The sequence below is a fragment of the Marmota flaviventris genome, chromosome 9, assembly GCF_047511675.1.
Source record: "Marmota flaviventris isolate mMarFla1 chromosome 9, mMarFla1.hap1, whole genome shotgun sequence".
Taxonomy (NCBI): Eukaryota; Metazoa; Chordata; class Mammalia; order Rodentia; family Sciuridae; genus Marmota; species Marmota flaviventris.
The window spans coordinates 11,353,236-11,631,474 of NC_092506.1; the positions used below are offsets into that span (position 1 = coordinate 11,353,236).

The 278,239-nt window shown below is 49.0% G+C and overlaps 11 protein-coding genes and 1 non-coding gene across 27 annotated transcripts; 6 read left to right on the top strand and 6 right to left on the bottom strand.

The window, feature by feature from the left end:
* Nucleotides 1-10,006: 10,006 nt before the first annotated feature.
* Sdhaf2 (succinate dehydrogenase complex assembly factor 2) lies at nt 10,007-31,219 on the bottom strand. Of its 2 annotated transcripts, none has more exons than XM_027944602.2 (4): nt 31,114-31,219; nt 24,421-24,638; nt 24,233-24,342; nt 10,007-10,740 (listed from the first exon to the last, which is right to left on the bottom strand). In XM_027944602.2, exons 1-4 carry the CDS (start codon nt 31,147-31,149, stop codon nt 10,610-10,612), a joined length of 495 nt encoding a protein of 164 aa, XP_027800403.1. In that variant the 5' UTR covers nt 31,150-31,219; the 3' UTR covers nt 10,007-10,609. The 2 variants fall into 2 exon arrangements, with proteins under 2 accessions (XP_027800403.1, XP_027800404.1); XM_027944603.3 differs by lacking the exon at nt 31,114-31,219 and adding an exon at nt 30,314-30,548.
* An 86-nt stretch (nt 31,220-31,305) lies between these two features.
* Cpsf7 (cleavage and polyadenylation specific factor 7) lies at nt 31,306-53,582 on the top strand. Of its 3 annotated transcripts, none has more exons than XM_027944253.2 (10): nt 31,306-31,381; nt 32,012-32,120; nt 37,319-37,537; nt 38,377-38,480; nt 38,880-39,052; nt 42,417-42,831; nt 43,312-43,430; nt 45,619-45,787; nt 46,480-46,647; nt 51,508-53,582. In XM_027944253.2, exons 2-9 carry the CDS (start codon nt 32,067-32,069, stop codon nt 46,640-46,642), a joined length of 1,416 nt encoding a protein of 471 aa, XP_027800054.1. In that variant the 5' UTR covers nt 31,306-31,381; nt 32,012-32,066; the 3' UTR covers nt 46,643-46,647; nt 51,508-53,582. The 3 variants fall into 3 exon arrangements, with proteins under 3 accessions (XP_027800054.1, XP_027800055.1, XP_027800056.1); XM_027944254.2 differs by having other exon boundaries at nt 38,880-39,025; XM_027944255.2 differs by lacking the exons at nt 31,306-31,381; nt 32,012-32,120; nt 37,319-37,537 and adding an exon at nt 37,742-37,873.
* Nucleotides 53,583-56,930: 3,348 nt separating this feature from the next.
* On the bottom strand, nt 56,931-61,076 carry Tmem216 (transmembrane protein 216). Of its 2 annotated transcripts, none has more exons than XM_071617039.1 (5): nt 61,016-61,076; nt 60,297-60,398; nt 59,524-59,616; nt 57,766-57,967; nt 56,931-57,514 (listed from the first exon to the last, which is right to left on the bottom strand). In XM_071617039.1, exons 1-5 carry the CDS (start codon nt 61,026-61,028, stop codon nt 57,499-57,501), a joined length of 426 nt encoding a protein of 141 aa, XP_071473140.1. In that variant the 5' UTR covers nt 61,029-61,076; the 3' UTR covers nt 56,931-57,498. The 2 variants fall into 2 exon arrangements, with proteins under 2 accessions (XP_071473140.1, XP_027800336.1); XM_027944535.2 differs by having other exon boundaries at nt 61,002-61,062.
* A 16,638-nt stretch (nt 61,077-77,714) lies between these two features.
* Nucleotides 77,715-77,787, top strand: Trnaa-ugc (transfer RNA alanine (anticodon UGC)). Its single transcript has one exon. It is a non-coding gene; the product is annotated as a tRNA-Ala (tRNA).
* A 3,858-nt stretch (nt 77,788-81,645) lies between these two features.
* Nucleotides 81,646-88,195, bottom strand: Tmem138 (transmembrane protein 138). 2 transcript variants are annotated; one of them, XM_027944149.2, is made up of 5 exons: nt 87,770-88,195; nt 85,820-86,087; nt 84,340-84,511; nt 82,414-82,489; nt 81,646-82,182 (listed from the first exon to the last, which is right to left on the bottom strand). In XM_027944149.2, the coding sequence occupies exons 2-5, from the start codon at nt 85,945-85,947 to the stop codon at nt 82,070-82,072; spliced, it is 489 nt and encodes a 162-aa protein (XP_027799950.1). In that variant the 5' UTR covers nt 85,948-86,087; nt 87,770-88,195; the 3' UTR covers nt 81,646-82,069. The 2 variants fall into 2 exon arrangements, with proteins under 2 accessions (XP_027799950.1, XP_027799951.1); XM_027944150.2 differs by lacking the exon at nt 87,770-88,195 and adding an exon at nt 87,481-87,758.
* A 106-nt stretch (nt 88,196-88,301) lies between these two features.
* Cyb561a3 (cytochrome b561 family member A3) lies at nt 88,302-98,553 on the top strand. 7 transcript variants are annotated; one of them, XM_027944142.2, is made up of 8 exons: nt 88,316-88,424; nt 90,163-90,252; nt 91,750-91,855; nt 93,143-93,341; nt 94,621-94,829; nt 95,453-95,607; nt 96,366-96,597; nt 97,189-98,553. In XM_027944142.2, exons 4-8 carry the CDS (start codon nt 93,158-93,160, stop codon nt 97,210-97,212), a joined length of 804 nt encoding a protein of 267 aa, XP_027799943.2. In that variant the 5' UTR covers nt 88,316-88,424; nt 90,163-90,252; nt 91,750-91,855; nt 93,143-93,157; the 3' UTR covers nt 97,213-98,553. The 7 variants fall into 7 exon arrangements, with proteins under 7 accessions (XP_027799948.2, XP_027799949.2, XP_027799943.2 ...); XM_027944146.2 differs by having other exon boundaries at nt 88,317-88,424; nt 96,441-96,597; XM_027944143.2 differs by lacking the exon at nt 90,163-90,252.
* Nucleotides 98,554-100,381: 1,828 nt separating this feature from the next.
* Tkfc (triokinase and FMN cyclase) lies at nt 100,382-112,907 on the bottom strand. Of its 2 annotated transcripts, none has more exons than XM_027944140.2 (18): nt 112,813-112,907; nt 111,373-111,488; nt 108,607-108,796; nt 107,641-107,751; nt 107,362-107,543; nt 105,931-106,009; nt 105,569-105,658; nt 104,914-104,948; nt 104,751-104,835; nt 104,574-104,663; nt 103,767-103,883; nt 103,292-103,411; nt 102,965-103,102; nt 101,838-101,944; nt 101,632-101,735; nt 101,455-101,488; nt 101,252-101,341; nt 100,382-100,919 (listed from the first exon to the last, which is right to left on the bottom strand). In XM_027944140.2, the coding sequence occupies exons 2-18, from the start codon at nt 111,373-111,375 to the stop codon at nt 100,758-100,760; spliced, it is 1,737 nt and encodes a 578-aa protein (XP_027799941.2). In that variant the 5' UTR covers nt 111,376-111,488; nt 112,813-112,907; the 3' UTR covers nt 100,382-100,757. The 2 variants fall into 2 exon arrangements, with proteins under 2 accessions (XP_027799941.2, XP_027799942.2); XM_027944141.3 differs by lacking the exon at nt 112,813-112,907 and adding an exon at nt 112,050-112,172.
* A 102-nt stretch (nt 112,908-113,009) lies between these two features.
* On the top strand, nt 113,010-144,757 carry Ddb1 (damage specific DNA binding protein 1). The gene is made up of 27 exons (XM_027944139.3): nt 113,010-113,216; nt 114,409-114,557; nt 115,718-115,834; nt 116,183-116,404; nt 118,249-118,363; nt 119,506-119,603; nt 120,396-120,554; nt 121,076-121,159; nt 121,748-121,864; nt 122,456-122,558; nt 126,737-126,812; nt 126,911-127,019; nt 129,270-129,448; nt 129,542-129,705; nt 129,782-129,889; nt 130,047-130,254; nt 131,201-131,296; nt 131,386-131,497; nt 133,023-133,146; nt 133,458-133,622; nt 134,299-134,393; nt 140,904-141,074; nt 141,441-141,550; nt 141,812-141,981; nt 142,182-142,284; nt 143,344-143,467; nt 143,979-144,757. The coding sequence occupies exons 1-27, from the start codon at nt 113,156-113,158 to the stop codon at nt 144,060-144,062; spliced, it is 3,423 nt and encodes a 1,140-aa protein (XP_027799940.1). The 5' UTR covers nt 113,010-113,155; the 3' UTR covers nt 144,063-144,757.
* A 2,759-nt stretch (nt 144,758-147,516) lies between these two features.
* Vwce (von Willebrand factor C and EGF domains) lies at nt 147,517-174,608 on the top strand. Of its 3 annotated transcripts, none has more exons than XM_071616121.1 (20): nt 147,517-148,348; nt 150,610-150,704; nt 150,834-150,923; nt 151,395-151,523; nt 153,847-153,963; nt 156,147-156,263; nt 157,093-157,221; nt 158,221-158,663; nt 158,744-158,837; nt 160,454-160,536; nt 162,265-162,352; nt 163,263-163,348; nt 164,063-164,237; nt 164,838-164,923; nt 166,077-166,173; nt 167,285-167,367; nt 168,767-168,857; nt 168,947-169,029; nt 169,286-169,376; nt 172,420-174,608. In XM_071616121.1, the coding sequence occupies exons 1-20, from the start codon at nt 148,239-148,241 to the stop codon at nt 173,007-173,009; spliced, it is 2,877 nt and encodes a 958-aa protein (XP_071472222.1). In that variant the 5' UTR covers nt 147,517-148,238; the 3' UTR covers nt 173,010-174,608. The 3 variants fall into 3 exon arrangements, with proteins under 3 accessions (XP_071472222.1, XP_071472223.1, XP_027800513.2); XM_071616122.1 differs by having other exon boundaries at nt 147,518-148,348; nt 164,838-164,903; nt 166,081-166,173; XM_027944712.2 differs by having other exon boundaries at nt 147,519-148,348; nt 164,120-164,237.
* A 24,548-nt stretch (nt 174,609-199,156) lies between these two features.
* Nucleotides 199,157-207,428, bottom strand: LOC114099692 (pepsin F-like). Its single transcript, XM_027944080.2, has 9 exons — nt 207,376-207,428; nt 206,256-206,415; nt 205,347-205,468; nt 205,140-205,254; nt 204,087-204,286; nt 202,147-202,263; nt 200,565-200,709; nt 200,391-200,489; nt 199,157-199,306 (listed from the first exon to the last, which is right to left on the bottom strand). Exons 1-9 carry the CDS (start codon nt 207,426-207,428, stop codon nt 199,157-199,159), a joined length of 1,161 nt encoding a protein of 386 aa, XP_027799881.2.
* Nucleotides 207,429-227,478: 20,050 nt separating this feature from the next.
* On the top strand, nt 227,479-253,524 carry Vps37c (VPS37C subunit of ESCRT-I). 2 transcript variants are annotated; one of them, XM_027944596.3, is made up of 5 exons: nt 227,479-227,723; nt 245,847-245,945; nt 249,323-249,494; nt 250,117-250,199; nt 251,239-253,524. In XM_027944596.3, the coding sequence occupies exons 2-5, from the start codon at nt 245,853-245,855 to the stop codon at nt 251,965-251,967; spliced, it is 1,077 nt and encodes a 358-aa protein (XP_027800397.2). In that variant the 5' UTR covers nt 227,479-227,723; nt 245,847-245,852; the 3' UTR covers nt 251,968-253,524. The 2 variants fall into 2 exon arrangements, with proteins under 2 accessions (XP_027800397.2, XP_027800399.2); XM_027944598.3 differs by lacking the exon at nt 227,479-227,723 and adding an exon at nt 227,922-228,176.
* A 2,532-nt stretch (nt 253,525-256,056) lies between these two features.
* Nucleotides 256,057-276,058, bottom strand: Cd5 (CD5 molecule). The gene is made up of 11 exons (XM_027944594.2): nt 275,946-276,058; nt 266,188-266,226; nt 263,740-264,051; nt 263,290-263,352; nt 262,720-263,058; nt 260,690-260,980; nt 259,670-259,795; nt 258,922-258,975; nt 257,747-257,866; nt 257,111-257,202; nt 256,057-256,846 (listed from the first exon to the last, which is right to left on the bottom strand). The coding sequence occupies exons 1-10, from the start codon at nt 275,995-275,997 to the stop codon at nt 257,114-257,116; spliced, it is 1,485 nt and encodes a 494-aa protein (XP_027800395.2). The 5' UTR covers nt 275,998-276,058; the 3' UTR covers nt 256,057-256,846; nt 257,111-257,113.
* Nucleotides 276,059-278,239: the final 2,181 nt, after the last annotated feature.

The following is a 278,239-nucleotide window of genomic DNA, read 5'->3' on the forward strand; positions in this document are numbered from 1 at the left end:
TCCTGGATTCAAGTGATGCTCCTTCCCCTGACTCCCAGGTAGACGGGGCCACGAGAGCATACCACCAAGCCCAACTTACTAGGAACTTTTATATATGAATTCCTGTAACTCAGCTAGATTGCTCTTACTTACACTTAATTTTCATGGAAACATCTTATTTAAAAAAATTTTTTTGATTTAATAACACTGTTATTGTTATTTGATATTTGTTTTTACAGTTTCAGATAATAGTTTTTGACAAAGATGCCAAGCAATCCAGTATGAAGTTTTTTTTAAAATTTATTTTTTAGTTTTAGGTTGACACAATATCTGTATTTTATATTTATGTGGTGCTGAGGATGGAACCCAGTGCCTCACGTGTTCTAGGCGAGCACTCTACCACTGAGCCACAACCCCAACCCCGGAAGAGAAGTTTCTAAATTAAATGATGTTGGAATAACTGGGTATCTATATCAGGAAAAAAAAAAAAAAAACTCACACAATACCCAAAAATTCACTTGAGATATGAAGATATCTTTATAACTTGGGGATAAGAAGGGGCTGGGTCACAAAAAGTAACAAACATAAAAGGAAAAAAGCAACCGATGGACTTTATCAAGCTTTAAAACTTTGGCTCTTCAAACTATATTGTTAAGAAAACAGGGGCTGGGGTTGTGGTTCAGTGGTAGAGCGCTCGCCTAGCACTTGCGAGGCACTAAGATCAATCCTCAGTACCACATAAAAATAAATAAAATATAGGAAATGTGTTCAACTACAAGTAAAAATAAATAAATAAATATTAAAAAAAGAAAAGAAAAGAAAACCACAGACAAGGGCTGGGGTTGTGGCTCAGCGGTAGAGGACTTGCCTCGCATGAGTGAGGTACTGGGTTTGATCCTCAGCACCACATAAAAATAATTAAAAATAAAGATATTGTGTCCATCTATAGCTAAAAAAAAAGAAAGAAAGAAAACAACAGAACAACAAACAAACCATGGGTTAGGTAAAAATTTTGCAAACATATATCTGATAAAGGACTGGTATGCAGGATATATAAAGAATCCTCACAATTCAATAAAATCATAACAACTGAATTTAAAAATGGGCGGGTACTCCATGAAAGAGGACACATGAATGGTGAATAAGCACGTGAAAAATATTCAGCATCATTAATCATCAGGTAAATGCAAATTAAAATCCCAACAAGGCACCACGACACACCCATCAGAACAGCTAAAACCTGCACTGACAATACCAATTGTTGGCAAGGTGGTGGACAAATAGACCTCTCATCCACTCTCGGTGAGAATGTGAAATGGTTCTGGCAGTTTCTTTTAAACTAGACAATGACCCTGCAATTTGACTCCCCTAAGTATTTACCCAAATCTGACAGTCAGCTTTTGATTGCTGTAATGATTACCTGAGATAAATCAACTTAAGAAGAGGACAGGAATATTGTGGCTCATCGTTCAGAGGTTTCAGCCCAGGGTCTCTTGGCCTGTTGCTTTGGGCCTGTGGCAGCACAGCACATTATGGCAGGAGCCCACGGCAGAGGAGCTATTTACCTCCTGGCCAGGAAGAAAAGAGAGAGACAGGAAGGGGGCAGGGTGCTCTCAAGGGCACACCCCAGTGACCTCACTTCTTTCCACTAGGACCCACATCCTCAAAGTTCCAGCACAGGCTGGCAATTAAGCCTTCAACTCATGGGCCTTTGGGGACATTAAAGATCCAAGCTATAGCACCAAGAAAAACAAAAACAGATTCACAAAGAGTTACTTGTAGTATCTTTATTCATACTAGCCCCAAATTAGAAACAGCTCCGGTATCCATCAATAGGAGAATGGAGACCAAATACAGCAGCGTCATACAGTGGAATCCGTACGACTCAATGATAAACAAATTACTGATGCAGGCAGGGAAGTGATTCAGTCTCAAAAGCATGTCTCCATGTGGAAGCAGGCAAACACAAAAGAGTACACACTGTACAGTTCCATCTGTATGAAAATCTAGACAAAAGCGATCTATAGTGACAAAAATCAGATATGGCTGCCTGGACTGGGGCAGGCATGGTACGGAAACTCATTGAGATGGAGCATGAGGAAACTTACTGAGCTGATGGCAATTTCTGTATCTTTTATTTTTTTTTCCTTTTTCCATTTGGTACCAGGGATTGAACCAGGAATGCTTAACCACTGAGCCACATTCCCAGCCCTTTTATTTTATTTTATTTTTTTATTTTGAGACATAGACTTGCTAAGTTTCTCAGGGCCTTGCTAAGTTGCTGAGGCTGGCCTCAAATTTGCAAACCTCCTGCCTCAGCCTCACAAGTCACTGGTATTACAGGGGGACACCACCACACCTGGCTAATTTCTGTCTTAAGAGGAATTGTTAGAGTATTTGTCAAAATTCAGCAAACATACACTTAAGATTTGTGGATTCCAGGGCTGGGGGTATAGCTCAGTGGTAGAGTGGTTACCTATCACGTGCAAGGCCCTGGGTTCAATCCCTGGTACTGAAAGAAAGAAAGAAAAAAGAAAAGACAGTGCATTTCATTGTATATAAATTTCATTGAATATAAATTTGTAACAAAAGAAGAAACTTTAAATAAACATTCAACTCAAGTTAATAGTATGCATTTCAAAACATTTAGGGAAGAGTTCTGGTATGTGTAATTTGCTTTGAAATGCACCAAAAAGTAGATGGAGTAGATGGACCGACCAACAAGGGGAGAGGAGCATGGAAAGATGGAGGGTGTAGCAAGGGAGTAAATAAGTTTAGGGTGGAATCTAGATCATGGCTCTACAGGTGTTCTCTATAAAGCTCACTTTTACTGAATTTGAAATATTTTATAATAAAATGCTACAAAGTCTTCAAAAACATTTGATTTGGGAGTTATCTTTTTAATTTTAGGGACACTATTGATGCGATTTTTCCATTTATAGTTGTATATAAAGTTTCCTTTTAAAATTTATTCATTTAAATTAAAAGACATCAATTTTAAAGAGATAAGTAGCCAGGTACACTGGTGCACACCTGTAAATCCAGCAACTCAAGAGGCCAAGGCAGGAAGCAGCAGCAGATGCAAGCTTGATTCTTCTTGAACCGGTTGTTCATTGCTTCTGCAATTGCCTGAGGACATCAGACCCTCAATTCTTCACTCTTCCAAATTGGATGCTGCCATTGATTCTACAGGGAATTTTCAGAAGCCTTTGGTCTCAGACTAGGGTAGCACCATTGATCCCTCTTGTTCTGAGGTTTCAGCCCTTGAACTGTGCAGCTACTGGTTCTCCGGCTCTCTAACCTTCAGACGGCCGTTGTGGACAGTCCAGCTCCTGGTCGTGTAGGCCAACCTAATAAATCCCCTCTACATAATCATACTCCTGTTGGTTCTGTTCCTCCAGAGAACACTAACTAATCCAGGAGGAAGTCCGCACATGTGTAGGGACGAAGCAGCAGAAGAGACTTGGGGAGGTCCCTGCCACTGAATGGAGAAGGAGCTAGAACACGCACCCCACCACAGCGGCCAGCTGCTTCTGTTCTTCTGCCCGTCTTCCTCCTGAGAAAGGTCATGCCCACCCCCAGCCCAAGGCTCCCTGGCCCAGTGAGGCAGCGATGACTTTTGAAAGCACACCTGGGGCTGGAGTTGGCTTTTTTTTTAGCATCCCAGGTCTTTGGCGGCCTGGACAGAGATCCTGCCCTGTGCTCAGCAAGTCAGGTCTAATTATTAAAACTCTTCTCCTGGGTGGGGGGCATCCAGCCATCTGGAAGCCGGGTTCTTCAGGCACACTGAACCCTTGTAACTGGAGAAGGAAAAAGAAGGTCATCTCGGCAGGAAGCCCAGGGGCCTCTGACACGGCAGGCCCATCGCTCTGTCTATCAGAGAGCTTTCTTCGAGCTCGGAAACCAGATTGATCCACCAATTGACTGATTTGTTAGTTATTTGTTAAATCATTAGGACCACATTTTATGCACTATGTACTAGGGACAAAATGACAAATAAAAAGGGCTGGGATGTGGCTCATTGGTTAAGTGCCCCTGGGTTCAATCCCTGGTACCAAAAAAAAAAAAAAAAAAAAGAAAGAAAGAAAAGAAAAAGAAAAAAATTAAAGTGGGAGAGTCACCTGTCCAGACGAGAGGCCTTCTTCCCCCTCTCCAGCACCTAGTTCTCATTCAACCTGACCAGTAAATGATTTTTCTCCCTATTTTTCTCCTGTATTGATTTCTTCCAAATCTATACAGGAAGCCCAGTTACCATCTCTATCAGTTACCAGTTGCCACAATAATGCTGTGTAACAAATTGTCCTAAAACTTGGTGGCATAAAATAACAACCTGGTCTGTGGGTTGGCAATCTGGACTGAGTCTGGCTGACTCTTTCATCTCGGCTAGGCCTGCTTGCCTGTTGGCTGACTTTGGCGGAGGAAACTGAGGTGCCTTGGACAAGGCTCTCATTCTTCAGATGTGGAGCCTGGGCAGGTTCACAGGTGGTGGCAGAGACACAAGAGCTAGGACAAGCCCTTGTTAAGGCACTGCTTGCTTTATAATCATGCCACCCTGCTGGCCAATGCAGGGTCACAGCTGACCCCAGCAAAGCTATGTGGCAAAGGGTGTGAGAACCTGGGATGTGGGCCAGTGACAGAGTGCTTGCCTAGCTCATGAGAGGCTCTGGGTTTATCCCCAACACTGCAAAAACCCCACAAAGAATCTGCCAGACCATTATAATATTGCTTGGTGAGAGTAAATGAAGGACAAGGGAAGTTATTGCTATGATTCTAAAGGTAGATGGCTCTGAGCTCCATGGCCTGGAATCCACATCCCCACAGGCCGCCACCCAAGGCCGGATGTCCTCTGCCTTCTCTCAGGGCTCAGCGTCATGGACAAATCCTCAATTGCCTTCCATTCACTACCCCTCCTTCAGAGTCCCTAAGGCATGAGCTGTATCTCATTGATCTGTCTGCTGTGTCTGGCCCAGGGTGGAGCACTTGCTTGGCAATCAATGAAATAAAGCATGGAAATAAACAGTGAGTGCCTCAAGGACAGACAAGAGGCCTTCCCCCCGCCCCAGCGCCTAGTGAAAGCCATTACAGTCTAGCTTTCAAATCAGATTTCTGAGCATCGCCTTTCCTGTTTGGACCTGGACGACAGCCGGTTTCTGCTTACACTGGAAACACAGTATCTGATGCACCATCTATGAAAACCTCTGCACGACCCTGCTGAGGGACGGCAGTCAAGACAAACAGGTCATGAGGGTCCTGCTCACCGGGAGGGGTGGCCAAGAGCCTCTCTGGCCTCAGGAGGAACCAGTGCTGAGTGTCAGCAAAACACCAGAGCGTGGGCCGCAGGAAGGGCAAGCAAAGAGCGGAAGCCAGAGCCAGGTTGGTGTGTGTGCCACACTTGTCCAAGTGAGCCAACCTGCTCCCCCTTGGAGGGACAGTCAGCAAGTGACAGGAAGACCCTGAAAGCATCAGGCCTCCTCTCTGCTGCCCAGGGTGAAGAGGAGCCCCTTGAAGCTTGGCAGGACTTGAACCCTTCCCTCTGGCTCCTCCCAAGTCCAAAGGAGGTCTGAGCTTTGCCCACCACCTGGGCAGCTCGGCTGCACGACTGCACAGCTCAAGGAGTGAAGTCGGTAGTTGCTGAGACAGTGACATTATCTCTGTGAGGGTTGTGACCCTCGGGTCCTACAGGGAGACACGAGGGTGGTTTGTGAGTCATCCGCACCAGCAGCCTTGCATGGGCCAAGATGGGATCCAGGGTGAGAAGGCCTTGGGTCCTCAGAGGGGGAAGGGCGGTATTCACGGGTTGAGGCAGCATGGCACCTGTGCCTAGTGCAGCGCCCTGGAGGCCACCGCCTGCCTCATACTCTGTCCCACCACATCCTTCCTGTGTCTGACAAGCAGCCCAATGTCACCAGCCTCCTTTTCCACCAAGTATAAGGGGAATAATAATTGGACCCATCTCCTAGTACTGTGGTCAGGATTAAATGATAGGATCCAGGTAAACTCTTACCCGTGGGCACGTGGTAAGCAGTCATTGTTAACTCTTTCTCACTATCTAGTGTGTTTTTGTGTGTGTGTGTGTGAGTGTGTGCGTGTGCCATGGATTGAACCCAGGTGTGCTTAACCACTGAGCCACATCCCCATGCCCAGCCCTTTCTATTTTTTATTTTGAGACAGGATCTGGCTTAGGGCCTCACTAAGTTGCTGAGGCTGATCTTGAACTTTCGATCCTCCTGCCTCGGCCTCCTGAGGTGCTGGGATCACAGGCGTGCACATGGCACCCGGCACTCTAGTGTTTTCACGGTGCCAGGTACTGTATCAAGCACTTTACAAGCATTACTTTGTTTAGTCCTTACACACACACTGGGAGGTTGGGTTCCTTTCACTGATGACAAACACAAGTGTGGAGAGGCTAAATAATGTGTCCAAGGTCACAGGTGATCAATGGACTCCCAAATAGTTGCTGTTTATTTATTTCCTGTTTTTGGAGGGCTGCAGGATGGATCTAGGACCTCATGCATGCAAGGCCAGTTCTACCACTGAGCTACACCCCACCCTCTAAGCACCTGCTCTGAAGTGGATGCAGTGGCATATGCCTGGAATCCCAGCAACTCAAGAGGCTAAGGCAGGAGGACTGCAAGTTAGAGGCCAGCCTGGGCAACTTGGCGAGATCCTGTCTTAACATTTAAGGAAAAAAAAAAAAAAACTGGTTACAGTGCTCAGTGGAAGAGCACCCCTGGAGTCAGTCCCCAGTACCAGTAAAACAAGAAACCCCTGCTCTGAACAACCCTTACTCTTTCCTGTAAACACGTTCCAAGGCATAACCAAAGGTGAGGATTTTATTAAATACTAACAAAACTGAAATCCACTGGGAAACAGCGCATACCTTAACTTCGTTTGCTTTTTAAAATCACATGCTGTGGTGCTTAGGGACATAAAATGATGTATCTACTTTACCCTTTGTAAAAAGAACACTCTCCTTGGCAGGAGTATCTGCAGTCAGGAGAGACTGGGCAAAAGGCTTTAATTCTTTCATTATGGGCTGGAGGCAGTAGATTTCTTCTTGAGGAGTCTTGTTTTTTTTTTGTCCTGGGGATGGAACCTAGGCCTCACGCACCTAGGCAAGCATTCTACCATTGAACTACATTGAGCTACGTCCCTTAGTCCTTCTTTCTAGTTTTCATTTTGATACAGGGCCTCACTAAGTTGCAAGGCTGGCCTTGAACTTATGATCCTCCTTCCTCAGCCTCCCCAGAAGCTGGGATTACAGGGTGCACCACCACACCTGCATGTCTTCTCTTTTAGACTGATAACGTCTTGAACAGGTTAAACTTCTCTACACTCCCCTTAATGCCCCAGTAACTCCTACCAGGCATTTTTTTTTTTTTTTTCCTTTTTGAGACAGGGTCTTGTTCTGTTGTCCTGGCTGGTCACAAACTCCTGGAATCCTCCTTCATCAGCTTCCTGAGTAGCTGGGACTATGGGTGCAAGTCCCCATGCCTGGCTGGACATGTGTCTCCCCAAGCCAGAGTACTACTGGCCTTCAGCTACATTCTTTGACTGGACTGAGGAAGATGCTAACATTGCCCCTTGACCCCAGGGGCTCATGGGAACCTGAGGTGTCTATCATGAGGCAGTTTAGTCAGTGCCGTCAGTGGACAGCCGTAAGGAGGAGTCCAGCACAGGGGCTGGCAGCTTCAGTCTCACCAACCCTCTTGCCATGCATCATGGCTGCTGGAGCTCACCTGCCACCGGGCCTTCCTCTCCCTAACTAGCCACGAAACAGCAGACAGACTGAGAAATGAATGTGAGACTCTCAACCATCTCAGTGGAGTCGCTTTCCCTGATAATGTTCAAAAGTACGAAGTAGGCTGTGCAGCCACCCTGGCTGAGCAGGACAGACAGACCAGATGACCTCCAGATAGTGCTCAAAGCCAGTAAGAGAAGGCACCTCTTCAGTGAACCCCAAGAGATACTCTACCTAAGCCACGGAGAGCTGGGCACAAGGTATTTGGCATATTGATTTTTAAGACTTAAAATGATGACGCAAGGAAATTGGGGGAGAAGGGTAGAGCCTGTCCCAGGCCAGTTTCATGTGTCACGCGGAGGCCTGTGCAGGACTCACGAGACCACTTCAGACTGGCCAGGGGAGGCAGACACTCATGTGCCCAGGGCAGGCTCTGAATGAGGTCAGTGAGCGGTGGTGTGCCCACCAGAGAGGCGTGGGCCTAGCTGCTGTTCCACACGGCTCCTCCGGGGCTACTGGTCTTTGCTATATGTTTATTAATTTTTTGAAAATGTACTGTGGTCGGCCTAGTTTTACTTAATGCCTAATAAAGGCAAAAACTGTTGACATAGCACCCCTGGGTCTGACACTGAGCAGCTGAGGTTAGCAAGACCCTTCACTTTCAAAGATGACAGAAGCCAGCAGCCTGGGAGGAAAACAATTCCTTTAGAAGCATGCCACTCCCAGGTGAAGTGGCAGCTGCTGAGCGTCATGTTAAATGAGACAAAATCAGGGTAAGAAGGGATCAAACCCAAGAGGGGAAAAAGCCCAGCGGCATACTTGGCTTCTGGGGTTTGTTGCATAATGTGCTCAGGATAAATGGGTAAGTCACTGCCGATTCATGTGCGCTCCTCACAGTCCAGATAGAGTTCTATATATAAACTCTGCCTGTTTAACATTCTACCCACGGTGCATCAGAAGAGACCCGAGAGAATGGCCAGTCTTTGGTAAGCTCCTGCTGCTGCCTCCCAAGTCTCATTCCCCTTCCTCGCTTAGGTGAGAGTGCTAGATTTTTCCATCAAAGGACCTGTTGTCACCAAGATCTGTTTTGTTTCCAGTTTTCAGCAGCTGGTTAGAATCCTCTGTGGTTACTTTAATAGGCTCAGTTTTCTGACCTGCAGATGAGACTGCGCTGCCTGTCCCTATGATGACCTCACTGAAGATATGCCAGGCAATCTGTGTTCGGGCACAGCTTCTCGTCTCAGGCAGAAGCCAGGACCAAATGCTCACATTCACGTGTTCCAAGTGCATGCTGTGTGCTAGGTGCCACAAAAGAGAGTGTGAGTTTCATCTCATCTGATCTCACCTATCCAAGACAGGCAGGATTACTGTGTCCAGGTTCACAGATGAGGAAACTGAGGCTCAGCTCCATTAGCTTGGCCAGCAGGTAAGCAGCAGAGTCAGGATCTGAACTTCCGACCAGGGCACTGCACAGTTTCTGGCCAACAAAAGCTACCTGGGTGGCCAGGTTCAGAGCTACTCTCTTCAGGAGCACTTAGTGGCCTTCTAGCCTGTGATAGAGGTCATGTCTCAGAATTTAGTTTCTTCCCCAAGTTTCCCAAGTGCAGATTTCTACTAAATTTTCAGCAATAAGGTAAAGACTTTTAGCAAAAAGTTCAGGAGCTGTGTAGGCAGGCTGGATTACAGTAAATTCTGGCTTTTGACTAACTAACTACCTGAACTTGCAGATTACTCACTCCCCACCCCCACCCAGCCCAGCACCATGTGTCTGTGGGAGCGCTATGCAGCTTCCATGAGATGAGGTAAGTAAGGGCTGGTTCCCTCCCTGGCTAGGGCCACTAAAGGGGGAGCCAGATCCACGCGGAGGCTCCAAGGGATTCATGGAACTCAACAATGCTGGGAATATACTTCCTCCACGCGGCTCTGTGCTCATCAATTCTGGCCATCTTCTGGCCAACACTTAGATGCTCCCAGCCGGTCTGCGTGCCTGACTCAGTTCTAACAGGTCTGAGGGCAAAGCCCCTCCACGAGACCACCTTTAGCAGCACAGAGCTCTCTGCAGAGGTTTCAGAACTAAACACTCCCAACTAATTCATTCTAACTACTGCATGTAATGTATTGTTACTATTTGACTAAAATAATTGTGAAGACTACAGAAATGAGGGGGAAAGGGTTACTTGGAAAGAAAACCTATGATTATGACCTTGCAAAACTCCATAAACATATGACTATGGGTTATATGAGAATAGACAAAATGAAAATAATTGTGAGTTAGAAAACCGTCAATTTCCTTTTTTCAATATCCTTTAATATTCATGATCTTTCAACTTACAAAGTGCACGTTTTAAAAGAAATCTGATGATGAAGACGTTGACTCTTAGGCCCACGCCACTCCCGCATGCTGCCCTCATTCTGCCCGCTGTGTCTTTGACGGGTTCCACTCAGGGGGCAGAAAGGATCATCCCTGGTTGGAAGGGGGGACTTCACTTCTACAAAGCCCAGGGCCACTGGGGTGAAGGGGTGGGAGGGCAGCTTTTCATTCAGCACAGCCTGGCTCAGGCCTTTCACTGAGCACACCTGGGGCAGGAGAAAAGCAAGGCGCAGTTGCCTCTCCTACAGTGCCCTCTTGTGGCAGACCTGCACTACAGCAGCCAGACAAAGCAGGCCGAGAGCCCACAGCACTGACAAACTACATTACAGGCTCAGAGTCCAACAAAAAAATGTCAGTGCGAGTCACAGTGCACATTTACATGTCTGTCCTGGGAGAGAGATGTGTCCATCACTTGAGGGGGCAATGTCTAAGAGCAATAGGAAGCTGAGGCCAATGTCATAAGTGGTTACCGTCCACAGCCAGAGTCCCAGGGCAGGCAGTGGTGCACAGTTCACAATTCAACGTGGCTTCTCAAAGAGGTATTCAAGATCTGGGGCACGCAGTCTCTGTTCTTTGTTTTTGTTTTTAGCAAAGTCTCTCAGCAGTGCCATGACTTCATTTTCAAATATTTCTGGGGCTGGTTTTGCTTCTGCAAGAGAATAGTGGGCAGAAAGAATTATGCCACAAGCAGTCAATGCTCAGACTAAAGTTTTTTTTTGTACCGGGATTGAACTCAACCACTGAGCCACATCCTCAGCCCTATTCTGTATTTCACTTAGGGACAGGGTCTCACTGAGTTACTCAGCACCTCGCTTTTGCTGAGGCTAGCTTTGAACTTGTGATCCTCCTGCCTCAGCCTCCTGAGCTGCTGGGATTACAGGCATCAGATCAGACTAAAGATCTTAAAACTTGAAACTCTGGCCTTGGCCAGGAACCACAGATAGATATACAGACTGTCTCCATTCTACAAAATATATGTAACATTAAACTACACCAGGGGTGACAAACCATGTCAGCCTCTATTTGTAAACAGTTATATGGAAACAGCCACTCCTATTTATTTGCACCTGATCTATAGGTTTCTTTTTTCTTTTGCATTACAATGGCAGAACTGAATGTGGTGACAGCATATGGATGCAAGATTAAAACATTTACTATCTGGTTCTCTATGAACAAATTTGCTGACTCCAGACCTGCACAATTTGGGCTCTACTACTTTGCTTTACATTTAGTCTGTCAGTTGTTTTCTGCGTACAGTAGTCTCTCCTGTCCTATAGTTTCATTATCCATGGTTTTAGTTACCTGTCAGAAATATTACATGGAAAGTTCCAGAAATAAAAAATTCATAAGTTTTAAATTGCATGCTATGCCAAGTAGCATGATGAAATCTCATATCATCTTGCTCTAGCCCACCTTAGATATGAATCACCCTTTATCCAGTGTATCCATGCTATACCCACCCATCAGTCACTCAGTAGCTGTTCTTTTCAGATTGACTGTAAAATTCTATTTACTTAATAATGACCCCAAAGGTTAAATGTAGTGATACAAAGGAGGCACCAGGGCATAAAACACAGGAGGACAGATTAACTTTGGTACTATGCAGCGACACCGCAGAGCACATAGGGAAAACGTAGGCTATCCAGGATTCGGTATTACCTAGTTTCAGGCCTCCACTGGGATCCTGAAATGTATTCCCCATTGCAAAGAGGGATTAATGAATTGTGTTTCTTCTATACATTCCCTCAAATAAAAGCTCTTTATCCGTTAGAAGTCCTTGGTTATAAGTGAAAAAAACTTAATAACTCTAGCAACTGAAGCACAAAGGAATTTATTGGAGGATTATTAGAACTCATAAAACTAACCCGAACCTGGAAAACCACATGTCGGTGAGCAGGCAACAAGGCAGCACGGAGAGCAGAAAAACAAGAGTGCCAGGCTCAGCCAAGCAGCGGCAATCAGGTGGTGCACTACCAGCACCAGTCTGTCTTTCACCCTTGCTTAAGATGCCAATTAGAGGGGGGCTGGGGCTATAGCTACAGCTCAGTTGGTAGAGTGCCTGCCTAGCATTCGCAAGGTCCTGTGTTCAATCCTCAGCACTACCACACACACACACACACACACACACACAATGCCAATTAGAAACAAAGCCTCTCACTGGCAAAGCTTAGGTAAGGCACTCCAGAATTACCCACCTATCAAGACTCAGTACAACGCTAGGGAGGGAATTCCTTGAAACTAAGTTAGATTCCCCCAACTCAGCACAGGGTTGGGCTGGTAAGTGTTCTGGGCTTTCTGTGACAATGGACTCCTCAAGGAAAAGGGGGACCCAAGAAATCTAGGCCTCCTCCTAGCATATAGAAAGTTGGAAAGAACATCAAGTTCACGTTAACAATAAGGAAAAGCCAGAAAATGAGAAATATCATGACTTTTCTTGAAGCTGTCGGAGAGCTGGGGTCACGAGGCAACCGAACTAATGGATAAGGAATGAGAAGCCCTCAGAGGGAAAGCTGCTCCATTCTTCTCACCTGTCAGGGCACAGGGCCAAGACGCTGGGTGGGACACAAACAGATAAGAAGTCAGTAAAACTTCTAGGAACTGTCCAAAGCCCAGCATGTGCTGGCCTGAGCCCTGGGAGCCGCACAGCCAAGGAGAGCTCGCACCCTCTCGCGGGTTCTTCCTAAGAAGCCTCCGCTGGCACCTCCTGATGAAGACGGTACAGAGCAGGAGGCTGGCGGAAGCTCCCTCAGTGACCCAGCCCATAAAGGAGGAGTAGCCCAGGTGGTAAAAGAGCACAAGGCCCAGGCCAGGTCCTCCTTCTCTACAGAACAAAAGCCTCCAGTGGCCAAGTACAGGCAAGAAAACCCTGTCTCCACAGCGTGCAGGGGGAGGACCCACGCAGGCTGGAAGAAGGGTGAAAGAACAACAAGAAACTCTAACCCCTGGGAGGGGACAGCATCATGGAGAACTACAGCTCCAGGAGCCAGGCCCACGGGTGACCTGAAGCTAGGCTGCACAGGGATAAGAAGGAAGGCCCTCCCAACTACTCCTCCCCCAGACTAGCAAGCACCGAGGAAAGCACCAGGGATTCACCGCTGGGGGAGGGCAAGACAAAGAGAGCGTCCGTGTGGGGCACAAGAAGTACAGGGAAGACTGAGAGATGAGGGCAGAACAGGAATATGGAGAAATGCCCTGGGAAACAGCTTGTACCCCGAGCACTAGAAGCTGGTGATGCTCAGAAACCAAACCAACCCAAACAGAGAGCTTGTCTTCTAATCCACTGACTTGATCCTCTGTAGAACAGCCTAGGAGAAGTATGCCCACTTCAAGGCATAATAAACCCCCCAGCCACAGTCTCTAATGTCTTTCCCATGACATCAACATCAATTAAATATGATGATACACAGTCAGAAAATTAGGAAAAACAAAACAAATATACTATCAACACAAAGAAATCAACAGAAACAGACTCAAGGAGAACTCAGATGTTAGAACTAGGAGACAGGGGATTTAAAGTAACCATAACTGCCAGGCGTGGGGGCACATGCCTGTCATCTCAGTGACTGGGGAGGATTGCAAGTTCAAGGCCGGCTTCAAAACTCAACAAAACCCATCTCAAAATAAAAAATAAAAAGAGCTAGAGATGTGGCTCAGTGGTTAAGCACCCTTGGGGTCAATCCCTGGTACCCAAAACCAAAAAGTAAAAATAGAAATAAAATAACTATAACTCGTATTAAAGGTTCTAGTGGAAGAAGCAGACAAAATGTACGGACAGATGAAGAATTCCAACAGGGAGCCAGAAACTCTAAAAGTCAAATAGAAATGCTAAAAATAGATACGCAGACTGACTCAATAGGCTTATCCTGAGATTTGACACAAGGAAATAATCAGGAGGATAGGTCAAAAGATATCACCCAGTGCAAACTACCCAAGCAAACATTCAAAGAGTAAAAAACACAAATGAGAATCCAAAAACTGTGAGATATTAAATTGCCTAATCTAAATGCAAGTGAAATCCCCAAAGAAAAGGGAATGGATGACACAAAAGGGACAACAGTGAATTCTCCAACAAAAATGAAAGATACCAAAACACAGATCCAACAGAACCCCACGTAGGATAAATACCAAAACAAACGACACCCAGACACATTGCTATAGTCTGGATCTATTCTTCAAAGGACAGTGTCCACTATGTGTTACAGGCTTTGTCCCACCTGGTACTGTTGAGAGGTGGCGCAAACTTTTAAGAGGCGGGGCCCACTGGAGGTCTTCCGGTCACTGGGGCAAGCTCTTGAAGAAGACAGTGGAAAGCCAGCCTCCCTGACTGCCCCAGCCCTTGCCCAGTTTCCTGACTATGGTGAGCCCTTTGCTTTGCTGCCTGCTTCCTGCCATCATATCCTGCCTTGCCACAGGCCCCAAACCAATGGGCCATCTAACCATGGACTGAAACCTCCCAAACTGTGAGTCAAATAAGCCTTTCCAAAGTGAGGTGTGGTGGAACGTGTGCACAGTCCCAGCTCCTCAGGAGGCTGAAGCAGGATTGCTTGAGTCTAGGAGTTCAGAGCCAGCCTGGGAAGCCCTCTCTTGGTGCTGGGGGGTGGGAAGCCTGCACACATTATAGGCAAGTGCTGTACCACTGAGCTAAAACCTCAAGCCAAGACTTCATTTCTTAAATGTAAATAAGTTAAATTAAATAAAGCTTTTCTTTGTAAGTTGATCATCTCTGAGATAGTGACAGAAAACTAACACACACATCATATTCCAACAGCTACAAACTAATGATAAGATACTGAAAACATTCAGAAAGAAGAGACATTATAGAGAAAGAAACAAAAATACAATAGACCTCTTATCTGCAACTAGGCAAACCAGAAAGCAGCTCATTTCAACACTGTAGGAATCTGAAGCTGGTGATGACTGAAAGGAAGTGAAGCAAAGACAAACCCAAGTGCAGCTAAACTCAGGTCAAGACAACTTGATTGTGCACACGAACGGCCTAGAAATAGAAGTGTGCCCGCATAAAGTGCCAGGGGAAAAACCCCACAAACTTACAACTCTATATCCAATGCCAAGAGAATTCCAAACAGCCAACTTGTACTACAAGAAATATCAAAGGCAGTTCTTCAGGCAGAAGGATTATGGTACCAGACAGAAACACAGATTTATATAAAGAAATTAATATCTCCAGAAATAGTTAAAATGAAGGAAAATATAAAATACATTTTGTATTCTTTTCCTTAGTTAGACTGTCCTAAGTAAAACAATAGAAACGTGCTGTCACTTACAGCATGGGTAAAAATACAGAGTACAACAATGAGCACCAGAGATGAGAGCAGGACCTGGTGTGTGCTGGGAAGCCTTGACGTCACACACGAAGTCACATTTCCTTTTCTTTACAGTACTGGGATGGAACCCAGGGTGAGCATATTCTAGGCCAGTGGTCTACCTCTAAGCCACATCCCTAGCCCTTTTATTTTTTGAGATAGGGTCTTACTAAGTTGCCCAGGCTAATGTCAGACTTGCCACCCTCCTGCCTCAGTGTCCTAACTCACTGGGATTACAGGCACATGCTACTGAGCCAGGCCTTTTTTGAGACAGGGTGTTGCTGTGCTGCCCAGATGGCCTCAAACTCACAATCCTCCTGCCTCAGCTTCCCAAGTAGCTGGGATTCATATAATATTTCTTTTTTTTCCATTTATTTTTTATTTTTAAATTTTTTAGTTGTAGATGGGCACAATACTTTTATTTATTTTTATGTGGTGCTGAGGACTGAATGAAGTGCCTCACACACACACACAAGGCGAGCGCTCTGCCACAACTACAGCCCCAATATTTCTTTTTCTTTATGCAGTGGGGACAGGGTATTGGGGATTGAGCTCAAGTGTGCTTTGCCACTGAGTTATATACCAGTTCGTCTTATTTTTTATTCTGAGACAGGGTTTGTCTGAGTTGCTGAGGCTGGACTCAAACTTGCGATCCTCCTGCCCGAACCTCCCAAGCTGCTGGAATTACAGGGGTCCACCACGATGCCCAGCTTAGTCCTTTTGATTTTTATTTTGAGACAGGGTCTTTTCAGCTTGCTGAGGCCAGATTAGAACTTGTGATCCTGTTTCAGCCTCCCAAGGAGGTTGGATTACAGGCATGCACCACCATGCCTGGCAGGATTCATATAATATTTTTTGAGGTCAGACTGTGACAAATTAAAAATGTATACTGTAGACCCAAAGGCAATTACTAAAAATAATGACAGAAATATAAATAAACCAAAGAGTGGAGAAAAAAATGAAAGAATTTAAAAACTACACAGAAACAGAAGGAGAAAGGAACAAAGAACAGAAGAAACAGGAAACAACTAAAAAGTTCTAAACTCAAACACATTGATAATTCAATAAATATAAATGATCTAAACACAGCAGTGAAAAGATAGAGACTAACGGATTGAATACAAAAGACACGATATTTGCTGTCTACAAAAACCCAATTTAAATACAAAAAAATGATAGTGTGTGGTATTATGATTTATGAATTTTGGTTTTCAATCCTGGTTCCTGGCCTATAATTCCCTTCCCAAGGCAGGCTACAGAAACTCACATTTCCCCCTTTCTATCTTGGAGCTGCCCATAAGCAGATTCTCTGACTCACCCTTGCCCACTAGTAGGTCATAAGACCCTCCTCATTCTAGGGATTGGGAGAAAGGGTCCTGCCACATACCTTAGAAGGAACAATGCTACACAGAAAGGCCAAGAAGAATCTGGACAGGCCTTGCTGAATTTCCCCACCTAGTCTACTGGCAATCATGGCTATGCAAAGTATCTCCTTAAAACCCCAAAAGGACAGGACTCGAAGAACACACAGAGGGTCTTGGAGGGTGGCTTGCCTGGACAAGGCATGGAAGTTCCGTGCCCCCTTCTCCCATGCCTCACCCTCTGCATTCATCTGTATCCTTTGACATTTCCTTTGCAATAAACCAGGAAATGTAACTGTTTCCATGAATTCTGTGAGTCAACTTGCATAAATTAACTGAACCCAAGTGGGGTGTTGTAGGAACTCTTGATTTATAGCTGATCAGTTACAGGTACAAGTAAAATACCTGGGGCTTGCAACTAGCATCAGAAAGGGGGCAGGACATGGTCCTGGAGGCTGAACTCTCAAACCTGTGGGATCTGACACTAACTCCAGGTAGATATTGTCAGAATTAAATTCAAATCTGTGTTGACTGTGTGAGAGGACAGGGAAAATAAGACCTTTGTTTTTCTAACACAAAGATGACACTGTCTGACACTGATTTCAGTCTCACCTACAAAACCAAAAGCTAATAAATAGATATTGTTTAAAGTTGATAAGTTTGTGGTAATTGTTATGTATCAACAGAAAACTAATATAGACAGAAAGCAACACATCACACAATGTTAGTGGACATTACCATCAGACATTTCAGAACCAGGAACACTATCAGCAATAAAAACAGACAAAATAAATAATAAAATGATAAAGGAAGTGATTTATCAAGAAGATACAATAATCTTGCATATGTTTTCACATAACATCACAGCTTCAAAATACATGAAGCAAAAAATGAGAGAAGTAAAAGGAGCAAAAGACAAATTTAAAGTTATAGCTAGAAACTTCGATATCACTCTCTGAATAAGTGAGAGAAAGTGCTCAGAAAACACCTGAAGAACAATATCAACCAACCTGATCTGGTTGATGCTTACAGAACACATTACCCCCAAGTAGAAAACACTTTATGTTCAAGTGTACATGGGATATTTATCAAGATACCCACATTTCAGGTTATGAAATGGATTTAAAACTAAGTCTGGAAAATACTTGAAATTTAAACAACATACTTATAAGTAATATAAGTACTTGTAAGTATGTTGTTTAAATATATAATTTAAGTAATATAATTTCTCTTGTGACTTTCTCTTTGATCCCGAGAAATTGAAGGAAAATGAAAGCATAACATATCAAAGTATGTAATATGCCACCAAAGCAGTGTTTACAGGGCAATCTGTGGTGTCAAATGCTTATGAGAAAGAATGAGCTTTCTCCAATGAGCTCAGCTATTACATTAAGAAACTAGAGGGGCTCGGGTTGTGGCTCAGTGGCAGAGCGCTTGCCTCACACACATGAGGCACTGGGTTCGATCCTCAGCACCACATAAAAATAAGTAAAATATGGGGCTGGGGATGTGGCTCAAGCGGTAGCACGCTCGCCTGGCATGTGTGCGGCCCGGGTTCGATCCTCAGCACCACATACAAGCAAAGATGTTGTGTCTGCCAAAAACTAACTAACTAAATAAATATTTAAAAAAAAAAAAAAAAAAATAAGTAAAATAAAGATATTAAAAAAAAAAGAGATAAAAGTTATTAAAAAAAAAAAAAAAGCTAGAAAAAGAAAATTAAGCCCCAGGCAAGCAAAAGAAAGGAAAGAATACAAAAATCAATGAAATTGAAAACAGAAACAATAGAGGAAAAATAAATGAAATAAACAGCTACTTCTTTGAAAAGACAAATAAGATGACAACTTCTGACAGAGACTGATCAAGAAAAAAAGGGGGGAAAAACTCACAAATTTCTAATAGAAATAAAAGGATACCACTACTGCTTCTCAGACATAAGAGAAAAAAGAAACATTAGGAACAATGTAATGTCTATATGTTCGAAATGGCAAATATTTGGAAGACAATTACCCAATCTCACCCTAGAAGAAATAACCATAATCAGTTAATCTCCATTATCAAGAAAAAACAACAAAAATTTACTTTACAGTTAAAAGATTTCCATCAAAGATAATCCCAGGTCCACATAATGTCATTAGCAAATTCTATCAATTTAAGGAGGAAATAACACTAATTCTACACATTTTACATTAGAAAATGGAAGAGGAAAGAGTACTTCATTTTGTGAAGACAGCACTACTCTGATCAAAACCAGATGACAACATTACAAGACTGCTACACACGGGGCTGGGGTTGTGGTTCACAGGTAGAGCGCTCACCTAGCATGCTTGAGGCACTGGGTTCAATCCTCAGCATCACATAAAAATAATAAAATAAAGGTATTGTGCCCACCTACAACTAAAAATATATATATTTTAAAAGAAAAGACTATTATACACCAAAATCCTTCAATGGAGACAGATACAAAGATCTTCAAGTATTAGCAAATCAAATCCAGCAATCTGTACAATGACTATGTGATATTTTTTTTTTTTAAAGAGAGAGAGAGAGACAGAGAGAGAGAGAGAATTTTTTTAATATTTATTTTTCAGTGGACACGACATCTTTATTTTATTTTTATGTGGTGCTGAGGTTCGAACCCAGCGCCCCACGCATGCCAGGCGAGCGTGTACCGCTTGAGCCACATCCCCAGCCCACTATGTGATATTTATCCTTGGAATGCAAGACTGGTTCAGGATTTGAAAATCAGTCAACAATTTATCATATTAGTAAACTTAGGGGAAAACATCACATTACTAAAGAAATGATCATCACAATAGGTGCACAGAAAGCACTTCACAAAATTCAACATCCACTCATGATAAAATACTCAATATACTAGAAACAGAAGGAAATTTTTTCAATCTGATAAATGACATTTACAACTAATCTACAGCTAACACACTCAAAGGTGATAGACTGGGTCTGGATATTAAAGTTGGAACAGGCAAAGACACTTGCTCTCACCACTGTTATTCAACATGATACCTGAGGTTCTAGACAGTGCAATAATAAAGCAAGAAAAACATATAAAAGGCATATAGATTGGAAAGGGAAAAAGAAACTACCTCTATTCACACATGGCACTGACCATCTCCATAGAAAACCCCAAAGTATATACAAAGAAACTTCCATACTAAGTTTGGTAAGGCCATAGATATGAATCGATATTTAAAAAAAAATCAATTGTTTCTCTACATTCTAGCAATAAACAATTGAAATTGAAAAAAAATAAATAAAGTACGCTTTATAATTGAATGTGGTGGCACACCCCTATAATCCCAGTAACTCAGGAGGCTGAGGCAGGAGTTTTGAACTTTGCAAATTCAAAGTCAGCCTCACCTGCCTCAAAAAATTAAAAAAGGTCTGGGAATGTAGCTCAGTGGTAAAGTGCCCCTGGGTTAAATTCCCAGTACCAAAAAGTACAATTTCTAATAAAACCCAAAATACATGAAATATCTGGATATAAATCAACAAAATATGGTGAGAACCATGAAACACTGAATGCTAGGGCCCCTACTGATCTCTGCTTCCTAGACTCCCCTAGAGTGTGGGCCACCTAATGACTTGATTCTAACCAACAGAATAAGGCAAAAGTGTTGGAATGTCGCTTCTGTGTTTAGGTTCAGAACATGGTGGCTTCCATCTTGTTGGAGGACTCATTTCCCTCTAAGCTCTCATGCTCTGCTGATGCCTATGGAGAGGTTTTTGTGACAAGAAATGGAGGGTGACTTCCTAGCAAAAAACTGAGACCCTCAATGGAAAAGTCCGTGAGGAACTGAAGCCTGCCAACACCAGAATACCAAGATGAGAATGAAAGCAGACCTCTCCCTAATAAGGCCTCCAGATGAGACTGGACCATGGGCTGACACCTTGACAGCAACCTCGTAAAGCCTGGATTCCAGGCCCAGAGAAATTGTTAAGATAAATGTCAATTGCTTTAAACCATTAAGTTTGGATGATTGTATAAAACTGGTACACTGATGAAAGAAATTCAAAAAGACCTAAATAAATGCAGTAATATCTTTGCAAATCAAAAACTATTAACTTCACACAACCGCAATCAAAATCCAAGTAGATTTTTTTTTTTTTTTTTTTTGGTGGTACTAGGGATTGAGCCTAGGGATTTTATTTCTTAAAGCAAAAATAAGATTTGGTTTGATGGTACACACCAATAATCCAAGCTACTCAGAAGGCAGAGGAAGGAGTAACTCAAGTTCAAGGTCAGTTTGAGTAACTTAGCAAGACCCTGTCTTAAAATAAGAAACTAGGATGATTGACTTGCATACTTGAGGCCTTGGCTTCCATCCCCAGCACAGGAAAAAAAAAAGAAAAGAAAATAAATTTAAAAAAAAAATCAAACAGTTTTAATATTCTTAGAAGAGAAAATCTTTGTGACTTTAGACTGGCAGAGTTCTTCTAATAATATCAAAAGCAAAAACCAAGCTGGGTGTTGTGATGCATGCCTGTAATTCCATCTACTTGATCCTAAGTTTGCAGCCATCTTGGGAACTCAGTGAGACCTTATCTCAAAATGAAATAAAAAGCTGGGCGCTGTCATGCATGCCTGTAATCCCAGTGGCTCAGGAGGATAAGGCAGGAGGATTGCAAGTTCAAAGCCAGCCTCAGCAATGGAAAGGCACTAAGCAACTCATGAGACCCAGTCTCTAAATAAAATACAAAAAAAGGGCATGAATGTGACTCAGTGGTAGAATGCCTCTGAGTTCAATCCCCAGGACTCCCCCAAATTAAATAAATTAATCATTAAAATGAAAAAATCTGGAGATGTAGCTTAGTGTAAAAGCCCCCAGGTTCAATCCATAGCATGTGCATGTGCACACACACACACACACACACACAAGCCACAATCCATTAAAATTGTACTATACCAAATTAAAAACTGCTCCATTACAATGTTAAGAAAATGAAAAGACAAATATTTGCAAGACACATATCTGATAAGAGATTTGAAATCAAAGTAACTCAAGAATCCTCAACTCAATAGGAAAACAAACCACACAATTTAATAAAAATGATAGTGGTGGGATATCCGAAGAGAAGCATCAACAAAGATGTATACAATGGTAAATAAACGCTTGAAAAGATCCTCAATATTCTTAGTTATTAGAAACATGGCAATTAAAACATCACTGTAGTTCTTTCCACTATATATTTCTGGGAATGGTGAATAACCAAAATGCTGGTAACATGAAGAATTGATGAAAATGAAGAGCATCAATCCCTTCCTTCACATCCAGTCCCTGGTAATCATTGATCATTGTTTTCTGTTCCTGAGGTTTTGCTTTTTCCAGAACATCATATAAACACAATCACACAATAGGTACTCCCTGAATCTGGCCTCTTTCACTTAACACAGAAGGCGAGAAACTATGGTTTACAACCTAATTTTGTAATGGCCTGTGTGCTAAGAATAATTATTAAATGGCTGGAGAGAAAAAAAAGAATCAAAAGAAGATTACTTCATGACATGAAAATTATATGAAATCTAAAATGCAGTTGAGGAATTACAATAGAGACTATATGGCCTAAAATATTTACTATCTGGTCTATTACAAAAGATGTTACAAATTTAAACATACACTTACTTTATGACCCAGAAAGCCTTCTCCTAGGTATTTACTCAAGAACAACTAAAACTTATATTCACAAAATCTGTATGCAATTGTTTATGGCAGCTTTACTGGTAATGCCTACAACTGGAAAGAACTCCAACGTCTCTCAACTGATCAATGGATAAATAAACTGTGGAATACCCACACACCAGAATATCACAACATTACAAAAGAATGAATTAATGATATAAACAACAACATGGATGGATCTCAAATGTATTATATTAAGTCAACACACCTGTACTGTAAAGGGCCAGAGTAAATAATTCAGGCTTTGAGGGCTTTCTAACAGTCAATCACATAAGCTTCTACACTCATTCTTCATACTTAGAACTTACAGGATGGCTTCAATTTCCTGATATTAATAGTCACACATTGTTTAATGACAGACATATGTTCTGAGAACTGTGTCAGTAGGTGATTTTATTACTGTGGGAAATCATGAAGAATACTTATACAAACCTAGATGGCAAAGTGTATACTTAACCTAGATTATAATCTTATGAATTACTCATACAGAAAAGTTATACAGTACATGACTGTACTAAGACACAGAAACAAGATACCCAGGGTGTAGCACAAATGGAGATGTCACCTAATATCCATTTCTCCTATTTTCATTGATAACAAAAGCCCCCGTGTAGTTAGGTGCTTGGAATAGACTATATTATTTCTTCCTCTTAGCTAGATGTAGCTGTGTAACTGAGCGATAGTTAATGGAAATAATGGATAGGACAGACATAGCTTCAACAGCTTTCTAGGATCATGCTAAGGATGAAGGAGCAGCAATTCAGGTGGAACATGGAACTCATGACTTTTTATTAGTGCACCAGTAATATCATAGAACACAGAGTGGACATAAACACAGCCTTTAAGCAACCTGAATTCTGGCTCATAGGCAGGCCTGAAACTTATGGTCTGTCTACGTAGAGCTTAAGATAGTTGTCCACAGCAACAAGAAACTGAGTGTTACAGGAACCTTGGGAGGTCCAGACAGCATCAACCAGAGATAGGAGACACTCATGACACAGTAGCCTGCAGTTCAAAAATAACTTCTTGATTTTATTTGCACCTGTTTGTTTTCATTTCCTTAAAACTCCCCTTTAGAAATGCAAATGCTAGCCCTGAGCATCAAGATTTACTTCGAATGACTATTTATCTTCCCACTTCTCTATCAGTCAGCTTTTCAAATAGTTGCCTTTTTTGCCTTAATATCTCATCTCTCAACTTAACTCGCCTGTCCTATGATAAGCAGCCGACTTGAGACTAGTAACAATTTTTCTCCATTCCCAGCCCGGTGGTTCTTCAATCTTCCCTTTGATCCGTGAGCTTCACATACGCTTCCACTAAGTTCCCTTTATTTTTTTGGTACTGGGGATTAAAACCAGGGGCACTTTACCATTGAGCCACATCCCCAGCCCTTTTTATATTTTATTTAGAGACAGGGGCTCACTGAGTTGCTTAGGGCCTTGCTAAGCTGCTGAGACTGGCTTTGAACTCTCAATCCTCCTGCCTCTGTCTTCTGAGCCTCTGGGATTACAGGCGTGTGCCGCAGTGCCCAGCTCTAAGCTCCCCTTTTGCTTAAGTTATAGTAAGTTTCTCTCTCTTGCAACCAAAGAACCTTAACTGATAAAAAATTCTGCACATTTTGGAAACATTTGCAGTGTTTGAACTGAGTGCCTATAACATGAATGAAAGAAGAAAAACTACCTAGGATATAATTTCAGACTCAAATCAGCTAAGTCATCTTATTTTCACATTAGTTTGCTTATCACGATCAGTACCTGTGGCCCAGTAGTAAATATCCCAGTCATTACTAGGCTCATTAATCAGGCGATCATAGAGGTTCAGCTGCTTCTCCGTCATGTGATGCAGATATTCTTTAGCAAAGAGGCTAAAAACAAGAAAGAGAGAGGTTGCAAAGACTACCTCCAGTCAAAGAGAATTGACACCCAGGGTGCTGTGCCCCTACCTAAGGAGAATGCAGTTTTCCAACATCCCCCTCTTTCTGCTCTCATACAGCAGGCGGGCTCTTTTGGTTTCTATGGATTCATCAGTTCTCTCCTGCCAAGGAGGCAAAGGGATTTCAATCAAGTCCTTTTGAGAATCTGTTGGGCTGTCACCTCTGTAGAAGCGTCTGAATGATGTCACACTGAGCGAAGGAGACAACAGGCTGAGCCTTGGCAGCATCTGAAACAAACCAACCACAAACATCTTTAAAATAACCAAGAGTACCTTCACTGTCATTTAGCCAACATTTACAGTTGCGCTGGGTGCTGCAGTAGGTGCTCAATTATATTTTTATTTAGTTGTGGGGAAGCTGTGCTGATATTGTCCCTACTTTACAGTCTAGGAATCCAGGAATCTGAGGAATCCAGGAATTCAAGGCTCAGAGAGGATAAACAGTCTTCCAAATAGAACTGCAAAACACATCTTAGCCAATCTTTCCAGAAATTGTCCCAGGAGAAATATTTTCTCTTTCCTTTACATTCCTTTAAAAGTCTTACAGTACAGTTTGTATTCTAATCATTCAACTGTGTTGAAAGCTGAGGATACACAGATGGTATGGTCCCTAATCTCCCAAAGGATACAATCTTGAGAAAGGCTTTTTAGGGAGCTCCGTGGGAGACTGGTTTCTGTCTTGCCTAACCCAGAGCACTGGCAGCCCTGGTATACCAGAGAAGTCCAGGGACCGATGAAAATAAGAGAGCTGAGCAACTTGCAGTAGTTCCAAGCATCACACTCAGATATCAGAGAGAACAAGAAATCATGAATGCCTGAAAAAAAACAACTGTGAAGTATTTGAATTGGAAATTTATACCCATTAAGTCTAGAAAAAGACACATCCACAGAAAAGAACTGAAGCCCCTAGAATCTCTAACCAGGCTGACTGATAAAGGTCTTTCCTTGAACTAAGCCAATCCACATAGACCAGAAGAGGGGGATGCTTTTTAAATGCACAGATGCCGATGCAAATTTGTAAAGTAGAAGAATAAACAGGGGAACATGGCTCAATCCCAAGGACCAAAATAAGTCTCCAGAAACTGACCCTAGAGAATCAGAGGTATATAAACCACCAAATGAAATTCAAAATGACTTTCACAAAGATGTTTGGAGGATGTTGCTTGATCAAAATGAGAATTTCAGTTAACAGAAAATATTTTAAAATGAAGCAAACAAAAACTCTGAAGCTAAATACAATAACTGAATTGATAAAATTCACTAGAAGTGTTCAAGGGCACACTTGATCAAGTAGAAGAACCAACAAATTAAGACAGGCCATTTGAAATTACTATATCAGAGGAACAGAATTTTAAAAAGAAAGAGTAAAGAAAACGTAGGGGACTTAGAGGACACCATCAAGCAGACCAATGTTCACATTATGAGAGCCTAAAAAGAGGCAGAAATCTTATTTAAATAATTAATGGCTGAAAACTTCCAAATTTGGGGGGAAATGGGTATCCAGATTCAAGAAGTCCAAGAGACCCTAACTAGCACATACCCAGAAAAGTTCACACCAAGACATATTATAACCAAACTGTCTACAGTCAGAAAAGACATGAGGAAATGTGCATGAACAAAGAAAGACCAGAGGACACAACAAGACAGTGCCATCTAAAAGCCAGACAGGCCTCTAGAGAAATCAAACCAACCAACATCTTGATCTTGGACCTTAGGTCTCTGAAACCTAGAGAAAATAAATTTGTTGTTTAAGCCACTTTCTGACAGAGGTGTTTTATTATGGTAGCTCAAGCAAACGAATATAGCATATAGAAAATTCAGTTTCTGAAGCCCCATCCTAAACATTTTGGATCAGAATCTCTAGTACCTGGAAAATGCATTTTTAACAAGCCCTTTAAAGGACTCTGGTATACACTGAGGCAGGGATTCCTACTTTCTGCTTGATGATGTTTTTCAAGTCCCCTACATTTTCTTTTCTCTTTCTTCTTAAAATTCTGTTCCTCTGATGCAGTAATTTCAAATGGCTTGTCTTAGTTTGTGCGTTCTTCTGTTCCATCAAGTACGTCCTTGAACACCTCTAGTGAATTTTCTCAATTCAGTTATTGTATTTAGCTTCAAAGTTTTTATTTGCTTCATTCTTAAATACTTTCTGTTAACTGAAATTCTCATTCTGTTCGAGCATCATCTTCCTGAGCTTGTCAAAGCTGTGTTACTTATAGCAATGACTGGGATATTTACTACCGGGCCATAGGTGCTGGTCATGATAAGCAGACTAATGTTACTTACAGTAACACAACTGGCTGAGCAATTTCTATAAAAATTAAAGAGGATGGGGAGGATTTTCATCATCAGTGTGGGGAAATTGTTCTAATAATTTGGATCTCTCATTCTGGCCAAATTTCATGCTTTTAAAAAGAAATATTTTTTGAGACGCCCTTACTAAGTTGCTGAGGCTGACCTTGAACTTGCAATCCTCCTGCCTCAGCCTCCTGAATTAGCTGTTATTACAGGCAGGCAGCACTGTACCTAGTTCAGCCACTTTTTTTTTTTTTTCCCCTGTTAGTATCAAGGCAGCATTTCAGAAATGGAACAATATTAGGCATGGCATAGATCCATAAGTCCTAGGCAATTGTGCAGTATTGAGTATAAATTACTACCGAAAATTTATACTACGATATATTTGTGTTGTTGGGCTGGGGTGGTGGTTCAGCGGTAGAGCGATCATCTCACACGTGCGAGGCACTGGGTTCGATCCTTGGCACCACATAGATAAATAAAATAAAGATATTGTGTTCAACTACAACTAAAAAGTAAATATTTAAAAAATACATATATATATATATTTGTGTTATCTTTGTAGCCATCAATAGCTTTAAATAAAAAAAAAGTATGCTTCTCAAGTTCATGTTTATATCCTTTGTTAATTAAAAATAATTGTTTTGCTGGGTGAAGTTGTGCACAACTATAATGCCAGCAGCTTGGGAGGCTGAGATAGGAGGATTGTGAATTCAAAGCCAGCCTCAGCATTGCGAGGTGCTAAGCAACTTAGTGAGACTCTGTCTCTAAATAAAATATAAAATAGAGCTGGAGATGTGGCTCAGTGGTTGAGTGTCCCTGAGTTCAATCCCCAGTATTAAAAAAAAAAAAAAAAATTGTTTTTCCAAAAAGAAATTGTCAAAAATCAAACATGAAAGAATCTTGCAAGCAACAAGAAAGAATCCCACATAAGACTATCAGGAGTTCTTAACAGAAATATTGCAGGCTAGAAGTGGGGTGATAATTTAAAAATGCTGAAAGAAAAACAAAATACTGACCAAACAAACAACATCTGGTAAACTGTCCTTCAAAAGTATAGGTGAAACCATGAGCAGTGGCACATGCCTGTCATCATGTAGCTCAGGAGGTTGAGGCAGAAAGATTGAGAGTTCAAAGCCAGCCTCAGCAACTTAGCGAGACCCTATCTCTAAATAAAATACAAAAAAGGGCTGGAGATGTGTCTCAGTGGCTCAGTGCCCCTGGGTTCAATCCCCAATTGAAAAAAAAATGTATAGGTGAAGTAAAGATATTCCAAGATGAATGAAAACTAGGAGAGTTCATCACCACTATTCCTGATTTATAATCTGACTTATAAGAAATGCTGAACATGGGCTGGGGATATAGCTTAGTTGGTAGAGTGCTTGCCTCACATGCACAAGACCCTGGGTTCAATCCCCATAATCACACACACACACACAAAGACATGTTGAACAGAGAAATACTTAACATCCTGTCAAGTAGAAATGACAATATGCTGGATAGGAAAACAATAACATATGAAAGTATAAAACTCACTGGTAAAGTTAATACATAGAATGATAAAAAATACTGGCTGTCTGGGCACACTAGCATATGTCTGTAATTTCAGCTCAGGAGGCAGAGGAAGGAGGACGGCAAGTTCAAGTCCAGCTTCTCAAAATAAAAAAGGGCTGGGGAATGCAGGTTAGTGGTAAAGTGCCCATGGGTTCAATCCCCAGTACTCCCCTTCCCCTGCCCTCAAAAGTTAATACTGTAAATGGTATGGAAATCACTTTTATTTTATTTTATTTTTTTTTAAAGAGAGAGAGAGAGAAAGAGAGAGAATTCTTTTTTAATATTTATTTATTTTTTTTTTAGTTTTTGGCAGACACAACATCTTTGTTTGTATGTGGTGCTGAGGAACAAACCTGGGCCACAAGCATGCCAGGCGAGCGCGCTACCGCTTGAGCCACATCCCCAGCCCCTGGAAATCACTTTTATTGGGGGAGGTGGTCCTGCTAGGTTGCCCAGGCTAGTCTTGAACTCCTGGGTTCTAGGATCTTCCTTTTTCAGCCTCCCAAAAAACTGGAACTACAAGAGGATCCCTTTGTAAATCTCTTTTCATTCTGATGTAGAAGTTAAATATAAAATGTATAAAAAACACTGAGTCTATAAAAGTATTAATGGATATATAACATAAAAAGTATATGTTGTGGACTGGGGCTGTGGTTCAGTGGTAGAGCACTCACTTGGCACTGGGTTCGATCCTCAACACCACATAAAAATAAAGGTATTGTATCCACCTACAACTAAAAAAATACATATTTTTTAAAAAGTATACTTGTGACATCAATAACACAAAAGGGGGAAGTAAAAGAGCAGAGTTTTTGTATGAAAGTGAAATTAAATTATCCGGTTAAAACAGATTGTTAGAAGATGTTTCATGTAACCCCACTGGTAACCACAAAGAAAACACCTATAGAGGACACACAAAAGAAAATGAGAAATCAAATCAAGAGTAGAAAAAAAAAAAATCAATGGATGACAGCAAGAAGTGGAAAACAGAGACAAAAGAGCTACAAGATGGAAAACAAAAAATGACAACTCCTTCCTTATAGTAATACCTACAGTAATTAAATGTAGATGGATTAAACTTTTTAATCAAAAGACATTAAGTGATCCAACAGATGAAAACAAAATAAAACACACATACAAACGACACCCAACCTCCAGCCAGGCACAGTGGCACCTGTAATCCCAGTGGCTCAGGAGGCTGAGGCAGGAGGACCGCAAGTTCAAAGCCAGCCTCAGCAAAAGTGAGGTGCTAAGCAACTCAGTGAGACCCTGTCTCTACATAAAATACAAAATAGAGCTGAGAATGTGGCTCGGTGGTCAAGTGCCCCTGAGTTCAATCCTGAGTACCAAAACAAACAAACAAACAAAAAAAAAAACCCCAAACTCCAACAATAACCTGTCTATAAGAGACTCACCTTAGCTTTAAGGACACATACAGATAAATACAGTGAAAGGATGGAAAATGATACCTCATACAAATGGCATCCAAGAGAGCACTGATATCAGGAAAAGAAAACACTTGGTCAAAAATTGTCATAAGGGGCTGGGATTGTGGCTTAGCGGTACAGCACTCCCCTAGCACAGGCAGGACCCAGGTTGGATCCTCAGCATCACATAAAAATGAAGGCATTGTGTTGGGTTCATCTACACCTAAAAAAATGGATATTTAAAAAAAACTGTCATAAGACAAAGCTGTTAAACAATAACTCACCAGGATGATATAATAATTATGAACATATAAGCACCTAACATTACAGCATCCAAATATATGAAGCAAACACTGGTAGAACTGAAGGGGAAAAAACAGCAACAAAGGATAATACCCACTTTTAAAAATGGACAAACCATCCAAGCAGGGGATCAAAAAGAAAATAGAGGAATTGAATAACACTGTAGAACAAATGTCACTAACAGACATATGCGAACATTCCATCCAACAACACAATACACATTCCTCTCAGTGCGCAGGGGAATGAATATTCCCCAGGATAAATCACAAGTTATATCACAAAACAAATCTTAACATTCTTAAATTTAAGAAGACAAAATCATACCAAGTATCTTTTCCAACTGCACAGGAATAAAACTGCAAATCAGTAGCAGAAGGAAATCTGGGAAATTAACAAGTATGTGGAAACTAAACTGCCTCCACTATTGGGGACTGAATCCAGGGGGCGCTCTACCGCGGAACTACATCTTGAGCCCTTGTTTTTATTTTTTATTCTCTAGAGGTAAGGTCTTGCTAAATGCCCAAGCTGGCCTCGAACTTTCGATCCTCCTGCTTCAGCTTCCGGAGAAGCTTGGATTACGGGCTTGCGCCACCTCGTCTGGCTACAGTATACTCTTGAACAACCTTTAAAAGGTCAAAGAAGAAATAGGCAAATTTAAAAGTATAAAAACCCAATATACAAAATATTATGAGAAGCAATAAAAACAGCACTATGAGTAAGTTTTATAGTGGTTAATGCCTACATTAAAAAAAATAAAGAGCTCAAGGTACTATGTGAAATCACGACAGGCGCTTAAAAACTGGTAGGTAAAAGGGCGCAATCACAGACAGCTGGTCTACCTCTGCCTGGGGCTAGGTGAGATCTGAACTGGGTCAGTCTCGCACGACAACTGACCATTCAACCAGACATCACCAAGTATTACCAGTCGAGCACATCGTGGGCTCCCCAAAGGATGGAAGCGACCTGAATCTCCTAAGCTGTAGAATAGACCACGCTTTGGAAGTGCCCCTGATCTGGGCGATCGGGCAATTGAACGCTCCCTGCAACCTCCACGATCACAGAAGACGACGAAATTCAGTCCCAGCTGCCACCCCCCCGGGACCTTAGAACCTCCGTTCTCTCACCCGCGCCACAGTCGGGAGCACGGTGAACACCGCCATTTTTCCCTACCCGCACCGGAAGCCTGCAATGCGGCACTTCCGGAAACTCGGAGCCGTCAGAACAGCCGACTTCGGCCGCCTGGGAGGACCTAAGCCGGAAGGTGCGTCCCTGCGTATGGCGGAAGTAGCGGTGCGTGTGACGCCGGCGGCGGGGGGGCGGGACCTGGGGCGGAGAGCGGTTCGCGCGCTTCGGGCCTAGTCCGGACTCGCCGCCGCCGCCGCCATATTCCCGGTAACGGGGGCGCGCGGCCGGGGGCCGGCTGGGCCGGAAGAAGGGTTGGGGTCGGCGCCGAGGCGGGGAGGGGGTCGGTTGAGTCTGGGGCGGCCGGAGTCGGCGGGCCGAGGGAGGCGCGGGCCTTTGAGGAGGGGGCTGTGGGCCCCGGGCCGGGGCTGTGGGGAGGGAGTGGGGCAGGCCTAGCTGGGGCGAGGACTGAGCCTGGGCGGGGGATGGAGGCGGCTGGAGCTCCCGGACCCGCTAGGGCTCTGGCCGGGGCCTCCCTGGGGCCTAGGCAGGTGCGGCGGGCTGGGGCTGCGGGCTTCGCCGCGGCCGTTCTTCACAGCCCGTCCTCAGGGCCCCTGAGAGCCGAGGCCTGGACTTTCCCGTCGCGCCACAGGCAGCCGCGGCGCCGTCTCGGCGCAACTCGGGTCGGGCCCGCGGGTGATGGGCAGCGAGCCCCGCGAGCCCGGGCGGCCTGGAAGTGCGGGGGGCGGCGCGAGCCCGGGGGCGGGGCGGAGCGGGTGGGGCCGAGCTTGGGCTGCCGGGATGCTGCGTCTCTGGAGACGGGAGGTTGGCAACCATTGCCCTCCTCCCAGCCTGAGACCCTCATGCCTTCTAATTTTTGTCCTTCTCTGAATACTGCAGTGGCATCTTTCTTACTTTGCCTAATCTTCGGGCTCGAGGTCCTCTTTACGGAACCATGTCAGAAGGAGTGGACTTGATTGATATATACGCTGATGAGGAGTTCAATCAGGTGAGGGGTCTTCAGGAGCTTTGGGATTTTCCTCCATCAGCTGAGGAATCACTTTCAGCAAACTTGCAGCGTTTTTAAGCTGTGCCCGTCCTGGGCTTGAACAGGCGTCTATTGGTTCTAAAAAATTTTCCCCTGGCATCCCAAATTTCCCCCTAGTGGAGACTTTAGAGACTACTGACCATTCCGTTTTATGTTAATCTGCATCCGGAGGCTTCGTTTTAAAGGGTTTGATTTAAGAGCAAATAAAAATCAAGTGTAACACGTCTGTGAATCAACTTGTGGAATTTGCTCCCCCAGAAAGCCAAAGTTGGCTGTTAGTCTCCTCAAGGCTAACCACACAGCAACTCGTTTGTTAACTGTATTCATGAGGACAATGTTGATACCTGATCCTTTGCTATTCTTTTCAGACTGCGTTCCTCCCCCATAAAGGTGCAAAAGACACAGTGTAAAACATAATTTGTTAGTTTCAGCTCCATTCCAGTTGTTTCAAGCATCATTTATAATTAGTTTGACTCTGATCTTTGACTCTGACCTTAAGTTTGTAGGCATTTTGGTGTGATAAGTTTTATTGATGAACCATTCTATTTATGGAGAAGTGGTAAAGATGTAGGACAAATTAGGTAAAAAGCTATTGTAGGCCCACCCATGTACCTTATGTTGGGTTTGTTAATGTCTTCACATTTAACATTATGCATATATTTCCTCCAAAATAATAATAATCTATGCAGTTCAGTTTTGTGTGCTTGTATTTATTTATCTATTTATTGTGGTGCTGGGGATAGAACCCTACCTCTGAATTCTGTATCTCCAGCCCTTTTTATTTTATTTTGAGATGGAGTCTCACTGTTGCCTAGACTGATCTATAACTTGCAGTCCTCCTGCCTCAACCTTGCAAGTACCTAGGATTATCGGCAAGCCCCACCACAATCAGACTTCTTCTTTTTAACAAATATCAGGAGTTTGTCACTCACATATAGTCCACAGTCAGTAATGAAGGTGATTGTAATGGAGGCATCATGTCTTTGCTCTGTATAGGCAAGGGCCCAAGTTGATAGAGATGTTGCTATCTTTATCCCATGGTTCCCAAAACCTGGGCATTGACGTCTGGTGGCAAATAGGGAAAAAGAGTAGAGAATAGAGATTTTGATGGACCAGACCCAAACACAATTAATCTGTCTCCTCTATGTCTCACCAGGACATTTCATAGCCACTCTGAATAGAATGGAAGTCTAGAGTGTAGTCTAGCTGTGTGCTCAGTAATGAAGGAAAACAGATTGGTGAACAACTGGTCAGATTCTGCTTCAATAGTTAATAGTGAAAATATCAGATATTATTGATTATTATTATTATATGGCAGGCACTAAAAGTTCTTTAGCAATATCACGTGTCATTCAGACAGGACACAGGCCTTGTCCAGTCGTAACTGCTTTGTTGGGATAGAAGTTGTTGGCGTCAACAATTTGTTTTCTGTTCTCTTCAGTTAACAAGGAACTTTTTAAATGTGTCTAAGGCAAAATATAATATGTGGAATTTTATATTTATATCAAACAGGCAATATTTGATACTAGAGAAGTTGAAGAAAGCGTAGGTATTAAGTGTCTTTTGTGTTAGAGAAGATAGAAGAAGGGGCACTATATCCCCATGAGTTAATTTTTGGCAAAACTGGTTTTAGTAAAACTAAAAGCTGCTAAAAGATAAAAGATCTTTAGGGCAGTTAGAAGCTGACTCAGAATGAAAGCAGCTGCCAATATAGTTTGTGTTTTAGAATGTTTTAAGAATGTCATTGATTTGCTCCAAGAATCCCCTCACGTGCATTTTGCTCCTCAAGGAAAATTAACAGAGTTCCTAATGGTGCTTACTCCCTGATCTCTTATAGCATGTGCTACAAAAACCTCTTTTGCACAGCTACTTTATTCCTGTTATATCAGAAGACCTGGTAATTACAACTGCTGTTTATGTCTGAGGAGAAAACCCTGGAAAGGTGACTGAGTATTGCTGTTCTGCTGAGTGTTTTGTCTCTATTCTTTTTCATACTGAGATGGGCTTTCCACCCTATGTTCAATTCTTTTCCTTACTTTCATCAACAAGTGTTTCCTAAGCACTGTGTCACGGCTAGTGAAGTAAAAGGGAAAAAAATGGATCCGTATACTCAAAACAGGTTCGAGGCCTGGTGGGTAAGGGTGAAGGTGATGGGTGCTAAGCTGAGTAACAGATAACAGTGATGGGGAGGAAAGGTTTAAGGTGAGAACTATGGAGACAGTTGTTATGAAGCCGAAACTTTTGATACAAGAGCCTTGGTTCTAAAAAAAAAAAGAAGAAGAAGAAAGAAAGAAAAGAAACAATGAAATCAGGCATGGTAGTACCCACCTGTAATCCCAGCAACTCAGGAGGCTGAGGCAAGAGGATTGCTAGTCTGAGACCTGCCTTAATAACTTAGTGAGGCCCTCAGCAACTTATCAAGACCCTGTCTCAAAAAAATAAGAAGGACTAGGATTGTGGCTCTTGTGACAATTTTGTTTTCATTGAATCCTTTGGTTTCTAAGGTGGTGTCCATAAATTTAAGATTGTGCGGGATTTACTGTATCCGATTCTTTTTTTTTTTTTTTTTTTTGATAGACCTTTATTTTGCAAGTGAGGTATTGGGTTCGATTCTCAGCACCACGTATAAATAAATGAATAAAATAATGTCCATCAACAACTAAAAAAATATTTTTAAAAAAGAGGGACTTGGGATTTAGTTCAGTGGTAAAATGCTCTGGGTTCAGTCCCCAGTACCAAAATTAAAAACGATGGTATCAAGTTGGTTGCTTTGAGAAAAGTAAACCTTAGGCTAATTTCTGCCTTGTGTCAGATACTGGGGGCTGGAGGTTAGATAAACTGAGTACAGTGGTAGGGAAAATCTTATTTTAAATTCAGAATCACACAAGTTTTCTTTTGTAAACAAATAGTTTATTGAGATACAGTTGTATTCTATTGAACACAAATTTTTCTTGAGAATTTCCTGTTTAATTTTTTTTAATTTATTTTTTAGTTGGACACAATACCTTTATTCTATTTATTTATTTATTATATGTGGTGCTGAGTATCGAACCCAGGGCCTCACACGTGCTAGGCAAGTGCTCTATCGCTGAGCCACAACCCCAGCCCCCTATTTAATCTTAATGGAATAAAACTTTCAACATCTCTGCATGAAAAATGGTGTTTTTCACTTAATTTATAGAATTAGGTTTTGTTTTCACGCCATCTTTGGTAATCTGAAAAACCTCAGGCCTTATCCAGTTTTCTGCCTTAATAGCTGAACAAGTAAAATTAATTGATGTTGCTAGCAGATTTAAATCCCAACATAACTTGATAACCTTGTTTCTCCATTAGAACTCTCATCAGACTTTCCCTGTGTTGTTCCCACCAACTTCTTGGCCCAGAGAGACCATTTGACAATTTTGTTTTCATTGAATCCTTTTGTTTCTAAGGTGGTGTCCATAAATTTAAGATTGTGCAGGATTGAGAGTATCCAATTTTTTTTTTGGTAGACCTTTATTTTATTTATTTATTTATATGTGGTGCTGAGAATTGAACCCAGTACCTCACACATGCCAGGCAAATGTGCTACCACTGAGCCATAGCCCTTCCAATTCTTGATCTTGAAAAAGTAGATTGGTTGCCTTCAGGCTTAAAATATGAAGGACTTCTTGGTAATGCATCTGGTTTCTGAGCTATCCATATCTGCATGTTAGTTTATTAGCCAGTTTTTAGTGATACTTTTGTATTACAACTTTTAGACACATCACAGATAAAAGGAGTTCCAATTTGGTTCCTTCAAAAATCCATGATGCTGTGTTTCCTTATTCCCTTTTAAGTTTCACTTGAAAATCCTTGATTTCCCCCCTTCAGAAGTACATTTTTCCCTTGATACGATGAGGGGCAGGGGAGTGGTCCCAGGGCCTTCACCCCATACCACAACTCCTCTGATGCTTCAGTCCCGTAGATACTCATGATGTAGTCTTTGTGTGTGATCTATGTGCAATCTTCCTTTGTACTGTAAATTATCTCTAAAGTACTTATGATACCTCATTCATCGAATGCTCTGTAAATAGTTATAGTATAATTTTTATTAGAATTATCTTTAAAAATTAATTAGTTAATGTTCTCAGTTTATAGTTGGCAGAACTTGTGGATTTGGAACCCACAGATATAGAAGGCAAACAATTTGTTTTCTGTTCTCTTCAGTTAACAAGGAACTTTTTAAATGTGTCTAAGGCAAAAACTGTAGTGCATTCTTAAGGATAGAGCACTGGACTGGGGATATAGCTCAGATGGTAGAGTGCTTGCCTCGCATGCACAAGGCCCTGGGTTCAATCCCCAGCATCCAAAAAAAAAAAAAAGCAAAATAAGACAAAGAGTAAAGAGAAGCAAGGAAGTAATAAAGGTAAGAGCAGAAAGACAGAAAAAAGACACTTGAGAAAAGGATAGAGCACTACCTTGAATTATTAGGCAAATCACTAGACCTGAGACATGACTAAATGAGTGATGCAGCACCACTGAGCTATATCCCCAGCCCCGTTCTTTTTGTTCTTTGATAGTTATTAGTTGAGATTGAATCCTGTGAGTTTGAGAGTTTACCTAAGTCCTTTGTATAAGCTGAAGGATCTGAATCAGTAACACTTAACCTTTTTTTGCATTGTGGTACCCACTGTAAATGCTTTCCCCCTGCTTTACGTTTCTAGATAAATTAACTCTATTTTTATTAAGTATAATAGTATTATATAGATTACGTGTGGTTTTATTATTTGTTACTATGATTTTTAAAATAGCATAGATGTTAAAAGTAAATTTTCATTGATGTATTTTGAATGCGGTCTTTAGAACTGACCTTGTTGATAACAGTAGTACATGCCTCATATTTCCTTCTTAGTTTGCTTGCTTGTTCACCGTGTGTCTTTGACTCTCACAGGGGGCTAAAGCCAGAAACATTGCATACTGTTAACAAGGTGTTGGAAGAGAAACCTGCATAAGGATAGCTGAGTGATATAGTTTCAAATCAGGAAGTTTTTCTTACCTTGTTTCCTAGAATAGGACAATGAAGTGTTGTACACTATTTTACAAAAGTAGTTGTAGATTCTATGTAAACTAGAATGAAATACAAGGTACAAAATGAAAGGTTTGCAGGTGCATACCTTTGCCAACCCCTCATCTTTTAGGACCCTGAGTTCAACAATACAGATCAGATTGACCTGTATGATGATGTGCTGACAGCCACCTCACAGCCCTCAGATGACAGAAGCAGCAGCACTGAGCCACCTCCTCCTGTTCGCCAGGAGCCATCTCCCAAGCCCAACAACAAGACCCCTGCAATTCTGTATACCTACAGTGGCCTGCGCAATAGACGAGCAGCTGTCTATGTGGGCAGTTTCTCCTGGGTGAGCAAGGGTAACCAAAAGGCTTATGGGTGGCTGCGGGGGGAGAGCACTGGGAGGTGATGGCATTTTCAGAAACCACTGTTGCACTGTTTTGTGCTCTGATGGGGTTGGATTTCTTTTTCCTGGGATCAGGTTGGATTGATCTCTGAAAGAGAACTATCCTGAGGACGTACTGGTGCCGAAGAAAGCAATGATTAAGTGGGTAGTTGCTTTTTCTGCCATCTTATTACTGCCCCTGACCCTGGGGCTTTATGTCTAGCAGGGTCATCTGTGGGACGAGATTTCAGAGTGAACACCTTGAACTCTTGGTGGTCATTAGATGGTCCTGTGATAATGGTGGGTGATGGGGATCAAAGACCTTGATAGCTCTAGTACACTTGGGGTAGGTGTGACTATTCTGCAAAAGTTATTGTGTGACATGTTTTTGGGCTGGTGGGGGAGGTTTTTTCCAAATTAGGAACTATATATACTGAGGGGAATGTTCTTGGCAGTGGTCAACTCCAGCCTGTCATATCTATAACTAAAAGTTGCTAGCAATCAGTGTTTGAACTAATGACCAGCCAGCCCAAATGGCAGTCAATATTAAAATAGGTGTTAACCTTAATTCCTAAAGATGGTGATTGGGCGGTGGGGTGATTTGAAATTCTGTATGGGTGAAAACAAATGGAAAAACCTACACTAATTGAAATGTTGCTAGGGTTTTGGGTTTTCCTATGGAGGGGGAGGTCATGATGTGACTAGATCCTAGGTTTGGGAGCTGGGTTTGGGACATTCTGGGTGGGTGGGGAGGGAGTGTGTTGCTCTTGACATTTCTCCTTTTTCCATCTTGCCTGCCTCAGTGGACCACAGACCAGCAGCTGATCCAGGTTATTCGCTCTATAGGAGTCTATGATGTGGTGGAGTTGAAATTTGCAGAGAATCGAGCAAATGGACAGTCCAAAGGGTGAGGTCTGCATTTGGGAAGCCCCTTGTAGTTTGGGACCATTGGGGTAACAGCTACACTATATTTTAGCCCTGTGTTTTAACCCTTCCCACCCATGGCCCAACTTACTGCCTGGTCTTGGCATACTACCTTAGAAAGGGAACCTACCTGTAATGTAGTAGAACATTTATCTGTTTAGGGGCAAAGAATGCTGATTTTCAATGCAAAAAAAAAAAAAATAAATAAGGATTATGAGAAGGCATCTTTTTTTGTTAATGGGCGTGTAGGGGGGTGTGTGTGTGTGTGTGTAATTCAGTGAGGTATCTTTTGCCAATTTTCACTGAAAATGGAAGAGAATTTCTCAGTTCCTCTTTCAGTTATCTAAATAGATTTCGCTTGTTTTTGCTTTTCTTTTTTAAGGTATGCTGAGGTGGTGGTAGCCTCTGAAAACTCTGTTCACAAATTATTAGAACTCCTGCCTGGAAAAGTTCTTAATGGAGAAAAAGTGGATGTGAGGCCGGCCACCCGACAGAACCTGTCACAGTTTGAGGCACAGGCTCGGAAACGTGAGTGCGTCCGAGTCCCAAGAGGGGGTACGTGGAGACCATCTGTATGAAGGGGGGAAGGCTGTGGGTTTGTTTACTGTAGTGTGGGCTCAGCCTACATGAAGGAGTTTGGGGGAGGGTGCTGGTGCTTATGGGTGGTGGCATGATGGATGGGGAGGCCAAAGAGAGGTTTATATAAAAGCAATGCTCTTTTTCAAAGAATCAGAGAAGTTCAGATTATAATAATAATGGGTTCCGACATCATTGTGTCACCTTGGGCAAGTCACTAGGGCTTCTTTCCCCCATGAACTAGATGTATAATGTTTAAAGTTCTTGTCAACTCTGAATTCTGTATTTCTTTCTAAAAATTGGCATTTTGTTGTTGTCGTGTTGAAGAAGAACCCAGGGTTTGAACCCAGGGGGGCTTAACCATTAAGCCACATCCCTAGCCCTTTGTATTTTTTATTATGAAACAGGGTCTTCTCACTAAGTTCCTATGGCTCTCTTTAAACTTGTGATCCTCCTGCCTCAGCCTCCCAAGCTGCTGGAATTACAAGCATGCTCCACCACGCCTGGCCTAAAAATTGACTTACTTTTAAGACATGCCTCTCTTTAAATTTACAAGAAGCATTCATCCTAAAAAAGTAACTAAGATGTATAATCATGGCTATAATCTCGTCATGAGCATAGGTTGCAAGGGTGTTCTTTAAGGAGTCGACTAAAAGAAGTATTAGAAAATAAGTATTTGGGGCTGGGGATGTGGCTCAAGCAGTAGCACGCTCGCCTGGCATGCGTGGGGCGCTGGGTTTGATCCTCAGCACCACATAAAAATAAAATAAAGATGTTGTGTCCACCGAAAACTAAAAAATAAATATTAAAAAATTCATATTCTCTCTCTCTCTCTCTCTCCCTCTCCCTCTCCTTTAAAAAAAAAATAAGTATTTGTTTGTTTGTTTTTATGGTGATGGGGATCAAACTCAGGGCCTTGCACATGCTTGGCAAGCTGCCTATTACTGAGCTACATCCTCAGTCTGAGAATAAGAATTTAACAGTGTTTCTTTAGTATTGTCCAAGAGAGGGCACACATTAGAGGGCATCAAATATTTCCATCTGCTTGGCAAGTCTACTCTATTAAGAAAGTTGTATCGTTCTACCTTAGCTTGATAACAGTATCCCTTAAGTTCACCTTGCTCACTTTATTCTGACTCACTAAGCCATCTTCTGATATTAATTTGGTTTCCCAACTAGGCTCTCCTACTGGGAAGAGAATGCGCTGACCAGCCGACAAAAGTATTCCGGTCTGCTTGGCAGTTATATTTCTCATTGTAAATTAATAAATTGGCATTATGATTTATGAATCAGTCTCTTGTGAATTTGGTTAGTGTGAATCAATCTTCTAGGGTTCAGTTACCCCTGGTAAACTGTTAAAATCAAGTTTCTGAAACTGAAATCTGAGGACCAGACCTTGGATTGCCCTGGCCTCACAAGGTGTAGCCCTGCAAGGCTCTGCTCAAGACAACCAGCTGCCTTTACTTTTCTTTTAGTACTGTGGGGAATAGCAGTTTCATCAACTACATTCTGTCACTCCTTAGGCCCACCTCTAAAAACAGTGGTACCTTTTATCACTTTGGTGCATCTTTCTGGTAGAAATATGGCTCCTTCTCTTTTTCCTAGGAACAAGAGTTCCTAGCTAGATTGAGAGCCTAGATGGATGTGGTGTGAGCTCCCAAGTCCTTTGTGTTTGAGAATCTTTTAAATTCATCTCTCCCCTGACTTTCTGAGATGCATAAGTTACATCTGCATTGGGGGTAACATTGCTGCCTCTCAACTGTTTTCTCCTCAGTGTTTCCTTTCTTTGTCAAAAAGATGGTGGTGGCTGAGGGCTATATTTCTGCTCTGTCATGCTCATGGACTTAGACTCTTTAAATTCACTAGGTAAAGTTGGTGTATTTCCTTTGCTTAAGAATGGCTGCTTCTCTGGGGACTCGTAGTCATAAATACAAAACAGAACCTTTGCAGATGTAAGAAAGTAGCTGAGAAGGTAGTTAGATGTCAGAGGATCACACATTCTTAAACCTTCTATTTTATTCTGATTGAGAGAACTCAAGGAAGGTTGCCATGTATTTGAAATATGAATAATAAGAGTGCTGTGTCAAGTACTGGCAATGTACCACAGTAAAGAAATCAAGGTGGTTGTTATTGATTCCTGAGTTTTAGTTTGAGAAGCACTCCTCTTTTTCTCTATACTTGATAAGCATCTTCTACCTCCAAGACTTCAAGGCCATATGATCACAGTCTTTTGAAATCTACATTAACTAGGCTTAACCTGTGAAATTTGGGGAAACAAGTATAACCAAATGACAGTGTTAGAAGCCATGCTTCCATTTATTTTTATGTTTTGCTCCTGTCGTACACAACACCATGCTAGTGTGCTCTGATGATGTTCCCAGTAGGCCACCCTGAAGGGTACAAAAGTTAGGCCATTGAAATATAGTGGGAGTTCCCCAGATTTGAAACATGTTTTTTACCAAGCTTTTGCTAAGCATTTTGCTGTCAGCTGTATGCCATCTGCTCATTCTGTGGGTAGGCCTTTTCTTGGCTTATCCCCCAATTTCTCTTTACCTTTCACTTAACCTTCAGTCTTATACTCTTCACTGTGTCTCTTCTCTTCCAGTTGCCAATTTGGGTATGTGGCTAAAGAAAATCAAACTATGCCATGCCCTCCCCTTTTTTTGCCCAAATCCTCTGGCCAAAGCTCAGTAACAAAGAGCATTGCAAGAGTACAGCATGCTTGAGAAGGTCACCTAGTCCTAATCTAAGGAGAGCCTCTGAACTCTTCAAGAGTTGTGAGATTTCATCTTATCCAGAGTTGGGCTGAACATCAATGAACATACTTCAGTGCTGTCATTTTCTATGGATTATTAGGATCATTCTGCAATTAAAAATATAAAATCCAAGGGTAAATTATGTTCTGAAAACTTTGAGAGTTTTGAGTAAAAGCATCCTTTGATAAATAAAACTTAAGCGGAGTTTAGCATTTGGGGTTTATTCTTAACTGAGATGCTTTTGACCTTTTTCTCTGAGGCTAAAGAAAAGGCAGTAGATGTTTCCTCCCTTTTAAAAAATATTTTTATATTATTATGTATATTATTGTATTTACTTTTTAATATTTTTAATATGGACCTTTATTTACTTATTTATATGTGTGGTGCTGGGAGTAGAAACCAGTGTCTCACATGTGTGAGGCAAGCACTCTACCACTGGGCTACAGCTCCAGCCCCAAATGTTTCCTTTTTCTCAGCCAAGTCAGTTACCTTCCTCAGTGTGGTGTCAGATGACTTGCTGAGGGATAAGCTGGTCTAGGATATGTCTGAAGCCTGGGTGATAACATTAGCTGTGCTTTGCCTTATAGGAATACCTCCACGGGCCCACTCTCGAGATTCTAGTGATTCTGCTGACGGACGGGCCACACCCTCTGAGAACCTTGTACCCTCATCTGCTCGTGTGGATAAGCCCCCCAGCGTGCTGCCCTACTTCAATCGCCCTCCTTCAGCCCTTCCCCTGATGGGTCTGCCCCCGCCCCCAATTCCACCCCCACCACCTCTGTCTTCAAGCTTTGGGGTCCCTCCTCCTCCTCCTGGCATCCACTATCAGCATCTCATGCCCCCCCCTCCTCGATTACCTCCACATCTGGCTGTACCTCCCCCTGGGGCCATTCCACCTGCCCTTCACCTCAATCCAGCCTTCTTCCCCCCACCAAATGCTACAGTGGGGCCTCCACCAGATACTTACATGAAGGCCTCAACACCCTATAACCACCATGGCAGGTGAGGAGCATCTTGTTCCCTTCAGATCTAAGCCAGTAATAGTTAGGTCAGCAGTGCTCAGCATTCTGTTCTTCATGAAGAAGTGAACACTGAATACTCATGCTTTCCCTTATGGAAACTTGCCATAGTGTTGAGTCTTGGAATATAATTTACTATCTATCAGTGTTTTTCCTTTAGTGCTTTTGTTTGTATCTTAACCACTTGGCCCAAACCCGATCCTTCATATCCTCTTTTAAGGCGGTTGAGTGCCGTAAATGGCTACAACAAAAACCACAGTGTCTAGCAATGTTGAGTCCTGGCAAAACTACAAAATCATATGACATAATTCCTGTCCTTGAAAAGAAGAGGAACACATAAAATACCTGAACAGCTGAGAACAATTTAAGACAATAGAGCATAGTTAAATAAATAATACAGTACTATAGAATATGGTAAAAGTAATACGGGATGTGGACAATCGGTAATATTATCTCCCTTCAGCCGAGATTCGGGCCCTCCGCCCACTACAGTGAGTGAAGCTGAATTTGAAGAGATCATGAAGCGAAACAGAGCAATTTCCAGCAGTGCCATTTCCAAAGCAGTGTCTGGAGCCAGTGCAGGTAACTAACTCTTAGCTGTGCTGCCTTTTCCCTACTTTTGGTTTTTCCATCAGCAAAAGTTCCACAAGTTAAAGTTGGTACACTCTTAGATATCATGTGTGGCACACTTCAAAGAGCAATAGCTAACTGGATTTCTTGGCTTTGAGAAAACTCCAGTGGTGTTATTTAACCTGTGGCTACACCTGCCTCTATGAAAACCAACTTAGTGCCTACAAAATGAGCAACTAATAGATACTAACACAGTGTTGTATTTATTGTAAAATGAAACTCCTAACATATGGAGGTCTTCATCTCAGTGGTTGATCTTTAGACCTAAACTGGATCCAATGCCAGATATAGAATGTTGCCTTAACTAGGTGATGATTAGCCTGTACTGGAAAGCAAGTATATTGGATGTCATCTTAAGGCATATTGTGCCCTTTCAGCTCAGTTTCCCTGTATTAAATGGGCAGAAGTAGCAAATTATAATTCTAAAAGCCCTGAGTGTGAAATCTTTGGTTCCTAAAAGAAAAGGTGATTGAAAGCTTCAGTAATGTGGACTTAGTTTCACATCATGACATGAATTATGTTCACTTTCTTCCCATGAGTTTACCACCTGAACAGTGTCCTAAGAAATAACTCTAAGTATTAACATCTGTTTTCTATAATATCTCATTTTTGGCTGCAAAACTTGAATCCACAGAGGAGGTTAAAAACAAGGTGTATGAGTTCTCTTCCATTTTTTTTCCCCACCAGAAAAACATTGGCATCTGAGTAAATCTTGTGTGTGGGTGTGTCTGTTGCTGGAAACTCTGAACCCAAAATGTCACATGTGCTAGGCAAGTGCTCTACCACTGAGCTACACCCCTAGCCCTTTTTCTTTTTTGAGACAGGGTCTCACCAAGTTGCTGAGGCTGACCTCAAATTTGCAATCCCTGCCCCAGCCTCCTGAGTAGCTAGTATTACAAATGTGCCCACTTAAGTGAATCTTTTTAAATTGAAAAGTAATATATGTTCATTGTAACAAGTCAAATGTACAGAGGAATTTAGAAAACATAATCATTGTTTCTTCTTCACTGCCAATGCCTTCACCCTAAGATAACCAATAATTGAATCTTTATCCTTAATCTCCATCCCTTTTTGTTCTTATTCCAGTCTTTCACGTCACAAATACTTACTGAATGTGCCTGTAAAACAAACAGGTGTTTCCTGCCTAAGTGAAACTGATGTCCTGGCGCTCCTGAGCCTCTGCAGGATAACAGTTCTTCAGAAACTCTATTCTATTCTTATTACATCTCCCAACTAAGCTACCACTCCTCATTTACACTGCCCTGTGTGGATTCCACCTACCCTTGTATTTTCTGTCCTTAATGCTTTTAATTTAGCTTGTAAAAGTAGTGCACAAGTACCCACTCCACCATGATTATCCCTGAGCCAGGCATTGCTTAGACTTGGTAAATGAAAGGGCTGGTTATTGATGACATCATAATTTTTAAAAAATGTATAAGTACAATTACAATAATGTCTTGGTTAACAACAGACCACATAAATAGAGATATTGTGTCCACCTACAACTTAAAAAAAAATTTAAAAAATAATTCGCAGAAAATGTTAAAAAACAAAAGTCCTCTATAGAAGGAACAGTACAAGACCAACGGTTTCCTCTGCATTTTTTACTATATCCTGGAAGCCTATTAATATATAAAGTCTGATATTTATTGAGGTCTTGCTACTGTCAGTGTGCACATGGTACACTATGCTAAGCACTTTACATGGATTACTTTGTTTACATAACAGATTTACTGTGTGCTTTTAACAACTATGTAATTATGTCTGTAATCATTATTCCTTAATGTATATAGCCAGATCCTATCAAAGGTAATATAACCACACTGAAACGTTGTTAGGCACACATACTTTTGTGAGCAGAAGTAGAAAATTTTAAGTAGAATTGCTGGATCAGTGTGCACTGTGCACATTTTTAATAGATGTTGTCAAATAGCCCTGGCATCTGGCAACATCTGTCAGATTCAGCTCAGTGGAATATATGTCTCTCCAGTTCAGTACCTGCCATGCCTGCTCCTCCATTTTAACATGGTTCTTTGGAGCAGCTAATTCCTTTTGGTTTGTGTCCTCCTGAATTCTCCTTTTGGTCCACTTAGTTTACTGCCTCTGCTCACCCTTGTCCTTTCCATCCATCTCCTGTCAGGGGATTACAGTGATGCAATTGAGACCCTGCTCACAGCCATTGCGGTTATCAAACAGTCCCGGGTCGCCAATGATGAGCGTTGCCGTGTCCTCATCTCCTCTCTTAAGGACTGTCTTCATGGCATTGAGGCCAAGTCCTACAGTGTGGGTGCCAGCGGGAGCTCTTCCAGGTGAGTCGATAATTGTTCCAGCAGCCTCCCAGCCATGAGCAGTACTCTTCCATGGCTTGGGAAGGACAGGTGGGGAGCCCAGGGTATCTGAAAAGGACCTGACACCTGACTGAAAGAGTGGACCTAGACTTCATGTCTTTTAAGAGGAGTTAATCACACTTTCGTTAATTAGTGTTGTAATTGGAATCTGTGCTGGTGAGGCCGTGGGCTCAGTTAGGAGAAAGACTGATATTAAGAGCATGGGCTTTTGAATCATACACACTTCTTTTGAATCTCACTTCTGTTGCTGACTAGTTAACAACTTCCAAGTGTCATTTTCTTTTAAAAAAGGAACAATAGGGGCTGGGGTTGTAGCTCAGTGATAGAACACTTGCCTAGCATGTGTGAAGCACTGGGTTCAAGTCTTAGGCACAATATCTTTATTTTTTTATGTGGTGCTATCTACTATCTACACCTAAAAAAGGAACAACACTTAGCACTACTAGATACATTAGTAAAGATCTTAACAAATATAACTGTCATCATTCTCCCAAAAAAGTTTAGTCTTCAAAGAGCTAAGATCCTTAGACAGTAGGCCCATGGTAGAAGAGTGAAAGGGTAGTTTAAGCAAATACTGGGAGACACCAAACACCACACTCTTTGAAAGAATGTGGTAGGCCCTCTGAATGAGGCTGAAGGATCTTTTCTGATAGGAAAAGACATCGGTCCAGGGAGAGGTCACCCAGCCGGTCCCGGGAGAGCAGCAGGAGGCACCGGGATCTGCTTCATAATGAAGATCGACATGATGATTATTTCCAAGAAAGGAACCGGGAGCACGAGAGACACCGGGATAGAGAGCGGGACCGGCACCACTGAGAAAGGTGGGAAGAATCTCCTTTCCTGGCCTGTGGATGGTCTTTTATAAAAGAAAGATTATTCGTAGTAAACATTCCTCTCTCCCTCTCTTCCTCCCCCTCCCTGTTATTTCTCCTCTTCTCTCTTTTCCACGAAGCAAGTAAAGGCAGCAGGGGTGGAAAGGACTTTTGGCTTCAGTTACTAAATGCTTGGGGCAGATTTCTTGCTTGTGTGGGGGGAGTCTAACCCTGAGATTAAGCTGTTTTAATTGGTTTCTGGACTGCCTTAACCTGGCGTCTGAGCAACAGCATGGCATAATGGTTGAGAGCATGGTGTCAAATGCCAGAAGTTGAATCCCAGCTCCTCCGTTAATGAACCTTAATACTGTATTCCTCAGTTTCCTCATGTGTAACTGAAGATAATAAAAACAACTATCTTACTAGCTTGCTTGACAGTTCAGTGAGATAATCCATGTAGCACTCTTAGTGCCTGTCACATAGTAAGTTATCAATAGATGGTAACTATTGTTGTTATCATTATCATGTTTTAAACCCACCAAACCTTCAAGTAAAAAAAAAAAAAGGAAAACTGATGAAGACAAAGACCAAGACTATTAATTTATTTAGTTTTTAAGGTACAACACTAATGATTTTAATAATCAGTATCTATTAAAAAGATTCTGAATATTGGGATTTTACAGAGGAGAAAGCTGATCTGGAAAAAAATATCTTTTGCAACTTTAGAGACTATGTGGAAGGATATTTTTGTTTTTAGTACTGTTCTATTCCTTTTTTTTTTTTTTTTTTTTTTTTTAGTAAAGCAAAAGCAGTCAGGTTGAGAGGAAATGATTAACTCAGGTAATTGAAAAGTTCAGTTAGAATTGCCTGGATTCAGGGTTTCTGGCTGCATCAGCAGGACTTAGCCTTCCTGCCTCTCAGCTCTACTTCTCTCCATGTTTTCATTGTCAGAAAGGTTCTGTCTTGGGGGAGGAGCCTGTAGTTCTGGGTTACAGCCCGCCAGTTAGCAGTCTAACTGAAAGAAAGCTTGTAGCAAGGAAACAAGAGCAGTTGTTGATTTTGTTTCTGTGGAGATCTCTAAAGTAGTCCAGGCTTTGGCTAGAAGTCTCTGTGTGGTTCCCGGGAGCTACTACTGCATGACCTTGGGAGCTGTTCTCAACTTTGCAGTTGCAGACTAATGAGTCTCTGGTGCTACTTACTTTGTCTTATATGAAGTATATTATGAAGATGTCCTTGGTCTTTTGCCTGTTTAATTGTTCTGAGGTAATAATGGTAATTAAAGGGGGGTAAGAAAAAAATAGTAGTTCTGTTTGGCATCTTTGGGGTAGATACATGGATAGCTGGATCAAGAAGGGAAAAAAAATTCTTACCACTTGTATGTCCCTGTAGTTCATGAGCAGTAGCTGGACTGAAACATTTGAAAAATCAGTGTCTTGTCTAGTTACAGCCTATTAACAAACAAGAAACGATTACTCTTATTTTGGCTCTTGCCTTTTGCTCTGTTGTTTGGCTTTATGTGCCATAAACTATAAATAGACTTATAGCTAGTTGTTCTTTTCATCTGCCATAGGAGGCAAGTAAGTGAGAAGATGAGAAGTTACTGATTTTTTTTGTTTGCCTCCCTTCTGCATTCTTCAACCACTGTGTCCCACAAGAACCTAGAATACTTGACAATACAAAGTCTAGGATAGCCCACATAGCCCCAACAGTTAGGTTGTGGGTCTTCTAGATTTTGCAACAGGTTGAGTTTTGGGAGTGCTCACATATCCTCTGGCAAAGCAACCTAATATAAGAGATGGGGAGTTTACGAGTGGCTTTGGCCTGTTTTAGTCTCAGGGAGTGAGCAGAAGGGTAAGCATTAGAATAGTCTTGGTTTAGCACCACCCCTTCAGTACTAGTACTATTTCCTCCTCTCATTTGAGCTGGCACAATTGTAGTGTTAGATAAAAAACCATCACCCCCTACCCCCCATCATGCAGGCCACAGTGTGTGTCCCAGAGCTAACAAATAGGGGTTGATTGGTCTGTGCAAAGCATGAATTATATCTCTGGGGCCACATTCAGTTTACTAGTTAGAATATATAACTTCGTGTCACCATTCATGCTGGATTTGTTCCTGGCAGGCTATGAATATGGAAATTGTCAGGCGAGATCCTCTGAGCCATCAGTGCTTTGGGGATTGAGCATCTCAATTTAAGTCATTAGCTGTCACTTTACCTCATTTTTTCCACCTACAAAATGGGACAATACCTCCCATTATGAGGATGATTCAATTTGAATAATTATGAAAGTCTTAAAATAGTATTTCCAGAAAATAGTCATTTGATGCTAGTCTATGACCAGATAAGGAATATTAACTTTAAGCCAGATTTTTCACTGCCCTGCTTTTCCTGGTCACCCTTTAGATATGTTTTTATTCTATTTTGTTTAGTCCAAAATAAATTAATAAGATACCCCAAAATATCAATTTCTTATGTCCTCTTTCTAAGGACTCAATTCAACCTGCATTTACCAAGTTGTGTCTTAAGAGGTTTCGTACTGCAGAGATGGTACTAGGCCTCACTTACCTTAGCCAACTTAATTTTTCAAGCTGTGTGTGCAAGCAGTCTTTTAGTTAAAAGAACAGAATTATATTTCTGTTCTGTTAACAGGTCCTTGAGCAGGAAGGGTATGTTCTGTCCAGAGGCAATAGAGCACCAACCTTCTCTGTCCTTCCTTCCTTGATAGAGGGCAAAGCTCTAGACCTAAAAACTGATTGGCCCACTGAAGCAGTCTTTGATTTCTGCTTGCATTCAAACATTACCATAGAATGTAGCCATAGACTTTTCAGAACTGGATGTTCTTGACACACTAGTGATTCTCTGCATTTTGATTTGTAAGAACAGTTTACAAATCATATCTCTTCCTGGGATATGTGCATGTTCTGAAGTTTGAGAATGTTCTCTGGCTTCAGTTTTCTGTAGTTTTCAACTATGTCGGTTGTCTTGTTATTTTAGAATATTATTTTATTTTAAATATAATCATTCTCACCATATTCCTCCTATCCTCCTGGTCCATTGAAAAACTGAGCTCTGTTCAGTTTTGATCTAGTTCAAAGATTCAGAAACCTGAATGGTGTGACATGGAGAATTCACTAAGAATTTCAGTTTTCACTTATATAAAATGGCCAGGCTAGCAAACAGGAGCCTCCAGGTTTGACCTCCAGTGCTGGGCGGGGTGGGAGTGGGGCTGGGGGTGGTGTAACAAAAAATAAAAGGAAATGGGACAGATACCTGCCTACATAGGTGTTACAGAAGCCAGCAAGACAGAGGCCATACAGATTGAAGATCCAAGCTGAAAATAGCGCCATTATAGGGTTAGAAGGGTCAAGTGCCACATGGATGCGTTTTTTCCTAGGCTAGCTCCTCCAGGTGTTATGAGGCCTCTGTACAGAAAAATGCATATATAAAAGGTGAGCATTTGTGTGTAGGCTGTGTTGCTAGTTGGGGCTTGGTGGAAATTCTAAACTTTGTCTAGCATGCATAAGGCCCTGGATTCAATCCTAAATACTAAAACAACAACCAAAAAAAAAAGTCTGTAATTCGAGATAGGTTTTTGCTAAGTTACAGAGGCTGGCCTTGCAGTTGCAATTCTCTTGCCCTACTCTCCTGAGTCACTGGTGTGCACCACTAAACTCAGCAAAAATTCTATAATTCTAAGTCTGAATTTAGTTCTCCTTTTTCCTTTTGACTATTAAGGCTGTTTTATATCATCAGGCTGACCACACTACCATCTGTAGATAGGTACTACAATACTGGAACTAGGGCTGAGTGTACTGGGGACCTTAAGGTTGGCGGTGATGTGACAAGTAGATTAACAGACCTTTGGGCAAAGGCTTTTAGGTTTCTTTGATGGTAATTGCTACTGATTATTTTCTTTTCCTTCCATGCTTTGCTTTTTTTTAAGTTGTTCCTGCTTTGTGTTCATATATTTCTTGGTCTCACTCACAGCTGTCATCTGTGGAAAAACTTAAATCTTCTTGATTTTTAGTACAGTTTAGGAAACTCTGGGGGCTGGGCACAGTGATGCATGCCTGTAATCCCTGTGGCTCTGAGGCTAAAACAGGACAATTGTAAGTTCAAAGCCAGTCTCAGCAACTTAGCAAGGCCCTAAGTAACTCAGTGAGACCCTTTCTCTAAATAAAGTACAAAAGGGTTGGGGATGTGTCTCAGTGGTTAAGCACCCCTGGGTTCAATCCTCAGTACCAAAAGAAAAAGAAAAGCCCTGGTCCTGTGTGTGTGTGCACACGTGCACTACTTATAATGACATTGCTTGGAACCTATTTTACCCAGTGTTTCTTTAAACAAAAATAAAACTTAGGAGTTAACTAGAAGTTCATGCTCCCTGCTGGAATATTTTGGGGGTTGACGGATTTGGTTTTATACACACATTTTTTTCTTACCACCGTACATCCCATTTCTTCATTTTTTTCCTTCCCCTCAAGATAAGCTGTGACTTAGAATAGATTTTCTGAAGCAGTATTTAAACTTACCATATTTTCCCTTACAGCAACTTTTCTTGAAATGTAACAGTTTCTATACTTTGCTAGTCAAAAATCTCCTTTCCAGGCTGCTTTGTGTTGTGTTTTCCCCCAACCTTAAAGTAAGATGTTACTGCTTTTTTTCTCTTTCTCAACTGCATCCATTCCCTCACTGCTTCTCAGTGTCAGGTGATCTGCTTCCTTGCTTCTACCCGGGCTTGCATTCTCTGTCTATATCTCCTAACTCTTACGTTGTAAGTTAAGAAAATGCTAGCATATTTCATACAAACCCCTACTGATAAGAAAGTAACCTCTGTGTTTTATTTCTCCTCTTCTGATATTCTCTTACAGGAGTCTGATTGGAAGCAAATGTTTTTTTTAATGGACTTGCATCTCCTCACCTTGATCAGGACTAAAGGACGGAGGCCGCTCCACCTCTTCCCCTTCCTCCAAACCCTTAACTCCCTCCTGACACCCAGGGAATACCCTCTGCCCTACAGGTTTGAAGATGGCTTGGCAGCCCTCCCAATCCCACACTCCTGTGTGCTGGGGGAAAGAACCTAAAGACTTTGTGTGGTTGGGAGGGGTGGCAGACAGGAAGAAAGCAACATGTTCAGGCCCTGGTCTCCATAGAGAATGGTGCTTTGTCCATGGAACCGTATCTGATTCTCCAGGAGCAGTGCAGTGGTGAGGTTGATGGGAAGACTTCCTTCCCAAAGAAAATAGATTATCCGTGCAGGATCTTGGAAAGTGACTGGGTATGCCAAAATATACCCAGGGTCCTGCCCTCAGCACTAGATTTGATGGGGTCAAGAGGGTCCAAACCCCTTGCTAACATACCACTTCTTTAACTCCTTTACCTTCTCAGCCCTTTGAGGAGGGACCAGGAGAACAGAAAATACCTTGTGAAAAGCTACTTCTGTTCTTGGTTTTCCCCTCTCACGTATTGACGGTTTATTTCCCTGACCTCCCAGAGGGCTGAACTTGAGATTTCGATTCCCTGCTGCCCAGCCTTCTCAGTGGACTTGTCCCTCCTAAGCTGAGAAGGCCGTGAGGTTGCTTTCTGCTAGGTTGCTTGGCAGAGCCAATTGCCACCCTCTGCTGCTTAGTGCTTGGTTGCTCTTGCAATAACCAGCTCTCTGAAGCGTTCCCTTTCCCTGGGGCTTTTCCATTTAACACATGGAGCCCTTCCCCCAAGAAGGCTGCTTCCTTGTTTTAGAGGAAGCTACTGCCATTGGGAGATGGGGAGATCGGGACCTCAGCAATGAAGAACCTTAGCAAAGTACCAGGAGGAGTGAGGAAGGAGGCAAGTTGGGCAGGATATGGCCTACTTCCATAGGCTTTTCTTTCTTCAGGTTTGATGTAAGCATGGGCTTGCATCCCCCAGGTACATACTTTTACTTATTGTGGGATAACCCAGCACTGGTAGGCAGGTAAAGTCACAAATTTGGTGTCTTTCCATCTGTTGACATTGATGTAATAGCTCCACTCACTCTGCCTGGAGGTCTTCCTCCGATAAGGAGCAAGGAAGAAATGAAGCCTGACTTGAATGAACTCAGCTCAGAGTTCTAAGGACCAGCACTCTGGGGGCCATTTTCTACACGGGCAAATGGAATTGCTTTTCCCATAACATCCAAATTGTGATGTGGTTGCTGTTGAGGAAGGCGGCAGCAATAGGGTCCTGCAGTACCCATGGGGTGATGCTACTTCTGCATATATCTACGGGGCATATGACATCTAATGTGAGAAGAGACGTGGCATGTAAGATGAGACGGCATGTGAGGCATAGGGTCGCTGGAGACCCTTCTGGCTTAGAAGGGAGAGACTGAATTGGACTGAACCCTTCCTCTGTTCCCAGCACGTTTCTGATACACCCCTCAGTCACTGGGGGAATCCCCCAGGGTTGGAGAGGCACATTCCCTTGGGACAGAGGCTACAGGTTGTAGCTTTTCCCCCCTGTCCCCCAACCCTGTCCCTACCACTTCAGAACATGGCACCCTGCCCAACTGGCCAAGTGTTAAGTGATGTGCTTATCCTCGAGAGCAGCTCCGGGTGTCTTTTTAAAATGTAGAGAAAACCAAGTAAGGTGACAGTTTAAGGAAAAACAATATATAGAATATCTGAAAAGCCGTTTACCCGGAGAATTATTTTCTCCCCATTTTCGTTTTGTTTTTACTCAATGACAATTTTAGTTTTATTTCCTGATAGCAAAAAGGAAAAAAAAAAAAAAAAAAAAAACCAGCCCTCAAAAAGGCCAAGGCCCCCCCCATCCCCCTGTTGTCGGTGATTTGTTTGTCTTTCTGATAGGTTGAAAATTGTGTAATAAACTTGATGACGCTGTCAATCTTTTATACTGCATTGTATTTTTTTTCCTTTTGTAACAAAATATTTTTAAATAATAAATGGGGTGTGAGCTGTTTTGTGGATTCTGCATTGAATAGATTTGTTGAGGTGTTGGGCATGGGCATGGGCTGATGTAGATGGTGTGGGATGTAGCAAAACCCCAAGTTCTTAGCTGGAACTGCACATTGCTCTACAGCCAAGATTGACTGATGAGCCTCCTAAGAGACCTTAGCAAAGTACTAGGAGGAGTGAGGAAGGAGGCAAGTTGGGCAGGATATGGCCTACTTTGGAGGTGCCCCTTGAAGTTTTAGCTTTTTTCCTTAGCCTTCTAATACCCTGGTTAAAGGAAACTTCTCAGTCATCCTTTACCCATCAAAGTAAGACTTAACTAGATTCAGAGAATATTTCCTACCTTATAAGAGCTCAGTTTACATTGCATCAAGTTCATGTAGGGAAGAAAGCTATCTGATCACTAGTGCCTAGTTCCTCCATCAATTTAATCATGGAAAAGCAATGTAGCCTTGGTCTCTTTCATCTAAAAGGTGAAAATAATAGCTGTTCTGTCTTTACACATGGGTTTTGTTGTTGTTTTGTTTTTAAGTTGTGGGGTCTCACTATGTTGCCTGAGCTGGTCACTCCTGGGCTCAAGTGATTCTCCCACATAGCCTGCGCAGTAACTGGGACTACAGGCGGGTGGGGCACCTGTCTTCACACAGGAATGTTTTAAGAACCAGAGATAAAATGTGAATATGTCCATCTAAATTGGAGGAATAATAGATGAGAAAGCTTAGTAGAAGTGCTATAGGGTAATCTTGGGTTTCCAGAAAAGCTATTTAAAAGCTTGGTGAAAGAAGTTTGTGCAGGGCTGAAGGTCTGTAAGCAGAGTGATCATATCATAGATTTACTATTCTGATGACAAGGAGTTCAAGGTTAACAGCATGTCATTACCCAATAACGTAACCAAGTTGATCTCTATAATCCATTTGATGTCTAAATATGAATGGAGGAAACAGCATTCAGTAGAGTCAGAGGTGGTTCACGATATCCTCTACAAAAAATGTGAGCTGGGGTTGTGGCTCAGTGGTAGAGCGAGCACTTGCATGTGCAAGGCACTGGGTTTGATCCCCAGCACCACATAAAAAAATAAACAAAGGTATTGTGTCCATCTACAACAAAAATATTTTTAAAAAAAAATTTTTAAAGGCTGGGGATGTAGCTCAGTTTTTAAGTGTCCCCAGAGTTTAATCCCTAGTCCCCCCCACAAAAAAATAAAAATAAGACAGATATGTGGGTTACTTGTAGTTCAAATTCTAAGCTGAATACCCTTGAACATAATGTGATGTGACAACATGAGTGTATCTCCTTCTGTCCCATAGAATCATATGGGTTAAATATTGTCTTCAAGACACTGGAAGTATTTGTTTCCCACAAGTTTCCATCATGGGATGAAGCCAGAAACCTAAACCTGTTTTTTCTAAAGCTTTCTCATTTGTAGTAGAGATGACCATGCAGTCCACTTACTAGCTCTAGTTGTGAGCAACTGAGCAGTCTGCCAGCTTGCATGACCAGACCCGCTCCACTGTCCCAGAACATTTATGTATTGGCCATAAAGTGGTTTTCCTCACACTCCAATGCACATGGCATCTGGCCACAGTAACTGAAAAGACTTCCCATCCTCCACTGCCTTGATTTTCGTAATACACATTACTCTGGTGTGCCCAAGAGGCCTCAACAACTTCAAGAAGAATAACCATTTATGGAGCCACCCTCAGGAAACAATGGTCTATGCTTCCACTTAACCTAATCATGTCCTCATTTTTTTGACCATTATTCTCATCTGCAAGTGGTACCTGTTGAGAAATGGAATTTTCTTCATCTAGAGACACTTATACGGCTGGGGATATAGCTCAGTTGGTAGTGCTTGCCTAGCATGCATAAGGCCCTGGGTTCAATCCCCAGCACCAAAAAAAAAAAAAAAAAACTTGTACAAGTCTTCTAGTTCCACCTGTCAGTAACCAGTTGTGAATACTACAAAATAGGGAATTAGACTTAGTTGATCTCTATAGTCCCTCTGTTTTTTTTTTTTTTTTTTTGGTACTAGAGATTGAACTCAGGGACACTCGATCACTGACCCACATCCCCAACCCTATTTGTATTTTATTTAGACATGGGGTCTCACTGAGTTACTTAGTACCTCACTTTTGCTGAGGCTGGCTTTGAACTCAAGATCCTCCTGCCTCAGCCTCCCTAGCTGCTGGGATTACAGGAATGCACCCCTCTGAATTCTAAAGTTGAGATTTTATAAGCCACCTCTACACTTCCAACTGAACTTTCCATTTATTTATCTGTGCTGCTTGAACGATAGATATAACCACTGAACCTCTAAATCAAACTGGGAGGTCAGGAAGGATGGATTCCCCTCCAGTTGGATACTAATGATTACATCAAAGCAGGGCCAGAGAAAGCAATTGTGAGAAGCAGCAGAAAATGGTATTCATGGAATTTGAGATTGAACTATCAGGGAAGCTCCTGTTGGTCTTTTTGTTGTTATTTTTTATGGCTGATGAGACCTGTCCATTGTAGTTTTTGGATAGACCCCAAGGGCAGCTGGGAGGCAACAGCATGGAGAGGAAATTAAGAAAAAGCATCAGTGCTTTGGACAGTGGAGATCATAAGACAGGAAGGAGCCTAATGACCAGGAGGAAAAAAAGCCAAGTTAAAAACCATCATAGAAGATTTAAAGGTCAATATTTTTTTAGTAAAAGCAGATATTTTAGGATTACATCTGAAAACAGACACACAGGCCTCAAGGTTTCCTAAAGTGGATGCTGTCTTTCATGGCTCCTGGTGTCTTCTTGGGACAACAAGATACAGAACAACTCTAAATGTGTAAGATGAAATGAAATGCATTCTGCTGTCATATATAACGAATTTAAGATTAAATTAATTTTTTAAAAAGAGTTCAAAAGCTATCTGAAGAAATGATACATTTACCTGGGTACCATTTTTTCCAGTTTTTTTTAAAAAAGAAGAAAGTATGTGTTCCTTTAATTCAAAAATTTTACATCAATGACTGAAAAGGAAATGTGTGTGTTGAGTTTAGAATGTTTCTTCCAACAACACATGGCCCATCTTGGAAAGGAGTTCCAGTTATCTGTAGGAGCAGTGGAAGACAAGACTGACTCTGAGGCAGAGGGAGAGCATTTAAGCAGTCTTTTGCAAATAACAACTGAAGACAGTGCCTTTCAGGATTGATTCAGGCTGCAGCTTAAGGAAGACAATCAGTGGGACACCATTTCATCACTGCCTTTGTGTCACACTGTATTACTAAGCACAGCCTCAGAACATACTGCTGTGATAGTCTTTACCTTCTCTTGGAGAGGATGAAATTCTAGGAACAGGTGTCACAAGGAAAAGGCTGCCAACCCCACAACAGAAAATACATATTTATTATAAAATAGTGTTTGCTTCATGATCAGAGTAGAAAAATAATACCATAAGCTACTACAAAGGTTCTGGAGCTCAGTGTCCTTGAGAGACGGGGTAGGAGGATTTTGCATCATTCTGGGAGCCCACCACCATGAAGCTCTCTGTGTGCATACAGGTCAGATGTGGCACAGCACATATAGGGAATATATTGCTCGGGTCCTCCTGGAAGCCCAGGGAGTCTAGATGGTCCACACAAGATGCTCTGGCCACAACAGTCAAAGAGGAGAACTTGAGGTCAGCAAGAAATTGTTCTGGGACGGACCAGGTTGGGGATAGCCTTGCCCCTCCCTAGAATGGAGTATAGAAGAGTCTCTGGGGCTGACAGTCCTGGTCTAGCCAGTCATGCCCACTGGCCTTCTGTGGGCTGGACACCCAAATGTCAGTGCTGAGGAAAAGCCGTACAACCTTTCCAGGCCAGTGGTGACCCCCGCTTCTCACAGGTGCAGGCAACAGTACCAGAAGTATATATGTGTGGTGTCAGCCTCAGCTGCAGGCTGAAATTTTTGTACTTCAAATCCTGTCCATACTGATGGCAGAAAGAAAAAGAAAATGTTAAAAGACCAGTGAACAAGAACAGCTGGTCTGAACTGTTTCATATTCCAAGTCTCTCAGCCCTAAACAACTGGAAGAATTCCAAAGAAGGGACCTTCCATCTACCAGAAGTGGGAGAGGCCGTCCCACAGAAACCCCCTTAAATATAGTCCTCTAGACCCCTCAAGCCTCCAAAGAACAAGGACTCCCTCCCTGGGGTGGGAACCCGGCCCTCAGCAGCAGTACCTGGAAAAAGCAGCTAGGGTAAGCACCTCAAGCAGCAGCTCTGAGCCACAGAAGAAGAGCAAGATGCCGTTCATGATGGCTTCCAGGCGGAGTACGTAGGTCTGTAGCAGCAGGTAATAGGAGGCCATCATGGCAGATGGGAAGGTCAAGGCCACACTAATGCCAAGTGGCATCTTTCGCTGGCAGAGGTTTCCCTTTGTACCTGTCAAACATAGCCCATGGAGTCACCTCCAAGTGGCCTACCTTCTCTGGCCTCAAGGGAAAGGTGGGAAGGATATGAGGGACTGGCAAGCAGAGAAGTACTCTGAGGGGAGGTGCACGTTTACAAGTGAATCCCACTGTCCTAAAAAGCTTGGGGGAGTTACAGGTTTGGAGTCATTTACTCCAGGGGTCCTGCTTCCAGTCTGGCTCCCACACAAAGTACAATGGGATCTTCAGAAAAAGAAAAACAAAAGTGTAATTATAAAAATGATATAATCATTGAAAATTTTTCAACTACTTCAAAAGGACTTTTAGAAAATATAAAAAGCATGCATTTTTATATACCAGAATGTATAAAAATATCTGTTCCCCACACCCTCTTTAAAACTTGATATTGTAAATCTTTATTGTTGCCCGTCCAATGGGTGAAAAAAAATGCTGCCTTATTGTTTCCATTTGCTTTTTATTATGGAATTTGGGCTGCTTTTCAAATTTACTGGTCCTCTGTAATTATTCTCACTTGAACTATTAGTGTCCCTTTTTAACATTATTTTGTCTTTTCCTTAGTGACTAATGTGAGCCTTTTTTCTCCTTTCCTGTATGTTTCAAGGACTTTTCCCTCAGCTTGTGCTTGAGGGAAAAGTTTCCAGGGATGAGACAGTCTAGTTAACAAGGGTTTTACTCTCTATTTCTGAGAATATAAAACTTGTGCAAAAGAGATTCTTATTCAGCCAGGTACAAAGGTATGTGCCTGTAATCCAGGAACTTGGGAGGCTGGGGCAGGAGGGCTGCAAGTTCAAGGCCAATCTGAGCAACCTAGTGAGACTCTGTCTCAAAATTAAAAATGGGACTGGGGATGTAGTTCAGTGGTAAAATGCTCCTGGGTTCAATCCTCAGTACTGCAAAAAGAATTAAAAAATAAAAAAGTCCTCATCCAGAGAAGTAGAGAGGATCATAGTGCTGTACAGGCATGCCTCGGCACCAGACCCGGTTAACAGTTTAATCCATTCTCCCAAGCAAATCATTAAGAGAAAACAGGCATTCTCGCAGTAGTTAGGCAACTGCAAAGGAATTATCTAAGATATCATGCTACTGCCTGCCTTTACCCCTGCAGAGCAACAGATACATAAACCCTGACCCAAAATATAAAGCAGCAGCTTGAAGCTGGGGATATGGCTCAGTGGTAATGGCATGTGTGAGGCCCTGGGTTCCATCCTCAGCACTGGGGGAAAAAAAAAAAAAAAAAAAAAAAAAATATATATATATATATATATATATATATATATACACACACACACACAAACACACACACATATGTATGTATAAATATATACACACACATACATACATACACATGTAATATACATTTAAATACACACACATATTTATGTATACATATAAAGTGGCAGCTTGATGCTTCAGAGAGGGAGTAATGGAATATACCACCAGATCAAATCTGTAACAGTGAGCCCAGGTTATGCACTTTGTCTTGTTAATCAAGTTACAGATACCAGCTTGCCTCATAAGGAATGGAAATATTCTCTGAACAACACTTACCAAAAAATAGTCGAATTACTTCAATTCCAAGATAAAGGAGGAGCATCACCACATCCAATACTAGGTTGGCTGTTGGATATGGCAGCAGGAGACCTGCCAATAAAAAGCCAGAGTCTACAAACAACATATAACAACACCCACAAGAATTGCCATATACTTGAGAACAAAGAGGACATAGTCTTAGCTTTCCATGAACTACTTAGGGAGATATGGGCATTATTACAGCCTCAGGAAATGTTATCTCATAGTGTGACTATGTCTATTAGAGGGAGGCAGCCTTTTACTTCTAAGTCTATGGGATCTCCACTTCAAAATGACTGCATATACAGGGATACTGAGGCCACTGCATAGTTTCTGAGGGTCACCAATGGGCTGAAACTGGGGTTCAGCGAAGAAAAGTGATAGTAAAGAGGCAGATGGAGAAACCTACGTTTCCCAAACTTCAGAAATTCTTGTTAAAGAGTTTCCAGGGCTGGGACTGTGGCTCAGCGGTAGCTACTTGCCTTGCATGTGTGAGGCACTGGGTTCGATTCTCAGCACCAAGTATAAATAAATAAAATAAAGATCTGTCAACAACTAAGGGGAAAAAAAAAAGAGTTTCCTAAGGAATCATTCTCAAAGAAGCCATCTGATGGAGAGACTTCAGCCTTGTAGTGAAGAGGAGATGCTGGGGGCAGAAAAGAACAAAAAGTAAGAAGGTTCTTGATAAGAGTTTGCTCTGAGCTGAAGTGAGAAAAGGAAGCTGGGGCAGGGGTAGTCAAGCCCAGGCTTACCTTTATACAGGAATATGAAGAGTTCTAGCAGGAAATAGGTAGCATAATACCACCCATTCAGGAAAAACAAGATTTCCAGGGGTGTTGAGGACAACCGGTTACCTGAAAAGACATGCACAGAGAAGTGGGATGGGTGGAAGGAACAGCTGAAGCTCTGTTCCTTGTATGTTTCAATGTCTAACCTCGAGAAAACATGAGGTCACAGCCAGTGAGATGGGTTACTTAAAGGCACTTCCGATTGCTTTTAATGAGATGGTGGGGGTGAAGGGTGTGGTATTCATGAGCTTCCTCTCCTTCTTTCCCAGGAATTACTGTCAATACTGCTCTTTTGGCTTGCGAGGAGAAAGTCAAAAATAACTCAGAGGTCATCATAGCTGCTAGGCACCTCAAAGATGTAACCCCGTCACTACTTGGGAGGAGAAATCAGGATGCAGAGACCAGCACTGGCCTGTTCCAAGCCAGAAGATTCGTAACTGAGCCAGCCCAGAATAGGCCCAGGCAAGGATGTAGGGGTACAGTATATGAGACTTGCACCTGGACACCTTCATGCACTCAAGGTGGGCGGGGTTGCGACACCCCACCTTGCAAAGGGAGGAGCGATGTCCCTAACACTTGCGAATGGGAGATTTAGGTCGAGCTCTGGAAAAGAAGGAGGGTAGCGGGGCTGGCGGATACCGATGGGATCGGGACCAGAGACTCACACACCTCCGAAATCTCACCTCGCGGCGCCATCTTCAGTCCCCATGGAAACTGCGTACGCGGCAGCAGCCGCTCCCAGAGCAGGGAGACGCTGCCGGAAGCAGGGGACGGAGCGGCCCGGCTTCTGGCCCCTCTGCCAACCTGTGGTACTCTATGGTTACCCCCCCGCGCGATGGCGGGTCCACTACGCATGCGCGGGAGGAATCCAGCAAATGGCGTTTGGTCGGGTGTTAGCGTCACCCTGAGCGAGAACAGTGGCAACTCTCGAAGCCTATTGTCCGCAATTCCTGGGGACAGAGGCAGGGCCAGCTTTGGACACTCCTTATCCTGGGTTACAGGACTTTGAGCATAAGAGGCTAGTTGCTGTAGTGTCACCAGAGGATGGACCCTGGTCCCACGATTCTCTTCTATCAGCGTGTGAAAAACGAGAAACGGTACGCGCGACGGTGCTGTACAGATGCAGGCCGGAGGTTAGACGTTGTCCTTCCTGCGGCCGATTTATGTACTAGGAGTTACAGTCACCAGAGTGAGTCGGAAATAGAGCGTCTTTTCCAGGAGCAGAAATAAATGAGACATGCAAAGCTAAAACGTGGTCACCAGACTCATAAAGTGCAATGGAAGTTGAGAGGACAAAGTGCTCCCAGGTGGAAATTGAAAGAAGTTTCCAAGAGATTAGCCCTTTGTCAGTCAGGGCATGGCAGGCAGGTAACAGATGGCAAACTTGAACTGGATAATTGGAGAAGAGTGACTCACCTGGCTAGTTGAAGTGTGGGTGGATCAGTCTTGTTACCTCTATAGGCTTGAGCAACTCCCTGAACCTGGAGAAAGTACTGTGTGTAGCGGGCCTCTCACCGGGCCTGGGAAGGCCTGGGAAGCTGGTGGGAAAATGTCCTACCTTTATGCCTCCCGACTTCTTCTGCACCCTGATCTCTGCTTGAGCATTCCATTGGCAAAACTGCAGGCTAGAGGACAGGGAAAGCCCTACTGGGGATTGAACCTGGGGATACTCTACCCCCGAGCTACATCTTCTGCCTTCTTTTATTTTTTGAGACAAGTTTTCACTAAATTGCTGAGGTTGACCTTGAACTTGCAATTGTCCTGCCTCAGTCTCTCAAGTAGCTGAGAATTACAGGCATGTGCTACTGCCTCAACTTCAACTACATTTTATTAGAGTCCCTCTAGCAAAGTGATAAATAAGGAGAAAAGGGGTTCAGATCTTCCACCCCCATCTCTATTACTTACTAGACAAAAGCTATTAGACAAATTCCTACTCTGAGCCTCAGATGGAAGGAAGATGGGCCAGTTACTTATTTTGTAAATAAAGTTTAAAATGGGGGCCATTTCCATACCCAACATTTACTTATTAGGTAGTATTTTTGCATTGTATGATGAAAAGTGACTTAAATAACATCTAACTCTTTAAGAAAAATATTGCTGATCCATGTCAGAGTATGCCACAATTCCATAAGTAACAAAAATGGACACTGAGACCAAATCACTCACAACACAGCAAACAACAGAAGCCTCAGCATGGCAGCCTGGATCATCTGTCCTCAAGTCTATGAATAACTCAGTGAGCCCAGATGGTGGCATGAACAATCAGTTTTGCCACAGCTGAGAAGCCCAGGGCCAAGGGCTCAACACATTTTTTTTTTTTTTTTTTTTAGCAAGCAGCAAATCAGACTAAGCCCCTTCCTCTGGGGAAGGAGAAATTGCACAGTAGTCACATGGTTGCCTTGACCTACTGAACTATCTGTGTGCTCAGTATTAAGGCCTTTGAGGACCCTCAGTAAGAATGTACAGGACTTCTGCGGGCCCATGGCAGACTGTTCCAATATCCAGTGGCCTTATTAAACTGATTATTCCTGATGGGTCATGCTAGATACATCTGGCTTTTTATGTACATAACACATTAACAGCATTTTTACTTCTTTTTCAATCCTTATACCTTCAATTTCTTTTTCTTGCCTTATTGCACTAGTTAAGACCTCCAATATAAAGTTGAGTAGAAGTGGTAATAATGGATATTATCTGAAATACTGTCTCCTTTTTTTCTCTCTTTCTTTCTTTCTTTCTTTTTTTTTTTGTGTGTGTATGTTGGAGATCAAATTCTTAGATCAAATTCAAGGGGAAGTATTTAATATTTCATCATTAATATATACTATAGATTTTTATAGATACTCAGAAGATTAATAAAGTCTATTTTTAGTTTGCTTAAAGGCTTATAGCACATTTTATTAAGTGCTTTCTCTGTATTTATTGAGATGACCATATGATTATTTTTCCTTTTACTCAGCTAATATAATGGATTATTACATTGATTATTCCATTGTATAACCAATCTTACTGTTCTGGAAACAAACCATTTGGTTATTAAATTGTGCAGGAAAGAGTTAAAATAGGCCAGGTGTAGTGATGCATACCTTAATCTTAGTAACTTGAGGCAGTAGGATCTCAAGTTGGAGGCCAACCTGGGCAAATTAGAGAGACCCTGTCTCAAATTTTTTTAAATTTATTTATTTATTCTAATTTGTTAAACATGACAGAAGAATGCATTTCTTTTTTGTTTTTTAATATTTATTTTTTAGTTATAGATGAACACAATATCTTTATTTTTATGTGGTGCTGAGGATCGAACCCAGTGCCTCATGCATGATAGGCAAACTCTCTACCCCTGAGCCACAACTCCAGCCCAGAAGAATGCACTTCAATTCATAGTACCCATATAGAGCACAATTTTTCATGTCTCTTGGTCACAAAATAGAGTCACACCATTATTCGTGTCTTCGTACATGTACGTAGTGTAATGATGTCCTTCTCATTCCATCATCTTTCCTACCCCCTGCCTCTTCCCTTACCCTCCCTTAACTTTGCCCTATCTAAAGTTCCTCCATTTCTCCCATGCTCCCCCCACATCTCCATTATGGATCAGCATCTACGTATCAGAGAAAACATTCAGCCTTTAGTTTTTTGGGATTGGCTTACTTAGCATAATATTCTCCAACTCCATCCATTTACCTCAAATGCCATGATTTTATTCTCTTTTAATACTGAGTAATATTCCATTGTGTATATATACCAGTTTCTTTATCCTTTCATCTACTGAAGGGCATCTAGGTTGCTTCCACAATTTAGCTATTGTGAATTATGCTGCTGTAAACATTGATGTGGCTGCATCACTGCAGTATGCTGTTTTTGAGTCCTTTGAGTATAAACCAAGGAGTGGGATAGCTGGGTCAAATGCTGGTTCCATTCCAAGTTTTCCAAGGAATCTCCATACTGCTTTTCATATTGTTTACATCAATTTACAGGCCAGCAATGCATGAGTGTTCCTTTTTTCCCCACATCCTCGCCAATACTTATTGTTGTTTGTATTCTTTTTTTTTTTTAGTTGTAGTTGGACACGATAGCTTTATTTTATTTATTTTTATTTGGTGCCTAGAATCGAACCCAGGGCCTCACACATGCTAGGCAAGTGCTGTACCACTGAGCCACAACCCCAGTCTGTGTTGTTTGTGTTCTTAATAGCTGCCATTCCGACTGGAGTGAGACGAAATCTTAGTTTTGATTTGCATTTCTCTAATTGCTAGAGATGTTGAACGTTTTTTCATGTTTGTTGATTGATAGTATGTCATCTTCTGAGAAGTGTCTGTTCATTTCCTCCCATTTACTGATTGGGTTATTTGTTTGTTTGTTTTTTGGTGTTAAGTTTTTTTGAGTTCTCTATATATCCTAGAGATTAGTGCTCTATCTGATGTGCATGTGGTAAAAATTTGTTCCCATTCTGTAGGCTCTCTATTCACTTCACTGATTGTTTCTTTTGCTGAGAAGCTTTTTAGTTTGAATCCATACCATTTATTGATTCTTGATTTTATTTCTTGCACCATAGGAGTCTTATTAAGGAAGTTGGGACCTAATCCGATGTGATGAAGATTTGGTCCTACTTTTTATTCTATTACTCTGGTTTAATTCCTAGATCCTTGATCCACTTTGAGTTGAGTTTTGTGCCTGGTGAAAGATGGGGGCTTAATTTCATTTTGCTGCATGTGGATTTCCAGTTTGCCTAGCACCATTTGTTGACGAGACTCTCTCTTCTCCAGTATATATGTTTTTGGCGCCTCCTATCTCAAATTTTTTAAAAAAGAGCTAGAGTGTAGCTCAGTAGAAAGCATTGGCCTAGTATTCATGAGGCCCTGAGTTCAATTCTCAGTACAAAAAAAAAAAAAAAAAAAAGTTGTGACAATACTATCCTAGAAAGGCCTGTTGGCAAGGTTGGCTCTTGGCTGGCATTTGGGAATTTGGAGTTTGGAAGCGTTCCCAAGAATCCAAAGTGACCTCCTGTGCCTAAACTGTTCAAAGAATGGCTTATAATGAAAATCTGTTTTCCTTCAGGGAGTCTGGAATTTTGGTACATGGTAGGCAGAATGTGCCTGGGTAATCAGCTCCTGATAAAAACCTTAGACACTGAATCTGTGAGTTTCCCTGTAGACAACATTTCATGTGCGTTGTGGGAACTCTTTGCTGAAGGATTGAGCAGGACTGTGATTCCGCTAGGAGAGGACCTTGGAAATACATTCCTGCGCTCCTTGGACTGCAGCCCACGCATGTTTCTCCTCTGCTGATTCTGCTTTCTTTTTCCCCTGTAAAGTCACAGCATGAGTACAACTGCATGCCAAGTCCTGTGAGTCCTCCTAGCAGTGCATGAACCTCCCTGTGGTCTCAGAGGCTCCCGGTACAGATAGATTATCTTTCTTATATTACTGAACTTCATTTGTTAATATTTTTTTCAAGTTTTTACATATGTTCATGAGAGATTAGTCTGTAATTTTACTTTCTTGCCAGAACCATGTCAAGTTGTGGATCAAGGTTAAGTTAGCTTCATAAAATGAAAGAAAAAGCTTGTCTTCTCTTTTTAATTCCTGGAAAAGATTATAAGTATTATTTTTTATTTAAATATTTGGAGGAATTTATTGATGAAGCCATGTAAACCTGGAATTTGTGTGAGTGTGCACAAATTCAAAATAACCAAATCCTGCCAGGCGTGGTGGCATATACCTGTAATCCCAGAGATTCTGGAGGCTGAGACAGGAAGATCTGAGTCCAAAGCCAGCCTCAGCAAAGGGGAGGCACTAAGCAACTCAGTGAGACCCTGTCTCTAAATAAAATATGAAAAAAAAAAAAAGGGCTGGGGATGTGACCCAGTGGTCGAGTGCCCCTGAGTTAAATCCCTGGTACCAAAAAAACAAAACAAAACAATAAATAAAATACAAAATAGGGCTGGGGATATGGTTCAGTGCTTGAGTGCCCCTGAGTTCAATCCCCGGTACCTCCCTCCACCCCGGACAAATTCCTTTAATATATGTAAAATCACTAATATCTTCTTCTTTTTTTCTTTGTACTGGAGATTTAACCCCGAGGTGCTTTACCATAGAGCTACATTCCCAGCCCTCTTTTATTTTCTGTTTTGAGGTAGGGTCTTGCTAAGTTTCCTGGGCTGACCTGGAACTTGCCATCCAACCATGTCAGCCTCCTGAGTCACAAGCATTATAACCATGGGCCACTGCACCAGGCTTTCTTCTTTATTTTCTGATAAAAAGGGCATCACAGACATTTTGATATAGGTTGGGTTTTAATTATCATTCAGTTCAAAGTATTTTATGATTTCCCTTATGGGTTGTTATTTGTCTTATGGATTATTTAAGGGGTATTGTTTCATTTCTAAATGTTTAGTGGTTTCCTAGTGTGGTACTCCCTTGCCTTCAGCTGGGTATTCATTCTTGAGCACCTTAGGTGGGATAATAAATAGACTGGGCATTTCCGCCTTTCAGTGCCTGCAGTGTTGCACTTGGTCAGTAGAGGGCACTGGAGGAACAGTGCAGGAAGATGAGGGCTTGCTTCCTGGCTTCACTGTGCTCTGGTTAGCTTTCCATCAGGAGTGCATGTGTTGGGGGACATCTGGTGGTGCTCTGCTCCTCTTCATGCCACAGGCAGGCACTGGGAAAACTCGCGGACTTGGGCGAAGCTCGGTGCTTACCTTGCTAGGGCTCTCCTGTCAAGGTTGCTGCATACTCCAGGCCTTGCACCCAGGGCTAACCTCTGTGCACCTGCCCTACCGCCTTGGCTTACCTATGCCCTGGATGGTTTTAAAACCCAAAGCCCTCCAGGAATGGATGCCTTGCTCCACAGCAGTGTCCCACCTCCCTCTGTATGTCTGCTCACTAACTCAGTTTTTCCGCTCCCCTCAGAGTTGACTCCGCATGCGCTGTGTGGACTACAGGACTCCAGCTCCTTGCGAATCTGCACAATGGCCTCCGCTCACTGGGTCTAGGAGGGGTGTTCCTCATGCCTCCCAACATGGGTGCTGTGTGCTCTGGGCCTTGTTCCTGCAGGCGATGTCCCTATGCTACTTGCACAACTGCCCACTCGCCTCGGTTGCTGTGTCCTGGAGCAGGGGCTGTATCTTGCCAGGCAACTGTAAATCAGCTCTGGCAGCAAACCAGTGGCAAACCAATGACTTTTCTCTAATACTCAGTGGACTACAGTGTGGTCTGAACGCAGCCTGGGGAAGGGGACTCTGTCAAGTCAGTTATTTTTATTTTATTTAGTTGTGGATGGACACAATATGTTTATTTTATTTGTTTTTATGTGGTGCTGAGGATTGAACCCAGCCCCTCATTCATGCTAAGCAAGTGCTCTCCCACTGAGCCCCAGCCCCAGCCCCCTCCTTGGCTGTTCTTCTCTTCACATCTTTATAGTTCTTCTATCATCATTTAATAATTCCTCCTCTCCTCCATACTGCGGACTGAACCCAGGGACACTCCACTACTGAGCCACATCCCCTATGGCCTGACCAAAGAAGCAAAATTACCTTTTCAAACAAATTCAATAACATTTAAGTCCTTGCTCAAACCTTCCAGAAGTTTTCACCTCCCTCAGAATAAAACCCAAAGTCTTTTTTTTTTTCTTCTTCTTCTTCTTTTCTGGTACTGAGGATTGAACCCAGGTTTGTTCTACCACTGTGCTACACCCCCAGCCCTTTTTATTTTTTATTTTGAGTCAGGGTCTAAGTTGCCCAGACTGACCTTGAATTTGCAATCCTCCTGTCTCAGCCTCCTGAGTGGCTGGAATTATAGGTGTGTACCTCTTCGCCTGGCTATTGCTTAATAATTCTTCATTAAACTTGCCATGTGAGGTTGGGGTGTAGCTTAGTAGTAGAGTGCTTGTCTAGTATATCTGAGGCTCTGGGTTCAATCCCTAGCAACACAAACAAACAAACAAACAAACAAACAAAAACCTTTCCATGTTTCAATTACTGTGTGGTTTCTGTATCCTGATCTGGCCCAGACCAAATCATCTACCTATCTTACTGATTTCTAACTCAGCTCCATTATTGTCAAAGAATAATAATAATAATTCTTCTCCTCCTCCTCCCCCTCCCCTCCCCCTCCCCCTCCCCCTCCCCCTCCCCCTCCTCCTCCTCCTTTCTTCTTTCTTCTTCTTTTTTTGGTACCAGGGATTGAACCTGGAGTCACTTAACCACTGAGTCACATCCCAGAGTTTTTCTCTTTTGACAGAGGCTCTTGCTAAGTTGTTTAGGACCTCACTAAATTGCTGAGGCTGCCTTTGAACTCACAGTCCTCCTGTCTCAACTTCCCCAGCCACTGAGATTACAGGCATGCGCCATGGCACTCAGCAAAGAAATTCTCTTTATTCTTTAAATTTATTTAAATTTGTCCTTTTAAATTTGTTGAGAATTGTTTTATGGCCCAGCATATCTTGCTTATTGGTAAATATTCTTTGTATTTGAAAAATTATCATTCTGTATTTAGATATTGTAAGTGAATTAATTGAAAAAAACAGAAAAATTGAAAATAATCTTCATTTGGGTGCAGTGGCCCAAACCTGTATTGTCAGCTGCTTGGGAGGCTGAGCCCGTAGCATTGGTTGAGCCCAGAAGTTGGAGACCAGCCTGGGAAACATAGGGAAACCTCATCTCAAGAAAGGATGGAAGGGTCTGGGGATGTGGCTCAAGCCATAGCGCGCTCTCCTGGCATGTGTGCGGCCCGGGTTCGATCCTCAGCACCACATACAAAGAAAGATGTTGTGTCTGCCAAAAACTAAGAAAATAAATAAAAATTCTCTCTCTAAAAAAAATAAAATTATAAAGACCTCTGTTTAAAAAAAAAAGGAGGGCTGGGGATGTGGCTCAAGCGGTAGCACGCTCGTCTGGCATGTGTGCGGCCCGGGTTCGATCCTCAGCACCACATACAAACAAAGATGTTGTGTCCGCCAAAAAACTGAAAAATAAATGTTGAAATTCTCAAAAAAATAAAAAATAAAAAAAAAAAGGAAGGAGGGATGGAAGGAAGGAAAGATCTTTATGTTTATTTACTCAGATACTCAATATTTCTGTTGTGCTTCATTCCTTTCTGAGGATCCGAGTTTCCATCTTTTCATTTCCCCTCAAGCCAAAGAAAACCTTTAGGGTTTCTTATATTAGAGGACTGTTGGCAGTGTGGGGCCTCAGAAAATTATACTCCAAAATGAAGGCCTCTGAAGCAAAGTTTCTCTCGGTTTTTTTTTTTTTTTTTTTTTGCCTGCATGTCTTTTGCTCCTTATTGTCTCCCAAGGCAAGCCCTAGAAACTAGAACTCTGTTCTCCAAGACAGATCACATAACCCAGAGCCCCCTTTCCCCAAAGCCAGCCATAAAACCTAAAAATATTCTTCTAACTCTCTCTCCTTAAGCCCCATAGTCTTTCCTTATAATACTGTCCATAAAGAAATCAAGAGCCTCATTCTAGAGAGACCTTGCCTCACACCCAAGAGGAGGAAATGCTAGAACCCGGGGCTGAGAGCATCTTAGCAGACAGGCCTGGGTCTGTCTGGGTGCCCACACCGGCTGTTTCCATCAGCTCAGACCCTTCTTGTGCAGACACATTTGTACCAAGCTGTCCCTCTTCATTGCACCTAAGCGTGAACATGGATGGTTCCTTCCTGTCCTTTGGGTCTTCCATCTGAAGTCTTATCTCATATAAAACTAAGGTCAAATAAATGTGTTAGCTTTCCTCTTGTCCACCTGTTGTTTGTTACAGGGGTGCAGTCCATGACCTGGCGTGATGGGCAGGAAAGGAATCATCCCTTTTCCATCCCTACACCATCCAGTGCTCTTAGTTTTCTTGTATATGACAACATCTTATTTCAGCTTCATTCTTGAAATTTTGTGGGTTTTTTGGTTTTGTTTGTTTTGCAGTACTGATGATTTAATCTAGGACCTTGTGCATGCTGAAGTCAATTTTTGATGAATATAGAATTTTGAGTGAATCTTTTACCTTTAACATTTTAGAGTTATTCTAAAATACTCTTTTCCGGCCTGTGATTTCTAGTGAAAAGTCAACTAAAAGCTATTCCTCTGTGTGTAGTTTGTGGTTTTTCTCATGCTGCTTTCAAGATTACAGGCGTGTGCCACCACACCTTGGGCAAGGTGTGGTGGCACACGCCTGTAATCCCACGCACTCAGGAAGCTGAGGCAGGAAGATTGCAAGTTCAAGACCAGCCTCCCAACTAAGAGAGGCCCTAAGCAACTATGAGACTCTGTATCAAAATGAAAAACAAAAAGGGCCAAGAATGTATGTAACTCATTGGTTAAGTGCCCCTGGGTTCAATCCCAGTACCAGAAAAAAAAAAAAAGATTTGTTCTTGGGGTTTGGGCTTAGTAGTTAGAACATGTGCTTGACATATTTGAGGCCCTGGGTTTGGATCCCCAGCACCAAAAACAAACAAATAGATTTGCTTTCCATCTCTAGTTTTCAATACTTTGATGATGATATGCCCAGATATACCTTTGTGTGTGTGTGTGTGTTTGTTTCAAGTTGTGTTTACCGAATATCTCAAATCTGTAAATTTCTTTCACCAGATTTGTGAAATATTTGGCTGTTATTTTTTAAAATATTTTTTCTTTTTTTATTGATTTTATTTTTTTAAATACACAACAGCAGAATGCATTACAATTCTTATTACTCATATAGAGCACAATTTTTCATATCTTTGTATATAAAGTATGTTCACGCCAATTCATGTCTTTATACATGTACTTTGTGTTTTTTTGCATTACAATTCTTATTGCACATATATACCACAATTTTTCATATTTCTGTTTGTATATAAAGTAGGTTGATTCCCAGTTTGTGTCTTCATACATGTACTTTGGATAATGATGTAAATATTTTTTCTGCTCATCTTTCTCTCTGCCTCCTGGGGCCCCAGTGACTGTGTGTTAGGCTCTCTGATGTTATCTAACCAGGCCCTGAGGCGGGTGCTGTTTTCCTTTTCCTTTATTCTTCTGTTTGGATAGTTTCTGTTGTCTGCCTTCCTCTAGTTCATTGATCATTATTGTATTTCCTCTTAAAATCTGTTTTTTCAAAAAATAATTCGTTTCATGGTTGAGGTTTCCTGTCTTTAGGCACTAAAAACATATTTTCACAGAAGTTTTGATATCCTTGTCAGTTCCAATATCTGAGATTATCCGAATTATCCCAGATAGTGGCAGATTTGAGTGTTACATTGCAGGGACTCTGGTTTCTGTTATTTTTCTCCCAAGTTTCACGGGGTAGTTACCTTGGGTGGGTAGCACTGCAAACCAGGCTTAGAGTTCCTGTTTCATTATTGTTATTGTTTTTCCTTTTGCAATGCTGGGAATTGCAGATGCTCTACCATTGAGCTACACACCGAGCCTACATTGCTTTTCTTTAAAGGGGTTGCTTTGAGTGTGAATCGTGTATGTGTAATTCAGAGCTTTGAAAATGACTTACGTAGGTAAAATCTGGGAATTTCCCTGTCTGGCTCTTTCCTTCCCCGGATTCCCATATTTCCTGACTTCTGGGGCCTAACTCGGGGCTCCTGTTCTGTGGTCTTCTACCGGCATGCCCTCCACAACGCGCTGTTGCCCGGTGTTCAAAGTAGACAGCCGAGTGGTCCTCGGTTCTTGGGTGTTAATGCCTGAGATTAGGGCACTACCTGGGTGCAGGACAGAATCACAGTGAGATACAGAGCACTTAAAGCAGGTTTATTGCAAAGGGAAGGTACACATGGGAGTCCGAGATAGCAAGTCAGTAAGAGGCCGACTGTGCAGGAATGGTTGGACTTGGGGGCTTTTATTGGAAGGGTGTGATCTCCAAGAGGTCTGAAACTTTGGCGTGACAGTTCGTCACTCCTTTTCCAGTGCTGGTGCAGTTGTTGCCCTTTGTGGAGAGAGGCCTATGCCTATGCCTGTGTCTGTGCCCTTGGCTCCTTTTGCCCTTTCTGGTCTGGTGCCACCCAGGGAAGCCCTTATTGCCCTCAGCTGACCTTGGTGCTGCCAGTCATAGCTTGTGCTACCTTGAAAACAGGATGTGTGCCCTGCGAAAGAGGATCCATGCCAATTTGCTGGCCGCAGGTCCAGGATGATGGGTTTTGGGTTACTTGCCCACCCACCCAGATGGATCTCCTCCATAGCCCCACCCAACACAATAGAAGGCGGGATTCCTGTGCTTAATGGTTACCTCCTTGCAAAATGGGGTGGGTCAATGCACGATGGGTACTGAGTCCTCTGCGCCAGGAGACCTTTTACAGTCATCCTCCTTTCTCTGGTTCCTGCCCATTCCTCGCTAACTGCTGCATGCTAACAGCTTTGCCTGATGCCAAGGTACCAGCAGCAAACATAAGAAAGGTTTCCAGCATCATACCCCCGACCCCATCACATGGGCAATGCACGTCATGACAAGGTTGGAGGGAGGGACCTCCTACACGACGGTGTGAAAACCCAGTCCCCACATGCCCCCGTAAAGACAACAGCTTCCTCTTGTGTGTATGGGCTCCCTGGTGACTGCCTTCCCTTCATTTTGCAGTGTCTTCTAGTAGCTGCCTTTTGTGTCGTGCCCAGATTTCATAGCTGTAAGTGGAGCGACTCCTTCCTAGGATCTAACTCAGCCATCACTGGACACAGAGTCCCGGAGGGTAGTTCAAATAGTCTTTCCTCCATATTTTCGTATATTTTCTGGAGCATCCCACCCTAGATAACTCCTTGCCTGCTTTTTCCAACATTTGGATCTTGTTTCTATTTTCTATCTTTTCTCTGGTTTTATATAATATGATCCTATCACTTAGCATGTTAGTAATTTTCTTTAGATGCAGAAATTATGTATAAAAAAAAATCTCAGCTTTTCTAGTTTGTTTTTCTTCCACCATTTCCGTTACTAGACACATAGAAGGGAAGCTGGTCATCTTAATCCAACCAGAGACTATATGATGTGGGACTACAGTGAGAGATTCTCTTTTCCTTTTCCTCCCCCCTCCCTACCCCCCAGTACTGGAGATTGAACCCAGGGGACTCTACCACTGAGCTACATCCCCAGCCCCCCCCTTTTAAAAAAGAATATATATATTTTAGTTATTGATATATCTTTATTTTATTAATTTATTCATGTGGAGTGCTGAGGATTGAACCCAGTGCCTCACACGTGTGAGGCAAGAGCTCTACCACTGAGCCACAACCCCAGCCCACATCCCCAACCCTTTTTATTTTTTGTTGTGAGATATGGTCCAAGTTGCCCCAGGATGGCCTTAAACTTGTGATCCCCACTACCTGTCCTCCCAAGTCGCTGGGACTACAGGCATGCACCACCATGCCCTGCTTTAGCACTGTACTTTTGATGAGCCTTAGCCTGTCTGTTTGTGTTTCTAGTGAGGAGCTCCTTTGAGCCCTCAGATGAAAGCCCTGTAGATGCACCCTGGCCCTAGTGGGCTCTTAATTCTAATCAGCAGCAAATCAGTCAAAATTTCTCTGCTTTTCAGAGTTTGAGGCTTAGTTTGTTATAGCTTCTACCTCAGATTTTTGGTAAATATCTCAAGCCAAAAGTTTGTTGTGATTTTAAGGCTCCTCAAGTCCCTAGTTTTGCTCCTCCGGTGTTATGAGACTGCTCAGTGCCACTGGCTTCTCTGGTCATCGGCTTCTACCCTCCGGGCAGTGCTTGGATTGTTAGCCTCTTGCTCAAATCCAGAATCAGCAAATGCCCCAGGAAAAAGCATGTTGCAATGCTCAGCTCGCTTCTCTGTGATCATCCCTACTCTAGAATTTTGGGCCCTCTGGTTCTCCTTCCTTCAGCAGCTGAGACTTTTAAAATTTTATTTGGTTTTGCTAGTTCGTGACTGGAGATTGGGTTAGCTAGAAGCAACTTCATCCTACTAAAAGTGGAGAACTCTGTAAGCACTTTTAAAGTGCTCATTTCCTCCCTCTGAACTTCAAACATCAATGCTCCTTAGGAGTTCATTTATATCATATCATAAAACATTGCTGCTGCTAAGAGAATAAGAGGGGAAATGAAACGTTTCCTCTATAGTCACAACAGTGTGTGTGTGTGTGTGTGTGTGTGTGTGTGTGTTACTGGGGTTGAACCCAGGGCCTTGTAACGCAAGGCAAGCTACCAGCTGAGCTCTGTCCCCAGCCCTACAGCGCTTCACTTCTGACACACAGTGTGTGGGCTTTGCCTACCTACTACTTCTTGGACACCAGCTGAGTGCCTGTAATTCCATCCGGCACTACCTGGAGTCAGCTTGAGAGACCACAGGACTGCCTCTGCTCCAGATGCCAATCCCAAGTCCCTGCCTCTGCACCTCTGACCCAATGGCTATAAATCAGGGGTTCCCACAATACTCAGGGATCCTTGAGTTCAGTGATTATTTGTTAGGATAACTTACAGAATTGTCTACACAAACTAATGCACTGCCTTGAAGGAAACAAGAAAATAATTTATTCTAAGCCAAATATGAGTGACCTGGGCCCCAGAAGCACAGATGCCCTGAATGAGGGTTCCAAGGAAAAGAAGTTGTAATCACGTTTATAGGTAGAGAACAAAGATAAATGTAAATCAATACATTCAGGGAACACATGGATTACATGGGTGGGCAAGGTAAAGTGGGAAAATTTTGGCTACTGCACTAGATAGTATCTTACTGCATTCTTGGGGAGAAGATCAGTCAAATGAGGGGTCTGTTTTTTGTCAAGCTGTGCATAGTTAACAAGACCAAACACGCATCCCAGAAAGCTTACCTAATAGTCATGAGAATGTTAGGTAAGATACAAAAGTTAGAAGCAATGACTTGTTTTGAAAGGCCCCATATGGCCCTTATTTCATAAGCCTCCCTGTGCTTATCTTTGTTTTTTTCCTCCATTTGAGGAGTTGTCCAGCTGGTACTTGTTTGAAAAATTCTATTGTAATGTGGTTTTTGCTTTTGTGTACTGAGGATGGAACTCAGGGCCTCACACATGCTAGGCAAGTGCTTTACCACTGAGCTACATTCCCAGAAACTTAATTTCACAGAACTCAGACAAATAGTTTACTTACTAGATTGCTGATATATGATAAAGGACACAACTCAGGAGCAGCCAGATGGAAGAGATGCCCAGGGCAAGGTGTGGAAAACAGTCAAAGACTTTTCGTGCCGCCTCCAGCTGGGGGTGCTTCACTCCTAGTACCTGGATGTGTTCACCAGTCTGGAAGCTCTCTGAGCCCTGTCCTTTGGAGTTTCCACAGAGGTTCCGATACTTGTGCACAATTGACTCGATCTTTGGCTTTGGTGATTAACTCAATCTCTAGGTCCCTTCCCTCCCCAGAGGTTGGGGTGGGGATTGAAAGTTCCAACCCTCTGACCACATGGTTGGCACCCTGGCACCCAGCCCACATGGGGGCAATCCAAGAGTCCCCGCCACCATCATCATCAACATACAAGACACTTGCCACTTTAGAAATTCCAAGGAGTTTAGGAACTATGTACAGAAATCCAGGCAGAGAACAAATTTTAAAAATTATGTCCCCAGAGTTATTGGCGGGTGGTTTCTTCTGCTCTCCTTCAGAAGAATCTGATAAAGGCACCACTGCCCTTGGAACAAGGCTCTTGATTGGGACATCTTGCTGGAGAAGAAGGGAGACACAATACTGACCAAGAGTGTCAAGCTGGCTCCCAGGACAAAGGAGATGGCTAGTTTTATTCAGGTGAAAGGGTCTTTGCAAGGGGACTAAGGTTTAGGAATGCTAATTGAGTTTAGGTATACTTCATAGTTTTTTCCCCTGCACTTTAACTTTGCAGGACGCGTAGTTAGCCAGTCATTCTGGCGCCAAATATTGCATATCTCTTCTCTCTCATGTCGAAGTTGCGTCCTATATAAACATCTCTGTCTTGTGCTAAGGATGAGTTGCAGCAGCAAGAGAACAGTTAAGAGAACACACAGGGGGAGAGTAAAAGAAAACACAAATCATGGCAAGTAGCAGTTTTATCCTTTTTTTTTCTTTGTCCTTCAAGAATTATGAGGAGGGCTTCCAGGTTCTAATGAGATATCTGTTTTTTTTTGTTTGTTTGTTTGTTTGTTTGTTTTGTTTTTTGAGGCCAATACGACTGAGAGTGGGTAAGTTGGAGAGGGCGTGTATCATGCTCTTCATAGTTTACAAGCCATGAGTCAAGGCCTAGGAGCGCATTTGCCCTTTGTCTATGCTAATCCCTGTCTCATTCCCTTCTCAAAGATTTTACTCCCTTAAAGAGTACTGCTTTTTTGGGGGTCTCTGGCTGTCCCAACAATGTAAGCAAACAAAAAAGTGAAATGTTTTTATCACCTATTCCCCATAATCACAAATGTGCATAAAATGCATATGCATATTGTCAAAGATTTGAAGTAAGTGATTGATATAGGATGATAGCAATTTTTTCTGTGTAAAAATGTTTCTGCAATATTATTACATTGTCTGTTGAAAGTTGTCAGGTTACAAAAGTCAATGACCAGAAGGCTTGTTGTTCCTGAAGGTGAACTAAGGACTCCCAAGAATGTGTTGTGGGTCAAGGAGGAGGGAAGCTGGCCACCTTCCTATCTCCAGTCTTTAGGAGGAGATCAAAGCAGGACAGCCTTGTTTGTGCAGCCAAGCCATGTACTCAAAACATGTGAAGGACCCGTCTGTGCCCTCGGCGTGCCATCTATCCCGCAGGTACTTCCTCCTGCTTGTGGGCGGGTGCGGTTCTCCATTATATCCTGACCCGCCACTGCCCACGAGTATGTCCGTAATAAAATATCCAAACCCCCTCTGTTGAGTCCTCCAAGTTCTTTCTCTGGAATCAGTATAACAGCATGCTGGGGGCTTTGCAAACCTGGGGTTGAACAGAGGTATGTAAGGTCTAGGGATCTAAAGTTTAGGTCTCGGGGTAGAGCACTTGCCTGCATGAGCAAGCCCTGGGCTCCATCCTAGAACTGCAATTTAAAAACAAAGTTATGAATAAATATAGATTTTTAAGGAGAAGTGGTGGAACCACGGCCTCACACATGGGAGGCAAGTGCTCTACCATTAAGTTATACCCCCAGTCCTATAAAATTATTTATTAAGAAAGGATCTTGGGGCTGTGGCTCAGCGGTAGAGCACTCGTCTAGCATGTGCGAGGCCCTGGGTTCGATCCTCAGTACCACATAAATAAATAAAATAAAGGTATTGTGTTCAACTACTTCTAAAAAATAAAATTAAAAAAAAAAAAGAAAGGATCTTATGGGATGGGGTTGTAGCTCAGTGGTAGAGCGCTTGTCTCGCATGTATAAGGCACTGGGTTCAATCCTCAGCACCACATAAAAATAAATGAAATAAGGATATTGTGTCCATCTACAACTAAAAAAAATATTTAGAAAAAAAAAGAAAAGATCTTATGGGGCTGGGGATATAGCTCAGTTGGTAGAGTACTTGCCTTGCATGCACAAGGCCCTGGGTTCAATCCCCAGCACCACCACCACCAAAAAAAAGGATCTCATGGGCTGGGGTTGTGGCTCAGTGGTACAGCTCTTGCCTAGCATGTGTGAGGCACTGAGTTCAATTCTCAGCACTGCATAAAAATAAATGGATAAAATAAAGGTTCATCAATGTCTTTAAAAAAAAGAAAAGAAAGAATAATTGCTTAGTTGCTGAGATAGAGGCTGGCCTGTACCTTGTGATCCTCCAACTTCAGTCTCCCAAGTAAACTATGATTTAAGGCAGGCATCACTGTGCCTGGTTTAAACTTTTTTATAACTTGAATTTTGTGCCATGTGACTATATTAACTATTAAGGAAAACACACATACTCACATGCGCGCGCACACACACACACATCCGAGAGTCTTATAGGGCCAGAAGGTGACATAAATATTATGAATGAGGAAACAGGTAATTGGTTCTACTTTGTTAGCTGTAAAGACAATAGGAAAGAATCTAGCCCTGATTTATTTTGGGGCACAGAAAATTGCCTATTTAAAAAAATTATTTTTTAGTTGTAGATGGTCACAATATCTTTATTTTGATTTTATTTTTATGTGATGCCAAGGATTGAACCCAGGGCCTCACGTGTGCGAGACAAGAACTCTACCACTGAGCTACAACCCCAGCCCCGAAAATTGCCTATTTATTTAAGAGATTGCCATGAGCAAAAGGCTCTTAATGTTCCTGTTATTTGTGATCCCTATATTTTTGTGAAGAGATTTAAAATTAGGCTGTTGTTCAGCTTTTTCCACAAAAGTATAATAAATGCAGATGATGGCTTTGTTAGAACTTTAGGCATTTCATTAGTTTTGTTTTTCTTTTTTCTTTTCTTTTTTTTTTTTGAGATAGGGTCTTGCTATGTTGTCCAGGCTGGTATCAAATCATGGGTTCAAGGGATCATCCTGCTTCAGCCTCCTGAGTCGCTAGCTAGTATAGCTAGTTGTGCACCACAGGGCCAGGCTTACCTTTTCCTTTTTAACTTGTCAAAATCTTCATGTCTGATTGACTGTTTTTGTGTGTGGTGCCACAGTCTGGCTGGGCACAAATGCCTCAGTCTGGCTGGGCACACAATCACGAGCCACCACACAGCTTGTAGATTCAAACAGCAACTCTTTATTCCCGAACTCACACCAGCCGTCTACAATCACGTTCTGGGGAAATCCATGTTCTCTGCCCAAATCCACCTCCACTGGGCTTCTGTCTCCCAAAATATACTGTCTGAATCCCGTGAGAACTCAAGGGGAACTCAGGCAGCAGGATACGCCCTATTCCCAGCAGGAATAATCTTAAACCTTAAACCTGGAACCTAAACCGGGAACGCCCTAATCCGCCTTGGTCCTTGAGCAAGGTCACCTACATTCAATGTCACTGCAACATGGGGTACGCTGGCAAGGAAATTGTCATACCTACTTGGCTAATGGCTCCCAGCAGTGTGGTGCTGGGGATTGAACTCAGGGCCTTGTGCCTGTGGGGTAGACACTCTACCAACTTGCTATATCCCCATCCCTACCTAGACTCTTCCTTGTGAGGGGTGCTAGGGATTGAATGTAGGACTGCTCTACCACCGAGCTATATACCCAGCCTTTTTGATTTTTTCTTTTGAGACAGGGTCTAAGTAGCTGAGGCTGGCCTCAAACTTGTGATCCTCAGCCTCCTGAGTGGCTGGGATCACAGATGTGTCCACAGTCCCTATATTTTTTCAATACTCTTCCCACAGGATTTATTCCAGTCTTCTAAAGAAGTCAGCAAACTATGGCCTGAGGCCAAATTCAACTTGTTTTTGTTTAGCCCTTTACAGCTAAAAATAGTTTTGACATTTCTACATGGTTGAAAGAATGAACAAAAGAATATTATGAAATTCAAGTTTCAGTGCCCATAAATAATTTTATTGGAATATAGCCATCATGGTTATTCTTTTTATGTACTGTATCATCTATGGCTGCTTTCATGCTCCTTTGTCAGGGTCAAGGAGGTTCACTATAAAAATCGGAAATATTTGCTGTCTGGTCCTTCACGGAAAGTCTGCTGCTGACCCTGTGCTAAAGGGCTCTGAATGAGAGTCTCACAGAGCCACTGCTGTTTGGTGTGATAGACTCACTGCATTAATAGCGCCTGTTTTTGATCACTCTTTCTTGTATCTATGCCTTTTTTTCCCCTTTGGTGCAGGGGATTGAATCCAGGCCCCTGAGCATCCCAACACATGCTCTTCCACTGAGCTCCACTCCTGCCCTTAGCCATACCTTCTGTCTGGAATCTTGTATTACTTTCCACATAGGCTCAGTCACATGACTCGCTTTGCCCAGCGGGAGTCTAAGCAGAGGCTCAAAATGGTATTGCACACTGGAGATTTTTCTCTCCTGCTCCTCTGCCTCTGTGGTGTGAACAGACCCAGGCTAGTCAACTATAGGATGAATCATGTGACTCAGCTGAGTAACCTGTCATTTCACCTGAGGTCATCATAGGTTAGCCAACATTAAGGACCTCAAGATCATCACAACTGCTTAGCCCACCCACAGCTGACCACAGACAGACATGTGAGCAGGTCCAGCAGAAACCACCCAGACCCAGCCCAGATCAGCTGAACCCCAAGACTCTGGAGCCAGGGAACTGTTTTTTGTTGTATCCCACTTAAGTCTGCCAGTGGTCTGTCACACATTATTTTGCTACCAGAAAACAGCACATGAATTTTTATTTTTACTGGTTTTTTTTTTTTTTTTTTTTTTTTAGTACAGGGGATTGAACCCAGGGGTGCTTTACCTCTGAGTCATATCTGCAGCTCTTTTTATTATTTTTAAAAATTTTTTAAGTACCAGGGATTGGCACTGGACCCCTGAGCCACGCCTCCAGCCCTATTCTGTATTTTATTTAGAGACAGAGTCTCGCTGAGTTGCTTAGTGCCTTGCTTTTGCTGAGGCTGGCTTTGAACTTGTGATCCTCCTATCTCAGCCTCCTGAGCCACTGGTCTTTTTATTTTTGAGACAAGGTCTTGCTGAGTTGCTAAGGGTCTTGCTAAATTGCTGAGGCTGGCCTTGAATTTGTGATCCTCCTATTTTAGCTTCTGGAATTGCTGGGATTAGCATGTGAAATTTTTTTTTTTTGTACCAGGGATTGAACCCAGGGGGTGCTTAACCACTGAGCCACATCTTCAGTACCTTTTTTTTTTTTTTAAATAAATATTTTTAGTTGTAGATGGGCATAATACCTTTATTTGCCTCACACTTGCTAGGCAAGTGCTCTACCCTGAGCTACAACTCCAGCCTTCCTTTTTTTTTTTCTTAGTTGTAGTTGAACACAATACCTTTATTTCACTTATTTATTTTTTTGTGGTGCTGAGGATCAAACCCACGGTCTCGCATGTGCAAGCGAGCGCTCTACTGCTGAGCCACAACCCCACCTCCCCTACACTCATTTTTAATGTTTTATTAGGGTCTCGCCAAGTTGCTTAGGACCTTGCTAAATTTATGAGGCTGACTTTGAACTTGCAATTCTCCTGCCTCAGCCTCCTGAGTCACTGGGATTACAGGCATGCACTACCACACCCAGCTTAGCATATGAATTTTTAAAATGTCTTCTGCCAAAAAAGCTAAGGAGCATTTTATTCTTCTGAGGATAATCTCAGCCTCTGATAGGGAGAGTGTCTGAATGAAGCATAGATAGATGTCTGGAATCCATGGGGTGAGGCAGCAGATAATTACATCCTGAACTTCTGCAGAAATACTTTATCTCATAATGAACTCAATAAATGTCCATATTTGTTCTCTGGCTCAATCTGCCCACTGGGTCAAACAGGTGCTGAGGGTAGGACTTGGTATACCTCTTAACCATGGAGTGATCTAGCCAGACAGATTCCACCATTTATGAAAAAAGAATTTATTTTCTATTTACAAAATGTAAAAAAGTATCTTAGGTATAAAAATCTAAATGTCTAAGAGGGGATCAGTCAAGAGCACCCAACTACCACGCTGCATCCTTCAGTCACCAGAGCGTGGTGTCAGGAAGGTGGAGACTAGTAGGTTCAAAGGGTGAGCCACAGCCTCGGCAGAGGGGAGGGGTGCAAGGAGTGGAACATGGCGGGGAAGGAAGGAAAGGGTGGAACTGAGGTAGGGGAGAGGAGGCACTACGCACAGGAGTCTGTTGGGGAACTCGTGGAACTTGTGAGAACACAACTGGCCCAAGCATGTCCTAGGGAAGTCCAGCTATTTCCTGGTGCAGAGGCCGATCCTTCCTGAAGAGCTTCTATCAGGAAGGAAAGGCAGCCATCAGTGTGACAAGAAGCAGTCACCTTCGGACTTGCATGAACTCCTTGCGCAGCCACAGAGAGTCCTGGTAGAAGCGTGGGTCGCCCAGTCTCACGGCCGTCCGTTTGTAGAAGTAGCAGTACAGCACTGCCGCTGGGGACAGAGCAGAGAAGAAGCCTCTGGGGTGATCCTGAGAACTCCTTTAAGGGTGGGAACCCAGCCTCCAAGCTCAGGGCCTGCCTCAGGGCTTCCCACTGTCTCCCTGTAAGGAGTCTTCTGTTCTTGACATGACTGTCCCAACCATCCCAGGCCAGCTGTGAGGGGCTACAAGGCCAGGATCAAGGCTAGCACAAAAAGTAAGCCTGAGGCTGCTGTGGTCCTTACCCAGTCTCTGGAATACAAACAGTGTTTGAAGTCCATCTGTCCAAACAAAGCTGTTGGAATTTTTCCAGCGTAAGTTCTGAAGAAGATATGAATAGAAAGGAAAGGGTTAATAGCTGCATGTGGCTCTAACATCTCCAACTTGTTTAGAGGCAGAGATGCCACTTGGTAGAAATTCATGCTATTCCCCCCTCCTTCCTGCTTTCTGTAAGGCCAAGGAGTGTTTCTTTTTTGTACTGAGGATTGAATCCTTTGTTAGTGGAGCTGCATCCCAAGACCTTTTTATTTTGAGACAGGGTCTTGCCAAATTGCTTAAGGCCTGGCTAAATTGCTGAGGCTGGTCTTGAACTCACAATCCTCCTGTTTCAGCCTCCCAATTGCATGGATTACAGGTATGCACCACCAAATCCTGGCTGAAGGAGTGTTTCTGAAAGGAGCCTCAAGCTCCTCCTTTCTTTTTCTTTTAATATTTTTTTAGATGTTGGTGGACCTTTATTTTATTCATTTATTTATATGCAATGCTGAAAATGGAACCCAGTGCCTCACACGTGCGAGGCAAGTGCTTTCCCACTGAGCCATAACTCTAGCCCCTTAAACTCCCTCCCCTATTTTTTGGTACCAGGGATTGAACTCAGGGGCACTCAACCACTGAGTCACATCCCCAGCCCTATTTTGTATTTTATTTAGAGACAGGGTCTCCCTGAGTTGCTTAGCACCTCACTTTTTGCTGAGGCTGGTTTTGAACTTGCAATCCTCTTGTTTCAGCATCCCGAGCCGATGGGATTACAGGCATGCTCACGGGAGCTCCCTTTTTTTGATGCAAAGAGGATACCTTTAACCCTGAGGGAGGAAGTCTGAACTGAGGTATTTATCCCCTTTCATTCCACTGCCTTTGCCAAGCAGAAATGATATGGACTGTATCAGGAGTTCTGCTGCTGTCTTGCCTTGAAAATGTCAAGCTCAGCTCCTGTCAGATAAAAGCTTTGGAACACTCAGTGTAATCAGATCAACAGCTTTAGCAGACAAAGCCAGGACCTATTTATGTTCCAGCACCTGGAGTACAAAATCCCTTACAGGAGGCAGACGCAGTGTCACATGCTTGTAATCCCAGCAACTCAGGAGGCTGAGGCAGGAGGCACAAGTTCGAAGCCAGCCTCAACAATTTAGCAAGATCCTCAGCAACATAACAAGACCCTGTCTCAAAATAAAAAATAAAAAGGACTGGGGATGTAGCTCAGCAGTAAAGCACTCCTGGGTTCAATTCCCAGTTTAAAAAAAAGTCACCTGCTGATACCATTTTCAGACTTCAACATTGTTCTGTTCCTTCCCTATAAGCTTATTTATCTCCATGAGATCACAAACTCTGTCCCCAGCCAGCTCATCAAAACAAAAAAACTCTAGTAATGAAGGGACTAGAGACACTGAGTATTTTGTTTGATTGACTGATTGTGGCCCAGTGCTTCATGCATGCTAGGCACAGGAAAGCACCCCACCATTGAGCCATGTCCCCAGCCCCAGCCCATCAAAAAAAAAAAAAAACAAAAACAAAAACAAAAAAAACTCATGAAAGATGCACAAGATATCCAGAAATGGAAGAATTTATGCAGTACCCTGTATCAACCCATCTACCCAGGTAGCTAAAACAGATTCAACTTCCTGTTTTAGCTCTGACAGGCCTCTTTGGTGCAAAGGTACACTGAATAGTCCAGGAGAGTCCTTAGACTCTTGGATAAGGCTGTTCTTCAACACAGAGAGCTAGACCCAAGTGCCTTTTGAAACTCTCATGTGCCCAGTGCTCTAGCACATCACTTTCATTTCACCTATCTCCCACCAAGGAGGCGGAGGGAAGCACATGAGTGATGCTGGATTCCTAGAGAAAAGATCTTACTAGCTCTTTAAAGATCTGAGAATTTAGAACTCCACTCTTACCATGACCCAGACATGAAGGGAGATGCTGAGCGCAAAGTACACAGCTGTCAGGATGATGGTCCCTTTGAACTTATGGAATAGGAGGTTGACCAAGCCAGCCTGGAAGACGAAGGTGTTGAAGAACATGAGGAAAATGATGATGATGTTGAAGAGGATTGCAATATCCTGGATGCTGCAGACATATAAAACATAAGACGGCCAAATGTGTGAGGACCCAAGAGCTGGGGACAACTTGAGATCTGTCCTGCCTTGAGATATAGTCACCCAGAACCCTCACCGAAAGCATCAGCTTTAGGACCCAAATGACATGAAGCTGCAATTACCCAGAATTATAGCCCACAGACACGATGTGCTCCTCTGACAGTCCTAATTTAATAAACCAATGAGGCATTTCTGAGAACCTAGTTTTCTCCCACACACACCAAATCTGTGTGTCACATACCTGGTCCTGCCAGATGATTTCATCTGGAAAGACAACAATGGACTTTCCCCATCTTTGGGTGGCCAGTGCCTTCATGCCATCCAAGTCCCAGTTCAAACGTTCCCCCTCTTTAGAAAAACTTTCCTGCAACCCCATTAACTAAAGTAAACCCCCCTCTCACTGCAGCTAGTTTACATCCACGTCTGATGTCACTATATTAAAATCTTATTTTGCTATACTCCGCCATTGTCTCTTCAGGAGAACAGAAACCCTGAGGGGGAACTGGTCAGGTTACCACTGCAACTACAACACTGGCTGCCAGGCCAATGAATGCTCACTGAACAAAGGAAGTTCCTTCCAGGAGTGTGGTTTGCAGCTTATGAACTGCCTCACGAAATCTGTAAATTAGTGTGGAGAATAAATGCCAATACTTTCTATCCTACAGGAGTCATATATTATTAATGTGATTGTTCTTTTTTTAAAAAAAAATATTTAGTTGTAGAAGAACACACAGTATCTATTTATTTTTACGTGGTGATGAGGATTGAACCCAGTGCCTCATACATGCGAGGCAAGCACTGTATAGCTCAAGCACTGAGCTATAGCCTCAGCCTCATGATTGTTCTTTCAACCTGCTATATTGTAATTCTCTTTTAAGGCAAAGACAGTATTCTATCCCCAGATGAACAAAATGACAGGGTTAGTAGACCTTCATTTCCTATCTAAACTGTTCTCCAACTCTTGTTAGACATACATAAAAACAGAAAAAAAAAGGTATATAAAAAGAGGACCTGTGACTACATTTGTATACCATGAGAACTCAGGACATTGTTAAATTTCATTCTCCCTGGTATTTCTCTGATAATAACTATTTCATGTGGCAGGGACTGAATCTAGGGCCTCATGAATGCAAGTATACATGTAAGTACACATGCTACCACTGAGCTACAATCCAAGCCCACCTACTAATAACTTTAAAAATGCTAAGTCATGAACTTAATTAAGCAGGGCCTTCAAACTGCCTAAGTTCAGCTTTCCAGATCTACCCTCCGCACTCACATGAAGAGCACCAACTGGATGACAGGAGCTATTCGGAGTAGCTCTGAGAAGGAATTGACAAAGAGGTCATAGGACAGCAGCAGGAACTGCAGGGACAGCACCAGGCTGTAGTTACTGGTCTGAAGCATCTTTCTTCTGCTTTCTTGGGCCTCCAAGGGCACATTCCACAATTCCCTTAAAAAGAGTTCTTGGTTCTCTCCCCAACACTGAGGAGAAGTGTCTAAGTCTTCCAAATCAAGAGCTGTTGCCCTTGTTCTCAGACAAGGACCTGTTGGGGCAAAAAGAGAGGCAGGGTTAGAAATCCATTAATATAATAAACATTTACTGAGCACCTACTACTGTATGTCAGGCATGATTCCAGATGATTGGGATACATTAGTTAACAAAACCAACAACCAAAAAACCCACTTTGTCATTCCTTCTGGGGACCCTCACAGTCAAACTTTCTCCATGCCAGGATCCTTCTAAATGCAGAACTTCTCTAACCAAAAAACCGAGGGGTACTTCAGAGAAGAGTCTGCCTGATCATGTAGCAATAGTAATGTTAACAGCAGTCATATACATCACTTGCAGTGAGTCAGGGACTGTTGTAAGCACTAACATTCAAATCTCATAATAACCTCATGAAATAGAAAACATGTTTATTCCTTTCCCCATTTTACAGGTGAGAAAACTGAAAGACAAAATAATTTGTCCAAGGTCACAAAGCTAGTAAGTGGCAGAATTGGAGTTCTCATCCAGGTGGCCCAGGGTTGAGTCTGCTTTTTTTTTTTTCCTTCTTCTGTTCTGAGAATCAAACCCAGGGCCTCTCACATGTTAGGCAAGCACTCTACCACTGAGCTACATCCCCAGAGTGTTCTTAACTCCTGCACTAAGCTGCCTCTTACATAGACAGATATGTGTATATGTAGGTCTGTATGTCTGAGAGACTGATATGTAAGGAGGTAGGAAAAATATGTCCACATGAAAGTGGCAAGGGCAGAAACAGCCGGGAGGAAACAGGGCTCTCCAAAAAACTTTATGTTATGGTTGTGGAAGAAACACAGAGGCATCAAGTAAGGGGAGCTGGGCCTTTATTTTCATACATCTCAAGACCCACAAGCTGCTCTGTGATCCTGCAGCTTAGATCAAATCAAATATTCAATGTGCTTTAAAGTGTTAGAGTGACTAAATTAGCATCTGTAAAAATGTTTAAAGTCTACACTCTAAATTTAGCCTAACTAGAATAAGATTTATTCCATGCTTGTACAATCATATCAAAACAAATTCTACTATAAAAAAATTCACAAATTCTTTTTTTATAACCACTTAATTCTAGGACTATCCTACAAATAAGCATTTTCACAGACATAATATCTATTTGCATGGAGATTCTAAAAGGTTAAAGCCCTCAACTAGCTCACTGGGTTTAGTCCCACCTTACTGGATGGATGAATGTGGCTTCTCTGAGCTTGAGTTTCCCCACTTATTAAATTAAATAATATTGATAGCTATCACCCAGGTACCAGCACCAGAATCAACTTGTTAACCAAGATAGTTTCTTTTAATCCTTGCAACAACTCTGCAAAGTAGGAAAGCATTCTCCCCATGCTACACCAGGTCCGAGTTGTCACTCTTCCTGGTCGCAGAGCCAGGATTCCTAACTCGGGTGACGCACACACCACTTCACAGGCCTCTGGCGAGGTCTGTCAGGTAGACACACGTCGCTCTCCCGACTTGGACGCTCATTTCTTCCAGCGTAGGGCGGTGGGGACTCGCGAGGCACAGCCGCGCTCTTCGCCCTTCGTCCACCGCTACCTCCGGCCTTCGCCTTTTCTTGGGGCAGCTTCCCGCGTCCTTCCTAATCACTTAAAAAAGGGCTTGGCGTGGCAAAAAGCCCAAACCAAAAGGAACGGCAATAAAAATCCAGATTTCTGGGCACTCTCCCCACTGCTCATCAGTCACTCTCACCTCAAAGAACCAACGTCGGTTGTCATGGGGACACCATTCCGGCTTCCGGAAGCCGGCTTCAAATTCCGGAAGTCGATGGCGGACGCGGGCTCTTTCAGCAAACTGACCTCGGCTTCCTCTCCCCTCTCTACGGCAACCCAGCCTCCATGTTCGGGCTTTCGATTTCCCGGGCCCGCCTGGTCCTGGCCGTCCCAGCGTCGCCTTTCGCTGACCAGGGCTCCCGCCCACGTCTCCGGAGACCTTGCTTAGGGTCTGATCTTGGCGGCAAGCAGTGTATCAACCTGAACATTTCCGTCTCCTCGAGATGGGGTGGAAGGACAGGGCAGACGCGTTGTGACGCTCCTAGGCCCGACCCGGGAGTGGGGAAGAAACGCCGGTGGAGGAAGCGGGTCGGGGAGCCGGCACCTGGCCGCGCAGGGAGCGGGTGATCCCGCGCCTGGGACTGCATTTCCCAGGCGGCCTCGCGCGCCACCGGAAGTGCTGCGAGGCTATAAGAGCGGGAGGCGGCGCCGGGCGCTTCACTGCCAGCTGAACCGGACTTGCCGGAGAGTCGGACCTCTACCTTCCAGGACACTGGGGAGTGGCGGTTCTGGTGTCGGCTGAGAGAGGCGGGTTTCGGAGTCCCCGGCCCCGTGGCGTCCCACTGTGGTTAGGGGTGAGAAAGAGCCCGGGGTGGGAGTTAAGGGACCTGGGTTCCACTGCCGACTCCGCTGCTACCACTACCTCCTCTCGCGCTGTCGCGACCCCTCGCTTGGCCTCAGTTTTCCCTTTTAGGAAATGGACTCTCTTCTCCGTACCCTTCCTTCCACAGCTGGTGGTAATAAAAGGCACGAACGCTTTCGGAAGCCTCAAAAAGCTGGCGGAGCCCGCACACCTGTTTTTCACCCAAGATTTGCTGGGACCGAGCGCCTAGCAGAGGAGTCAGAATAGGGCCCCTGGGTGCCTAGAATGGTTAGACCTGAGGCAGTCTGAAGGACTGTCTGTGATCCGTGGTGCTAAGGAGGACTTTGTTTACCTACCTCCAGGCTGGAATATTGGGCTACACACTCCTGAATCCCGACTTACGAAGCTACCTTTGGAAGTAAGGAGTCCTAGGAGCTGAGGAGGAGTAAACCAGAGTGCCTGTACCAGCTCAGCCGGTCGCCTTGGCCAAGTCACTTTCCTTCTTTGGGCACCAGTGTTAACAGTGTTTTTGATCTGTTAAGATAAAGGGTTAGGGCTTGAACCCAAGGTTTGGGTTTCAGAATTTTTTTTCCCCCAGTACTGGTGATGGAACAAGGGGCGAGCTACCTCTGAGCTACATCCCCAGCACTTTTATAATTTAATTTTGAGACAGGGCCTTACTAAATTGTGGAGACTGACCTCAAACTTGGGATCCTCCTGCCTCAGCTTCTGGAGTGTTGGCATTACAGGCATATGTCACCATACTAGGCTTGAGTTTTAGGATTCTTAAAAGCCCCCCTATCCATCTATGAAGGAAAAGCAACAAACTGACTCTCTGTCCCTTCATCTGTGGTTGTAAATTATAAAAGTAACATTTACAGGAGTTTGAAATAGAGCTTTGTCCTGAATGGTGAATGGGCAATACTTCTTTCTTCTTTGGTACTGAGGATTCAACTCAAGGGAGCTTTACCACTGAGCTACATTACAGATCTTTTTATTTTGAGACAGGATTTCACTATGTTGCTTAGGGTTTTGCTAAATTGCCCAGGCCAGCCCCCAACTGCAGTCCTCCTCCCTCAAGCTCTCCAGTCTCTGGCATTAAGGCACATGTGTCACTGTGCCTGGAGTAGATACTCATTTCTAACTTCTAGGCCTGATCTTGGTTTAGCTCAGTCTAGGGGAATGCTTTCTGCCAAGGAATTAAGGAAAGTATTGGGTTAATGAATAGACTCCTTGATCAGAGTCAATAAACAGACTCCTTGATCAGAGTCAATAAACTATAACCCACAGGCCAAATATGGCCTTCCTGAATGGTTTTTACATGTTTAAATGACTGAAAAAAATTTAAAGGGTAGACTTTGTGATACATGAAAATCATGAAACTCAGATTTTAGTCCCATAAATAAAGTGTTATTGGAACCCAGTAATGCTTATTTGCTAAGTTATTGTCTGTGGCTGCTCTGCACTACATCAGCAAAGTTCATGACATGGTTGTGACAAAGAACATATGTCCTGCAAAGCCTAAAATATATATTACCTTGTTCTTGCATAAGAGTTTACTAACTCCTACCTTAGGAAGGGGCTCTGTGCAGTGAGGGCAGAACAGGAATGATAGGCACATTCTGGAGTCCTAGCCCAGCCTGCTGTATTAGAACAAATGAATGCATGTTCTCAGCATTTGCATGTAATTTTCACTGCATTCTTCATTTCTTCTGCTTTTGCACTTTCAGGAAGGAGGGCTCTCCTGTGTATTATGAGCAAAGCAGTTTTAAGTTTCCTGCCTTCTATCAGGAAAGTGTCATCACCTGTGTCAGAGAGCAGTAAGTAATCTAGGACTTCTAGGGATAGGGATACAGTCCCTTCTGGATTATATTTCTTTACAAAGGAAAAAAATGTAGAAAGACATACTGTCAGATAGATGGAGCCTGCTGACCGAGAGCTCCTTCATGTTGACTTAACATTTCACCAATGGAGTGGAAGGTGTGTTAGCTAAACATGTGGTGACCTAAAGCTTCCTCTGCCTTTTCAGGAATTGGGGAGGCAGCTCTGAGACTGGGTAGCAAATCTTTGAGCTTAGTAGTTGAGTCATGAAACTGGGTGGCATGATTTTTCTCCTGCCAGCCTTCCTCAAGGAAGCTTGTTTTTCTTCCCTGCCTCTTAGACCTTAGTCTCTCAAAGATCACTGCTAACTTGGATCATTTTGTAAGAGTCTGGTGTCTATTCCTGCTTAGATGGATGCCCGACGCAGCATGTAATCAGGGCTATGGAGAGGCCTGGACAAATACCAGGACCATGAGCTTTAGATCTTGTTTTGGTATTTTTTGGTACCAGGAACTGAACTCAGGAATGCTAACCACTGAGCCACATCCCCAGTTCCCCCTTCCTTTTTTTTCCCTTATATATTTTATTTAGAGATGGGTCTCAGTAAGTTGCTTACGGCCTCACTAAGTTGCTGGGGCTGGCTTTGAACTTGTTGATCTTCCTGCCTCAGCCTCCCAAGCCACTGGGTTTATAGGCATGCACCACTGCACCCAGCTCTAGTTTTTTTTTTTTTTTTTTTTTAATATACAAATATACATATATTTTAGTTGTAGATGGACACAATGTATTTATTTTGTTTTATTTATTTTTGTGTGATGCTGAGGATTGAACCCAGGGCCTCACACATGTGAGGCAAGTGCTCTACAAATCCAGCCCTAGGTTTTTGTTTTTTGAGATGAGGTCTCACTGTGTGACCCAAGCTATCCTGGAACTTCTTTGCTCAAATGATCCTTCTGCCTCAACCTCCCTAGGCATGTGCCACTGCACCCAGCTACCATCCATATTTTTGTTAGGATAAAACTCCTATGACAGCAATAACTAAGAAGAGTTATAATGCTTGGCTCTCATGATATATTTTTTTAAATATTTTTTTAATTGTAGATGAACACGATACCTTAATTTATTTATTTTTAAATGTGCTGAGGATTGAACCCAGGGTTTCACACATGCAAGGCGAGCGCTCTACCACTGAGCCACAACCCCAGCCCTCATGATGTCTTCACTATGTTTCTTCACTTGGTCTGACAACCTATGGTCAAGGGGAGATTATGGAGCTGTTAGCCTTGGAGACAGACAAATAGGGCTTTGAAACTCTCTGCCCACTCACTGGGTCCTGTGCTCATTACTACTTCTTTCTGAGCCTTGTTTCCTCATGTGTGTGAGAGGGGTGACTCTCCTCACGGGGTTGTCAGGAGGAGTAAAAGGGACGTGTGTAGATCTGGTGCTCTCAGTAAAGCTCAATAAATAGTTTTCTTATTGCTGTGCTTTTCTTTCAGATGAAAACAAGTCCTGCAAATGTTAAGTGTTTTGCTTAAGGTGCGCAGTTTGTAAGAATCAGAGGCCGTCCATCCCTCTGTCATCAGCCTACTGCTGGGTCTAAAGGTGATGAACCAGGGGTTGTCCCTCCTTGGGAGCTATTGGCTGTTTCTTCTCTCTGTTAGATGGTTTAGAGGGACGAACCTCAACTGAGGGAACTACAGTCTTGTCTTCTTGGTGCGAGTCCATGGGACAGGACGACAGCCTGGAAGTCTGGGCCCATGCTGGCCACGTTTGCTAGAAGCAGGGCAGGGCTGGTCCTGTGTCTTTGCCTGCTTTTTTGTTTGTTTGTTTTAGCACTGGGGGTGGAACCCAGGGCCTCACACACGCTAGGCAAGGGCTCTACCACTGAGCTGTTCACCATGTCTTCTGCTCGACTTTCAGGAGCCAACTTCTCAGAGGTGTTAATATTAACCAGTCCTGAATCCAAAGTTGGTTTCTGAGTTTATCAAGTACACACGGAAATCTCAAAATAAACCTCTTGCTTTCTAGACCATGAGTTCTTGGTTCCTCTTTTTTCCTCTGGACTTTCCCCAGTGGATGAGAAAGCAGAAGTCTCAGGCCTAAAAACAGCTGAGGGGTATCACTCAATTCAAGGAATGAAGTGTGAGGATTCAGGTGAAGGCTTGATCTTACCTCCCCTGTGGGCATTAGCCCCAAGGAGTTCGCCATCTGGGGAGGAAGAACTTCCCTTTCGTTTTCTTTTTGCGGTACTGAGAATTGATCTCAGGGGTACTCCACCACTGAGCTACATCCTAGCCTTTTTATTTTATTTTTGAGACATGGTCTTATTAATTTGCCTAGGCTAGTGTCAAACTTGAGATCTTCTTACATCAGCCTTCTGATTCAAGCATATCTGTCTTGAAATCTAATTTTTTTTATCACAAACAGGATGCTCAAAATGTTCAAATATGCAAATACTTCAAAATTCAAAATCTCTGAAATCTGAAAACGCTTCTGCTTCCAGCCTGTAGTGTGTATACCCCTTTCAGGTCGTGCTGTTAGAATCAGGGCTTGGGCATTTGCAGCCTGGCCTGGATTTTGATTCCTGTTTCTTCTTGCCTGGATTGGTCCAGGTGAGGGGAGACTAATCCTAGGGTTCTGGACCAGGCCTTGTCATCCATCTCAAGCTTGCTGCTCTGTACACTGCCAGTGCTGGGGTGGGGCCTCACTCATTGACATGGAGTCCACTTTGCCTTTGAGCCCTTATGGGGGTGGTACCCAGGCTGATGATAGGGGAACTGAAGCAAAAAGTTTCCATACCATGGGCCAAGAGAGAGGTCAGTGTTATTTCTGCTAGTTGGTGTGTGAGATACACCTCAGCCAGCAGTGACATGTGATTTCTGCTTCTAGGAGTTCTTAATCAGAATGGCTTCAGGACAGTTTTACCTGTCCTGCCTTGTTCTGGGATCCCTGGGCTCAATGTGCATCCTCTTCACTGTCTATTGGATGCAGTACTGGCGTGGTGGCTTTGCCTGGGATGGCAGCGTACACATGTTCAACTGGCACCCAGTGCTCATGGTGTCTGGCATGGTGGTACTCTATGGAGCTGGTGAGTAAGAGGTTGGTATGGGAGGTATGATGGAGCTCAGGCTGGACAGGTCAGCAGTTCCCCTCTCCCAAGGCTGGCCTTTGTCAGTGTTGGGTTTGGGGCTGCTGGGGTAGAGTGGGTTGGAGTGCCACTGGGTCCATTTAGGGGAGGAAATGGTAAGAGTAGGGCATCTCAGAAGAGCAGCTTTACAGATACACTGGGACAAGTGTCAGCAAACTTCTGTGAAGGGCCAGAAAGTAAATATTTCAGGCTTTGCCAGCCATTCATCTATATCACAACTACTTAGCTCTGCCATTGTATTGTATGAGTAGCCACAGAAAAAATAGAAACAGGTCAGAAGCTTCCAGCTACACTAGAAGCTGAGGAGGAGGATCATAAGTTCAAGGCCAGCCTAGCAACTTTGTCAGAGCCAGTCTTGAAATTTTAAAAAAGGAGTGGGGATATAACTGAGTGTTGGAGCACTTGCAGAACTTGTGTGAAGTCTTGCATTCAATCCCTAGTACTGCAAAAGAAAGAAAGAAAGAAAATACATAAGCAAACAAGCAGCATGGCTGTGAATCCAGTAAAACTTTATAAAAATAGGCAGCAGGTGGGAGTTGGCCTGTGAGCTATGGTGGCTGACTCCTGCTCTAAGGCTGATGCTCCCCCGGCATAGGCAGGCCCCCAGCTGAGGCACTTGCTTACTCTTCCAGGATGCGTCTTTGCCTCATTGAAATCTTTGCCTTGTAAAATGGGAAGTGAGACTCATCCCCCTGCCCACGTGCACTTCATGTATCATCTGTTTTGTTTTTACTAGTTTGTGGGGTGGGGTCTGTTGTCTCCTTTTGATAAGTAAAGAAACAGAAAGGAGAGGCCCAACAGCCAAGAGGCAGAGCCTGGATTTTTTTCCCAGTGCTGGGGATGGAACTCAGGGCCTCATGCATGCCAAGTAGGTGCTCTTCCACTGAGTTCACCCCCAGCCCTTTGTATTTTCAAGACAGAGTCTTGCTAAGTTGTCCTGGCTGGCCTCAAACTTGTGATGCTCCTGAATCTCTGGGCTGACTGCTGTGTGCCACTGTACTTGTGGCCCCTTACTCTTTAACTGGCTCTTCTCTCCTCCCTTCATGGCTGCCCCACAAATGATGGGAAGTTGATAGATGCTGAAGAGTCGATGCCAGTATCCTAGCATTTCCTCCTCCCCTCGTTGAGAGGCTGGGTGGGATCACATCAGGGTGATTTCCCTGAAGTGTTGAGCACAGGGGACTGAGGCTGAGCCCCAGGACTGCTCTCTCTCCTGCAGCATCGTTGGTGTACCGCCTGCCTCAGTCATGGGTGGGACCCAAGCTGCCCTGGAAACTCCTCCATGCGGCCCTGCACCTGATCGCCTTTATCCTCACTGTTGTGGGGCTGGTTGCTGTCTTTCAATTTCACAACCACTCAAATATCGCCCACCTCTACTCCCTGCACAGCTGGCTGGGTATCACCACCGTCATCCTCTTCGCCTGCCAGGTGGGTCATCACCATCCGCTTCCTTTGGGTTCTTTGGGGGTTATTAGCAGCAACTCCAGATAGTCCCTCTGCTCACTGCCTGGAGAGGGTCCTGCTGGGCAACCCCTGTAGACTTGGCAAACTACATGGCTGGGCGAGTTGGTGCCTCCTGCGCTTGCCCTGTTCCTTATAGCCATCATGCAGCCTGTGTGCTATCCCAGAGCCCTCTGGGCCAATTTTGTCATAGCATGTACCATGCTGACTCTGATCAGCCACCTCCTTTCTGCTTTGCCCACTCCTGTGTCTCTTTGAACCAGAAGCAATTGTAGAAGTGGTTTCTGTATTCCAATCAGTCCTGCACTAGAGAGGAGTTTATGAGCAAGGACTGGCAAGCAGCAGACAGTCGAGGATGACTGGGTTTGCTGGGAGAGCAGGACTGGAGCTGAGGGTTTCCTGTACCGTTTTTGCTGCTTGTGTAATAGAAACAGACAGCCCACATGAGCGGCAAAGGATGGTGGTGGGGCAATGCTGGTGGGAAAGAAGGGCCAAGCAACAGTGATGGGCAGGAAGTGCTCATGGAGTGGGTGAGCTGGTGCATCTCGTCACACATGGTGTAGCCAGGGACTTCCTTCTTGTGTCCGCAGTGGTCCCTGGGCTTTGCCATCTTCCTCCTGCCCTGGGCATCCCTGTGGCTGCGCAGCCTCCTGAAACCGATCCACGTCTTCTTTGGAGCTGCCATCCTTTGTCTGTCTGTTGCATCTGTCATTTCCGGCATTAATGAGAAGCTTTTCTTCAGTTTGTGAGTGCTCTGGGGTCCCACCTCTTAAGACAGAGGGGAGGCAAGAGGGTTTTCAGAAAATGCACTGTATAATCAATCATAGAACCCCCCCCACGGGGCTGGGCCTATTCCCGATCTGGAAGATGAGAGAATTGGTATTTAAATTGAGACTGGTAAATTGGTCAACAAATATTTATGATCAGGTTGATTTAGTACCTATTCTGTGTCAGAAACTGTTCTAATTGCTTTACATCTAATCCTCTCAACTGCCCTATGACATTGGTGATGATGTCATGCCACCAATGAGAGCACTGAGGCACAAAGAAACTAAGTAACTTACTAAGAATGCACAGCCAATAAGTGGCAGAACTGGGATTCAGGGTTAGCAGTCTGACTCCAGAGCTTGCATGCGTAACCACTGCTGCCCACTCTTTTGAGGTGGGGGGCATAGTGAAAAGCAAATAAGAGGCTGAGAGGTAGCTCAGTGGTAGAGCACCTGCCTATAAGCACAGGGCCCTAGGTTCAATTCCCAGGACTGCAAAAAATAAATAAGTAAGTAAATAAATAAATAAAGTTGAGGTCAGCCCTGGGTTTAGATCCTGGCTGTCTTATTTACTGGTTATGTAACTCTGGGTGAGTTAATTTCATCCCTTTGAGCTTCAATTTCCTGGTAAGTCAAAAGTATTATATAGAGTTTTGTTATTATAGCAGGGACTTAAAAAGTATGTTAAAATTCCAGGTCACAAGTGGTCCCGAGAAGCTTTTGTTTCCTCTTTTAGTAGCATCAAGTCTCCCCCTGGGCAAAACCAGGTGGAAAAGTCTCTCAAGGACCCACATTGTCTTGTCATCTTTAGGAAAAATGCCACCAAGCCATATGCCAGCCTGCCCAGCGAGGCTGTCTTTGCCAATTGCACTGGGCTGCTGGTGGTGGCCTTTGGGCTACTGGTTCTCTACGTCCTTCTGGCTTCATCCTGGAAACGCCCAGAACCAGGGATCCTGACTGACAGACAGGTATGGCTGCTTGTCCTCCATTCCAGGGTGAGGTGCGAATAGGGCCAGATGTAGAGAAGGACCAACCAGGAAGGACGTGGGCCTTGCTGTGAAGACGGGTCCACTAGTCTGGTGAGAAGCCATGTGGCTTGAAGGTGGAATTAGGGTGGTTGACAGGGACAGTGGTTTCAGAGCAGCATATCCCAGTAGTGTGGCTGTCCAGGCTCAGCACCTCTCAGAATTCCTGCCTCCACCCCAATTCCTGTAGCACTGAGAGATGAGGTATGCATGGCTTTACCTTCCCTAAGGAAGTTCCTGAGTATGATGAGGGTATATAGTAACTTCTGTGACAGTTTTGGGGCTAGGTTAGTGGGACTGGTGCTTGGTGACAAGTTGGGTGCTTGTAGCAAGTCTTGTCTGTTCTTGGGCTTCTGATGGTTGGAGGGTGTTAGGGTGTGGACCAGACTCAAGGACTTCGGGGCTTTCCTAAGAGATCTGGTGGCTTGGGCAGGGTCACCCTGCAACTTGGGGGTCTCTATGAGCAGCTCAGGCCTGCTGTGACTCCTGCAGGTCAGGGGCAGTCTTAACTCCTGTGCTCTGCCTTCTTTCCAGCCCTTGTTGCATGATGGGGAGTGAGCCGGGGTGTCCCAGGAACAGTCAGCAGTTGATCTGTCCTCGCTTCAGAAGCTCTGCTCCACCTGAGCTCCCGGCTGGTCTCAGCAACAGACTTTCTTTGGGACCTGGGTTCAAACTTCTCTTTGCCTTGGTGTCAGGCCTGCTGTCTCCAGCCACTTACTGCCCATTTGCTTTTCTTGGTGGCTTTGGCTTCTCGGCGTTGACTTCAGGGCCTGCGTTTGCACAAGCCCTCCTTACCCCAGCCACTCTTGCTGTGTCTGCAGAAGTCCAGCTGGTTTCCCCTTTAAACTGTTAGGGATGTGGCAGAAAATCCCAACAGTTTGGAAAAACTGGGACTCAACTGCAGCCCATAATGGGGGCCTTGAGGAAGGTCGGCTTTCCTGTTGAAGGCATGCATTTCAGTCAGGCCACCCACCAGAGAGCCGGCTTTATCTGCTGTCACCCATCCAGCCCTGGCCGGGTGTGCATCTGGTGGAGGGTGACCGAAGAAGGAGAGGATGGAGCAGCATCTGTGGAGAAGCCTGAGGGAGGGGGGTGTTGGTGCTCTGAGATAGTCTGTGTGGTATTTTGACCCTATGGCTCCACCTCTTCTAGCTGCTGCTCCAGCTGGGGCCTGGATCCCGCCCTTTTCCTGTGACTTACATGCCTGTCACCACCAGGCAGCCCCACGAGTCCTGGTAACCTGCTGTCCCAAGAACAGACTACCTGTCCCCCAGAATCCTAAGAGTGATGAGTAGCAGAGGTTTCCTGGCCCCCTTTTCCTCCCTTGCTGGCAGGCCCAGCCTGTTCTCCTGGCAGGGCCCCAGCCCAGCTGATCCTTCCCTCCAGCCCACCATGAAGCAGGCCAGCATGGCACAGCACTGTGCCCAGCAGAGCCATCGCCACCTTCGGAGGAGTTTCTTGCTAAATACCAGGTGCTCCTGCTCCACCGTGGCGCTTGCCCAGGTAGACCTAGCCTCCTGTGGCATGCTGCAGCCCAAGCCTTGCTCTTCTGAGGAGAAAGTGGGTGGAGAGGTGCTGGCATGTGGCTCTTCTTGCCTTCTCCAAATAAGCCCTGCAGGTCCCAGGCTCCAGACTTCTGTGCTTAGTAGATAAGGATGAGGCTTGGGGTTTGCAGCCCTATGCTCCCTGGCAGGTAGCCACCAGGTTGTTTACCCCAGTCTCCATTGTCAGATGTTGGCAGAAGGCTTGTGTCTGGACTTCCTGGTTGGATGAAAACTTCAGTGCTGCTGGGATGACTGCCAGGCTCCTGGGTCATGAGCAGTTCCCTGTCTCCATATGAGTGGGCATTTTACTTGTTTATTGAAGCTTGATTTCCATTAAATGTTTTTAAGAATCAAAGGTCATCATCGTCTGTTCAGGTTGCTTTAACAAATACCATGGATTGAATGGCTTCAGAAAACGTTATTAGGCTGGGTGTGGTGGCACATGCCTGTAATCCCAGTGGCTTGGGAGGCTGAGGCAGGAGGGTTGCGAGTTCAGAGCTAGCCTTAGCATCTTAGCGAGGCCCCAAGCAACTCAGCAAAACTCTGTTTCTAAATATAAAAAAGGGCTGAGGATTTGCCTCGGTGGTTCAGCTCCCCTGAGTTCAATCCCCAGTACCAAAACAAAAAACAACATGTGTTAGGCTGGAAGTCCAGGATGGAGGCATGAGAGCGGTGGTGTCTAGTGAGGCCCCTTCATCACAGAACTCTTCTCCCTGGAACCACAGGTAGAAGGAGTGGAAGGAGCTCTCAGGGCCTCTGGTAAATGAAGACACTACGCCCACTGATGAGGGCCCTACCCTCATGACCTGATTACCTTCCTAAGTCCCCACCTGGTGACCCCATCACCCTGGGGGTGAGGATTTCCACATGTGAATTTGGAGAAGACAAAACATATCAAAAGCTTTCTCTGCTGAAATGACACTGCTGTTAATGAGCGCTGGGGCTGGGGCTCACTGGTAGAGCACTTACCTGGCACGTGTGAGGCACTGGGTTCAATTCTTAGCACCACATATAAATAAATGAATAAAATAAAGATTAGAACAAAACCTCAGGACATGTCTGACCCTCACAGACCTAGGGACAGGCCAGCCACAAGGCACTAAAAATCCACATAATTGTGTGTCTTCCTGGAATTGCATGTGATTCATGTATGTGTGGATGTCCTAAATAGTGGCTTTTGGGCACTGGCTCATCTTATGAGGAAGGAAATGTTTCCTGTTTTATAATCTAGAAAACAAGACTCAAAAAGGACAAATGATTGGCCTGAGGTCACCAGTCAGGAAATGGTAGAATTGGGATCCACAGTCTGCTGCCAGCCTTCTTCCTGCCTGCTGGGCACATACCTGTACATGCTGACACCAATCTATGGTCAGGTACCTGTGACATGGCTGGGCAGAGAAGCTCAAGAACCAGGAGTCAAGTTTGGGTGAAACAGGTGCTGGGGGTAAAGGGGCTCTTTTCCTAATGTGATCAGCTGTAGATGCCACATGGTAGTGGAATGGACGGGAGGGCAGGTGGCTGACACTAGTGATAACACTAACTCTCAGAGCGCGAGTGCTCAGTCTGCACTTGAATCACCTTGTTGGTTCGCTTGAATCCTTTCCAATCGCTGTAAGATGGGCGCTCTCTTCTGACTTTACAGATCACAGAGGCATAGACCTGAGTTCATGCAGTTGGTTGAAAGCAGAATCAGATTTCAAACCATGGATATTGGAGTCCATGGCCAAGTGCTTTCAGCCACTCTGTGCTGAGAACATACAGATGTGGCTGTGTGTGTGTGTGTGTGTGTGTGGTAGCCCTTATCAGCGCCACTCAGCAGTCCCTCCTGCCAACTGGGGTCCAGGGACCATCAATGATTGTTCTAGAAAGAACCAGGGGCTGGCATGGCTACAACTTCTGATCTATAGCTGAGCTTTAGCTTTTTCTTCTGATGTCCCAAATGCCCATCCAATCCCTAAAGACTCACTAAACTGTTAATCTGGTTAAAAAAAAAAAAAAAAGAAGCCTTTATACCAGTCTTATGCACGTCAGTGTGCTGTGTGTGTGTGTGGGCAGGAGGATGGGAACAGAACCAGCCCGGCAGAGCAGAGCCTGTCTTGGGCACAGGTAGCGACGCAGGGTCTGGGAAGAGGGGGTCATGATCACAGCAACTGGGGCAGACAACCCTGGGAGAAGGCGGTGGCTTTATGGCTTCACCATGGTTTATTAGCTTTCTTTTCCACACTGACTTGGTTTCAGGTGCAGAGGCCTTTTACAGGGAGAGGTTCGGAATCTTAAAACCAAAGGCCATACTGTGGCTCAGGGGATGCTTTATCACTGAAGCTCGGCTGAGTGGGGAGAGCCCGGGGCTCCACCCTCCCTGAGGTGGGAAAGAGCAATGCTGGAGGGCTGGGGCCCACTCCAGCTCAGGAGCTGTCTGCGGTGGAGCAGTTTTTAGAGACCTGGTAGAGGACAGGCCCTGCGGTCAGAAAGGGGGAAGGTGACCACTGAAGGCAAAAAGAAGTGACGTCGAGCACTGCAGCACAGCAATGAGACAGGAGCGGAGGTGGAGGGAGGCCGTCACACACCCTGGTTCTGCAAGACCTCCAGGATGGCACGGAGGATGGCGGCAGCTGCCACTGCTCCTGGGTCTGGCTGATCCAGCCGCGCAGAGCTGATATAACTGGCTCTTCCGGCTCCAGCTTCCATGTTCTTGGTGGCCTCGGCTGCAGCTTCAGCACTCTGAGGGGGCATGGGAGTGGGCTTGAGGACAGGCTACCAGGCCTCTGCCCTGCAGCCTGACCCAGCGCCCTCTGCCCTATCACTGAGTGGAGAGGTCACCTTTCACTTCCTTCTAATAGAGAGGGAAAGGCACACCATTTACTGCAGCCCTGCTGTGTCCCAGGTGGGGTGTGGGCTCAAGATCTCATTAGTCTCACAATCACCTTCTGAGACAGAGACTCATCCCCATTTTACAAAGGAGGAAACAGAGGCACAGGAAGGTGACTAACTTGCTTGAGGTCGCATGGAGACCCATGCCTGTCTCCCTGGGTGGACAGCCTGGCCTAACTCACCTTGACAGCTTTGGTCAGGACTTGTAAGAGATCAGCCCCTGGCTTCTTCCAGGCTTGGAGCTCCTGTCCTGCTGCCCACAGAGAGTCCAGCTGGAGAAGGTGAGGAGAGAGGGGCTGAGAGGGGCCTTCCCACTGAGGATGGCCTACAGGGCTTGTAGGCTCAAAGGCGGGAAGGAGAGTAGGGGGCACTACCCAGTACACACCATAGTCCTGTCCCCTGGCGCCGCCTTCCCATACCTGGCAGGAAAAGAGAATGAACAAGGTCTGCTGTAGGCAGTCACTTTGGAGTGGGGACAAGGTCTGGGGATAGGAGCAGGTGAAATCCATCAACTACCTCCCCCAGAACACCCTGGGCTCTAAGGGACAGGGCTCTGGCTCACTTCTGCATGGCCTCCAGGCCGGCATCCATGGCAAGAGACCAGGCTGGGAGGTCAGTGTTGGCCTTGAGAGGCTGGGCAGCCGCAGTCAGAAACAGGCCATAGAGCTGGGGAGGATGCAAAGGCTAAGCCTGTGGAGCTGGCCTAGGGCCTGGCCAAACTGGCATCCTGCCCGTCAGCCCTCTGCTCCTGAGGTCGCCGACACTCACCGCCCCAGAGGAGCCTCCCATCTTTTCCAGCAACAGGACGGACAATTTGGAGAGCACCTGTGCAGGACTGGTAGGAGGTGGGCCCTCCTTCAGCCACCCCTGGATGGCTGCAGAAAGAAAGTGCTGATGAGGGATTCAGCGTGCCCCGATTCGCTCTCTCCCTGGCCTGTCGTGCTGACAGCCTACATGTTTTATTGATTGGTCTTATTTACTGAGAGTCATCCAGTAATCACCTTCTTTTTCTTTTCTTTTGTTTTCAGTACTAGGGATTGAACCAGGAGTGCTTTACTACTGATATCCCTGCCCTTTTTTATTTTTTATTTTGAGACAGGGTCTTGCTAAGTGGCTTAGGGCCTTGCTAAGTTGCTGAAGCTGGCCTCAAACTTTCGATCCTTTGGCCTCAGCTTCCTGAGTCTCTGGGACTGCAGGTATGCACCACCATATGCAAGAGCATGCAAGAGTGGTGACTTCTGTGTGCTTCATTCACTCTTTTTTTAAATATTTATTTTTTAGTTGTAGTTGGACACAATACCTTTATTTCATTTATTTATTTTTATCTGGTGCTGAGGATCGAACCCAGGGCCCCGTGCATGCTAGGCAAGCGCTCTATCGCTGAGCTACAATCCCAGCCCCTTCATTCACTCTTTTAATCACAGACACATGAGCATGGCCCACAGGAAGCACTGAATACATTTTTCTTGAATGAGTGGTGTTGGACCATTAAAAGATTTCACTGGTGTAGGCAAACTGAGAAGAGTCTGGCTTGAATCTGTTTTTGTTCAGTGTAAGGATTCCATTTTCTTGTGAGACAACAACCTCCCACATTGGTAGTTCCTCCCTCCCTCCCTCCCTCCCTCCCTCCCTCCCTCTCTCCCTTCCTTCCTTCCTTCCCACTAGGCAAGTGCTCTACCACTGAGCTACACCCCCAGGCCAAAGTACCTTTTCTTGAGGAAAATAGGTGAGAGGGGTGCTGGGGTTCCACAAGTGACCTTATTTGGCAAAGGAAAAAGTGGCAACACAACAACTCTCCAAATATTTTGGAAGCTACTCTGTTTCATAAAATGCCCAAATCTAAGAACCAGTGTGCCATACCATCCCATTGTGACCCAGAGGGCCCTGGCACCAACCTCGAGCAGCACGGCTGTGGGTGGTGCCACAGTCCCCATCACCAGCAGCCCGATCCAGGGCATTCAGGTGTTCCTCCAGGCCCAGGAGGGTGGTGCACACCCGCTCCAGCACAAGTACCATCTGCTTAGAGGCTACACCTGGAAAAGGAGGACAGTGGGGCAGAGGACCACCTGGCCCTTCTCAGGACCAATCCTGTCATATGTGGGAGGGATGGGTGCCAGGACTCCTGCACAGCTCACAGCACACTCCTGCACCCTCCAGGGCCCAAGTCAAAGCCCTGTGCCACCAATGATGCCTGCTCCTTCCCCAGCAGCAGGGTCTGGTACCTCCTGCAGTGGCAGAATCATGGGTCTCCTTGGGCTCCATGGGGGCTGCCCGGCTCCGCTTCCGCTCAGTCACAGACATCTTGGCCACATTAGGCCAGGCTGCAGCAGTGGTTTCAGCATCTAGGGACAGCAGGACAACTCAGGCATAACTGGCCAGCGAGAGATCAAGCAGAGTCTGGACTCCCACCCAAACCTGGGGCCTGGCTCCCTCAGCAGCCTGGAAGACAAGGACGTGCTGAGAGGCTACTGTGGGGGGTGCACAGAGGGTCCCTGGGGAAAACTCAGGCGGATCTGGGGAGAGTCCTAGTACACTTCTTCCAGAGTCAAGTGCGAGAGGAGAGGCTGGAGAAGCCAGGGGTGCCTTCACAGGTCCAGAGCTCTGCCACAGTCAGCCTAACGGGCCTCTGCAAGTCCCGCTGGCTCCTTCCGGTGACAAGAAGCCCTGGCTTGAATCAGCCCAGAGTTCAGCTCTCACCTATCAGTTTCAGGAGGGGCTCATCCACCAGCAGGAGGGTGAGGGAAATGCCAGGCATCTCCAGTGCTGACATGAAGGTGCCCACCAGGGCGCGGGCGATCTTCACCCCACGGCCCTCTGCAAGACAGAGCAAGGAAGTCCATGAGGAACAGGCCCTCATCCCAGACTTCCTCCTCAGGGCACCAGGGAAAGAAAGAGAATAACAGAAAATCAGAACCTTGGAAGCTGGAGCCCTGAAGTCAGTAGGGAGATGGCCTGATTTTCTTAGGGTGTCTCTCAATAACATCCAAATTAACCACATTCTCTCGAGGTGTCCCCTCTTTGGGAGTAGTTGGGTACTTGCAGGTCTCATTTACTGATTTCCAGGTATTGTGCTGTCTTACGTAGGCTTAATTTCATTTAAACTTACAGCCACCTTACAAGGCAGGTACTACTCCTCAATTTATGGAAAAGAAACAGGTGCAAGGCCCTCAGTTATTAAGTGGCAGTGACACTTTCACTCAAGCTCGTGTGACTGCACAGTCCATGTTTTGAGCCATCTCAATATCTTACCTCAGTTGCTTTTCTTTTCTTTGGTACCAGGGATTGAACCCAAGGGTGCTTAACCACATCCCCAGCCCTTTTTATATTTTAATAGAGTTGCTTAGGGCCTTGTTAAGTTGTTGAGGCTGGGTGTGAACTCAAGATCCTCCTGTCTCAGCCTCCTGAGCTGCTGGGATTACAGGTGTGTGCCGCCACATCCGGCTCAGATGCTCTTCTTATGTCCAGCGTGGGCTGGGGTGGGTCCCCTTCCCAGTGTGGACTTACCCAGAGAACGGACGACAGCATCAGCCATGATGCCCAGTTCCAGGAATGAGAGACCACCCAGGTTGTTGACCATCAGAACCACAGAGGAGCCTGTGGGTGGATGTGTGAAGTAAGTCCTTTGGGTACCACTTGCCCAGAGGTCTAGGAAGGACAGACAGAGAATGACAGGCTCCTCACCTGGCTGCACAGATACATGGGACACATTGGAGGCATTCGTCATGTGGTCGAGCATGAGTGTGACAATCTCATCGGCAGTTGCCATCTGTCAGAGAGAGCCAGGAATGAGCTGTGTCTGGATGGCCTTAGCCTTGTGCTGGCCTGGGCCAGGGAGTCCACCTACCTTTACCCGGCGCACGCCAGCTTCCCCATGGATCCCTGCAGAGAGATGTGGTCACTGCCAACCTGCTCAGGGCCTGGGGATTCACTTGTCAGGTTTTATCAAGAACTTACTAAGTGCTCAGCAAAAGGCTAGGCACTGGGAGTGCAGAAATGGACAGAATAATGGGGACGGAAATGGACAGAACAATGAAAGACACACAGTTTCTGCTCTGGGGGAGCTACAACATGGTGGTGGAGGTAGCCAGGGACCCAAGTGGCTCTAACTGAAGGCAGTCATCAGTCATGCCAAGACCTCAGGAGGCTGACACCCATCACTTTGGACACCTGGGATGACGAGGGAAAGAGTCACAGCTGCAGCCTGGTGTCCCTGGCAGAAGGGCTGCATTTGAGCAAGGGCAGGACTGGGAATGGTGTGAGGAAAGGCAAGTGGGTGAGGCACAGAGTCGTGGCTGGATCCTGGGGTGGATGGCGAGCAGGAAGAAATCAGGCAGGCCAGGCCAGGCTGGGCCTCAAGTGCTCACTTATGAATACTGAGACCACCTAGGGGACAGCTCTAGGAGAGTAGAGAGGACTAGGAGGATGGCTCAGGGCTTGAGTGGGCAAAATCCAAGGCAGAGGAGCAGGCAGGGTTGGGAGTGGGGTGGCCACAGACTTACCTAGGCCCAGCTCCAACTCATCGGCCGCAAGCTCGAAGGTGGGTTTAGAGCCAGGGACACTGCAGGAGGACAGACTCACCCCCAAGGTACCTAGGAGAATGAGACACAGAGGGATGGCTGTTCTGCTCTCAGCCCTGGGCATCAGGATGGGCAGCGACAATGCCACAGAAGCCCTTGCTGGGGCGTCCTCTTCTCTGTCATATCTCAGTAATGACAGAAAACCTAGCTCTTGTACCCAAGGCCACCAGGCCCTTCCGTCCATTCCTAGGGAATAAATGGAAAACCCTCCATGCAGCTAACAGGAACTTTCTTATGTCCCCAGGAGTGTCCCTGGCCCACCCCATCCCTGGGTTCATACTCACCCATGCTTTTGGTGACCTCGCTCACCCGCTTTGCAATCTCCTCCAGCCCCACACCTGCCTCAGCCAGGGCACCTGCCACCTGCAGTCACACAGGTCCCCAGGGGGGCAGTCACTATACTACTTGAGGGTAGACAATGGGCTGGGGGACAGAAATCTTGTTGGGGAGAAGGAATCCGAGGATTTCCACAGTCACCTGGCCTATCACATTCAGAGAGGAGTGTCCTCCCCCACTCAATGTATTTGCCCAGAATCTTGAAGAATTCCAGTCTGTGGGAGCCGGGAGGAACTTTACCCAGAGAGACAGAGGTGACTTGTCCAATGGCACCAGTTGGTGACCAGTTTCCTAACTTAGAGTTTTCTCCCACAGAATATTATCTACACACCCACCCATCCACATACTCACCCACCCAATTTTGCTATCTGTTATGTGTGAGGGAAAAAAAAAAAAAAAAAGAGGAGTGAGCCACAGTCGCTGCCTTCAGGAAACTCTGCCTGGAGACGGGTAGGGAAGAAGGTGGCAGCGTCACAGGAGCACTGAGCGGCTCCTAGCCAGCAGGGGCTCTGCAGCCAGCAGGGATAGCTTCCCAGGCGGGGGACCTCAGAGCTGAGGCTAGAGACAGCAGGGTTGGCAAAGCCACAGGAGGCTGGCCAGGAAAGGAGCCGCCAGGCCATAAATACAGTGCGAGCAAAGCCTCAGAGGTGAGCCTGGCCCAGCAGGCACAGAGCCTGGGGCTACCAGAGCATGGAGGAAGGCAGGGAGGCTGGGAGGTGAAGCCAGGGGTGAGGGTCAGGGAAGAAGGGCAGGAGTGTGGTGGGCATCTGACCAGGAGCTTGGGCTGACTCTGGTAACCCAAGATGTTTTCAGTGAGCAAACACTGGTCAGATAGCATTTTTTTTGGTGGGGGTGATATTGGGGATTAAACCCAGAGTGCTTTAGTACTGAGTTATTTCCTCAGCCGTTTAATGACATTTTTAGACAGAGTCTTGCTAAGTTGCCTAAGTGGCCTCAAACTTGTGGTCCTCCTGCCTTGTCTCCCCAGTCGCTGGGATTACAGGTGTGCACCACTGCACCTGGTTTGATACACATTTTTGAAAGACACCTCTGACGGTAGTGTGGAGAGCCGACTGGCAAGGCAGGAAGCAGGGGGAGCCTGGTGAGGTGGGCAAGTCAGATGAGCCCTGAACCAAGGCAACGCAGGAAGGCAGGGGGGAGAAGGTGCTAACACAGGCTGTGGGGAGGCGCCAGATCAGGGCCACCGCCTGGCTGCAGGGGCGGGAAGCGAGGGGGATGGGCAGTGCCTGCACTCTGGACTTAGGTGCTGAGGGATGGTGGGCCTTCCTGGGTCAGCGAGGAGTGAATGGAAAGGTCTAGTTACCACGTGCTGCCCAAAGGGACAGTGGCCAGTCTCAGTGCCCTGGGTGGGCGCTCACCTTGTGGATAAGCACTGTGCCACAGAGGCCTCTCCGGCCTGCCTTCTTCAGGACAGTGAAGGCACTGTCATCCCCGATGACCACCATTTCCACAGGGATGCCTTCTGCTCGGGCGCGTTCCCGGGCCAGGCCAAAGTTGAGCCGATCCCCAGTGTAGTTCTTCACGATGAGGAGGGTCCCCGCTGCAGGAGCAGCCAGCAGAGCCCTCTCAGTGCCGACCCTCATCCCACCCTCAGGGTGTTCTCCCCCTCCGCACCCCTTCCCACACACCAGCCTCACCTGTGCCCGCCTGGGCCACAGCCCTGATGGCCGCCAGGATGCTGCCCACGGCTGGGGAAGCGAACACGGCTCCTGCGATGACTCCCGTCAGCATCCCCTTCCCAATGAAACCTGGAGACCAGGAGGTGTGGAGTGAAGATGCTGGGTGGGGACTGTGCCTGCCGTCACTGTCCCCGGGGCTTCCCACATGCCTAAGAGCTATGGTTGGTGAGCCCTACTGTGTGCTTGTGCTGAAAGATCCCCAGATCTTCACATGGCTGACACCTTCTCAGGGGTCATCTTGGAGAGGCCTTTCCTGACCTCTCACCCCAAGGCAGTCACTCCCTCTAGAGGCTCACTGGTCCTCACGCCGTCCTGTGGTCTTTCTATGTCCCTTTGCACTCTCTGTGTTTACAGGCCACTGTCTGCCCTAAGTGGGATCTAAGCTCCATGGAAGCAGGGACCATGTCTGTCTGGCTCACTGGGGTACCCCTGGTGTCAAGAACAAGGCCAGGCACACAGCGGGCCCACTGATGTTTGCTGAGTGAATGAACAGATTTGCTGAAGAGAGACAGGAAAGGTACCCAAAGCCTGGGCAACTGCTTCCAAGAGCTCTCAAGGAGGGCTCATGTTCCTGGCTCCAAACAGAAGAAAACCCAGGTTTGTCCCTGTGTGGGAAACCACAAAGTGGGGTGCAGAAGACGGGTCCTGCTCTGGCTAGACAGTCAGGAAGGCTTTCTGCAGGAGGATGGGCCAGCTGGGCCTGGAAGGCCAGGGAAGTTCACAGAAGCACTGACCTCAGGGCTTCAAGAGCCCAGGGGTTCACCTGCCCAAGCTCGTGCTCCCGAGATATAGAAATCAAGGTGCAGAGAGAGGCTATGGCTGGCCCAGGTCTGAGCCTGAGGGAGGTAAGTGGGAACCAACCCCTGTTCCGTACCTGGCCTGTACCTCATACCAGCATCGAGTCCTCAAACCCAGCATACTCACCAGCATGGGCAGGCTCGTGGCCAGAGCCCCCACCTGACAGCAGTGCCACTCGGCCCTTGAGGCTGTCCAGGTCAGAACGGAGGGCAACACGGTGGCCCTGCAGGAGCTGCAAGTTGGGGTTGCATGCCACTAGGCCAGCCAGGGCATCATCAGCACAGCCTGCCACCGAGTTCACCAGTTTCTTAGAGGACTGGGAGAGAGGAGGAGGAGGGGGTTCAGGATGTGGTCAGCAGGGATACCTGCAGTCTTCCCAGGCACTGGGCTACACCAGAGATCTGCTCCTGTTTGCCCAGGAGCTCCAGGGTGACCACAGGACTATCTTGAGTTGGGCCACATTTGACCTGGTAGATGTTAGTCTCCGACTTCCCTTTTTAATTTATGACTTTTATTCAGTGCCAAGTTCATTCACTTTTTGCACCATGGCTTCAATATAAAGAAAATGGGGGAGATGAATCCTCAGTATAAAAAACTGAAGAAATTGGGGCCCGACACCTACTTTAGTCAAAGGAGATGCCTTGGGCTGAGGCTTCTGAGGGGAAGGGCCCAGGCAGGCACCACACCTACCCAATGCTCTAATGCAGGCCCGTTGGCCTGGGCTCTTGGTGGGCCAGGCCCAGTGCTGGGCACTGTGTGTAAGGAAAGCAGAGTGCTGTTCCCACCTCAGTAAAAACAGAGACCATCTCCACAGGCTGCACCAGGGGAAGGCACATATGCCTCGGGAGCATAGGAGAGGACCTCGGCTCCTGAGGACAAACTGGAAGTCTCTGTGAAGGGTAAGGAGGAGACAGGCAGGCAAAAGGGAGTGGGTCCTGGGGGAGGGAGGAGGCGGAGGGCATCCAGCCACAGCCTGGGGGTGTGAAATAGTATGGTGGCTCCAGGAGACAACTTAGATCATCCTAAGCAACCAGGGGCCTGCAAGAGAGGTGTGCAGGGCCCCCACAGTAGCTGCTTGGTCATGGGCAGCGTTAGGAGGCAGGCCGTGGGCAGGTGGAGCTCAGGAGCTGATGGCGGGGTACAGGGAGAGGTGAGTAGTGTGGGGCTACAGTGGTTGGAACCTGGGCTCGGCAGACATGTGAGAACTCCGTGAAGATACATTCTTGTTCTAAGTCTTCACTGAGCCACATCCCCAGGTCCTTTTACTTATTTTGAGGCAGGGTCTCACTAAGTTGCTTAGGGCCTTGCTAAGTTGATGAGGCTGGCCTCAAACTTGCAATCCTCCTGCCGCAGCCTCTGAGTTGCTGGGATTACAGGTGTACACCACTATGCTGGGCCAGAGCTCAAGTCTTTCTCTTCAAAACAGAGACTTACTAGACTTCAGCAGCTCAATAAAAAGCAGCTATGCCCCAAACAGGCTCTGAAAGCAGGAGCCCGCTGGGCTAGGGCTGTGGACCCGGGATGAAGCTCCTGCCTTTGTCCTCAAGAGACTGGGAAAGGTGGCCTAGTGTGGGCCCAGAGAGGCTCTCAGCGCCACCTTGTGGGTCCAGGGACAGCCTGCAGCTGATTTAGGTCCTAAGGAGCCACGTTTCCGGCCTCAGCTCCTTCTGAGGCTGCCAGCACAGGTTGTTTTCCTGCCCACAAGTCTTTTCCTGGGTCCAATAAGGACCAGGTCCACGATGGCTGCTTAAAGATGAGGTCAGTAGAGAGCAAGCAGAATAAGAATCTCGCTGCATCTCCCGGGCAGGAGCTGAGCCAGGCCTGTTTCTAAGTGCTTCTGAACATTTCCCTATTAATTTTCCCAATAACCCTGTGGAGGACGGATTAGCCCAAGGAGGAAATTGAGACACAGTTAAAAGACTTTGCCCAAAAGTTACACAACAAGCAAGTGTCCAGGTCTTCCTGGCTCCAAAGCTGGTTCCCTTTTGGCTGCTTTCTCAAGTGACTGAAGGGAGGTGCAGGATGACAGGTCTTGCCCTAGAAAGGGCATGGATATGTGGCTCTTAGAGCTTACTAGGGTCTGGGACATACAGTAAAGTTGGAAGCTGGGTCAATTCCAAGCTCAGCTTCCAACACCACTACCCTCCAAGAATCTGTCTCAACCACCCCTCTATCAGAGCCAGAGAAGGGCTTAAGGACCAGTGCCATCTCTGGTTCCCAGAGACCTAAGGGGATGAAAAGGGAAAGGAGATCAGGCATTATGCAAGAACAAGAGAACTCTGGTCTGATCAACACCTCACAGACAGTTGGTAGTAGGCTTTAATCTGCTGTTCTGCAGATGAAGACAAAGAGGCTCAGAGAGGTCAAGATTTCTGTAGAAGGCCATACAGCTGGTGGATGGCAGGCTAAAATCTAAACTCAGATCTGTTTAATGTTTGCTTAGGTTCAGATGAGTTTTAGAGTGGGCTCGGAGCAAAGGCCCAGAGCTTCCCAGATCATAAACCCCAGCTGTGAGACCAGACCACATGTGGTTCAGGAACAGGCACAAGGTCATACTTCCTGATTCCTTTTGTGACTAGTACAGCAACTATTACAGAGCAAATAACTGTTAATGTTCTAAATGTATAACCCAGGCCCAGACAGTGAGGTTTCAGAGGGGCTTAGAGGTAAGCCTCAAGACTGGCTAGGACCAGTGGCCTGATCAAAGGGAGGGAAGCAGAGATCAGGCCCTGAAAGAGGATGAGCCTCTCTTTTAACCTTCTAAATTCAGGAGGCAATGGTATTTCTTCTATCAGGGCATAAGGAATTCCAGGATGCTCAGGACAGGGATGCCCTACTGCTTCAAGATCACCATGTTCTCTCCTGCCCTGGCCTCCCACCCCCAGGACTCACCATGGTGGGGAGGCTCTGAAGCAACCTGCGTCCACACTTCTGCACTGAGCTGCTGTAGGATGGATAATCCTATGGGTGTCACCACGGTCTGAGCACAGTGGAGGTGAAAGCAGCACCTATGGGGACAGGCTGCTGAGTTGAATGGCACAACCACTCCTCAAGTGCCTCAGGAATTAGGGAGCTGCCTTAGACTTTGATCCAAGTCCAAACTCTAGTTCGTGAGCTCCGGATGGAGAACGGATGGAGAACAGCCTGGGGCTGACCAAGGTTCACACTTATGCTTGGCTGCCAAGAGATAGATCGATCTGCATTGGGCACGGTGCTGCCTTTATGTCCAGGAGCAGTGCGCCCACCTCCTAATCAAGGAGCAAAGTTACCCACAGAGTAACTTCATCACTTACATGGGCATGGCTTATGGTGAAAAAATTACAAAGGTCTTCACACACTCACTCTTGTTTGCCTGGCACTACACCAGGAGGGAGCCAACTGTGTGACCCCATTTTGTTTCTGGGAAACAGAGCTCTATCTAGTTCCTTGTCCAAGTGTACTGGTGTTTGAGTCAGGCTCAAACGCACGTCTACAGTCTTTTTGTAAAGCCTGTGTTGCTTCTACTGATAATTCAGTGCTCCATGTCAGGTGAGTCCTGCTGTAGGAAACCCCATGTGTAAATCACATACCTCAGCTCATCCTGGTCCTGCTGTGTCTTGGGGTCATCCAGGTTCACTGTGCACACATGCACTGAGAACAACCCAGACCTGGTTCTGCACCTACATCTGCCTCAACTTACTGCGGGGGGGAGGAGGGTGTCTTAAAACCATTTTCTCTCTAAGCCTCAGCTTCCTTATCTTGGAAACATGTTAGCTCCTCTCTGGCATTCTGCATGTGCTGCAAGCCACAGCTCCTCCTGCTCTTTGGGGAGCCTGCCTGTCTGATGTGGCCTGGCCTGAAGGCTGCAAGACTGACAGCCATGCCCTCCTGGGTCATTAAGGTTCTCACCGGTGAAGTTCCGGTTTGGTGTCTGAGGTCAGAATTCGTACAACTGGGGTGGGAGGGGACTCTAATAATGCTGGGCAAGTGTCTTAGTGGGCCCTTCAGAGTGTGAATAATAAAATACACAGGTGAGCGTCCTGGTGGGTCCCAGGTGAGGCGGGGTAGGTGTCCTAAGGCCAGGTGGGGACTTCAGCTGGATTCAAGAAAACAGAGTTAAGGGGGCGGGGGAAGCACGGTTCTACTCAGGATCCCTGTGCCTTCCCTCCCTTCTCAGGGCCTTTGCATTCCTTCCGGCTCCAAAAGGGGTTCAGCCCCGAGGGCTTTTGGAGCAATGAATGGAGAAAGAGGACGGAGTCTGCGAAAGGACGAGGGTTGAGGATTGCGGCCAGGGGTCGGCCGGCGAGCTCTGAGGACACAGGGTACAATGGAGCACCTTTCCAGCCCCCTCACCCCTGTCTTGGGCAGCTCCGCAGCAGGTGGGCTTCGCTACGGCCCCCAACGCTTCGCCCTCATCCGGGCACTGCGAGCTCCGGCGGTAAGGGACGGGGCGGAGACCCGGGGGGTGGAGCTTCCCTTGGTTGGCTGCCTTGGGCTGCCTGAGTCCTCCAAGAGGCCAGGTGAGGCCGTCCCGTGATGCCCCGCGCCCCGGCCGCTCTGGGCTGCAACGTGTTTCTGGGGCGGAGGCAGCGGCAGTAGAGTTGGCTGCGCGCGGGTGGGGGCTCCCTGTCTCTTCGCTCGTGTCCATCTCTCTATCGTCGCCCTCGGCTCCCGACGGGCCGGTCCAGGCCTCGACATGTCGTACAACTACGTGGTAACGGCACAGAAGCCCACCGCCGTGAACGGCTGCGTGACCGGTGAGACTGCCAGAGCCGGAGACCCTGGCGAGGGAGGGAGCTGGTGGGAACCGAGGCCTAGGGAGGCTCGCGGCCCCGGGGGCGGCCGGGCAGGACCGGGCCGGGGAATGGAAGGCGCCGGCGGCGGAGGAACGTCCCCAGCCCCGAGCTCAAAGGCGCGGTTCCAACACGCGCCTTTGGGGCAATAGAACCTGCTCTTGAGGGTCCCCTTTCGTCCTGGGAGGTCACTTGGCCTCGAGAACACGGCCGGGTCCAGTGGGACCGAGAGCCAAATGTGAGTTGGTTGTGCAGCGTTGCTTGAACCTCGAGATTGGCCTCTTGTGGTCGGGGGAAGGGGTGGTGGTGATGGCGCCTTTGGGATCAGAATTTTCACGTGGGGAGTCTGGGGGGCCCCGGGAGGTGGAGGAATGTGAGCTATGTCCGCACTCACCCAAAGAGGAAGAGTAGCCCTCTCCAGACCCACCCTTTCGCCTGGGGCTGTTGTTTACTTGAGGGCGCTGCTGGAGAAGAGGTTTTGGTTGGCCCAGCCCCGGGCTGGATTTGCCTTGTTGACTGTGTGCTAGGATCGTAAAGGACACTGAGGTGTAGAACCAAAGAATATTCATCTTGAACTCACTTTCTCGGCTGAATGTGCAGACCCCGAACTTGTGCGTTTATGTAAATTGCTAATAATGATTCTAGAAAAAAACGTCCGTTGTTTAGATGGCTAAAAGTGGTATTGGTAGATTGCTGGGAGGGCAAGAGGCATAGAGAAAATACAGAAAGCTCTGGGAATTTTCTTCATTTGACTCCGTCTGTTTGGCAAAAGTTGGGCGAGGCTTTAGATGACTAGAAGAGACAAACACTTTCTCCAGCATCTTCATTTAGAGTCTATTTTACTATACCTTTGTATAGTAAAATTCAACAGTCATCTGAAGGGTGTTCAGTCACTGTCCATTGAAGGACACTCTGCTCTTTGGCCTCCAGTTCACTTTTCTTAGTCTGATTAGGGAAGCAGCTTTGTTGAATGCGTGAAGTGAGACTCCTGGGGGTGCTGGATTTAGCAAGAAGAGGAGTAAACAGAAGGAGTCAGAGAAATACATGAAGTAAATGCAAGTTCTGGGGGTATTTAGTTGTACATGTGATAAGATTATTTAGAGGGCTTGGGAGGCCCTTCCTTCAGCTTCAAAAGTTAGAGGACCTGTTCTTTCAGGACACTTTACTTCAGCCGAAGACTTGAACTTGTTGATTGCCAAAAACACGAGATTAGAGATCTATGTGGTCACTGCAGAGGGGCTTCGGCCAGTCAAGGAGGTGGGCATGTATGGGAAGATTGCAGTCATGGAGCTTTTCAGGCCCAAGGTAAGTGTTTCCAGTTGTGATGAGCAATAAAAGGAAAACTGTTGGTCTTAGGTTGTTTTCTTTTTGTTGTTGTTTGTTTGTTTATTTAATATTTTTGTTTATGGACCTTTATGTATGTATGTATGTATGTATGTATTTTTATGTGGTGCTGAGGATTGAACCCTGTGCCTAACACATGCTAGGCAAGTGTTCTACCACTGAGCCACAACCCCAGCCCGAGCCTTGGGTTGTTTTGACAGCAGATTTCAGGGTATACTTTTCCTAACAAACTTTCTGGAAGTAGGGGAGATTCATTAGGGAAACGTTTATTAAGTTGACTTCTTCAGGAAGGAGAAATTAAAGCAGTTTGAAATATGGGTCACCATAGTGCTTTGTGCTTCAGAGGGTAGGATATATCGAGTGGAACAGTCCTAGCTTCATTCGTGTTCTCACTTTAGGTGTCACTTTAGTTATCACTTGAGACACCCTTCAGAGCCTTGATTTCCCCATCTACAAAGTGGGGATAACAGTAATCAATCCCTTGGGTTGTGAAGATTAAATGATTCAGTAACACAGGGTGTTAGCACATAAGAAGCATTCACCATCATGTTAACAACTCTCATAATCATTGTTATTATAATTCAAATATTTTTATCTAGATAACCACCATTGTTTCATTATATCTTAACTGAATCTGACAAGAAAACTGTGGGTTCAGCATTTCAATTATAACTCTTTGAACAAAGCACTTATGTTTTTAAAGTTTGTGTTAAGATTTTGCAGATTCATTTTTGCTTTCATTGTTATCACCACGTTTTTTTCTCCAAATATTTGGAAAGGAATGGGGAGGAATTACATTCTTCTTTCAGAATTTGAATGGAATGATTGAGATTAGCCTGAGTGCAAAATAGATGAAAACAGTGTATATAGAGCAGATATGGCGAATCATGAAAACAAGGACTAGATGTTTACCAGATCAGTTCTGGCCTTTTGTACATACCCTTAGGGCTTGGGTGTACATAGTGTATGTTACAAACTCACCATGTGTTTTCTCTTTAGGGAGAGAAGAATTTGGGAAGTTCTTAAAGAGCTTAGCATGCTTAAAGAATGATGCTTAAAGGCTGGACAGGTTGTTCCTGTTTTTGAAAGACCTCTTTTGATGGCATAATGTTGGTTTCCAGGGGGAGAGCAAGGACCTGCTGTTTATCTTGACCGCTAAATACAATGCCTGCATCCTGGAGTATAAGCAGAGCGGCGAGAGCATTGATATCATTACGCGAGCCCATGGCAACGTCCAGGTGAGGTGGCTGCTTCAGGCTGATGAGAGAGTTTTTCAGGTAGGGCTGTCATGATTCAGTGAAGAACACTGAAGTGCAGGGTAGCCCTCTATGTGATCAAAGAAACAAGGAAAAAACACTTAAAGTTTTGAGCTATTTTGAGAGTCCAAGGCACAGGGAATAATGTATTGAGATTCAGTGTTAAACCAGAAAGCTACGTACTAGTATTTGGGCTCCTTGGCATGTCAGGGATGTTACTCATTTTCCTGCCTCTCTCAAATCATCCTGGGAAGGACAGGTTTTTTGGCCTGATGTTTTGTTACTTTGTGGAAGTTGAGGTTCTTTCCTAATCCCAGTTTTGTTTCTTAGGACCGTATTGGCCGCCCCTCAGAGACTGGCATTATTGGTATCATTGACCCAGAGTGTCGAATGATTGGCCTGCGACTCTATGATGGCCTCTTCAAGGTTATTCCACTAGATCGGGACAATAAAGAGCTCAAAGCCTTTAACATCCGCCTGGAGGAATTGCACGTCATCGATGTCAAGTTCCTATATGGTTGTCAAGCACCCACCATTTGCTTTGTCTACCAGGTACTGAATTGGGAGGAGAAAGGGAAAAACTGGTTGGAATGATGGGAATTGGTAGTAGCATAGGGAGAATTGTTGAATGTGTTTGTCCTAAAGTATTTTGAACGATACAATTAATATGGGCCCGATTTTGGTTCCTTCTTGAGTGCAAAGTCCGTATTGTAGAGGCAGCAAGCTCTGTAGGGCTTGTAGCAGGTTTTAATCCTGAGATTATACTCTGTTTGTAGGCCTTGGAGGTTTTATAGGGTGACCCAGTTTATGCTTTGTCTGAGTCTCTTACTGGAATGCTAGGGGATTATGAAAACTTAGTCGTAGAGAAATTGTCTAGAATTGGCCTTTGTGAGCAAAGAGCAAATGTCTGTATCTGTCTTCTAAGAAGAGGTTTGCATTTGTCCAGCACTCATTTTCGGGTGACTTGCTGGCTCTTGACTTCTATTTTAGTCTGTGCCTAAAACTTCAGCAGAGCTGATCCTGGGCAGCTGTTCTCTGGTCTAGATCTGTTAAGTGGGGGTGGGGTTGTGGCGCTCCAGTCTAACATGCCAATGTCTTAGTAAAATCCTAGACTTTTAACAAAGGCCTGGCCAGCCTGAGGTCATTTCACTTCCATGTGGCTGAATAAATGACAGAAGGAAGTGACTGTCTAATTCCACATAGCAGGGTAGTGTGTGTGTCATGTAAACACTCTGGTAGCTGTGTAAAGTGCTGGAAATACTTGTGTACTTTTGTGTATTTCTTAGCATCACTGTAAGTGCTATAGTCTAAGGCTGGTTGGAATAAAGTTTAATTAAATAAAATTGAAACAGGTTTAGGAGATTTTGTTTGATCTACTAGCTTTCAGAGCTGAAAAAAAAAACAAAAAACCTGTGACTTTCTCTTCCTTCTGCAGTATTGTAGATATCAGGTCACTAAAACATTGGTGCTGATGATTTTTCAAGGCTGGCTGACTGTTCCCAGATCCAGGGCTGTCAGTTGTGAACCGTCTTTATTTTTCTGTCTCAGTGGCCCCAAACCATGCTTGTTTGAACTTTTTTGTGAAGATGGGTCTTACCCTTACTCATTAATGGGAAGGTCTTTTCATCAACTAAAAATCACTGTCTCCTGTTTCATGCCAACAATTTAATTTGACAAATAATTGAGTGTCTCCCATGTGAAAGTACTCATGCTTGTGCTTCAGGAGCTGTCACAGTGATTGAGGTGTGGTCCTGCCCTGAAATACATCATTGAATTCCTTCTATAACTTCTTAAACTCTTTTGGCCTTTGTTGGAGCCATTTTCCATTGGCTGTATATAACCTTCTTCCTGTCCCTGCTCTTTAGCTTCGAAAGGTGACTTTGGCAGCCCCAAGACTGACGTGAGTCATGATTCCAAAAAAGGAGGGGAAGAGTCACGATTCGGGGAAGATGGCATTGACAGTGGCAGTACTGAAGAGGAGTCCTCCTGTAGAGGAGCTCTCCCATTACCCCACCCCACAGAATGCTTTTAAGAATTGTATATATTTTTTTTAATCTCTTAGAGTTACCTTCACAATGTGTTTTTCTCTGGCTATTTTGTAAGTTCCTTGAGGTTGAGGAACATACACGCATCTCTTCCAGTGCTCAATGCAAGGTGACAGGTTGATTTTTTCTGTTGAAACCTTTCTCAGTTGGTTGAGGTTTAGAAACAGTAATCTCAGGCAGTGGTCTGCTTGGAAATTGATTAATCACAGGCTTAGCAGGTGACAGTTAGCATGCTGATGGACAAAGATGGGAAGAATTGTCTGAACCTGGGTGGTGGTGTCTGGCCCCTTTCAGGACTGGCAGTTCAAGAATCATCATTCCTAGGGGCTAATCATTCCACCTTCTCCCCAGGACCCTCAGGGGCGGCACGTAAAAACCTATGAGGTGTCTCTCCGAGAGAAGGAGTTCAATAAGGGCCCATGGAAGCAGGAAAACGTAGAGGCTGAAGCCTCCATGGTGATTGCAGGTTGGTTACGGGTTCCGGAATTTGCCTCCATCCGTTCTCCTGTTCTTGTTGCCTTTCTCACCTTTGGTGCTCTAGCACTGGTGGTGTGTGTTGTTTACCCCTCCTCATCTTCTCTCTCTAAATGTGCTTTTTAATGCTTTTTCCATTTGTCTTTGGATTTTCTGTTTTTACTCCTCCCCTCGAAAGTATAACTTTCCTTTTACTTGAGATGCAGAGTGGCATATGGAGATGAGTCTCATTGTTTTATTGCTGGGCATAACATAAAACTGAAGGAGACCAATAGAGCTTATCTAATCTGACTTCTTTTCATAGATGAGGAAACAGGGCCAGAGGGACTTGCCCAGGCCTGCACAGAAGTGACAAGACCTGGGCGAGAATCCAGGCTGCACCACCCCTTATCCTGTGTTCTTTCCCCAACATTATGTCATCTGTGTTGCCTGGTAGAGAAGTTTTAAAACTCTTTAATTAAAAGAAAATTGACTCTTCTGAATGGTGACCCTGATAATGGGGGGAATTTACGTTAAGGAACAATTGAGGCTTGTTAGAAAGGGTCATGAGTTTGAGAGAGAAAATGGGGAGAATGCACGTGGGAGAACATGAAGAAGATACCTTGCTAATGGAAAGAGCAAAGCACTAAAAGAGAAGCCAAAGCAAACAAAAAACCCTGCTAGGTGCCTGTACTCCCAGCCTCAGGAGACTGAAGTGGGAGGATCAGTTGAGCTAAGGAATTCAAGAGCAGCCTGGGCAGCATAGGGAGATCTCATCTTAAAAGAAAGGATGGGGTTGGGGTTGTGGCTCAGTGGTAGGGCATTTGCCTCACATGTGTGAGGCACTAGGTTCAATTCTCAGCACTGCATATAAATAAATGAATAAAATAAAGATCCATCAACAACTAAAAAAATATATATAAAAAAAAAGGATGAAACCTTAGGCTGCGTGTAGCTCAATGGCAGAGTGCCTGCTTAGTTTGCTGGAGACCCTGGGACTCTCAAAAGGCTGTTGTTTTTCTTGGTCTTCAATGTCCTTTTTAAAATAATGATTATCTTCAAGTTTACCTTAGGGCTATCTGGATTAGTGCCCTTGCTGCCTCTGGTTTGGTCCAAAGTGCTGAGCATTCTAACCCTGCTGTTTTTCTCCTGCAGTCCCAGAGCCCTTTGGAGGAGCCATCATCATTGGACAGGAGTCAATCACCTATCACAATGGTGACAAATACCTGGCGATTGCCCCTCCTATCATCAAGGTGAGCAAGCCTTTTACCTTTTTCTTAGACCTCTTCTTTCTTAGTTCTTACCCTGCTACTCCTTTAGTCCCCTTTTGTCAAAAGGAGATTTACAGACATCTGTCACGTTACTCACTATGTATATAAACAAATGGTTTGGCCTGTTTTGCTTACAAAGAGCTTGCTTGTTAAGTAAAAGAAATACCAATCAAAATAGGTTTATTCTATTCATCAACTTGGGCAACTTTAAGAAGGAAAAAGTTTTGATTCAAATCATATACTGATAAATTATTGCTAAGTTATGTTGATAAATTATATAGAAATTAAAAAATGAGTCAAAAATTTTCAAGCCTCAACATTCAAATCATGAAAATTAAACCTTAAAAACTTAATAAAAAATTTTCTTTTTGAGAATAAAGAATAACATCAGTGATACATTCAGAGTCTAGTGAAATAATTGCAGCTGCAGCTTCTCCCTTTCTCTCTATTTTTTGCAGCAAGTTCTAGGAATTGAGCTCAGGGGCTCAAACACGCTAGGCAAGGGCTCTACCACTGAGCTACACCCTCTAGGCCCCCTAATTCTATATATTTTTGTTTTACGTAGAACGATATGTGAGTAAACATTTAGGGTATATTAATTGAGTGCCTCACAAAATCATTTTCATGGTAAAAATAAATAGAGCTGTCCATTTTTTATCATGTAATGTAAGTAGACTGTATTCCTTGCTGGTGAAATGGCTGGATTTGGTAAAGGGAGTGGTCAGCTCAGGTTTGCGTGATGTTACTCTAAGGACTGTTCCCTTCCACTGGCAGCAAAGCACAATTGTGTGCCACAATCGGGTAGATCCTAACGGTTCTAGATACCTACTGGGAGACATGGAGGGACGACTCTTCATGCTGCTTTTGGAGAAGGAGGAGCAGATGGATGGCACTGTCACCCTCAAAGATCTCCGTGTGGAACTCCTCGGAGAGGTAGGACTTGTCCCTACTCCTCTGCCTCATCTCCTAGGTGCCTAGTGATGATGGATGAGTTTCCTCACTTCTGCTCTGGGAGTTATGTTGCTTAACAACTAGCAACAAGCTGTCAGTCCTGATGTGAAAAAGTTTATTTTCAAATGAGTTATATGTTAGAGAATCTCACAGGCTCCTAGGCACTACCTCAAGCAGAAACAAATGATACAGTATGGAATTAAAAGATTAATGTAGTGTTGATAGTCCTGGGAGGGGGTTCCCCAAAAAGCTTAATGCTTATACGGTGACGTTTAGAGGTTTGGAGTGGCGTGTACAAGATAAATTATAGACTTTTCTGAGTGGAGGGACGTGATAAATGAATCATAAACTTTAATGATATAGTAGTGATATTTGCTTAGTGTGGCCTGGGATTTGAGTGGAGAAAAGTTTCTGAATGGTGGCTGCAGTGGAGAGTTTCTCTGTAGGTGTTAGAGGCCATGTGGGCTCCATCCTGATTTCTCTCATGTGCTGACTTTTTCTAGACCTCCATTGCTGAATGCCTGACATACCTCGATAATGGTGTTGTGTTTGTCGGGTCTCGCTTAGGTGATTCCCAGCTTGTGAAGGTGAGAGGACATCTTTCCGGTTTCTTTCTTTTTTTTTTTTCCTTTTTTTGCTGTACTTATTGTTTCTTCATCAAATTTCTCTGTGTTTATGCCTCACACTTTTTCCACATCCCTGCTCTGCAGCTTTCTACTTAGTTAATTTAACAACCTACCCCTGATTAGCTCTTTGACTTCATGGTTCTTGAGCAAATGTGTCAGGCAAGGTGCTAGGTGCCGTGGGTGCCATGACGAGCAAGACCTGGTTTCAACTCTCAAATAGGTCACAGTGTAAGGTGATGGATCCCCTCTAGAGTACTAACACTGGACCTGCTCTGCAAAAAAAAAATGCATGCAAACATTTTACTTTAATTTTTAAAATCACTGCTTCTCTGAAATCCGTGTATAAGACCTGAATTAGAACTTGCTGACTAGTTACCATGTCACATGGAGTAGACATGTTCCTTAAGTTAACTGTCCCCTTCTAGGAGCATCTGTTGGAGTACAAGAAGGACAGATCTATAGGATTGAGAGTTTCTTTTGGATAATAACCATCTCTACTGTTAGTCTGTTAGGGGTTGTTCTGGGACTAATATCTTTCTTTCCTCTTAGCTCAATGTTGACAGCAATGAACAAGGCTCCTATGTAGTGGCCATGGAAACCTTTACCAATTTAGGACCCATCGTGGATATGTGTGTGGTGGACCTGGAGAGGCAGGGGCAGGGACAGGTAAGAGGGTTATGTGGAGATGGATACTTGGTATGCCTACTCAAACTGTCAAGCCCACTCAAACTGTCATGCTCACTCAAACTGTTCTTGCTGTGCTTATCTAGAAGTGTACACTGAACATACTTTTAAGAGCTTTACTCACTAATCCCAGGGATGTAAGGAAAACTTTCATTCATTTTGTGTCTGTCTTAATCTGCCAAGCACCCTATATACATTACCCTGCTAGACAGGAATTGATTCTTGGCCATCTGAGAAGTAAAGAAATTTAGGGCTGACAAAGTTTGAATAACTTGTCCCAATGTCACCTGCGTAATAAATGGCAGGAGTGCCTGGCTCCAGATCATTGCTCTTTCTAGTAAACTAGACTTTGGATCTAAGCAAGCTTGTTAGGAGCAATCAATGGTGGGAGCTTTTGACTTCCAGAAGTAAGACATCCTGTCTGCTTGGCATATTCGAGCGACTCTGGAGATTGACCTCTGCTAAATCTGCAGTCTCAAACCGAGCTCTATAGTAAGGGTGCTGGGATTTAGGGATAGCATATATGATTGCCCCAGTGTTGGTAGTTCTTAGAAACCTTTTCTCTACTTGCAGCTGGTCACTTGCTCTGGGGCTTTCAAGGAAGGTTCCTTGCGGATCATCCGGAATGGAATTGGAATCCATGAACATGCCAGCATCGACTTACCAGGCATCAAAGGTAGTTTCTCAGTGAACAAAGGCTGTAGGTCTTGGGTTCGTTACCTATCATGAAGACATTTGGTGTGAGCCAGAGCAAAATAAAGGAGTAAGAAGAGGCATTACAAATCTTGTGGTAGAATCTTGAACATATTTTAAAGAAAAAAGGAAAACTTAAAAAAAAAATTACTGATCAAATTCAGGTATTGAAATAGAGGAGTAGGGAAAGAAGAAAGGAGTATAGGTTAAATGTAATGGTTAGACAGAAGAACTGATAGAATTCTTAAACATAAGTGTACATGTAAACATTTTTGTGTGTGTGTTTGGTACTGGGTGGGGGTTGAACCCAGGGATGCTCTACCACTTAGCCATACTCCCAGCTCTTCTATTTATTTATTTTAAAATATTTACTTTTTAATTGTAGTTGGACACAACACCTTTATTTCACTTGTTTATTTTTGTATGTGGTGCTGAGGTCAAACCCAGGGTCTCGCATGTGCGAGGCGAGCGCTCTACCGCTGAGCCTCAACCCCAGCCCAGGGTCTTTTTATTTTGAGGCAGGATCTTGCTAAGTTGCTAAAAGTCTTGCTGAGTTGCCCAGGCTGGCCTCAGACTTAGGACCCTCTTGCCTCAGCCTCCCGAGTCACTGGAGTTATAGTTGTTTTGCCACCGCATTTGGCTTAAATATAACTTTTAGAATAAGATATAAATCTTCTTGAATTTCAGAAGAATTATAATCAAAAGGAGATTAGAGAAAGGCTATATAGTGAAAGATTTTTACAATGTATAAATAGTAAACACAACCTGAAACAGTAGTAGAGTTGATATCACACATGTCACTAAGTGTGGTGGGTGAAATTCACCTATTAGGAAGGAGAAATGTCAGATCGAATCTAAAGCAAAATCAACTTTAAGTTGTACATTTTGTGAAAAGTAAGTCAGAATAAAGACATAGGATGAGAAAAGACAAATAGAGGTGCATGGAAGTACACAGGAAAAGATAACTGTAAAACCTAAGAATCAGCTGAAAAACAGATAAGATTTAAAAATATATATATATGTATTTTTTTAGTTTTAGGTGGACACATTATCTCTTGTTTTTGTGGTGCTGAGGATTGAACCCAGTGCCTCATGCATGCTAGGCGAGCACTCTACCACTGAGCCACAACCCCAGCCCCAGATAAGAATTCTAAGTCAACAAGGTATAAGAATAATACATTGAAATCAATAGTTTTCATGTATACATAGTCAACTAGAAGGAATAGTGGAGGAAAAGAGACAACAATAATAAACGTAAAATACCAAGAAATAACTAGATTTTTTATTTTCTTGACCTAAAAAAGTTCAAGTAGAAAAAGAAGTAAGAATAGCTAGGAAACTTCAAAAACAGTAATGAGAAGGAACTAATCCTTATCAGATATTAAAACCCACTCAGAAGCCTCAGTAATTGAAAGTATAGCCAGGGGCTGGACATGTAGCTAGCTCAGTGGTGGAGTGTTTGCCTAGCGTGATCAAGGCTCTGAGTGTGATCTTTAGCATTGCACCTATGGTCCCAGCTATCCTAAAGGCTGAGGTAAGAGGATCACTTAAACCCAGAGTTCCAAGGCAAGCTGGCAATATAGAGGTACCCTTGTCACCCCCCCCCAAAAAAAAAAAAAAAGTAGTGTATTATTGGTGCATGGATAGACAAAATCTCATAGAAGATTCATAAAGTCCATAAATAGAATTGCATGTGAAAATATATTTTATGATAGTGGTGGCATCTCGATTCAGTGGGATAGAGATGATTGGTAGTCACTTCTGAAATGATAAATTTGGTTACAATTTTATCTGATTGATTTTTTTAATATTAGAGAGAGAATTTTTAATATTTATTTTTTAGTTTTCGGCGGACACAACATCTTTGTTTGTATGTGGTGCTGAGGATTGAACCCGGGCCGCACGCATGCCAGGCGAGCGCGCTACCGCTTGAGCCACATCCCCAGCCCACAATTTTATCTGTTTTATCTACTGCTCATTATATACCTTACTAGAAGCTAAATAGGTTTAATGTAAAAAATAAAATATGAAGTCTAGAAGAAAAAGTGAATTCCTTTATAATTTTGGAATGGGGAATGTCTTTTAAACTGTGTATCAAGATACAGAAGCTAAAAAGGTCAATAAATTCAACTACAAAAAATCAAAACATTTCTGCAAATAAAAACAGAAAACATTGCAAGCTGAGTCAGAAGAAATGACAGATACAAGAGTTGTGGTTCATCTTTTAGACAAAAGCCCAGTCTCTCTAATTTATAACAAATTTCACAAAGAAAATTACCAGATTTTCTGTTCCCCAATTGGCAAAGGATATGTGTGGATAGGTAACAGGCGTCACATAAGAAAAATGCAAATCAGAAGTAAGCAGCAGGGTCTGAAGACATGGTTCAGTGGTGGAGTGCTTATCTAGCACATGTGGGACACTGGGTTCGATGCTCAGCACCACATAAAAATAAATAAAGGTATTGTGTCCATCTACCATTAAAAAAAAAAAAAAAAACAACCAAAAAACAGCAAGCTGGGTACAGTGGCGCACACCTGTAATCCCAGCGGCTAGAGAGGCTAAGATAGGAGGATCTCGAGTTCAAAGCCAGCCTCAGCAATGGTGAGGCGCTAACCAACTCAGTGAGACCCTGTCTCTAAATAAAATACAAAATAGGGCTGAGGATGTGGCTCAGTGGCCAAGTGCCCCTGAGTTCAATTCTTGGTCCAAAAAAATGCAAGCAACCATACCATTCTTTTCTAGAGAAGGAAATGTGTTAACATGAAGCATTATATTTTGAGGCACAGATGGTGATGCATGTTTGTAATCCTAGCTGTTTGGAAGGCTTGAAGCTGAAGCCAATTGCAAGTTTGAGGCCAGCCTAGGCAACTTAGACTGTCTCAAAATAAAAAAATGCTAAGGATATTGTTCAGTGGTAGAGTGTTTCTCTAATATGTGCAAGGTTGTGGGTCCAATCTCCAGGACCACCAAAAAAAAAAAAAAAAAAAAAGAAAGTTGATTTTTGTGATTTAGCTGCAATCCCAGTTCTGAGAAGCTACTCCACAGACCTTCATGTGTACAAAGTGGCATGGGTGCAAGCTCATTCCTTATGGTGTTATATGTTAGAGCACAATGTTGAGAAAGTGTCAGTGAAGACTTGTTAATAAATGGGTCTATCTGTCTAATTTTCCTGTGTAGGGATAGAAAATGAAGAAGTGCTGTGTTCTCATAAGGGCTCCAACATAGCTTGTTAAGTAAAAAGAACAGTGATAGTATATTATGTCTGTATTTGTTTGTAATAGTGTTTATCCTATTTCCTTAAATTAAAAAAAAAAAATTAGAAGGCTAGATGAAAAATGGGTAGGGATGACCTTGGGGGGTGGGTTGGAAAGGTATGGCGGTGAGACATCTCTGTGAACTTTTAAAAAAATCATCTTTTTGGGGTGCTGGGGTCAAACCTAGGACCTCATACATGTTAGGCAAGTGCTCTACCACTGAACTACATTCCCAAGCCTAAAAATAAATTTTAACTTTGAGTCATGGAAAAATATTACCCAGTCTAAAATTAAAATGTAAAATATTGCTAGGTGTGGTGGCGCACGCTTGTAATCCCAGTGATTTAGAAGGCTGAGGTAGGAGGATTACACATTTGAGGCCAGCCAGGACATCTTAGACCTGGTCTCAATAAATTAAAAGGGCTAGGGCTGTAACTCAGTGGTAATGACCCCTGAGTTCAGTCCCCAGTACCAAAAACAAATAAATATAAAATATCAGGCTCAAAACAGTTAAAAAATTTATTTTGTGGTACTGGAGATTGAGTTCATGGCCTTTTGCATGCTAGGCAGGTACTGTACCACAGAGCTATATCCTTGGCCCATTTTAGAATTTTATTTTGAAATGGAGGTTTCAATAGGTTGCCCAGGCTGGCCTCAAATTCACAAGCCTCCACCTCCCAAGTACCTGGGATTATAGGTGTGAGCCACCTGTCCCAATTCAAAAAAGTTCTTAAAAATCTCTGATTTCTTCAGAATCTTAGAGCCAGAAAAGCACAAAGGGAATTTGAGCTCAGGACTCTGACTCCCACTTTCTTGCTCCTATGTGAGCCAGGCTGTCCTTCCCTTAGGTATGCAAATTGAGCATTGGTCTGTGGTGTGTCTTTTAATCCTTTCTCCTTGTTCCAGGTTTATGGCCGCTGCGGTCTGACCCCAACCGAGAGACTGATGACACTTTGGTGCTTTCTTTTGTTGGTCAGACACGGTAAGGATGGTTCTAGTTCTAGTTTTGGGCGCTGGGATGAAGGTTGTGAGGTGGGTAAGCTGGTCCCAGACTAACTCAGGCCTTTGGTCCTGCTGCAGAGTTCTCATGCTAAATGGAGAAGAGGTGGAAGAAACTGAACTGATGGGTTTTGTGGATGATCAGCAGACTTTCTTCTGTGGTAATGTGGCTCATCAGCAGCTTATCCAGGTAATGACTGAGGAAGGTAATTTACTTAAATTTTGTCTAGAGTGCAGTACAGAGTACCACTGGATTTTAAGACCATTATGTTTTTTTTAAAAAAATTATTTATTTTTGGTACCTGGGATTGAACCCAGGGCGCTTAACCACTGAGCCGCATCCCTAGCCACTCCTCCCATTTTTCTTTTTTCTTCCCAGTTAACAACTAAGTTGCTTGGGGCCTCACTAAGTTGCTGAGGCTGGTTTCGAACATATGATTCTCCTGCCTCAGCTTCCCTAGCTATTGGGATTACAAGTGTGCACCACTGTATCTGGCTTAAAACCATCAGTTTTTATGACACTGAAAATAATGGAGGAATTCAGGTTGGTGGGGGCAGATATCACCTGATAACAACTTTTTTTTTTTGTACTAAGGACTGAACCTACAGTCTCTTTACCACTGAGCTATATCTCCAGCCTTTTTCATTTATTTTTATTTTGAGATAGGGTCCCCTCAAGCTGCTTAGGGCCTTACTAAGTTGGTGAGGCTGGCCTTGAACCCATTATTTCTCCTGTTTCAGCCTTCCAAGTTGCTAGGATTATAGGTGTATGCCATTGTGCCCAACAGAAATAACAATTCTTGACTTCATGGTTGCTCCTCTTAGGTTTATTTTTCTTCCACAATTGTACAAGTATTGTATTTATTGATGGGATCTCTTCCACACAATTATATATGTTTGGGTCCTATTTTAGCACTTTGTATTCTATCTTCTGAGACCATCAAACTTTTTCCCTATTGTAATTCTGATACATGTGTATTTGGAATACTGAAAGCACAAAGAAAGACAAAAAATTATGATGCTTTCATCCACATGATCATTGGCAGCCCCATGCACATGTTAATCACAACCAGTGCTCTTCTTCTGTGCTTATCCTTACCTGAAATGTGTCTGTGACATGGGGCAGATATTGGCATTTATCGACAAGAGCCTGATTTCTGAACACCCTCCCACCTCCCAGCCATCTTTTGGAGTGGAGTGACTTGACAGCTTTTAGTTTTTTCCTTGATATTTAAACTGTTCTCTGTTTTTGTGGTTAGAGTCAGGGTCTTCCTGGTGAAGATTAATGAACGATGCCATCTTTTTATCCACTGATTTGCCTCTTAGCCAATTGGCAGTGACATACTAGTAAGAACTAAAGGGCAAGTGGACCAAGTGTGAAATGAGCCCAATAAGTCTTTGTTTTGTCCCTGGTATATAAGAATTGATTTGAAGGCTGGCATCAGCCTACTTACCTATTATTTTATCCTTAAATGTAAACTCAGTCATGACAGCCCAGATAAATCAATAGATGCAATGTTATCAACTTTTTTGTTTAATTTCAGTGATAAAATAAAATTGTAAAATATATTTCAGGGGCTCGGAGTGGTGTTCAGTTGCAGAGCAGATGCATGAAAGCCTGGGTTTGCTCCCCAGCACCAAAACAAGCAAATGCATATTACAATACAGTTTGTGACCTTCACTAAGGACCTTCAAGTAATTTTAATGACTCTTGCATAGTTAAGAACTTGGATATCCTGAAGGTCTCATTTTGGTGTTGAAAGAAACTGCTAGACTAGTCATCACAGACTGATGCCATTGATACCTTTTCCCAGGATGCAGTTTGCATTACTCTAGCAAGCCTCATTTGAGTGAAATAGGATCCACCCATCCTGGTGTGTAAGCAGCTTTTTTTTTTTTTTTTAAATTTTTTATTGTTGGCTGTTCAAAACATTACATAGTTCTTGATTGTAAGCAGCTTTAAGGCAGTCTCTTTCAGGGCTGCATCAAAAATGTTGGTGGTAATTAAACATTGGAAGAATGTGGGGAAAGCCCTCCATATCCATATGTTCTGCATCCATGGAATCAACTAACCCTGGACTGAAAATTTTATTTGAGAGGAAAAATTGCCTTTTGAACTCAACATGTACAGATGCTTTTTCTTGTCTTCATTTTCTAAACAAAGTATATAGCAACTACTTACATAGCATTGACGTTGTTTTAGGAATTATAAATAATCTAGAGGTGATTTGTAGTATATGGGAGAGTGTGTGTAGGTATATACAAATACCATTTTATATGAGGGACTTGAGCAACTGCAGATTTTGGTTCCCGCTGGGGTCCTAGACCCAGTCCCCTGTGGCTACTGAGGGATGATGATAGGGCAGAAGAGATCTCATGTAGCTTATTAGGTCTCTACAAGTGCAACATTGACCCCTTTCCACTGCTGCTGTTTCTCTAGATCACTTCAGCATCTGTGAGGTTGGTCTCTCAAGAGCCCAAAGCTCTGGTCAGTGAGTGGAAGGAACCTCAGGGCAAGAACATCAGCGTGGCCTCATGCAATAGCAGTCAGGTGGTGGTTGCTGTGGGGAGGGCCCTTTACTACCTGCAGATCCATCCGCAAGAGCTCCGACAGGTCAGGTGTGTGTGATTTGTCACTTGTTTCCTCCCCTATTCTCTGGGACTGCTTTCTTTCTTGAATTTCCTTATTCTGCCATATTCCTTTTTGTTTAGCCATACAGAGATGGAACATGAGGTGGCTTGCTTGGACATCACCCCATTAGGGGACAGCAATGGACTATCCCCACTTTGTGCCATTGGCCTCTGGACAGACATCTCTGCCCGTATCTTGAAGCTGCCTTCTTTTGAACTATTGCACAAGGAGATGCTGGGTGGAGGTATATGTCATTTGGTGACTTGGGGTGGGATCACTTGGAATGTGGAACAAAAACTTAATGTCCCTCTTTCCTACAGAGATCATTCCTCGCTCCATCCTGATGACCACTTTTGAGAGTAGCCACTACCTCCTTTGTGCCTTGGGAGATGGAGCCCTTTTCTACTTTGGGCTCAACATTGAGACAGGTAAGAAGAGCGTTGGAGTGAGGGGCTCTTCCAGACAGGGAGTGTTGAGTACACGGAGTTCTTGGCCTCAGGCCTCTGCTTTGAACCTTCTTCCCACCCAGCGGTTTGTCTTGTTTTCTTTCCTTTTCACTGGATCTTGATGCCATTCTTTCTGTAGGCTTGTTGAGCGACCGAAAGAAGGTGACTTTGGGCACCCAGCCCACAGTGTTGAGGACTTTCCGTTCTCTTTCTACCACCAACGTCTTTGCTTGCTCTGACCGGCCCACTGTCATCTATAGCAGCAACCACAAGTTGGTCTTCTCCAATGTCAACCTCAAGGAAGTGAATTACATGTGTCCCCTCAACTCAGATGGTTACCCTGACAGGTGAGCCTCTTTTTCTTTCTTCAGCACGAGCCACTGATTGAGGTCATCATGTTGTCTTCAAACCCTTCCGTTCAAGCTTTTTCCTAGTGTCAAAATTAGTAAATAGCTGTGGTGGGAAGTGTAAGGCAGAGATTCTCACTTCTGGTTGTCCATTAGAAACATTAAGAAGTTTTTAAAAAACAAAAAACACAGATTTGGGGTGATAATGTCCTGTATAGAGTGCTTGCCTAGGATATGTGAGGCCCTGGATGTAGTCCATCCCTGGTGCCGTAGACAAATAAAAAGAGCTTTATCTTTTTTTCTTGGAGTCTGATTGAGTAGATCTGAGGTTCAACTGTATAATATATATTTTCAGAAAACTTCTCAGGTGATTCAGTTGATTAAACTTCAGAACCCCAGATTCAGGCATCATCATGTACTCCTCTGGAGCAGGGTTTCTTAAGGGTATCCCCAACCAAAGCCAGCACTATTTGGGAACTTCTTACAAATGTGAATTCTGAAGCTGGGGTTATAGTTCAGTGGTAGAGAGGAAGGCCTGTGTTTGAGTTCCAGCACCAAAAGAAAAAAAGAACTGTAAAGGTTGGTGGCAGCAAGAGCCCTGCAGCTAGCCGTTGCTGGTACACAAGGTAGTGTGAGAATCACTGTCCTGCTTAGATCAGGAGCACTTGGTTTGTCAACCTTGGCTTCACATCAGCATCACATAGAAAACTGTTAAGAATCTAAACCCAGACCCATCCAGTCCAGTTAAATAGGAGTGTCTTGTGGGTGGAACTAGGCATCGGAATGAACTCTCCCCAAGTAATTTTTAGCAGAATCAAGGTTGAGACCCTGCCCTAGAGTAAGCTGGTATAATTCTACCTTGTTTTTCTTCCCTCTGTGGAGTTGCCTCGTGGAATCCTTCCCTTCCTTGGGTCTACTCAATCTAAACCCAGACCCTTCTTTCCAGCCTGGCACTGGCCAACAATAGCACCCTCACCATTGGCACCATCGATGAGATCCAGAAGCTGCACATTCGCACGGTTCCTCTCTACGAGTCTCCCAGGTGAGTGCAGGCCGTGGGAACTGCCGGGAGTGGGTGGAGAACGCCTCTGATTTTCTGAGTGGCCCTGTTGTTCTGTACTTGTTGTGCAGGAAGATCTGTTATCAGGAAGTGTCCCAGTGCTTTGGGGTCCTCTCCAGCCGCATTGAAGTTCAAGACACAAGTGGAGGCACAACTGCCCTGAGGCCCAGTGCCAGCACCCAGGTGAGGGCAGCAGACAAAGAAATGATGGTAGGGACCAGCAGGCTTTCTGCAAAGGGTCAGATGGGAGGTGTTTTCAGCTTTGCAAGTCATATGGTGTCAGTCTTAGCTTCTCACATTTGTCATTGTAGCCTGAAAGGCAACAGGTGGGCCTAGCTGGTTCCAGTAAAACATTATAAAAAATGGTTGCTAGCTGGGTGTGGCAGCACACGCCTGTAATCCCAACTACTCAGGAGGCTGAGACAGGAGGATGGCAATTTCTTTCTTTCTTTTCGGTGCCCAGGGATTGAACCCCCAGGGGTACTTAACCACTGAGCAACATCCACAACCCTTTTTATTTAAAATTTTGAGATAGAATCTTGTTAAGTTGCTCAGGGCTTTACTAAATTGCTGAGGCTGGCTTTGAACTTGGGATCCTCCTGCCTAAGCTTCCCAGGCTGCTGGGGTTACAGGCGTGAAACACTGTCCCTGGCAAGGATGGTGATTTTTGAGGCCAGCCTGAGTAACTTGGTGAGATCCTGTCTGGAAACAAAAAATTTAAAGGGTGAGGATGTAGCTCAGTGGTAGGGTGCCTCTGGATTCACTCCTTTGCTGCAAAAGAGAAGCAAACATGGTTGTTGCCTGATAACTTTGCAACAGGGACAATTCCTGTTGTCCTCTCAGTCAGATGACTCCATTGGCAGTATGGTATAACAGGCAAGAGCGGGAGGGTTCTGATAGAACTGGTCTGAGGGTCAGTGCTGGTCATGTGACTTGATTGGGCAAGCCTAGCCTTCAGTTTTTTCCATCTGTAAAATGACTACAGTAGAAAAACTAGAGGTGCACATCATTGGCTTAGTGGATCATTTTCTGCTGCTTGTTCTCTCTTCTTCCTGCCACATATCTGACAGGACCTCCTTTCTTAATTGATAATGAAGATCTTTACATTATTTTTTCATTTGAAGTGCTTCCCTGCTCTTCCTGTTGAAGATGGTGGCGTTGTCACTTTGTTGGTCACCCGTTTTCCTCTTCAGCTTTTCTTGATTTGTAGTATCCTGGTTTTTTTTTTTTTTTTTTTTTTTTTTTGGTACTGGGGATTAAACCCAGGGTTGCTCAACTTTTTTTGTATTTTATTTAGAGGCAGAGTCTCACTGAGTTGCTTCGAGCCTCAGCCTCCCAAGCCCCTGGGATTATAGGCGTACACCACCGTGCAGCATCAACTGTTTTTTAATGATGTTTGATGACTTTAGGTTTTGGGCCAGAATGTCAGTTGCATACATAAACTGGCTTCTTCTTGTCATTGGTTCCAACATCTTCTCTGAAGCACTGTTTGTCATGCTTCACTCACTCTGCCAGCCATTAGCTTCTCCCCCTACCCCTGCTTTGCAGTGCTGAGGATCAAACCCCAGGCCTTGTGCATGTGAGGCAAGCATTCTACCACTGAGCTAGCCCCAGCCCATTCTTCTCCTTGTTCAGTCTCTGCCTTGTTCCCTGATCTCACTGATCCCTTCCTGATGAGGTTCTTGATGTGCCTTCTCTCTGTTCACAGGCCCTGTCTAGCAGTGTCAGCTCCAGCAAGCTCTTCTCCAGCAGTACTGCCCCTCATGAGACCTCCTTTGGAGAAGAGGTGGAGGTGCACAACCTCCTTATCATCGACCAGCACACCTTTGAAGGTGCAAATGAGCTCTGTCTTTTCCTCCTCACATCCTCCCTAAACTGAGCTCTTCCAAAAAACCCCAGAGCCTGACTGTGTAGAAGACCCTCCTAGAAGGAGAGGAAGGGGGTGGGCCTTTGGGAGTTGCTGTGAGTGTGGAGCGCTGGGTACCCTCTCTTCAACTTAGGTTGATGGGAGATGGGTAGCCTGAGAAGACTTTAGTGTTCTATCATGACGTAAGCCACCAGCCTCAAGGAAAGATGGGATTGTGTGTGTGGAGATGGGGCAAGGGGACATCAGCCAGGCCCTGCTCTTGTGCTCCCCTTTTAGTGCTTCACGCCCACCAGTTTCTACAGAATGAGTATGCACTCAGCCTGGTCTCCTGCAAGTTGGGCAAAGACCCCAACACATACTTCATTGTGGGCACAGCAATGGTGTATCCTGAAGAGGCAGAGCCCAAGCAGGGTCGAATTGTCGTCTTTCAGTATTCTGATGGTAAGTGGCCCCAACTCCCACTTCTGAAGGATGTGAAGTGCCGGGAAGGGACAGACTGTTGAGGTCTCAGCCTCAGTTAAGCAACAGAAGAACTGGGCTTAGAAGCCAAGAAGAGGCGCTCTGTTCTTCCTCTCGAGCAGTTGACTGTTTGACTGAATCCCAGAGTAGGTGAGCAGGGCACAGGCACAGTTAAGTCTAGCTGAGGTTTCTCCCCTTGTCTGTTGTTTTGAGAGGTGGAAGAGAGGGGGTCGGGTGAATTGTGGGTGAGAGAATCTTGTGGCCGGAGTAGGAGTCGAGACTCCCCTATTGGTTTTCCTCTTGGCTGCCCCAGCACTTAGGAGCTCTTTCCCTTCCAGCTTCAGCACTTTGCATTTGTTTCTCTGCACCTGTTCTCACCACTCCTACCCTAGATGTTTGTAAAGATTAACTATCAGCCCAGAAGCCAGCCATGAGGCCAAGATGAAGTTTGGTCTTCACAGGGGGGAGGTGGCTTGCATACTTCCCTGGATCACTGCACACTGCCGTGGGGCTCATCCTCTAGGGGGTGGTTCACCTCTCTCTATATGGATTCTGTGTTTCTTGCTTTTCAGGCAAGGGGTTTAGAACCAGAGTGGCTCTAGCCACATGAGGTAAAGTGGGCTCTCATAAAAGAATGAAAACTCCTTTTTCTTCCCAGGAAAACTACAGACTGTGGCTGAAAAGGAAGTAAAAGGGGCTGTGTACTCCATGGTGGAATTTAACGGGAAGCTGCTCGCCAGCATCAATAGCACGGTGAGACCCACACCACTTCAGGTTGCACACCATGTTTGCACAACATTCTCCCTTAAGTTTACCTGGGGCTCGTGTATGTATAGGCTTTTGAGGATAGCAAACTAGTGGGAATGGAGGACGGAGCTCTGAGTTGGGAATCAGGGGAGCAGAGACAGGCATTGCAATTGGTTTATATATATGTGTGTGTGTGTGTGTGTGGTGTGTATATATTCTATTAAATAATTTTTTTTTAATTTATTTTTTTGAAAGAACCCCAGGGATTGAACCCAGGGTGCTTAAGCACTCAGACACATCCCCAGCCCTTTTTATTTTTTATTTTGAGACAGAGTCTCACTAAGTTGCTGAGGCTAGCTTTGAACTTGTGGTCCTTGTGCCTTAGCCTCTTGAGTCGCTGTGATTACAGGTGTGCACCACTGCACCTGGCTACTGCACTTGGTTCATATAACCAAGTGTATCAGATCCTGAGTGCTGAGGGGACTAACAAGGCTGTAGCCCCGGAAATCGGTGTTCAGTGTCAAAAAAACATGAAATCCACGTGAACATCATGAGCCAAACCATATTATCCTACCATGTTTCTTGAAATACTAGTGCTGTAAAATATTCCACGTCTTCTTCTTCTTCTTCTTCTTTTTTTTTAAGTTGTAGCGGAACACAATACCTTTATTTCACTTATTTATTTTTATGTGGTGCTGAGGATCCAACCCAGGGGTCACGCACACATGAGGCGAGCGCTCTATCACCGAACCATAAGCCCAGCCCCTCCACTTCTTTCTTTTTCTGCCATGACTTTACCTTCTCCCTTGCAAAAGAAAAACTTTGAGTTTTATTGAGATATAATCAAGAAACAAATTATACATATTTAAGGTGTACAACTTCATGTTTTGTTTAAAAACCATTTTTAATTTTATAGTGAAATAAATTGGGAAAATGCTGTGTCCTGGAACCCTTTTGCCTTGGAGGGTCACAGTGAATCATAGCATGTTAAAGGTTCAGAAAGTAGGGGCTGGGGATGTGGCTCAAGCGGTAATGTGCTCGCCTGGCATGCTCGGGGCGCTGGGTTTGATCCTCAATAAAATAAAAAATAATAAATAATAAATAAAATAAAGATGTTGTGTCCAGTGAAAACTGAAAAATTCTTTCTCTCTCTCTTTAAAAAAAAAAAGGTTCAGAAAGTAAGGAAGTGTTACTTGAATACTTTAGATCAGAAGTTTCTAGTCAGTTTGTTCCTTCAGAAAATACCAGTTGAACACTTGCTGCATGCCAGGCACTGTAGTTGGGATTTGGTTATAAGTAAAATGGACAGAGAGGTGCCCTTTTGGAGCTTAAGAGAGCAAATAGATACACAAGCTACGATATAGTGAAAGTAAAGGGGGCTGGGGCTGGGGGAGGGCCATGGGGGTGGGAGTCCTTTTTCCTAGCAGATAGTCAGGAGGGTCTCTTGCATGCCATCACACTGGGACAGGTTCCACAGAGGGAGGGAGGAGCCCTGTCTGGATCTGAGGGAGATGACTGAGACATCCAGGTAAGAGTAGGCCCGGTGTCCGGGGAGCTAAGTCAAAGGCATCAAGGGGCTGGCACATTCTGGGAGGCTGGTGGTTCTAGCTGGGTGCTGTGGCACACACCTATAATCTCAGCTACTTGAGAGTCTGAGGCAGGAGGATCATAAGTTTGAGGCCAACCTCAGTAACTTAGTGAGACTATCTCAAAATAAAATACAAAAAGGCCTGGGGACTTGCATGTAGCATCCCCTGGGTTCAATCCTCAGTATGCAAAAAAAAAAAAAAAAAAGGATTTTCAGTTTTATTCTGAGGGTAGTGGAAATCTCTTGAGTCTTATATACCTTATGCTTCTTTGGCAAGGCCACAGGGCACCAAGGATCAAAGCAATATCAGGGGGCTCTTGTCATATCCAGATGTCAGTCAGTGGTTCTGGGACCAGGGGATAAAGTAAAGAGTATTCAGATGCTAAATGTGGTGTGTTGCACACACCTCTAGTCCCAGCATCTGGGAGGTTGAGGCAGGAAGATTGCTCAGCATGGGCAACATAGCAAGACCCCACAAAAGGAAAAGAAAAATAAGATTATGCATGTTATGAAGATGGGATGGGGGAGCTTTGATGCATTGAAGATGAGGGGTGAAAGCTGGGATTGGGGTAATCTCAGCTACTCAGGAGGTTGAGGCGGGAGGGTTGCTTGAGCCTATGAGTTGAGACCAGCTTGAACAACACAGTGAGACCATCTGAAAAAAAAAAAAAAAAAAGACAAATGTTGTTGGTGCTCTAACATAGATGTGCGTCTTATGAGTCTTGTATACCTCATGTACCTCTGTAACCTGCTTCATGCCCAAAGGCAGAACTGCTCCCCTATAGTGAATGTCTGCCAGGATGAATCTAGACAGGTGGACCCTGTTGCCCCCTGCCTGTCCTGAGCTGATTTGATGTGCGTGTGATATCCTTGTGGCATTTTCATTTACTTATGTGCTTCTAAAGAAAACAGCTCCGTGTGATCCATATTCTAATCTTTTAATTTTTTAAAGGGTGCTTTTAACTACTGGAAACAAAAATTGGCTTGCTTTGCATTGTTTTATGAAAAATCAAGCATCACTGAAGTAAATAAAACAAACAAAAAACCCATGAGGGCGAGAGGCCAGGAATGAGGATCTTGGCCTGAGCAACGGGCAGGTTGGAGCTGCCGGTGATTGACAGGGAAGATTGTGAGTAGAGCAGGGTTGAAGGGTGAAACCAGACATTTGGTTGTGAACATATTAAATCCCAGTGGGTAACTAAGTGGAGATGTCACCCAGGTAACTGGGATGGAAAGGTTTGGAATCAAAGGAAGAGGGAGGCTGGAAAGTAGCATGGCAGCTATTAGGGGACGTTTAAGTGAGAAGTCTGGATTAGATCTCTTAGCATCACCCCTTCATGGAAAGTGGTAGACAAGGGAAACAGCCCTGGTACCCTCCTGCTTGCAAAAGATCTAGGTACAGAGAAGATGACTTTGTGAAGTAGGAGGAGCACTGAGAAAACAGTTTCTGGAAGCCGTGGGATGAAAATATTTCAAGCAGGAGAGAACTGGCAAATTGCAAATGCTGCCAGGAGTCAGGTAACATGCATTGAGTTGACCATTGGTTTCAGCTGGGTGCCATGGTACACCCCTATCATCCAGTGACTTGGGAGGCTGAGGAAGGAGGATCACAAGTTCAGGGCCAGCCTCAGCAACCTAGCAAGACCCTGTCTCCAAAATAAAAATATAAAAAAGCTGGGTTGTAACTCAGTGATAGAGCACTCCTGGGTTCAATCCCCAGTACTGTAAAAAATGAAAAAAGGAAGTTGACCATTGGTTTTAACCACATGAATGTCGGTAGTGATGATCAGAACTCTCTTGGTTGCATGGTGGGGTGGAAACCTGACTGAAGTGGGTTCAACCAGGATGAGGAGGAGAGGACAGCGAGTATAGAAAACCCCTTAGGAGAGAGTAAGGAGGTCAGTGACTAGAGGGAAATGTCCGGTTGAAAGCTTTTGTTTTAAATTTTTCAGTATGGGACATACTGCTACACCGTGCTGGTAGGTTGACCCCCAAAGTCTCGTTCTTGAATGGGCAGAGGAGGTGGGATGTGGTACACCATGTGGGTCTGAGATGGCAGAGTCGGGACATGTGGAAGCCCTCTTGCTTGTGGGAGGTGCTGGAGGTTTGAGAGAGTAGAGAGGCTGTGGATTCTTTGTTTAAGGACCAAAGAAGCGAATGGACTAGGGATGTGTACGTTACTGAGCAGGGTAGGAGACCCCTTCCTCTCAGTTAGTCTTGAATTTAAAATGAGCACAGTCATCCTGGCTGGTTGTTCACCTTCTCCTGTCATTGACTGACCATAAGCAGGTTTCGTCTGGTCAATGTGATAAAGGGAGAGGGGGTATGGGAGTTGCGAATCTCTAGAGCTGTGGGGATAATGACAGATGCCTGGCAACTGAGGACACGAGATTCAGGAGCAGGGGCAGTTCTTTTTAATGACAGGCTCAAATGGTGATCATATAAATGGACAAGATGAGTGGGAAAGAGGGCAGAAAGGTAAGAAAGTAAAGTATCAAGAATTGTGGGCATGTTGTAGGAGAGAGCCCTAAGGTGGTGTGAGTGTCCAAGTGGCTGCTCCAAGGGACACGGTGCTATAGTCTGGTGATATAAAGTTCAAAATTGGGGTCTTTGGAGAGGGGAAGGGGACACATCTGAAATTACTAGGTGAGGAGGAACATGGAAGACCATCCTGCTTCTAGGCCAGTGGAGTGAGGGACAGTGGGAGGGCCACATTTCAATTGGAGGGATAAGGGCACTGGCCAGAGAAAGAGGTAAACAAGGGAAGCAAGGACACTTGATTAATGACTGTTCCAGAAGGCATAGTGAATGGATGTCAGAATTGGGAAGAGTGGGATGGGCAGTCAGCTCAGGAGATGTCTCATGTGTTCCTGGTCAATAGAAATACCACATGAATTTTAACTTTTCTATCAGTTGCATTAATATAAAAAGCAGTTGAGGCTGGTGGGTGCCGTGGTGCATGCATACATATAGTCTCAGCAGCTTGGAAGGCTGAGACAGGAGGATCATAGTTTCAAGACCAGCTTCAGCAATTTATCAAGACCCTAAAGCAACTTAGACCCTGTATTAAAAAAGGGCTGGGGACATAGCTCAGTGGTCAGTTGCCCCTGGGTTAAATTCCTAGTACCCCTTCCCTCCCAAAAATGGTAAGTGAAATTAATTGTAATAATATAGTTAACACTATCTAAAATGTCTCAACATGTCATCATTATTTTAGTCAGCTTTTTCACTGCTGTGACTAAAGGACCCAATCAGAACAATTATAGAGGAGAAAAAGTTTATTTAGGGCTCACATTTTCAGAAGTCTCTACAAGGCTGGATTCATTCCTTAGGGCTCAAGGTGAGGCAGAACATCATGACAGAAGAGTGTGGTGAAGGGAAGCCACTCATATGATGATCAGGAAGCAGAGAGACTCTGCTCATCAGATACAAATATGTACCCCCAAAGTCACGCCCCAATTCCTACCTCCTCCAGCCACACTCTACTACTTCAATTACCATCCAGTTAATCCCTATGGGGGATTAATTCACTAATTAGGATAAGATTATTCTAACCCAGTCATTTCCCTTGAACCTTCACATTGTCTCAAACATGAGATTTTGGGGGATACCTCACATCCAAACCATAACAAGTATAAATAACTTGATACTTTACATTATTTCATACTAAAACTTCAAAATCTGGAGTATATTTTATATTCATAGTACATCTGAACTTGAACTAGCCACATTGGTAGTGGCTACCATATTGGACAGCAGAGCTCATGAGTCTTTGGGGGAGAGAATGGGAGTCAAGCTTTTGATGGGTCTGACCTTGGTCTTGACTGTCTCCATGATAGATGGTGAGAGGGAGATGGGTGGGGTGTTGTCAGGGCCTGTGGAGCTCTGAGGAGCCTTCCTTACTCCCATTGCTAGAGTATGGAGGTCCAGACGTGCTAGGATTACTTGAAGATGGGTGTTCTGGGGGGACCCGTGAATGGAGTTGTGGTAGCAATTATAATTACAACAAATGACTTGAGGAGTTGGGGTTCTTTGGACATCGCTTGAGAAATCATGGCTTAGTGTATTCTGTTCAGGAGTTCCTCAATATGCAGAGGCCATGCAGGATGACTTAGGCCCTGAAGGACCTGCCAGGGAAGGCCTGTCCACTCAGACAACTTGAATCTGTTTTCCTTAGCACGGAGCTGTATTGAGTTATCTGCCCTTCACTGCTGATTATAAACCATCTTCAGTTTTTTGGAGTTGTGGTTGAAATTAAAGAAAGATTATAATGGAGAAGAAAAATAGGGTTTCTTTTAACCTCCTGGAGGATAGTAGTGGGCAGCCACAGAATCTGGTTCTTTAGATTCCTTTAGTTACTGGAAGTGCTTGCTGTAGGACTTTCCCATTCAGTTTTCTCTACTTGTTGGGTTCATATGAAAAAGTTCCAGGAATGTATGAGTTTTGAGAAGGGTTCAGAGGTGGTTGGAATTTTTTTTTTTTAATATTTATTTTTTAGTTATAGGTGGACACAATATCTTTATTTTATAAATATAAAAATGTGGTTTTGAGGATTGAACCTAGTGCCTCGCGCATGCTAGTCGAATGCTTTAACTTGAGCCACAGCCTCTTCTTTTTCTTTTCCGATGAGGAAACTGAACACAAGATGTCCCGTTCACTGTGTCCGTAGCGTTACACCGGCACTGCTGTCTCCTTTCCGTGGGCTTGTTTTTTCATGTAAAGGACATGTTGTATTCTTTGTTTGATGTGCTTGCCCTCCTTTCCTATTTCAGCAGTATAAAAACTAAAATAAAAAATGTTCGTCCAGTGCCACATCAGACAGGTGCCCACCCACACTGCCCCCCGGGATGCAGTGCTGCAGTGGAGCATTGGTGGGGAACAGGCACCCAAGGACCTGGCTCCCAGGCTGAGGCTCGTGTGCCTTCCAGGTGCGGCTCTATGAGTGGACCACAGAGAAGGAGCTCCGCACCGAGTGCAATCACTACAACAACATCATGGCGCTCTACCTGAAGACCAAGGGCGATTTCATCCTGGTGGGCGACCTCATGCGCTCAGTGCTGCTGCTCGCATACAAGCCCATGGAGGGGAACTTCGAAGAGGTAGTGGGGGTGCTTGGGGTGCAGACTGGCAGCTGAAGCCCCTTCTGGTGTTTGGTGCGGAAGGTGTTTAAGCCCAGCTGGGGCAGGGACATGTTCCCTGAGCATATGTTCTGCATCCATAAGTATTTCTTGAGGACCTTCCACCCCCCACAACCAGAACTCAAGTAGGCTCCATCTCTGTAAAGTTGCAACCAAATAGCCTGTGTTGGCTGCAGATCTGGGCGAAATCTCTAGGGCAACTGTTAAACGTGGGGCTATATATTCTGCAGAGTAGGGTCTGGGCTTCTGACTAAAAGAGACAAGTCCCAGAATTGGATTCCATACAAACTCCAGTTACATTTCATGTTGCATCTCATCTGTTTTAAGATTGCCCGAGACTTTAATCCCAATTGGATGAGTGCTGTGGAAATCTTGGATGACGACAATTTCCTGGGGGCTGAAAATGCCTTTAACTTGTTTGTGTGTCAGAAGGACAGGTGAGTGACAATGGCAGATTGGTGGGCAGGGTGGAGCCCTGGGTCTGTGGGGCTGAGGACATCAGATGCTACTTCAGGCTCAATTGCTCTTGACGGGTAGAATTTCCTTCATGAAAATCAAAGGCCGCATGGACCTGCCGACCGGCCTCTTCAGAGGGGCCCCCCAGGATGCCCAGCACAGGGTGTTCACTGAGGTAGTTCTGTACCCCGGCCTCATGAGGGAGATGGGTCTGAGTAGTGACTTCTCATGCCGCCTTTCAGTGCCGCCACCACCGATGAGGAGCGGCAGCACCTGCAAGAGGTCGGGCTCTTCCACCTGGGAGAGTTTGTCAACGTCTTCTGCCACGGCTCTCTGGTCATGCAGAATCTGGGCGAGACTTCCACCCCCACACAGGGCTCTGTGCTCTTTGGCACGGTCAACGGCATGATCGGTAAGGTCACCCCTGCAGGGCTTTGCTCCTACACAGTCTTCTTTCCTGGGACTGCCATTTGGCGGGACCTGGGAGGGCAAGTAGACAGACCCGGAGTTTACCAGAGGCTGCAGCAAACATGTCCCTCCTGCTGGTGCTTGGCTTGCTGCCCTGGTTAGAAGGTGCTTGCTGTGTGGCTCACTGCCCTCTTCCTCCTTCAGGGCTGGTGACCTCACTGTCAGAGAGCTGGTACAACCTCCTGTTGGACATGCAGAATCGCCTCAATAAAGTCATCAAAAGTGTGGGCAAGATCGAGCACTCTTTATATCCTCTGTGAGCCCTCCCCATGCTGGGAAGCACATCCCAGCACATGCAAAGAGCTGCTTACTCTGAGCTGCTTCAGGGAATGTCTTGACTATGTTTCTGTTTCTCATTAGTTTTTTTTAAGTTATAGATGGATGCAAAAATCTTTATTTCATTTATTCATTTTTATGTGGTGCTGAGGATTGAACCTGGTGCATCACATTTGCAAGGCAACTGCTCTGCCTCTGAGCCACAATCCCAGCCCCATCATTAGTTTTTTGTGTGGAGAATTTCCGACATACATAGTAGTAAAGAATAGCACCATGAGTCCCACGTGCTTATCACCCAGGTACAGCTGGTCATGAGAAGGTGGACTCATGTTTCTCAACTGTTTGCCTCTGGCCTTCTTGGTTGGGGGTCAGACAGTTCAGATCACAGCACAGGAGTGTCTCCTCTCAGGGATCTCTCGAAGGGCAGCTCTCACTGGCACCGGAGATCCCAGCAGGAGAACAGAGGAGAGTGAAGAAGCTGGGACTCCGGGGTCAGTCCTGCAGGCACACGCAGAGCCCAGATGTGGCTGGAAGTTTGTTTAGTGTGGAGATAGCAAGAGTCCTCTCCAGGGGTGGGGTGGAAGGGCTCCTCTCTGAGTCTGGCCCAAGGAGGGAGTAGGTGTCTTGGTTTTTTGCTAATAAGTAGGACATTGGGCAGCCTCTTGTGTCACTGAGCCTCAGCGTATTCATCCGTGATGCTTTGGGGCTAGACTTGACAAGTGGTTCTTACCAGGTGTGTACCTCATACTCGCCTAGAGTACTTGTAAAAAAAAATACCCATGTGTGTTAGGGCTTTGTGCTAATCCCTGACCTATATTTTAAAGACATTTATTTTAAGATTACCCAATTAAGAACCATTGGATTAGACAAAAAATTTCTTTTAGTTCCAAAAAGCAGTATGTGTTTCAGTTGAAACTGTTTTTTCCTATTCAGTCCTGGCAGTCATTGTAGATTGTGGTCTTGCTGAAAAGTGGGGATGATTGTCGGGGTGTTTCCAGGTAAACACACATTCCTTAACTCACCTGTCCACCTGGAGATCCTTTCACACTGAGAGAAAGACAGAACCTGCCACGGGCTTCATTGATGGTGACCTGATTGAGAGTTTCCTGGATATCAGCCGCCCCAAGATGCAGGAGGTCGTGGCAAACCTACAGGTGAGCTGTGTGGAGTTCACTCTGGCCAAGTGGTATTCAGGGCAGGGCCTGCCAGAAGAATGGCAGGACTCAGGCAACTGTCCTCCGAGGATTTGAGGTGCCAGCAGACCTGTCTGGCCTTTAGTGAGCCTCACTGCGTGAGAATGAGTCTGAGGGAAAGGCTCCTGGGTCCACTCGAGGTAGCAGGCGCCTTAGCCCCTCTACTGTAGCAGTGAGGGCACGTTTGGGCATATCCGGGATCTCTGGCACAATCCAGAGGTGGGAGGTAGGCTCAGGATCCTGCAGGCAGGAGAAATGTCCATGATTCTGGAGTTGGGGCTGTTGCTCCCTGGAGATGGTGCACCTGGGGTCTCAAAGGACCTTGCTCACCTATGTGTCCCCAAGGGGCAGGGTGGGTTTCTGGTGAGTGCTTTGTCCTTCATGTGGCAGCAATGGCTGGTGGGCTTCTCCCTCCTCTGCTGAGGAGGGGAGCCCTCTTGGCCTCAGGACCTTCCCCCCCCTCTCGTTGCAGTATGACGATGGCAGCGGTATGAAGCGAGAGGCCACTGCAGACGACCTGATCAAGGTTGTGGAGGAGCTAACCCGGATCCATTAGCCAAGGGCAGGGCTTCCCTTTCCTGGCCCTGCCCAAAGGCTCTGCCCTCCCTTTCCTCCCCACCATTGTCTTCTTGGCTATGGGAGGCCTCTCCCTAAGCCAGCTGCTCCCAGGGCCGCAGTTCGCCTGTGTGGAAATGGGGCTTTCTTAGGACTAAAACCAGTTCACTAGACACCTGGGAATGGGCTGAAGGCGGAATATTTTCTCCCTGGATTTTTACCAGTCTTATTTGATTCCAGCCATCACTTTGGACCACCAAGCCTTGATTGGTGTTGCCACTTGTCCTCCTTCCTGGGGAGGGATTTTGCAGCTCTTTGGTTGAAAGGAAGTTCGCGTGCGCACGCGCTCTCTCTCTCTCTCTCTGAGTGTGTGAGACACTCATGCTTTGTCCTCTTACTTCCTTTATTATTTAGGTTGTGGGTGTGGGAGGTTGCAGGTGGAGGGGAAGAGGGTCAGGAGGGTTTCATTGTCTCTGAAGTGAGAGCTTCCTTTTACTTCTTGCCTCTGAGAGCATCAAGCCTGGAGACCTGTTCAGGGCCAGGGCTGCCCCAGTGTAACATGGAGATGGTGGATGATCCCCAAGCCACAGCCCTTTGTCTCTGGGAATTCCATTCTTCAGAGAGAAGGGGGAGGTGGGGGGCTGGGAATTGGTTGTTAGTTTCTGAGTTTTACCAAATAAAGTAGACTCTAAGAAAGATACGTTTGTTTTTGCTTTTTTCCCTTTGCTTAGTTGTCCAGCATCCTAGGTATATCCTGCCCATTTACTGCACACCTAGGCACTGTCCCCTGCTTTATGGCAACTGCTGCAGTCACTTGTCCTTGGTATTAGAACAATGCTTCTCAAGCAGTGAAATGACATCTGCACCTCTCCTTTGTTACATGATTGGTTTTGGTGGGATTCCAAGCTGTGATATGAGTGTCTGGTTTTGGAAATTCAGTGGTGATTTTGGTTGCATTTGACTCAAGTCACCATTCAGTTCTCTGCTAGTAATCTGCAGGCCCTGGGCTGCTTGGGCTGCCGTTCCTAGCCTCCTTTGACAGTCAACCATCCCCTAGCCAGACTCGGCTACCAAATAGCTTCTCATGCACCTCCTAGTTCCTCCTTGCTACACGCCCTTTAGAATCTCATTTCCTTTGGTCTAATCAAATGAACATTTGAAGTTTGCCCTTCAGTCCTGCAAACAGAGCCTGCCATCTTTAAGCTTAGCGGGTCAGAGTGAACCCATCCCCTGCCAGTTATCCAGTGGGAATAAAGGGTACTCTGTCCCAAAAGTGGGATAGAGTTGATCTTGACATACCAGCTGGCCCTTTTAAGTCCAGCCTTTGAAACAGTGTCAGGAAAATTGTGGTTTCAAGTTCAAACTGTGGTTTTGAGAGATTCTAGCTTCAAGCACAAAGGGAGCATCCTAGCTTTGGGGTCTTCCTAAGTAAGGCTCCTGCTCAGGAGTCATTTTTAAAAATTTTATTGCCCTCTTTTTTCCCTTCTGAGATTTCTGAGGGTGGAGGTAAGGGTCTTCAGAGAGAAAATAGCATGTCAAAAGCCACAGTTTTGAACTTGAAACTCAATACTGTGATTTGAAATCTTAAAGTCATGGTTTGAATTTGAAAAAGGCCTGCCCCATGCCAGAGACAAGCTTTAATGAGGCAGGCAAGCAGCAGTCTCAGATTGTGATTATTTTTTTAAATTTAATCCTGGATGGGCGGATTGACTATAAGGTGCCAATATCAAAAAGAATGTGGTGGGAGGATGATTCTGGTGCTCTTTAGTGGTCTGACCCATGGCCACAGGGACCCACTACATTCAGTATTCAATGGCCTCAGTATTGAATTTAGAAGTCCTTGCCATGTTTTGCTGTTTTTTGTTTCCTAGTCTTGGGTGTATTCACTTGGGATTGGATTCCAGCAACCCTTTGGACACTGACATTCTGCTGCCACACTCCCACCCCTCTTAAAGACTATTAATCACCTCTCTAGGGGTGAAAGGTTGTCTTTGGAGCCTTGTTGCAGCCAGCTGGACAGGCTCTGTTCCATGTAGGCGCTGATGAGCTAGCCTCACTCCAGGCCTCTGCGTGAAGGGACCTTTGGGAGAATAATAGAAACACTGACTCATCACATGACCATTTGGAAGGGTCTTGAGCCAGAGGCCGTCAGTCTGCAGCCAGCAACTTGGATCCTCCACCCTCAGTGGAGGGTCCCTTTTGTTCCCGAGAAGCCACAAGCCACAGAAGTGGGGAAGAAACACTGAGGAACCTGAATTAAAGGATATGCCCAAACTAGTCCTCAAAGATGAGAAGTGTTAAGTTAGAGCCTCTTAATCCAAACCAAGAAGCTCAGGGTCAAACAGGAGGACAAGAAAAAGAAGAGCAAAAGCAAAACTAAAGGAGCCAGCTGTGGAGCTCCCATGGAGCAAGGTGAATGCCCAGAAGCGAAAGGAGAAATGAAGGGAGTCCAGTGGCACAGAAAGGGGCCTGGGGATTCCTCGGAGGAATTCCATACCTGCTAAGTATCCAGAATTCCTCATGGGGTGATGAGGGCCTGCTTCTAGCACAAAGCTGCATATAGCCTCTTCTATCTGCTTGTAGACGGTGCAGAGTAAACCTTACCAGAGAATGAGTCTTGCAGGATGGAGGAGGGGGTGGGCCTACCTAAAGTATGAGAGTTAAGAATGGAGGTTGCCAGGTGTGCTGGAGGGTGCTGAGAAAGACGGCATGAGCCATGATGTCTGTGTTAAGGAAACTGGTGAGGGGCCAGGAAGGAGTGCCTGTTTAACTGAGTGGTCCAGTTGGCAGTGAGGAGACAAGGTGACCTTTGGATGTTTGAAGCAAGAAGGAAAGTTGTCCTAGGACTCAAGGCACATACACATGGAGGTCACACTCATCCTATGATACAGAACACTCTGGCAACTGACTTGCTGAGAACTTGACATCAACAACACACACACACATCCCTGAGGTTTTCCTTTACTGAAAACAGCGTGTCATGAACTAACAGCATCATAAGGTTGCCCAAATAGCCAAGCCACATTTGGCTGCATAAAAGTCTGGTGCATCTAAGAAGGAGGGGAGTGTCCAGGTCACAGTTGGCAGGCACCCAGTGTTTATTTGTGGCCACCAATGTCAAGGACCTCAGTGACAGGAGGAGGCAGAACCAAAAGAATTGGCCAGTTTGGGAAGTAGACACTTTCAGAAAAAAACAAAACAAAACAAAAAAACCCCCCAGCTTATTCAAAATGGGATTGGGCTGCTTTTGACAAGTACCGAATTCCTTATCCAGGGGATTTATGCAAAAACTTGACTAATTGGGAAGATTCCTGGTCCCCGCAGAAAGTAAAATCTGGTTCTCCTTTCAGCGTCCCACTGGATGGGCTATCACTCCCTGCCTAAACCCCTAGGAGCTTACCAGCTTCTGACCCGCCAGCTGTAATAAAAGGAGGCTAAAGAGAGCCTTCCAGGTCTGCTTTCCTGGCTCCCCGCCCGCCTCGCCCCCGGGAGCCAGGAGCCTGGCCATCTGACCCCGAGGTGCTCAAATAGCCTGTAAGTTCAAGACCTGGCCAGGGAGCTGGCGGACCCACCAGTCCACGCACGCAAGGGCCGGGCTGCAGACCTGCTGGGAGTCTGAGGGCAAGCCTAGAACTGCGGAGGGCGCAACGACGCAGCGTCCTGAGTTCGGATCTCCACGATTCTCCCTTCCTGACAGTAGAGGCGTCTAGGGTTCCTCTGAGACGGGCAATGCCCCAGGCACGCAGAGTCCCGCTGCTAGCCCTGTTCCCGAAGTTTCTTTCGGACCAGGGCCTCGGTCTGACGCCCTCAGCCCTTCGCAGAAAGCCGACTCCCAAACCCAGGCTGGGGGTGTTGGCCTAAGGCTGAACTCCGCCCCCAGGGGTCCCTGATCTTTGCCCCCGCCCTGGGCTCCGGCCGCCGGGAGAGGCACCGGCTGGCCTGCGGAGCTGCCTTTTGTGTTCCGCTCGGTGGTGCGGGAAACTTCCCAGCCTTTCGCCGTTGCCCCCGGGCCCCTCCTCCCGGCGTCCCCAGCCCCCCTGCTCCGCTCCGCGTGCCAGCTCGGGGATCGCTGGTTCGCTCCCCTCCGCGCCAGGAGGAGGGGCGAGGGCCGGCAGCCCCCTCCCCCGCGCGCGGCGCCCGAGCTGAGCGGAGCCGGGGAGACCCGCAGCCTCTGGTCATGTGGGCCGGACTGCTCCTCCGGGCCGCCTGCGCCGCGCTCCTGTTGCCGGAGACCCCGGCCCGAGGCTACACGGGGAGGAAGCCGCCCGGGCACTTCGCGCCGGAGAGGTAAGAGCCCCGCGCGCTGCCACAGCCGCTCAGGGGAGCGCAACAGGCGTGGAGCGCCGAGGCGCCGAGGGACGCCCCCCAGCTGCGGGCCGCGGGGGAGGGGGGGATCGGGCATCCTCCGGGGCTCTGTCCACGCGGGCGCACCCCCTGGGCTCCGGAAAAAGACAGCAACTTGTGCCTCTGGTCAGTGCCTGTCGTGCACCTCTGGCTGGGTCTGACCTGGGGGAGACGGAAACCCAGACTCTGGTTGAGCCCGAGGGCGCCTTGGGGGTGCGAATCCCTGGCGAAGGGACCCCGGGATGTGCGCTGAGCTCTGGACTGGCTGGAGTTCGCTCCAGAACGATCCGCCGTGGCAGTACCTGGTTTCCGTGCTGCGCCCGCCCCTCTGGGCTTGGGGGCTTTCCTTGTGTCCGGCGCGCCCAGTGGACCTTGGAGCCACCGGTGTCCCTCTGGGTTACGCTTTGGTTTCCGCCGGTGTTGCGAGGGGGTGGGGCCCTTCGCTGCCTCCGCCGCCGCCCCCGCCGCTGCCCCCTCCCCACCGCTGCCCCCTCCCCAGCGGTCGCAGGCGGTGAGCTTGTGTGTGTGATGCTTGGAGTGAGAGAACACGGTGTCAGCGGGCGGCCTGGCCGGCAGCCACGTCCTCGGGGGTGCGCGGCGGGGACTGCCCCGCCAGGCTCGCACGTGTGTTCCGCAGCCCCCGCCAGTTCCTGCTCAGATGGTGCAGGCTGTGCGGTGGCACACAAGCTCCTGCCACCTGTCTTCTGGTTACCGCCAGCCATGGGAGACTCCTTGGGACGCACTAGCAGCGCTACACTCCTTCCTACCTGAGGGTGCAATGCCACCAACCTCTCCCGAACCCTGCCATCTGCCGCTTTGGGGACACCGCCTGTCCTTTTCAGAGCCCCCAGAGGCTCATCTGGTTAGCTGTTTGAGGCCCCTCCTCCCAGGCTGCTGCCAGTGTCCTCCAGCGAGGGGATGGGTGAGACAAGCACCCCCTCCCCATGACTCCAGAGACACGGAAAAGGCTCCCTGGGCTCCAGGGCCAGTTTCCCACAGACTTCTGTAATGCCATGATCCCCTGAGCTTCCCTTTCCAGAATACACCACAGTTGTCATAGAGGTTTCTCTCCAAGGAGAGGGCACATCTGTCTTGTCCCATGTCCCCAGAGGCTGGTGTAGGAATAAGCAATGGTGGGTGCTCTAAAAATGCCCGCCTGGCAGAATGACAGCCCCCCAGCTTCTGAACGTGGGCAGAGACCTGGGCTGGATGTATGGCTCCTGTGCAGCCCATCTAGGGAACAGTCAGTGCCAGTCACCAGTCTGTGTCCCCTCTCACCTGAGCTGCTATGCTGCATGCACTTCAGGACACTTCCGGTGGCCCTCCTCAGGGCTTCATTGTCCAGCCCACCGAGGCACTGTCACTCTGTATTCCTATTACCTGGCTCCTCGACTATCCAACGTTCCTTGAGGTGGGGACAGTGGCATGTTCGTGGCTTTACATGCCTTGACCAGCAGCCAACACCCAGTTGAAGGCCTGTCTGGATTTCTGTCCTTTTTGGACACTGGGTTCTTCACTCCCAGCTCAGTGTCCCTGATTGAGCAGACCCTCCTTCAGGGAACTTTGGGTAGCTCTCTGGTGCCCTGGGGTGCCCTCTCTCCCCTTCTCTACTGACTTCCAACTTTTCCCTCAACAGCCGTTTATTGAATACTTACTATGTGCTTTGCATGGCTATTGGTGCTGGCATGAACAACTAAAAAGAAGCCCTTGTTCTCAGGGAGCAGTAGGGGAGACAGACAATGAGCAATCATCAAGTTAACAAATAGTGTCTCAGGAAGTATTATGGAGAAGAATAAAGCAAGGAAGGTCTCTGTGAGATGATGAGCAGAGACCTGTGTAAAGGGCGAGAGTGAGCAGGGTATGCGTCTGAGGAAGAACCTTCTCAACAGAGGGAATTGCAAGTGCAAAGGTCCTGAGGCAGCCATCTTGGGAGCCTCAGCTTGTGTCCTCAGCTCAGAGTTCCCTCTTCAGGCATGTTCATGGGGAAGACATCCATAGGAAGCTGGTATCTGTTCTCTCACACTTTTTGTCTTTGTCCTACCTCCAGGAGAGACTGACATTTTTCTTTGAAAACTTCCCATTGTTTTCCCCAGGGGGTTCTGGAGAACTGTTTGTTAATTGACTCACAGACTGTCTGGGAGGCTTTGCAGTTGACCAGTCTCTTCCCGGACAGAATGTGGAAAATGCTCTCTCCTCTCTTGCAGACGCCGGTTGGGCCCCCACGTCTGCCTCTCTGGCTTTGGGAGTGGCTGCTGCCCTGGCTGGGCACCCTCCATGGGCAGTGGGCACTGCACCTTGCGTAAGTGGCCATCCATGTGCCCTGAGCCCTCTTGGTACACGTGAGCAGGGTGCATTGCCAGGGCTCTCAGTCCCTGGTCTGAGGGGCAGACGGGGGACCCCAACTCCTTACCTGCATTTCTCCTCTCAGCTCTCTGCTCCTTCGGCTGTGGGAGTGGAGTCTGCATCGCTCCCAATGTGTGTTCCTGCCAGGACGGAGAGCAAGGAGCCACTTGCCCAGGTAACGGGACAGGACGGTCAGTGGTTGACAGGAACACCTGAATTAGCTCGGGGACTTAGCTTAAGTGCTTAGGGACTTACTGAGGTCCCGCGCCAGACTTTGGGTGCTGGATGGATACTAGCTTGTTATTTTCAACCCCTGCTATTAGGGAGCATTTTTTTTTTTTGGTGGGGGGGGGAGTGGTGCTGGGGATTGAACCCAGGGCCTTGTGCGTGCGAGGCAAGCACTCTACCAACTGAGCTATGTCCCCAGCCCCTAGGGAGCATTTTTATGCCCACGTTAAGGAGAACGAAGCCGAGACATAGACGTTCTGTCTTAACCTGGGCCACAAGGCTAGGGAATAGCAGAGCTGGATTGGAACACCCTTCCAACAGGATTCTGGAGGAGCCTCGGTGGGAGGGGGCTGGGACGGCCACCTGGTGACTGTGCTGTTGGCAGGTGCTCACCAGTTTGGTATCATGCCTGTTTCAGAAGCCCATGGCCCCTGCGGGGAGTATGGCTGTGACCTTACCTGTAACCATGGTGGCTGTCAGGAGGTGGCCCGAGTGTGCCCCTTAGGTTTCTCCATGACAGAGACAGCTGTTGGCATCAGGTGTACAGGTGAGAGGCCTGGGGCCGTGGGGGAGGGGAGGGGGATTATGTGTCCTCCCACCCTGCTGAGATGGACTCCAGAGAGCTGGAGGCCTGCGAAGGAAGAGGCTGTCGCTCTTGTTAGATCACAAATATTTACTGAGCACCTCTTAAGGGCAGGAACTGAGCTTGGGCCAGGGTCAGAGGACAATCAGTTGGTCACTGCTGTTATGGGGCTTCCAAAGATGGGGAAAGGGGACAAGGACAAGGTCAGCTCAGTATGATGGGGACTGTAACTGGGGAAGTGCAGCATGCTGGGGCTGAGGGTCCGGTGAGCAGGGACAAAGCGACATCTGAAAGATGGACAAAGCAAAACTCAATAATTATTCTTTTGTAAAACTAGAATTTGCTTGTGATTTTTAAAAGGGACCGGTTTCTTGCCTATCTTTCCAGGGCTACAAAAACTTTTTTTGTTTTTTTTTAGTCTTAACTTTGTAAAAATACTATTTCCCTCTTTGAGTAGAAAGTAAATGATAGTTTATTTGCAAACATTTGGAAAATAAGGGTAAAAAGATAAAAATAGACATCCCCTGGGTGCCCCACCCAGAGATGCTTGCTATTAAAATGAAGTATTTTTTCTGCCCTCTTCCCTGGGTGTGTGTCTTATACGTGTATGTGTAAAGCATGCATCTATGTGTGTTTTATAAAGTTGGATCATATCTCAGCTGTAGATTTTGTTCACTAATTTTCCCACTTAACTTCATAGTATGGAAATCCCCAAATAATCCTTTTTTTTTTTAATATTTATTTTTTTAGTTGTAGATGGACACAACACAATGCCTTTATTTTTATGTGGTGCTGAGGATCGAACCCTGGTCCCGCCCATGCTAGGCGAGCGCTCTACCGCTGAGCCATAGTCCCAGCCCCCCAAATATTCTTTTTGACATAATTCTTTTTTTTTTTTTGGTACTGCAGATTGAACCCCAGGGCACTTAACCACTGAGCCACACCCTCAGCTCTTTTGTATTTTGAGACAGGGTCTTGCTTAGTGCTGTCACTAAGTTGTGGAGGCTGGCTTTGAACTTGAGATCCTTCTGTCTCAGCCTCTGGAGCTGCTGGGATCGACCGCCCGGCTTGACCTGTTCTTAAGGGCTGCCGTTGTGGCACTGTAGTTGCTGTCTGTTCCTAGCTGGCCACCTCCCCTCTCCCAGGTGGTCTGTAATATAAATTAATAATAATAATAATAATAATAATAATAATAAAAAATAATGCTGCAGTGAAGAGGCTTCCCGCCAGCTTGTCTGACTGTTTCCCAGGAGGACTCTTGGCTGAAAGGGTCTTGTCAAGGGTCTGGATCTCCAGGCTGCTTGTACCGCATCCTCCAGAAAGGAGAAGCCGCACAGTCATCCATCTTGCTAGTGTGACTTTCTTGGGGACTGCTTTCCACTTGTGCTCCTCACGGCAGAGGCACACTGGGCACACACAATGTCAAAACAAGCACAGGACAGGGTAGTGCCGGCCACAGCCATGAGGTTCCCCTGGGATGGGGTTAGTCGGGTGGGCTCCTTGGAGGCGGTGGGCGTGGTCTCAGAGGGCCTGCCCCGGGAAGAGCACTTAGGTGCCAGACAGAGGCCCAGCAGGGGGTAAAGAGCGTGGAGGTGTCCTTTGGGCATGAGGGCCAGGTGTTGGGGAGACTCAGGGGCAAACTGAAGTGGGCTGAGGTGGTCCTGTAGATCCTTGGATGCCCCGGTTGGTGCTGAGCGGGGGATGCCCGCAGCAGGATCTGCGGAGTCCCGCTCCCAGCTCCCCTCACCTCCTGGGCAGGACCCCTCTGGGCTCCACAGCCTGGTCTCACCCCACCCTGTCTCCTGCTGCCTTGATAGGAACCTGAGCTTCAGCCCCGCGGGGTCCAGTACAGACTCCGAGAGCCCCACTGCACTGTGGCGTTTCCATCCCTGTCTCCTCCTGATGCTCTTGGTCCCTGTGCCCCCTCGTTGGTGCTCCATGAATATTTAAGGCAGTGACACTGTGGATAATTCAACCAGCCTTGCTGTCCACTGGCCCCTGCTCTTTGGGGAGGCCTGAGGGGTTGCCCCACAGTTGGGGCCACCGGAAACTGTTCTGTCCCAGCCGTCCTGAGGTCATCTGATCTGCGTGGTCGGGCAGGGCCCAGCCCCTCGGCCTCTCTCATAGCCCGATGTCTTTCCTGGTCCTGCTCTTTCTTCCTGCAGGATGACCGGCTTCCGTGCTGCCAAGGGCAGGCCCAGTGTGGGCACGTGTTCCACCTGGGGTCAGTTTTCCCTGAGTCACGGCCACGCTCAGAGTGAGCTGTGCAAGCATCTTCTCTCCCCAGATATCAATGAATGCCTCAGCTCCTCTTGCGAGGGCCACTGCGTGAACACCGAGGGCGGGTTCGTGTGCGAGTGCGGGCCGGGCATGCAGCTGGCCGCAGACCGTCACAGCTGCCAGGGTGAGTGGGCAGAGGACAGGCTCTAGAGGAGCCCTGCACGATACCTTCTCCGTGCCACAGTCCCCTGAGTGGCATGCTGTATCATCCCCCTTTACAGATGGGGAAACCAAGGCTCTTGGTAAAGGTGGAGTCAGGGTTTGAAGCCCAGCGGGGCCCTCAGGCCCTGGCTCTGACCCTGCTGTTGTAGGGTGCAGGGGCGAGCAGGGGAGCAGACTCACTGGGTGGAGGCCCCCAGATGAAAGAGGGCTGGGAGGGCTGGGTGGGAGCGGATGCAGGGGCCAGGGTGGAGCGTTGTCATGGAGTCACCAGCCTGTTGCATGCATTGGTTCTCTCTGCCTTGGTGCTCTGGGGACACCCAGGCTGTAGGACCCCAGACCCCACCCTGTAGGGCAGTTTGGGGAAGAACAAGGTAGGGATGAAGCCTAAGGACTGTGAGAGCCCAGGAAAGAGACTTCCCCTCCTACCTGAGCCCGATGAGATCTTTTACAATAAGTGCTCCTCCTTTTCAGGTGACTCACTGATGTAGGTTATATAAGGAGACAGTCTCACACCAGGCAGAGGAGACAAAACACCCCCTTGACTCTGTGCTGTTATTTTCTCTGCATGTGAAATTTTCATAAAGCATAAATAAACTTTCACAATCTGAAAATCAACATATGTCACAGGTGCCAACCCAGGCCCTCCCTCCACGGCCACCCTCCGCTCTCACCATAGACTACCCCTGGCGTTCCACCGCAGTCAGCTCCCGCTGCGTAACAAAAGACTGCAGCCTGGGGGTCCAACACCAGGGCTTTCATCTCCCAGTTCCGGGGGGCTGCAAGTCTAAGTTCAAGGTACTAGTGGATGTGATTCCTGGTGAGGAGTCTCTTCCTGGCTTACAGATGATAGTCCTGCCATGTCCTCACAGGATGGCAAAGGAGGAGGGGAGAGGCAGCCTGGTGTCACTTCCGAGGACACTAATCCACTCATGATATCCCACCCTCATGCCTCATCTGACCTAACTGTCTCCCAAAGACGGCACCCAGACACCATCACAGTGAGCAATCTCAGGGGGCACAACTCAAATCAGCACCCTTCATTAGGCTGAGTGCCCTGCCCAACTCTCCTGTCCCGGGTCCCCAGCTCTGTGCTTTCCCTGTATTTTCTCATTTCATCCCTGAAATCATTCCATGATGGTGACACCGTTTATCTCCATGGCTTAAAGAAATCAACTGACTTGCCCAAGATCACATTGGAACTGGGATTTGAACCCGGTCTTCTTCCACAGTTTTCTTTTTCCTGAACAGTTGGTCTTAAAGATCTTCCACCTTTGGGTAAACAGGCCTGCCTTGTTCCCTTTACCTGCGGCCTGGTCCTCTGCAGGGCAAGTGTCCCAGAGCTCACCAACTCGTGTTGGTGAACAGTTCCACACACGAGCCCAGGGAAGCGTGTGCCGAGGAGGTGCTCAGGAACTGAGTTAGTAGATGTAAGAGTTTTCTAGACAGATAAGGGAAAGGCATCCAGGGCAGATAGAAAAGTGGACGCGGTGGGGGGCGGTCTGCAAAAGTGGGTTGTGTTTGGACTTAATTAACCTAGAGCGATGGTAAGGGCTGGGGAGGATGCCGGGTAGTCGGTGTAGACCAGAGCCGGCTTTTTTTTTTTTTTGGTATCAGGGATTGAACCCCGGGGCACTTACCCACTGAGCCCCAGCCCCAGCCCTTTTTATTTTTTATTTTGAGCAGGGTCTCACTGAGTTGCTCAGGTTCTCGCTAAATTGCTGAGGCTGGCTTTGAACTCATGATCCTCCTGCCTCAGCCTCCCAAGTGCTGGGATTATAGGTGTGCACCACAGGGCTGTCTTTAAAGGCCTGGTGAGCACCTCTGTGGTGGGCTGCGCATGGGAATCCCAGAGGGGTTTGAGCAGGAAGTGTCGGGTGAGAAGTGCCCTTAGGCAAGAACATCCTGGGGGTCCTGTGAGGAGGCTGGGAAGGAGCACAGGTAGAGGCTGGGAGATGCATTAGAGGCTGTCTGTTCTCCAGCTGGGAGATGCAGGTGGTCAGGGCTGGGTGAGGGTAAGGGAGTCTAGGGACTGTTAGACTGGACATGGGGGTTAAGGACGTCCCCTGCAGCCCTGAGTGGGGTGGGGGCCGCCCCTTTCTAAAGCTCCATGGGGAGGTGGATGCCAGCCTGTGCTTCCCCTCACAGACACCGACGAATGCCTGGGCACCCCCTGTCAGCAGAGGTGTAGGAACAGCATCGGCAGCTACAAGTGTTCCTGCCGCACTGGCTTCCATCTCCATGGCAACCGGCACTCGTGCGTAGGTAAGGTCAGGACCCTGTGGTCTGCACACTTAGGCTGCCAATCAGCAAGATGGACAGGGTCAGCGCCTGGACCTGGAAGGTCAACATTTAGGCCTCTGGGTCTCCTGGAACCCCAAGGGTTTGCACCTCTATTCTGTCCGGGGTCAGCACTGCTCTGCACGGTGACCCTGTGGCGGCCTCTCCTGGCCACCGGCCCCTGTCATCCCACTAGGTTTCTCTTCCACCTCGTTCTCTCCCAGATACACCAAGGATTCTCTGCTCACCCCTTTTCTTGGCCTCCTTTGTTCCCCGGGGTAAATAAAGCATGTTTGTACCTGATTCCTCTGATACAGAAGGAGACCCCTGTTTTCTCAGCTTATTAGCCGAAATTTCCGGAAAGAGATTGGCTTGAGCTTGGCTCGTGGGTTGAAGGTGGGGGTCCCCTGGGCTTCAAAGAGACTCTGTCCCAGCGGAGTTAGGTGTTGGTCCTGAAGTCCACTTGGAGCAGCACAGTGAGTCTTGAGGTCCTTTCTCAGAAAGAAAAAGTGGGCAGTGGAAGGTGTGGAGTGAGATCCCCAGCACTTCTTGTTCCTACTGTCTACCCTGATCATGGCTGCGAGGTGCTGGGGATGAGTTGTGGATGCACCCATTAGATGACTGCTGCATGCACGAACCTCCAAGGTGACTAGTGCTGGATTTTGGCCCCGTTTTTAGCCACCGGAGTCACATCCTGCACCTTGGAGCAGGGGAGGACCCGGCAAGAAGCTGGCAGGAAACCCCCCCCAGCCTCTTGGACTAAGGGATGGCAAGGAGGGCTCCCAGCCGGACTAGCGGCCGGGGTCCTCTGCAGATGTGAACGAGTGCCGGAGGCCGCAGGAGAGGAGAGTCTGTCACCACTCGTGCCACAACACTGTGGGCAGCTTCCTGTGCTCCTGCCGCCCTGGTTTTAGGCTTCGAGCCGACCGTGTGTCCTGTGAAGGTGAGTGCCGAGTCCAGCTCTTAGCCACAGGCCTAGCTGCCCAGCTCCAGGCCCCGTCCCCAGATCTGCAGGCTCTGTCCCCAGATCCCCAGGTCCTATCCCTAGGTCCCCAGGCCCGTCCCCAGGTCCCCAGGCCCCGTCCCCAGGTCCCCAGGTCCTGTCCCCAGGTCCCCAGGTCCTTAGGCCCTCTGTGTTCAGTTCGTCTTGCCCATTATTTCCAGTGTCTGCCCTCCTCCTTGTGTTACCTTCCACTCCATCTTCATGTTTCCTTATGGTTAAGAGGAAAGAAACCCGTGGTGATAGAGAAAGGTGTGACATCAGAGCCCAGTAACCTGAGCCCCAGGACAACTGCTTTGGACAGTGGCGTCCTAGGGCTCTGCCATGCTTGGGCGCCTGGGAACATGTATACACGCAGTCGTGTAGGTGGTGGGTGCGGCTGTTATGTCCCCCCTTCAGAGCCACCCACTCATCTACCCAGCACACCTACCCATGGTCGCTGACCGGCCCTTCCCGGCCCTTCTGGCCTCCCGCCCTGGCCTCTGCCTTCTCTCTCCTGCCTCCTCACACACTGTGAGGCTGGAGGATACCAGGCCCCAGGGCTCCATCTCCAGCGCCGGGGAAGCCCTAGCTGGGTGGGGTAGCAGGGGACACACTGGCCCATCAGGACATAGGAGCCGGGGGGCCGTTAGTCCCAGGGTGGATCCCAGGCTCAGGGAAACTTGTGTCCACTCCGTGGCAAGCAAGGAAGGGGATCTGGTCAGCCTGGTCGTGCTGCGTCTGAAAGAGCCGCGCCAGCCTGTGCCCTCCAGCTCGTGACCACCTTCCTGTCTGTCTTCCCACGTGGTTGTCATGGTGCCCCCAGCGGCTCACGGCTGACCCCTGTGCCCATCAGGAACCAGGTCCAGAGACAGTGACTGTGGTGGAGCGGAGCCCCACCTGACCCCCGGGCCCCACCTCTGCCCTACTCCTCCTCAGTAGACCCCTGCGCCTCTGTTGCAGCTCTGCCGAAAGCCATGCAGGCCCCGTCTGCCATCCTGCAGCCCCGGCAGCACCCCAACAAGATGCCTCTGCTGCTGCCCGAGTCGGGAAGGCCAGCCCTGTCCCCAGGACACAGCCCTCCTCCGGGGGCCCCAGGGCCTCCTGCAGGAACCAGGACGACCCACCCGCCATCTCCCACCTCGCCACCACCCTCGTTCTTCCCTTCTGCTCCTACCCGGCTGCTGTCCACCCTGATGGCCACCTCAGGGCCTAGTGCTGCCCTGCTGAGGACCCCCAGGCCTCCCTCCTTCCTCCAGGGGGAGGTGGTAGGGACCCCTTCCTCACCAAGGGGCCCTGGGAGCCCGAGGCTGGCAGCCAGGCCCTCTCCCTGCTGGCACCTGGGAGCCGTGCATGAGTCGGGGAGCCACTGGACAGAGCCCAGGTGTTCCCAGTGCTGGTGTGAGGTGGGTGTGAGGGCTCCCTGGGCTGTCCTGGTGCCAGGTCTGGGGTCTGGTGGTGGCTGCAACTCCTGCTGTGCTTCCAGGATGGACAGGTGACCTGCGGAGAGGTGAGATGTGAAGCTGCTTGCTCCCACCCGATTCCCCCCAGAGATGGGGGGTGCTGCCCCTTGTGCACAGGTAAGAGTGGGAAGGACGCAGTTTGCCTCTTCCCTCCCCCGGCCCTCCTGCGGTCCTGCTGTTCTGCAGTTGTCCCTTACATTGGAATCCCATGGAGGACCCTGTAAACCGCAGATTCCTTGCCCCGCCCCCTGATTAGCACATCTGGGGGCCTGAGAATGTGCACGTCTAACAAACTCCCAGGGGCTGCTGGGCTGGAGACCACTTTTATTTTATTTTATTTTTTGGTTCTTTTTACCCCAGTACCAGGGATTGAACCCAGGGGTACTTTACCACTGAGTAACACCCCCAATCCCTTTTAAGTTTTTATTCTGAGACAGGGTCTCACTAAGTTGCCAAGGCAATAAGGCCCTCTCCCTGCCCTCACCTGGGAGCCATACATGAACTTGATCCTTGAACTTGTGATCCTCCTGCCTCTGACTCTTGAGTTGACGGGATTACAGGCATGCACCACGGGGTCACGCCCTGGGGACCACACTTGGAGAAGCGCCTGGCTCTGCCATAGTGCCCCTCAAGAGGACCTGTTTGTCTTCTGGGCATCCTTCTTGAGCTTCACTAATTCACAGAGTGAGTCTCCAGACTCACCTGGCTGTCTCCTTCCCCTGCCCAACTCCTGCCCCTGGCTGGAGGAGCAGCTGTTTCAACTCCTGCACAGGCTGGGGGAGTGGCTCCGTGCAGCCCTTGCCCTGCATGCACAGGCCCGGGTCCCATCCCCAGCACCGAAGAACACCCCCCACCACTTGCAACTTTTTATTTACTTCCCATGGCTCCTGGGATAGAGACCCAAGCTCCTTCAACCGAGCTTCTCAAAATCCGCTTTGTACACAAATTGCCCAGATTCTTATTAAAATACAGTCTCCTAGTTGGTGGGTCTGGGTTGGGTCTGAGAATCTGCGTGTCTCTGAATCTCCGGGTGATATGATGCTGAGGTTGCTGGGCCTTGAGCAGTTATAGTTTTCCCCAAGGGGTTGGGGATGTAGCTCAGTGGTAGAGCCCTTGCCCAGCATGCCCTAGATTCAATCCCCAGCACTACAAGAAAAAAAAAAAAAGTCTTGCCAAGGTTGGACGTGGAAATATAAGTTCACTTATTTTACTGATTTTCTTAATGACATCTTTTACTATGTCCTTACTGTGTACTGAGCCCTGGATGTAAAGTACTGGGGCTTATCTGCAAGCTTATCCTAGCTTGCAGATCCTTCCAAGTCTCCCACTGGGTGATATTTCCATTCTGTGGTGAAAGTGCCAGACTTCTGGGAGTTCTGGTGAGGCAAAGCGTCGTGTCCAGGGTCACCCAGGTAAACTGAGCCGGTAGGCTAGATGTGAGCGCAGGGCTGACCTTTGTCTTTCCTCCCTGATGGGGATAAAACACTGCAGTCTTAAGACAATTGTGGCTTTACCAGATGTGAGTGGACCCTCCCAGGGCCATCAGAGAAGCTGATCCTTGCAGATGGCAATAGGTGGATGCTCAGGGTTCCCCTATTGTTCCACAGTGTAGGGACCCTGCATCTGCCACTGCCGAGACATCCCAGGCAGTGACCGGAGGTCCAGGTGCATTAGGTCTGGACCTCATTTCCTGTGTGAGGAGGGCTTGAGCCCCTCCTGTTTGTCTTCCCCAGGCTGCTTTTACAGGGGCTCCGTCAGAGCGGAAGGCGACGTGTTTTCACCTCCCAACGAGAACTGCACGGTCTGTGTCTGTCTGGTAAGCGGCATCAGATCCCAGAGGGCTCCTGGGTGTTTTCTTAACCTTTGGGGGTTTCAGAGGAAGGGGGAGAGCCCAGATGTTCAAGGTAAGCTTGTACCCCAGGAGGGAGGGTGCCCAGGCTGTGGATTTTGGTCGGAACCTGCAGCGTCCAGCCCAGAGACTGCAGGGCGTGGGGAGGAAAGAGCCACCAGGTGAACAGGGTCCATCTGTTCGGAAGGGACGGGATGAAATTCCCTTGGAAACTCCCCCTCCAGGGAGCCTGTTCTCTCCAGGCAAAATATTTGCCAGCACAATCCAAGGTGTTCAGTTTGGGAGGGAGAAAGCTCAGAACCACGCTGGGTTTGTCCAGTGTACTCTGCTTTAGGCGCTCCACGCCTGCAAGGATGGTTATTAAGTGCCTACTGTGTGCCAGAGTGCTGGGGCCAGCTTTACCATCCCTCTGCTACAGATGCAAAGACTGTAGCAGATGTATCCACCCTTGGCATTGGGAAATATAAGAGCTAGGATTTGAGCTGAGGTCTGAGTGAGTCCTAAGTCCAGCTCTGTCCACCAACCCTCACTGCCACCCTCTGACTGTCTTTTAACAATGGGTCCTAACCCAGCACGGGGTACACGGCTGTAATTCTGCAGCTTGGGAGGCTGAGGCAAGAGGATCATGAGTTCAAAGCCAGCCTCAGCAACTTACTGAGGCCCTAAGCAACTCAGTGAGACCCTGTATCTAAATAAAACAAAAAAATAAGGCTCGGGGTGCGGCTCAGGAGTCGAGTACCCCTCAGTTCAATCCCTGGTACCCTCCCCCGCCACACACACACACACAAAAATCGGCTTGTGGACTGGCATCTATGGTGGGACTAGAGCATAAGGTCAGGGGTGTCTGGACAGCTGCCAGCACCCTGCACTGAGCTCTTCCATTGTACCGAACACACGGTGGCCGAGCGTAGTGGGTGACCACATCGTATATATTGAGAAGGAGGCAGGTTCCACCCATCTCACAGACAGGGAGACTGAGGCTCAGAGAGGTGATGTACTTTGCCCAAAGTCCTGTCGGTGGAGGGACAGACGCTGGAACTCACGTCTGGTTCATTCCAAAGTTGGGGGCTTTTTTTTTAGAGAGAGAGACAGAGAGAGAATTTTTTAATATTTATTCTTTAGTTTTCGGTGGACACAACATCTTTATTTTATTTTTATGTGGTGCTGAGGATCGAACCCAGCACCCCGTGCATGCCAGGAGAATGCACTACCACTTGAGCCACATCCCCAGCCCCCAAGGGCTTTTGATTTTAACTTTAAATTAAAAAAAATTTGTTCTAAAGTTCAGTTCTTTGAAGAGCTGGTAAGAGCACTCCGGCCCAGACTCAGGTGCATGGGAAGGTGAGGGGAGGTCTCCTGCCCTGTGGGAGGGTCCTGTGCTCTCCACTGCCTGGTCTCCCTGCAGACCTTCTGCTGCGAGGCCTGTTTGTCTGCGTCTCTTTGCTCTCCGTTCTCTTCTGGCCTTTCTTGAGAAACCACATGTCTTGGAAAGGGGCGCCTTCTGAGCCCCACCATAATAAACACAGGAGCAAGTCCCTGTGACCATGCGACATTCGAAGTTCTCAGGTGGCGTCCCCTGGGCAGCTCTCGTGATAGAAAGGTGTGGTGGGAGAGGCAATGAGCTGATCTGTGATGGACCCGGAGGTGGCAGAACCTACACATCCTCCTTCCCTCCCCTCTCTCTCACCGCCTCAGGCTGGAAACGTGTCCTGCATCTCCCCTGAGTGTCCTCCTGGCCCCTGTGAGACCCTCCCACAGTCAGATTGCTGTACTTGTGTCCCAGGTAAGTGACTCTTTTGTCTGTGTGCAGGGAGGGATGTCTTTTGAGTGTGTTTTGGGTTGGGGGAGGAAAGGAGATGGGGAGAGAGTGGCTTTTACTTTAGAACTTCAGATTGAGTGAAGCATTTCGATTGCCCTCTTTTACTGAGCACCTATTATATGCCCAGTGGTTCGGTGGTTTGGATGCTGGACTGTGCTCAGAGCCAGGCCTGCTCCCTGTCCTAGGAAGCACCTTCAGGGTAGGCAGAAAGGGGTTTGCATCCACCCTTGGCATTGCTCCTTGGCTAGATGTGGAGGGATCTCTGTGTACCCACTAATGAGCTAGTCCTTTTTTTGGGGGGAGGGAGTACTGGGGACTGAACTCAGGGGCACTCAAACACTGAGCCCCATCCCCAGCTCTATTTTGTATTTTATTTAGAGACAGGGTCTCGTATCTCTGGTTGTATACAAAGTATATTCACACCATTCGTGTCTTCACACATGTACTTAGGGTAATGATGTCCATCTCATTCCACAACGGGAGATATGAAAAATTGTGCTCTATATGTGTAACGTGAATTGTAATGCATTCTGCTGTCAGGTATAACAAATTAGAATAAAAAATAAAATGAGAGAGAGAGAGAGAGAGAGAGAGAGAGAGAGAGAGACTCACTGAGTCACTTAGTGCCTCACTTTTGCTGAGGCTGGCTTTGAACTTGTGATCCTCCTGCCTCAGCCTCCCGAGCCGCTGGGCTTACAGGCCTGCGCCACTGCGTGATTCTGTCAGTTTTTAAGTTGTGACTTTTGTGCCTGGGGCTGGGGGCCGGTGGTGCAGGTGGTGCCAAGTGGGACCCCAGGCCCCTGCCCACATGCCCTTCTTCCTCCAGCTGCCCCAGCCCAAAGGCCTTGGGCCACTTCTCCCTCTCTCCCCGCAGTGAGGTGCTATTTCCGCGGCCGTTGGTACGCAGACGGGGCAGTGTTCAGTGGGGGTGGTGACGACTGCACCACCTGTGTCTGCCAGGTAGGGTGGCTGAGGTGACAGGGAGGGGTTGGGGCCTCCAGGGGTTTACCCAGGATGCTGTGATGGGGAAAACCACCACGAGGGACCAAAAAGGAGACCGAGGCAGCAGGGCCACTAATCCCCCAGCCCCAGGCTCCTTGAAGCACTGCCCTGGCAGAGCCCCCAGCCTAGGCAGGCGTGGCCAGGTCACTAGCACCGGAAGCCTTCTTGGAGGGAGGGATGCTGAGTGGGGACCTGAAGGGGACAGGACACATCAGGGGAGGAGTGGAGGGAGGGTGGTGCCAGGCAGGGCGTCACCTGGCTGAGGGGGAGGTGGAGCAGCACAGAGTGAAGGGGAGCAGGCAGCCGGCCGGGGTCCTGGAGGGGTGGAGGCTGGTTCTAGGCCAGATGGGAGGCAGGATGGGCAGGAGGCAGCCGGCTGCTCCCCCAGGCTCCTCTGCAGGGGAGCCGAGGGCCATCTGCAGCTGGGATTTTGTGGTGGAGTGACTTGGTCAGACTGGGGCCTGCTCTGCTCTCTGGCTGCAGAGGAGCGTAGATGGGGGGCCAGAGAGGAGGGCAGTGGGGGCTGTGTGGGAAGGTCCCAGGGGGCAGGGCAAGAGGTGGAGGCCCAGCTGGGGCTGGGGGGCGCCCTACCAGCCCTGCCTGCTCCCCTGGGGGTTCAGCACTTCCTTGAGAGGGGAGAGGGCAGTGGCCACCCTCCAGCCTCTTCCTCAGCCTCCAGGGGCGCAGCGGGGAGCTCCCTCACTGGCCATGCCCTGGGCTCTCTTCCAGAAGGGGGAGGTGGAGTGTTCCTTCACACCATGTCCAGAGCTGGACTGCCCCCGAGAGGACCGGTGGCTGGGTCCTGGGCAGTGCTGCTTCACCTGCCGGGAGCCCACGCCCACCACAGGTGAGGTCCAGCCAGGGCTACGGGGGGGCGCAGGGCTGGGGTGGCCAGGGGGAGTGAGGCTTCTGTTGCCGAGACGGGTAGTGTGTGACTGTGTGTGTTTGTGTATTTGTGCTGGTGTCTGGGTATAACTGTGTGAAAGTGTACCTGTGTGTGTGTGTGTGTCTTTGTGTTATTTTAGTGTGCCTGAGTCATGTGTGGGTGTCTGGAGTGTCTTGTGAGTGTGTACATTTGTGTATAGTAAATGTGCATTTTTTTGTAGTTGTAGATGGACAGAATGCCTTTATTTTATATTCATTTTTTTATATGTGGGGCTGAGGATTGAATCCAGGGCCTCATGCATGCTAGACAAGCGCTCTGCCCCGAGCCCCAGCCCCAGCCCCGTCACTGTGCGTTCGTGTGAGTGTGGGAGTTGTGTCTGCTGAGCATGTGTGTGGGTTTGTGTGTCTGTGTGTTACGTCTGAGTGTGTTTGTGTGTGGAAGCAGGTTTGTGTGAGTGTGTGTGTGTGTCCGTGAGTGTCAGGGGTCCTCCGAGGTGGGATGGTGCTGTGGGTCCCCAGGGCAGTCCTGCCCACTCTTTCCTCCCTCACTGTCCCCGGCCAGGCTGCTCTCTGGACGACAACGGGGCTGAGTTTCCGATTGGACAGATCTGGTCACCTGGTGATCCCTGTGAGTTATGCATCTGCCAGGTGAATGACAACCTGCTCGCCTTCAGCTGCTTTACCCGCTGTCCCGCTGCCTCGCCCAGAGGAGCTCCCCGTCCCTCCACAGGCAGAGCCGCCTCTGGCCAGGCTCAGCCTCCCTCCCAGAAGGGCTCTGCCTGTCCGGGTAGATGGCTGGGGACAGTGCAGTCGGCTTATTCAGGGAGCTGCTGCCCCCGGGATCAGACTTAGGAGCCCTCCCAGAGGGTGGCCTGGGGCGTGGCTGGCCGCGGGCACCGGGCAGCCCAGGCCGTGCGTGCCGCTGCCCCTGTGAAGCAGGTCGTGTTCCTGACCACGAATCCCGCGCCCTCCCCTCATCAGAAGTGGTTCAGGAGAAGGTGCGAGGGTTTGAGAGTCAGATGGACAGAAGCACAAACTCCGCTACTTACCAAGAAATGCGGCGGTTTCAGCCCCTGGTTCACCTGCACGCTGGGGTCCTTGCCACCTTAAAACAACTGTGCAGGTGAACCATGGGCCGGCGGCCCCCGCGGGACATGCAGTCCCCAGCCCCTGCCCACATCCCTGGAGGCAGATCTGCCTTTTAACCTCCAGGTGATCCTGGGCACAGCCGGGTGCACAAGCCTGGCCCAGCCTCCGAGGTGCCTGGGGCCTGCAGCTGGAGCACTTCACTGGCTGGAGTGTGAGGAAAGTCCGCCTCGTGCCTCTTCTCTCCCCTAGGACGCCTTCGTCACTCCTTTTACAAGAGGGTGAAATAAAGGGGTCATAAACATTCCGATTCTTGAAAAAGAAAAAGGAAAAGAAACCTTGTCTGGCATTTTTGTCTTCTGAAATAGACATTTCCGGCCGAATGGTTTTCTATAAAAATAGGGTTTTATGGTACTCGATAGGGTTGGGGGGAGCCAGGGATCCAGGGAAACGCTGAGAGAAGAATTTGGAAGGGGGCGATGGCGCGGCCTCTGGCTGCCACTGCAGAGGGACAGGGAGCCAGGGAGACTGAAGTCCCAGCTCTCACCTCCCCTCTCCCGAGACACGCGAAACCTTTCAGGAAGGCTCCTGTCACTCTGCCCAAGCAGCGGTCCTCTCTGGGCAAGCCACGGCCAGTGTGCAGAGCTGCCTCTTTGGGGCGGGAGGCAGGGCCTGGCGTCCAGGTGGGTCTTGGTGAAGTTGCTCCTTCCTTCAGGCAGATGGCTCGGTGAGCTGCCGGACGACAGACTGCGTGGACTCCTGCCCTCACCCCATCCGCATCCCCGGACAGTGCTGCCCAGACTGTTCTGCAGGTAACTCCTGGCCAGACCCCCCCCCCGCCCCCAGGCAGCGATGCGCAGGGTCCCAGTGCCCAGGCCCCTCTGCACTGAGCACCAAGCAAGCCTCCCAGCAGCCCCGTGGGGCAACCCCATTATACAGATGAGGAAACTGAGGCTCCTAGAAGTAAGCAGGTGCAGTCTAGGGCTGCTGGGGGAAGAACCAAAGAGACTCAGGGCTTATGGCCTGGGTGGGGCCACACAGGAACTGTATCTGCTAAATAATTAGAGATTCCACGAGAGGAAATAAAAACGAGGCTGGCTTTCTTAATAGTAATTTTTACCTTTTTCACAATCTCAAAATTAGCAGTTGTAGAAATTTAAGAAAATAGAGAAAGAATAAAAAGAAAAAGTTCCAGCCGGGCTTGGTGGTGCACGCCAGAGGCTCTGGAGGCTGAGGCAGGAGGATTGCAAGTTCAAAGCCAGCCTCAGCAATTTAGCAAGGCACTTAGCAACTCAGTGAGTCCCTGTCTCTAAATATAAAAAAGGGCTGGGGATGTGGCTCAGTGGTTGAGCACTCTTGGGTTCAATCCTCAGTACAAAGAAGAAAAGTTCCATCACCACTGTGAACCTTAAGGTTACACACACACACACACACACACACACACTTAACAGATGTGTGCTATGTGAGTGTGTTCTTCCAAAGTCTTTTCCTACGGTTCTGCCACCTGCGGTCATGTTTACCAGTCACGTGATGACTTTCATCATGGTGGAGTCTTAGACTGAGTTTGGGGATGCAGGAACCAGAGGCTGTGGTATGGGGTTTGGGTTTGGCTGAGTGGGGAAGGGCAGGGACCTCCTGTCTCCCAGGCTCTCCTTCTGATGCCTTCTGGCCTTTCCCCACCATCTGGGGTGACAACACTGAAGGCCAAGGTCCTGTGACCCCTTGCCAAATCCAGCACAGCAAAAGTCAACACCAGTTCCCCAGGGGTGTTTTGTCACTGGCCTGACCCCCAGGGCACCGCACAGGGAGGCGCATGTCCTGACCGTTGTTATCCAGATAAGCTTCAGACCTTTGCCCTGGCTGGGGGCCCGGTCACCACATCCACACCCCTGGCTGCTGCTCACCACGTGCTCTGTCTGGCAGGCTGCACCTACATGGGCAGAATCTTCTACAACAACGAGACCTTCCCGTCGGCGCTGGACCCGTGTCTGAGCTGCATCTGCCTGGTACGGACCACCCTTCCCCGACCCCTGGCTCTGGAAGTGCCCCAGCCACCGACACCAGCTCCTGACTGCAGAGGTCAAACTCAGAGCCCTCTCCAAGAAGGGTCACTCCTGGGTCCTGGTGAAAGACAGCTCCCTCCAGCCTGCCCAGGGTGAATCATTAGCCAGGACCAGGGAACTATTTTAAGCCCTGGCTGGGCGATGTCCTCTGCTTCTGGGTTACCAGGGAGTGTCTGGGGGCTGGTTCCTTGCAAGTATGAAATGTGGCCCAGGGACTCTTGCTGGAGTGGTCAGGAACACAAACTGTTTCAGAGTCTTTTAAGCAAGCATTTGAGGCCTCCCTGTGCGCCAGTCCCTATTCTAAGCCCTAGCGATGCATGACTCAGGCCTGTAATCCCAGTGACTCTGGAGGCTGAGTCAGGAGGATCACAAGTTCAAAGCCAGCTTCAGCCACTTAGCGAGACCCTAAGCAACTCAACAAGAGACTTGCTCAAAATAAAAAATCAAAAGGGCTCCGGATGTGGCTCAGTGATTGAGTGTCCCTGGCTTCAATCCCTGGTATCAAAAAAAAAAGAGAGATGCATGAACCCAGTGAATCCGAGAGTTCCATGGCACCATCACTTCATTCTTTCTAAAGAGAGAACAGAGGCACCAAGTCCTTTGCTCATGATTCCACAACTAGTAAATCAAGATGCAGAGCTCTGAACCCCGGCCTTCTCGCTTGGGGACGTATGTGTGCACGCCCCGAGCCATCCTGCCTGAAAAGCCCGGTCGATAGCACACGGTCTAGTTTGGTACTTAGAAAATGGAGGCGGAAAGCGCTTACAGCACCTAGAGTGTCTTGGGTGTGGGTGAGCCTCAGCTGGGGTGCACGGAAAGGGGCAAGGTGTGCAGAAAGCTCGAGAAGCCAGGGTACACACACCCGGGGCCTGAGAGACGGACCCTCGCTGGTCAGCCACATCCGTCCACAGCCACATGCTGCAGGGAGCTTTGCCTCTGGCTGTTTTCTTCCCTAATTTTTTTAAATTTAAATTTTTAATTCTTTGCGGTGCTGGGGGTGGAACCCAGGGTGCCGTACATGCCAGGCCAGCGCTCTGCCCCTGAGCCACAGCCCAGCCCTTCCGGGTCTTTGGTGACCCCCTATCCTGGGAAGTTCATGCATCCATTCAACAGACGCCTATCAGTAGATGAACCTGTAGACCAGCCAGGCCTTGCCCTTGTGGGGTGTGCGTTCTGGCAGGAAGTGGACTCTAACCAAGTGTCTGCCACCTCGGCCATCTCCGGCGCACCCCGCCCTGGACGGCTCCCCCACGCTGGCTGCTCCGTTGGGCACATGGCGCCTTCCCGAGTGTCCCCTCCGCTGCTCTCTGTGAAGGGCCTGGTGTGTTTTCTTGTCCTGCAGCTGGGCTCGGTGGCCTGTTCGCCAGTGGACTGCCCTATCGCCTGCACCTACCCTTTCCACCCCGACGGCGAGTGCTGCCCGGTGTGCCGTGGTGAGTGCGGGCTGAGTGGGACAAGCCGCCTGTGCCCCAAGCGCCTAGGTCGCCCTGGCTCTTACAGGCCTGTCCCCTCTGCCTTGCAGACTGCAACTACGAGGGAAGGAAGGTGGTGAACGGCCAGGTGTTCACCTTGGACGATGAGCCCTGTACCCGCTGCACGTGCCAGGTGAGCTGGCCCAGGCCTCGCTACTCCTGGCCACGGGGAGCCCTCAAACCAGCCAGCGCACCTGCGTCCTCCCCCGCCACTCACTCTTCACCCCTGGTTGACTACCCGGACCTGGGATCTGGCCATCTCCCTCTGTGGAAGTCCAGACAGGGACCTGGCTGTGGGACCCCACGGCTGGCGCGGGAGGCTTCCAAGGGCTGCTCTAGGTGGGCAGGATGCACTGCGCTGCTTCATGGGTGTCCTTCTGCTCCCACAGCTGGGCGAGGTGAGCTGTGAGAAGGTCCCTTGCCAGCAGGCCTGCACCGACTCTTCCCTACCCCCGGGGGACTGCTGCTCCTCCTGCCCAGGTAAGCGGCTCTGGGTCCTGGAGTCCACCATCATCTTCCACTCTGATCTTCTCAGAAGCATAGAACTTAGACAAAACTGTGGCTGAGAAACCCAGGCTCAGAGAGGGAGCATGGCTTGCTCAAGGTCACACAGTGGTCGGGGGCTGGCCTGAGCCCCACCCAGCACTCGTTATACCACACTATGATAAGGGGCCATCACCGGGCATGTTTGTTTGTTTATTTTCTGTTCTTTTTTTTCTTCTCCATTGTCTCCTTCCTCAGTCTCTTCCTCTGCTTTCTTCCTTTTTTAAAATGGGGTAGTAGGGATTGAACCCGGGGATGCTGTACCCCTCGGCTACATGCTCAGTGTAGCTCAGGCGCGTGCTCAGGTCTCAGTCGGTTGCCCAGGTTGGTCTCACACTTCTTCCTGCCTCAGCCTCCCAGGTAACGGGGACTTGTCTTCCGTATTTAAATCATAACTTGGGAATGGAGTCAGGTTTGTAGGACAGTCGTTGCCGGCATGTGAATGAGGACTCATTCTGCGTTGGGCTCTTCCAGTGTCCACCTCCCCTCTTGGTAGCAGCCCCCTGAGATACATATTATTAGCATCCCCACCTTTGCCAGGTGAAGAAACTGAGGCACAGAGAAGTGATGTGATTTGATCCAGTCACAATGGGTGGTAGAGCCAGAATTTGAGCCTTCAGTAAATGCTTCTCAGCCACTGTAAGGAATTGATTCCTGAAAATTATTGCCTCATCTGTCATCTTCCCTTGTTAGTGTATGTATTTTTTAATTTTTTTGAGATAGGATCTTGCTATGTTGCCCAAGAGGTGGCTCTGCAAGCATGCACCGCTGCACCTGGCTCGTCCATATGGATCTTTTTTGTGTAGTTATAAACAGGAGATGATGATGTACATGATTTTCAAGTATTGATGTGGCTCACAGCTGACCATTTAAAAAAATTGCAAAATACAGTAGTCCCTCCTTACCCATAGGAGATACTTTCTAAGACCCCCTTTGATGCCTGAAACTGTGAACAGTACTATGTGCAAACTCTGTGATACTGTTGATTTGATAAAGGAGGTTGCTAAACGACGAACAGGCTGGTAGCATATACAGCATGGATACGCTGGATGAGGGAATGATTCACATCTCAGGCAAGGCCTAGTGAGACGATGGGAGATTTCATCATGCTACTCAGAATGGTGTACAATTTCAAGTGTATAAATGGTTTACTTTTGGAATTTTCCACTTAAAATTTTGGGACAGTGGTTGACCATTGGTAACCGAACATGCAAAAACACGACCTTGGATGAGGGGATCACTGTATTCCCTTGTGTTGCTTTGCCTACCTCCTGCTGACATTTCTGCATATTCTCTCAAACTGTTTAGACCTTTTTTCCCCCTGTGGTTCTGGGATGGAACCAGGGCGTTGCTCATGCTGGGCAAGCACTCCACCACTGAGCTACACCCCAACCACCTTCAGAATTTTAACTTTTCCAACTTTCTGTGTCCACATGAAGTACCTTAAATGTGGCTGCTTTTAACATTTTCTGAACTTCTAGGAACAGTGGATTTTTTCATGAGCTTGTGGGCCTGAATGTCTTTTTATAAAATATCTGTTGATGTCCTGTAGCCTTCTGAAGGATGCTTTCTGATGTTCGGGCAGCTTCTTGGGTCTGTGGTGCCGGCCACACCACGGAGCCAGTGGGTCCATGAAGTTGGGAACTGCTGGTAGTTGACAGAGTTCACTTCATTTTAACCACCACACACTCCTTTGCAGGCAGATAGATGACATTCCCCTGGCTTTCTAGAGTCACTGGTAGGGAGCGTGCCAGGCAGCATACTGAGCATCTTGCTCGTGTTGCCTTATTGAACTGACGGCTCCTGGAACGTTCTGGCACGGCTGCACTTGTGATCTCCATTTTGCAGATGGGAGACTGAAGCTCAGTTGGTGGCTCTGGACTCAAGCCCAGGGCCCTCTCTCTTTTCTTACCCTGGGCTCCTCTGCTCTCTGCTCTCTGGACTCCACGTGGGGAAACTGAGGCCCGAGGAGGCGATGGACGCAGCCTGCCCCTTGGCCCGGAACGTGTAGCCTCTGCTGCAGGGTCCCCGCGGGCCTCTTCATGACCAGAGCACCTTGAAGGGAAACAGCTTCTGATTGAAGTAGAATAGGAATTGCTTCCTTTCCGTCATTTAAAAACAATACAGCAGATTTCTTTGAGATATGACTCAGAGACCACAAAGTTCACACATTTCAGGTGGTTTTCGGCTGCTCACAGAGCTGTTGACCACCCTTGGGATGATTCTTAAACGTGCTGGACGGTGTCCATCTTCCCATCACACCTTTCTTCAGGGTTCTTCTCCTGCCTTTCACCCTCTGTTTTCTTTTTGTTTAGCCGCCTCCTTCCGTATCTTTCTCCCATGTGCTGAGGCATTATGATGTACCAGCCTCTTGGTCAAGACTTAAAAAAAATTTCTCTTTTCAGTGCTAGAGATCAAACTCAGGGCCTTTCTTGCACATGCTGAGCTATATACACCCCAGGCCCTAAATTTGTTTTCAAATGGTTTTTATTGTTTAGACTAGTTTAAGTTCACAGCAAAATGGAGCGGGAAATACGAGTTCCCTCAGACCCCCGCTCTGTAACTCCCACCCCCGCCTCCCTGATGTCAACGTCCCACACCAGAGTGGTACATTTGTTGTCATCAGTGAACCCACGTGGTCGCGGCATTACTACCCAAGTCTACAGTTTACATGAGGGTGAGGCCGAGACTTCTCTGCACCCTTTCATCAGGTTTAACCCTATTATTGTGCCATTTTGCAGATCAGAAAATGGAGGCCCAGGGAAGCTATGTGCTAGGTCACACTGCAAATCCTGGCAAAGCCACTTGGATGAACTGCCTCCCTCTATTCATGTCCCTGGTGGCAGAGGCTGGCTGGTCCTCCCCAGGTGGACCGAGTCCCCTTGGAGGACAGAGCATGGGTGTCTGTCCCCAAGTGACTGGAGCCTCCTCAGCCACCAGGGAAAACCTTGTACAGTCTGTTTCTCCCTCTTCTCTCTAGATTCCGTTTTTCCTCTGGGAGAATCGCAGGGGCTCACCCCTCATGGCGACGTGGTACTGGGCAAAGCCGCTCGGAGTTCCCGCGGAGACACCCAGGTGCCCATCAACTGCAGCTCCTGCCTGGCGCCCCCAAGGCCAGCGCTCCACCTCTTCCAGCTCCTCCGAAGAACGAACTTGTCCAACGTGCAGACTTCACCCACAGGCCCCTCAAAAGCCCAGGCCTCGCCCTCACCCTCTCTGAGGCCAGGGGAGCCCAGAGCCTCCTCGTCCCCTGGGCTCTCCCCAGGGCCTTCCGCCCCTTCAGAGCCCTCCACTCTACCTCCAGCCTCTTCAGGGGCTCATCGGCCACTTCGTGTTACTCCCGAGCGCTCCTTCTCAGCCTCTGGGGCCCAGACAGCGTCCAGGTGGCCTCTGCCTGCCACCCTCTTGACTGAAGCTTCAGCACCTTCCACAATGTCCCCTGGCCCCTCAGAGACCTCCACCACCTCCCTCAGGCCTCAGAGACTCTCTGCAGCCCTTGTGGCCACCACTCATTCTGGTTCCCAGCAGCCCACAGAGGGGACCTCAAGGGAGGAGGAATCCACCGTCTGAGCTGGTCACCACACCCGAGAGACTCCGACAGAGAGCGTTGACTAGTGGCCCAAGGAACTGCAGGGCAGCCCTAGGGGCAGACCTGGCAGGCGATGCCAGGGGTTGGCTCTCCCAGGGCTCCTGGTGGGGATGGGAACCCCAAGGTTGAACGTGACCTTGTTACTGAGAAGCATTCGGATGTGCTGTAAGAATCACGTAGATGGTGGTCTCCGTGTCAGCATCCTTCCTGGACCGCTCGGCTGGCTGGGCTCTGGAGGAAGGTCGGGTTTGCCAAGCCTCCGTGGGAGGAGGACCACGGGCCGCCTTCTCCCGGGTTCCTGATTAAAGGTGTCTGGTTTCCCAGGCTTCCTCGCTCATTGGCATCTTGCCCTGTGTGTGGGGAGGTGGGAGCGTTGCCCCAGGTCCGTGGGTGGTGAACCCCTGCTCCTGCCTTAGCCCCCTGCTGGGGAGGGACTCTTGCCCCACCCCAGGGCTCTGATGTTGGGGATTTCTCAGGGAGAAGGGGAAAGATGGAGGTGAGGGCTTTGCAGGTTGGGGCCCCTGGGAAGGCCCCTCTGAGATGGAGATGCAGGCAGGGGCATTCCCAGCAGGACCTCTGTTTTCGGAGGAGAAGGGGGGGAGGGAGAGCTGAAGTCTCAGCCTTTCCCTTCTGGAAGCCCGAGGCTGGGGTGGCCCTGCAGGGTTGTCCTGGGTTGGGGCAAGGGAACTGGGCTGGTGCCCCATTGGAGCAGTGGTTTTATCTGGGCTGTCCCAGGTGGGGGTGAGTCAGGCAGCTCTCTGCAGCCAGGGCCATGCACTCTGAGGGTTATGACTGACAGCTGTCAATCACAACCTTTTGACCACCTTGCTACCATTGAAGGGCTGCTGAGACCCCTCTTCTTAGCCCTTCTATGGCCTGCTGCAACCCACTTCCCAGGGTAATGGGTCTGCCAGAGTGGCTCCTGGGTGTCCAGCCCAGGCGCAGCGGGTGCTGGGTCCCAGCCTGGGTACCTCATCTCAGTATCCCTGGGGATTAGTTCCAGGCCCAACCTCCTGGGAGGCTCAGGTCCCACGTAAGTGGTGCAGCATTTGCTTGTAAGCTGTGCACATCCTTTTGTGTTCATTTCTAGATTACTAATAATACCCGGTACAGGTGTATATCATATAAATAGTTGTTATTTGTTGTGCTGTATTTAGGGGGAACTACCCAGAAAAAAAGTCTGTACGTGTTCAGTTCGGGTGCGATTTTTAAAAAAATATTTTTGATGGGCGGTTGGTTGAGTCTTCAGCTGTGACATCTGCAGGCCGACCGTCCAGCGGCAGGAATGATGAAGGACCTGGAGCCAGGAGCGTGGCAGCCAGGTAGATGCAAGGGATGTGGCCATTGTTTTGTCCAGTAAGACAGGGTGGGGCTAGGAGTGACGTCTCAGAGGTTTGTGCTGTGGCCCTGTGGGCCCTGAGCTTCCTGCAGTGGGATGCCACCCAGAGATCCTCCCGTCTCAGATGCAGCCAGCAAAGCGACTGCTCCTGTCGCAGCTTCTCAAGAAAGCCCGGCCATCGAGATGGTAGTGGCTAAAAATTGTTGCCAGTTTCCTCATCGCTCTTCCTCCACTCAATAAAGAGTGAAATTAGGTTTTAATACTAGTCTCCGCCTCCGTCAGGGATGTTCTTTTTGAATGTTTAAAGGAGAGTGGCGCTTGTCTGGATTCCCTCCCCTCCTCGCCCAGCAGAGAGCAGAGGCCCAGTGGCCTGGGGAGTGTCCTAAGGAGCTCAGGCCATGGCAGCTGAGCCAGGCCAGGAACTCACCCTTCCAGCGCCAGCCCAAGCTTGCTCCCTGGTCACCTCCCTTGATTCGGTCCTTCAGCTGGGGTTCAGGGAGCACATGGACGGCTAGTCCCCAGCGGGGTGCCCCATCACCTGATCCTGGTTCAGGTTCCCCTGATGAGGATTCAGAGGTAAGGATTTGGACAGGCTCAGTCCTGGGGACCCGCTGGGAGACTGTCATCCATGCTTCAGGACTGTCCCCCAGGGCGTAAAGATGCAAGGGTAGCGCCCCCTGCCGCTTGTCGCCCTGGTTGAGCCTTGCTCCTGGGCTGTTCGCTGTCCAGCCGGCCCCTCAGAGGACCAGGCTTGCCTCCCTCTGCTCACTCCCAGGCACGGGAAGCCTCTTTGGGAGGAGGCTCCAGAGCTATCTGCGGAGGACCTTTGGCTGGGCCAGGGCTATGACTAGGACATCAACAGCACAGTCCTTCTCAGGACCCCTGGGGCTCAGAGCAGCCCTCCTTCCCCCTTCAGCAGGCGGCCTCACTGTGACATGTTGGGAGAGCCCAGGTGGGATCCAACATGGTAAGGACATGTTCTGGCTGGGTGTGGTGGCACACACAAAATCCCAGGGACTTGGGAGGCTGAGGGCAGGAGGATCCCAAGTCAGAGGCCAGCCTCAGCAACTTAGCAAGACCCTGTCTCAAAATAAAAAAGGCTGAGGATGTGGGTCAGTGGTAAAGTGCCCCTGGGTTTTATCCCTAGTTTGGGGGTGGAAAGGAGAACAGGGAAAGCCTCTGTCCCCTGACCAGGTTGGCTGTCACCAGAAGGCTAGAAGTATGATAGGGTCCCCTGCTGGGAGTGATGGGTTTTGACTGGAAGAAGTGGTCTGAATTTTCAGCAGCCTGGGCTCCAAGAAGCAAGGGGCTATTTGTTTTAGTTAGAAACACCCACATTTCCCCTTACTTAGGATTATGCTTTTAGGGTTCTGAGAAACAGGATTGTCTGGGCATGCCCAAGACTCCCCAGGGGATGAAGGAACTGCTCCCTGGGGTCAGTTTCTTGGGTCCTGGGAGCTTCCCAAGGGATCGAATGAGCCGGCCTGTTTCAAGAGACCTGATTTTGGAGGTTATCCGACAACCAGGCCTGCAGACAAATCCTGGTAGGTTTCCAGTTAGGACAAACTTTCAGAAGTTGCAAAACAGCTTGAAGAAACACATTTGATTGAATAGCACACCCACATCATTCAAAACACACACATGCCGATTTCACATATGTAAAATTGTAAATCATATCTGGTTAGAAGGCCCCCCTGTTTCACAGACACCCGGTTCCCCTCTTCTTCTTGCCATGGATTCTGGTTCTTGGGTGCCCAGCCTGAGTTCCTTTCTCTTTGTACAAGCAAATCTTAGCACAGCACAGGCCCCAGTGAGCCCTGGTTGTTTTTTTTCTGATTTTTGCTTGATCTCTTTTTGTGATCATCCCATCCCAGCGCCCAGTGAGCATGCTCCTGCTTTCTTTATCCAGCCGGGTCGGGGCTCACTGCTCACATCCTGCTTCTTTACTGCCGATGCTACAGAATAGCCTTGTACTTCCATCATTGTGCACGTGTGCGAGTGAGTCTTTGAGACACATTCCCTGAAGCGAAGTTACTGGGCCAACAGGTAGATGCGTTTCTCATTTTGATAGATATTGCCACGTCGCCCTCCTTAGGGGAGGTACAAATTCAATCTCCCACCAGCAACGTGCGGGAGTAATCTTTGGAGAGGGATGGGGTGAATGGCCTGGGAACCGGTGGGATTAAAGGGGCGCTCCTCGACCCGTGTGGATAAAAGACCCCCGAGGCCTCAGAGAAAGACACAGGAAGAAGAGGCCTGTGTGAACGTGGCGGGGACCCGGCTTGTCTTGTGGAGAGCGTGAGAAGAATCAGACCAGACATGTTGGCACAGGGTCTTCCAATCCCAGTTATCTTCCTGATGAGGAATCTCTTTAGATTCTATCTGGATGCAGGAATCCCAGGACCAGGGGAAGGAAAGGGACTGAGAGAGATGCGGGCTGAGCTGTTGCTGGCTGCCTGGGGAAGGGAGAGAAGGATGGGACCAGGAGCAGGGGACAGGCAGGGTCCAGGAAGACTTGGCTGCATCCCCAGAGCCTAGCCCAGTGCCTGGTTTATAGTTGGTACTTGGGAAATGTGCCCCCTCCCAAACAAAACAAAACAAAATACCAAATAGATTAAAGGAGCCCAGATGTGGCAAAATTCCTCTGCAGAAAGCTGAGAAAGCACCTGCTTATACTGTGACCAAATATGCCTGGAAAGAATGTTGGTGGCAGCGGGGGCCAACTGATCTGTTTTCCTACTAGGCTGAAGTCAGACTCTATCTCCTCTCTCCTCTTATCTTAGTTATTTCCTTTTACTTTGATATTTTTATTTTCCAGTGCTGGAGATGGAACCCAGGGCCTTGTTCATGTTAAGTAAGTGCTTTACCACTGCGCTGTTTCTTTTTAAAAAATTTATCTCTAGTCATTCATTCAACAACTCTTTATTGAGCACTTACTATATGCCAGGTTCAGCTCAGGCTCCTGAAACTTCAACAATAAACCAAGCAACCCCGGTCTCTGCCCTTGTGGACCTGAAACAGACACCCAATTAATGCAAGATTATCTGTGGCACTTGGTACTATGAAGGGAAAGGGGGGGCTGTGCTCTATGGTGGAGATGCCCCACAGCACTTCACAGGACAGTGACATTTCAGCTGAGATCTGCAGATTCTAAGTGACAGCAAACCAAGGAAAAGGAAAGGGAACAGCCTGTGCTGAGGTCTGGAGGTGGCAGTAAAGCCCTGGGCTGTTGGTGGAGGTGGGGGAAGGCCCGCGTGCAGGGAGCTCAGAGCACGCAGATCCAGGGGAGGAGGGAGGCACAGGGACCAGGGCGTGGAAGACCTGCCAGAGGTTCCGTCCAGGGGCAATTGCACAGTGCTAACTAAAGGTTTTAAGCAAGGGAAGAATGCAGTCAGATTTATGTTTCCAAAAACCTGATCAGGTGTGGACAATGGGCTGGGGGGACGGCGGGGTAGCCCTGGGAGAGCTGGGGGCTGAGGGCTCACCCCAACCCTTCCGAGAGTCTGGCTCCAGCCCTGGGCCCAGCGCCTCCAGCAGACAATGTGGTCAGCTGTGGACCACGGTGGGCTCTGTGGGAGTCTTGGGCATGCCCAGGAGCGCAGGACCAGCAAACAGGTCAACTCGTAAGAGAGAAACCGAGAGCGAGCTGAGCAGACAGCTTTGCAGCAGGCTTTCTCGGAGCCTTTGATTAGACTGTGGCTGGGAGCTTGGGACTAGGGCCCGGAATACGTGTTCCACACTTACCTTGAAACTGTCTATTTATTTATTTTTTGGGGTATTGAGGATTGAACCCAGGGCCATTTAACCACTGAGCCACATCCCCAGCCCTTTTTAAATATTATAGTTAGAGACAGAGTCTTGCTGAGTTGCTTAGGGCCTCACTATGCCTGGCCTTGAACTTGGGATCCTCCTGTCTCAGCCTCCTGAGCTGCTGGGATTGCAGGAGTGCACCACCGTGCCCGGCTTGAAACTGTTTTTCATTGAACGTTTTGCTACCAAACCCTCCCTGAGAACCACTGCTGGGAAGGCTTCCTGTTCCCCGTTCCCTGGAGCAGGCTCAGTTCCCTCTCACAGACTGCTCATGGGAGTGGAAAGCCAACCTCTGTGACTTACTGGTGGGGACAAGGATCAGTTTGGTGTCTTGGAAGGTTCTCGAGAGCCTTGATGATTTGGCTAATAATCAAAGTGCAGCCAGGACGATTGTGGGTGTCAGCCTCTGTCACGTTCCTGCCTGTGTCTGGCAGGTGACCCTGCCTCGTCCTGTCTGCTTAAGCATGTCACCATGAGGGGTCGCACCTGACTTCTTTTCCTTTCCTTGTTCTCTCTTTGGCTTTGGGAGAGGAAGGAAGTTGACCCTAACCCCAAGAGCCCAGGTGCTCTATTCTAGAGGGACAACGAGCCTAGCATTTCTTGTCCCCACACCTCTCTGTGACGCTTACGGCCGGACCTACTGAGGCCCATTGGTCTTCTTAGCTCACTATGAGAGGCCTGCCACTGATGTCACTGTGTTGGGTACCATCCCAGTGGACGAAGTCACTTCTGGTCCTCTGCGCTGGTGTCTGACCCCGGTGACGTGGAGGAGAAATACTAACAGAACCACGTTGCCCCGTGACACTTTTTAGGATTTTTTTATTCTAAATTGCTAACATGACAAAGAATGGGGCCAAGAGTCCAGCTCCACGATCCCAGAGGAGGAAGGATTCCAGCATCTATAGGGGGCGCCGGGCGGACACCAGGTCTTCCTGGCAGATCCTCAGACCTGAGCCAGGGAGGGCCAGGCCGACTTGGTGGATGGTCCTGCCAACGACGACCAAGGCTGGTGGCTGAAGAGGTTGCCCAGGCCCCGGAGCACCGCGGGCTGCTGCAGCCTGTGGGTCTGGAGAAAAGGACCAGGAAACCTCAGATGCAGCCAGGCTCAGCCGTGACTGTCACTGGGTAATATGTCACCAGGGCTCCAAGTCCTGGCCGCAAGGCACCCACAGGGAGGAGCTTCCCGGCCCAGTGTCCAAGGGCTTGGCGTTCCTGACTCTATAAGCCGTTCCCTGGGCTCTCGGGCTCGGCGGATTACTGGCCGTTATCTGGTGTTTCTGGCACACACAGACCCGAAGAGGGGTTCAGGAGCTGTAGGGAAGATTTGGGAAGTCCTGATGACCTTGGCTCTTGTCCAGCGGCACGCCAGCTCAGCTGTCAATCCCTTTCCTTCACTAGGTCACTGGCTGCAACCTTGGTAACACTTTAAAATCATCTGGGGGCTTTGGAGTCCCCATTTCTCAGGCCTCACTTTCTGCTAGAATTGTGGTGACGGGGGCTGGACATCGGTCCTCGTTGATGGATAATGTCAACCCACTGGGTGAAATCAGTTTTCCACCTGGTGCTGTAATAAAAGAGAGTTTCCTGGGCTCATATGACTAAAGATGGTACTTGGTAGAGATGACAGGAGCCTCAATAAACCCCCAAACCTATGAAAAATGTGACTTCCATTTGCTTTGATGTGGTCAGTGTCACTTGGTTGCCCTAACCACACTCTGAGGGTGGGGACAGCTGACATCTCTGGTGCTTATATGAGGACAGTGGGGCTGAGAGCCACCACTACTTGCTCAGCATCAGAGGGCTACTAATGGAGACCAGGACTCAGCCCCGCTGTTGCCAAACACGAGTCCGATTACACCACCAGCTTTTATCTCGCCTTTTCCCCCGGGGGGTTGTGTCCAAATTCTTCATGGACCAGGGGTGGAATCCAGGGACACTTAACCACTGAGCTCTATTCCCCAACCTTTCTATTTTTTATTTTGAGACAGATTCTCACTGAGTTGCTTAGGGCCTTGCTAAGTTGCTGAGGCTGGCCTTGAACTTGTGATCCTCCTGCCCCAACCTCCCAAGCCACTGGAATTACAGGCATGTGCCACTGTGCCCAGCATCATGTGCTTCATTTATAATTTCCTTTCTTTCTTTTCCTTGTGCAGAGGGGACTATGTGGGCACATTCTGTGTGGGCATCTGGGGGATGGCCCAGTGTCCCCTTAATGGCATGATGTAGGCATCGTGGGACAGAGGGTTCCGGAAGCCAATGGTGGTGAAGGTGATTTGGGGCAGGGTGTTGAGGCTAAGCCCTGCTGGCTATCTGGAAAGAGCGAGGCAGGGGGGTTAGGAGGTTTCCCTTCCTTCCGTGTGGCACTCGCACTACCTAAGTCTAGAACAGACTCGGGGCTGCACTTACCTGGCCGTTTGAGTCCTCGGTGGCTTGGATGGAGCTCTGCTGAGAAGAGCTTTGGAGGGGCCAGTTAGTGGAGAGGTGTGGGGTCTGTGACAGCCTGGCAGCTCCAACTCCAGTGAGAGCCTCCACATGGATGGTGACTCTGAGGGTGAGAGGAAGCAAGCGTCCCCAGGCCCCTGGGGAGGCATCTCCCCGGGGAGACCCGCTGACCCTGCCTGGTCCCACCCCCAGCCACTGGCCAACACCTAGAATTCCAGTTCCTCCCACTCACGAGCGCGTTCCCTCATGTTTTCATTCATTCACTCAACAAGTACTTCCTGGGTGCCTGCTCCGAGCCAGGCACAGGGGATACACAGCTGAACCAGAGGGCCACGTGGTTTCCTGCTGTGGGGAGCTCCCAGACGGGGTGCAGGGGGAAGGTGAGTGACCCTGGAGAGTGACCAGGGCTCACAGCAGGGAGCAGAAACAGCGCAGGGCCAGGAAGGCTTCTGAGGGGGACACACACCCGGAGGCTACAGGCAGGCGAAGATCCCAGGAGGCCGTGACAGGCAGAGGGCCCGGGGTGTCAGGGTGGCGGGAGCTGGGGCGGGCTGGAGGGACTTGGGATGTCCGCAGTGCATCCAGGTTTTCCTGGGACCTGCTCACTCCATGGTGGGCTTTCCTCGGGGGCCAGCAGGAGCAGAGCAGCTGAGACCTGGGGGGCAGGCCCTGGAGGGGAGGGTGGACAGGAGTGGCCTGGAACCATTTCCGGCCATTTTCCCCCTACTGTGGAGAGGAAGGAGTGTGTCCTGCTCCACAGGTGCCCTCAGTGCTGAGATGGGGACGGGAGGGCGCTCCCCTGCCTTCTTCACCAAGAGGGGAGTGGCTCTCACCTGGCAGAGCCTCTGGGAGTCCCACACAGCTCTCCCCTCCCCTTCCAGGGAGGCACCTGGAATTTTCTGGGGAACCTTCCTCCTGGGGTGTGTTCCAGGGGGATTCTGGAAAGTTAGCTAAGTGAGAGTCCACAAAGAAACAGCGTCTGGGGCCCATGCCAGGAGCCTGCCCATCCACGGAGGCCTTGCCCATCCACGGCAATCCCCCAGTAACCTGCAGCAGAAACAGGCCCCCGTGCAGATCTCCACTATAGTAAGAGTTGATGCCACTGAAGGTCACCACACCCCTCTGGTCACTGCTGAGGAGAGCTAGGGGAGAAGACGGGAATTCATTCATTCGTTTGAACATCTGCTGCGTGCATCCTGACAGCTACCCTTGATTGCTCACTTTTTCTTTTGAGGCAGGGTCTCTAAATTGCTTAGGGCCTCACTAAGATGCTGAGGCTGGCTTTGAACTTTTGATCCTCCTGCCTCAGCCTCCCCAGCCTCTGAGATTACAGGCGTGTGACACCACGCCCGGAGATCTTACTAAACACCCCACGATGCACAGGGAAGCCCCTGACCACCAAGAATAACCCATTTCAAAATGTCAGCAGAGCCGAGATTGAGAAAGGGTGGGCTAGCTGGAGACCTAAAACGGCCCCACATGAAACCCTTAAGTACTCATCAAGGCAGTCATGCTTAAGAGCCACCTGGAATAGTTAAGTGGCTGGGAGGGTAAAAGAGCCCTCGTGTAAATTGCAGGGGCCCTTGTTATTGAAATATTCATTTTCTAAATCTGCAGTGTCAGGTTTAGACAGGGAAAGAAAATGCGAACAGTTGGAAGACATTAGCTATCAAAGAATCGGCCATTTGTAAGACATGACCTGTCCCAATATGTGACGGAATCAGGGACACTCCCGGTGGATTGGGCTGGCGACAAAAAAAACCACACAAACATAGAAAATACCTTTCTCGGGGTTCAGGATGGCTCTGCCCCCTCAAGAATCAAGCTCTCATGCCGGAGGGCAAGGAGAGCGAGGGAGGCACGAGGCAAGAGGCAAGCAAGAGTGAGCACACCTGAACCCCCTGTTTATTGGGGGGAGGCCATTCATAGAATATTCCACCCAACGAAGGCCAGGGCTTGGATCTCAGAGGGGGGCGTCTTGCTGGGTGATGCCTTGTGGTCAGCCGTTTGACATCTTGGAAAGCCTCACCCATCCCAGGTGCTGTGTGGGATCACAGATAGAGCAAGAAACGGCACACAGACGTCACAGCCCAATTAGGCAGCAATGTCAGTCCAGCCCCCGCATAATGCTCAAAGGCACAGAGCTCACACACACGGCCCAAGGATGGCTCGCGACAATGACCCTAGTCACTGATGCGCCCTGACTTTCCTGTACACATCTGGCAGTGAGATGTGATAAAATGAGGAGCTGGTGGGAAAGTTAACGGAAGAAAATCATGGGAGTGGCGCGTATCTATGATCCCAGTGACTCTGGAGGTTGAGGCAGGAGGATTGCAAGTTGGAGACCAGCCTTAGAAATTTAGCAAGACCCTGTTCCAAAATATGAAAGGGCTGGGGATTTAGGTTAGTGGTGGTGTGTCCCCTGGGTTCTCTCCCCAACATGGGGGCGGGTCGGGGGAAACAGAAACAACGATGAGCTGTTTCCAAAGAGGAGGGTGTCTGTCAGAGAAAGAGCTTAAAATCAAAGACATCCTTCAATAATCTTGCATAAAACTACTTAACTCAAACGAATCAGGTCTATTCTTATTCATGCTTAGAATGAACTCATCAACATAACCGGAACCTAGATTTTGTTAAATAGTTAAGAAACTTGCTTTCATCACTTTAAAATCTCATTGTTCAGGCCTGGTGTGGTGGCACACGCCTGTGATCCTAGCAGCTCAGGAGGCTGAGGCAGGAAGATTGAAATTTCAGAGTCAGCCTCAGCAATTTAGCAAAGCTCTAGGTAACTTAGCGAGACCCTGTCTCATAAATAAATAAATAAATAAATGAATAAATAAATAAATAAAATAAAAAGGGCTGGGGGTGCGGCTCAGTGGTTAAGTGCCCCGGGGTTCAAGCCCTGGTAGGAAAAATAAAGTCTCATAGTCCAGATAAAATTCCCATCAAATCTTCTCGATTTTGGGTATGATTATTGGTTCCAGTTTTAAGTGGATTCACTTTAAATGGTGTTTTTTGGCTAAGGATGAGGGAACTGGGGCCGGAGAGCAGGTGGCCAGTGGCATTTGGGTTGTGTAGGTCAAGGGGACGGAGACTGATCCTGCTGAGGATGGAATCCAGCGGCTCTTCAGAGGGAGCCTGGCAGTGGTACCCTCCGCAGAGAGCGACGCGGCTCTAACCTTAGCTGGTAGCTTTTTGAATCCCTTAGCTTCTAAGAGCTTCCCACCCTGCCCAGCCCTGGACTGTTCCCTGCTGGGCCAGGCGACCTTTCTGGGGAAAGCCCCTTCTTACCCAAATGATGGACTCACATGGATGCAGAAGAGGTGTTGGGGCACCAGGTTCCACGAGGCGTCGTTGATGGCCATGTTGGGGCAGCCAGACCCACGAGGCCTTCAGGGGAAGTGTTTCCCTCAGGAGCCCGGCTCCAACTCTGTCAGCACGAACATCTGGTTGGTGTTGTCCGTGATTCAGATCTGCGTGGGGGGGACCAAGATGATGTCCCCGTCAGCTCATGTTCACTGAGCACCGATGAGCTCCCGCCCTGGGCCCAGACACAGCATGCATCATTTCATGTAACACTTGGCTTCGGGAGATTAGGTTGAAAGGGACAGGACTGTCACCTGAAATGCGTGTGGTTCCCCAGAGGAAACCACTGAGCTGATCTGTGACAATGTGGGTTATTTTGCTGCAGAACAGACGGTCGCTGTGGACCTGTGTTTCTTATGAACAGATGCAAAACAGACCAAAGTCCTGACCCTGCCAGGGCCTGGAAAGTGGGAGGTCGGTAGAGCTTTTGTGACTTGGAAGGGGCCCTGGGGGAGGAGGGGCAAGGAGGGGTGCTGAGAGAAGGGACTTTCCTTATCTCCTCCCCACCCCTCCCAACACTCGGCATCCAAGGGGCCCAAGGCTCCAGACACCGCGGCTCTTATCCAGGAGTGCCCAGCCTGAGATGGGTGGGACACATCTGCCATTTCTCCCCACCCCGAGTCCCAATCAGATGGTTTTTGGGATCAGTGAGACTGATATGGCTGGAGCGAGCTTGTTCGGGGGGGTTTGCCACGGTCCCCAAGTCCCCAGGGCTGGGCAGGAGGGGGTGGCCGTGCTCACCCAGACGGTGTCTATACCAAGGACAGCGCTATGCAGCCGGGGCTGCGGGTGACGGGAAGCTTCCGGTCAGCGGATGGACTCAGAGGCGGAGGACGTGCAAGGGTTGAAGTGACGTGGTCAACGTGAAGTGGTCAACGTGCAAAAGCCAGTGAGGGTCATGGGCTGGAGGTGTCCTCTTGGAACCGGCTCAGGTGACCTTTCTCGAAACCAAGGCCTTTGGAGCCTGAGGTTCCGTGTGGGACCCCGGGTCCATTCCTGATTTGCTGGAGTGTTGGGACCCTCTTGTGGATGGAAGGTCACAGTCCACCCAAGGTCCTCCCGGGGCAAGCCCTAAACAGTGCAGCAGACCTGCCATGGTGACAGGCACCCCCACAGCCAGTTATGACGAGGGGCGTCCCCCGGGGACTCCTCTTAACTAACGCTCAGGTTAAACAGCTGGACCAGGAGGACTGGGGTGTGGCTCCCTGGGCGAGCGCTGGCCTCCTGTGCTCGGGGCCTGGGTTCCAGCCCAGCACCCCAAAAACAACCAAAAACACCGCAAGAGGAATCTGAAGCACTGTCCGCGGCTTCCCGTGATGACCCATTAAAAAACCAACCTCCTCATTCATCTCCAGGCCTCTGAGTGCTGCCTCCGTCTGACCTTCCCCCTGGGGCTGAGCCTGGGAGTCCCTGAGGCCTGTCTCACTGTGGCCAACTCCATCTCTCTGCTCCCTGCACCCCTCCGGCGGGAGCCACGTCTGAGTCTTCCTTTCTTAGCCCAGGGCACTTGAGCGCCAGCACTTGGCACCTAGTAGGTGCTCAGGAAACACTCGTTGAGCGAATCCCTGAGGGACTCCAGTAGGCTAGACGTGGGACCTGTTTGAAGTCCAGGAGTTGAACATTCAGGATCCCCCGGGGCCAGCTGGGCAGCAGGGGCAGGGGCTTCCTAGGGGCTGTCCCCGGGTCCTGTCCTTTCCACCTCTCATTCACTGTTCTGCCTTTCTCTCCCCATCCAAGGTATCCATCTTTCAAAGGCCAGCCTTAGTGTCCACCTTCCCGGAGGTCTTCTCTGAGCCTGCCTGCTCCCCTCCAGGGGTGGGGGCACTACACCTGATGAGGATCTGCTTTCCCTCTTCAGCCAGCCTCCTACCTCGGCATTGCCTCCTAGTCGGGGACCGTTCCCCAGCGCCTGGCGAGGAGAGACTTAAATGCTTGCTCATTAAACTGACCACTGGACGATACACAAACCACTTAAACATGGAGACCTGTTTGGATCTCTTACTCCTAAATCTAGCTGTTTTGAGAAAGGGCCTGGTTGGGTTTTTTGTTTGTTTGTTTGTTTGCTAACCCATCTACCGTCCTTGGAAAGCTCCCCCGATTCCTCCCACCGGGCAGCTCACTTGCATCCTTTAAAGCGTCCTCTGGTTCCCCTGGGAAATCGGTACAGTCGTACAGGGTTCCTTGAGTTTTATGAGCTGTGATAGCAAATTAATGGAACCCCAGGGTGGAACTGTGGGAACCCCAATTTGCAGCTGGCGGGTTTGTCAGAAGTTCCGGAGGCCCAGACTGGCCACTAGGTCTGAAGTAGGGGCAGCCTGGGGGACCGAGGCTCTCACCGGGAGATCGGACAGTGTCTCCAGGTAGACGGTGTCGGACTGCAGTTAAATCTGGGGTCCACGGTTGTAGAATTGATCACTTGGTGTGTGGGGACCCCCTCCTCCGCCGCAGCATCTGGGGTCACAGGTGGTGTGTGTTGTGGGAGTCACAGTAGGAGAAAGTGAGTCTGAGATTGAGTCGATTTTTCTTTTCCTAGTGGATTTGACGTCAGTGATGTGGGATCTGCTGGAGCAGCCCTGGCTCTCGGAGTGGTTCTGGAAGAGAAGGGACTAGAGAGTGGGGAGGAGGAGGTCTGATTCCCTGGCGGCCACACGGCTGCAGTCAGTGATGAAAAGGTTCCCTGTGGTGTTTAGAGGTGGCTCCCCGTCCTGGGGAGGTGGCTCCCTGGAGGTCTAGCAACGCAAACTGATCAGCAAAGAGCAAAATGGACAGTCCCTTGCTTATTGTTATCTGTAAGAACTAAAATGAAAGTCAAAGGGGTGCAGGCCGAACCTTAATCAAGAGCTAGTTCAGATTTCGGTGGCTCTGGGCTTTGGCCACTGGCCTCAGAGCTAGGGGAAAATTTTTGCAGGAACAAACAGAAAGTTCCTTGCAGACCTATGGACTCCCACGGAGGCATCAATTGGTGGTGGCGGTGGCGGGGGGGGGGCAAGAAGCTGTGGAAACCAGCAGGCGAATGTGAAGGACCAGCTTCATCTCTTAGATCCCCATCATCAGCTCCCTGGGGAGCCTTTTACTGGAGTGGATTGTGAGAGGAATCATTAGAAATCACAGTTTTCTTGTTTTTACCCTCCAGTATGGGAACTGAATCCAGAGCCTGGCTCATCCTAGACAATTGCTCTGTGGCTAAGTGACAGCCCCAGCCATTTTTATTTGGAGTCAGGATCTAAACTGCCCATGCTGGCCTTGAATTTTCGATCCTCCTGCCTCAGCCTCCCCAGTAGCTGGGATTACAGGTGTGCACCACGGCACCTGCATCTGCTGCTTTGGTTTTAAATGCTGCAGAGTGGCACTCGTTTAGATTAATCCAGGCTCCATAGCTCTCTATGGAGCAATCGAAGATTGCATGTGAGCCAGACACACCGGTTACTCCCAGGGGACTAGCCAGCCTGGTGGACGGGATCGAAGCCACTGTACCGTCAATTGGCCTTGAAGAGACACCTTGCAAGGACAAGAGGAACAGGCCAGTCAAAGCACTCATGTGCTTCATATGCCAGCCATGCCCTAGCTCCATGGTGACCAGCCGAGAAGGCCCTTGCCTGGATCATGGTCAATGTTGTGATACAGGGGGTTCCCTCCCTGCTGCAAAATCAAAGAGAATCTGGGAAGCCTTGTGGGACTTGTTTTCCCAGCTCTCCTCCTCAGTCTACAGATGCTAATAAAAACATCAGGTCATTCAACCAGAGAACAGAGTCAAAGAACTCTCCCAGGAAGGTGGAAAATTTTAAATGGTCATTCAGAAATAAGAGGAGGCTGGGGCTGCAGGCTCAGCAACTTAACAGGACCCTGTCTCAAAATAAAAAAATAAAAAGGGTTGGTTGGGGGTGTGGCTCAGGGGTAGAGCCCTCCTGGATTTAATCCCCAGTAAAAAAGGAGGCATAAACACAGCATTGTAAAGGTGAAACCAAAAAGAGAAAAAAGCAAAAGGAGAGTCAGAGCCCTGGGACGTATCCCAGCAGGGTGGAAATCTTCAGATGTTTTTTAGGAAGTGGATTGGGGCTGGGGCACGGCTCAGCGGGAGAGCCTTTGCATTTGCAGGGTCCTAGATTCCAACTCTGGCACTGCAAACAGACAAACAGACAGACAAAAAGTTGGGCTTTTAAGACGACACTACAGAACATGGAGAGGCCCCAAGGGAGCCCCTAATGGTCACCATTAAAGGGCTCCAAACAGGTTTTTCCTGCATTTCTCCCCTTTGGAGAAATTGAAGAAGTCAAGAAGCAGAGATTGCAATGAGATATCTGATCTGAAATTTTCTAGGGCAACAGTCAGATAACTCGAGATACAGAATGCCGGAAGGTCCCCTGGCTCAAGCCCTTGCGGGGACAAAGCCTTTTACAGCAGAGAAGGTAAAATGGTCTGCGATGAAGACTAGTTCTGGGACTAGACCACAGAACCCAGGCTGCCAAGGGTTATGAAAGGGGCTGGCTCAAACAGGACTTAGGTAGAGAGGTCCTGCGCCTGCCCTAATGTGTGCCAGGATGGGATGCCACGCCTGGCTGGGGAGCTCTTTCCCTACCTAACTACTGTATAACCACAAGCCATGCATAAAGTCCTCACAGAGTCCACAGATAGGGAAACCAAGGGTGGTAGGTGCAGGGAGGAGTTTGTGGGGGCACGGGCATATTCGGGCATGCTTCACGTCCAGCATGGCCTCCCTTCCACCTGGTTGTATTATGGGGACAGACATTGTGTCTGACTGGGACACATGTTCATAGTACTGTAAAACAGGAGGCAGGTAAAGCCACCTTCTAGCAATATTAATTAGACTTGCCCAGTGCAACCAGGGAGACTGGCCAGGCTCAGAGTGAGGGGTGGCAGCTGGAGTGCTGGGGACCCATTCTCTGTTGGATGGCCCCCTGTGGGACCTAGACTGAGCCTGTGAGCTTTCCCCTGACAACTACTAGGACTTTGGGCTACAGAATTTCTGCCCGAGGGCTCTTGGCACTCCTGATGGGACATTAGTGGAAGCTACTCCTGTGACTGAAGGACATAAGATGATCTGGAAACCTGAGATCCTATAATGTCTAGGATGGTGTCTGGGTGTCCACAAGAGTCCCATAACGAAGTGGAGATGCTTTGTCTGGGACCACGTCATCTGGAGAACACAGGAGACACAAGCAAAGTGTCCCTTCTCCTCCAGACTCTCTCAGGAACTGCATGAAGAGCTGCCGGGCTCGGCCGTGTCCCACAAACACCTCTCAACTGACCAATCAAGAGCCGCTCGGTGTGTGGACAGCAGTTCCAAGGTGAGTGGACAACGCTCCATTTGGAAGGATGTCACTGGGTATGGGGACATGCCTGTAATCCTGGCATCTCCAAAGGCTGAGGCAGGAGGATCTCAAGTTCAAGGCCAGCCTCAGCCACTTAGCAACACCATGTCTCAAACTAAAATAAAAAGGACTAGGGGTGTGGCTCAGTGGTAGAGCATCCCAGGGCTCCATCTCTAGTAGTACAAAATGAAACCCAAAAACAAAACAAAACAAAATACAACTATCCTATGATTAGCAATTTCATTTCTGGCATCTACACAAAAGAATGGAAAGCAAGGTCCCTAAGAGATATTTGTACCCCTGTGTTCATAGCTGCCTTGTTCCCAATAGCTACAGCTTGGAAGCAGCTCAGGTGTCCATTGATGGATAAATGGATGAGTGAAATGTGGTCTATACCTACAATGGGATCTTATTGAGTCTTAAAAAGATGGAGATTCTGAGAAACACTGTGGAACGAATGAACCGTCAGGACACCACGTTAAGTGAAATAAGCCAGACACGAAAATATAGACACCGGCTTCCACTTATTTAAGGGGCCTTAAGTAGCCAAATTCAGAGACAGGAAGTAGAATGGGGGCTTCCAGGGGCTGGAGGAGAGGGAGAAATTGGGGAGTCACTGACCAAAGGGGACGCAGTTTCAGTTTTACAGAAGACAAAGAGTTTTGGAGACGGAGGGGCGGGACAGTTCAGAACATTATGCATGTATTTAGTAGCCCTGATTGGACCCTTAAGATGATTAAAATGGTAAATTTCCCATTATGTCTATCTTTTACCACGATGTAATAATCGGAAAAAAAAAATAGACAAAATATAAACCTTTCTAAACCCTGAGAGCTCTGGATCTTGGGGCCCTTGAGCAGCACGGGTGGGCCCAGGACTGTGGTCCAGGGCCTCAGGGGACAGTCAGGAAGCTGAGGAGGCCCTATGGTTCCTGGGGTCAGGAATGTGTTCGCACCAGAGTCTGGAAAGGGAGAGGGGGGTGACGGGGGTCTGAACCGGATCTCCCACCACTAGCTGGCTGGCCCTCTGAAAGGGCTCTGGTTCCCGTGTTAGGTAACATGCAGAATCCGGGCTTCTCCAGGAAGTAGCAGCAGGAATTTGGTACCGGGCAGAGCAGGGGTTAACTGGAAGCAGAAGAGGAAACTGGGAGTGGCCTGGGGGGGGGCGGGGATGGAGAAGGGATGGAGCCCTGAAGCAGGCACTGGAAAATTCCTGGGAACTGGAGCATGACCAAGGAATTGGCCTCCAGTCTCCAGGCGGGACAAAGGAATGCCGGGTAGGCCGGCTCCTCCCCAGGGCGCCTCCCCCAGCCAGCCCACCTGCCAGGGCCCTGGGGAGCACTTACCAAACTGGTGGCCTGGGATGAGCCTCCCTTGGGGACAGAGGCTGAGTTCCCACCACAGGGCCCCAGCTCCTTTACCCCTGGTGTTGCTCCCTCTCCTGCCACATTGCTCCCAGCTGAGTAACACCTGGCCTCCGCTGCCTTTTCTGAGCTGGTCTGATCCTGGCTGGACCCTGTGCCTTCTTGGTGGCGAGCTCAGTCTGTCTCTCCATCCTGGGAATCCAATCCAGGGCCTTGCACTTGCTAAGCAAGCACTCCACCACGGAGCTACACCCCCAGCCCCTTTCTGATGATTTTTAAATTTTCAGCTGCAGGATGCAACCCAGGGCCAGGCATTAGTTTTGGTTGCTGGGTCTCCTTGGTCTCTTTCAGGCTGGGGCCGGTCCTGCCTTCTCCAACATGACATTGGACATTGTTAAGGGTACTGACCAGTTTTTTTTTCTTCTTCTTCTTCTTCTTTCTTTTCCAGAATGGCCCTACTTTGGGCTTGCTGGCTGCCCATTTTTTAGCAGGAGTATCGGAGAAGTGATGTGGCCTGCCTCACGGCCTCGTATCACGTTTTGTTCCATTATTGACCACAGTAAGGGGAATCTCCACACCAGGATTCTCACTGCAGTTATCACCTTGTGCTTATTAAGGTATTCTGTAGGGAGATAAGTTGGGTCTATAAATTACCTGTCAAACACCCAAGTTTTAAGCATCCATTTATGCTTACATCCATTATTAAAATGATGGTTGTAGAGTGGGACTTTTCTAAGTACCATTTCTTTTACATCTTTTAATTGGCATTCTAGAGCAAGGAGAGCTTTCATTTCATGCAATTTACTATTAACTTAGCTGTTTGTATTTTTTTTGGGGGAGGCGGATATCAGGGGTTGAATCTAACGTTGCTTAACCAATGAGCCACATCTCCAAGCCTTTTTTCCCCCCCATTTTTTAGAGACAGGACCTAAGTGGCTAAAGCTGGCTTTGAACTTGTGATCCTCCTGCCTCCACCTCTAGAGTCGCTGGGATTACAGGCATGCACCACTGCGCCCAGGGCTGTCTGCATTTGTTTGATTTTGTTGGACTGGGCATGGAACCCAGGCCCTCACACCTGAAGCTCTCTACCCCCAGTCCTCCGTTTGTATTTAGTGATCAGTATGGAGTCATAGATTTTTGTTTTAGCCAATGAGTTGTGATCCATTATTGCTATATTCATTTTCACACTTGATTTGGTCTGAAGGAGCCCCTTTAAGCTGGATTCTGTATTCTTTTAACACATCTCAACATTCTTTGTTTATCGGTGTTATGGGCTGAATTATGTCCTCCTTAAAGTGCATATGTAGAATCCTAACCTGCTGCGAGATGGGGTCGTTAAAGCCCCAGACAAGAGAATCCCTGGGGAGGGCCAGGTGAATAAGTGGCCTGCCGCTCCCAGGAGCCTCATGGTGAGAACAGCAAGGGCCGCCAGGAGGGGGCGCGCGTGCACCTTTGAACTGCTGCCGTCCTGTGCTGAGTCCCGGCAGCCCACAGAGGGCGCTCGCCCGTCTTTCCTGACCCATCGCAGCCTTCCCAGTGCTGAGGAGTCCACTGCGGACAGAGCTGCTCCTCTTTTAGGACTGACCCAGAAGGCGCCCCCGGCTGCTGTGCAACAGTCTGGGGGAAGCTGGCCTTGGGTGTCATGGACAACTGAGATGCTTTGATGTGGGAGTAAGCAAATACACGTGTAAGAAGAGAAAAGGTTCAAAATCTTCTAAATACCAGGTCCTTTTCCAAAGAGGTCAAGAAACAGGGACTAACCTAGGAGCAGTTACCACCCCTCCTCCTCCTCCTCCTATTATTATTATTATTTTTATTATTATACCAGGGATTGAACCCAGGGCACTTAACCACTGAGCCGCATCCCCAGTCCTTTTTATTTTGAGACAGCATCTAACTAAGTTGCTTAGGGCCTTGCCAAGTTGCTGAGGCTGGCTTTGAACTTGTGATCCTCCTGTCTCAGCCTCCTGGTTGATGGGATTACAGTCGTGTGCCATTGCGCCCCATCCGGTTTATGATATTGATATATGGTTTTCCATTGAACCAAACTTCTGGGAGCAATAGGCGGATTGCAGATCTTGAGCAGAAAATGTTCAAGATGGGGAGGAACATCTGATCATAGCAAAGCAAGGAAGCTACCAGAGAGGTCCTAGGTCATGTCAGAACTCCCTTTTGATGCTCCCAGAGACCAAAGCTGGGACAGTCAGAGCATCAACAAAGATAATAACTGCAATGGATTGCAACACATCGAACATGTTTAAAGCCAGGAGATCATACTGAAACTAAGAAAAAACCCTGCCCAGTTAGTTGTTAATTGGAAGATACTAATGAGCAACTTGTTATTTTAAAAAACAGGTGAAGGAAGGGGGCAGAATCCAGCTTTTACCTTCTTTCCTATACAAACTTTATCATCCAGTGGTCAAGACACAGGTGGAGGAAAATCTGATTTTTATCAAGTTAGTGATAAAGAAATAGCATCAGTATCATCGCATTATTTTGTAATCTTTAATAAATTGATGGGCAATGGAGACCTCACGTGCCTCTTGATCGAAGGACAACCAGGAACCCAGAGTAAAGAAAAAGGGAAGCTGAGTTGATCAAGCCTCTGGATCAACACAGGGACTACAGAGAAAAGGGACCTGTTAAACAATGTGGTAGGAAGCACTCGGCAACATCCAGGCTGCGGGAAACTCAGGAGACAAACAGCCCACTGTCTGCAACAAAGGAATCACAAGGGGGCCAAAAAGAGAATGGAATAAAGAACCTACAGAGTAAGAGGTTTGAGAGAAATGCCGATTGATTTTGATATATGAATTTTTATGATTTTAACGTGTGACAGTTGTGAAGCCCCTGGAGATTTAAACACCAACTGCGTGTTTTATACTTGATTTTTTTTTTGTAGTTGTAAATGGACAGAATGCATTTATTTATTTATTTAAAAATATTCTTGTAGTTGGAGATGAACAGAAGGCCTTTCTTTTATTGGTTTATTTGTCTGTGGTGCTGAGGATCGAACCCAGGGCCTCAGCACATGTGAGGCAAGTGCTCTGTCCCTGAGCTACAGCCCCAGCCTGTGTTTTGTACTTTCTAATGAGCTACCTAGTGAAAATGTTTATGGATAAGATCACACAGTGGAGGGGATTTCTTTTGAAATATGATACGGGGAGACTAAGGGTTGTAGATAGGTTGGTTGGCCAGGATAATCACTGAAGTTGGCTGTTGGGGACACAGAGGGTCATCATATTGTGTACTTTTGTCTATGTCTGAGCATATCCGAGTAAAAAGTTAACGCACACACGCAAAAGTGGTAATCGCGGTTCAATGGAGTGACGAGGGTGGGTCCAATTATGACGAAGGACCTTACCAAAGAGGACACAGATGGGCAGGGAGAAGACGGCATCAGGAAGCCAAGGACAGAGGCCTCGGAAGAAGCCAGCCTCAGCACCTTGACCTTGGACTCCCAGCCTCCAGAACTGCGAGATCAGAAGTTTCCGTGGCTGAAGCCCCTCTCTGCCCCTGGCCTGTGGGCGCCACAGTGGACCAGAAGACAGCAACGCCAAATCCTTGCTTGTACAGTTACACTCAGTGGGAACCTGTATCGTGTTTCCCCCCCTCTCTTAAGGTTTATTGATTGATTGATTGATTGATTTTTATTAGAGCTCTATAATTACACATAGTGGTCGGGTCCATCCCGACAAACTCATAGGTGCATGTAATTCGACTTCAGTTCACGACACCCCCCCCTTTCTCTTTCCCTCCCATTCTTCCTCCTCTCCCCTGTTCTCCTTCCTCTTCTCTTCTAGAATTTTCTTTTGCTCATCTACTGACTTCTCTTTGATAGATTCTTTTTACTTAGGCGTAAAGGTGAGACTCCCTGTGGTGTATTTATATGCGCACATGACATGGTTTTTTAAAAGAATTTAGGCCTCATTGCCCCCCCACCCCCTTTCCCACCCTCTGCTCTGCCTCTCGAGCCCCTTGGGTGCTACAGATGGTCCTTTATCTTTATGACATGCTATGCTTCCCTCCTCCTTTCCTATTTAGCTTCCACGTGTGACAGAAAATAATCGACCTTTGAGTTTCTGAGTCTGGCTTATTTCACTTGGCTTGATATTCTCATTTCCAACCATTCTCCAGCCAATACCACAATTCCATTCCTCTTTATGGCTGAGAAGAAGGCCGTTGTGTACAGGTACCATCATTTCCTAACCCTTCTATCGACAGGCCCCCGTGTTGATTCCACAATTTAGCGATTGTGAATTGTGCTTCTGTAAACATTGATGTGGCGGTATTGCCAAAATATGATGAACTTAGTGCTTTGGAGAAAATACCAAGGAGGGGGATAGCTGGTTCTTATGGTGGTTCCATCCTAGTTTTTGAGGAGTCTTCCTGTGCTTTCCCAAGTGGTTGTACCGGTCTGCAGTCCCCCCAACAATGTACAAGCGCACCTTCTTCCCCGACAAGATTGTCAGCACTGATTAATGTTTGCATTCTTAATCATGGCCATTCTGCCTGGAGTAGGATGAAATCTTGGTGTAGTTTTGATTTGCATTTCCCTGATCGTCAAGGACGTTAAACATTTTTCATATATTTGCTGGCCAATTGTTTTTCCTCTTTAGAGAAGCTTCTGATTATTTTATTTTTGCCCATTTATTGATTAGATTATTTGGTTTTTTTTTGTGTTAAGTTTTGTATTAAGTTCTTTTTTAAAAAATATTCTTTTACTTGTAGATGAACACAATATCTTTATTTTATTTACTTATTTTTATATGATGCTGAGGATGGAACCCAGTGCCTCACATGTGCTAGGCAAGCGCTCTACCGCTGAGCCCCAGCCCAGCCCCTTGAGTTCTTTATATATTCTGGATATTAACCCCCTCTTGGAATAGTAGGTGACCAAGATTTTCTCCTACTTTGTAGGCTCACTCTTCATGCTCTTAATCATTTCTTTGGCTGTGCAGAAGCTTTTTAGTTTGATGGCATCCCTCTTATTGATTCTTGGTTTTATGTTTGTGCTTTGGGGATCTTGTTAAGGAGGTTGGTACCAACCCCTATATGATGGAGTGTGGACCCCTAGGTTTTCTTCTAGCAGTTGCAAGATGTCTGGTCCAATATTTAAGTCTTGCTCCATTTCAATTTGACTTTTGTGCAGGGTGAGGGATAGGGGTCTAGTTTCATTTCTACATAGATCTATCCAGTTTTCCCAACACCACTTGTCTAAAAGGCTGTCTTTTCTCCAAAATATGTTTTTGGCACCTTTGTCAAGTATCAGATGGCTATGGGTGTGTGGGTTTGTCTCCGTGTCTTCTATTCTGTCCCATGGATCTTCACGTCTATTTTGAAGGGTTTTTTAAAAAAAATTTATTTTTAATCTGAGCTTTATAGTTACACATAGCAGTTGGGTTCATCCCCACAATTTCATGCATGCCTGCAATTTGATTTCAGTTTATATGCTGTTTTTCTTACTCCAGCTCTGTAGTACAATTTCAGATTGGCAGTCCCCTTTTTTGTGCTTAGTATTACTTTGCCTTTTCTGGGTCACTTATTCTTCCAAATGATTTTTAGAATGGTTTTTTCTACTTCTGTGAAGAATGTCATTGATATTTTGATGGGGATTGCCTTGAATCTGTTTATTGCTTTTGGTAGGATGGTCGTTTGACTGTATTAATTCTGCCTACCCAAGAACGGGTGACGTCTTTCCATCTTCTAAGGTATCTTCAATTTATTTCTTCAGTGTTCTATAATTTTCATTGTAGAGCTCATTTACTTCCTTGGTTAGGTTAATTCCCAAGTATTTTAATTTATTTTTTGAGGTTTTCCTGGTTCTTTCTCCACTGCATCTCTGTTGGACTATGGGAAAGTTATTGACTTATGGATGACCTTGTGTCCTATCACTTTGCTGAACTCATTCATAAGCTCTAGAAGCCTTCTGGTGGGGAATTTTGGGGTCTTCTGTATATAGGACCATGATTCCTATTTGTATCCCTTTGATTTCCTTCTCTTGCCTGATTGCTCCGATTTTGCTAAGGCTTTTTGCATCTCTGTTCTTCAGGGATATTGCTCTGTAGTTTTCTTTCCTTGATCTATCTTTGTATGGTTTTGGTATCAGGGTTACTGGGTCATGTTTTCTGAACATTGATTTCACATAACATTCTGTCCAAAAATATTTACTGAGCATCTATTATGTCCCAGGCCCTAACTTAAGCAATGCGGGTTCACCAGAGCACAAGACAAGAGTTAAATTTCTGCCCCGGAGAGCTCACACTCCAGGAAAGGAGACAGAAAATCAGCAAGCGAAGTGAATTCTAGAGCTTTTGAGACTGTAATGCCGGAGGGAGCTGGGAGCAGGAGGGGGACAGACTGTGGGGGAAGAGTGTATTCCCTATAGCTCCAGGTGCTTTTCTTTATAAAGACTTAATGCACACGCATCATTCTAAGAGCAGAAGAGTCCTTCCCGTCAATAATTTCCCTGTTCTTAGAATCTGGGGTGTTTTCCAACTTTCACGGGTATGTGTAGATTCCCTGGGAAAATCTTTAGAGTCGATAAACAATTTATAGCTGATAATTACAGACATATGTATGTGTGTGTGTATGTACGCAATTATTAGCTACAAACTACATATGTGTCATTTATAGATGTAGATATATGTATTTCATATATACATATGTGGAGTCTATTTGTTAGAGTGGGATTAGCAGGCCTGAAGGAAGAAGAGTTTATAAGACAGTGATTTGATGTTGCCAAGTAGCCATTCAAGTAGCTGGAACTCATGGGCCATTCCGAGACCTGGTGAATCTGTGTGGGGTGGGTGGGTGTCATGCCCACCTTGGCCTGTAGGTGTCAGTGCTGGGTTCACCGGCTGCTGGGGAGGCTGTTTCTGGGGAAAACAACCGGCCCCAGGAGGGACCCAGGCAACCCCAGGTCTGCTCTGTGTTGGGGCTCTCGCTCTGTCTTTTGTAAAATAACGCTTAGCTCCCCCCCCTCCCACCCTTAACAGCAATCGCTGAATAAAACCTAAGGCAAGTCTAAGAAGAGAGAAAAAAAAAATTGCCCCTAGCATTTGGATGTCATCAAGGTGACTTGATGTCCTTATTCCTGGTTAGCCTTTGGGCTTGGTTCCTGGTTAGCCTTTGGGCTTGGTTCCTGGTTAGCCTTTGGTCTTGTGCATGTTTGAAGCAGCAGCCGCTCAGGCTATTGCGCCGGGCTCGGCTCTGAAAGTTTCCTAGGGTCAACTCATTCAGTCAGGACCTAAAAGGTAGGAAGAGTTCTCTCCTGGGATGTCACCTGCTCCAGAAGGAGGGAGGTGGGGTGTGGGAGTCGGGTCCAAGGACAGATGGCCTCTGGGACAACCACAGGGGGGACAGTGGCTCTCTGGGGGAGGCAGGCCATCAGCCAGGCGGCCCTTTAACTTGAAGTTTCCTATGAAACTTGTATCCCAGGCCCCCCCCACAGCACCTGGCGTGTGGTAGGTGGGTCCTGAGGGGAGGGTGACGAGGGGGACAACAGCGCCACTCTTGCAGTGCTGTGCTGGAGAGCAGCCTCGTTTCCCCCTTGATTTCTCCTTCCTGTTCCTTCTTCCTTCGGGACTCCTCTCCCTCTGCCCTCTGACCCCTGTGGGGTTGACCCCTGTGACTCCTCTCCCTCTGCCCTCTGACATCTTGGGTCTCACCCTAAACTAAATGGCTTCCTTACTGTTCCCGGGTGACCTGCTCCAGAAGACTGAGGGCTTTGTCCACCTGGTCCCCCTTCATGGGATTCTGTCCCCAAGATAGTCTGAAGCCAGCAGGAGAGCCGTGCTGGCCATCTGTGGGGTGGGAATGACGGCGGCATCCACAGGGGCCCATCCTGTGGGAAGCAGGGCCGGGGAGGACATTGCAGGAGTGGGTGGCAGAGAGCTGGTGGCTGGAGCTCCTTCTCCGTCCTGTGAGGAGCTGGGGGACCACCAGGGCCGCCCACCCAGGGCAGAAGCCTAATGTCAAAGGTCCTTTAGAGCTGGACAGAGCAGAATCTATTTCAATTATCCTTTGCCCCTCTTCTGGACGAGGAGGTAGTGAGGTGGCGCTGCTGTCCCTTCTGAGAGGGCAGAGGATCAAAGACCAGGGACGGGGAGGAGGGAGGGGCTTTTGGTCTCTTGGGTCGGCCTCGCGGGTCTCTGGGCCTGCTCTGGTTCTGCGGCTGGCCCACGCTTCTTCCTTAGGTCTCTTTTGCATTCGGGCCAGTTGGATTTGGCTTTTCTCCCTTGCGCTCTAGACTATATTCTAGAATCTTCCTTTACTGGGAGGGGCCACCTCGACAGAGGGAAAAGCGACTATTAGTGTTAGCACCATTGCAAATGAAATCCTTTATTCTCCACTAACCCTGAGGCTTTGTGGAGCCCCGAACAGCTCCCGTCCGCTTCCCTGGGTGGGAATCTGACAGCTGTGGCCTCCATCTGTGTTGGGGACAGGCCCGGCAGCCTCCTGGGGAAGCCCCAGCATTTAGGCTGCAGGGGCCAGGCCGATTCTGTTGTTGGCCCGATCGAAAACGGTGAAATAGAGTCTCAGGAAGATGTCCCCCAGGACCCAGGTCTCGGGGTAAAACGGGTGGTCTAGACCTTCAAAGCCGCTGTGGCAGGTGTGGGAATGACGCTGGAGAATTGGAAACACGGGGTAGTCACTCGGAGCCCCACCTGTCCCCCCCCTCCAGTATTCAGAGCCGGTGGCTTCCCAGTGTCACACCCCTCCTTTCTCAGGAGTCACTGAGCGGCTCCCCTGTGTGGCTGCAGAAGTGGGGTGTCCCTCTGGGCCAGACTGCGCCATTCCCTCGCCCTCTGCTGCTTCTCCCTCCTCCCCCCTCTCCAGCCCCTCACCCCACAGCACTGGGCTCCGCGGGCCCCCAGCAGCCCCTCTGGACCCAGCTCCCTGGCCTCAGCCACTGCCTGCTGGGCTGGGTCACTCCTTGGTGCCCCTCAGCATTGGGACATCCCCCGTCTGCAGGCCAGTCTGGGGACTTGCCTGCCCACGCCTTCTCCTCGCACGGTCCTGGGCACCATGTGCCCGGAGCTCAGGTAGACCTGCCCCTGGCCAGCGGCCCCCTCCTGCCGCGCTGTGCCTGGGCTGAGTTGGTTTCCTCTCTGTGGACAGTCTCTTTTAGTCCCTTGGACCTGCCCTGGACTCTCAAGGGCACTGACTTGTATTGAGCCTCTCCTGTGGGCCGTGCTGAGGGGTCCCTGTGCGTCCGCCATTCACGTCCACATCCCACCCGCCGGCTGTCACTGAGGTTTATGGAGGTCAGAACTGGGCCTTAGCAAGACGCGGTGGTGACCTCGGGCTAGGGTGACCCTAGCACTTCTCATCCAAACCAGGGCGGTTTTGAGATGGGGAGGGAGCGCTGTTCATAACGATGGCAGGACTGTCCCTGTCACTATTGCTTCGGCCTATTTCAGGGATGGCGATAGCCAACTTTCCATGTTAAACCACTGGAGCCACATAACCTCTGGGGGGCAGAGGCCCTGAGTCCCCTCTCCTTGCCCCCCACGCTGTGCCAGCTCCGGGTGACGCTTGCTCTTTATGCCTGTCCAATGCTTGTGTTGTGGATGCTCCCTCCCAGCTCCTTGGGCTGGGCAGCCGCTGTAATTCACATTGTGACCACCAGGGGCCCTTCCTTCCTCTCAGCCCCAGGATTCCCACCAGCCCCCAGATGGGAGGGCTGGTCCTGGGATGGGGTCCTCACCTTCCGGACGTAGGCACTGGCTGGCACGGGGTAGTCGACGCCGTTGATGGTGAAGAGGATGTCGGGCAGGGCGTCGATGGTGTCACAATCCACGACATACTGTCGGGGGGATGGGGGCAGAAGGTTGGTCCCGGGTGTGGGGAGCCCAGAGTGAGCTGCGGCCCCACCCCTTACCTGGCCGTGGTCGTAGGGCTGGGCGTGGATGAGCTTTTGGATGTTGAGGACGTGGTCAGCTGGGCCACTCAGCAACGAGGTCCCAGTGTCGATGATGCCCTGGCAGCCGCCATCACAGGCGATGACCTTCCCGTTTATGGAGATGCTGAGACAGGGCGCAAAGCAGACACCAGGGTCACTGTGCAGCCGCCCGATGGTCTGCTCCCTGGCTGTCTGCAGAAGGGCCCGGCACCTTGGCCTCTGCACCCCTGCTTCCTTCTGCATCGGTCACCCTACACCTCTTTAACTGCCTTTAAATTGGTTTGTTTTTGGAGATGGGGTCTCTCTCTATTTTGGAGATGGGGGTCTCTCTCTGTTGTCTCTCTCTATTGCTGGTGTCCGACCTCTGGGCTCAAGCGATCCTTCCAGCTCAGCCTCTGGCCCTATAGCCCTCCACCACTGCCCGCTTGCCTTTCCATTCTTGAAATCCCGCTGCTCTTTCTGGCCCCAGGGCCTTTGCACAAGCCGGTCTCCCTTCCTAGAAGGCTCATTTCTCCTCATCCTCCAGTTTCCAGCTAAACTGTCACTTTTTCGGGGAGTCTTGCCCGCAGACTAGACGGGTTTCTCTCTTGGTCACGTCTGTCTTGCCTTCCTGGTTCCCAGCAGGTAGCCCAGTGGTACTTTATTAACAGTGTGACCCATTGTTCACATAGTCAGCCCTCCCAGGTGTGGGGCCCGGCACCCACACACGGCCACTGCTGCTCAACACGTTGGTTGAGGGAGGGAAGGAGCCAGGGATAGCCAAGCGCTGCCTCGGGCCAGACCAACTCCGGGCCAAAGTGAAGATGGCGGTTCCATACGTGGCAGTCCCTGGCTCAGACACGGCCCCTGACCCAGGCAATGGCTGAGGCAGCCTGAGGGGAAGGCTGGCCTGGGCTGGGTGCACTGTCCTCGTGGATGCTTCCAGATCTTAAAAACCCAGCAGACTTCTCCCTGCCGCTGGCCTCTGCTCATGGGTGACCAGTCTTCCTGGCTGCCCAGGGTTTCCCCTATTTTCAAACTGAATTCCCTGGGTACTGGGAACCCCGGGTCCTAGGCACAGTGGGATGGTGGTCACTTGTCGTGGCTGTCCAGCTGGCTGGACTTCTCCCTGATCCCCGGTCTCTGCTCCTCAGGGTCCTCAGATCATGCTTCCCACCTGCCCCGGGCACGGTGCAGGCTGCGGCACCCTCACGGCCTCTTCCAGAGAGAACCGCTCCCTGGCCGGCAGCCGGGCCTCCTGCAGAGCCCTCGGCTCGGGCCTGCTCCATTTCTGTGTGGTCAAGAAGCCTGGAGAGGTTCCGAAGCCATGGCTAGGAGGGGTGTGTGTGTGTGTGTGTGTGTGTGTGTGTCTCTGTGTGTGAGTGTGCAACTGGGTGAATGCCTTTGTGTGACCCTGTGCGCGTGTCTGGTGACTGTGTCTTGTGTCCACCTCGGTGGCCGTGTGTGTTGCTGTGCGTGGACGTGGGTGCCCGTGCCTGTCCGAGCGTGGACCTGCGTGTCTGTGTGATGTGCGTGGGTCCGGGCGGCGTCACCTGCGGCGGGCGGGGAGGTGGGGGCTTACCTGTCCATGGCTATCTGCCAGTAGGAGGGCTGGGACACGGGCACCCAGGTCAGCTGCCCGCTGTAGTAGGAGGGGTCCACCCCGCCCAGCATCAGCACGCTGCCCTTCTCCTCGTTGCTGGAGGGGGAGGAGGCGGAAGGTCATTGCACGTCACTGTTGGGCTGCTTATGTTGCACACACGGCCTGGCTTCTCCACCTCTGTCTCTCTCCCCTGGACGGAGTATCCACCTTCTCTCCTAAAGAGTCTGCGGCAGCCTCTTCCCTGGCCTCCCTGCCTCCACTCTGGGGATTCTCCGGTGGCCACCAGGGTGAGCTTTCACGTATGTAAACTGGATGCTAATGACTCTGACTGATCATTCCACAATAGGTACATGTATCAGTTCAGCACGTGGCATCCCATACATTTGAACAATTATTACAAGTTGATTAAATTCAAATAGAAGGTAAAACAAAAACAGGTCACAGGGCTTCCCTGCTCGACCCCCTTTCAGAGACCCCCACTCTCTTAACCCAGACCCCACCCTGGGCCATGCGGCCCTCTGGCTGGTCCTTGGTGCTCCTTCCTCCTTCCTCCTGGGGGACTTTTATTCCCCCTCCCCCTGCGGGAACTTTGCCTCTGAAGCCTCTCCCAGCGTGAGCCCATAAATGGCTCACAGAGGCCGCCCCATCCCTGTCTGTTCTATCAGCCTGATTTATTGCTTTCTCCAAATCGATTACTGTCCCCAGTTTTTTCACTTTTATTTGTTTACTTCTTTGTTGACTTCCTCTCTGCCTCTTGTCACCTGACACATAGCAGGTGCTCAATAAATGTTTGTTGAATGAATTAACGCCTTTGATTGAGTGGGAGTGTTCCTGAGGCTCAGGTTCAAACCCTTGCTTGAAGTTATGCTATGGAGCTGGGATTTGAACTCGGCTCCCCCTAGAGCTCAGGGCTCAACCACTGACACAGATCTATTGTCTGTGCTTTTGCCTTTCCTCGATCCCCTGCCAGACCCCAGGTCAGCGGACTTCAGCTTTTCTTTGTCTTCTTTCTTTTTCTTGTGTGGTCCTGGGGATTGAATCCAGGTGAGCTCTGCCTCTAGCCATACGCCTCCCAACTCTTTTTTAATTTTTTATTTTGAGAAGTGGTCTTGCCAAGTTGCCCAGGCTGGCCTCAAACCTATGATCCTCCTGCCTCAGCCTCCCAAATCACTAGGATTACAGGTGTGTGACACTTCACCTGGCTAACTTCAGCTTTTCTTTGCCAAGAGCCGTGGCTGGAGACTGAATGGACTGACCCCCACCGTGGGGGAGCATTCTGAGGACTGGGGGCAAGTCCTGCTTTGACCAGTACCAGACTGGACTGTCTTATGTAATGGCCTTCCCTGAGCCTCAGTTTCCTCATCTGCCAGATGAAGGCACGGGGCTCTAGGGTCAGCAAACTCTTTCCATAAAGGGCCAGATTTTCCATCTTTGGTCTTTGCATGCGGCACAAAATCTTTTGCATCTTTCAACACCGTCACCATAGTGTGAAAGCAGCCAGACATCGGTAAACGAATGAGCACACTTGTGTTTCAATAAAACTTCATTTACAAGGCTGGGCACTGTGGTGCACACCTGTAATCCCAGCGATTTGGGAGCCCGAGGCAGGAGGATCGCAAGTTCAAGGCCAGTCTCAACAACTTAGCAAAACCCCGTCTCAAAATAAAAAATAAAAAGGGCTGGGGATGTAGCTCAGTGGTAAAGCGCCCCTGGGTTCAATCCCCGGTATTCCCCTCTCCAAAAAAATCTTCATTTACAAAAATAGATGGTGGGCCTCAACTGGACCCAGGTCACAGTCTGCTGACGACTGGACCCGACTACTTCTAAGGAATGTTCTGGATCAGACAGTCACAGTTTTGTGTGCAACTGGGCGTGTGTCACAGCCAAATTGGAGAAGGAGCTTGCTGGCCCCAACTTACCGGCTCAGGTAGAAGGCAAAGAGGTTCTGACCGATGAGGCCCTGTCTCCACAGGTTGTCAAAGACGGGGGTGGTTCCCGGGAAGGCCAGGCTGGGGTAGCTCAGGCCCAGGATGCCATCGAAGACGGCGTGTTTCATGAAGTCGCCAGGCTCCTGCAAGCTCAGGCCAAACGCTTGGGCCACATCCACAAGGCCCCCGATCTGCGGGAGAGAGGTGTCACCGCGGGGGGCTGGGTTGGAGTGGGTGAGGAGAGGGCACTGCCCCCTGGGAAAGCACCGAGGCCAGGCCGCGCCACGGTGGCACCTCAGAAGAGTCTCCAGGCAGGAGCCCCCAGGGCATCTGTGTGGGTCCAGGACACCCAGCGTCCCCGGGGCTTCTGAAGGTCTGCCTGCAGCTCTCCTGGGGTGGTGCATGTGTGTGCACTCAGACACTTTTGGGAGGGTGCAGGCCACAGGTTGATGAGATTGTCAAAGGCCTCCAGGACCCCGCGGGGAAGAGCCCACCGCTCAGCAGATTCTGATTCTGTCCTCTGTTTTTCCTGAGTAGCATCTGGAGCCAGTTCTACTTTGTCTTGAAAACTGAGCCACACCCCCTGTCTGTCACTTACCTGCTGTGTGACCCTGGGCAAAGCCCTCCCCCTCTCTGTTCCCTCAAGTGTGAGAGTGGAGATCACAGCAGTGCCTGCCGCGGGGTGGGGGTGGGGGTGGGGTTACGGGGAGGATGCAACCAGTGAATTCAACAGAATGCCTGGCGCAGCGGGCTGTGGAAAGTGGGTAGTTTTAACCCACTTATCTCCCTGCTGCTGGAAGAACCAGCCTTGTGCCTGCTGATCCCTGTACCCCAGGCTCCTGCAGCTGGAGGAGGCCACTCTCTGGGTTACCCCAGGGGAGCCAGGGTGCCCCGGGGACACAGCCCCGCAGGGTGGGTGGCCAGCGGTTGGTGGAGGGGGAGACTCCAGGAGGGACAGGCACTCCCAGCTGACCCTGCTGTGGTTCTGTAAGTGGAGGTCACTCCCGGGACCCGCCCTGCCTCAGCCTCTGGATTCTACGTTACCCTGACGGTGTCATAGGCGAGAAATCCCGATATGGCCGCAGAGCCGTAGACGAGGTTAAAGAGCTGGCCGGAGACCAGGAAGGTGGAGGAGCGCAGGGGGTCGAAGCTGCTGTGGCTGGCTGCAAGACATCGGGGGAGCACTAGTGAGGCTGCCCGGGACCCAGAGGGTGGAGGGACACGAGGGGGCAGGGCAGGGGACGGGGACACTCACTGCAGGCCCCGCTGCGGCAGTAGACGGAAGGCACCCACAGGTCAGCAGAGCCCGTGTCCAGGACAACCTTGAAGTCCTGGGGGGGTGTGCCGATGCTGACGATGCCCACGTAGGACACCTGCGGGCGGGAGGGCGAGGCTCAGGCTCCTGGTCCATCCCTCTGATTCCCCCAGTGCTTGCCCCAAATTCCCCAAACCACTTCCCAACTGCCCCACTGGCACCTCCGCTCAGGCCAGGGCCTCCACTTGGCCACCCTGCAGTCTCCCCTGCGGCTCTCAAGTCCTTTCCAGCCCGCTCTCCGCTCCTGCATGCAGCACCCAGGCTACCCCAGCCCCTGTGCCCCTTCCTTTCCCCAAAGTCAAAGCAGGCCCTCGGCCGCTGGCCCTTGTGTTTGACCTTCAGTTTTTGTTTGCCCATTTCTCTGGTTGGGCTATAGATTCTGCAAGAAGAGGCGAGGATCTTGGTTCCCAGTTTTTACACCCTGCGCGTCACCAGGTGCGCTGACTTTGTGCAAATCTTGGAGCTTTAGCGGTGGAGCTGCCTCCACCTGGGTATGGAACTTGAACTCTGGCTGGAGTTTTGCACTTGATTAGACGTGGCTCACCCTTCAGTGGGGATCAGTGATCCACTACTTCGGAAAGAATGAAAAACCAAACGCTGTGGCTCCTGGGTGCCCGCGACGATTGTTGGCACAGAAAGGACTTACCTGGCACTTGGTCCCTGTGAGGCCCAGTCTCCACTGTCCCACGACCGAGGCCAGGGGTTCTCTTAGGGGGAGAGGCCACTGTTCCCCCTGCTTCTGCCTGCAGGACCGCCCCCCCCCCAGCTGGCTCACGTTTCCCGGGGAGCCCCAGGGCTGGAAGGAGCCCTAGGGGGCGCTCTGGAGCCACCTCCCACACACTCACGTCCAGGTAGTTCCTCATGGGTTCATAGGCTACTCCTGGGTCTGGACGGTTGTCAAGAAACTTGTAGGCCAGGCTGTAGGGATATTTCTCCAGATAATCATCCAACACATTGTTTTCCTGCAGGTTTTCTCGCATGGATTTGATCTTCATCAGCGGGATTCTTTAAATACCATTGGGAAGGAGGATAAATGAGAGACAGCCCTGGGCTACAGTATGACTGCGGCATTTGTGTTATAACCGCCCTGGGCATCTTACAAGTATTCTCCTGAGCGTCATGGGTGCAGGTCACTGCATGCCATGGAAAGACCACGAACAACAGACCTATGTTTGAATCCAGGTTCTGTTGTATGATCTCAGGCAAGCCATGTGACCTCTCTAAGTCACAGTTACCCTCCCTGTCAACAGATGGAACCAGGTGCAGTGGTGCACACCTGTCATCCCAGCGGCTAGGGAGGCTGAGGCAGGAGGATCGCAAGTTCAAAGCCAGCCTCAGCAATGGCGAGGTGCTAAGCAACTCTGTGAGACCCTGTCGCTAATAAAATACCAAATAGGGCTGGGAGGTGGCTCAGTGGTCAAGTGCCCCTGAATTCAATCCCCGGTACCCCCAACCCACAAAACAAAACCAAACAAGAAAGAAAGAAAGATAGATCTCCCTGAGCAAAGAAGCCCAAGAGATGGAGAGGTAAAGGGGAGAGAGAGTCACAGAAACACATTTATACATGGAAAGAGAGAGAGAGAAAAAAAAGAAGGAGGAGGAGGAAGAGGTGGGGGAAGAGGAGGAGGAGGAGAGGAGGAGGAGAGAACAGAGAAGACCTAGAAATAAATGTGGCCGAAACGCTGTTCCCAGATGTGTCCACCCCTGCAGCTGCCCAGGTTGTATATGAACAATTCTGGGGCGTGCCATTCACATAACCGACGATGTGACTTGTGACCCTCAGGACTGGGTCCCCCAGAACACATGGCAAGCAACTCTTCAATAAACGGAGACTTAAACTTCATGAAAGCCAGGGAAGATTCCATTTCCTTCTCCACCCTGGACGGGCAGGAGAATAGAGGGCCAGAGAATAAGGGGGGCCAGAAAGAGCCCAGGAAGAGCTGGTGCGGCCTGTCCCCCACTTACGTGACCAAGCACTCGGAGAGGGCCACGAGCCCCAGGACCCCAAGCCCCTTCATGTCCTCCTGGGTTTAGGTTCCCAGGTGGGAGTGGGTCTGAGCACGCCGGCTGCCCAGGGCTGCTGGTTAAGTACTCTGTCCAGCCCTCATCACCCCCCAGGGCCAACAATGGGTCCGATAAGAAATGCAAACCTTTTTTTTTTTTTTTAAATGTGATCTTTACCCCATCAGCAGCCAGGGCCCTCAAATTCTCAGAATTCAGAGATTTCCCGTGTAATCTCTTCCTGGGGCTCGGCTGCAGGAACACAAACACCTGACCTAAGGAGGAGGGGGAGCCCTGGCTATCTCGGAGATAAAGGCCCGTGGAGACTGTGACCAGAATAAGTGCCAGGTGCCGCGTCTGACGCTCACACCCGACCCGCCAGGGAGCTGTCATTGCAGTCCCTCGAGAGGACATGGGGGGGGAGGCGAGGTCTAATGCACAGTGCACCTGATGGAGGAAGCCCACTGGGACAGGGGGGTCTACTTGGGGGACAGCTTATTTTGAGGCACTTGGGATGCCAGTCTGCTTCAAGGATGGAGGTGAGAGATGGATGATAATTACACATTTTTTTTGTCAGGGGGGCAGGTACCAGGGATGGAACTCAGGGGCACTCGGCCACTGAGCCGCATCCCCAGCCCTATTTTGTATTTTATTTAGAGACAGGCACTCAAGGAGTTGCTTAGCGTCTCTCTGTTGCTGAGGCTTTGAACTCGCGATCCTCCTGCCTCAGCCTCCCGAGTCGCTGGGATTACCGGCGTGTACCCCCACGCCGAGCTAATTACACCATTTTAAGGTTGCAGAAAATGACGTTGCCTGCATCCAAAACATACTGCGTTCACCAGTTTGCATTTATTGAGGACCAACTGCGTGCTGGGACTGGGCCGGATGCTGGGAAGTCAAGTCCTGTAAGACACGGGCATGAGAAAATAAGAACCGTCTACGTTTTCTACTTGGCTGCCATCGGCTCGGGTTGGCTTGCGTTTGTTGTTAAGCCTCATTTCTTGTCCCCAGCAGCTGGCTCTGCCACCACCTCCCTGCGGTCATCCTGGACACCGTGGGCTGCTCTGTTCCAGCAGGCCCTCCTGTCCAGTACCTATCGGATGGAAGAAGATGGCTTTTCACCCTCTCCCTAGTGTCCCATTGTCCCAGTGGACACAAGTACATGACGCCCCATGGTCCTTATGGTGAATGCACATCGTCTTTACAGCCCTTTGTCCCTCTCTAAGCGGTGAGTGATTTCATGGTGACCCATGCAGTTACCTTGAGTGTGGAGACTGGCAGGTCTTGCTCCACTTTTTTTTAAATGGTACTTGGGATAGAACCCATGGACTCCCACAGGCTAGGCAAGTCCTTTACCACTGAGCTACCTCCCCAGCCCTTTTAATTTTTTTTTAATTTTGAGACAAGGTTCTTACTAAGTTGCTGAGGCTGGCCTCCATCTTGCGATACTCCTACTTCAGCCTCTAGAGTAATTGGGATTATAGGTATATGCCACCATGTCTGTGGCTTTTGCTAGACATGTTCATGAATTAATGAACTCAAATGTTTAATTTTTCTAAAAAAGCAAAATAAAAGCAAAGAAAAGATATGGTTTGTCCTTACTTTCAGGAAACTTGCAGTCTAGGGCAGGACTCACAAGCTCAAGACCTGGGCAGCCAAGTGGATGGATGAAGGGCTGGGGGACTCTGGTGGGCGTGGGGCGCACTGTCCCACCACAAGGGGGCAGCCTCTACTCGGGTCCCACCCTGAGCGCCATGCTGGAAGGCAGCCATGTGCCAAGTTGGCCAGGTTTTTCAAGACAGGTTAGAAGTCTGGATATTAATGTGAAATTCCTAGTCTTTAAATGTTAGCCACTGTGATATTATGGCTCAAATCTTTTGGGTTTTATCTACTGGTCCTGAATCAAAACTTCCTCTCCCCTCAAGGCAGCTGGACCCCAGGGCAGGTCATAGAAACTTCCATCTTCCCCTGTCTTTCTGGCTTGGAGCAAAGGATACAAAATCCTCTGACCAGCTCTTGTCTGATAGTGGAACAGAAGCCCTTCTCATTACAGAGGGGTTTTCTCTCAGACCCTGGACAGGAAACGCTGCACAGAGAGACCAAGAATCTGAACAGATGGGACTTGGTGGATTTTCCTGCCTGATCTATTAGTATTAGATTGCTCCTTTTTGGTTCAATCACATTTTGTTTTTTTGTTTTTGGTACCAGGCATGGAATCCAGGGGTGCTTTACCACTGAGCCATATCCCCAGACCTTTTTGCTTTTTATTTTGAGACAGGGTCTGGCTAAGTTGCCCAGGCTAGTCCAGAACTTGCAATCTCCTGCCTCAGCCTCCTGAGTCGCTGGGTTATAGGCATGGACCACACCCAGCTTTCCTTCCATTTTTAAAGAAAGACCACCAGGGCCAGATAAACCAATGAATTTTAAAAATAATTTCCATGCGATGAACACCTACTATAATTCCCCTAAGAGGATCCAAACTGTGAAAAAGTTTGTCTGCTAAACAAAACATATAAAATAATAATTGTTTTTAAAGAGTCTTGTCAATCAAAGAAGATAAGAACCACCCAGACTTTTTGCTCAGCCTGGGATAAGCAGGCTTACCTCTTTCAAGAAAATGGAATTATATGGCCCATTCCAGGACCTTTGGGACCCTGCTGTGTTTGTAGGCCTGTCTGGGGTGGAAAAGTGGGGAGTCTGATCTGATCCCCAGTCTTGGGTGGAAATTCTCGGTCTTCTCACTTCTCCACATTGATAAGATTCAGTTTTACGTTCCTATAGATGGTATGTGACATCATCTAGCAAATTACACACACATATGCTCTTTAACTGGGCAATTCTGTTTCTAGAAGTCTATCTCACAGATACACTCACACAGTATCAAAAAGAAGTATGCACACGCTCTTTATTGCAACATTATTTGAAGTAGCAAAAGTTATAAAATATCAGAAATGTCGATTGTTAGTGACTGTGGAACAAGCTATACTGTAGGTAGCAGACACACAGTGGAGTTCACGAGATGGTAAAAGTGTGGAATGGGTGAGGTCTCCAGAGCATATAGTTTAGCCTTTTCTCTTTTTTAAAAGGAGGAAGGCAGAATGGTGTTTATAGTTGGCTACTTTTTACACACACATATATATTTGTGCATATATATATATATATATATATATACACATATATATATACACACACACACACATACACACACACTAATTTTCAAAAAGAAAAAGTGAAAGCATAAACCAAAAAAATGAATAAAATTGTCATTTATGGAGTGGCAGGGATAGAAATGAGATTTTTGTTTCTTTGTTTTATAGTTTGACTTTGTAACCATGTAAATGTTTTATGGAATCTTAAAAAAACTCTCAAGATTGAAAACCAACAGAAACAAATGAGTTAATTAGTCTAGACACAGCTATGCACAGCAGAACACTAAGGGACTTTAAGTTGCGGGGTTTGGTTTTGTTGTGTTGAGTTGCTCGGCAAGTACTCGACCACTGAGCTAACACTAGCCCCCAAACGCAGAAATTTGACTCTATATTCACAGAGAGATATTTTCTAAGGACAAATAAGAGAGGGAAAGAAAGAGAGAGAGAGAGAATAAATCTGAAACTGTATTCAATTATCTTATTGAATACTTATTGGTAATATTGCTATTGTTATTTATTTATTTGGTACGGGGATTGAACTCAGGGGCACTCGACCACTGAGCCACATCCTCAGGCGTATCATGTATTTTATTTAGAGACAGGGTCTTGCTGAGTGCTTAGGGCTTTGCTAAGTTGCTGAGGCTGGATTTGAACTCGTGATCTTCCTGCCTTAGCCTCCTGAGCCACTGGGATTGCAGGTGTGCACCACTGTGCCTGGCTAATCATGGCAAGACCCTACTTGTTTTGAGATAGGGTCTTGCTATATTGCTTAGCCTGGTTCAAGCAGTCCTCCTGCCTCAGCCTCCCAAGTAGCTGAGGCTCCCACCACCAAGGCTCCCGCCGTCAAACCTAGATAACCGGTATTTTGAAACTATTATATGTATGTAATAGTCTAACAATCATGTTAGTGTTGTGATGGATCAGACTTTTAGTGTAAGAGAAAAGAGATGTTAAAGTTTTAACAAGGTTTTGCTACGACCTGCAATCTTAAAACCTGAACTGGAGGTATGAGTTTGTATCAATTTATTATTATTTCATTCATTTTTTTTTTCCTAAGAAAATACCTATTTCTTAGTTCTGGCTTCTGGAAAGCTCAGCAACAGTGACAAAACTAATAACAGTGAATACTCTGAGCATAGCTCATGGCCTCTAAGCCATTTTCCTTTAAGAAGATCCAGGGATTCTTAAAGAAATGGTTGATTTCAGAGCTGGACCAAGAAATGCTCACAGTAAGCCAGGCTCATCTTGAGGGCTAGAAAATTGGGAACCTCAAATACCATTAAGGAGCCCTAAAGTCTCAAGGATTCATAAAAGAGGGTCCCACTGATAGAGGCATCATATCCATGGAAACAAATAAAAAATATAAAAATCATTAAGTTTAATACACTATTCTGAAACATCAAATATTAATGATCATTGATAGATAAAGGGAAATGCCAATATTCATGCTATTTTTTGTATAAACTGTATTTCAGGTGACTGTGAATAGTTGATAAAACAAAGTTCTTTAATGAGAAATTTCAGTGATTGAACTCACAAACAATCATAGAATCAGGAACTGCTATTGCACAGCTCCTTCGAATAATGGATGTGGCCAAGGTCGTCCATCAATGGCTGTTAAAACCGTAACAGGGAAGGTGGAAGAGGAGGTTTACGATGATCAGATTGACCACAGGGGGACCCACTGGTCACCACTAGCACAGATGCAGGTGGGACAACCGGAGATTATGTACCTCTTGGGTGATGCAAAAAGAAATATAAGGACCCACCTAAGAAGTATTCCAATAAAAACTTTGTGCTGAAGTCTAGACCTAGCTGCCCGTTTTCAGGAAATATGTAGATAAAGGAACAAGAAAGCAGTCGTCCAAATCCAACAGGTGGGACATTCTATAGGGCAAATGACTCCCCCTTCAGATATACTTTGTAATTTTTTTTTTTTTAGAGCAGATCGTGGTTCACATCAGTATTGAGCAGAAGGTTCAGAAGTTTCTCGGACATCCCCTCCCCCACATAGGCACAGTCACCCCCATTATCACCATCCCCCACTGGAGTGGTGTGTCGGTTTCAACTGCGGAAGTTACATTGGCCAACAACCTCTCAAAGTCCGCAGCTAACATTGGGGCTGTCCATTCTGAGGGTTTGGGCAAATGTATAAGGACAGGCGCCCCCATAGTGGGATCCTACAGAACAGTTTCACTGCCCTGAAAGTCCTCTCTGCTTGGAGGATCGTGAGTTCAAAGCCAGCCTCGGCAAAGGCGAGGGGCTAAGCAGCTCAGTGAGACCCTGTCTCTAAATAAAATCCAAAAATAGGGTTGGGGAGGTGGCTCGGTGGTGGAGTGCCCCTGAGTTCAATCCCCGGTACCCGCTTCCCTCCACCCCCCAAAAAATCCTCTCTGCTCGGCCACTGGGTCCTTCCCTTCCCTTCGCCCTCGTGTTTTTACCATCTTCATGGTTCGACCTTTACCAAACGCCACAGAGTTGGAATCACATGGTACGCAGCCTCTTCAGATGGGCTTCTTAAACCCAGCATCTGCATTTAAGTGCTCTCCATATTTTCATGACATGAGAGCTCATTTCTTTTTCGTGTTGAACAATACGCCATTGTTTGGGTGGACCAGCGTCTATTTATCCCCCTCCCTGGTTTCTGTGTCATTGGCGTGTCACCTCCAGGGTGAGGGATCCTGGTGGGGAGGGAACCCAGGCCTGAAGCCGGACAAGTATTTCAGGGGAAGGAAGGAGGATTCAGAGGAGGGGGGCTGGTGCGGGTCCCGGAGGGACCAGGATGGGACAGCCTGGGAAGGGACGGAGGGTTTGAAGAGTGGAAACAGGTTTTGCAAAAGGGTGTCCACCAGCAGGTGTGCAGCGAGCCAAAGGCCCAGTTCAAACAGAGAGCGTCCGGCCACGGGGAGGAGAGGTGGGACTCTGCAGTACCTGCTGGAGGTCCAGACCCACCAGAGCCTTAGGTAGCTGGTTCTGGCGGCTGCCTCCTTCCTGCTGGAATTCCTGCTCCACACCTGGAGGCTGTAGCTGGCGCTTGCTGCTTCCGAACCATGGGAAAGGGAACTGTCACCTTCCAGTGGTCCGCTGAGGACTCCCTGGCTGTTGGGATCAGCTCACGCTGGGCAGCCAAAGAACAGGGCATCCAGAACCCTCTGATTTTAAAACAGCGACTCATTTTTCTAACTCTTCTTGGCTTGGCTTGGACCTAGGCTTCTTGTCCTGTTGTCGATTCCTATAGGAAGGCTCCTCTTGAAGAATCCACAAGGCTCCTGGTTGGTAACTTCTGCCTTGGAGCCACCAGATTGCATCCCCAGTATCCAAGGGGCAGAATGTTCCGATGGTCGGGGCAGGAAGGTCCTCTGGTGCATGCTATGGCAGGTGCAGGGGCACCTGGTCTGCGCCTCTCCATTCCAAGTGCAAGACAGACATCACCAGCCAATCCCAGCACGCCTGATGGCTGGATGCGACCCCAGAATCCTAAGCAGCACACACCCCCGTCAGCCACACATCCCCCGAGCCGGTGTTGGCACTCAGTCTGGAACAACTGCTGTTATAGAAGCAGCCCGGTCTCCTCACCCTAGAGAAGGGGAAACTGAGGGCTGGAGTGTGTCGCTTACCCGGACTTTGCAAGGTCAGGTTGTGGAGTGCTGGCACCCAGGACTTCTGGGGTCTCAGGTGATCCTCTTCCCGCGGGGGCACGGGTTCGGGGAGCTTGGAGAAAGGGAAGGTCGGGGACTGCTCCGTTGTGCTCCCTGCTGCTGTGACACCCAGAGGTCTGCAGGTAGCAGAAGCCGGTGCTCCTTCCCCAGCCTCCTCGGGTCCAATTCTGCGTGGGGCACCAGACCTGCCATCCCACAACCACAGGCTCCCCCAGGTGCCAGGCAGTGTGGCCAGTGCAGCCAGAGGGCACCGGGAAGCAGGAAGCGGTGGTACCAGGTGGTGCCTGGCTCATGCCCAGCTTGCAGCCTCACCGCTTCCCCTCCCCGTCCGGTGACACTGACCCTCATAAGCCGGCGTGGCACTGACCCGTACTTAGTCACGGGCACTTTCTGGTTGCACTTGGACACCTGAAACCCAGCGTCTCAGCCCTTCTTCAGGGAACACTTAGTTGAGCTCCGAGGCTCAGACAAGGCTGGGTTCAAGGACTTGTTGCCTCCCTGGGGCTCAGGAAGGACCGTGGAGCTCTGAAGGCCCCGATGGGGGAGGAAACCGCGGTGCTTCATGGGGATCTTGTTCCATGGATCTGGGTGGGAGAGGACAGGCCACGCAGACCCCGCGGGAATGGCGGGGCACACCTGGGTCCCCGCTAATTTCCAGTGGGGTTCCTGTGGCCAGGCACAGCCAGTGCTGATGCTGGGGTCATGGCCACCTTTTGTAAAGGAAGTGGAGGAATCAGACTCTGCCAAGGGAGTGGCCGCCTCCGGGTGCCCTCTGGTCACACTGGCGAAGATTAGACAAGAACGTTTACTTTTGTCCTGGTCCTGTCAACGTGCTGGGGGTCCCACCCAGGAGGACAAGCAAACCCAGGGGGCCAGAGTCACTGTTGGAGCAGGGACGTCCACGGTGCCCCTGGGAGCTGGTGCGACTGTGATAACCAGCCAATCCCCATGGCTCTGAGACAGGCTGAGCACACCTGGCTCTATCGACAGCCCGATGGCTGACCTCAGTTTGCACCGCAGCCCAGCCCCAGCGCTGCCTGCCAGTCTGGGGACAGGCTGCTCGTAACGTGCTCTGCGTCCACTGATCTAGCATGCCCTGCGGTCACCAGCTCGTCGTGGGTCATTTGTGGTCCAGATGTCCCCAGGTTGGTAATGGTGTGTCCAAGTGTGGGAGAGAGACCACGGATGGACAAGCAGCCCCTCAGGGAGCCTGGGTACCTTGGGCCTTGGCAACGCTGTCCCTCCTATCTGGAACGTTCTCGGCTTTGTCCCCATTGATTCAGGGAGAAGCCTGAGATGTAGCAGGTGAGAAATATCAGGATCTTTAAAAGGTAGAGAGGTCATGGAGGTACCACCCTAGAAAGGGATCAATGCTGTCTCTTGGGACTGTGTCAGGTATTTTGAGACCAGACTAAATACTATTAAAACAGGTTGTTATAGACTGAGTCTGGCTTCTGCATTTTGCTCTCTGCTTCCTCTCTCGCCATGTGATCTCTTCCCTTTGTATTGCTTGCCCTTCTGCTTTTCCTCCATGCATGGGGCAGCCCGGGGCCCTCACCAGAAACCAAGTGGATGCTGGTTCCTGAATCAAACTGTGAGCTGGAATAAACCTCTTTTCTTTATAAAGTCATAGCCTCTGGCATTTTGTTGTAGTGACAGGAAATGGATATTCCCTCTTTGTGTATCTGGCTCCTTCTCAACATTCGGCTGTCATCTCCGATGTTTTCTCCTCCTTCCCTGGCCGCTCTGGTCTCCCAGGCTCAGAACCTGACTCACTGGAAGAGCCCGGTAGGCACCTGTTTCCCACCAATGACCCGCTTAGACGAGTGAACTGAGTTTAAAAGAGCTGGCCGCAACATTAAGTTAAGAAACTGGTGAAACATGATGCGACACAAGACAGAAGTTTTTCCAATTGAGGGAGGGATGGCTCTGTGACTTTAAGGGTCAGCTTCCACGCTGGAAAGAGCACCGGAAAAGAGACCACGAGCCCATGTTCCCTTTATTTTTACAGCGGAGACATCAGTGGAGGATAAGGTTTCAGGGTGGAGTTTTGGCTTCGTGATGTCTCGTGGTCAGCAGATTGATTGACATCTTGGCGAGTCACACCATCTCAGGTGCTGGGCGGGACCCTGACAGGGAGGTCGCAGAGCCAGGCCTGTCCCCTCAAGAGGCTACTCTGCGCAACACAATCCACACACAGCCCACGGACGTCCCGTTCACGGGTGTCCTGGGGAGTTTGTAGTGTCCCCACTTACAAATGAGGAGACCGAGGCTTGGGGGAGCTAAACAACTCTCAAGGATGTACAGCCATCGAGTGGCCGAGTCAAGACTTGAACCTGGGTCTCCCTGACCACAACCTTGACCATCCTGCTGCTTGTTAGTGCTGGGTTTGGGGGATCAGGATATGGTGCAGAGGAAAACGAGGAGGAGTAGGCGGGGGAGGGAGGTGATGACTGAGAAGGGGCCCCACATTCTGGAAACCATTGATTCTTTCAGGGGACACGTCTTGAGAATGTTCCAAGCCAGGTCCATAGGACACTTGCTGCAAGAGGGGGAACCTGCAGGCAGGACCAGGGAGGACAAGGTACAGAGGTGCCCAGAACACAGTGGCCAGGCCAAGGGGCCAGCAGTCGGAAGTTCAGGAAACCAAAACTTGGGCTGCTGAGCTCGTCTCAGGGAAGGAAAGGACTTTGCCAGGTGGGCGTGGGTGGAGACTACCGTGAGGGTAGCACTGGCATCATCTGGGCCCAGGGATCACATGTTGCCTGGCAAGGTTAGATTGCAAGGTCGTGGAATTCCTTGACGTCATGCTAGTCAGAATGGGCAGTGCGTGCTGCTGTAACAAGCCACACTCAGTTCTAAAGTAATAAGGGCCCTCTCTCACTCTCCTTTTTGTCCATGGGGAGTAGGACTCTAGGACTCTGATTGGAGACACTTTCACTCAGGGATTCAGACCCATGGGGACTTCACCATTTGCAATGTCACTGGCATCTGCCAGGGGGAAGGACCCATGCCAACTCACGCACTGGCTGTCAAAGCATCTGCCAGAGCGATGTCGTTTTTATTCCATTTCATTTCATTAGCCCAAACAAGTCACATGGCCACACTGAATTTCAAGGGGGCACGGCAGTGGATCCAATAGGAGCTGAGAGTAAAGACCGGAAAAATCTGGAGAACATCGCCAATGGCACATGGGGTGAGGCGGGAAAGGAGAACAAGGACACGGTCGGTGACCTTGAATGCCATGGTCAGGGGCGTGGGGCTTATCCTGTGGGCAAAGGAAGCTTTGGGAGGTCGGTGAGACGCTGGACTGCAGAAAATAGAGAAGAAAAGAGGAAAATGAGGCTAAAACAGGAAAAAAATGCAAAAGAGGAAGGACGTGGAGTCACACAGAGGGGAGCATAGAAAGAGGGCCGGGGGGACACTGAGAGGAGGTCCTGGCCTTTGGGGTCCGACCGTCCCCTTCACAGGAAGGAGAGACGGGGCCGGGGGCATGGGGAAGAGGAAGCCCAGCACTGTCCCGGGCTGTTTCTTTGGTGGAGCTTCAGGTCAGAGTCAAAGGGCCGGAAAGGTTTTCAGAACAACAAGGGACTGACACCTGTGAAGACCCCCAGGAGAGCTCTCAGAGCAGGACGAGGACAAAGGCCCGCGACCGCAGGGAGGCAGAGCTAACCTCGATCCATAACGACTCCTGCTGTCCCAGCTGCTGGCCAGGCCTGGTGCAGATAGGGAGGTGCAAGGGGGGAGCTGCAGGCGGCACCCGCTTCGACTGCTCCAGGACGCACCATAGAGAACTGCCCCCCCCCCCCCCCCCCCCGCCACTGGAAGGCGGGGTCACGCGCGGCTGCCCTCAGGTTGGAGGTGGGTAGCACTGAGGGCCAGGAAAGGAGAGGAAGCCCCCGGTGGGGGCCGGGGAGGCAGGGCTCTGAGCTTGGCGGGGGCTGCAGGGAGGGGCAGGACTTCTTCTCGGGGATGGACCCCAGGACCCCGGGCATGCTCGGACCCCAGGACCTCGTGCATGCTCCGGGAGGGCTCTACCACTGACCTGCAGCCCCAGCCCGAGGCAGAACTTCTGATCGTAGGTCTGCGGATGCTGGGGCTGACTGTGGAGCGTGGGAAAGGAGCTAGTAGGAGTCCTAGGACTGGGCTGTGCTCTGGTCCAAGCCTCGAGGGGCACCTCTGTCACCTTCCTGGAGACAGAGGGCATTGGTATGTCACCCAGCAGCTGACGGAAGTGTAGCTAAGAGGGTGGACCTCAAGAACTCAGTAGTGGGACTTGGGGTGTGTCTGAGTGGAAGAGCCCCTGTCTACCATGTGCAAAGCACTGGGTTCAATCCCCAGCACTGCAAACAGAAAGCCAAAAAACCCAGTAGCAGAGCTAGAGGTTCTAGGTTCAAATCCTGGCTCAGCCATCTTTGTGCTGCATGACCTTGGACAAGTTACTTAGTCTCTCTGTGCCTTGCTTTCCCTTTCTTTATATAGAGAAAATAACAATCTAAGGAGTTTATTATTATTATTATTATTATTATTATTATTATTATTATTATTTTGGTACTAGGGATTGAACCCAGCGGTAATTAACCACTGAGCCACACCTGCAGCCCTGTTTTATATTTTATTTAGAGATAGGGTCTTGCTGAGCTACTTAGGACCTCACTAAGTTGCTGAGGCTGGCTTTGAACTCATGATCCTCCTGCCTCAGCCTCCTGAGCTGCTGGGATTACAGACATGCTTGGCACGAGTTAATACTTAGAGGGTGCTTAGGATCATGTAAAGTAAGGTAGTGTGCACCATTTTGGACTCAAATTCATACCTATTACCCACTGTAGGTGGGAGCTTGTCCAGGATCTCGGGTTAAGAGGAAGTTGCTGGGTCAGTCCCTGGCATTACAGACAGACGGGGAAGCAAGGCCCAGAAAGCGGAAGACGCTTGACCCAGGTCAAGGTGATTTAGCAGCAAAGCTGGAAGTTTGGGGTTGGAGGGGCTGCCCGGGTCAGCTGCGGGGCTGTCCAGCCGCAGGATGAGTGGCTGCTTTGCGGTGCGGCCCGCTGGCGGGCCCGGGGAGAGCCCGGGGAGAGCCCGGGGAGAGCGGCTGACTTCCAGCTGGCCTGGGGGCTGCTTTGGGGCTGCCGGCCTCCAGAAGGGAAGCTGTCCTTTCAGCTGGCCGGGGCAGCTGGCCGGTGGGTTCCGGGAGGTTTGTTTGACTTTCTGGGACCTTATCGTAGCTGATAGGGAGTTGTTTTCAAAGGCTTGAGGACTTTTGGGCAGGAGGGTTCCTGCCCAAACACCGGTGCCAACAGGGATCCGGGTGGGACCTGCAGTGTGGCACCAAACGCGTGACGGTCCTGGGGAGCCAAATCAGAGGGACTGGGTGGGGCAGTCTCGTTGGAGCGCGGGGTAACGGTGGCACCGCCGCCTGCTTGTGCTGCTGGGGGGCTGTGGGTGTGGGAGTAGGGACCCCCGCGATGTCGGTCCCCTGCCCAGCTGCTGCCCTCCGCGTGGCTCCTAGGAAACGTCTGTCTGGAGCTGGGCACAATGGCACAGGCCTGTTATCCCCGAGACTCAGAGGCTGAGGCAGGAGGATCGCAAGTTCAAGGCCAGCCTCAGCAACTTGGTGAGACCCTGCCCCTGAATCAAATAAAAAAAAGGGCCGGGGGTGTAATCCAATGATAGGACTCCCCTGGGTTTGATCCCCAGGACCAGAAAAAAGAAAAGAAATGTCTGTTTCATATTTGGGGATGTTTTCACCTCTGGGTATCAGAGGGGCCTTCCCCAAAGCTGTGGCAGGGTTCCGGATGTGACGCTGGAGACCACAGAGGGTGTGGACTACCCAGGGTCATCTGAGGCTCATTTCCCATCTGGCTTGGGGTGCTTTTCCTCCTAACAGACCCACGGTCTGTCCATGGAGGATCTAAGAACGGCTCCAGGTGCTGTGGCCCGGGGCCTGTGGCCAGGGGCGTGGGTGGGAGCAGGACAGCCTCTCCCTTGCCTGGGGTCAGCGGCCAGCGGTGCTTTCCACTCCTGGTGGGCGGTGGACCTTTCCACTGCAGGACTCATCCTCTCCCTGACCTACTTCCTGTCCCCTCTCTGATTTCTTCCAGCAGCACCTTTGAAATGTGTCGCTTGTCACGAACCTCGGGTCACAGGTGACTTCTGCAGAGGTGCCTGAGGCGGCGCTCTGGTACAGGCAGCCACAGAGGCGTCAATGCTGAAGGAGGAGGTCGGTGATGACCGTCTCTGTAGGTCCTCCTGTTCCAGCAAAGATAAGCGGGGTGGCACTGTGTGCTGGGTTAGGGTCCCCTCCCTTCCAGTGGCTGCTAGAGTACCCTGAAGTTTCCTGCCTGGGAATGTGGCTGTGGCCAGGTTTTCTGAACCCCTTGCCGGGCCATGTTCCTGAGGGCGGGGAACCACCTGACTTGTTCACAGTTCATGTCCTCTGTCTTCCCTGATCATCACAGCAAGACGGACACAGAGCCCCCTCTATATGAGGTCATAGGTTCAACTGCTCTAAGCAAAACCCCAAACAACAGGGGCTTAAATAAAAGACAATTTCGTCACTCTCACAGATGACGGTCCAGGTGACTCTGCAGTGATAGGAACCCAAACTCTTTCTTGTTGCCTTGCTATCCTCAAATATGTGGTATTTGTCTCCTTGTCTATTATGGCTGCTCCATCTCCTGTCATTACATCTGCATTCCAGCTACCAGGAAATAAGGAAGCAGCAGGACATTCCCCTTTCCTTAAAGGGCATAACCCAGAAGTTGCAAATATCACTTCTGCTCCTTGGCCTTCAGGAAGTCCCACCTAGTGAAAGGGAGGCTGGGAAATGTAGTCTCTAGCTGGTGGCCGTAGTCTAGGGTGAAAGCTGGGGTTTCAGTGCTAAAGGAAGAGGCAGATGATGAGTGGTCTCTGCGATGTCCTCCTGTTCCAGTGAAGACGAGCCGGTCACACTGTGGAGAGGTGCAGTCCCCCACCCTCTGTGGTTCCTCAGAAGCGAGGTTACGTCTCGCCCACAGTCAACAGGCTGCCAGGGAGGGCTGCTCATCGCAGTCACTCAGGGACGCAGGCTGACAGTTGCTCCTTGGTGACGCAGGCAAGGGGACACGTGGCAAGCTGGACTCTGCTTCCACCTGGAACCGACACCCGTCCCCTCTGCCTGCATTCCACAGGTCACAGTAGATCCCAGGTCCTGCCTCCGTGGGGGCGTGGTCCTGCTCAGAGCACCTGGTGGCAGCAGCAGTGGCCCTCACGGCCCGGGGCCAACACTTCCCTCCTCCCCGCCCCCCCCCCCCCTAGCTACAGATCTCGATGCCTTCGCAGGGGAGGACACCCCCTTAGCCCCCAATTCACATATTGAAGCCCAGCGCGACCCTGGATGGAGACGGGCTTTGGGGAAGTACGTAGGGGTCAGGAGCATGGGGTGCTCCTGAGGAATTAGTGCCCAGAGACCCCAGAGACCCCAGAGACCCCTTGCTTGCTCTTTCTTTCTCCACCACGTGAGGACAGGGAGAGAGCCTCCCCAGAACCTGGCCTTGCTGGGGTCCTTTGATCTTGGACTTCCAGCCTCCAGAACTGTGAGAAAATATATTTCTATTGTTTAAGTTGCCCAAGTGTGTGTGAGTGTGAGTGTGTGTGTGTGTGTGTGTGTTTCTGATACTGGGGATACAAGGGTGCTCTGTCACTGAGCTATAACTCCAATCCTTTTTATTTTTTGGAGTAGGGTCTCACTAAGTTGTTGAGGCTGGCCTCAGACTTTTGATCCTCCTGCCTCAGCCTCCTGAGTCACTGGGATCACAGGTGTGCACCACACTGCAACTGGCTTCTGCATTTTTTAATGGCAGCCCAAGCACTCTAAGACACATGTTAACCATATAGGAGTAGCAGGCTTAAGTGTACCTAACAGAAAATCTAAAAGAACCATAATTTAAGCAAGATGAAACTTGCCTTTTTTTTTTTTTCTTCCACTCAAACAAATTTGAAAGTAGGTTTCACAGAGTTTGAGCAGTTTCTATTTCCAAGCTCACCTCACAGTCCAGTTTGACTGCTGGGGGTCCAGCCATCGCATCTGAAATCTTAGAGAGCAATTAATAAGGTGGGGGATGCCAAAAAGACTCACCTCCCAGCTGAATCTGCTCCTTTAAAGAAGCCTTAAGAATACCTTTCGACACTTCTGTTTCTGTCACAACACGACCCAGACATGTCTAGCAGCACAGGAGGTTGGGAACTGTCACCTCTCAGCTGCGCGGCGCATTGCTACCCTACCTACAATAGCCTCTGTTTCTGGGGAAAGTGGAGAATGGATACTTGTAGGCAGCACCCAGGCCCTGCCGCCAGGCGCAGTGGTTTTCTGGGCTGTGGAGGCTGCGCACACGGAGGAAGGCGCAGGGAGAAACGGGCGGATGAAGGTGACTTCCAAATCCAGAATGACGGCGGCACCCCGTGCTCACTGACGGTGTCTTGGGGACCCGATCAGGGGCTCTGCATGCCGCCCTGCAACCCCGCCTGTAAACGCTGCCTTTCCAACCCCTTCCCCAGGCCTCCACAGTGGCCATCCCTTCCCCAGGTCTCCACAGTGGCCACCCCTGTCCCCAGGTCTCCACAGTGGCCATCCCTTCCCCAGGTCTCCACAGTGGCCACCCCTGTCCCCAGGTCTCCACAGTGGCCACCCCCTGTCCCCAGGCCTCCACAGTGGCCATCCCTTCCCCAGGTCTCCACAGTGGCCACCCCCTGTCCCCAGGCCTCCACAGTGGCCATCCCTTCCCCAGGTCTCCACAGTGGCCTCGTTCCCTCAAGCTCTGTCCAGCCTCCCTGGCGCCCAGCCCCTCGCCGGCCTCTGCGCCAGCGTAACTAGACCCAGTGCGGAGCAGCCCACCCACCAGGTGGACAAGCCGGACGGAAACCCAAAGAAGAGGGCAGAGAGGAAGCGGTTGGAAGTCTCCACTTTAGTATTTTTTTTTGTTCCTGATCAAGGTCATTTGAAGGACGGGGATATGTGGGATAAGACAGACTTCCCTGTTTCCCTCCACCCCGGTGAAGAATGTGGCTCCCCTGAGCCTGGGGACAGCACCTGCTCGCCGTGTGCCCATGGCGTGGGTGGGCAGGTGGTCGGGGGCGTGGAATGGTTGAATGAAGGTGAGCAAGGGGAGGCGACGCTTCTCAAACTGGCTTTGTCCTGTAACTTAGAAAATCCCCCCCCCCCCCATGTGTCAGGGCCACCTGTCCTCTGCCTTCCCCGGCCTCTGCCGGCGCCCCCCATCTCTGGTGACAGCAGGGCCCAGCCCACCGCCAGGGCTTGACAATGATCCAGGACACTGAGAATGCAGTGCTTTGTCCCTCGCCCTGGCACTTCAAGGTGCCGGTGGCACTCACTCACGGGTCTTTAGCTTTAGCAGTTCCTGGCGTGGGCATGAGACGGTGCAGGAACCCGGGTCTCTGCCCGTCCTTAGAAGTTATTGCCTAGAGGGAAGGGGGGGAGGTTAAGTGCAGGAAAATGTGAATGCTCAAGGAGGGAGACGTGGGGGACGTCAATAACATGCAAGGGGACACCTGCCTGACCTTCAGGATACAAGAGGGACTTTCTAGAGGAAGCAGAGTCATCTAATGGACAAATGGGGAGTGGAAACAACAGTGGCTTACACAAAGGCTTATTTCCCTGTCATGTGAAAGTCCAGAGGAAGGAATCCAGCAGTGTCATGGTGCCCTGTGGTGTCAGGGTCCAGGGGTCTACTATTTTGTTCGTGCTGCTGGGTGTGGCCCCTATTTCCATAGTTGCCTCATGGTTCAAGATGACTCCGTTAGCTCCAGCCATCACGTTCCACCTTCCTGCATGGTATGAGTGAGCGAAAGTGTCATTGAATATAAATGCCAGCTAATCCATCTGTAGTGCCTTCTAATTTTTTCCCCCTCAAAACTGATATGCATAGCTCAGAAGGGTCTGTGGCAAAAAACAAGGTCGTCGGCCCTGGCTCTCCTGACCTAAGTGAAATAGTTCATCTTAGTTTTCTGGCACCTACTGTCAATGCTAGTTCTTACATTAGGCTCAAAGTAAAATGCTTGCAAAACCAACAACAAGGTACCCCCAAGGAATTGCCAGGCACTGGGGGCAGCAGCTGAGTTGGCTTCTTCACTGCTCCCTTCTAGGATAGGCTGTGCTCTGAGGGGTGGCCACTGATTAGAGAGGGTGGCCACTTGATGCAAGGGGCATGAGTCCATAGGCTCTCTGGTGGCCTATGAGGTGGCAAGCATGAGGAAGTTCTGTTCCATGGGGGTCTTGGATATGAGGTGTCTCCCCCCAAACTCCCGTGCTAATGCGGGGACATCCAGAGATGCAAGGCTTAGGTGAGGAGACCTCTGACCTGATCAGTCCATCCTAGTTCAGACGGATTGTGGGAAGGTGGGGAGTGGCTGGAGGTGAGTCCCACCGGAAGGTCTGCCCTGTGGCCCCTTCCTCTCTCTGCTTCCTGATGCCACGAGGTGGACAGGACCCCTCCACCATGCCCCTCCACCATGCCCCTCCACCATGATGTTCTGCCTCACCTCGGGCCCAGTGCAAAGGACCCAGCTGACAGGGACTGAAACTCCAAAACCATGAGCCCAAATACACTTTCCCTCCTCTAAGTTGTTCTTGTAAGGATTTCAGTCACAGTGACACAAAGCTGGCTATCACAGAAATTGGTAGCAGAAGTGGGGTCGTTGCTGTAACTAACCAGACCATGGGATTCAAAAGCCTCTGGAGCTAGTATGCAGGAGGAGTTTGGAAAAGTGTGGTGGATGCAGGCTGGAAAAGGGTTTGAATGTCGTAACGGGAGCTAGATGGGTGATCATGGTGGGAACCCAGCAGACCAGAAAGGAGACACGAACCCTCCTGAGGTTTCAGAGGGGAATGAGGACTCTATTAGGAACTGGCTAGAGGCCACCCATGTTACATTTTGGCAAAGAACTTCTCTACTCTTTGCCCATGTCCTGGGATTTTATGTGAAACTGAATTTAAAGATGATGGATTAATTAATCTGGTGGAGGCAATTTCAAGGCAGCACACAGTATTTAGGCAGTGACTTGGATTTTGCTGGTAGATTTTATCTGGGTGTAATGTGAGAATTGGGAACAGAAAGCAGAGCTAAAGAATTTTTAAAACTTGTGGACTGGCTGAAAGAAAAATGTGTGTAAACCTGGGGCCAAGGAAGCTGTGATTGCTAAAGAGGTTATAGACACTAAAGAGATGCTGAGTACTTTGCACAAGAGGCCCCCTTGCAGGCATCTCAGGAATTTGCAGGACCACACCCATTGCAGGATCAAGGTTGTAGAAGGGAAAACTCCTTTGAGACCTGATCATGGGGGCGCCTTGCTCACACAGGGTGGGCTAGGAAGTAACTGTGCTCAGCTTCCCGGAGGCCACTACAGCCATGATCAGGATGTTGGAATTAAGGAGTCATGGAGGCTTCCACTGAGATTTTCAAGGAAGGCCTGGGAGGCCAGGCAAAGTGAAGCAGGGTCAGAATCCCTGTGGGCTGCCTGGAGAGGGTGGTGCAGGAAGCTCTGAAGGTGAGCTGAAGCTGGAACAGAGACCCCAGGAATTAAGAGAGGCCAATAACATGGATTGTCTGCCAAGAAAGGCAGCTGGCTGTGGAGAGAGCCAGGCTAAAAGAGCCCATGTGCATTGCTACCCGCCAAGGGAGAGGGACCGCTCTCCTTTGGAGAGCACATCTTGCTGTCATCTGTGCTAGATGTTGTACAGAGTTACAGGACCTGTTTGCCTGGCTGGGTTTTGGTTTTGTTTTGGTCCCATCCCTTCTTTCTATGCCTCCATTCCTCCCTTTTGGAATGGAAATGTTGACTCTGTGCCACTGTATGTTGGACCTGTGTAACTTGCTTTTGATATTTTGAGCTTGAACTTTTGGGCAATGCTGAAATTGTTAAGACTCCGGGACTTTTAGAGGTGAGCTAACTGCATTTTGCATTGTGAGATGGACATGAGCTTTTAAGGGCTAGGGACTGAATGTTCTGGTTTGGATATGAGGTGTCCCATAAAAGCTCCTGTGAATGCAGGAATATGCTAAGGTGCAATGATCACAAGAACTGTACCCTAATCAGTCCACCTTAGTGGACTGAATGCAAGGTAACTGTAGGTAGGGGGACATGGCTGGAGAAGGTGGGTCAGTGGGGTATGACCTGGAAGGGTTCATCTTCCCCGAAGCCCCTTCTCTCTCTCCCTCTCTCCACTTTCTGGCTGCCATGAGCTGAGTGGCACTTCTCTGTCCCACCCTTCCGCCATTATGTTTTGCCTTACTTGAGTCCAAAGCAATGGACTCGGCCCATCATGGACTAAACCTCTGGAACTGGGAGCCCAAATAAACTTTTCCTCCCCTAAGTTGTTCTTGTCAGGTATCTGGGACACAGTGTCACAAAGTTGAATAACACTAGGGGCAAGATGATTATCTTAGCCAATCAGATTCATTTACTGTAGAATTTGAAAAAAAAAAACAAAAAAAAACACTTTTGAGGGAATTTACTGAAAGGGTACTGACATAAAAAAGAAAGAACGCTGTCAAGTGGAGAAGGATAAGACCTGGGGTGATTTGGCGCTGGGTGCTACCACGGCCCCTGGATCCCATTTCCCACAAGCTGGTTGGAGTTGGTTTTTGAGTGAGTAAGAATGGTCTCAATCAATACCTAACTAGGTTTGGAATTTTAGGAGCATGGTGCCCTTGGGCTAAGCTCACAGCTGCTGAAAGGCAAAAGGAATGGCATTCGCCTGCAGGCCTGGTTGATATAAGCTGCACAGGGCAGATAGCAGTAGCCTCAGAGACCTGCTGTGTCACCATGGGTCTTGTCAATGCTAGACAAGTGAGGATGCATAAAAGGCCCGCTGCGGTTTAAGAAGCACTAACCGCACAGAAGGGACTCTTGCAATCTAGGGGCTTGGAAAACGGGTTACTTTGGGGAAAACGGAAGCTGTTCCGAGGAGCCGGCCCGTCCTTTGTCCGGGGACACCTGGATCCATGGCCAGTCCTATAGCCAACTTATGGAAAGGAGTGCGCGGGGGCCCCGGGAGTCCGCGGACTGAGCCTAACCCACCCAAGGCCTTCCCTCGGTGCTGGGATTCCGCTGGTTCCGCCTCGGCGGCTCCTCCTGAGCAGCTCTGAGCAGACCTCCAAGAGTCCCGATCGGACACCCAGGGCCGCGGGAGTCCGCGCAGGCGCACTGGCTCCGGGAGCCCGTGGGCGGGGCCGGGCGAGGGGCGGGGCCAGAGGCCGGCGGGGCGGGGTCCGGTGGGCGTCCCGCGAGCGCGGCGCTGGAGGCCGCGACCGGTGGGAGACGGTGTCGTGGCAACTCCGAGGGCCCCGGAGCGGGCGCCTAACGTCGCGGGACGAGCAGCGCGGCCTGCTCCGGCGCCCGGACGCGGGAGGAGAGTCACATCCGGCGGGGGCGGGCCTCGCGGACCCCGGAAGTGTGGGCGCGGCTGCGGCTTTCCCGCGGCGGCGGCGGCGGCGGCGGCGGCCCGCAGGTGAGCGGGGCTCGGGGGGGTCCGGGTCCGCGGCCGGCGGGTGGGCGGAGCCGCGGGCGAGGAGGGGGCGGCGCCGGCCGCGGCTCCCGGTGGCCCCCGCCCGCCTCCCCTGGCCGAGGCCGGCGATTGGGCGCGAGGGGCGCGTGACTGCCCGCCGCCCCCGCCGTCCTCCACCTGCTGGTTCCTGGGCGGCTCCTGGCTCCGCGTCCGAGCGTCCTGCGGTCACAGAGGTGTCGTTAGGGCCAGTTTGCCCCTTGTACGGATGGGGAAACTGAGGCCCACGAGCGGCGTACGACTCTGGCCTGTGACATCCTGGCCAGTGCTCTTTCCCCAGGGCAGGGAGGGGACGGAACTTCCAGCCTGGACTCTGTTCGCGTCCTGTACCCAGGATTCCCAGTGGGATAGCCCAGCGACACTGAGCAGCCCTAACCCTGCAGGGGGTGTGTGTTCCCGGTGTGTGCCTGCTTCCTCCGCTGTCCCACTTTGTGGGCTGGGAAGGGGTTATCTGCGGCGGTGTTGAGTGACCGGGAGAGCTGGCCACACCTCGGGGTCTCGGCCACACCAGGGCGTGCATACTGCGAATGCCTCTCTTGACCTCGGGCAGCTTCACAGGCTCTGTTCCTTGGCCTCAGTAATATCCCCGTTCTTCAGTTGCTGCCCCAGGCCCTTTTCACCCTCTTCACCGGCTCTGCCCCTTCTGTCCTCGAGTCCCATTTCCTGCTGGTGCACCCAAAATGAGGCCAGTTGACTTAGTTCTGTGAACGTGGACCCTACAGCTGGAGGTGGCTGTGAGAAGGACTTGGGAGGGAGACTCTTTTGGGGCTGTTGTCCAGAGTCGCAGCCCTGGGCAGCCCTGATCCCTGATCTTTGGGGTTCTGGGTGGGAGGAAGGACTGTTGGGGTAAAATATTGGATGCTGACCTGAGTCTGTGTTCTTGGCAGTGGTCCTGCCCAGACAAGCCTTTTTCCTAGATTATCTTGGGAACTCTGGCTCCCGGCCCCTGTCATTTCCATTAAGGAGGACGTTTTCATTAAACACGTCTTCATCTGGGCAGCTTCTAGAAGGTGGCTGTTTTGCAGAGCATTAGCTCTGATTTCTTGCTTGGCTGCTACACGCTGGTCACTATTGTGGCGGCAGTTTGAACATACTGGATTCTGAGAACACATCCAAGGATATGGTGATCCCACTTTGCAGATAAAGTGAGTGAGTCAGATAACTTCGCTAGTGTCAGCCAGTAAGTGACTGAACTGGAATTCCTGAACTTTCAGTCTCATTTCAAAGTGAGTGTGTCTTTAATTCTGTGATATTGCCCCAGGTTCCTCAGTTTTCCAAATTTGCTTGACCTTAAAAATCACCTCTGATGCTTGTTAAAAAAAAAAAAAAAGAACAAAACAAAAAACCCCAAACAGAGCCTTGCCTCTGGAAATTCCTGTGATGTTTCCTGGAGGAAAACCCAGGAGGAACCGTCCCAGGAACCTGTTTTTAACGAGTGCGTTATGTGATTGAGAGTTTGTGGATTTGCTGGGCCACTGGTATCCTGGAAGTGGATTATTATTACTAAGGAGTCTTGTTTTCTTTTGCTTATTGCTTTGAAGCATGCCAATTTGCTGTTAAAAAGGACACTGGGATAAATAGCCATATTAATCATTCCTGGACAATGTTGGCTACTAGTTGAGGGTTTTTCCAGATTGACATAATCAAGTCATTGAAGACCTTTTTTTAATCCAACTGGACCTCCGTTGTGGGAATTCTGTTGGCAGTTTCCTCGCAGGATCTGGAGTTTTTGGAAGGTTCTTGTTTGTTTCCAGATGGTTGCCCCATGGTGGAGAGATCTCTGTAATGGCAACAGTTTCGTAGCTTTTGCTAGCTACAGAGGCCTGTCTGCTAGTAGGTGCTGCTTCCATTCTTTCCTCTTTCTGATTTCACCAGTTGGGTGAAGAACCAAGCAAGTATCAAACAGGTTTGTCTTGATTCAACTGAGGCTGACAAGTGGGGCCCCTGGGGCTTGGGATAGGCCTGAAAGAGGGGAGGGACCATCTTCAGGAACACCACATAACTCCAGTGAGGCAGGCCTAGCATCGAAGACCTGTCAGTATTTAAATCCCTCTGCTAATTTATCTGCCCCTCCTCAGCCAGAGTACAAGTAGTAAGAGGAACGACCCAACATTGTAGTATTACTTTATTCTCTCCCCTAATAAATATTGACTTCTAATTTAATTTCTTTATAAAAAGAAGACATACTTTGTATGATTTGATTTGCTTTAAATGTGCTGAGACTTGTTTTATGGCCCAGGATATGGTCTGTCTTGATAAATGTTCTGTGAGCACTTGAGAAGAATGTGTATTCTGTGGTCTCCGGGTGGAGTGTCCTGGAAATTTCAGTTAAGTCAAGTTGGTTGATAGTGTGGCCATGTCTTCTGTGCCCTTGCCGACTTTCTGCCTGCTGTTCTCTCAGGTGTCGGGAGAAGGTATTGCAGCTTCTGAAGGGGGTTGTGTGTTTGTCCAGCGCTCCTTATAGTTTTGTCAGTTTGGGTTTCATGTATTTTGCATTTCTGAAAGTGCATAAACATTTGTATTATATTTCCTTGATGAATTGACCTTATTATGAAATGACCCTTTTAATCCCTGGAAATATCCCTTGCTCTGAAATTTACTGCACCTAATATTAATTTAGCTAATTCAGTCTTTAAGAATTAGTGTTAGTGGCTGGGCGGGTGGTGCACGCCTGTAATCCCAGTGGCTGGGGAGGCTGAGACAGGAGGATCACGGAGTTCAAAGCCAGCCTCAGCAACTTAGAGAGGGCTTAGCAACTCAGTGAGACCCTGTCTCTAAATGAAATATAAAAAAAGGGTGGAGATGTGGCTCAGTGGTTGAGCACCCCTGGGTTCAATCCTCAGTACAAAACAAAACAAAAAAAGGAATTAGTGTTAGTGGATCACCAGAATCCACAAATAACTCCTTCAACTCATCAACAGCAATCAGATAACCCAATTCAAAAATGGGAAAAGATCTTGAGTAGATATTTCTCCAAAGAAAAGAAACAGTAGCCAAAAAGCACTTGAAATGCAAATTAAAACCACAGTGAGATACCACTTCACACCCATTAGGATGATTATTATTTTAAGAAAACAGGTGTTAGTGAGGATGTGGAAAAAGTGAAATGAAACCCTTGTGCATTTTGGGTATGAATGCAAAATGGTGCTGCCAGTTTAGAAAACAGTACATTAATTCCTCAAAAATGAAACAGAGTTACCACAGGACCCAGCAATTCCACCTCTGAGTAGATACCTAAAAGAAGTGAAAGCAGGAACTTGAACAGGTATCTACACCATGTTCATAGCAGCACTGTTTACGGAGGACAAAAGGTGGAAGTAATCCCTTGTGCATTGACAGGTGAATGGTAAACAAATCGTGCTACATACCTTAGATAGACCATGATTCAGTCTCAAGGGGAAGGAAAATCTGATACACGCTGCAGCAGGATGGACTTTGAAGATGTTAAGCTGAATGAAACATGCAGTCAGAAAAGAACAAACATTGTGTCATTCTTAGAGGAGGTTTCCAGAGTAGTCACTTATATAGAAGCAGAGAGTAGGGGGATGCCTGGTGTTTGGGGGTTGCAGGGGGTAGTAGTAGTGTCTAGTGGGCGTAGGGTTTCAGGTTAGGGGTAATGAAAAAGTTCTGGAGATGGACAGTTGTGATGATTGTGCCACAAAGAAAATGTGCTTAATGTCAAAGAATTGTGTACTTAAGCTGTGTACTTAAAATGCCCCAAATGGTAAATATTATGTGTATATTGTTACAGTTTTAAAATAGATTAAAAATTATGGTCTGTCTTTAAATCCTTTGACTTTTAAACTATTTGTGTCTTTATATAAAGTGGATTTCTTATAGGCAGCATACAGGTGGATGTTACTTTTTTTTTAGTTTTACAATTTGCCTTTTATTTCTATATATTTTATTTTTTACAATTTGCCTTTTAATTGACATGTTTAACATTTAATGTGATTATTGACGTTTGAGTTTAAATTTACCGGCTTGCTATTTGTTTTCAAACTGTCCCATGTTCTTTGTTCTCCTTTCCTTTATTTTTTCCTCTGACTTTTTTTTGGGATTGAGCAGTTTTTTACTCCCATTTTTTTTCCTTTGTTGGCCTATGAGCTATAATACTTTTTAAAAAGTGGCTGCTTGAAGATACATGGTGTCGTCTGTCTTCAGGTGATTCTGTAGCATTTCACTGCAGGACTTTTCCTCCCTCCTAGTCTTGGTATTTTTATTTCTTCAAACAAATGTTACTGTCCCACTTTTTCTTCTATGTATGTTATAAATCTCACAATACGTTGTCATCATCTTTTGCTTTAAACAGTCATTTACCTTGAAGGAGATTAGAAAGAAAGGGAGGGCCTTTCGTATTTATTCTCTTGTACACTGTTCCCGGTGCTCCTTATTCCTCTGTTTTGATTGGGGTTCCAACTTGTTCCATGTTCCTTCTGACTTGAAGACTTCAAAGCCAGCCTCAGCAACTTAAGAGAGGTACTTAGGAACTCATTGGGACCCAGTTTTTAAATAAAATATAAGAAAGGGTTGGGGATGTGGTTCAGTGGTTTGAGCACCCCTGGGTTCAATCCTCAGTACTAAAAAAAAAAAAAAAAAAAAAAGATTAGTGTTAGTGGATCTCCAGAATCTCTATTTTCTTATAGTTCTGCTTTGTTAGTGATGATTTCTTTCAGCATTTAGATGTCTAAGGAAGTCTTTAGTTTGGCTTTGTTTTGAAAGGTATTTTCCCTGAGTGTAGAATTAGTCTAGGCCGACTATTTTTCTTTCAGTACTTTAAAAGACGTTGTTCTAGAATCTTCTGCTTGCATTGCTTCATATGAGTAATCTGCTGCTGAACTTAGTTTTGCTTTTTTTGTTCAAAACGTTTCTTTCCCCTTTCTAGATGATTTCTTATCATGGGTTTAAGCAATTTAGTTATGATTTTTTGGGGTGTAATTTTCTTGATGTTTCGTATGTTGGGATTAATTGAACTCTTTGGATCTGTGTGTTTATAGTTTCCATGAGATTTGGAAAATTTTCAGCAAGAAATTCTTTGAATATTTTTCTATTCTTCTTTTTCCCCTCTTTTGGGAACTTCAATTATTTGTTTATAAGAGTGCTGCCTGAAGTTGTTCCACATCTCTCTGATCATTTTTTTCTCTCCAGTCTCTCTTTCTCTTTGTGATTTATTTTGGATGGTTTCTACTGTTATATCTTCAAATTACTGATCTTTTCTTCTCCTGTGTCTAGTCTGCTGATATTTCTATCCGTGTACTTTTAAATCACGGACAATGTAGTTTTCAATCCTAGAAGATTGATTTGGGCCTTAAAAAAAAAATCTTCCAAGTCTCTACTTACTGTGCTTAGTTTTTCTTTTAGTTTCTTGAGCATTTGGAATGTGGTTAAACTATTTTTTTTTTTTTTAGAGAAAGAGAGAATTTTAATATTTATTTTTTAGTTTTCGGGGGACACAACATCTTTGTTTGTATGTGGTGCTGAGGATCGAACCCGGGCCGCACGCATGCCAGGCGAACGCGCTACCACTTGAGCCACATCCTCAGCCCAATGGTTAAACTATTTTAATGTCCTTGTTTGCTAATTCTATTACCTATGTAATTTTTGGGTTTGTTTTCATTGATCATTTTCTTCATTATGGTCATATTTTCTTGTTTCATTGCTAGTATTTTTAAAAAATATTTTTTTAGTTGTCAATGGACCTTTATTTTTATCTATTTTTATGCAGTGCTGAGCCTTGAACCCAGTGCCTCACACATGCTAGGCAAGCGCTCTACCACTGAGCCACAACCCCAGTGCTTGCTGGTAATTTTTGATTAGGTGTCAGATGTTGTGAATTTTACCTTTCTGGGTGCTAGATCTTTTTTACTCACATAAAATTCTCTTCATTGTTTTGGGAGGCTTTCTAAGTTACATGGAGACATTTGCTCTTAAGCTTTGTTAGCTAAGACCAGAGCAGCCTCTGGACCCGAGCTAATGCATTTCTTAGTATTTTCCCAATGACCTGTGTTCCATGAGGCTTTCCACGGTGGCAGGTGGCAACACATTCCTATCTTAATTTGAGACCTAAGGATTATTCCCTCTAACTCTGATGGGTACTGAATGGTGCTTAGTGAAGAAGTGGAAGGGACCCCCTGCAGGTTTCTGGAGTTACCTCATGTGGCCCTCCCTGGTTCTCTACCTTGTGAACACTGGCTGCCTTGGTCCTCCTGGGCTCCCCAATTCTTCCCAACTCCGTGCAGTGCCTGGAAACTCTAGGCAGCAGGCTGGGGCAGCTCTAGAACTCACCTGTTTCCTGTTCTCAGGATCACTCTTCTGGGCTTTCTGATGTCCAGTGTTTGGAAATGATTGGTTCATGTTTTGTGTGGATTTTTAGTTGTTTTAGGCATCCCTGTTCCTTTATGTTGGCCAAAAGCCAAAGTTCCCTATCCAGCGAGCACTTGTGGGTGCTCACGTGTGTTCAGCCTTGATTGTAGGTGCTGGGATGCAGAAACGAAGATGACACAGGCTGAGCCCCCAGGGAGCTCACATTCTTGCTGGAGAACTTGCTGGTTGCCAGATCATAAAGCCTACGTGGCATTTACAGAGAACCATGGGAGGGCATGGGAGGAAGTGGCAAGGAAGCTCCACGGAGGGGCTGGCCCGTGGGGATAAGCAGGGTTTTCCTGATGATGAAGGGGGAGGAAAGAGTGTTCCTGTGGAGGGAACCGAGGTGTAAAGGCAAGGCGCTGGATGCCATGAACTCCCCGAGGGCAGGATCCCTGTCTTGGTCAAGTGACTGGAGCATTGCTTTCTGTCCTGGGAGTAGAGGTAGGACAGGGGTGGTGGAGGGAAGGCTAGCTGGGAAGGGAAGTTCAGGGTCAGCTGATAATTGTCTGCAAAGCCAAGGACACAAGATTTTAAACAAAATACCAGAGCTTCACAACCTTCCATGGCTCCCAGTGCTCCCATATAATGCGTGTCTGGAGGTTCCTGGGATGTGTGGAAGAAGATGTGTCTCTTAGAATCAGGCAGGCGGCTGCTAGAAAGGAGGCCTGGGATGGGCATCCTGCAGGAGCCTGAGATGAGTCCAGAGCTCAGTGCAGCCCTGCTGCCACTACCTTTTGCCTGCCGGATGGTGGCCTGCCTGAGAAGTAGATATGAGGAGGCTCTGGCTCAGTTTCTCTTTTTCTGTGGCTGTCCTGTTGCCCTCACCACACCTTTCTGCCTGTTTGTAGATCTGCTGGACCCAGAAGTTCGTAGTGTCAAGCTTATCACTGTCAGAGGTGGGCTCTGCAGCCACCCCACCAGCTACAGCCCAGGATTGCCACAAACCAGTGGGAACAGCGTTCTCATCTTGTGCCTTGCAGAGACACACCTTGCATGACCCTGCACTGACTCCTGGATCTTTGTCCTGAATGTGTCTTTGCTTGGTCTTCACCTTCATTCTTCCTTAAGGGATGGTGGAACTTGCTTGCTTAGCTTGCTCTGTGCAGATTAGAAAGGTGGGCTGGGGAGGACTGACAGCTGCAGGTGGAAATCCTTTCCCGGCCCGCTGAGCAGTCGGGACACAGGAGAAACAAATGTGAGTTTGGTGGAAGATTTAGGATGTTCTTCTTTCAAGTCAGAGCCACAGGCCAAAGAAGAGACCTCACCAAGTGGCTGGGTTTTACTGTCAGGGAGGCTACTTATTAAATCGCTTGTTTCTTGGCTGTCATATTGATCGAAGTTGGTAACTATTGATCTGATGACATCCAGCCATTGGAGTCATGCCACTCTGTTGACAGACGCTGTCTTGGAGGAATCTTCACTGTCTCCCTCGGAGTCCCTGTGGGGGTGCTCGAGTTACAGAGCTAAGAATGAGGGGAGGCCCTGCGTTCAGCCACGGTGGGAAGTGCTGGAGCTTCCAGGTGCTAGCCCCCGTATCCCCACCACAGCCCTGTCCTGGAGAAGAAACTGAGGCACAGCGAGGTGGTTACCCGCACGCGGCCCAGCCAGCAGGTGATCCAGCACGCAGGGTTGTCCGCCTTCTAGACGCTGAGCTCTTCCCCCTGGGTCTGCCCCTTAGAGCTAGGGTCTGGAGGAGGCGCCGGGTCCCTTGTGCCTGCCTGAGGATGTGGGGCTTTAGCCTGGGCCCTGGTAAAGGAGTGGAGTTTCAGTGCTTGAATTGGTCGGGACTGCGTTGTGTTGGTTGGATTCTGAACACAATCTAATGGGTCGTACTCTTTTTTAAAAATATTTTTTTATTTGTAAATGGATCTTTTATTTTATTTATCTTTATTCAGTGCTGAGGATTGAACCCAGGGCCTCACACATGCCAGGCAAGTGCTGTACCACTGAGCCCCAGCCCCAGCCCTGGGTCCTACTCTTTAGGAGGCTAGCGGCAGCTGTCAGTAATGACATTTATTAAGTTCATCCCCCCAGAGCCAGGCACTATTTTTCATGTGTGGTGCAGAGAACCTGGCCCCCTGCCAGGCCACCCAGGTTGAACTTCAGGCTCCACCACCGCCTCTCCACTGCGAGAGCGCCTTCCGGGCTGCAGTGCTGTGGGGGTTGCGTGCTCTACTGCGCCCTCAGCGCATTCAGCATCCGAGCACTCTGTGAATCTTGTCCGCAGGGACTGTCATTGGTCCTGTTTTACTGATGGACTGTGTGGCTCGGGAGGGGAACAGAGAGATAGGTAGTAAAGCCTGGTGTGACCCTCCCTTCTGCTGCAGAGCCCTCTCATGTGCCCTGCTAGTAAGACATTACCGCTGACAGGGAGTGGAGAAGGGACTTGGGCAAGGGGGCGGAGAATGTGGCATCCGCAGGGCAGTGATTTGAGACTTAGCTGTTTGGGGAGGAGGCAGGAGGAGCTTTCTAGCCTTCGGAAGGCAGAGGGAGCAGGAACAGTATTTTAAACCAGACTGACCCAGAGGTGCGTGGCAGGAGGTTGTAAGGAGGAGACGCCGGAGGCAGAAGTCTGGTGCCTGTGGCAGGGCGGTGATGGTGTGCTGGAGAGGCTTCCAGAGACTGACCAGGCAAAGCCATGAGCGGCCCGCTGAGTGACTGAGGCTGAGCTCACAGTGGCGGTGGTGGTTGGGAGGGGAATGGGGTTTTGGGGAGAGAAAACTTGGAGTTGGAGTCTCAGGACTGCAGGTGAGAGGTGGTCAGGTTTGGGAGGAGTCTTTGTACAGATGGGCGGGGTCACGCAGGGACAGCAAAATGCCTGGGTCCTTGGGTCCTTGGGTCCTTGCTGGGGCGTGGGCTCTGCAGCTTGCTGTCTGCGGCGGAGCACCCTGAGCAGCTGGTGGTTCTTCGCAGGGAGTGGAGAAGCCAGTCCCGAGGGCCCCATGGCAAATGGGCTCGTCCCTCCAGGACCATTTCACTTGGGGACCCTGGTCTGGAGTTCCCAGTGGACCTGAGGAGCTGTAGGTCATTACATAATACCTCCTGGAAGCCTTACCCTGAGAGTGGACACGGCCCCACAGACGGACCTCTGTGCTTATTTTTTGCCAGCTTTTGTTCTGTCGATGTGGTGCCTGTTTTAGAAGGCCACACCCTGTGCTGTCCCCTGGGATCAGCTCGTTCAGAGTCCTTTGGCGTGTGCCTCGCTGGCTGCCTGGCCGTAAGGTGTGAGGTGTGTGAGTCAGCGCGACCCAGTGCTGCTGGGCTAGCCTGCCTGCAGGCTCCTTCCAGCACCTGGCGAGTGGGATTCTCATGAAGTCCTTGCAGCCTGTGATGAGGTGGTGTTAGTCCATCTTACAGAATGAGAAAGGCTGAAAAGTTTGCCCAAGGTTATACAGCTAGTAAAAAGGTCAGGCGGGGTTAAATCTGGAAATATTAGGCTCTAATACCTCATACTCTTTCTGCCACACTTCAGGCTGACGTAACTAGTCAGTGCTGAGGGCGGGGCGGGACCTCCAACTCCCAGCCCAGCCATTGCGTAGAAGGAATGAAAACCAAAAAAATCCTCTCTTTCTATGGCTTATGCTCCAGTTTCTTACTTTCTTTTTTTTCTTTTAATCTTTTTTTGATACTGGGTATAAACGCAGGGACACTTTATCACTCAGTTACATCCCTGGCCTTTTTATTTTTATAAATTTTGAGACGGGTTCTCACTGAATTGCTTAGGGCCTTGCTGAGTTGCTGAGGCTGGCTTGAACTTGTGATCCTCTTTCCTCAGCCTCCTGAGTTACTGGGATTACAGGATGTGCCACCGTGCCTGGCACACTCCGGCTTTTCAATCTTGGGGAAGACAGAGTCAGTGATGTTTTGGGAAAGGTGGGGAGAACAGGACGGTTTGATTTCTTTTTATTGCCTCCTCTGGGAAGCCAGGAGTCTGAGACTTGGGTATGTGGCTAGAATCATTCTGTGAAGAGAAAAACTAGATCAGGTCAGCAAATATTTCCTCTTTAAGTGGCAGGATTAGGAAAGTTTCCAAGACAATAGTAGGTGTTTTTGACGTGAGGGGTCAGCTGGGGCCAGTTCCTTCAACACGTGCAGATTGAACTTTGCAGGTTGCTATGAATAACTTCTTCCAGTATTGTAGGTGGATGTGGGAAATTTATAAGAAACAGAGGGGCTTTATAACTCCCCTTGCAGTGTGAGTTCAGTTGACTGGCAGCATGAGGAATGCGATTGGAGCTGCAGCTACCCTGCCCCGTTGCAGGGCCATTGGGAGATTCAATAGTAGCAGCCACTTTGCTCGACTCAGTAGTGCACCCCAGGGGCCTCATTGCCCCTAATCATCAGGTGACCCCAAGAGGTGAAAAAAACAGTATTTGTTAAGTGCTTGGGAATTTGCAAAGCCCTTTCAGGGTGCTCGCTTATCTGAATCACACAATAACCCCAAGGGAGAATTATCATGGTTCCCCATTTTCCAGGTTAGAAACCTTTGGTTAAGGGACTTATTCAGGGTCACACAGTTAAAGAGCCTGGAGTGAAGCGTGAACGCAGGTTGGCTGTGTGGGAACACTGTGCTGTTCCCTCTGCATCCTTGCAGAGAGGGCTGGCATTAAGTGGTTGGGCAGAGGAAAGGAGCAAGGGGTCCTGAAAGACTCTCTGACTGGCATGGACACTGTGATCTCAGTGTCCTCGGGGCTTAGCAATGTCTGCGTGTTGATTTTTGGCTGTACTTGCTCTTTCAGTTTGTTCTGGGGAAGGCTGCCTGACCAGGTGAACTCTGTTCTTGCTGAACAATCATGGCAGAGTTCATTCTTGATCAAGAATCATCAATACATTGCTTTTTTGTTTGTTTTTCCTATTTTAAGAATGGATCTGGAGGCTGCCTCAAGTTTGGGCCCTGGACTGCTCCCCCCAGAGGTTCTGCAGCTGCTTCTGCTCAGGAGTGGCCAGACATGGCACCACCTTTGGTCTAAATCCACTGGCTGTTGTCTGCCTTCCGGCCTCCCGCCTTCCACTAGATCCTCCACTAGATCCTGTCACTCTTGCTCAAGGCATGTGGAACAATTTAGTTAAGACACTAAGTAACAAGAGCTGGTACGGTGGCCCCACCTGTCATCCCAGCAGCTGGAGGGAGGCTGGAGGATGGCAAGTCTGAGGCCAGCCTGGGCAGCTTGGTGAGACGGGCCTCAATATGAAATAAAAAGGGCTGGGGATGTGGCTCAGTGGTAGAGCTGCAAGCCCCTGGGTTCAATCCCTGCTGTCCCCCCCCCCCAAAAAAAAAAAAAAAAAACTAAAATAATGAAAAGAAGCTGAAAGCTGTGCTCACAGCAGCAGGTCTAGATGCAGAGGGCCCCCTCCCCTCGGAGGCTGGCCTGTGAGGCCTGGGCTGCTGGAAATGCTGTCTCCTTGGCTCTGATGGTGACACTCTGGCTTTAAAGTCTCTGCCCCCCCCCCCCCCCCCCGGGGTTTGTGGCCAAAGGCAGTGTCTGCAGGCTGCCTGTGACATGTCTTTGCACTCCCCTCTGCCCATTTCTCCTTCCCACTTCTCTGTGCTATGTCATCCCTGCATACGTGGCTGGCAGAGGGTATGGTTTGATTTCAGGCTACACACCATAGCCCATGGGTTTTGGTGGTCCACCGAGAGAGAGAGAGAGAGAGAGAGAGAGAGAGAGAGAGAGAGAGAAGCATTTATATTTATTTAACATTTATATTTATATATATTTGTACATGCATGCATCTCTCTTGACTTTGAATTGTCTGCTGAAACTTACAGCTGGGCGATGCGCCTGGGTCTGGGTCTGGGTCTCTGGTCTCCCCCAGGGAGCTGGCGGGCCTGGCTGAGCTGCCTGCCCTCTTCCCTGCAGGAGGAACCTGGAGCCAGCTGGGTCCGTGCTCTGTGCCAGCGGGACACACTCCCTGGTGCTTAGCCTGACTTGCTGGCCAGGGCTTCGTAGGTGGCTGGGGTGGTCACCTCTGGTAGAGGTGAAAACTGGGGAGGAGACAAAACTTAAAAAGAAAGAACAGGGGGAAAAAGAAAAAATTCTTGCTCCTTCTCAGGGGCCGTTAGGCAGACAGTGGGGACTCATGTCTCTTCGTGGTGCAGAGACGGCGGATGTGAGCTCAGGCAAGGCTTCTCTCCTCATTCCCAGTCTCATCGCCTCTCTACTGATGGCATCGCCCCCCAAAGAGGTGGTGTTCTGCTGTACCTGGGAATGCTGTGCAGCTGGGCCTCGCCATCCGTCCTGGCTCCCTGTAGGCCACTGAGATCCCAGTGGCTCCCGTGCAGCAGGAGTAGCCCCTTCACCCCTTGCCCCACACCCTGCTTCACTGACCCGCCTCTCTGGTTCCTTTCACTGTGTTCACAAGGTGTTTTTTTTTTTTTAAATTGGCTTTTTAAAACCAAACAGTTCCTTGAGAGTAGGTTCAGCTTACACGTTAACGCTCTTAGGAAGAACCCAACAGATACATCTCTCTGCACCGTTTATCCTTCATCCCTTGATGTCGGGCCTTGCACAGTTCTTGGCACATAGTAATTGCTTAGTAAATGTCCCTTCGGTAAAGTCATGGAGAAGTGAAGGAAGCATGAGTAAGTGGAAGGAGGCTGTGTTCTCAGGTCCCTGTGCCTTGTACTTGTCCACCAGCTGACTGACTTTATTGGCAAGCTCTTTGATGTGCTGTCTGTGAGCCAGGCACAGGGGGTACAAAGGTGAATAAAGCAATCTTGTGTACAGGGGGGTTACCTTTCTCACCTTGCCTTCCTCTTCCCCTCCCCCAGTGGTACATTCCAGAATCCCCCAGAGGAGCACCCAGCTCCGCTGGCCATTGGTGGTGGGAAGGGTCTGGGTCAGGACCCTGTGCCCACAGCCTGAGGAAATTGGACTTGTTAGGTTGTCCAGAAGCAAAAACCCGTGGACTCTGGCTCACCACGTAACATCCCACGCCCCCCCCCCCCCCCCCCCCCCCCGCTTTGTGACATCCCTGGTGGTGTGGCACTCTGAGAAGCAGCCGTTTGGATTTGCCCACCCTGTTGGCTGGCGGGGGGAGTGAGAGTGTTGCCAGCAGCAGATGGCCGGCTGTGGGGCCACTTCCTCAGACGCCTGCTCTGTGGGCCTTGGGCACAGTGGTGTCCCGTTCTCCCCTCCTTTTGTAAATTATGCCCCCAGAGAACTGCTTGCTGCTTCTGCCCCTGCGGGGTGGCACTGAGGAGTGGGTGATACCTGACTTGTGAGAGCAGGGCACGGGCTGCCTCGGTGGCAGGTGCTGTGATGGATTTCAAAAGACAGTCCCTGCCTGGCCCAAGATGGGGGCAGCCCTGTGAGCCACCTCTACCTGGGAGGCGGGGCCCAGGGGTCAGTGGCTTGCTTGTGTGGCTGTGATCTCTGGATCTTATAAATAAACTCAGTCCCTGTCACACCCCTGTTATGGGCAGAGCAGGGACAGAGGAAAATACCAGAAGAGGGAAGAGTCGGGGACCTCTGGCTGTTTGACCCCCAGAGGTTTGTAGGACCTTGAGCAATACCCTTTCTGTTTCTTCTGAGCCCCAGTTCATCTCTGGAATAGATGTGAGCAAGCCTCGTGCTCACTTTCCTTAGTAGGGTGGTTACATGAATGAGCGGGAGGGTTTGCAGAGGGCTTTGATATCAGAAGAAATGGGCCACGTGACCATAAGGGTTGGTTTACCCGCTTTTAGAGGCGAGGAAAACTGAGCCCCTTTAGGGGAACTTTTGGCCTCCAGCTGTCTGGCAGAGTTGTTTGGAAGTCCTGAGCACCCTTCCTCTGGAAGAATTGAAGATGCGTGTCCCCACGGGTCAGCAGTGTGCTCTGAACCCGAGGAGAGAAGCCTGTGGGCAGAGGTCCCTGAGAGAGGATGGAAGCACCTCGGCCCTTCCTTGTGGGCCGGGCTTCCTGGCCCGTGGGAAGCCTGGAGTAGCAGAGGCGTCATCTGTTAATGCGCCTCCTGTGTGGTGTTGGCCACAGCTTGGGCCCTCTTCTCATGAGCAGTCGGTCAGTGTCTGCTCTGGGATCCTGGTAACGCGGCGGCCGCCTCACTTGGCGAAGCTCCTTGTTTGTGGGACTGCTAATCTGGAGCCCAGGCCCAGGTGTGATGGGCAGCTTGGAATCGTCTCCACGCTCACACAGGGCAGCCACGGGAACCGTAGGAAGTGCGTTTGGGATTCTGGGCAGAGCCTCACTTGGCAGGAACAGCACAACTCACATTCTCACCTGCCTCTGCTGTGACCCTGTTGACAGACCCCTTGTCCCCTGGGGTCCTTGCCTTTTCATGTCGGGGGGGCTCTATCCACCTGAGTTCCTGGGGAGTGTTGAGGATGGGGAGGATAAAGACAGTAGATGCCAAATCAGCTTGACCCCAGCAGCTTATTTAAAATTAAAACGGCATTTAAAGTTAACTTCCGTGCCCTGGAGATTCTGAAGTTCTACATCTGGAGGAGGGCTGAGGTCTTTGGCTTTAAACGAGTATCCCAGGTGATTTTGATGCACCTGCCAAAAACCCTGGACCCGTTAAGACCCTGCCACTTCCAAGCTGTGTGGCTAGTGGCTTCCTCTAACCTTCCTCTTTCGGGATGGGGTAATATCCACGCCCACTGTTGACGATGGTTGTCAGGCTCTTCAGACGCTCACACAGTACTTACCATGTTCCAGGTCCCCTCTGTCAGATGGAGAAACTGAGACACCAATAGGTTAGATAACCCAGCTTGTGAGGGAGCCAGGATTCCAACCCAGGTAGTCTGAGTCCAGAGTCTTTTCTCCTAACCTCTAGGAGGCCAGTGACTCTCATAAGGACCCCGAAGGTCTCCCAGGCCCTTCCTGGTTATGCATGAGCTCAGAGCAATTTTCATAATAGTTCTGACACCTTTGCCTTTTTTACTGCCTTCTCGTGTGCACGGTGGCGTTTTCAGAGCATGCCATTCCGGTGGCTGATGTGCTGTGTGCTGTGTATATTTGTGTGTGAAACATTTCTCATTTGTAGTTTCTAATATGGTACGTACTAAAGCTGTGATCCACATGAGTGAACTTTTTGGGGACCTTAGTAATATTAGGAGTGAAGAGGGTCCTGAGACAAAAAGTTTGCCTGTCTCTTTGAGACTCTGTTGCCTTAAAGTCCAGCACCTGGCAATACCATTCCAGGGTAAGTAATTGGGGGAAGTTGGGGACTGTCCCAGGGCTCCCGAGATGCGTAGGAATTTCCATTGGTGAGAGCAGGTCCTGACCCTGTGGGCTGCTTCTGCAGATGGAACTGCTGTCGGTGCTCTTGGTGTGTGGTCAGCCAGCTGCCCATGCGGGGCTTCCATCCTCCACCTGCAGCACATGCTGCACTTGGCCCTGACTGCAGGAGTGAGCAGATGCTGTTTGGTGGCAGGCCTCTCCCTGGATGGTGCTGTTCTGCACATGCTGCTGTGGCCCGGCAGGTACTCTGGAGGCCTTGGTAACCCCGCACAATCTCTGTGATGTTGAAATCTTGCACTCGTATTTGTTTTAAGCAAGGCCTGCGCTGGCCCAGGCTTGGCTGGTGTTATCTCCTTGAATCTGCGAGGGAGGCGCTGTTGCTTGGCCCAGTTTGTGGATGAGGTGCTTGAGGCTCAGGGAGGTTCCAGTTGGGTGAGGCCCACGGCTGGCAGTGCAGGCTCTAGACTCGCTCTGGCTCTGTGACTGGAGCCTGTGAGCTCATGAGTCTTCATCGCGTTGCTCCTGGTTGTGGCAGGCCCGCGGGCTTGCGCTGGAACAGCAGTGTGCCTCACAACTCTGCTGCACCCCACGTTCTTCTCAGGCTGCCGTTCTCTGCTCTAGCTTCTAGAGCGAGGGTTTTGGCACAGCAGGGTGAGGCATAGACAGAGGCCAGTCTTGAATTTTGGCTTTGCTATTGCTGGCCACAACCAACCTAATCTTTCTGATCCGCCATCGGTGTATGGGACAGTTGCTGCCACCTTGTGTTCTTAACTGTGCAGGTGAAACTTGTGCTGTGGCTGTTCAGAAGCCAGTGAGCTCCATTGTGACAGGACTTTCCTGAGGCGTTCTCTTTCCAAAAGACTGGCCCTGGACCAGCTGCTTCATGACTGCAGGAGGGACTGTGGGTCCTGGCCCTGGCCTGGCCTGCTGAAGGGGAGGCTGCAGGTGGGCTGGCTACCTGCAGGGTGATGGGTTGGCCATGCTGGCTTAGAGGTTGGAACTAGTTCAGTCCTCAGTGAATGACCAATACTGGTGATGCCTTTTTTGGATAGCTCTTCATTAGTAGGGTGACCACATAATTTGTTTTTTAAAGCAGGATATTTTTGAGCATTAAAGGCATTACCATCAATAGGGCATAACCAAGGGTGGAGACCAGACTTTCCTGGCAAAAGGCAGGAATCTCGCCTGTCAGTCTCCCCTTTCACCTTCCCGACAGCCCTAGAACATGCCTTTCCCTCCCTATTCTGGTAGAGAAGCAGCCCTGGAGAGGGGACTTCTGTCTGTCACTGTGGTTCTTGCTTCCCAAACACCTTGGCTGAGCCATAGCGTGGCTCCCGAGCTGAGTGCCCACAGAGGGAATGGTGGGGACCCTGGGACCCTTGATTGCTGTGGTGCTGGAAGCTTTTGAAAACTAGCAACGCTGGTAATGAGAAGAGCCCAAACTGCAGCTAGAAAATGCATGGCTAGAAAAGATAAAAAGCATAAAAATAGCCAAGCGCCGTGACGTACACCTCCAATCCCAGTGACTCGGGAGGCTGAGTTGGAGGATCGCTTGGCAAGTTCAAAGCCAGCCTCAGCAGCTTAGTGAGACCCTGTCACAGAATAAAAAACCACACGGGCTGGGGATGTAGCTCAGGGGTAGAGTGCTCGTCTAGTACGAGTGAGGTTCTGGGTTCAGGCCCAGCCCTGGGGAGAGGCATAAAGATGGAGAATCCTGCCAACAGAAAGGAAGGGCATGCCTGGTCCGTGCTTCCTCTTCTCTGTCCCAGCGTCCCTTCTGGGCTGGCTGTGATCCTTTTGTCACACAGATGATGGGTGACCCTCTGGGCAGTGGCAGGGAGAAGACCACTGACACCAGCTCTCTGTCAGAGCAGGCGGCCTGTTTGGGTCAGTCGATTTCTTTTCCTCCTGACTGCCTGAGAGGCCAATTCAGTGATTCTTTTTCGGCTCCGATGAGGCCATACATATGACAGTTCGTTTTGGTGACGTGCGGAGAGGACTGCAGTGGCGGGGAAACCTGGTGCTCTAAATATAACAAGCGAGGACACAGCGGAGCCTGTGGTGTGGAAGCAGCAGCGCTCCCGCATGTGGGGTTGGTGTATTTCTGGTTCAGACAGAAATAGATGCCCACCAGAGGGCAGGGTGGCCTCCGCACTGGCAGGTGGCCTTCGGCCAAATTTAGTCTCCATTCCTACTGCCTGACGCGCTCCTTCCTTCCTGCCGCTCCTCAGAGCTTTATCTAGTGCCCCTGTGGACGGTGATCTTGCCTGTGGCGGTGCAGCGGCCTTCCCATGCCTGTTGCTCATGGTTTGGGTGAAGGAGGCGCCTTGGTCTCCCTGGGGAGAGCGCGGGCGGAGCTGCAGGAGTGTCTGCCTCCACTCTGCCCCCCCTGAGTTCCCCTGTGAGGTGGTGCCATGATAGAACTCCTGTTTGTTTTTGACAAGTAATACGTGGGCTCAGGTCTACCTTTCTCCCTTCCTGCTGCCCCTTCCTCACTTTGGTGTCACTCTCTGTTCGCAGGGAAAGATGGAGACCCTGAAAGATAAGACCCTGCAGGAGCTGGAGGAGATGCAGAATGACCCGGAGGCGATTGACCGGATGGCTTTGGAGTCCCCTGAGGTAGAGAGGCTGTTGCAAGGCCCAAGGAAGACCAGCAAACTTTTCAAGGATTTTATTTTATTGGGAGTTTTAGCCAAACTTATCTCCCTTTTCTGTGGATTTCAGAAAATCCACAGAAAAGGGAGATAAGGTTTGGGCCAACCAGAGGGTCCCCTGAGATTGCATGCCAGTTCTTGGGTCATCTGGGAACCTAGGGAATGGTAGGGAGCCCCCATGTGGACTTGGACCCCTGAGCCCTCCTAGGGACCCGGCAGCCCCAGGAGACTGCACACTTGCTCCAGCCTGAGTCAGCAGGTTCCTCAAGGTGTGGCTTGGTGCCTGCCTTTTCCCCACAGTGGACCTGTGTGACCCTGAGTTTTCAGTGACTCTTACACATGTAGGCACCCTTCTTGGCTGGGTGTAGCTCATTGCTGTTTGATCTGTTCCCGTCAGAATTGGTACCTCATCTTCTTAGCTCCTAGTCAGAGTCCTCGTGGGAATACACACAGTTTTACACTTAACATTGGACTTTCCCTGCTCTCCCTGTCTCTATCTACCTCCTGTGATCCTGTGACTTCCTGCAACGTGAGAGAGGCCAGGTGACTGACTGTGGCTACCCAGCTGGAAATATGCTTGGTCGCCCCTGAGTGGCTGCAGCCTGCCTAGTGCTCTAGATGCTTCGGCCTCATGGCCCTAATGTGGGGGAGACACAAGCACAGACAGCACCAGCTCACCTGAGTCACATTTGGATTATATTCTCATATTCACTGATGAACTGGTACAGTGTCTTCTGTGGATTCACAGTGTATTAAAAAAAATCAAAGGAAGCTGCTCCAGCACTCCCTGCTCGTCCCTCCCCAGAGTACTTCCCTTGCTCTCGGGATGCCCGTTCGATGTGTTCCCTGCTTCTGCCCTCACTGTGCTCTCTGTCCACCCCCTGCTCCTCCACCTGGGGGACAGAGGAGGCTGGGGATTAGGTTGGAAGCTCTCCTGGTGGGCAGAGCGCCAGGAGAGGTCCTGAGACTCCTCATGGTGTGTCCTGCTGTCCTGAGGCAGGGTGAACTTCTTCATCCAGGATGGGAAGCAGAGGCTGTCTTGGTTAATTAAACTTATGGCCAATTCCTATGGTTAACTGGGCTGTGAGCTTTGCCCGCACCTGTCTTAACCTGGCACAGGTGCTGAGCTGGCTCAGGTCTTCATTCTTTTCTCTTCTACTCATTTCTCACACGTGGGTTGACTATCCTTTACTCAAAGTGCTTGGGACCAGAAGTATTTCAGAGTTTGGAGTTTTTTGGATTTTGGAATATTTATGTAGACTTTACTCCAAAATCCCCAAATCTGAGATCATCTGAAATTCAAAACTTTTTAAGTGTCTGTAGACACTCAAAAAAGCTTTGGATTTCTTAGCATTTCAGATTTGGATGTTTTGGATTAGGGATGCTCCGTGTGTGTTAAGCACCAAGTACTTCATGAGTCTGTCATGAGCACAGTGTTATGGGGACTCCAGTTCCAGTGGTGCATGGAGCTTGGCAGAAGCAAACCTTTACATAATTATCTTTAGTTGACTTCCAGCTGAGCAGGCTGGTAGGATCTGTGTGATTCAGCCTCTATGAAACACCCTTGATGAAACAACCTCTTGGGCAAAAGGCACTGGAATCTTGTGGCATGTAGCTGTGCCTGACCAATCAATTTGAAGGCTCCGAGGGAAGAAAATTATTCAGTGTGGACTGGGCAGAAACAAAACAGGGCAGGCTACTCAGACTTTCCAAGAACCTTTGAGTAGCTCTTTTGCCATGGTCCATGGCAAAAGATAATTGAGTAACTGGAATTGTGAGAAGAGAGAGGAGCCCATGTGGTTTGGAATGTGATCGTGGCTTGAAAAGGGAGTTGGTAGGAGCTGTTTTTTCTGCATAGAAGAGAGTGAACTGAGGGACCAGCGCAGGCTGAGTGATCTGCTTGGAGCAGGGTGTAGGATGCATGTTGACGGTATACAAAGGAATAGGAGAAGGCTTCATGGTGACCCCCTAAAGGAGAAAAAATTGAGGTGATTGTGGGGAGAGGGAGCAGAAATAGGACACGTTTTAGAGGAAAATGATGCAGTCAGGCTTTGTAAGTTAAGAGGGGCATGCGGTAGAGGTGCGGGCATGCCCACAGGCCCCGGCCCGTCGGGTGCCTGGACAGGAGGCCATGCCCTCTGACTCAGCCACATGAGTGAAAATGATTTCCGCGGCTGACAGATAGAGTGAAACTCACCAGGGTCTACAGGTCAGGGTGCCCATCTGGTTGCTGAAAGGGTGTGTGTGGCAGCAAACCCAGGCGAAGGGGCCGAGTGTTTGGGCTGTGGGCTGGGCATACGCTGGGCGCTGCTGTCCCTGAGTCATGGAAGCCTCCTTATGGAGGGGGAAGCTGTGGCTTTCCTTTCTCTAGCGGCCTGCCTCATAGTGTGGGCTTGAGGCCCTGCGGCAGGGGATCAGCAGGTGGGAAAACCTCCCCCAGCGCCCTCCTCAGGACTCCCTGGATTCCCGTGGGCTACTGTTGCTGGTGGAGCATGGGCCAGTCTGGCCTGGGTCCCCAGTGCTGGTGCTGGTGGCGAAGCTGAATGGCTCAGGGAACCCGTCTTCCCTGAGGAAGCTGGTCTTGCTGAGCTGTACCCTGACCCTTGTGGTGGTCCCCTCTGGTGGTGCCACGAGGTGCTGTGGTATGTGGTCCCCAGCCTCTTGGGGTGGTGGGCCTGACTCTCCAAACCTCCTCGACAGATGGGTAGGGCTTCGTGCACAGGGTGGCTGGGCAGGGTTCTGGCAGCTGCACCACCCAGCTGAGGGGCACAGTGCTGCCTGGCTTGGGGAATTGTTTTCAGCAGGGCACGTCCAGGGAGGCTCATCTGTACAGTTTCTAGGCAGGACACATGCGGTGGGTCTCCTGCATCAGCATCATGGTCGACGCCAGGATCCTGGCTCCCCCATCCCCTCAGAATAGCCTGACTTCCGGGCATCATGGAGTGTCCAGCTTGTGTTCTGCTGGGCCATCTTAGTCCTCCTTAGTCCACTTGACTCAAGTGTGGGGTTAAGTGGTTGGGACTTTGATCCTGTCCCTTGTGTGAAGCCTCTGGCTTCTCCTACAAATCGCTTCCCTCCCTCCCTGGAGTTCTGCAGTCATGGTGGCCTTGGCAGGCTGTTAACCTTAATGCCAGTTTCTCGTGTGTGTCCCCCACCGGGCTGCCATGTTGTGGATACAGTGAGGCACCCAGGCCAGGGTGCCTAGTGCAGGGTCTGAACCCAGGCTCCTCTGCCTGTGCTTAAAGGCCGAGCATCACCCAGTGTCCCCAAGATGAGTAATGAACCCAGAAGCCCTTAGCCCAGGGACAGTTGTTCTTACTGTTCGTTTTCCTACTTTTCTAGGTCCAGGACCTGCAGTTGGAGCGAGAGATGGCACTAGCCACCAACCGGAGCCTGGCTGAGCGGAACCTGGAATTCCAGGGACCCCTAGAGATCAGCCGCTCAAACCTCTCAGACAAATACCAGGAGCTGCGGAGGCTTGTGGAACGGTGCCAGGAACAGAAGGCAAAGCTGGGTAGGGACAGCTGGCCCTGGAGAGTGCTCTGGTGGCTACCCTGTTAGTGCAGGGACTCCATTCGAGGTTGGACTGGGGAGGGCAGCTGGAGGACAGGAAAGGGCCAGCAGCCAGGGAGGCCCTGAGCTGAGCGCACTCCATACACAGAGGAGTGTAAGAGTAGGGTCCTGCTGTGATTCACCTTGTCTAGATGAGGAAGATGAGGCTCGGGGAGGTTCAGGCACCCTCCTGAGGTTACAAAGCTAGAAGTTGGTGGTGTTGGGATTGGAGTCCAGAGGGCCTGCATGGCTGGCCAGCAGTGCGGACAGGTTGGTGAGCTTTCCCCTGTGGGGCGAAGCAGCATCAGGATCCAGTCCCTTTCCTTCTGGGGCTGGTATCGGGGAGCTGCTTGGCTGAGCCCTTGAGTGGGCTCTCCTGCCCCACTCTACTCAGGAGTGGGATCGTCAGAGGGAACGGGCCCAAATGGCCCAACAGACCTACCCCAAGGGACTCTGCATAGATTCCAGGTGGCAGCTGGGCTCTGTATGTGCAGAGGGCGTCCTGAGCGCCTCTCACGAGGTCTCTGCCTCCAGCATGGAGCAGTCAGTGTTGAGATGCCAATCTTTCCTGCCCTCCCTTCCAGAGAAGTTCTCCTCAGCATTCCAGCCAGGGACCTTGTTGGACCTTCTGCAGATCGAAGGCATGAAGATCGAGGAGGAGTCTGAGGTGAGGTGGAGAGTCGATGTTCTTCTGCAAGCGACCCTTGGACGGGGTGTGGGTCCATGGGGCAGGGCGCTCATGATGAACACCCGTGTCTGTAGAGCAAGAGATGGGGGTGGGCTTGGTAGGTGGCAAAGGAAGAGGGTATCTGGGGTCCAGTGGAGACCCTTTGGAAATAAATACATAGTGCCTCTTATCCATGGGGACACTTTCTGAGACTCCCAGTAGATGCCTGAAACTTTGGCTAGTACTGAGCTCTGTATACATTATGATGTTGTTTTCCTGTATTTGTACATCTAATATAGAGATTAGGCACAGGAAGAGATGAGCTATAACTAATAATAAAGTAGAACAATTATAACAATATGCTGTAATGAAAGTTATTTAAAGCTTATCAAATGTTTATTTCCAGAATTTTCCATTTAATATTTTTGGGCCAGGGTTGTCCTTGGGTAGCAGAAACTGGAGATAAGTTAGGAGTACTGTGTCAGGGACCTGTCCTTGCTAGCTGAAGCAGAGCTGGATAGCTGGCCGCAGGCCCTGGGCCGCTCACAGACCCGGATGGAAGGGCGGTGCACCAGGGGCCTCGAGGATCTCGGGCCTGGTCCCTGCTCCTCCCTTCCCTGTTTGCGGCTTCCTTTGGGCATTGCTTTGGCCTCTGTGGGCAGTCTCCACCTGCCCCAGGTGGAAGCAGCTCCCAGGTCCTCCTCGCCCACAGGCTAGCATGCATTTGCCACCCAGTAGCTCACACTCATCCAGCTGTGCAGCACACGTGCAGTGACCACTGTGGGCCTAGCAGGTCAGCGCAGGCCACTGGGGTGACCATGACAGACATAGTTCTTGCCTTTAAGGAGCTGTCGTTCTCAGGAGGAAAACACGGAACACAGGTCACAGGATGGGTCAGAAGAGGAGGGCCCTCAAAGAGAAGCTCCAGGGTGGGGCTGGGAAGGCTGGGGAGCCCGAGGTGGGCTCAGCGCAGGCCTCGGCAGAGTTCTGACCCAGGGGCAAGTGGGAGGCCCCCATTGTCACTTGACCTGTTTTCCAGGCCATGGCTGAGAAGTTCCTGGAGGGCGAGGTGCCCTTGGAAAAGTTTCTAGAGGACTTCTCCTCTATGAGGATGCTGTCCCATCTGCGCCGGGTCCGAGTGGAGAAGCTCCAAGACGTGGTGAGGAGGCCCCGAGCTTCCCAGGAACTGGCTGGAGATGCCCCTCCACCCCGTCCGCCACCCCTGCCCCTGCGACCAGGCCCTCAGGCGACACCCCCTGTGGCCGAAGAACAGCCGCCTCTGCAGCCATCTGTTGTGCCTCCCTACCCTTTGCCCTACAGCCCGTCCCCCGCCCTGCCCATGGGCCCCACTGCCCAGGGAGCCCTGCAGCCGGCCCCCTTCCCTGTGGTGGCCCAGCCCTCTGCCTCGTACAGTGGGCCTCTGGGCCCTGCCTACCCGTCAGCCCAGCCGGGACCCAGGTCTGCTGCAGGCTACCCCTGGTCCCCACAGAGGAGCACTCCACCTCGGCCGGGCTTTCCTATAGCCCCGACTAGCACCTCTGGCCCTGGGTACCCCTTGGCGGGGGGCAGGGCCCCTAGTCCTGGCTATCCTCAACAGACCCCCTACCTCCCCACAGGAGGAAAGCCCCCCTACCCAACACAGCCTCTGCTCCCAGGCTTCCCAGGACAGCCCCAGCCCTCAGTGCCCCCTCGGCCCCCGTATCCCCCAGGGCCTACTCCTCCATATGGGTTTTCCCCACCCCCAGGCCCTGCCTGGCCTGGATACTAGCCGTGGTTTGGCTCCTTGGCCCTTCCCTCCTCCACCTGCACCACGGCCTTTAGCCCACCTGTCGCTGAGATTTGAGGTTAATGGGAAGTGAGTTAGTGCTCCCCGTGGGCCTGCATCAGCACAAGGAGGCCCCAGGGGCACCTGGCCAGGGGCATACAGGACCCCCAAAGGCACTGAGGGTGTGTGTGACAGGTTGGCTATGACAGAAGCCCGCAGAACTTGCTGATCTTCTGGCCAGAGGCCCTCCTGGGAGCCGCTCCTGTCGGTAACTGGCTCTAGGTTGCAGGTCCTGCAGGCCAGCGGGAGCCAGGGCTAGTGGCGTGTGCATGCATTTGTGCACATCCTCTCGTGTCACTTCCAAGAACATCTGAACTCCTTGCAGAGTTATCTCAGTGACAAGGTGGCCTGGGGTCCCCACCCCGCCCACCCCCTACCTCTCCCCTGGGATTTGGCATATTTGACATGGAGTCCCAATCCAAGGGATACAGCTCTTGGTGTAAGACCATTCAAGAATGTTCTGCCTCACATACCCCAGCTAGGGGTAGTCTGGAGGGAGAGAACAGAATTAGGAAAAAACAGTGATTTTATGTCCTGTGAAGCCATAATTTAACCCCAGTAGGCTGGGGACAGAAGCTCCGTGTGCTGCTCTGAATGCCAGCAGCGCCTGCATAGCGAATGGGCTGGGATGTGAAGCCGACCCTAACCTTGCAGGTTGGAGAATCCAGGGGTCATCTTGGACCCTCTGGCTGGGGGAATGGAGAAGCTCTAGCCTGGGAGATTGTGGTCACGTTTGGGCTCAGCTAGGAGTTGGGGCACCTCCCAGCCACCCTTTCCTTCTCAGGGCCCCCCACTTCTGGCTGGCTTTTCTGAGGCCCACCCACCCACCTACCTATTCCTTTAGTGCCTTGAATCTCATTCTCAAGCAACCCCCTCTGTCCTTCATCTCCCCATGTATGCCTTCCTGGTCCCCATATCCCTGTAGACATCGTCAAAAGACACCCTAACAGTGACTTCCCAAATGGTGCTTTCCAAAACACCATCACTACACCGGGGTCAGTTTCTCTGCACCTCTCGTCTTCAGAATGTAAAGGGCAGGGATTGTGACGGTCACATGCAGCCCTAGCACACTGGGCTTTTAAACATGTGCAGTAGTAAAAATGACTACACTAGGCCAAAGGGGGTGACGAATGAAGCATTAACTTTGTACCAGATGTGAACCAGGTCTCGGCGGATCCTGGAGCTGCTACGGGTTAGGAAGTTGTATGTGCCTTGAGACATCCACTCCCCGAGTACCCAGCCTCTGGTGGGCCTGGGGGTGTGGGGGCCAAGGAGGAAACCTCACCTTCTGGTGCCTGCCCCCGTCCCGGGCCTGTGTGCCGTCTGTGGGTGTGCGTGATGCTAGATTAGCGCTGCCAGTTCCTCTCCAACTGTGCTTGCTTCTCGTAAGTTATTTATGAAGAGAAATCACTAATGGAGTCTGCTGAGTGCTTCTGGACTGGATGAATGACCGCCTGTGTGTTCGTGTAATTAATTGCCCTAATAAACTTCCATGAGTAACTTGTAGTGTTGTGACTCTGGTGGGCTTAGAAATGGAAATGTGGCTGTTTGGGGGTCCTGAATTTCTTCTGCAGCCTTCAGAAGCACGCTCTACTGAAAGGCCTCTAGCTTCCGTCCACAGAACACCTTCTGGCTGGCTGTCACTCTTGAGCTGCTGCCCTCCCCAGCCCTTCACCCGCTGGGCCTGGCTTTTCCTGTTCTTTGGTTCTCATTATGTATTTTCTGGGTGGAGCCTGCACCTGTGCCTTGTCCTGGGGGAGAGCTGTTTCATACAAGGCCACGGGCTCCCACTAGGGGGCGCCTGGGCCCCAGCCCAGCTTGGGACATGCACATTACTGCCACCTGCTGGGCTGGCAGCAGTGTCTGCTGGTCAACCTGGCCATGGCCCATCCAATTTCGAAGCTGGAATTGCAGGGCTTGCTCAGAGGGGCAGGGGACACTAAACTGGCTGGTCCACTAAGGACCCGCCTGCCCTCTTCCTGGCATTTCCCTGTGCTCCGCTGCTGGTTTTCAGAGGCCGGGGAGGACGTTGTGCTTTCTTCAGGACCAGCAGCTTTGCGGGAGTTGGGAGACCAGGTTTTGACGGTCCCTTAAGTCAGCCCTTCTGCCGTTCTTTCCCACAAGGTGACAAGGGCAGGCCTCCTGTGGAGGGCACTGGGGTGCCCAGCCGCCAACACCATGTCCCCCGCAGGGCTGCACAGCATTGTCGTGCTCATGCACGTTTTCTCCTTGAGCCTCTGGTGGCCCTTTCAGCCCTACTTTTAAATAGGAAGGAGATGCAGGGCAGGTGGGACGGTGGCCAGGTTGTCCAGCCTGGGGGCAGAGGTGGACAGGGGCCCAGGTCCTGGGGGCAGAGGTGGACAGGGGCCCGGGTCCTGGGGGCAGAGGTGGACAGGGGCCCGGGTCCGTGGGATCCCAGAGGCTGCAGGACTCTACCGTGCCTTTGTGGTGCCAGAATCATCTCCAGGATGGCTGAGTGCCCCCAGCCCAGTCCAGTGCTCACTGCCCTTGTCCTGGCTGCACACTGGCCTCACCTTGTGGGTGTCTGCGGCTGAGGACACAGGACCTCAGGAAGAACCAAAGATGGCCCAGCTGTAGGGGAAAGCTATAGACTGTATTGTGGCCACAGAAGCAGATCACCTGCCTTAGTCGGGTGCCAGAGCAGCAGGAGCACCAAGGACCAACTTTCTAAGGAAAGACTTGTGAGCTGCCACCAGCTGCTCTCCATGCTCCTTCCTGGGGCTGCACGCCTGAGATGGTGGGGCACACTCAGGCGTTCCTCAGGCCCTCACCAGACCTCGGGGGGGGCCTCTGCCTGCACAGGGGACAGACCCTTCATGTCCAGCCTGGAAGGGATTCTGAGCCTAGTGGGGATACTTGGGTGAGGCCCTTTGAAACGTCCTTTCTGCTGTGATGCCAGGTCCGTCCTGAATCCCCAGGCCCATCCTGAACCCCCAGGCCCGTCCTGAACCCCAGGTCCCTGAATGCCGATAACTTGGAAGCGAGGCCTGTTGCTCAAAGGTTAAGGGAGCTTTCCTTCTGGATTGCCTTCCTCAACACAAGGCAAAGGTAGCAGATCCTGGGCTGCACACCAGTGTTTCCAGGGGTTGTCCAGTAACATTAGGGTAGTGGGTGACCCTGCTTCTGGATTCCCAGCACGGCTGGGCACATCTGTGACCTGGACTTAGCCATCTAGGCTGTCAGAACCTGGGTGGAAGGTGTATGGGGGCAGAGCGCCGATCAGACATTTTTCTGGAGTGCTGCCCCCCCACTCCAACTCTGCACCCACCGCTGCACACACCACAGCATCTCCCCTTTCTCTCTCTCAGAGTTGGCTGTTGTGGTGTGGATCATCAGTTTTTGTGCTCCCAGGAGGTACAGGGCCGTGTTGAGTGGAGAAGGGCCCCACCCAAGACCGGTCACCACCAAGCTGCTTCATCTTTTGAGGGGGCTGCCAGATGCCAAAGGCCCAGTGGCTTAGCACAGCCCCTCCCTGTATCAGATGTGGGGCTCCTGGTTAGGTACCCTCCCCTTGAAGTTAAGGAACCGTGCTGCTGGATTTAGCTGTATGTCTGGGATCTCCAAGTGGCAGAGGAGACTACTTTAGCTGTAGGAGTTATTTAATCCAAAGGAACATATGAGGCTGTTTCTCTGACTCTCGTGTTACAGGTTAACTGTGACTGGCTGAAACTTCCTTAGCTTGGGACTTTCAACTGCCACTTAAAACCAAAAGCTTAATGGGCCAAGACTCACTAGGTGCCCCTTTGTGCCAGCCTCTGGGGTGGCATCATTGCCCTTGATAGCCCTTCTGGAGAGGAAGGTATCTTCAGATGTGGGGCCTGGGGAGTCACAGACGTGTGGCATGTGAGCCTGGGTACCCACCCCTCCCTAGCTGGTAGATGCTGAGGCGCTGAGCTGTCTTTGTGCAGCTCTGACCATGACAGCTCCAGACTTCCCCGGGAGGTCTCTCTTGTGGGCCCCAGAAGGATCCATAGGAGTGGACCCTGGACAGAAGAAGCCAGAACCCTTAAGTTCTCAGGAAGTAGAAAAAGCATTATTTACAAAGAACAGATTTAAACTACACAGAGAAACAGCCTCCCACCACGTGTGAGTTCCTCCCCATTCTTCACGTGGCCAGAGTCCAAGGAAAAGGCCAGATTCTACTCAGTGCTGCACCCCAGTGGACAAGGAAGGGGCTGCCCAGGCTTAGGAAACAGGACCCTTCTGGACACCCCGAGTCTGCCTGGAAGGGCTCGCCTCTGGGTGCCATCTTCTCACCGTGATGGTGCCCGGAAGGTGCCAAGCTGTTGCAGCTGGCTTCCCCTAGGTCAGGGCCTGGGGGTGAGCGGGGCTGAGAGCTGGCCTGCCATGGAGGGCAGAAGACGTGTGGGAAAGGCACCCCAGTCCCTGTCCAGGCCAAGTCCTGCTGGGAGTGGAAACGGGGGCATCGCTTCCAAGTGGTGACGATCATTTCCTTAGGACAGGTTGGCTGGCTCTAGGGTTTTTTTTTTTTTTTTTGTCCCTGGTTCCCAGTTCTTTGGGGTGAGAAGGACAGGAGTTGGGGGCGGTGGGGGAAAGCTCTGTGGAGGTGATTCGGGGAATTGGGGACTGGCCCACACCAGCTCAGTCTTGGGACAGCGGCTGTCCTGCTGCCAGGGGCTTCTCCACGCAGGGATCTTTTTGCGTTGTCTTCTGAGTTGGATTTAAGATCCACGATTCCGGGTTGGGGATGTGGCTCAAGCGGTAGCGCGCTCACCTGGCATGCGTGAGGCCCGGGTTCGATCCTCAGCACCACATACAAAGATGTTGTGTCCGCCAAAAGCTAAAAAAGTAAATATTAAACTATCTCTCTTTCTCACTCTTTCTTAAAGGAAAAAAAAAAAATAAGATCCATGATTCCTCTGCTAGTCGCCAGGTTGGCCCCGTCGCCTCAATTGCTGGTGCTTATTCTTGCCCTTTTTTGAGAATCGAGGTGCTCAGGCCCCCTGTTCACATATGGGAGTAGGATGAGGAGAGCAGCTTCACCCTGGTGCTGTCCCCAGGACTGGGGGTCCTGGTGCCGGCGTTAGACCAGGGACAGACTCACCTTCTACAGCCTCTGAGCCACGTGCAGGTCATAGTCGCTGTCAGAGGAGTTGTCAGGCTGGGTAGAGGAGCTATTCAGGGCCCCTTCCAGAGCTGGGGAAAGAAAAGGGCCTTCAGAAGATCACAGGGGCTTTATGAGCTGGTGACAGCCCCTGGTATCTGTTTTGATCAAATCAGCCAAGCGATGGCTAATGATGCTGAACTCCAGGCTCCCCGGGGCTTAATTGTTAGCACCAGCGAGGAGCCTTGGTTCAGGGCTCCCGCAGGCCACTTAATGGCTCTCTTCGAGCTGAAGGAATCTGAGGAGCCTCATTTACTATCCAGCCTGTACGGCCCTCCCTGCAGGGAAATAGTCCCATTAGGTCCCAGCGAGGCTGGGGTTAATGACATCCATCCAAGTGCATTCTTCTCTCTAGATGAGTGGTTCAGGCCTCAAAAGGGACAGCTGAGGTCCATGAAGACTGTCCCTCCCACAGCCCTGATGTGACCTGCTGTCAAGTGGGTAGTTTGATCCCCTGCCCCCTGGGGTCTCCTTTCTCTCTTTGGACAAGGACTGGAGCTTCAAGGACATCACGTGACCATCGTGACAGGACCGGCCCAGCTCTGCCTGCTGGCCTAGGAGCCCCCTGTTGCTCACCTGGATAGGCCGACAGGTGGGAGTTCCTGGGGGGCTGGCTGTACTCATTATCCACACAGGAGGCTGTGGGGTTCTCGACCTGGGACCGGACGGTCGCAGTGTGGTTGCGATGGAAAGACACTGCACAGATGCAGGGGACGGCTTCATTAGATCTGTGCTCTCTCCTTCCCAGCAAGGGCCCAGAGCTCATCCTGTTCCCACTAGGTGGTGCGGGGGGTGGGGTGGGGTGGGGAGGGCAGGAACACCCACAGTCCCTTTAACGCACCTCCCTGTCCTTTCTCCCGGGGGGGGGGGGTCAGGCTAGCAGGGTAGTGGCAGACTTTGGGAGTATCTTGAGGTTGGCTCGCAATCTAATTGGCCAGCTGAGGCCGTCAGTCCGTCCATACGCATTTACCCAGAGGGACTTGGAGCACAGTGATAGGAAGATGGAATCCCTGTCCTCCAGGGATTTTGAAATGTCATTAAAAAAAAAAAAAAAAAAAAGACTGAACAATTTCAGAATCTTCTTGAAGGATTTAGCCCTGGACTTGTAAAGGGGAGAAGGATGCAGAACGGGAGTCAGGAAAGAGTTAGGCTCGGATCCATTAGGATAGTGCTGGCTGCGACCAGAAGGAGAGGCTGAAGACCAGGGCTGGAGCGAACTGATTGCACTGAAATTTTAAGTTTCTCTATGACAAAATTAGCTGGGGCAACCTTTCTTAATGCTCCCCTGCCTTGGAGACAAACACTGCAAAAATGCCCTTGGAGGCTCTGGTAAGTCCTGAAACGTAGAACCGTGTTAGCTTTGCTTAACTCCTGGTTTTCCAGCTCTCTCTGATCATGCAGTCCCTTTTGTGAGTGCTACCTATCAGCGTCTCTTGGTCACTGTGTTGGAGAATTTTGCTAAGGTAGGTGAAGGCTATAGGGACCGCTGTTTAAGTCAACCACAGAGACAGAGGGACACCATGGTGTCTGAGGCTTCAGAGGCAAAAACCACTCAGTTGTCTGCCCCGTGAAGAAGCCTCAGCCCTCCCGGGTGTGGGGATGTCTGTTGGCCACGGTCACAGGTCACACCTTAACCAAATGCGGTGGAGATCAGAAGCCTCCAGTGGCCACCAGCTCTATGATCGGCATTGACTGTCCCCGTGGTCTGAGTCCTGGGGCTGAGGGGGGACCCTACCTCTGGGGACACTTACTATTCTGGTTCATTCCTGTGGGGCCGATCCACTGGCGTTGCTTCTTCTGGCGAACTGGGCAACAGACAGGAAAGCACATCAGGTCAGGGCACAGGGCATGATGGTGGGAGGAGGGGGGAGGGGCCCAAAGGCAGACTGTGGGTCCTGCCCCTCCAGTCTCTTAGGGCCTCCTTTTCTGACTTCCTAGGGAAGGGACTTGGAGTCATCAGGGGCCAAAGGAGGGTGCCCAGGAGGGTGCCGATGCAACTGGTTTCCCAGAAGAGCGACCACAGATGTTTAGAGCCAGAACTGAGACCTGGGTGAGCATTAGGGACCCAGCACTGCCCACCTCCGGGCTCTCTGTTCTCAGCATCCTTAATCTCACTTCCTTGTCTCTGAGTAATTTTCTCCTTAGTTCTGTGGGGCAAGGCTCTCAACGCCCTGGGAGGGGTGCAGTTACCTACTGCGTAGATGAGCACTCAGGGAGGAAGTGGCTCAGTCAGTGCCACAAGCAGCTGACATATGGTTGGTGGAGCTGGGCCTACCTAGGCCTTGTGTCTCCAGCGCCAGAGGCTGTGCTAATGATCCAGCTCGGGCCTGCCACAACCCAGAGGATGGCCACAGCCTCCATCTGGCCTGTAGTGGGCCCCTACTGGGCCCCAGATATGGGCCAATTGGAGAGTATGATTTTCCTGACATTCTGTTACTTTGAGCAGGAGAGGAAAGATGGGGTGATGAAGGGCAGGCGGCTTTGGGTACCAGCACCTACATTTCTTCACCAGCTTCTTATAGGCGAGAGGGCCACACACGACCAGCAGCACGGCCAGGAGCACCAGGGCTAGGATGATGCTCACCACGGTGCCTGCAGCCAGGCCTGCAGGGTTGGGGTCCTGGCCTGGGCAAGGGAGGGCTTCCGTCAGTCCCAGTCCTGAGGGACCCACAGCTGTCCAGTCCGAGGGCAGCTACCCCAATGCCCCTGCTCCTCCTGGAAACTCACCAGTATGTGTGGAAGGGAATTCTGTATGTGGCTGTCCCTGTATCCTTCTCTAGGAGTCCCTGCTACCAATTGGCCCATCTACAACTTGTCATCTAGAGTTGATTATCCAGCTATTGGCCACTCTTGTCATCAACTCTCAACTTTTGTTACTTACAAGTGACCAACTTCCTCTCATACATCATCTTGTACCAATATATGACGTACCAATAGGCAGCCAGCTCTCTATGCACTACCATCCACTACCCACCATCCATCCATCATCCATCACCATCCATCACCATCCATCACCATCCACTATCCACCATCTACCGTTCATCCATCCATTCATCATCTACCATCCATCCACCATCCACCATCCTTCCATCCACCAATCACCTTCCACTGTCCACCATCTACCATCCATCCACCCACCATCCATCTGTCCATCTTTCTCCTATGAATTATTAATTATTCTTTATGTAGTAAATATATACTGTCTGCCCATTGATCTTCTAGTTTTCATCCTGGAAGAGTAGGAGACAGAAGGAAGAGTTCTGTCACCCATCAATTGCCTAACGATGATCTGCCTGTGGCCTTGCCCGTCCCCTCTTCATCGTTCATGCTTACAGCTGCCTGAGTTCTGGTCAAGCTGTCTCTTGTTCCTTGACGCCCCCCTGCCCCCCGTACCCCCGCCATTTGCCATCCTCTTACAGGGCTCTGGGGCACTGTCCTTCAGAGACATGCTCACTAACCAGGTCCCAGAAGGAAAGTCCAGCCCTGCCTTCCCCCCACCATGGGCTGTGGCCAACTCACATGTGACAAACACCCTCTTGCAGAAGGTTTTTTTCTCCTGAAGTTCGTGGCATTGGGACAGCTTCTCCTGGGGACAGGAGAACCCGCTGGAGGTCTCACTGGCGTCCAGCGTGTGGTAGGAGACGAGGCCGTTGCACTTCTGCTCCTGGCACAGCTCCGCCCACCGAGCTGGGCCCCTGCTCACATGGCTGTCACACAGGGCTGCCCACTGGGTGGCCTGGCGCACCTCCACAGTGCCCTTACACACACTGCCACCCCCTACCAGGCGGCTCTGGACCTTGGGCTGGAAATCTGGGGAGTGAAGACCATGAGAGGTGAGGTGGCAGGCTTGGCACCAGCCCACGTGCCTGGCCCCTGGAGCCGGTGCCACCGGCAAAGCTGGGGCCCTGGCAGCGAGAAGGCTCTGTGAGGACTTGGGGGCAGATGCCTTCCTTTCGACCTTCCTTCCTCCTGGCATTCTTTCCAGCACTTGCCCTGACCAAACTCTCCCTGGGGCCTCTGGATGCCAGCGTCTGTCCTGAGATGCAGCGCAGGGACAGAGGGCTTTTCAGAAGGGGGAAACTGAGGCGCAGGCATGGGGAGCTGAGACCCAGCTCTAAGTCCTCATGCTTCACAGGGGGCAGAACCCAGGAGTCCTGCTGCCAGGCCCTGGGCCCTGAGGGCTGGACTGTCAGGGACTCGGGGCTGGCTGGAGACTCATTCATTTCTGCTCGGCAGGGTGGAGATGGGAGCCCTTGGCGGAGGCCCACTCGGCTCAGTTTAGAGTGAGTTGTGATCTCACCAGCTTTGGGCCAGTTTCCATGGTAACATCCATCTTCAAAGTCCTAGTAAATCTTCTGTTTAGAAGAAATTTCAAAGGCAAGGCCCCTGGGTATGGTTTTGCAGCTTGTAGTCTGCATTATGAGGGCTTCTAGCTGAGGATGAGGGACTGGGGGCCAGGCCATGTCCCTTCCTCAGACCAAGAGACCCTTGGAGGGGATTTCTGCCTGGAGGGGACAGACTTTTACTAGTTTGTACCAGGTACCCCGGGGGGTGGGGGCAGCCCTGCTTACAGGGGAACCCAGGGGTCCAGAGCCATGCCTTCTATCGTTGTACGGGAATCTCTGGGACCCTGCCGAAACCCAGAGTTAAGAGGTCCAGCCAAGGCGAGACTCTGCATTGCACCAGATCCTGGGTGGTGCTGGCACTGCCACAGGAGGACCGAGCTTCGAATAGCCAAGGCACAGCAGTTGACTGGATTGGCCCTGCCTGAGGAGAAACCCCATCTAATGTTCTGTGATGTCGGGCAAGAAACTGAGCCTGTCTGAGTCTCAGCTTCCTCATCTGTGAAACGGGAATAGTAATAGCTTCTGCCTCCTACAGTAGTGGTGAAAACTCAAGACTGCTGGTGGCGGTCCTGGAACCAGGTAAGTGAGCGGCTTCACATCTGGGCCCACGGCCTCCCTGCCTGCTGCGATGGCTCTGCCTTACTTTGAACTATGGTCTCTTTGGTTTTGTCTACTGATCCTGGTTTGGCCCCTTAGAGTCCCATAGACTCAGCCTCCCTGGTTCTTGCCTCAACCACATTACCACCACCACCTCTGTCTTTTGTCAGAGGTGACCCAGGGACCCGGGCAGAGAGCCCTCTTGGGGGCTTGCTCTAGCCCCAGGCCTCAGGGACCCCCCAGCCAGCCCTCATGATCCTGCAACATCATCCCTGGGGACTTTCACATTCCCCTCCTGCAAGGCCCACCCATCAGGTGCTCCCTGCAGGACTTTCTCCCCTTTGCTCTGCCAAACCCACCAGGGCCCTGCCTCCTCCTGGAAGCCCTGCCGAAGCTACTTCCCCAGGGGGCAGCTGAGCCATGGTCACGGAGTCCTGTCCCCCTTCCCGCTCCCTGTCCTTGCCAGAGTCTCAGGCTCAGTGTGCCCATATCCTCTGGTGTCTCTGTACCCTGGGCTGCACAGGGCTTTCTGGAGCTTGCCTGGCCATCTGCCCATGGCCACTTGCGGGCCACAGGAGGCCTGTGGGCTTGGCTGGGCTCACTCACCTGAGCAGACCAGGCTGAGAGCCTGGCCGCCCTCCTGGGCCGGGGTTTTCCTGAAGCACTGGTGCAGGGAGGCGCAGCTGGAGTTCTGGATTTGCCATTGAATCGGCAAGAGCCTGCGTGCCCAGCGCTCTCCTGGGTCTTGGGGTTCTACTGCCTTGGCCTCGGGAGGCTGCTTCAAGGAGCCACACTGGAGGGCACCGCAGAGGAGGTCTCCCAGGCCCTGGAGCCCGTGATGGTTCTCGTAGCTGATGGTGCCCCCCACGCTGCCGCTGTAGAACTCCACCACGCCGGCACACCGCAGGCCCCGGGGACCCGCCACCAGCTGCAGCCTGGGGGGTGCTGAGAGAGGGGGCGCGGGAGAAGGGAGCCGTCCTGAGCGCTGTGCCCGCTGAAACACAGCCCGCTGCTGGACCCCAGCAGATAATCCCTAACAGGCACGGGAGGTGGTGCATCCCAGACACTGCACAGGGCAGCTTATCCTAGATTTCCTCCCAAATCCCTAGGTGACGGGGCCTCCTGGGTTCTTCTTTGCTATGTCTGCACCCTCCAGGAGGCCTCCTGACCGCTTACCTGTGGGCTCTGGAGTCATGGTGGTTGGGGGGCTTGTGGGTGGAGGTGTTGTCGTCTGGGGCTCTGTAATGAGACACTCTGGTGAGAGAGGGAGGGGTGGGTGGAGGAGGGAAGGATGGGGTGTGGGGAGGGCTGGGGGCAGCCTGCAGTGTGAGGAAGATCCGGAGCTTGTGACATAAGTGCCCAATAAGCCCACCTGACCCTCACCTTCGCTAGGTGGCAGTCCTCCACTCTACAGATGGGAAGGTGGAGGTTAGGAATGAGGCTGTCAGCGGTTGGCAGGAACAGGGCCTGTGTCTTCATCCCCCAAGTGCCAACAGCAGTATAAATGACTGGGGGGCGGTTATCAACTGGGGACCCCTTTCTCTTCCACCTGCTTGCCTACGTCCAGAGCACAGACCCGGGGAGGCGCCCGGCCCAAGGGTATCCGTGCGGCTGGCCAGTACCCACCTAAGCAGACGAGGCTCAGCGGGTGGCACTTGTATGGTGAGTCTGTGCTGCAGTTGGAGAAGGACACCCGGGGTCCATGGCAGATGATCTGGTTCTGGGGTGTGTTGAAGCGAGAGTAGGTGGTCAGGCCCAAGGAGTCCCCGCAGCGCAGCTTCCGGCAGAATCTGGCGGCCTGCTGAGAGACCTCCCAGTGGCGCGGCGCCCCCTTCCAGCTGTCACTGCACACCGAGTGCCACAGGTCCCCGGTGTGACTCAAGACCTGCAGCTGGCCCTGGCACCTGGAGTTGGAGCCGGTTAGCCTCACCTGGAGATCTGGGGTCAAGAAGTGGTGGCAGGGGTCAGTGGGGTGAAGAGGAAGGGCCCTCCCCTGGAGCCCTTACTGTCCCCTTCCCCTTTGGGCCCCTTGCCAGCCGGGTTCCCGCCTGCCCCACTGCCTGTTCCTTCTGAGCTTCGTCCCTTCTGGGGCACTCCAGGAACTTTCTAGAAACCCAAGCTGGGTCACCCAGGAGGCCCTGAAGCTAGGGTTCCAAACTTGGAGCAGTGGGTAAGATATTCTAGGTACCTACTGTCCAGTGCAGTCACCCATTCCTAGAGATTCTGTGTCCATAGGTCTGAGATGGGGTCTGCCATCTTTTTTTCACTTTTAAAATCCGTTTTATTGAGGTACAATTTACGTATAGTGAAATGCACTCATTTTAAGAGTACTGTTGAAGCAATTTGACAAATGTATACAAGCATGTAACCACCACCACCTAGATATGGGACACGTCCATCACCCGGAAAGTTCCTGCATGTCTCTTGACAGTTAATTTCCCTGAATGTAGCCGTAGGCAACCACTGATCTGTTTTCTGTCATGAGAGATTAGTTTTGCCTGTTCTGCAATGTCATCTGAATAGGATCATAGAGCAAGGGTTTTATTTTCTTTTTGGTTTTTCTTCTTTCCCTCCTCATTTATTCATGTATTTGAGGTTTATGCATGTTGCTGTATGTATCAGTAATTCGTCCCATTTATTGCTGAATAATATTTCATTGTGTGGATTTGCCACTCTTGATTTTTTATGCACCATTTGGGTTGCTCCTGGGTTTTTCCTCCTATGAATCAAGCTCTGTGAACATTCTTGCTCAGGTCTTTGTGTGGGCAAATTTCCATTTCTCTTGGGTAAATACCCCGAGTGGAATTGCTGGGACATAAGTAGGTACGTGGCTTTTGTGATTTTATAATGCTTCATGAGCGGGAGGAAAAATATAGACACCCGTAAGCACAGATTGGTTTGGTGGGGGATTGGTCCTGGGACCTCCTATAGATACCAAAATCCATGGATACTCAAGTTCCTTACATAACATGGCAAAGGGGGGCTGAGGATTTAGCTTAGTGAGAGGCGGGGTCTGCATAGCATGTGCAAGGCCCTGGGCTCCATCTCCAGCAGCGGAAAAATAAATAAAAAAACCTGCATTCAGCCTACATGCGTCCTCTCATGTACTTTGGTCATCCCTAGATTATATACAATCCTGATACAATGCAAATGCCATGTCATTTTCATAACAAGCAAAAAATTAGTGCATTTCAGTAGAGACACAGCCATCCTAGACCTGGCTACGTGTTTTTTTATCTGCCGTTGATTGAGTCCACAGACACGGAGGGCTCACTGTATATATATTTGTGTATGTACCAAGAGCTTAGAGAAGAATATACAAAAAAGAAATAAGCGTGCTGTTGCCTGGGGTACTGGGTGAGGAGGGGCTGGACAGAGGAGGACAGTGATGGAAGTGAGACTCTCCACTGCAGATCTTTTTATAAAGAATTGCCAGGCAATGTAATGAATTGCTTATTCAAGAAAGAAACAATTCAATGTAAAAGGTTCTTCTGGGGGATTCTGAGGCAGAAGGTTTTCCTGGTGGGGAACGTAGATGAGGACACTTGGGGCCTGGGCGCAAGGCTGGGGGCTTCCCAAGGTCACCTGGCTACTTGGAGGCAAAGCAGGTTGATGCAACACCTGGCTGAGGTAGGACACTTTGCAGACCCTGCGCCCAGCTGGCTGACTCCTCGAATCTTCCCCCGGGGAGGGACTTTCTCCCCATCTCACAGGTGGGGAGCTGGAGGCTCACAGAACACTTGCTGGAGCTCAGGGCTGGGTTGTCAGTGTGGGGTCCAGGTCCCAGCCCAGGACCCGCCAAGTCCCTGTGACTCCTTCGGATGGCACAGTGACTTCACAAGACTTGTGGCCTCGTTTCTCCCCAGTGCTATCCCAGCCGGTGTGAAAAACAGGGCGTGGTGAAATGTGGGGGAACTGCTAAGTTCACAAATATGTATCATGTTTCTTCGCTGTGGTGGGGTTCGCTCTGGTGCAGGTGACAACTTCTTAATCGGCAGGTCCCCCACAGCCTGGTGGATTCGCACCCCAGCCCCTGCGGAGCCCCAGGCCGCCCTTCACCCGGCTCTTCCTTACCTGGGTCCTCCAGGCTGAACCAACCGAGGCAGGAAGTGACTGCAGAAAGGAGAGAGGAAGGTCAGGAAGTGAGGCCTCCGCCCTCTCCCTCGCCCTCTCCCACGCACACCCACCCTCTGCTGAGCAATGGCCCTGGCTGCCCCCAAGGACCACTCTCGTGGGTTCCAAGTCAGGGACTGTTATTCCACAGCTCAGAACCCCTAAGTGGTCATGAGATCAATTTAATGGATTGCAACCATTAATTGTCTTTCTTTTAAAAAAACTTAACTTTTTAAATGAGCACGAAGTGAAGCGGATTTTTCTTGAGTGCATGATTCTACGACCGTTAACGCCCAGGACCCATATGACCTCCATCCACGTCAAGACAGATGCACACCAGTGCCAGCGCCCAAAGGGATCCCTCATGCTATCTTTCTGTAGTAAGGCAACCATTGCTTTTTTATTTTTATTTTTTCTTTCAAAAATGAAATGGAGAGCACACCTGTAATCCCAGTGGCTCGGGAGGCTGAGGCAGGAGGATCGCAATTCAAAGCCAGCCTCAGCAACTTAGCAAGGTTCTAAAGCAACTTAGCAAGACCTTGTCTCTAAATTATATATATATATATATATTAAGGGGCTGGAGATGTGACTTAGTGTGTGAAGGGCCCCAATATCAAAAAATAAATAAATAAATAAAAGAAGGGACTAGAGTAGAGAATGACAGAGTGCATCAGGAGAGTGGGCATCACTTCTTTTTATGGGTTGGGGGTGCAACGTAAAACTGTCCCCTGTGTAGCTTTCACTCCAAAAGTTGAGCCTCTCTAGTTTTAGAGAACTGAGCCATCAGTCCGAGGGAACCCAAGGCTATGCTTGCTACTTTCTAGACAGATGAGAACGGCGGCGAGTTATCTTTAACTGCTCCTGGATTCCAGAGGACAACAGGCTCAGATGGCAGGACTGGCCCAGGGCGGCACAGCACGTTGTCCCGTCTTCCCAGTGGCCATCTGGGGTTCTTCCTCCGGCAGCGCATGGCGTGGGGTGCTTGGTAGAGCAGCAGAGGTCAGCTTGCCTGTGGCTGTGGTGGGGGAGGAGGTATCATCTGGGTGGGGACAGGGTGGGACAGAGAGCTCCTGTGGCCTCAGAGACCCGTCTTATGGAGTGAAGCAGGTATTTCATTCCATCTGTCTGGCTCTTGGGGTTCCTTCTCTCTTGGAAGCTGGGGACAGCCCTGGATCTGGGAAGCTGCTTTATACATAGGAAACAGCTGTTTCAATGGCTCCGGAGAAATTATTGTTGGGTCTTAAAAAACTTAGGCCTGTCCTTGCCTGAGTGTTCTCAAGGGGCGGGGATGGGGTGCGTCCTCCTCCCACACAAGGCGCCTGGCAGTGAGCTGTGGTGGCCCTGTGATAAGTTCCCTTTACTTCAAGAGACGCCATCACAATCATCTGGACACTGTGGGCCTTGGAAGGGATGCTGATTCTTACAAACAGGGAGTCTTGGGCCTGGCGCAGGTGGCCAGAGCTCTGGCTTGAGTGGAAAGGGAGGGTCCAGCTGTCCATCACATCTGATGGCAGTGGACCAGGCACCGGCTGGCATGTTGAGAGAGGCGGCAGGAGACCATTTGGCTCGCCTCCCCTCTCACCCCTGGCCTCTCGTTTCTACTTCCCCATGGTCAGTTGCCCCGTGGAAGCAGGGAGTCCAGTTCCTTTGGCTACAGCACGAGGGCTTAGGCAGCTGGAGGAGTGTCCGTGGGGAGAGATGTCTAGGTGTGCCCTTTGCTGCCGCATGACACAGGGGCTGGTTTTCAGGCACTCATGACTCCTTAGTGTTCTAGGCCTGAGCTGGCTCTGTCACTTCTTGCCTGTGGGCCTGGGGACCAAGTCTCATCGGCAGTGTGGCATGAGCGTGGGACCACCAATCTAGGGACATTGAGAGGATGTCCAGGGGAAGCCCCGTGCCTCCCTGGCCCCGGCTCAGTGCTGAGAGCTAGGGCTGCTGGTCTGGAGAGCCTACCCGGCCTGGGGCAGGAGTGGCCAGCACGGCAGGCCTTCCCGAGTTGCTCTGGCAGGAGAAGCCCTGTCTGGGAAGCACAGGGGGCCAGAACCCAGGGAGCACAGGGAATGCGGGAATATAGAGTGGGAACTTTGCCTTCTCAGAGCTCACAGTCAACTTTCATTATTAACCACAGCTACCAATTATTGAGCACCTGCTGCACACCGGGAACTTGAGATGGTTCCTTACAGATATTATGGTGACTCTCCCACACAGCCCCATTATGGGATTTAAGTGTGTTTGTGGTATAAATGTTGGGAGAAGGCACGTGCCCAGCCAGTGTGACATGGCTAGCAAGTGGTAGGCCTTGGATTCAAACCATGATTCCGACTTCAAAATCGTGCCCTCAGCTCTCAGCCACCCAGCCGTTGTCTCCGAAGCATCACATTGGGAGGTGCAGAGATGGACACTACCTAGACCCCGACCCAGAGGGCTGGAGCCGCCAGACCCTGAAACCCCTGGAGGCAGAGAGTGGGCCTGGCCGTCCTGCAGATCCCACACACCACAGCACAGCTGCTGCTCAGAGCATGTTCTCAGGAAAGACTAGAAGTGCTGGTGAACCAAGTGGAATTGAAAAAGAAAGTGCTCTTGAGAAAAGCGGTCTGTGCATTCCAGGGCGTTGCCTCCCTCTGGGCACCTGCCTGGTCCTCTACCCATTGTCCACCACCATCACTATTACCATCACCACCACCACCATCACCACCACCATCAGCAATGTCACCATTGTCACCACCATCACCACCACCACCATCACTATCACCATCAGCAATGTCACCATTGTCACCACCATCACCATCACTATCATCATCACCAAATTACCATGGTTGCCATCATCATCACCACCATCACCAACACCACCACAGTCATTGCCATGCCCACCATCATCACCATCACCAATATCACCATCACCATCACCACCACCATCAGCATTTTTACAGTTTTCACTCCCCTGGATATTTTTGTGCTTAACTCTCTCAATCCCCACCACAAGGCAGTAAAGTGGGGGTCATCATTTTTGGTCCTCATTTTGTAGATGAGGGAGGTTAAATAATTTGTCCAAGTTGCAAGTGGCAGAGGCTGTGCTTTGCCCGTTAGACCAAGCTATCTCCCCTCCCTTCCGAGGGAGGCCTGGGGTGCTCTGCTCAGTGTCCCCAATTCCTGCATGGTCCTGGCAGGCAACCCTGATGGAAGGGAATGAACTTATGGCTTTGTTCAGTTCATGCACGTGCCAGACTTAACCACGGACTTGCTGTGTGACATTGGCAGCCATTCAACCTCTCTGGACTCGGTTTCCTCATCTTAACGTGATGAAGTGCTATTCCATGACCCCTTACCTTCCTCTTGGTTAAAACTTCCGTGCTCTATAAGGTAGTTCCTAATGTATCTCAGGGCTGGGAGGAGGGGCAGAGGTGGGCAGAGAGATGCCGGCTGACTTGGAGTGCCTATTCTTTGCCTGTCCAGTGCTACTTTCCGGTTTTGACCGTCCACCACCTGTTTTCATTTTTCTAGCGATCCTCCCCGGTGTCTGACTAATACCCTCCTTCTTCTAAGCCCTGTGTTCCGGGTCTCCCCGACCCCTCAGGGCTGCAGTTCAGTCCTGCCACATTCTTTCTAGAGAGAACTCCTGCAGCCCGAGGCTCAGGGCTGCGCTCTGAGGCTCTCAGGCCTCCAGGGGCAGGGGATGGGAGCATCGCGCCATTTCCTTACCCACCGTCCACGACCGTCCTCGGAGCGGCGGGCTGGGCATGAGGATTCTTCAGAGGCGCTTTCCTTCCCCACCCACCTTCCCTCGAGCCCCCACGATCCAGGGCTTGGACTTGCTAAGCCCTAAAATCCAGAGAGTCGGAGGGACTTCCCACTGTCCCCAGGCCCCAGTCTCACTGTCCCTGCATCTGTAGAAATTCGGTCACTTTGACCTGGCCTGCCCCGAGGTTTTGGTGAGGGTAGATGAATTCCTGAGGGCGGCATGGAGACATGTAGATCCTCTCCCTCTCCCCACTCAGAAGGATTCCCACTTTGGCCTTCAGTTCCGCATCCTGTGGAGGAGTGAACTCAGGGCCTCATGCATTTGAGCCAGTTTTATAAAAGATTCTCTTTTGTTTTGCTTTTAAACAAATCCTAAGATATTTTTGAAAAAGAGGGTGTCCTGGTTCTGGGCTGCTTCACCGGGAGCCCTGGGCAGCTGCCTTTTGATCTGGCAGCACCCGAGGGCACCCTTCTTTCTCTCTGCGTCTGGAGAGTTCTGGATTTAAGCACACAATGTCGTCTGCAGTGGAATATACGAATTTCCACACCAAGTGGGATGCAACGAGATGATCCGTAGCCTCCCATTGGATCGGGTCCGGCTCAACACCAAATGCATTTGTCAGAGACTGTCAGCGAGTCCCGGTTTTGGAATCGCAGATGGGTGTTGCTGGAGCGCCAGGCTGCATTCTGTCTTACAGACCATGAGGCTGCTCCTGTGCTCCTGAGGGGGTTCAGCAGAGACAGACTTTAGCCCAGGTCCTCTGATTGCAGATCCTGGGCCCCTGTCCCTGCCTCTGATCCACTCAGAGGTCCTGTGTGGTGTTTGTGGCTGGTACACACTGGGAAATGGAGACTGAGGGTGTGGGCAGCTTAGGATCTGGTGGGCAGCCAGGGAAGGGCTGGTACCTGATTGACCATGATCACAATGAGTTCGCTCCTACCTGGGGCAAACCCAGAGCAAAGAAGACCCTGACCCCATTTCTTCCTTAAAGCCTCATCGATAGGGACTGTCACCACTGTTCCAGAGAAGGAAGCCAAGCAATTGCTTTTGTTTGCTTGGGAAGTCAGATGACCCTTTTCTTCATAGATGACAGTCCCCTCCAACAGCTGTACTGCTCTCACCAACCGTGGCCAGCATCCAACTCGGTGCCTGGCTGGCTCTGGGGGAGGACGCAGGACCTCTCCCCTGGCACCCTCCGCGTTGGCTGACTTGGAGGCCAGGATCCCCACCTTGCTGATAGAGCATTAGTCAGTGGTGACGAGTCCATCTTGAAATAGTAGCAAGGCTTCCGGGGAACCAAAGATCAGACATGACCAACATTTTGGGTCTTGCTAGAGCACCAGATGAAGGAGTTGGGATATGGTTGGGAGCCTTTTCAAATGCAAAACATTTGGAGCATCATCCAAGCCAGGAGAGGCGACGGGAATGGAGCCTGCCAGAAGAAACTGAGGGGGCAGATTGGAGATTAATCTGGCTCACAGGGCCTGCGTCCTCACACAGACAGCGGATGGTGGTCAGAATGGCCTCTGCTATTTAAGCAGCTATTTTTCTCTCTTCCCGGTGCCTGGTGTGTTTAACTGAATTGGCACGAGTTTCGTGACAGATAGTGCATCTCTGCTGTCACAGGGACATGTCCTCCCTTTGGTTCAGAGCCTCACATACCCCAGTGCTGTTTCCCACACGGGAGCTCTTACACCCTGAGCCCCGTGGGGCAGGATCATGTTCAGACCCATTTTCAGAAGAGGAAACTGAGGTCCAGAGAGGACCTAAGAGATTGCCCAAGTCACATACCTAGCTGGTGGGAGGGTCAGAACTGAAGCCCCATCTCTGTGGCCTGTCAGGGCCCCGTTCAGGGGTCCAGTTGTGTGCAGTTTTTTTCTCACTGCACGGGTGGGAATGCGTTTGATTTTGGAGTGCCGCCCAGACCTTCTTGCTGATGTTCGGAGCACACAGAGCATGTGCGATTTACCTTCTGTCCTCGGAAAGCTTTGAATTCCCCAAGGCGTCTGGCCTGGGACTTGGGACGAGAACTTGAGGACCTGGAGAGGCCACCTCTGCTTCCCTGTGGTCCTCCATGGGAGAAAAGGCCTCCACGGCGTGGGCCTGTGCGCCAAGGACCCCTCTGCTGGACGCTCTCCCTGGGCCCACATGGTGGGCTCACTCACTTCCTTCAGGACCTTTTCCGGAGGTCCCCTGCCTGCGCGGCCACAGGGGTCTTTGAGTTGTGATTAGGCCCCAGCCAACTGCTCAAATATTAGCTTCTGGCGAGACCCAGCGAGCCCTCCGTGTGTGCAGCCCACCCTGTCAGAGCGCCACGTCTCCCAGTCCTCCTTTATCAGTCTGTGCCCACACCGTGTGACCTGGCATCCAGACACTCCCTAGCTCACCTTGTCTCTTGTCTCTCTCCTTATCTCACCCGACCCTTCAGATCCACCAGGGCAGGGATCTTGTCTGTTTTGTTCACTGATCCCCGGCACATAGTAGGTGCTCAATCAACTCTCCATAACATCATTATTACAATTATCCTTTGAGGTGGGCTCTACCACTGGCCTCTATAGAGGAGAAAGCTGAGACCCAGAGGTTTTTGTCACTTTGGGTGGCCCAGTAGAAATCAGATTAGATCTGCGTTGCTCCAGAGACCCCTCCCCAGGGCCGCACACAACAGTGCACATACACGTGCTCACACTCGAGAACACCTACACACACACAGAGCAGGTGTTCCATCAACTCTGTCAGGTGGAGCTGGATTCCCTCCCTGCAGGGAAACCCCTCTGAAGGGGTGAGGCCAGACAGAGTGACCAGAAGGCCTCACTTGTCTTCAGGGGCCTCCATTCCCTGCAAGGGTGGGGAGCGCTGGGCCTGCCAAAGGCTGCCCCTTTGTACTCAGAGTCAAGGAGGGTCTCGGCTCTGCAGCCGGGGACAGTGGCTCTCCGCTCCCCTCAGGAGCCGGCTCCCCGGGTCTATCATGGACACCCTCCCTGTGTGTATCTCTCGGCCTGTCTTTCCCCGTGGCCTTCACCTCCGCCATCTCTGTCTGGGACCCTTTCCCTCTTTCTCTGTCTGGCTGTTTCTTTTCCTCCCCTGGCCTTAGATCTCAGGGAGATGTCATCCTCTCCCAGAGGTCCCCTGCCTGCGCGGCCACAGGGGTCTCTGAGTGAACATTGTTACTAGGCCCCAGCCAACTGTCTCCTGGGTTGCTCTCGACAGCGTTTCCAAAGGTGTTAAGTGTTTCAGACACTCATTTCCCCGTGTCCCCTACAGGCCTCCTCTTTGCGCTGGGCGGATCCACCAGGCCGGAGACACTGGTCTCACCCTTGCCGTCTCCCTGATGCTTTGCCCAGAACTGGGCAGAAGATGCTCAGTAAATACTTATAACATGTAGAGATGAAGGAAGGAAGGAAGGAAGGAAGGAAGGAAGGAAGGAAGGAACAGCCTGTCCAAGAGGCCTGGGGGATAGGAGATCCTTGTAAAGGCCAGTGTCTGGCAAAACTCCCCCACGACCCGTCCTACCTGGTCTTGTTCTTGTTGACACTCTGTTGTTATGGTCACGCTTATTGAGCATGTACTACACTACATGCCAGGCGCGATACTAAAATTCAATGTGCACAAATTCATTTAATCCCATAAACCTCTGTGAGGTATATTATCATTTTCAATTTTCAGAGGAGGAAACTGGGGCTTATAGAACTAGTCCAAGGTCACCCTGCTGGCAAGTGGCAGAATTCAATTCAAACTGACTTCTGGAGTCCCATTGGCTGGGGCTGGCGGGTGGTGAGAGAGACCTGAGCCACCTCCCCAGCCCACCCCAGGCAGGTCGAGGCTAGAGGGGACAGCTGTGCAAAGTCCTGCCCTCCCCTTTCACCCCTGACAGGCTTTGGGCATCTCTAGGCCTCAGTGGCCCAAAAGTCCCCAGCCAGGAGGCTGCTGTTCCCAGGGCTCTGGCACCGATGCGCCTCTTCTTGGAATGGCTCCAGGTACCTGCGGTCTTGGCCCCCAGCCCCAGTGCTGGCCCGTGGGACCCCCACCCTGGTTGGCTGCTTCTCTGCTGGTCGAGGCCGGGCTCTACGGCCATTCTCTACCCCTGGAGCGGTTCCGGGGCCTTCACTCTCGGCTACGGGTGCAGAGAGCGGCTCTGTGAGGCAGGAGGGTGGTGCTGGGCTCGGCTGCCCACTTGCTGCCCCTCCCTGGACTGTCCTTGGCTTTTCTGGGCCTGTTTTCCTCTCTGTAAAATGGGGCCAATGAGTCCGCCTGCTTCCTACTTCCCAGACTGGGTTCCAGAAGACCATGGCTTTAAAAATATTTTTGATCCCAACAAAGGTGGTGCTAATTATCATTATTATCATTGTTATGATCTTGAGGTACTGGGGACTGAACCCCGGGGAAACTTTACCACCGAGCTACGCCCCCAGCCCTTTTTATTTTTATTTTTTTGAGACAGGGTTTCGCTAAGTTGCCCAGGCTGGCCTTGAACTTGCCATCCTCCTGCCTCAGCCTGAGTTGCTGGATTACCGGTATCTGCCACCACGCCTGGCAAAGGGAGGGAGCACTCATCACCCACCAGTTCACACAAACATGTCCCCAGGAGCCACATGCCCCTGAGGGTCTCCAGACTGGGTGAAGGCGCTGCTTCCAAATCTTCCCGACTCTGGGTTGCATGGACCCAGGGGACCTGCCAGTCCCGCCAGCAGCCTCGCCCCACAATCGTGCTCAGGTGGGAAGGACCATGGAGCAGGACCCACTCTGGACCAGCAGGGAGTCTGTGGGGGATGAGCCACAGGGGAGGGGGAGCCGAGAGGTATAGCATCTGCTCCTAGGAGCCTCGGGGACCCAGAGGGCCGCAGCAGCTCCCTGGCAGAGTGCTGGAAGCCAGCTGCAATCTGGGGCAGAGACACACCCTGACAGCGGTACAGAGGCATTGTATAACTGGCTGTTATGCACACGACCGCCATGTGAGCGTGTGTGCACAGGAGCCGTGTCACAGCACACTCACAGGGAACCTAAGCCATGCAATGCCCATGAAAGTGCACCCAGAGTGCTCACACTCAAGCACACAGCACGCACATACGAACTCACACTCAGACACGCATGCTGAGTTCCCAGCACACCCGCACTCCCGCACTCACACCTCACCACCTGAGGCTCTGCCGGGCAGGTGAGGCCCAGCCTGTCCCCTCCGCAGTGGGAAGCCCCCTGCCACCTCCTGTTCGGTGCTGGAGTCCAGCACCCCTCGCCCTGCCACACCTTCCAAAGCCCCCGGAAGCTCCCAGGCCTCATGCAGCTGACAGCCTGCTCCCCACCTTCTCTAAATGGGAGCTGGAGACCTGCCGAGGCTGGGGGACTCTCTGAGGCTGCCCATGGTCAGGCTTAGAACCCAGGGCTTCTGCCTCCCAGGCCACATCACGCACTGCCCCCCACTTGTCCAGGAGCCTCCTGACTGGCCAGCAGAAGGACCCTGGGCCTGCGGTAGATCTGGTAGCTGGGGCCTTCTTTGGGGCCCACCTACAGCTGCATGCTGTAGGGACCACGAACAGTGAACTGCGTCCCTGACATCTGCTCAGCTGGGTCCCCGGAGGGAGTCCTGCTTTCCCTGGCTCACTCTGGCCCAGAGAGTTGGCAAGTTTCTCCTGGGACCAAGCACAGGCTGGGTCCTCACGGGCTACCCTGCAGAGGGCCGCCACGCAGGACGGGGCTGGACAGTTGACTTCTGGGCTGAGTCTGATTTGAGCACAGATGTGCTTGGCGGGGTTCAGGGGGGCCCTGGACAGCACAGAAGCGGGCTTGGGGCACTGACGGTGCCAATAGCAGAGCCCAGAGCCGAGCCGGCGCTGGGGAAGCAGACGGGGACCCTGGTGGCCCCAAACTTCCCGACACATCCGAGAGGTAAGCAGCAGGCCTCAGAGGCAGACCTGGGAAGAAATGACCGACTCCCCTGCACAGCAGCGAGCCCAGACGTCCCTACAGAGCTCGGCAAGGTACTCACCCAGAGTCCCCAGCAGGTACGCAGCGGCCAGCAGCAGATGCTGGGACCCCATGGGCGCAGCCTCCTCAGCCTCGGCAAGCCGGCACCCGTGGGTGAGGGTGTCTGGCCCGGTGTCTGGCTCTCAGGGAGGGAGGGGGCCGGGCGGGGCGGGCAGAGCAGGGGTGGGAGGGGGCGGCGGCAGGCAGTGGGGCCTGCGTCACCCGTGTTTGAAGTTGAACTGTCAACTTCCTCCTGGCAAAACCACCCACCCCAGATTGAATGGAGGCCCTGGCCTCTGCCAGTTTCCTGCCTGAGGTGCCAGCACTGGGGTGGTGCCCCCGATGATGCCCGCACCTGGACGGGGCAGGCATCCTGGTGGGACAGGGCTGTGGGGTGGGGCCCTGAGTCGGAGGCCACCTGGCTGTAGGTGAGCGCAGAGGAGTGGACGTGGCAGGAGAGGCGCCAAGGCAGGGCTCCCACCAGGGGTCTCTGAGTGGGGCAGGGGGGCGCGAGGTGGGAAGTCAGGAACGTGACCTCGGTTCCTGCTGCAGGCTCAGCGGTGAGAACCAAAATGGAAGAAGCCCCACTTCCCCTTGATGAGGGATGAAGCTGGAATCTAAGGGAATCCGTGTGATCTCCATGTTGGTGCGTGCGTGCATGTGTGTGTGTGTGTGTGTAACCTCTGTGTGGAGGCTGATCTTGGAGGGACCGGAATCAACCTCAGGTCTGCTGAAGAAGCAGGGTCTCTAGGATTCTGCAGAGCAGATGGGGACCTGGAGCAGGACAAGGGCTCCTGTCCCCAGGCCAGGCTGGGTCCAGTTCCTCTCTCACATGCTTCAGGCTCCAGGATGAGTGGGCCAGGTGCCTGAATCTGGCTGTCCCAGAACAGTTCAAGGACATGACGGCTGGTGCCTGCCCTCTCGGCCCCTCCCTGTGCACTGTCCCCCTCTCCCCCCAGCAGCTGGGCCTCCCCTTCCTGGCATACCCACTAGGCTCCCCAGCCTCAGCCCTTCTCAGTTTCCATTAATCGAGGTCTGAGGGTTTCAGGTGCCGCAACCTGTCTAGCAGAAGGAAAAATCAAGGAAAGGGGAGGCTGTGGGAGCCGATATTGGGGGCCACACCCACCACCTGGTGGAGGTCTGGGAGGTGCCTCTGCCCTTCCCCAGAGGTGGCACTGCCTTGGCCCAGCTCTGACTGGCCAGGCCTGGCCTGGCTCCCTGCCTCACATCCATCCTTCCTGGCCCTGCGAATCGGCAATCCCAGTCCAATCTTTCATTCAACCAATCCTTGCCCCAGGCTCAGCTTCAGGAAGGCAGAAATGAGAGTCGCACCCTCCACCTGCTTACACTCCAAAGACCCCTTGGGTTATTTTGCTCTTCAGGACTTAGTGTTTATCGGGCCCACAGATGTGTGTATGAAGGGGCCCCTCAGAGGCCCTGTTCCAAGCTCCCTTTACCTAATCAAACCAGAGAGGGAGAAAATGGTTTTACTGAGCACCTATCTTGAGCCAGGCAGTACCTTTCATCTTCCCAACCATCATGGAAAGTTGGCTCAGCTTCTCATTTCACAGATGAGAAAACTGAGGATCAGAAAGCCCCGTCCTTGTCCCCAGGAGGTCTAAACTGAGATTTGAATCCCCCTTATTTTTGTCCCGCATTACCTTCCTCACTGTCACTGGCTCTGCACCCTTACTAAAAGCAAAGAGGCTTTTTGTTGAGTTTTGGAGTCTTCATCATCTGGGCAAGGTTATGGCTTCTGCTCTTATTTTTGTTTGGTACTTTGTGTTTGAGAAACTGAAAGTAGCGCAAGGCCTCTGCTTGCTGCCTTGGGGTCAGGGACCTTGGGACCCTGGGACCCCAGCGGAGGGGCGAGCTCCACCCCAGGCCTCAGCCCCCGCTGTCCCTGTCGCCCACCGCACCCATTACCTCCGCGGGGCGTGTGCCCCTCCGGGGCCCCCTGTCCTGGCCCTGTCCCCGCTCAGACCCCAGATCCCTGGTGGGAGTTTCCGGTCCTCATCACTGCACTTTCCATGACACGAGAGGAAGTCAGCTGAGCCCGTGGGTTTTCCAAGCAGCCGCCGGGTGCGTGCCCAAGGTGGGGGAGGGGCTGGCGAGCCCCCGCGGCCAGGCTGGGCGACAGAACCTCCGCGGCCTCCGCGGGGACAGACACCTGCCAGTGCTGCCCTGGGCCACACCAGGTAACCTGGGGAGGGTGTACGGTGCCTGTCAGCCGGTCAGCCAGCCGATCAGTCCCCTGTCCCTCTGGACTGGTCACCCCCCTCTTGGGCCAAAGGGGCCACCAGGACGGGGTGGGGG

What these genes read in the sequence shown, in the direction of transcription:
- Cyb561a3 (XM_027944147.3), top strand. Translation starts at nt 93,158, where the DNA reads ATGGCTTCAGGACAGTTTTACCTGTCCTGCCTTGTTCTGGGATCCCTG. An exon ending in GGTGGTACTCTATGGAGCTG is followed by an intron (nt 93,342 to 94,620) that starts GTGAGTAAGAGG and finishes TCTCTCCTGCAG; the next exon opens with CATCGTTGGTGTACCGCCTG. An exon ending in TCATCCTCTTCGCCTGCCAG is followed by an intron (nt 94,830 to 95,452) that starts GTGGGTCATCAC and finishes TTGTGTCCGCAG; the next exon opens with TGGTCCCTGGGCTTTGCCAT.
- Ddb1 (XM_027944139.3), top strand. Translation starts at nt 113,156, where the DNA reads ATGTCGTACAACTACGTGGTAACGGCACAGAAGCCCACCGCCGTGAAC. An exon ending in GAGCCCATGGCAACGTCCAG is followed by an intron (nt 115,835 to 116,182) that starts GTGAGGTGGCTG and finishes TTTGTTTCTTAG; the next exon opens with GACCGTATTGGCCGCCCCTC. An exon ending in TGGGCTCAACATTGAGACAG is followed by an intron (nt 129,890 to 130,046) that starts GTAAGAAGAGCG and finishes TTCTTTCTGTAG; the next exon opens with GCTTGTTGAGCGACCGAAAG.
- LOC114099692 (XM_027944080.2), bottom strand. Translation starts at nt 207,428, where the DNA reads ATGAAGGGGCTTGGGGTCCTGGGGCTCGTGGCCCTCTCCGAGTGCTTG. An exon ending in TGGCAGATAGCCATGGACAG is followed by an intron (nt 200,710 to 202,146) that starts GTAAGCCCCCAC and finishes GCCCTGTCTCAG; the next exon opens with CATCTCCATAAACGGGAAGG. An exon ending in CCAGTGCCTACGTCCGGAAG is followed by an intron (nt 199,307 to 200,390) that starts GTGAGGACCCCA and finishes CCAATTCTCCAG; the next exon opens with CGTCATTCCCACACCTGCCA.
- Tkfc (XM_027944140.2), bottom strand. An exon ending in GCACAGTGCTTATCCACAAG is followed by an intron (nt 106,010 to 107,361) that starts GTGAGCGCCCAC and finishes GTGTGACTGCAG; the next exon opens with GTGGCAGGTGCCCTGGCTGA. An exon ending in TGAGTTGGAGCTGGGCCTAG is followed by an intron (nt 104,949 to 105,568) that starts GTAAGTCTGTGG and finishes ATCTCTCTGCAG; the next exon opens with GGATCCATGGGGAAGCTGGC.
- Cd5 (XM_027944594.2), bottom strand. Translation starts at nt 275,997, where the DNA reads ATGGGGTCCCAGCATCTGCTGCTGGCCGCTGCGTACCTGCTGGGGACT. An exon ending in CATGACTCCAGAGCCCACAG is followed by an intron (nt 263,059 to 263,289) that starts GTAAGCGGTCAG and finishes CCCCTCTCTCAG; the next exon opens with CACCCCCCAGGCTGCAGCTG. An exon ending in TAAGAAGCTGGTGAAGAAAT is followed by an intron (nt 258,976 to 259,669) that starts GTAGGTGCTGGT and finishes TCTGTTGCCCAG; the next exon opens with TTCGCCAGAAGAAGCAACGC.
- Tmem138 (XM_027944149.2), bottom strand. Translation starts at nt 85,947, where the DNA reads ATGCTTCAGACCAGTAACTACAGCCTGGTGCTGTCCCTGCAGTTCCTG. An exon ending in ATCCAGTTGGTGCTCTTCAT is followed by an intron (nt 84,512 to 85,819) that starts GTGAGTGCGGAG and finishes ATATGTCTGCAG; the next exon opens with CATCCAGGATATTGCAATCC. An exon ending in GTTTGTATTCCAGAGACTGG is followed by an intron (nt 82,183 to 82,413) that starts GTAAGGACCACA and finishes CTCTGTCCCCAG; the next exon opens with CGGCAGTGCTGTACTGCTAC.
- Vwce (XM_071616121.1), top strand. Translation starts at nt 148,239, where the DNA reads ATGTGGGCCGGACTGCTCCTCCGGGCCGCCTGCGCCGCGCTCCTGTTG. An exon ending in CAACCGGCACTCGTGCGTAG is followed by an intron (nt 156,264 to 157,092) that starts GTAAGGTCAGGA and finishes GGTCCTCTGCAG; the next exon opens with ATGTGAACGAGTGCCGGAGG. An exon ending in GTTCCCAGTGCTGGTGTGAG is followed by an intron (nt 158,664 to 158,743) that starts GTGGGTGTGAGG and finishes CTGTGCTTCCAG; the next exon opens with GATGGACAGGTGACCTGCGG.
- Vps37c (XM_027944596.3), top strand. Translation starts at nt 245,853, where the DNA reads ATGGAGACCCTGAAAGATAAGACCCTGCAGGAGCTGGAGGAGATGCAG. An exon ending in GGAACAGAAGGCAAAGCTGG is followed by an intron (nt 249,495 to 250,116) that starts GTAGGGACAGCT and finishes CCTCCCTTCCAG; the next exon opens with AGAAGTTCTCCTCAGCATTC. An exon ending in AGATCGAGGAGGAGTCTGAG is followed by an intron (nt 250,200 to 251,238) that starts GTGAGGTGGAGA and finishes CCTGTTTTCCAG; the next exon opens with GCCATGGCTGAGAAGTTCCT.
- Sdhaf2 (XM_027944602.2), bottom strand. Translation starts at nt 31,149, where the DNA reads ATGGCGGTGTTCACCGTGCTCCCGACTGTGGCGCGG. An exon ending in GAAAACTGCATTCTCCTTAG is followed by an intron (nt 24,343 to 24,420) that starts GTAGGGGCACAG and finishes TCTTGTTTTTAG; the next exon opens with CCTCTTTGCTAAAGAATATC. An exon ending in TATTTACTACTGGGCCACAG is followed by an intron (nt 10,741 to 24,232) that starts GTACTGATCGTG and finishes ATTCTCTTGCAG; the next exon opens with AAGCAAAACCAGCCCCAGAA.
- Tmem216 (XM_071617039.1), bottom strand. An exon ending in CTTCATATTCCTGTATAAAG is followed by an intron (nt 59,617 to 60,296) that starts GTAAGCCTGGGC and finishes TTTTATTGGCAG; the next exon opens with GTCTCCTGCTGCCATATCCA. An exon ending in AGTAATTCGACTATTTTTTG is followed by an intron (nt 57,968 to 59,523) that starts GTAAGTGTTGTT and finishes TATGTTTGACAG; the next exon opens with GTACAAAGGGAAACCTCTGC.
- Cpsf7 (XM_027944253.2), top strand. Translation starts at nt 32,067, where the DNA reads ATGTCAGAAGGAGTGGACTTGATTGATATATACGCTGATGAGGAGTTC. An exon ending in CGTCCGAGTCCCAAGAGGGG is followed by an intron (nt 39,053 to 42,416) that starts GTACGTGGAGAC and finishes TTTGCCTTATAG; the next exon opens with GAATACCTCCACGGGCCCAC. An exon ending in GCCAGCGGGAGCTCTTCCAG is followed by an intron (nt 45,788 to 46,479) that starts GTGAGTCGATAA and finishes CTTTTCTGATAG; the next exon opens with GAAAAGACATCGGTCCAGGG.